This window comes from Ovis aries, chromosome 3 (genome assembly GCF_016772045.2).
Source record: "Ovis aries strain OAR_USU_Benz2616 breed Rambouillet chromosome 3, ARS-UI_Ramb_v3.0, whole genome shotgun sequence".
NCBI classification, from domain to species: Eukaryota; Metazoa; Chordata; class Mammalia; order Artiodactyla; family Bovidae; genus Ovis; species Ovis aries.
The window spans coordinates 2,638,408-2,910,295 of NC_056056.1; the positions used below are offsets into that span (position 1 = coordinate 2,638,408).

General features: G+C 57.6%; 12 protein-coding genes, 4 long non-coding RNA genes and 6 other non-coding genes across 55 annotated transcripts; 11 read left to right on the forward strand and 11 right to left on the reverse strand.

Moving 5' to 3' along the window:
• Window positions 1-2,151: 2,151 nt before the first annotated feature.
• On the forward strand, window positions 2,152-10,162 carry REXO4 (REX4 homolog, 3'-5' exonuclease). The gene is made up of 8 exons (XM_027966150.2): window positions 2,152-2,410; window positions 4,379-4,713; window positions 5,937-6,074; window positions 6,260-6,453; window positions 7,191-7,279; window positions 8,083-8,157; window positions 8,864-8,938; window positions 9,335-10,162. Exons 1-8 carry the CDS (start codon window positions 2,198-2,200, stop codon window positions 9,446-9,448), a joined length of 1,233 nt encoding a protein of 410 aa, XP_027821951.2. The 5' UTR covers window positions 2,152-2,197; the 3' UTR covers window positions 9,449-10,162.
• On the reverse strand, window positions 10,132-28,441 carry STKLD1 (serine/threonine kinase like domain containing 1). Its single transcript, XM_042245291.2, has 20 exons — window positions 28,430-28,441; window positions 27,368-27,454; window positions 25,181-25,225; window positions 23,857-23,931; window positions 23,047-23,148; window positions 20,527-20,597; window positions 19,758-19,873; window positions 18,177-18,295; window positions 17,572-17,735; window positions 16,957-17,087; window positions 16,206-16,289; window positions 14,627-14,743; window positions 13,380-13,798; window positions 13,224-13,338; window positions 12,802-13,038; window positions 12,126-12,254; window positions 11,925-12,053; window positions 10,743-10,883; window positions 10,511-10,590; window positions 10,132-10,391 (listed from the first exon to the last, which is right to left on the reverse strand). The coding sequence occupies exons 1-20, from the start codon at window positions 28,439-28,441 to the stop codon at window positions 10,314-10,316; spliced, it is 2,451 nt and encodes an 816-aa protein (XP_042101225.1). The 3' UTR covers window positions 10,132-10,313.
• Window positions 28,442-33,227: 4,786 nt separating this feature from the next.
• Window positions 33,228-44,869, forward strand: SURF4 (surfeit 4). Its single transcript, XM_027966151.2, has 6 exons — window positions 33,228-33,379; window positions 40,056-40,242; window positions 40,712-40,788; window positions 41,284-41,327; window positions 41,713-41,899; window positions 42,578-44,869. Exons 1-6 carry the CDS (start codon window positions 33,332-33,334, stop codon window positions 42,842-42,844), a joined length of 810 nt encoding a protein of 269 aa, XP_027821952.1. The 5' UTR covers window positions 33,228-33,331; the 3' UTR covers window positions 42,845-44,869.
• Window positions 43,198-48,726, reverse strand: SURF2 (surfeit 2). Of its 2 annotated transcripts, XM_012175860.5 has the most exons (6): window positions 48,614-48,726; window positions 48,362-48,516; window positions 47,059-47,162; window positions 46,128-46,313; window positions 45,786-45,952; window positions 43,198-45,237 (listed from the first exon to the last, which is right to left on the reverse strand). In XM_012175860.5, exons 1-6 carry the CDS (start codon window positions 48,689-48,691, stop codon window positions 45,154-45,156), a joined length of 774 nt encoding a protein of 257 aa, XP_012031250.3. In that variant the 5' UTR covers window positions 48,692-48,726; the 3' UTR covers window positions 43,198-45,153. The 2 variants fall into 2 exon arrangements, with proteins under 2 accessions (XP_012031250.3, XP_042103943.1); XM_042248009.2 differs by lacking the exon at window positions 48,614-48,726 and having other exon boundaries at window positions 47,059-48,449.
• Window positions 48,727-48,805: 79 nt separating this feature from the next.
• LOC101113488 (surfeit locus protein 1) lies at window positions 48,806-52,662 on the forward strand. 3 transcript variants are annotated; one of them, XM_015094104.4, is made up of 9 exons: window positions 48,806-48,910; window positions 49,007-49,058; window positions 49,965-50,098; window positions 50,179-50,261; window positions 50,915-51,106; window positions 51,848-51,920; window positions 51,999-52,161; window positions 52,303-52,384; window positions 52,488-52,662. In XM_015094104.4, exons 1-9 carry the CDS (start codon window positions 48,833-48,835, stop codon window positions 52,555-52,557), a joined length of 927 nt encoding a protein of 308 aa, XP_014949590.3. In that variant the 5' UTR covers window positions 48,806-48,832; the 3' UTR covers window positions 52,558-52,662. The 3 variants fall into 3 exon arrangements, with proteins under 3 accessions (XP_014949590.3, XP_014949591.1, XP_060267617.1); XM_015094105.4 differs by lacking the exon at window positions 49,965-50,098 and having other exon boundaries at window positions 50,179-50,295; XM_060411634.1 differs by lacking the exon at window positions 49,965-50,098.
• A 237-nt stretch (window positions 52,663-52,899) lies between these two features.
• RPL7A (ribosomal protein L7a) lies at window positions 52,900-56,254 on the reverse strand. Its single transcript, XM_060411633.1, has 7 exons — window positions 55,426-56,254; window positions 54,743-54,892; window positions 54,319-54,459; window positions 54,043-54,122; window positions 53,595-53,725; window positions 53,242-53,311; window positions 52,900-53,058 (listed from the first exon to the last, which is right to left on the reverse strand). Exons 1-7 carry the CDS (start codon window positions 55,733-55,735, stop codon window positions 52,954-52,956), a joined length of 987 nt encoding a protein of 328 aa, XP_060267616.1. The 5' UTR covers window positions 55,736-56,254; the 3' UTR covers window positions 52,900-52,953.
• Window positions 53,797-53,869, reverse strand: LOC114114211 (small nucleolar RNA SNORD36). Its single transcript, XR_003589042.1, has one exon. It is a non-coding gene; the product is annotated as a small nucleolar RNA SNORD36 (small nucleolar RNA).
• On the reverse strand, window positions 54,198-54,272 carry LOC114114212 (small nucleolar RNA SNORD36). The gene has a single exon (XR_003589043.1). It is a non-coding gene; the product is annotated as a small nucleolar RNA SNORD36 (small nucleolar RNA).
• LOC114114216 (small nucleolar RNA SNORD24) lies at window positions 54,971-55,041 on the reverse strand. The gene has a single exon (XR_003589047.1). It is a non-coding gene; the product is annotated as a small nucleolar RNA SNORD24 (small nucleolar RNA).
• LOC114114215 (small nucleolar RNA SNORD24) lies at window positions 55,731-55,805 on the reverse strand. Its single transcript, XR_003589046.1, has one exon. It is a non-coding gene; the product is annotated as a small nucleolar RNA SNORD24 (small nucleolar RNA).
• A 129-nt stretch (window positions 56,255-56,383) lies between the features above and the next one.
• Window positions 56,384-62,985, forward strand: MED22 (mediator complex subunit 22). Of its 6 annotated transcripts, none has more exons than XM_042248010.1 (5): window positions 56,384-56,542; window positions 56,979-57,140; window positions 58,706-58,786; window positions 59,578-59,786; window positions 62,218-62,985. In XM_042248010.1, the coding sequence occupies exons 2-5, from the start codon at window positions 57,018-57,020 to the stop codon at window positions 62,408-62,410; spliced, it is 606 nt and encodes a 201-aa protein (XP_042103944.1). In that variant the 5' UTR covers window positions 56,384-56,542; window positions 56,979-57,017; the 3' UTR covers window positions 62,411-62,985. The 6 variants fall into 6 exon arrangements, with proteins under 6 accessions (XP_042103944.1, XP_027821954.1, XP_060267619.1 ...); XM_027966153.2 differs by having other exon boundaries at window positions 56,384-56,469; XM_060411636.1 differs by having other exon boundaries at window positions 56,384-56,469; window positions 58,706-58,768.
• LOC121819263 (uncharacterized) lies at window positions 58,383-63,612 on the reverse strand. The gene is made up of 2 exons (XR_006059537.1): window positions 63,210-63,612; window positions 58,383-61,846 (listed from the first exon to the last, which is right to left on the reverse strand). It is a non-coding gene; the product is annotated as an uncharacterized LOC121819263 (long non-coding RNA).
• Window positions 63,613-63,883: 271 nt separating this feature from the next.
• SURF6 (surfeit 6) lies at window positions 63,884-90,176 on the forward strand. Its single transcript, XM_015093821.4, has 5 exons — window positions 63,884-64,108; window positions 67,625-67,816; window positions 68,420-68,508; window positions 69,413-69,616; window positions 69,732-90,176. The coding sequence occupies exons 1-5, from the start codon at window positions 64,015-64,017 to the stop codon at window positions 70,209-70,211; spliced, it is 1,059 nt and encodes a 352-aa protein (XP_014949307.2). The 5' UTR covers window positions 63,884-64,014; the 3' UTR covers window positions 70,212-90,176.
• A 1,013-nt stretch (window positions 90,177-91,189) lies between these two features.
• ABO (ABO, alpha 1-3-N-acetylgalactosaminyltransferase and alpha 1-3-galactosyltransferase) lies at window positions 91,190-127,514 on the forward strand. 12 transcript variants are annotated; one of them, XM_060411630.1, is made up of 9 exons: window positions 91,190-91,325; window positions 109,261-109,330; window positions 114,664-114,714; window positions 115,682-115,732; window positions 116,227-116,283; window positions 116,661-116,708; window positions 117,484-117,519; window positions 121,542-121,670; window positions 125,872-127,514. In XM_060411630.1, exons 1-9 carry the CDS (start codon window positions 91,313-91,315, stop codon window positions 126,560-126,562), a joined length of 1,146 nt encoding a protein of 381 aa, XP_060267613.1. In that variant the 5' UTR covers window positions 91,190-91,312; the 3' UTR covers window positions 126,563-127,514. The 12 variants fall into 12 exon arrangements, with proteins under 12 accessions (XP_060267613.1, XP_060267611.1, XP_042103950.1 ...); XM_060411628.1 differs by lacking the exon at window positions 91,190-91,325 and adding an exon at window positions 91,403-92,108; XM_042248016.2 differs by lacking the exons at window positions 91,190-91,325; window positions 109,261-109,330 and adding exons at window positions 91,403-92,108; window positions 109,334-109,521 and having other exon boundaries at window positions 114,667-114,714.
• An 18,993-nt stretch (window positions 127,515-146,507) lies between these two features.
• On the forward strand, window positions 146,508-151,887 carry LOC105607217 (uncharacterized). 4 transcript variants are annotated; one of them, XR_006059051.1, is made up of 3 exons: window positions 146,508-146,719; window positions 147,172-147,356; window positions 147,861-151,887. It is a non-coding gene; the product is annotated as an uncharacterized LOC105607217 (long non-coding RNA). The 4 variants fall into 4 exon arrangements; XR_006059048.1 differs by having other exon boundaries at window positions 147,186-147,356; XR_006059049.1 differs by having other exon boundaries at window positions 147,212-147,356.
• Window positions 151,888-170,205: 18,318 nt separating this feature from the next.
• On the forward strand, window positions 170,206-173,936 carry LOC101110918 (uncharacterized). Of its 2 annotated transcripts, XR_001036058.4 has the most exons (5): window positions 170,206-170,396; window positions 171,478-171,655; window positions 171,893-171,957; window positions 172,996-173,234; window positions 173,325-173,936. It is a non-coding gene; the product is annotated as an uncharacterized LOC101110918 (long non-coding RNA). The 2 variants fall into 2 exon arrangements; XR_006059052.1 differs by lacking the exon at window positions 171,478-171,655.
• On the forward strand, window positions 170,851-170,982 carry LOC114114258 (small nucleolar RNA SNORA17). The gene has a single exon (XR_003589088.1). It is a non-coding gene; the product is annotated as a small nucleolar RNA SNORA17 (small nucleolar RNA).
• LOC114114248 (small nucleolar RNA SNORA43) lies at window positions 172,005-172,138 on the forward strand. Its single transcript, XR_003589078.1, has one exon. It is a non-coding gene; the product is annotated as a small nucleolar RNA SNORA43 (small nucleolar RNA).
• Window positions 173,937-174,823: 887 nt separating the features above from the next.
• Window positions 174,824-182,696, reverse strand: DIPK1B (divergent protein kinase domain 1B). 5 transcript variants are annotated; one of them, XM_027966156.3, is made up of 5 exons: window positions 182,591-182,696; window positions 179,085-179,219; window positions 176,706-176,813; window positions 176,436-176,612; window positions 174,824-175,914 (listed from the first exon to the last, which is right to left on the reverse strand). In XM_027966156.3, exons 1-5 carry the CDS (start codon window positions 182,651-182,653, stop codon window positions 175,102-175,104), a joined length of 1,296 nt encoding a protein of 431 aa, XP_027821957.1. In that variant the 5' UTR covers window positions 182,654-182,696; the 3' UTR covers window positions 174,824-175,101. The 5 variants fall into 5 exon arrangements, with proteins under 5 accessions (XP_027821957.1, XP_042101367.1, XP_042101368.1 ...); XM_042245433.2 differs by having other exon boundaries at window positions 176,706-177,056; XM_042245434.2 differs by lacking the exon at window positions 182,591-182,696 and adding an exon at window positions 182,261-182,430.
• Window positions 182,697-191,291: 8,595 nt separating this feature from the next.
• LOC132659369 (uncharacterized) lies at window positions 191,292-195,306 on the reverse strand. Its single transcript, XR_009599719.1, has 2 exons — window positions 194,885-195,306; window positions 191,292-191,555 (listed from the first exon to the last, which is right to left on the reverse strand). It is a non-coding gene; the product is annotated as an uncharacterized LOC132659369 (long non-coding RNA).
• A 6,271-nt stretch (window positions 195,307-201,577) lies between these two features.
• AGPAT2 (1-acylglycerol-3-phosphate O-acyltransferase 2) lies at window positions 201,578-213,796 on the forward strand. The gene is made up of 6 exons (XM_015094112.3): window positions 201,578-201,877; window positions 209,703-209,836; window positions 210,192-210,367; window positions 210,627-210,722; window positions 212,297-212,369; window positions 213,138-213,796. Exons 1-6 carry the CDS (start codon window positions 201,696-201,698, stop codon window positions 213,311-213,313), a joined length of 837 nt encoding a protein of 278 aa, XP_014949598.2. The 5' UTR covers window positions 201,578-201,695; the 3' UTR covers window positions 213,314-213,796.
• Window positions 213,797-214,427: 631 nt separating this feature from the next.
• Window positions 214,428-226,267, reverse strand: EGFL7 (EGF like domain multiple 7). 7 transcript variants are annotated; one of them, XM_042245438.1, is made up of 10 exons: window positions 226,074-226,267; window positions 221,798-222,661; window positions 218,054-218,175; window positions 217,728-217,844; window positions 216,811-216,926; window positions 216,564-216,659; window positions 216,266-216,430; window positions 215,654-215,718; window positions 214,939-215,101; window positions 214,428-214,747 (listed from the first exon to the last, which is right to left on the reverse strand). In XM_042245438.1, the coding sequence occupies exons 3-10, from the start codon at window positions 218,131-218,133 to the stop codon at window positions 214,725-214,727; spliced, it is 825 nt and encodes a 274-aa protein (XP_042101372.1). In that variant the 5' UTR covers window positions 218,134-218,175; window positions 221,798-222,661; window positions 226,074-226,267; the 3' UTR covers window positions 214,428-214,724. The 7 variants fall into 7 exon arrangements, with proteins under 7 accessions (XP_042101372.1, XP_042101374.1, XP_042101373.1 ...); XM_042245440.1 differs by lacking the exon at window positions 218,054-218,175; XM_042245439.2 differs by lacking the exons at window positions 221,798-222,661; window positions 226,074-226,267 and adding an exon at window positions 220,789-220,865.
• Window positions 226,268-271,888: the final 45,621 nt, after the last annotated feature.

A 271,888-nucleotide genomic window follows, 5' to 3' on the forward strand; every position in this document is an offset into this window, starting at 1 on the left:
GGAAAGTTAAGACAAACCTAGACGGTGTATTAAAAAGCAGAGACATCACTTTGCTGACGAAAGTCCATATAGTCAAAGCTATGGTTTTTCCAGTAGTCACGTACAGATGTGAGAGTTGGACCATAAAGAAGTCTGAGCACCAAAGAATTGATGGTTTCAAACTGTGGTGTTGGAGAAGACTCTTGAGAGTCCCTTGGACAGCAAGGAGATCAAACCAGTCAATCCTAAAGGAAATTAACCCTGAATATTCATTGGAAAGACTGATGCTGAAGCTGAAGCTCCAATAATTTGGCAACTTGATGCAAAGAGCTGACTCCTTGGAAAAGACCCTGATGTTGGGAAAGATTGAGGGCAAGAGGAGAAGGGGATGACAGAGGATGAGATGGACAGATGGCAACATCAACTCGACAGATATGAGTTTGAGCAAACTCCGGGAGATGGTGTCAGACAGGGTAGCCTGATGTGCTGCAGTCCAAATGGTTGAAAAAAGTTGGACATGACTTAGCAGCTGAACAATAACAATGACGTCCTCAGGGCCTCCCAGGTGGCTCAGTGACAAAGAATCCACCTGCCAAGCGGGAGATGTGGTTGGATCTCTGGGTCGGAAAGATCTTCTGAAGAAAGAAATGGCAACCCTCTCCAGTATTCTTCCCTTGGGAAAGCCCATGGACAAGAGAAGCCTGGCAGGCTACCGTCTACGGGGTCACAAGAGTTGGGACGCAACCTAGCGACTAAACAAGGAGTATGCCCTCAGTGTTGTAGCTATTATATGGAACATATTATAGTAAAAATTATTCTTTATCTGAAATCCCTGTTTCTCTGGGCGTCCTGCAGGTTCTTTGGCAGCCTTAACCCTCCTCGGTCTCTAACACAGCATTTCATCTTCTCATCTTGGTGGCAGTTGCTAGGATACAAAATTGCTGATTTGGTATCTGAATCTCCCTGAAGGGCCCCCAGCACAGGTACAGAGGCTGGGATGGGAGCTTTGGGGAAATGCAGGCCTGGCCTCCAGGTGTTGTCAGAGCCAGGCAGGAGGTGCGAGTAACATCATTGTTGTCACATAACATACAACACTCTCACTCCTTGGAAGAAACGTTATGACCAACCTAGACAGCATACTCAAAAACAGAGACATTACTTTGCCAACAAAGGTCCGTCTAGTCAAAGCTATGTTTTTTCCAGTAGTCATGTATGGATGTGAGAGCTGGACTATAAAGAAAGCTGAGCACCGAAGAATTGAAGCTTTTGAACTGTGGTGTTGGAGAAGACTCTTGAGAGTCCCTTGGACTGCAAGGAGATCCAACCAGTCCATTCTAAAGGAGATCAGTCTTGAGTGTTCATTGAAAGGACTGATGCTGGAGCTGAAACTCCAATACTTTGGCCACCTGATGCGAAGAGCTGACTCAGCTGAAGAGACCCTGATGCTGGGAAAGATCGAAGGCAGGAGGAGAAGGGGACGACAGAGGATGGGATGGTTGGATGGCGTCACCGACTCAACGGACATGAGTTTGAGTAAACTGCGGGAGTTGGTGATGGACAGGGAGGCTTGGCGCGCTGCAGTCCACGGGGTCGCAAGAGTTGGACATGACTGAGCGACTGAACTGAACTGAACAGACAACACTTGTCCCAGCGCTTTATCCTTGTTATCGGATGCTGCTGGACTGCGGAGAGCCACCTGGGGTCGCCCCTCCCGGCCCTGGACCTCAGTGTCCCCGCCGCGTAGGCAAGACGGGCCGGGGTGGGAACAGCGGCCGGCGGACAGCGGCCCGCAGGACCGGGCGTCGGCTCCGCGCCCGCTGCTCCCCGGTCCGGCCGCCCAGCGCCCCCTGGCGGCCGCCTGCCGCGCTCCCCGCCGGCCCGGCCTCGGTGCTACACCAACAGCGGTCCCCCTCGCTCCCCTTCCGGCGCTCGCCTTTCTCGGCCCCGGGCCTGCCCTCAGAGACATCCCGGGCTTCTTCCAACCCGACCCGGGGCCTCCAACCGCGGACGCCGCTCACCAGGGCGGCGGCCCTTCTCCTCAGCAGTCGAGGAGGCCCGCCCTTCTCCCGGCTGTGTGGAACCAGAGGCGAAGGCTCGGTTTCTAGCCCGGTTGGGGAGAGAGAGAGCACTTCCCGGAAACCGGGGCCCACGTGAGGGGGACGCGTGCCGGGCGGCTTCCGGGGTCCCGGACTGCGGGCAGCCGGGCTCCGGGGCCGGCATGGTGAAAGCGAGGGGGCCGGCCGCCGCGCGCGCCCCGCGTGCCCCCGCGCCTGACGCTGGGCCCGTCAGGAAGCCGAGACGGAAGAAAAGGGCCTGGAGGAGCAAAGCGCGAGAAGCCGGTGGGGCGCCGGGGAACGACCCCGGAGTGGTCGCGGTGCGGCCCCCAAAGGCCCCGGAGGACTTTTCCCCGAACTGGAAGGCGCTGCAGGAGGCAAGTCCGCGGGGGGCCTACGGGCGGAGAGGGGGACGGTGTGTGGGTCCCGGGGGGCGCGCGGGCTGGAGCGGACCCGGGGAGCAGAGCCGATCGCAGAGGCCGGAGCGCGTGGGCTGCGGAACAGCAGAGGCTGCATGCAGAGGACCCTGCTGACAGTTCAGTTCAGTTCAGTCGCTCAGTCGTGTCCGACTCTTCGCGACCCCCTGGACTGCAGCACACCGGGCCTCCCTGTTCATCACCAACTCCTGTCCATCGAGTCGGTGATGGCCATCCAACCATCTCATCCTCTGTCGTCCCCTTCTCCCGCCTTCAGTCTTTGCCAGCATCAGAGTCTTTTCCAGTGAGTCAGCTCTTCGCATGAGGTGGTCAAAGTATTGGAGCTTCAGTCTCAGAGTCAGTCCTGCCAATAAACACCCAGGACTGATCTCCTTTAGGATGGAGTGGTTGGATCTCCTTGCAGTCCAAGGGACTCTTAAAAGTCTTCTCCAACACCACAGTTCAAAAGCATCCATTCTTTGGTGCCAGCTTTCTTTATGGTCCAACTCTCACATCCATACATGACTACTGGAAAAATCATAGCTTTGACCGTATAGACATTTGTCAGAAAGAAACATCTCTGTTGTTTAATATGCTGTCTAGGTTTGTCATAGCTTTCCTTCCAAGGAGTAAGTGTCTTAATTTCGTGGCTTCAGTCACCATCTGCAGTGATTTTGGAGCTCCAAAAAATAAAGTCTGTCACTGTTTCCCCATCTATTTGCCATGAAATTCTGGCAACACTGGGCCTTTAATCGGTGACCACTGCTACTGATCACTGAGTGCTTCACGTGTGCTTTAGACACTGCTGGATGAGCTGAGCTGATGTGTTCATATTTAACCTGAGACCGACTCTGAGATCTTGTATCATCTGCATTTTACAGATGAGGAAGTGGGCCTGACAGGTTAAGTAGATTGCAACCAGGTCAGCAGAGCCAGGAGTCAGACCCCAAGCCCCCTCCCATCAACTCCCTGCTCGTAATGCCACGATACCTCCTTGCCTTTCTGGGCCATCAGTGCACCAAGACTTGCAGATTACCTACCGGCCACTATCTCCTGGGTGCTGTCGTCGGCTGAGCTTCACTCGTAAACCGCCTTCGCCAGAGTCGGCTGCTGCTGTACAGCTGTTTTCTGGATGAGGAGACTGGGAGGGGTTGAGGGACATGGCCCAGGGTCACACAGCGAGCGCCTGGGGTGCAGGTGCACAGGGCTGGGTGGGAGTTCGCGCTCTTTGCTGCTGCCGACCCTCATGGTGTCTCCGCAGCCTCTTCTGAGCTCCTGAGATCTCTCCAGGAGTCTCAGAGTGGGTGAGGGGGAGCGCAGAGAAGGGCTTCTGAGACTGTTAACCTGCGCCTTAAGGGGGGAGTCCAGATCATTCTCCTGTCCTGACACATAGACCATGAAATTCCCTCGGGCAACCCCAGGGGTCTCAGACTTCCTGGGCTGTAACTCGGCCTCTTTCTTACAAGAAAGTAAAGCAAAAAGAAGCGAGCAGAGGGATGGATATTTGTTGTGGGAAGAAACTTCACGTTTTCTCTAATTCATACAAGAAAGGCAGTTCTCCTGTTGTTTAAACATCACAGGAACAGCTAGGTAGGAACTGCCTCCTCACTCAGCTGGTTGCCGCACAGCAGGGTCTTAACCGAGGGCGCTGGGCTGGGAGACCTCAGCCCTCCCTGGGGGAGAGCAGGGGTATGGTGGTCCACCCCGTGTCACTGGACGTGACCATCTCTTCCTGAGACCCTCACAGCAGGAGCAAACCAAGGGATCTGGCTGAGGAAGTGGCCCCCACGCGTGGGCTCGGGAGGAGGAGACTCTGAAACAACAGTGCGGGGGCGGGCGGCTTCTGGACACAGACGCGCTTCTTTCCCACCTCTGGTGTGCGATTCCCAAATCACAGTGCGTTGTGTATTTTGTTTTGGGTTCTATTAGCTGCTGAAACAAAGATCACAGACTCCACAAGAGCCTCCACTTCTCTCTCAAACGGATTCCAAAAAGCAGCCACAGCATGTCCAACAAAGTAGAAACTCGATCTCAGATAAAGCAAAGAGAGATGCGATGGGGATGGAAAACACAGACCCTGAGGTCACAGGGTCCTCTGGGCCCTCGGGATCACTGAATAGCAGGAAGATACAGGCGCAGCCCAAGGAGAAAGGGGCCGAGAAAAGGACCAGTGGTGACATTTCTCGGCAGCAAGGCGACATCAAACATAAGAAGCGGAAAGCTGAGGAGCCGACTGCCCCCTTGCCTCCAGCCCTGCCCACCAAGTAAGTACCACGGGACGTGATGATGGATGCGGCCTTCCCGGCCGCCCTGTGCCTCAGCCTCCTCCCCGGTCACAGCCACCGAGGCCTCTCTCCCTAAGGAGGCCGAGGCTGGTGGCCCCTCTGTCACCTTATCCTGGCGTTGTGGGTTTCTTCGTGGGTAATTCAGGGTGATTCAGCTAATTTAGAATTAACCTGGGGTAAGTCTGTCCCCCTAGAACGTAGGCAGAGCAGAGGCTGACCCTGTCCCATAGCTGCTGTATCTCCAGGGCCCTGAACAGGGCTTGGCACCTCGTGGGCCCCCAGGAAAGACTTGTGGAATGAACGAACACCAAAGCCAGAAAGACTTGAGTTCAAAACCGACTCCTGCATCTTGCCAGTTGGGTGGTTTGGGGCCAGTTCCTGAGGTGCCCTGAGCAGCAGCGCGGCAACCGGTGCTGGAGCTGAGGCGCCCCTGCTGCCCCAGTGCATGCCGGTTATGCAACAAAGCCTGGGTGTCGCCCACGCGGGACCGGTCAGCAGCTGCCTCTGCATGGCTCGGCAGGGGGTGGTGTGTCTGTAAGTCCGCCTGGCTGTGTGTCGCCGGGGGTTGAGGACGCAGTGGCTGAAGGTTTCAGGAGGCAGCGTTTCAGGGCCTGCGTGTGTCTCGGTGCTGGGCGCCCTCTTGGGAAAGAGTGGTCCCAGCTGGGCCCCGCATCGAGAAGGGGCCGTTGGGGTGCGGGGATGCACTGATTCAGTGACTCCCGAGGTGTGGTCGGGGTCAGTCCTGCGAGGGAGGAGCCTGAGCGGGCAGAGGCCAGAGGGCCTGTCCAGTCGGCCAGTGCGTCTCGGAGGAGAGGACCCGGCTGCTGAGCATCCCAGCCCGGGCGCCCCGTCTGCAGGCTCGGCACGGGGACGCTGCGGGCACCAAGGGGTGTCTGAGTCTCCATTTTCCTGGCAGCGTGTTTATCTGTGGTCCCTAAACGTCTGGTAGCTGTTCGTTCTGTCATTGAGAAGGAAACGTCACAGCCGTCACACCCGAGTAGGGGCGCAGGTGTGTTTCCGTCTCGTGTTTTTTGTGTTGCTCTGAGGTTCCTCCATTTTAGCTAAAGGGCGTATTTTTTAATTAAACGGGAAAGTGCCAAGGTGATCACCGTGGCCGGTGGCCAGGCACACGGGCCTGAGCTGCCCTGAGAGCGGGCCACGCTCGCCACCGCGCTCAGCCCGTTCTCCCCTCTGCCTTCTAGAGAGGACATCTGGTTTGACGATGTTGACCCAGCGGACATCGAAGCGGCTATCGGCCCAGAGGCAGCCAGCGTAGCGAGGCGGCAGCTGGGTCAGAGCGAGAGCAGCACCACGCTGGTGAAGGAGCGGCCCTTCGGCGGGTACGCAGGGCACACTCAGCCTCGGGGGCGGCGGGGGCTCTTCAGGAAAGGGCTGCTTCCCTCCCCTCCTGTCGTATGGGCAGGCAGCTCGGTGCCTGGCCGAGCCCAGTCCTCGGCACGGCACTGAGTGGTGGAACCGGGTCCTGGATCCCACCGGGTAACCTGGAGCCTTGGTTCCTCCCCAGGCTGACTAAAGCCTTAGCCATGGACTGCGAGATGGTGGGCGTGGGCCCCAAGGGGGAGGAGAGCATCGTGGCCCGCGTGTCCCTGGTGAACCAGCACGGGTGGTGCGTGTACGACAAGCACGTGAAGCCGACGCAGCCGGTGACTGACTACAGGACCGCCGTCAGCGGCATCCGGCCCGCGGACCTGGCGCAGGGTGCGTGGCTCAGCCGGGCACGGCCGCCACGGGGGCCCGGCAGTCTTTCCTCCCTCCCGGGTGGGTGGGCTTTGTGTTGGCCTGGCTGCCTCTCGGCCGCCTGACTGTCGGCTGGACCAGTGTCCCCAAACTGTGGTGTCGCTGGGCAGCGGGGACAGACAGGGTGTCAGAGGAAGAAGGCCGCTGGGAGGTGAAGACGGGCCTGGGGAGGCGGGACAGGCGGCAGGGTCTTCTAGACTATTGGGAAGCTGTGGGGACAGGGCGAGCAGCGGGAGGCCTGGCCTGGGGCAGGTTCTCGTAGGTTCCCTTGGGATCCCTACATTGGGAATGAGGTCGGGGGGGCAGGCGGAGGTGTCCCACCTTGGGACACATCCGGGGCCCTGGTCTGCAGAGTTTGCCCTTGGGCGAGCTGTGCTCGGGGGCCTTGAGATCTGGGGCCTGGAGGGATCCTGAGGGCGGGGGCTCGAGGCAGCTGCCCCCCTCCTCTGGGCGCGTGGTCTCTGCCGTCCACGCCTCTCGGATCCTGGAGCACGGCCCGTGCTGCGGCCTGGCTGCTCCTCGGCCCCAGGCTCTGCCAGTCCCGCCTGGGCCGGGTGGGCAGCCCGAGGGCACGAGCCCGGTTGGCGCAGCCTCCCCTTGGCCCGCCCTCCTGAGGCCCTGACCCACCCCGGGTCTGACGGGGCAAGAGCGCTCGCTCTCGGCGCGGCACTGAAACCTCTCCCGTGTGTGGCTTCCAGGAGAAGAGTTTGAAGTTGTTCAGAGGGAAGTCGCGGACCTGCTCAAGGGCCGGATTCTGGTTGGACACGCGCTGCACAACGACCTCAAGGTGCTGGCCCACGCCTCTGTGTCCCGCGGCGTCGGAGGAGCCGCGCGCGCCTCCCGCCGTGGGTGACGCGCCCACAGTGAGAGCCGGGGCAGGGGGCAGCTCCTCACACACCCGGGTAGACGGAGCCGTGGCTAACGCTGCCGCCCCGCCCAGCGACGGCCCCACTCCTCAGGGCAGAGCCCCCTCCCCAGGCGGGGGCACCCCCGGTGCCTGTTCCCTCGGAACCCCGGGCAGACCCCATCTCACAGGCTGGCCCACGGCGGGCGGCAGGCCAGCTTCGAGGGCCCCTTCCTGTGCCCCTGAGGGTGGGGCTCGGCCGTGCCCGCCAGGGTCTCTGCCCCGGGCCGCACTGGCCCGCCCATTGGGATGAGGTGCTTGGGCAGCACGTGCTCTCAGCTCGGAGGCCCTGGGCGCTCAGGCTCCCGCTTCAGCCCCTGTGCCCTCCCCACCCTGGTAACCTGGGCAGACTTGCCTTCCACCCTCTCCTGGGCCTGTCTCGAGATCGTGGGGGGCCCCGTTTCATCCCTGACTTTCTGTGTGTATGTGTGATGCAAACTCAAATACAGGACAAACGGTTGCTGGTTCCTTGGTGACTGAGTCTCCGCCTTCCCCACTTTTAAGGCTGTGTTTCTGTCCACGCGTTCTTCCTGCTGAGCATCACCTGTCCCGCGATAATCGCCCCCAGGAGTTCAGCCTCTCATCAGTGCTTTGTCCTGTCTGTGTGCTCAGTGTGGGATTCTGAGAAAGGGGTGCACCTTTCTGCAGATAGACACCAAAATGCCTGTCGTGCCTTCCTCCTCCAGGCGCTGTTTCTGGGCCACCCAAAGAAGAAGATCCGGGACACTCAGAAGTACAAGCCTTTCAGGACCCAAGTGAAGGTACCTGAAACCATGTGGTTCTGAAGGCGTGGTTCACGTGATTACGGGTTCTGGTCCCTGGAAGCTGGCTTCCTGGTTAAAGGTGTTTGGGTTTGGTTTGGTTTTCCGTTTTAACCTTTAAAACTAAGAGGAGGGACTTCCTACTTGTCCCGTGGTTGGGACTTGGCGCTTCCATTGCCGGAGGCCCAAGGTCAGTCCCTGGTCAGGAAACTGAGATCCTGCATGCTGCAGTTCAGCCAAAAAAAAAAAAACAACCAGTGAATAAATAAATGAGAATCACAGGAGAATTAGACATTTTTAAAAAAAGTAATCTTAGAGAAGACTTGGCCAACCCAAAGTTAGCGCCCCTGAGGGCAGTGGGCCCTCTCTCACCTGTGGTCACACCCCCAGCTGTGGGTCAGAAGGCACGTTGTGTGTGTTCCAGAGGCAGGGCCGCCGCCCCGACAAGCAGGGACCCCCCACGACGAGCAGGGCCGCTCCCCCCTGCCCATGAGCAGGGCCGTTCCCCCACCCACGAGCAGGGCCGCCTGGGGCCGACGATGCATAGTCCCTCCCTGGTCCTCCGCTGGCCAAGCGGGCAGTCACCAGCCCACACGGCCACTTTGCGTGGGAGGGACACTCACAGTCCCTTGGGTCAGTGCTCGGCGGGCCACCCCCTGCCCAGGCCCCACCCGAACGTGGCGACGCGCTCCCCTCTCCCCGGCAGAGTGGACGGCCGTCTCTGAAGCTGCTTGCAGAGAGAATCCTGGGGATCCAGGTGCAGCAGGCGGAGCACTGTTCAGTAAGCACGTCCTGGGTGATGGGGCGACGGGGCGACGGGCCTCCGGGTCCCGGGTGACGGGGCGACGGGCCTCTGGGTCCTGGGTGACGGGGGTGAGGGGCCTCCGGGTCCTGTCTAGATTGCAGACCCCCAAGGGCTGAGGGTGAGGCTGCGGGCCCACAGAGCCTGGCCCTCTGGGCATCGGGCTGGGCCCGCAGCCCTCCCATCTGCCTCCCGAGTTGTGTGGCATCCGGGGCCCCTCGTGAGCCAGCACGCCCATCCCTCCCGAGTGGGAGCCGCGTCAATGGTCATCGCCCCACGTCTGGCGGCAGGACTCGGGAGCTGTGGGATGGACGGGGGTGGGTGGCCACACCAGCCACCAGCAGGATGACCGTGGTGATGGCCCGTGTCCCCCAGGTCCAGGATGCACAGGTGGCGATGAGGCTGTACGTCCTGGTGAAGAGGGACTGGGAGAGCCTCCCCGGCGACAGGAGGCCCCCCGCTCCCGAGGCCCGCAGCCAGGACGCCTAGCAGGGCCCCGCCCCAGGAGACCGTTGCGCCTGCGGGAGCTGCAACCGCATCAGAGGGCAGTCGGAGCCCCGGAGCCCCCGGAGCTGTGACGCTGAGGGCGGGTTTCAAAATCACGGCAGCAGAGGCACGTGGTGTGCGTGCTGCTATGCTGAGCCTCTCCCACACGGGGGGCCCCGGGGCTGTCCCTGCGGTTCCCCGGGGCCAGGGCGGGAAGCATCTGGTTGTCTGACGGGTCTTCATCACCTTCCTCTGGGGGGCCTCTTTCCCTCACTGCTGTCGGCAACAGGAAGAAAGGAACACTGGGACTCGGGCATGGACCGCACAGCTGCCCCGTCGCCCCCTCATTGAGGGATTTTCTCTGCCACTCGGGGGCTTGGGGGGATCTCCTGAGGCTGGGGTTCCGCTCGCCCCACCCGTGCACACCCGCTATATTCAAGTTCCAGTTTAGAGCCCACAGCAGGCAGGGGGGCTCGGGCTGCCCAGTGTGATTTTCCCGGAGGTGGGCGCCCCCCGACCTGAACGGACGAGTGAGCGTGGGTGCCTGGGGCACCCCGCCCTGCCCCGCCCGGGGTGCGGGCTCTCTGAGGACAGGAACAGCCTTCTGCACTGAGGGGAGCGTGCAGTGCCCTAGGCTACACTGAGCCCCCGCCAGCCGTGTGAAAAGTCCAAAGCCACCACGAAGGTTGTGTGACATAAATGCCTGTTTTTACTTGAGCTGCGCCTTGTGGAGGCCCCGTGTCTGAGAGGATGGCTGGGTCTCACCTCTCCTGACGCCCTGCCCCCAGGAGACGCCCGTGGCACTGGGCGCCTGGTCAGGTACAGGTCGATGAGGAGAGGAGGGCCAGGCGGCTCCCCAGAGTGGCGTCTACCGGCCGCCCTCAGAGCTGGGCTGGGCGGCCGCCTCCAGTCTGTGGAGGACGCTGGCTGCGTAAGAAACGAGCTCCTGCAAGGAGAAGGCGGCTGGCTGTCCTGGACGGTGTCTGGGCGGCCCCCGCCCCGCAGGGTGTTCCGCAGCCCTAGCGGGGCCCTGCAGTGAGGCAGGGAGGGCCCACCAGCACTCACCAGGCTGGAGGTGAAGCGTCCGTGGATCTCCACAACCAGGGGCTGGATGCCGCTGGACGCCAGCTCAGACAGGATCTCCTCTGCGGGCAGAGGGGGTTCCTGAGGTGGGTGCGACAGGGCCGGGCCTCCACCCTGTGGGGCTCAGTGAGAAGCCCTGGGACTCAGGAGCATGGTGCCTGGCCCAGCGCATTCCTGCCCTCGCCCCCACCACAGCCGTGAGCCGGGTCCTCACTGTAGGCGGCCAGGTAGGCCAGCAGCAGGCACACGCTCTCTACCACCTCTGGGTCGTCACAGTGCAACTGGTAGGTCTCCCGGATGAGGTCCAGGCCGCCGCCGGTCTCCCTGGGCAGCACCACCTGCAGGGCGGCCAGCTCTGGGCAGAGGGTAGAGGGCGGCGTTCCCTGATGGGTAGGCCTCAGGGTCCTCCAGGAGATGGGGGATGGCCATACTGAGTTTGTGGGGTTGTCGAGAGCCCAGAGCGCTGTGGGCAGCAAGCCTCAGCTGGCTGAGGACACCATGGTGGCCCCAGGGACCGCAGCAGTCAGGCCTTGACCACTGCACACCTTGGGGGTGTTCTCCAGCAGAGGGCACCTGTCTCTTCACCCCAGCAGTCTCCCAGGCCAGGGGAGGGGGTGGCCACACGCGAGGAGGCCCGTCAGGGCAGGTTAGACCCAGCTCCTGATGCCATGTGATCAGGTCCCCTGGAGTCCCGGGGGAGGCAGACACCCTAAGGTGTCAATAAATCCTGTAACCCTAACCCAGACTCTGACTTGGGTCTGGCTCACTGGGTTCTGACAACCCAGCTTCTGTGTGCTGAGCCACGAGCCTTTTGCTCTCGGCTCCAGGCCCTGTCCCCAGCCAGTTTGATGGGATCCCAGATGGACTGGGGGCAGGCCTGCAGCCTAGGGTGTCTCCATCAGAAAGGGGAGACCCTGCCCCACCCCTGAGCTGCTCTAGGAGCGAGGGTCACGCCATCTAGCCTGCGTATCCAAGCAGACCAGACCTCACAGGCTGAACCACCCTGACGCAGCAGGCAGCCTTGGCCGGACTCCAGGCCCCAAGCATCTCTAGAGGGCTATGGTCCCGAGTCGAGTGCAGAGCCTGGCCGGGGGGCTAGGTGACGGCTGGGATTCCTGTGGCGGTGGGGTTCAGACCCCATCCGCTGTGCTGACTTCAGAGCCACACCTGGAGGAGCACTTCTGCTCACACCAAGTGTGTTCGGGCAGAGGAGGTGGTCATGATACAGGGTCACACCAGCAAGTGTGACGTGGGTGCAGAGGATGCGCTGGGACTGTGGGTGTTTCTTTTCCCTGCTTGAGTGTGGGCATGGTTTTGGTCTGTGGGCCACCAGCAGGCTTCACTGGGAGGCCTGCCCCCCGCCTCAGAGCGGCAGCCCTGCTGGGTCCAGGCTCACCGGACACCTTGGCGAGGCTGGCCAGCCCGCGGTAGGCGTTGTTCACCAGCAGAACTCGGTCCTGGTGCAGCCGTATGCTCTGCAGGAGCAGGTCCACCACCTCCGCACACTCCTGCTCCTGGATGCAGCCTGTGGAGGGGCCAGCACACCTGTGTCCAGGGGCCCGGCCAGCCCTCCGGCCCTGGGCCCCCAGCTGCTCACCCAGCAAGGACAGCAGCCACAGAACTGCACAGCCAGCTTCAGCCACTTCCGCATCCCCAGGGAAGGTGGCCAGCACCTCGGCAACGAGAGCCGGGGCTCTCTCCAAGGGGGCCTTGTTCACAATGATAGCTGCAATGGGATGGGGTGAGGAGGGGTCGCCCGCTTCCTGGCACGGGGAGAAGGGCCTGCTGTGTGCATGGCCCCCGCCCGCCACAGGGACAGCAGGAGCTATGGGGTTTGAGGTCCACCATCCTCTGAGATGGGGAAACGGGAAGGCTGATTCCAGCCTGCTAAGCAAGTCTGGGCAGGCATCAGACCTCAAGGAGAGGCTTGGGGCATCTTGCACCCAGCTGTGCTCAGGGCCCTCCAAAGCTGGGAGACCTCTTCTCCTTGGGAAAATGACTGTCCAGGTGCTGGAGCGCCAAGTGGGACCTGGAGAAGGAGCCATTCGGCTGGTGGGGGTCCCCCTTTCTGAATCAAGTCGAGAGAGGTCGCCCAGTGCTAGAGCCAACCGGTGAGACCACAGATGCCAGGAAGTCCCTGATGTGTGCAGGCAGAGGGCCGCCTCGGGTGGGTGGAGGGGGGCCTGGGGTCAGGGTCTGCCCCTTCCCTTCGCTTTCCCCAGCTCTCGGCTGATACCCCAGCGGGAAAGGGTATCAGCCCCGGGCCCACTCACCATCCACCAGCAGGGCCCAGAGCAGGCTCAGGCCATGGATACAAATGTCCCTGTTCCTGGGGAGGCTGTCCAGGCGCTTCAGGATGTCCTCAAACAGCCCAGCCCTCTGCAGCTCGTCCATGGCCAGTCCTGTGGGTGGGCCCTGGAGTGAGGCCACGGGGAGCCCCTCCTCAGGAGGCCTTCCCTGGGGGCCCCTCCCTTCTCCCCTGACCTCGGGCATCACGATCTCCATGCGTGCTTAGTCACTAGAGCCTGCTCTGGGCCAGCCTCGTGCCCAGCTTGGGACCCGGAAACAAGGGTCCTATTGGTCCATCCCCTGGGCCACCATTCCAGCACCTCCCACCCCGTCAGCCTCCAGGGCTTCTTTGCCAAGGTGTTTCTCTCGGGTGGTGAGCGGACATTGCCAGGTGGCCCTGACTTACACCTGTCGTCCCAGCGTGACGGCGCATGGCAACCCTTTTCACTCCCTGCTGTGAGATCAGTGGACTGCGGTGGGCTGGTTAGTGCGGCCAGGCTCCAGGTGAGGGCCTGGGCTCTCTGGGGCCCCAGCTTCCCTTTACAGAGGTGAGTGGTCAGACGAGAGTCAACTTGGGTAAGGCCCTGGGGGGTGACCCTCTCTCCCACGCTGCCCCTCGACCAGGACTCGCCAGTGGCCATTGTGAGGTGGGGCGGAGGGGCAGCAAGGGCAGGAACCTGAAGCCCATGGTGGTGTCACCGCCTGGCAGGGCCCGTGCCCGTAGGCAGAGGGATGCACGTGGGCACAGGGCGGCTGGAGGCAGTGTCTGTGCCCCCATGGAGGGGCTGGGTGCCGCCCGCCCTGTGCCTAGCGCCCGAGGACGGCCCAGGCAGCACCCACCTTGGCTGGCCACGATGGTGAGCAGGCTGTAGACCGTGGCCAGGAGCTGCTCCTCCACGGGGTGGCTCTGCAGGACGCTCAGCAGCACAGCAGCGATGGTGCTGGTGTTCGCGACGGTGGCTGCTGCGTCCTGGGCCAGCGCTGCGCAGGCCGCGGGAGAGGAGGGTTTACTCTGGGCTGGGGGCTTGGGGGGCCTCCGTGATTGCAGGGAGGACGCTGAGGTCAGGGCACAGAACGGGTCCCCACAAGTGCTGTGTGACTGAGTCAAGGACTGCGGGGCTGGGAGCCCGTGCCAGGGTAGACATTTATCAGAGTGGACACATAAAGCATTACGCAGGAATTCAACCTAAATAATAAAGTTCAGAAATGTAGTGAAATACTTCCAGTTTAAAAACCAGGTATTTAAAGCTTTCTTTAAAGACTCCAGGAGGAGCCCTGACTGTTAGCTGCAGCCTCTCTCGCTGCCCCCTCAGCTGACCCCCTGGAAGCCCATGCTAGGACTCCGCCCAGCCTGCCTGGGGTTGGGGGGTGGGTGGTCACACCGCAGAACCCCCCCAGTCCAGCTCCTCCTTTTGTGCCTGGAGACCAGCCAGAGCAGGGAGGAGTTGGCCCAGGCCCAGGGCCCCAGAGCAGGTCACAGGCAGGCCCTGGGTGCTGCCCCAGCCTCCTGGCCACACTGTGCCGTCATCCTGGGGTGAGGTTGGGTGGCAGAACGCCCAGAGGGTCTGGATGCCAAGGCCAGACCTGGTGACGGGGGGTTGGGGGAGCCCACCCAGGCTCATGGTGGATGTCGGGGGGTTGGGGGAGCCCACCCGGGCCCAGGGTGGATGTCGGGGGGTTGGGGGAGCCCACCTGGGCCCATGGTGGGTGTCAGGGAGGCAGGGGGAGCCCACCCGGGCCCAGGGTGGGTGTGGGGGTGGGGGAGCCCACCTGGGCCCAGGGTGGGTGTGGGGGGCCGGGGAAGCCCACCTTGGCCCAGGGTGCGCAGCAGCAGGGTGCAGGCACGCAGCTGTATGTCCAGGATCCTCTGGTGCTGCTTCATGACGGTGAGCAGCACCTCCACTAGCTCCGCCGGCCACGGCAGACCTGGGGGGTGGACAGGAGCAGGTGGGCGAGGGACGTGGGCCAGACCAGGGACCAGCCCCGCTGGGAGTCAGGGGCATCGTGTGTGGGCCCTGGGTGGCCGGACACTGTTCGTCAGGTGTGCGGGGTGCCTGCCACAGGTCTGCCGTGCCAGCTTCCTATCCCAGCAGCTCTACAGGGTCAACCCTCCGCTGACAAGAACTCAGCTGGTGTGACTCCAGAGCGCCAGCACCCCTGGCTGCGGCTGCCCTCAGAGGGGACGTCTGTGGGCCCCTTAGACTGTCGGCTTGGCGGCCCGGGACCTGTGCCGAGCACGGGGCGGGGAGCAGGCCGTGGCAGCAGGGTCCAGGCCCAGCTGGGCCCCTTCCCACTGCCGTCCTCTCTCCCACCCTGTGTCCTCACGGTGAGAATGACAAGGTCAGAGGTGCTGGCGCCAGGGAAGCTGAGTCATGGCTGGCCCGTCTCCAGACAAGGTGCCGAAGGCTGGGGTGGCCACCAAGGCCCCCTTTGGAAGGGACCCAGCACCGCCTCACTTTCCCCGGGAGCAGATTCTCCTTGCCCATGGACTCTGTCCTGGCCACAGCCCAGCTCGATGGGATCGCGGGGAGGGAGGAGGGAAGGGAAACGGCCGAGAGGAGGTCTCCGTGGCCTCAGGAGGGGGCTGGGGCTTGGCCTCCGTGATCTCTGCAGCCCAGCCACTGGGACAGCCTGCTATGGAAGGATGGACGATGGACAAATGGACGGTGGGTGGATGGAGGAGGAGGATGGACAATGGATGGAGGGGACAGGTGGTGGGTGGATGGAGGGGAATAATGGACGATGGACGGTGAGTAAAGGAGACGGATGGTGAGTGGGTGGATGGATGATGGACAAATGGAGGGCGGATGGGAGGGACCGATTGTGGGTGGATGGGTGCATGAATGTAATATTCAGGCTGGTGAGACAGGCTGAGTGCAGAGATCTTCCAAAACCATGTTTTGGTAGAATTAACGATCTTAGTATTAATACTTCATGGTGATGCACTCTTGAGAGGTGAATAGGTTGGTGCGTCTGCGCAGGCAGTGAGCAGTGTCTGCGAAAACGGGAAATACTCAGGCCTGCACATCTGGGGTCTTACTACGCAGAAGCAGACGGAGCGCTCAAACGCCCCAAGGTGGTCTGTGTGAGCTCGGTTATGACCCTGGGAAGTCAGGAGCCACTCATGCCTGACCAGAGGGACGGTGGAGAGGTGGGGTGTCTGTGTAGCGTCCGTGAAAAGCAGGTGGAATGAGGCCACAGGAGATGGTTCTGACCCCGAACCACCCACCACCCACCACCCTCGGCTCAGTAAGAGAAGTCCAGGCCCCTGCTCCCGCCGATGCTGAGGGATCAGGCCTCGGAGTCCAGCGAGGGGCGCTGGAGGGGGCGGGGCTCCCCAGGAAGCAAGCGCACAGGGGCGGAGTGGAGCTGGGACCCGGGGCTCTACCCAGCTGGTCTTCAGTCATCCTCAGGAGCCTCTTCAGGGCCCTGAGCTGGACTTCGGGTCGGCTGGAGAAGTTCTGCATGACCTCTGCAGGGGACAGGGGCCGTGGGGAGGTCTCGGCTCAGGGCCCATCTGTGAGCCCCCCTCCCCCCCCCCCACCACACAGACACACGTGACCAGGCGTGAGGCCACGCCTTTATCCCCACCTCCTGGGCGGAGCCACCGGGCCAAAGTCCAGGGTCAGCCTTAGCGCCCACCCAGGAGCTCAACTCTGGCGACTCCCTCCAGGCCACTCAATTAGCGAGTGGTGGGCTTCAACTGGACCCACCTGTCCGCCTTCAAAGCCCATGACCACGAGACGGGGAGACTGGGCAGCTAGGACCCAGGGGGTGCCCCTTCCCCAGAAAGGGAGGCAGCGGCGGTCCACTGGGGGTAGGTGGGTGGGAGGGAGTGCCTTGTCGTAGCCCAGGCAGGGGGCCACTGAAGGGGAGGAGGGAGTGAATGGCCCACCGACACCAGGGGCAAGGGGGTTGGAGGGCAGAGCCAGGCCTGAACTGAAGGTGACCTCCAGACCCACCGTCCACCCAAGAGCAGAGGTGTAGCCCCGGCGGAGGGGTCTACTGAGCAGGGCCACGCTTGGGATGGATGAGGGGCAAGCCCACTGGCCACACGGGAGGAGCAGTCCAGGGGACCCCCAGTTTTATAAAGAGGCCACGGGGCCCCCCTGCGCCGGCCCCTGGGCCCCCGTCGTCACCGAAGATGCTGGCCACGTTGCTCTCCAGCAGCATGTCGATGACGAACTCGGGCACCGCCTGCCGGCGCAGCACCTGGGCGATGCCGGAGGACCGGAAGTTGCTGCGCACGAAGGTGACGTGAATCACGTCCCTGGGGAGGAGCAGAGAGCCGCCGCCTGCGCCCGCGCCCCGCTCGCCGGCAGCTGCGTGGCCTCCACCTTCTGTGGGCGCCCACTTTGCAAGCACCTCTCACAGCGGGCGCCCCAGCCTGTCCCGTCCAGGAGGGACCCAGCACTCGCACCCGAGTGGGCCCCTCCCTCCATAATGTAGACCGAAAAAAAAAAAAATTCCCGGCTGTGTTGAAGGAAAGGTGAACAGAACTCAGGATGGATCATTTTGTTCTTCTGACTTTAAAATACCTTAGAGTTCAAACATGCTCCTGAGCCCGGGGCCGTGGCCCCTGTAGGGTCAGGGCTCAGAGACGCGGCCACAGTTTGGGACGGCCCAGCTCGGAGGAGCCACTGTCTGTGGATGAAGCACTTTGTGGCACTGAAACCCAAAGTGGCCGCTGAGAGATTGAGAGGGGAAGACAGTGACAGACAAGAGTGAGGTGGGACCCCGGCGCCTGAGCTCACCTCACGGTGACTCGCTCCGCGGGGTCGGCCTGGAGCATCAGCGGCAAGAGGGCCTGGAAGGTTTTCGCGTCGGGGACCTTCCTCTCCTCCATGGTCCTCAGGACGCCGCTCAGGCTGGCGGGGGAGCTCCGGATGGACCTGCGCAGGCGCATGGCTCCCAGCGTCTGGGGGAGAGAGGACCGTGTGCGCTCTCCCTGCGGGAGGGAGGAGGCCTGACCCCGGGCAGAGGGAGCTGCGGTGGCTGCTGCTGTCAGGAAGGCATGGAGGCCCCCTGTGCCCCAGAGCTCTGGTCCAAAGAAGAAATGCTGGTTCGGAGAAAAGCCAGTGGCCGTCTCACTGGCCGGAGGGGGTGGGGACAGCCTCCCTCCACGGCCGGAACCCCACGCTGGGCTGGGTAGCGCACCTGAACTCGGCGGATCTAGTCCCCGAGGGGCGGCTGTGGCGGGCAGGTGGGCATGTTACCAGCATCGCCCCCACACAAGGGCCCAGCGGGGTGGAGCGCGGGGGGCTTCACACGGGGCACACCCATGGCAGGAGGATGCCTTGGGGAGCGTGCGCCCCTCTCAGGGCCAAGGTGGGCTCCCGGGCGGGCGGGAGGCCCTCACGTCCAGGAAGGAGCAGCTGGCCATGTCCAAGATGATGCAGCCCAGGGACCAGACGTCGGACTTCTGGCTGAAGGAGAAGCTGAGGGCTTCGGGAGCCATCCAGGACTTCTGGAAGGGGTCTGTTGGCAGGAGCGAGGCGGACCATGCATGAGTCCTGTGCACCCCGGGGAAGCAAGCAGCTTGAAAATGGGCCCCTGGTCACTCTCCTCGGGGGAGGGAGAGACATGCTGTCCGAGGCCCCGGTCAGTAAGATCCTGGCCCGTGAGGCTGGGGCCCACCAGGCCGGCTGTGTGCGCGCCCCTGAGCCCATGGTGGCTGCAGGAACATTTGGACAGGGCGTTTCCAGGAAGGCTGAGACCTGCGTGCTCGTTCAGCATCTTGCCTCTACATGCCAGGACCTCGAGGCAAAGCTCTAGGTGCCCTGCTCCAGTTCCTCAACTTGAAGCCCAAACGGGGAGCCAGCAGAACAGGTCCCTGTCCAGCTCTCAGGGCCTGACCCGCCTCGGGCACCCCTCCTTTTCTGGACCCTCACTGCCCAGACAAAGTAAAGGGGGGCTCCAAGGACCCCTGCCATTTACACTACCAGCAGACCGGCCCATCCATGCACCTGCCTGCCCACCCACCCGTCCATCCACCTGTCCATCTGTCTGCGTGTCTAGCCACCTGCTCACCCGTCCACCAAGGGCAGCATGCCACCAGTACCTGCCGGCCCAGGACTCTGCTGTTCTCCCGTGGAGAGCCGCCCTCTCCTCTCACCGCCCTGATGGCTGTTAGGCTTGAAGCCCAGCTCCCTTTGCCCTGTGGTCTTTTCGGAGGATAGAAACGTCTCTCTGATTCTTACCTCTACCATCTCCTGGGTTACTCTGAGGGTCAGTAAAGAAATCCAACCCGAGGGGCTTCCCTGGTGATGCAGTGGATAAGAACTCGCCTGCCAGTGCAGGGGATACTGGTTCAATTTCTGGTCCGGGAAGACCCCACAGGCTGCGGAGCAACCAAGCCTGGGTACCACAACTACGGAGCCGGAGTTCTGGAGCCTGCGAGGTGCAGCTCATGAAGCCTGCACGCTCCAGGGCCCACAGGCCACAACTGCTGAAGCCTGTATGCCTAGAACCCATGCTCCGCAACAAGAGAAGCCAGCACACCGCATGTAGAGAGCAGCCCCCGTCGTCTGGAACTAGAGGAAGCCGTGCAGCGATGGAGACCCCGCGCGGCCACAGATAAATAAAGAAACAACCCGAACTGGTGCCCGGCGTCCTCCAGCCCTCCCCGCGCGTCCCTCCCCTCCTTCCTGCGGAGGCCTCCCTCCCCCTCCATGAAGGGGAACATTTTCTGGGTGTCTTCTGGACCCTGTGTGCGTCCCACCCCTTGGCTGCACCCTGCTCGGTTACAGCCCCAGGCAAGGGGGCCTCTGTGGAGTCCACAGGGGTCTGGGGGGGCGGTCTCTGGGGACCTTCTGAGCAAGCAGAGGTTTGCTGTTGCCCTGTTCCAGCTCCTAGAGTGGCCCCCGCCCTAGACCCCTCTCAAGGGAACAGCCCCCACTGCTCCTAGCCACTGCTGCCCCCAGCCGGGGTGGCCAGCCACCTTCCTCCACCCGGACGTTCCACTTGGCCTTGTCGGTCATGAGCGTGTTGGAGCTCAGATCCTGCAGTTTGCAGTGGTCGTTGCTGACAAGGGCGATGTTGGAGGGCTTGAGGTTCCTGCAACCGAGAGGCGCGCCCTTCAACCCGCTGCCTGGCGGGCCGCGTCTGCGAACCCTCCACTCCCACCACACCTAGGGCCCGCATCCCTTCTCCCGCCTCAGTACCACTTTTAAAATAACACTTTTCATAAGTGTGAGTACACTCAGTCACTTCAAATGGGGGAAACAAGGCAACGACAAGCAGGGAAACGGGCGATCCGCCTGCGGTCCCTTCACCGCCAGCCTTCCAGATCTCAGCCGAGAGCTCATTGGGGCCTGGCTCCCATCAGCGACTTTAACAGGATCGCGAGCGCTCCCGGCCTGTGTTGGTTCACGTGGTTTTCTCTCCTTCAAACACGGACGGGTCCTTCCGATGATGACTCTAGAGCATAGCCGCACTGCTGCTGTGACTCCCAGGGTCAAAAGCTCGGCCTGGGAGGGCCCAGAGGCCACGGGTGCTCTCTGCTTCTTTCCTTGCACTTTAGAACCTCCTGCCCCTTGTGTGCCTGGGGAGGGTCGCGGAAGGGGTGGCACTCCCTCTGAGTCTGGGAGGTGCTCCGGGAGGAGCAGGGCCTGCCCTCGTCCAGGCGCCCCTCCCTCCCGTGGGCCTGCCCCTGGCAGACGCTGCCCTGGGAGGTGCCACCCCCGGGAGGGGCCTGGCCACCCGCTCACCTGTGGATGACGTCCAAGTGGTGCAGGTAATCCACTGCGTCCAGCACCTGGCCCAGCATGTTCTGCAGCCACTGGGGAGAAAGAGACGCCGGGATGGGCGGCCGGGAAGCACCCGCCCTTCACAGGCAGCTCGGGGACTACTCAGCACAGCCCGTGGGGTGATGGCCCGTTTCCGCCCTGTGGGTCGAGATGGGCCTGAAGCCAGTGGCCAGCAGCTCAGAGCCACCATGGGAGCTTCTGCTGCGGGCTGCGTGGGGGCTCTCAGGACAGCAAGACCTCGTCAGTTGCAAGGCCCTGGGTTCCAGCTCTACCTGCACCCCACCCCTCGAGGGTGCCAGAGATGCTGAGTGCTCAGCTCTCACTTGGGACTTTCCTGTCCAGGTCATTAGTGTGAAAAGAGCCCTGAGAACATTCTGGAAGCAGTTTGTGTCAGCAACAAGATCCATGTAGTTTCTAGGGCAGTGGTTTTCACACCGTGTTCCTTAGGATCCTGGACCTCACCCGGGTGCCAGAGAGGGGCTGAGGGGCAGGACCTCGGACTTCCTACTCCCACTGACCCCAGGCCCCTGAGTAGAGTGCCTCTGATCTCCTTACTGGGGTTCTGAGAACATCCTGTGCTTGACAGGGTTCTGCAAACAGAAAGTTTGAAACCCACTCTGAGCCTGTCTTGAGGCCCACCTTGGAAGAGGAGCCGGGTGCCCCTCGGAACACCCCACCACCACCCACCCACTGCCAGCGGGGAGATGGTTCCCAGAGGCCCACAGAACAGAGGTGTGTGCAGAGCAAATGTCGTGTGGTGTGGGTCACGGGCCTACGTGTGAAAGCAAGATAGAGCCAGTCTGAGGACAACCGAGCAAGACATTACCCTAATCCTGGGCCAAGAACAGCTTCCCCGAGGGCTCAGAAGGCACCAACCGGAGGGAACACTGATGAACCACAGCTGGTGACAGCTAAGGAAGTGAACCGGCAGCTGCAGACTAGGAGGAGACGCTTGGACACCATGTCCAGAATACAGACACAGCTTGTACCAATCAGTAAGATGGGTGACCGTGTTTAAACGGGCCAGGGCCTGGACAGACACCAAAGACGATATCCAAACGACCAAAAAGAGCTCACCATGGCCACGCTCAAAATCAGTGAAGCTGAAATGTGATTTTTAGTTAAAACCAAGAAGGCTGGGACTTTCCTGGCGGTCCTGCGGTTAGTACTCTGAGCACCCAGTGCTGGGGGCATGGGTTTGATCCCTGGTTGGGAATGAGCTCCCATATACCGCAAGTGAGCGTTCACACGCCACAGCTAGAGATCCCGCGTGCCCCAGGGAAGACTGAAGATCCCGCACGCTTCCACTGAGACCCGGCGCAGCCACGCAAAGAAACACGAGGAAGAAGATTGACACCGAGCAGTGTGGCCGGGATGCACAGCCCGAGGGCCGCGCCCTGAGGGCCAACACCAAGTCGACTAACCGTCCAGGAAACCTGGCACGCTGGCCGCAGCAGCGCACGCAGCCACTCTGTGACCCGGCAACTCCACGCCGAGGGACTCCCCCAGGAAACGGATGTTTCGGTCCATCAGACACGTGCCCTGCAGTGTTCGTGGTGGCCCTTGCTCACAACAGCCCCAAACTGGAAGCAATTCAGATGCTCACAGCCCTGGACCGGGTGCGCGACGGAGATGCGGCCGCCCGATGGAGCCACACCTGGCTGTGGACAGGCATGCTCTTCTGACACCCAGTTCAGTTCAGTTGCTCAGTCATGTCTGAGTCTTTGCGACCCCAGGGACTGCAGCACACCAGGCCTCCCTGTCCATCACCAACTCCCGGAGTTTACGCAAACTCATGTCCATCGAGTCAGTGATGCCATCCAGCCATCTCATCCTCTGTCGTCCGCTTCTCCTCCCGCCTTCAATCCTTCCCAGCATCAGGTCAGTTCTTTGCATCAGGCGGCCAAAGTACTGGAGCTTCAGCTTCAGCATCAGTCCTTCCAATGAATATTCGGGACTGATTCCCTTAAGGATTGACGGGTTTGATCTCCAAGGGACTCTCAAGAGTCTTCTCCAACACCACAGTTCAGAAGCGTCACCTGGTGTGAGCCAAGCACGAGTCGCCTGACACACTCACAGGTGAGTAAATCTCAAAGCACCAGGACGGACAGGAGGAGCCAGACACAAGCGAACGTCATGCTGTCCGAGCCCGTCTGTGGGAACTTCAGGGACAGCGGGGCATCTCCAGAGGCGGCAGTCAAGCCCTGGCACCGGCTGGGGGCGTCTGGAGGGCCAGGAGCACTCTGACCTCATGGGAGGCGGGGATGGAGTGTCCACCCATGCAAAACGCAGCCCACTCTACACTTAAGATCTGTGCACATTACGGCAGGCAAATACCGTCACTCATAAGCGTCAGAAGAAATGAGCCCGGGCTCCAGTGGTGCCTGCCCCCCGCTCTGCCCGTGCCCCTCTGCCCCTGCTGTGGGGCCTCACACCATCCAGGTGGGCCCCAGGCCTGGCGCCCCTGACAGCCTGTCTCACCTCGGAGTCCATGGCTGTCTTTGCCGCCCTGTTCTTCTCAATGACATTCTGGAAGCTTCCCTCGTGGTGCTCCATCACCAGGCAGAGGAACAGAGAGGAGGTCTGCTGGGAACACAGCCCCTTAGCCGGGTGCCGGGTTCGGGCCCCCTTAGCCGGGTGCCGGGTTCGGGCCCCGGGCAGCCCAGGCCTGGGACCTCCTGGGCCATCACCGCTCCAGGACCTTCCTCCCCTGGGCCGGCGGTGGCTACGCCAGCACTGCCCCCATCCCCCAGGGGGCAGACACGGCCCATCTCGAGTGACTCCCCCCTCCTGCCCCACTTGGGCTTCTCTTAAAGGTGCCTGAGTCCACCATAGCACACGCAGGCCACGGCGCCTGGGGCCCTGGCACCTTCATCCCTTAGGGCTCAGCTGAGACCCACTCCCTCTGAAGGAGACGGGACCCAGCAGCCCCCAGCTCAACCCCATCTGGAGTAACCGGCAGGCAGGCCTCGGGGTCCCTGGAAAGACGAGGAGTCAGACGACCACCGGGACCCAGCGCAGGGCTTAGGGGCTGCCAGGCCCAGACTTGAGAGACATTGGGTTGTTGCCAGCTGGTTTCTCCCAGCCTTTTCCTGGAAAGTGGGATAATGAGCCCCACGCAGAGGCTGTAGGGTCCCAGGTGAGATGCTGCCCAGAAGCCCCGCATGGCCCAGAGGGTGCAGAGCGGGGTGCGCCCCATAGAGGTCCTGCCATTGGCGCTCACGGGGTTACAACCGGCGGGGTGGGGGGCCCTCTGTGCCTGCCGAGTCCACGGGGCCGGCTCTGACCCACCTCGCTGTTCCACATGATGAAGAGCTCCTGGTAGATGGAGATGTGGGCGTGCTGAAGCTTCAGCAGTGGCATCAGCTGTGGACAAGGGCAGACGAGGTGGAGGTGTGGGGAAGACCGCCTCTCAGCCAACTCCTCTACCCAGGGCAAGAGTGGGGTCCCGGGAGGGTGGGCGGCCCAGAGGTTAGGAGCCAGATGGCCCGGGGTAAGTCCTGTCTCCAGGATGTGCTGGCTGTGCTGGGTGACTGAGGACGGGCTCCTCAACCTCTCTGAGCCGCCCAGCCCCATCTGGAAAGAGCAGTACCCATGGTATCTGCCTCGTGGGGGGTCAGGGGGACCGGGTGAGCTGATGCAGGCAGAATGCCGGGCACGCCGGAAACAAGCAGGGTCCGGGATGTCTGGGGAAGGGGGTGTGGCCAAGGGGAGGGGGGTACTGCTGTGCCCTGGCCCCCTGGCCTCCTGGCAGTGGGCACTACAGGTCCCAGGCCCCTGCCCTCAGCTCCAAGTGCTCTGAGAATGATCGCAGTTAGGCGGCAGAAGTGGCTTCCTTAGCAGCTTGGAGCCAGATGGACAGCTGCTCATGATGGCAGGTTGGGTGTGAAAGGCAGTGGCCTAGCAAGACGTGGGAGGGAGTGAGGGCCGGCGGTGATGCTTGCGGGGCTATGGGATGGCACCCCACTTCTTTCTTCCATGAATGTGGCCTGGGTCCACCACTGTGCCTCAGACATGTTGTGCACGGAATAGCTGCTGGTAAAGCTCAAAAGCTCATGATTCCAGAAAGAAGAGAAACGGGTGGCCATTAGACGGAAGGGGAGACATTTAGCTTTGCGTAAAATTCAAACAACTCAGGGCCTTTGCCCAGAAACTGAAGTATACGCAGCTGTTTCTGCTCTTATTATAAATCCGGATGTCACCGTCAGTGCCGACAGGCAGATCTAAGCAATGTAAAAGAGCTTATATTTTCTTCGTTAAACAATTCTCTCTTTTCCAAATTTTCTGTTGTAACTGATACTTTCATAATTAAAGAAAAAGATCTTTCAAAAGATGGTTATTGGTAGAACAGCCTAGGGACCTAGCCAACATTTAAAGGTAATCTTCTCTGAGAACATATATTCTAAGTTATCGGCACCTGGATTGAGAAATAAATGTTTGGGGCACAGACTCCCGTCATGACCTGGGGGACCTGGCTCCATAGCAGCAGCCAAGAGCTGGTCCTAACTCTCCAAGCCCCCAGCAGCTCCCACCGTTCACTCCACAGGCGGGTGCCGAGCAGGCTCTGCGCGCCCTGCATCACATCCTCTGGAGAGCTGATCCCCCAGAGAGTTACCTCCTCCAGGGCCTCGTTGGCCTGATGCTCGTCAATGCACTCCACCTAGAGGAGCACAGGAGAGCTCGGTCAGTCGACACTCAGTGGACACCCCCATCAAGATCGCCTCTACCGCCATCACCACCGCCACCAGCACCATCAAAATCACCACCATCAGCACCATCAAAATCACCATCATCACCGCCAGCATCAAAATCCCAGTCACTACCATCACCACCACCATCAGCACCATCAAAATCACCATCATCACCACCAGCATCAAAATCCCAGTCACTACCATCATCACCGCCACCACCATCATCACCACCATCAAAATCAGCATCACTACCATCGTCACCACCACCACCATTATTCACCAGGGGTGCCAAGCTCCTATCATTCGTGACCCACCACACAGCACCAGATGGGCCTGGAGAGGCTCTAAGGGATGGATCCAGAAATACTTTAAGCAGTGAGATCATCTTTGCTCCTATTGCAAGGATAAGTTTAGGACAGCATAACATAAACTCCAAAGCATCATTAACCATTTTCAGACCATTTCGAAAGCCGGGAGGAAAACAATGTGTCGCCCCCAGAGCCAAAGAGCTTGGCAAAGTGCCAGCCTTATCCTGCATTTCTCACTCGGGTCCGGGGGGCTGTCCCCGGCGCTGGACGTGGCTGCCGCGGAGCGTGTGCCGAGGGAGGCAGGGCACTGGGCAGAGGGGCACCAGCTTCCATTCTGCGCCAGCCTTGGTGGCAGCGACTGTGGGTGCACACTGTCCCCGCATCTTACCAGATCCTCACCCAGAACTTCTGCTCATAAGATCTACCAACGGAGAACTCCTGTAATCAGCTGATCACAGAGGAAACTGCAGTTAGAGAGTGGCTCCCAGACCCACGTGAAGACCCTGAGATGGGTGCGCTGTGCGTCCCCTTCTTCTGCTCAGGGGCTTGTGCTTCAGTCATTTTGGCCAAAAACATATTGAGAGCTTTAAAATTATCACCTCTTTTTGACCTGGAAATCCCACTTCTAAGAATTTATCCCAAGGAGATCTCAGATCCTCAAAAAAAAAGTTAACTGTAAGATTGTTTAGTTGTCTGTGACCCTTTGTGACGCTATAGACCCCATGGAGCCCGCCGGGCTCCTCTGTCCATGGGATTTCCTAGGAAAGAATACTGGAGTGGGTTGCCATTTCCTCCCCCACGGGATCTTCCCAACCCAGGGATTGAACTCGAGTCTCCTGTAAAGGCGGATTCTTTACCACTGAGTCAGGGAAGCCCTATCAGAGTGGCTTCTACAGAGTGAAAAACCAAGAAAATGTTAGCGCTTGTTGTTCTGAGTGGATAGCTGTGGGGTCAGTCCTCGAAGCCAGCCCACAGAGGGGCAGGAGGCTGGTACGGATTCCCAGCCTGACTGCCTCGGGGGAACTGCTACAGAGACAGGAGGCCTGGCACAGCGAACGGGTGTTGGCGGCAGCCAGCAGCAAAGCTCTGGCCTCGACCCTCCACTCTTCTGGGCCACCTGGGCCTGGACATGCCAAGAGGCACACTGCACATCCCCCTGAAGCGTGCACTGCACCCTGCCATGCCAGCCCTGGTGAGGACGTAGGGGAAGGGCCCAGGGTTGGTGCCCTGCCCTTAGACTTGTGTGACCTTGGGCAAGACCCTGCCCCTACTCCCCAGCCAGCCTTCTTCAGTTCAGTTCAGCTCAGTCACTCAGTCATGTCTGACCCTTTGCAACCCCATGGGCTGCAGCACGCCATGCCTCCCTGTCCATCGCCAACTCCTGGAGCTTACTCAAGCTCATGTCCATTGAGTCAGTAATGCCAACCAGCCTCCTTATCCTTGGCTATAAAGAGGGGTCATCGGTCCCACTTTGTTGAGTTGGTGGGCGGTTAAACAAGATGACAATGATGCCTGGCACCGTGTCCATGTAAATGGGGAGTATGGTGGTGGTTGCTGCTGGAATAAACATGAGCATTCCTTCCCGCATCGAGGTGGAAGAGTTGAGTCTCCAGGGAACCCCAAGGAGCCTCATACCACCCCCACGGCTCCCCTCACAGCCCCTCGCCACCCCTGGATTGCCTCCAGGACTGCTGGCAGACAGGAACCCGGCGGTTGTATGAGGAAGCCTTCCTCTAGCGTAGGGGAGGTCCGTGTGTGTTTGGGGCATGGCCCCACTGGAGGGCCTCGGGCATGGCCTCTCACCTGCTTTATCACGTGTTTGACTTTGGTTTTTGTCTCCTCCACCACGAGGTTCACCCCCAAAGCCCCAGGATTCAGCCAGTCCAAAATCTGCCAGCAAAAGAGAAGCTTTCAGGAAAACGTACCCATCTGTGCACTTCCCAAAGTGTGCCCACCTCCAGGGTCTGTTCCAGTCCTCCTAAGTTTCTTCGTGGGCTGGCAAAGAAGGAAATGACCCAGAAGGCTGAGGAGGCCTGCAAAGGCAGAACCTGAGCCCGTCTCTCAGGGGCCGATTCTGGAGCTCCATCCACCACCCCAGGCCCCTTCTCCAATCTGTGGTTAGGACCAGCCAGCCATCCGAGAGCCAGCACCTCCCTGGGGCAGACGGTTTCTTCACTCGCTATAGCCCCTTAGGATCCCAGCTTTCAGGGGCCACCTCCAAACTGGGCTGCCAAACAAGAAAGTAACTGGTCCATAATTGGTGCAATCATAAGCCACGGCCCCGTGTGAGCCTGGCATGTGCCAAGCGCTTTACAGCCACCCACACAGTTGGCACTGTTGCTTGTCTCCTCATTTACACTGGAGGAAACTGAGACGCCAGGAGCTGGGGCCTTGCCCAAGGGTACAGCACCAGTACCTCAGAGGGCCTGGCCTGGCCTGGGAGTCGGGAGCCTGACTCCAGAGATGGTTCGTGGACGCATGAGGCTGGGTGGCGCGAGCACATTCGTCAGAGGATGAAGGAAAGTGGGCTGCAGGAGGCAGAGGACTTCGTCCAGGTGGTGGGGCCCTCAGTCTACGGACCCTCAGAGTCCAGAGTAGTTTTAGGGTTCTGTAACCCAGCACCTGCAGCCTGAAGCCTCTCAGGGCTGGCAGGGGCGGAGACCTGAGCAACTCATGCCCCTGTAAGAAGGCTCACACTCAGGCACTCTCAGCAGGCAAATGAAACAGTAAAATGCACCGGTGTCTCAGATCAAGGCTTTTTGTCCTTTTAAAAAGTAACTTTGTTTTTAAAATTCTCTGGTCACCCAGAAACTCGTCTGCTTTACCACTGGCTCACCCCCCACCCTAGACCACCCCCACCCCCACCCCCCCACCCATGTCGCTCCAACACAAAACGGGATTCTCACAAACTGAGCAAAACCTAACTTAACGAATCAGTGTCAGATTAATGAATCTTTTTACAAAGACTGACTCTAACATTTAATAAAGTGGACATTTTATGCATTTGGTAAACATTCAAATGCACTCATCTCACACGCTAGTAAAGTCATGCTCAAAATTCTCCAAGCCAGGCTTCAGCAGTATGTGAACCGTGAACTTCCAGATATTCAAGCTGGTTTTAGAAAAGGCAGAGGAATCAGAGATCAAATTGCCAACATCCGCTGGATCATGGAAAAAGCAAGAGAGTTCCAGAAAAACACCTACTTCTGCTTTATTGACTATGCCAAAGCCTTTGACTGTATGGGTCACAATAAACTGTGGAAAATTCTGAGAGAGATGGGAATATCAGACCACCTGACCTGCCTCTTGAGAAACCTACATGCAGGTCAGGAAGCAACAGTTAGAACTGGACATGGAACAACAGACTGGTTCCAAATTGGAAAAGGGGTACGTCAAGGCTGTATATTGTCACCCTACTTATTTAACTTCTATGCAGAGTACATCATGAGAAACGCTGGACTGGAAGAAACACAAGCTGGAATCCAGATTGCCGGGAGAAATATCAATCACCTCAGATATGCAGATGACACCACCCTTATGGCAGAAAGTGAAGAGGAACTAAAAAGCTTCTTGATGAAAATGAAAGAGGAGAGTGAAAAAGTTGGCTTAAAGCTCAACATTCAGAAAACGAAGATCATGGCATCCGGTCCCATCACTTCATGGGAAATAGATGGGGAAACAGTGGAAACAGTGTCAGACTGTATTTTTGAGGGGCTCCAAAATCACTGCAGATGGTGACTGCAGCCATGAAATTAAAAGATGCTTACTTCTTGGAAGGAAAGTTATGACCAGGCTAGATAGCATATTCAGAAGCAGAGACATTGCTTTGCCAACAAAGGTCCGTCTAGTCAAGGCTATGGTTTTCCCGGTGGTCATGTACGGATGTGAGAGTTGGACAGTGAAGAAAGCTGAGCACCGAAGAATTGATGCTTTTGAACTGTGGTGTTGGAGAAGACTCTTGAGAGTCCCTTGGACTGCAAGGAGATCCAACCAGTCCATTCTAAAGGTGTTCTTGGAAGGAATGATGCTAAAGCTGAAACTCCAGTACTTTGGCCAACTCATGTGAAGAGTTGACTCATTGGAAAAGACTCTGATGCTGGGAGGGATTGGGGGCAGGAGGAGAAGGGGACGACAGAGGATGAGATGGCTGGATGGCATCACTGACTCGATGGACATGAGTTTGAGTGAACTCCGGGAGTTGGTGGTGGACAGGGAGGCCTGGCATGCTGTGATTCATGGGGTCGCAAAGAGTTGGACACAATTGAGCGACTGAACTGAACTGAAACACTCAAATGGCTGTCTGAGGAGGTCTTACAAATAGCTGTGAAAAGAAGAGAAGCAAAGGAGAAAGGAGAAAAGGGAAAGATACAGCCATCAGAATGCAGAGTTCCAAAGACCAGCAAGGAGAGGGAAGAAAAACCTTCCCAACTGATAAATGGAAGGAAACAGAGGAAAACAATAGAATGGGAAAGACTGGAGATCTCTTCAAGACAATGAGAGATACCGAGGGAACATTTCATGCAAAGATGGGCTCAATAAAGGACAGAAATGGTATGGACCTCACAGAAGCAGAAGATATTAAGGAGACAAGGATACACAGAAGAAGTACACCAAAAAGATCTTCATGACCCAGATAACCACGATGGTGTGATCACTCACCTAGAGCCAGACATCCTGGAGTGCAGTCAAGTGGGCCTTAGGAAGTATCACTACAAACAAATTTGGTGGAGGTGATGGAATTCCAGCTGAGCTACTTCAAATCCTAAAAGATGATGCTGTGAAAGTGCTGCACTCAATATGCCAGCAAATTTGGAAAACTCAGCAGTGGCCACAGGACTGGAAAAAAGTCAGTTCTCATTTCAATCCCAAAGAAAGGCAATGCCCAAGAATGTTTAGACTACCACACAATTGCACTTATCTCACATGCTAGCAAAGTGATGCTCAAAATTCTCCAAGCTAGGCTTCAACAGTATGTGAACCGAGAACTTTCAGATGTTCAAGCTGGATGTAGAAAAGGCAGAGGAACCAGAGATCAAATTGCCAGCATTTGTCAGATCACTGAAAAAGCCAGTGAATTCCAGAAAAACATATTTCTGCTTCATTGACTACACTAAAGGCTTTAACTGTGTGGATCAAAACAAACTGTGAAAAATTACTCAAGAGATGGGAATACCAGACCACCTGACCCGCCTCCTGAGAAATCTGTGTGCAGGTCAAGAAGCAATGGTTAGAACCGGATTGGAATAATGAACTAGTTCCAAATTGAGAAAGGAGTACATCAAGGCTGTATATTGTCACCCTGCTTATTTAACTTATATGCAGAGTACATCATGTGAAATGCTGGGCTGGAAGAAGCACAAGCTGGAATCAAGTTTGCCAGGAGTCAATAACCTCAGATATGCAGGTAACACCACCCTTATGGCAGAAAAAGAAGAGGAACTAAAGAGCCGCTTGATGAAAGTGAAAGAAGAGAGTGAAAAAAACTGGTTTAAAATTCAACATTCATAAAACTAAGATTATGGCATCCATCCCACCAGTTCATGGCAAACAGATGGGGAAACAATAGAAACAGTGAGATACTTTATTTTGGGGGGCTCCAAAATCACTGCAGATGGTGACTGCAGCCATGAAATTAAAAGACACTTGCTCCTTGGAAGAAAAACTATGACAGCATATTAAAACCTAGGCAGCATATTAAAAAGCAGAGACATTACTTTGCCAACAAAGGTCCATCTAGTCAAAGTGAAAGTCGCTCAGTCATGTCTGACTCTTTGCGATCCCATGGACTATAGAGTCCATGGAATTCTCCAGGCCAGAACACTGGAGAGGGGGGCCTTTCCCTTCTCCAGGCAATCTTCCCAACCCAGGGATCAAACCCAGATCTCCTGAATTCCAGGTGGATTCTTTACCAGCTGAGCCACCAGGGAAGCCCAAGAATACTGGAGTGGGTAGCCTGTTTCTTCTCCAGCAGATCTTCCTGACCCAGCAATCGAACTGGGGTCTCCTGCCGTTGCAGGCAGATTCTTTACCAACTGAGCTACAGGGAACCCCCAATCTAGTCAAAGCTATGGTTTTTCCAGTAGTCATGTATGGATGTGAGAATTGGACCATAAAGAAAGCTGAGCACAGAAGAATTGATGCTTTTGAACTGTGGTGCTGGAGAAGACTCTTGAGAGTCCCTTGAATTGCAAGGTGATCCAACCAGTCAATCCTAAAGGAAATCAGTCCCGAATATTTATTGGAAGGACTGATGCTGAACGTGAAGCTCCTATACTTTGGCCACCTGATGTGAAGAACTGACCTGATGCTGGGAAAGATTGAGGGCAGGAGGAGAAGGGGACGACAGAGGATGAGTTGGTTGGATGGCATCACCGACTCAATGGACATGAGTCTGAACAAGCTCCGGGAGTTGGTGATGGACAGGGAGGCCTGGCAGGCTGCAGTCCATGGGGTTGCAAAGAGCTGGACACAACTGAGCGACTGAACTGAACTGAAACATTCATTTTTTATTTTCCAACTTTCCTTTTGTTTTGTGAATTTTTTTAGGCCCTAAACATTTTCACAAGCCCTGGAAAAGGCCCAGTTTCCCCCAGCTGGGGACTACTGATAGGGTGTCTTAGGAGCCTGAGGGCTGCAGATGTTGAATTCTGAATGTTCTAGGGTTTGCAGGAGCTGAAGCGCATGGACCTGTGGGGAAAAAAGGATGAGGTGGTTTTCTAGCATCCTATATTCAGACTGGAGAGGCCTTAATTTCATCCGTCATTTTAGAGAGGGGAAAACCCAATGGAGAGGGGCAAAGGGCACCCAGGAGGTCACCTATGAGCTAGAGGCAAACACTGGCTCAACATGGGCGCCTTGCCTCCCTGGGGTCAGACGTGGAATTAGGGCGGCTTTTCAGGTGTGCTGTGCTTAGTTGCTCAGTCCTGTCCAACACTTTGCAGCCCCATGGACTGTAGCCCGCCAGGCTCCTCTGTCCATGGGGTTCTCCAGGCAAGAATACTGGAGTGGGCTGCCGTGCCCTCCTCCAGGGGATCTTCCCCACCCAGGGATCGAGCCCGGGTCCCTCGCACTGCGGGGCGGATTCTTGACCCCTGGGGGCCACAGGGACTGTGACCGTTAAACCGGTAGGAGCTGGGGGTGGTGGCAGCAGGACCGGGTCCTGGGCTCGGCCCTGACCATCGGCCCCTCGTCGTCCCCGCCTACTCGCCAGGGGACCACTCGGCACCTGGTACTTTTCCATAGGGTCTTCAGGGGAAGACTCGGCCTCCCTGTCCCTCTGCGGGGCGCTGGGGTGCACCTCTGGCCCGAGCCGCAGTCCGACCCCGGACTGAGCATGCGCAGTGTGGTCCGCGTCCGGTGTGCGCCCATCCCCCACCCGGGGGACACCCGTCAGCCCCCGGGAGCTCGCTTGCCGACCCCGGCTCTCCCGGCCTGAACAGCGCCGGCTGCAGCGTCCTTTCGGCAGGCCGGCCCTCAGGGGCGGGGCCTCGCCGGGGAGGGCGGGGCCTGAACGCGGCGGGGAGGGCGGGGCCTGGGTGCGGTGGGCCGCGAGCGGCCCCTTTAAGGCGCGGCCGGGGCGGGCCCTGCGGCGCGGCCCCTTTAAGGCTTGGCCTACGTGGCAGCCGCTGGAGCCGCGGACGCGGAGCGAGGCCGGCCGCCTGGTACTTCCTGTGGAGGCCGCAGCGGGCGCTGGCGCCGACGGGCCGAGCGCCGAGGGAGCGAGCGAGCCAGCCAGCCAGCCAGCCAGCCGAGCCTCCCGCCGCCGCCATGGGCCAGAACGACCTGATGGGCACGGCCGAGGACTTCGCCGACCAGGTGCGGCCTGCGGGCCCGTCCGCCCGGGGCGCCCCCCCTCCCCGGCCCTCCTGTTGGGCCCCCGGCCTGGTTGCCTCCGGGCCCCGCCCGTGCCCCGCGGAGCCGGCCCCCGGCCCCCGGGCCGCCCCGAGGCCTGGGCCGGGCCCCTCCCGATGCCCCCGCCGGGCTCGCTCCCCCTCCCCCAGCCGGGGCCCTGCCTCCCGGGCTCGCCGCCTGCCCGCGCCGGGGGCACCCCCAAACTCGGCCTCGGGGGCCCGGCCCGCCCTGGCGCCGCCTGCGCGCCGGGGCGCCCTGGGTGTCTTCCCCGGGCCCGGGCTTCGGGCGCCCAGCTCTGTGGGCCTGTCCTCCCTCCCTGATCCGGCCCGGCTGGTCCTAGACGCCGAGGGGCGTCAGCGGCTGTCCCCCCGCCTCCCGGGAAGGGGTCTGAGGCCCCGGGGTGGGATGCGGAAGGCTTCGGGAGCGTCCTCGCCCTTCTGCACCGCTGGGTGGTCCCTGCACGCTTGTCCTTCCACTGGGCACTCTTAGGGGGCGGATCCTGAACAGGGGGCTTGGTCAGATTGGAGGCCTGAGGGGGTCCTCCCGGTGGAAAAGGGGGCGCCCTGGTTGGCACCCCCGCTGCAGAAAGCCACGGCACTGTTTCTTTGCTCTGTCCCAGACGTCTTGGGTTCATGGGGTCCCTTTGACCCTTCCCTTTCATCTTCCTTCCCTGTCTGGACTCTGCCCCGCGATGAAATGAATGGGTATCTGTCTGTACATACAGCTAGGGGGAGGGGGACGCCTACCTTCCTGTTGGGGAGTCCAGGAGTGTCCAGGTGGCATTCCTAGCAACAGGGAAGCGAGCCCTTGAAATCGGCCACTGAGTCACTGCTAAAGGTGTTCGGAAACTAGACGAACAGAACCAGGTCCTGCAAAGGGGACAGAGCTCTCCCAAGGTCTCCTTCGACCAAGCGTGGCCCGGAGACCACGGTGTTGATTCTTGAGCCGTGTGCCTCCTGCTTCTGAAAGTGTCCCGTTATGTCTACAGACCTATAGGAAGAGCTGCAGCTGGCCCAGCCGCCATGGTTTACTTAATGGGTGTGTGGCTTTGTCAGAGTTAAAAGTAGTGAGGTTTAAGTTTCTGTTTTTATGGGGGTGGTTATAATTCATCGTACTCCAAGGCTGGACTCACTGGAAGGTGTATGTGTTTGAGAGAGAGTTTTAAACAATAGTTAAGTGAGCTGTTTTCTAATCAGTTATCGGTGAACAAGATTTCCTGTTGTTCCCCTGACGGATGAGATCTCTCTAGCGTGGCCTCCCCGTTGGGTTCTCGAAGCCCCACTTTCCTGTGAGCTGCTTGTGTTATGAAACTGTGGGGCTAAAACGGTCAACTTGAAGAAATGTTTTTCCCTCAGGTCACGATTTTGTGTTTACAATCTAAAAATTGTATCCCTTGCAAAAACAATTTGTATAGAAAGCTCTCAAAAACCAAGCCAGCTGACTTTGTCCGCTTTCATTGACATGATTTTAGTGACCCAGTTTTGTTTCCCCAAGTCGCCGCCACCTAGGAAGACGGCTCAATTCAGCCCTGGTAGCCGTGAGAGCCTCGTACACTCTCTGCAGCCCGGAACAACCCCGGTTTTGCAACTGAATTTCATAACTGAATCTAGATAAAATGTCTCCACTCAAGTTGCTGCCAACTATCAAATGATAAACCCTCCTCTTGCCAAAAAAAAAAAAAAAAAAATCAGACTCTTTACGTAATCCTTTCTTTTTTTTTCCTCCATGCATTTCGTTTGCATTAAATGAAAGAAGCAGAATCTTGGAACTGGAAAGGCCCTGGAGGGGCACACAGGATCAACCTGTACCGGTTCCACTGCTGAGGCGCCTGGGGCCTGGGGCCACAGCCCCGGGCAAAGCCCAGTATCACACGCAACATGCTTCTCAGGCTTGGGGTTTTTCTGTACGAGAGCACGCTGCCTAAGGTCTGGAAAAGCAAGGCCACATCTGCCGGGCAGGGCAGGCTCCTGCGGTCAGTTTTTGAGGGCCAGAGCCCACCTTGGGGGTGACATCTGCCCGCAGACACCTCCATGCCCTTCCGTGGGAGGGCAAGGCCGGGCCATGCTGTCACCACCGAAGTTAGGAGCTGCTTCTGCCACCCGGCCTGGTGTGAGCGAGAGGCGTGGATGGGTGATGGGGTGCAGAGCAAAAGCGATGGCTTCCTGTGGACAGAATCTGGCCAGGCTGGGCTGGCACTTTTGTTTTTTGACATTGATCCACATAGTGTTAGAACAGCTGCCAACAGTAAAGGTGCAGAAAGTCCCGGCTTTTAAGATGACAGTGATCTCACTTGAAGGGATTGGGGAAATGTCATGAAAGTCACTGATGTGACTAGTAAATATAAGCATGACATACCTGTGTTTTCTAACCTTATCTTCAGAAAACAGAAGCAAAAATGAAGGGACAGAAAGTCAGCCAGAAGTGAGCAGGGTCTCAGAAGGGCCACGTGTCCCCTGAGAGCTACGACGGTAATCCGGAATCTTCGACGCTCCGGCATGGGGCCCGGTCGTCCGTGTGCACTCCTTGTGTTGCCCGAGGGTCCCGGGAGCTCGGGCCACAGTGCTTCCATCTTCAGATGCAGAGCGGGGTGGGGGGGGGTGGTCTGTGTGGTCTTGAGTGGTACGTGGTGGCCTGCCACATGGAGTCGGCACGCTGCGACCTTCAGGTCTGCAGAGGCACGAGTGTGGCTGAGTGGTCTGGCTCCTTGCGGCCAGCAGGCTCAGCTGCCTCTTTGGCATCAGGCTCCTTGCCCTGGGTGGCAGGGACAGCGTCCTCCTGCTGGAGAAAGTGCTGAGAGAGCTGTCTGCGGAAGCTGGCATTCGGAAGCCATCTGAGCCTGGGTCTGAAGGGGCCAGAGACTAATGAATTCAGCAATCCAGAATGACGCCCGTCCCCTGCAGCTGGGACTCAAGGCCAGGCTGCAGGCTGTGACTCCCAAGCACATTTGCCCCAGTAAATAGGAGTGTTAGCACTTAATGGGCTGCGTCACCAAGGTGACAGATAAGCCGCCTGAGGCCTTGCTTTCCGTGTGGCCTTTGGTATTTCCACCTGTCCCCTGGCAGGACAGAGCCAGTGCGGGGGGCTCGCACCTCCAGGAGCTCCCTTTGGCCTCTGGTCAAGCGCTGGGGAGCGGGGGATGGCTCTGGCGGGACACTGAGCCGGGCCTCCGTGGCCCCCGGGTCTCGGGGCTGTGCCTTCGCCCCGTGTGGAGCCACCGGGGTGGGTAGGGTTCGGGACAGCGCTGGGTGGCTTCTCTGTGCTCTCCTCCTGTTCCTTTGCCATCCCTCCCCCACAAGGGCTTCCGGCCTTACACCAAAAAGGAGCGGGGAGAGGGCAGAGAGGAGCCGGCTGACTCACTGTCCCCTGCTCCGACCTCAGACAGGAGGTTCTGAGAAGGCGCCCTGCCTCCCTGCCTCTTGGGGAGCAGGGTGGAGGCGCAGGCGCGGGGGTGGCAGGGCTTCTCCCGGAAGGCCCCGAGCAGCCTGGCACTGCTCCTCACAGTGGCACTGTGTCCCATGTGGGTTTTCGGTGGGGAAGCCAGGCCCTCTCTCTAGGCCAGGGCCGAGCAGCGCCTCTTCTTGGACCTCCAGGTGCTGCGTGGCTTTACAGAGCACTCAGGGAGACTCACTGGGGGTCCGAGGGCCCTGGTGGATGTGTCCCTGTGAGTCACCAGGCTCAGGTACCAGCCCTGACTCAGCCTGCTGGGCCAGAGGTCACTGGCCGCAGGCTCTAATCTTCTGGGGTGTGCAGGCTCGGAGCGGCCCTGGAGAAGGGTAGCCCCAGTTCTCAGGGTGCACGGAAGCCTGACCTGCCTCTTGCCTCTGCCTGCAAGTTCTCATGAACCAAGAATGGCAGCCTGCTTTCCTCAAGTCCCTTTTGTCCTGAACACTGCGAGAGAGTAGGTTTCCCCGTGTTCTGTGGGAGCTGCGGGTGGCTGTGTGACGTGAGGGCCGTGTCCCAGAGCCACGTCCCAGGTTGGATACAACTGCTGCTTGAATCCCTGCTGCTGGGAAACCACAGCCCCTTGTACGGAAACCTTAGCTCTGTAGGTGAGCCCTCAGGTGGGGTCCTGCTTAGGACCCATATGCCATGCTTGACCGTGAGCTTCCTGCGAAAGGCCTGCCCCCCAGAGGCTGAGAGACCCGGTCGCTTGTCCTGCAGGCCCTGCCCACTCAGCGTCTCCGTCAGCCTTCCCCCCGTGACCCTCTGTCTGGGTGCAGGGCGTGCACTGCCCGTGACCACTGTGGCTGCGTGAGCTGCAGTCAGCCCCTGGCCTGGGGCCCATGGTGTGTGCAGGAGGCCAGCTTAGCGTGCGCACTGGCCGGGCGGCCTCTGGGTGCCTGCGTTAGGGGCTCCTCTGCCGTGCCGGGGGCTGCTGTCTGCAGCAGCACCGTGTGGGTCCAGGGGCCAGGGGCTGAGAGCATAGCGTGTGCAGGCGAGGCTCACGTCGGTTCTGCTCCCGTGCCGTCCCCCCGGCCACCTTCCTCCGTGTTCAGTCCAAACAGGTGCTCGTTAGAGGGTGGCTGGTTTCAGAGAGGCTCTGGATCGGCCTGACTTATAAAATAGCCCTAAATCTAGCCCACATTGTTGTTTAGCTGCTAAGTCACGTCCAATTCTTTGTGACCCCATGGGCTGTAGCCCACCAGGCTCCTCTGACCATGGGATTTCCCAGACAAGAATACTGGGGTGGATGGGTTGTCATTTCCTTCTCCAGGGGATCTTTCTAGCCCAGGAATCACACCTCCTGCATTGGCAGGCAGATTCTTTGTCACGGAGATGTGCTTCGTTCAGAGCACAGACACCTGAAGCTTTGCAGTGTTTTCAGCTCAGAGAGCTGTCTGTCCTGGCATGTCTGCACTTGGAGGAAGGACTGAATTACCCGTTGGAAGAGAACTTCTCTGCCGCTCTCTAATCCCCTGGACCCAGACACTCAAATTAAGAGCGCAGACGCGTCACGGAGGCTTTAAACACTGCCTCCATCTTGCGGCTTAGGGGCCAGTGGAGGCGAGTTGGCCCCAGCCTGGGATTCACAGTCCGCACTGCCCCCCCGGCGGGCTGTGCCAGCCTCAGATGGCTTTCCCCAGGTTTCAACACCCTGCTGAGGCCCGTGTTGTCGCCAGGGCTTCTTGGCTGGTGGCTGGGCCTACCGGGCTGGGTGATTACCCCATTGCTGGGCGTTTTGATTCAGGCCCTGAGGCAGAAACGGGAGGGTGTGTGGCCTCTGCTGTTCCCACAGCTCCTGATCTGAAGTGCTTCTTCCCTACATGGACTCTAGAGTTCATGTAGGTATATTTGGGACCTCTTTTTTTTTTTTCCTTTTAAAGACAAGGTCCACTGTCTTCTTTTTTCCTCTGCTCATTAAGGTCGGAAAGAATCTTCACGACTATTAACCCAGTGGTCCTCACTTTGTAAGATAGTAGAGAACCCCTGCCCCCACCAAAGCACCCACTCAGCTTGTCCACAGTGTGCTGGCCGTCAGGGGGTCAGAGCCAGGGTGGGCGCACCAGCCGTCAGCCTCGGCCCCGGGCCCGCCTGCTCGCCTGTCTGTGCGTCTCCCTCTCTCACTGGGACTCTGGCGCAATTCCGTGGGCGTCAGGGGCCAAGCAAATGTGTGCAGAAGTGACACCTCGGGGCCTAGGCTCTGGGACTTGGAGAGGGTGGACACCTGGCTTGTCACCCCTCTGTCCTCAGGCCAGGCTGCTGTGGCCCAGAGCCCGGGGGAGGGGAGGCGTCTCTGTGCTGACTAAGCCAGAACTGACAACTAAAGGTTGGTCTAAATAGCTGGCGGCTTGCTAACCATGGTGGACGGCTTTAGCAGCGCCTAGGACTTTCAGTCAGCTTTTCAAAACACCAAAACGGAAGAAAGGCTCCCAGGCACACCTTCTATTCCAGCAGCAGGTCACCCAGCCTGAGAGGTTGTGACACTCAGTGTCCCTTCGAGGGTCAGATTCATGGGTGCCCTTCGGACTCTGGCTGCTGACACACGAGTCACGTGGGCGGGCACCCGCTCTTTCTCCCCAGTTCCTGCTGTTACCGTGTCACAGGTGTCTTTCCCTTTGTCCCTCTGCTTTGAGTGCTTGGGAGGAGCAAGTGCGTGCGGTTCACCTGAATGACGTTCGTGCCTCGGTTTCGTGCGTGTTCCGTAGTCAGCCATCGTGAACGGCCTGGCTGGCGCGGGGCAGGAGGCGGCTGTGTCTGCAGGCGTTTCTGTCACCGTGGGGGCGGGGCTGTCCCAGCAGCTCGAGGGTAGTGAGGCCAGGCAGGCTCTCACGGCCTTTGTGGACACCCCGCGACAGACCCTGGGCGCGAGCCGGGGCAGCGGTACTGCGGTGGAGAGACCCGGGCCAGGGCTTCGCCGAGGGCCTGCTGAGTCTGTCGTGGGCCAGTCTGGCTTCCCACGCCCTTGACTGAGGTGGACGTGCTGTCCTGCAGCAGTTCCACGTGTGATGACTGTAGTTGACACGCATACACTGGCTGAAATCACAGAGGAGGAGGTCGGGGGCCGGCCTGAGGTCTCCCTCTCCTCCAGGCAGGGTGCCCGGATCCGCCCCCCCCGCCCCCTGGGCCGTGCTGGGAGCGGCTGCCAGACCTCCCCCCACCCCGTCCCGCTGCCCCTCACCATGGCTTTCCCGGCCTGCAGTTCCTGCGCGTCACAAAGCAGTACCTGCCGCACGTGGCCCGCCTCTGCCTGATCAGCACGTTCCTGGAGGACGGCATCCGCATGTGGTTCCAGTGGAGCGAGCAGCGGGACTACATCGACAGCACCTGGAGCTGCGGCTACCTGCTGGCCTCCTCCTTTGTCTTCCTCAACCTGCTCGGACAGCTGAGTGAGTGGCACCCGTGCCCCCGCGGGTCTCCTGGGCAGCAGCCTGGGAGCGAGCCCTGCCGGCCCTCGGCTGGCTGCTCTGTCTCTGGTCCTGGCCGCATTTCTTTGCGGTCCTCGGCTCAGTGCCCGGAGCAGGAGGTGCAGGGGGCTGGGGGGCGGCCAGTGAGGAGCCGAGGCACCCCAAACCCAGGGTCTGGAGAGGATGCCAGTGGCAAACGTAGAAGGGCGGGCCTCAGACACCGGTGTGGCCGTGTGGGCTTTGGGCCCGGCTCCCACCGGCCGTCCCCTGTCCTCGGGGGCCAGGACAGGGCTGCAGCTCCCAGCAGGGCTGCCTGTAACACACGGCGACTCTAGCCAGGAGTCCGCTTTCTGGACCAGGGCTGTTGGTAGGTAGAGGCCGTCCCCGCCAGAGGCTGCTTTTTGCTCGGGCGGGTGGCTGGGCTGCCGCGCTGACCTCGGCCTCCTTGCAGCTGGCTGCATCCTGGTGCTGAGCAGGAACTTCGTGCAGTACGCCTGCTTCGGGCTCTTTGGCATCATCGCACTGCAGGTAAGCGGGTCTCCCTCCCCTCGCCCTGCTTAGAGCTGAGCCTCGGGGACAGAGGCCGTGAGGACTCGGCCCCACTCGCCTTCAGCCCGCTTGGGGCCAAGCTCCGCTTCCACCATTGGCCGCTTCCCCGAGCTCCTGTGACGAGGCAGCAGGTCACAGGGCTCTCTACTTCACAGAGGACACGCAGCTGCTCGTGACACGCTTAGCTCATAGCTCATCTGCGTCGGGTCTTGGAGCCGCCATGTCCTCCAGAACTGTCTGGGCCCAGCTCTGAGGAAGCAGGGGCTTGTTGACAGGTCCAGGCCAACACCCACCCCAAGGGACGCGGAGCCCGTTGCTGAGTTTGGGGCTGTTGATGTCCCGAAAGGGTTCTGTCTGTCTTGTATTTAGGTTTCTCACGTATGTTGGAAGAATTGTCTGATGCTGTTAATTCTGCAGAAACAGAAATCTGTCTGGAAATACTGAGACTGAAAACGCTCTTTCCTCTTTCCTCAGACGATCGCCTACAGCATTTTATGGGACTTGAAGTTTCTGATGAGGTAGGTGTCTTCTGGTTGGTGACTAGTGTATCTCCTCGTGTCTCTAAAGTCAGTAGCTGTTGGCTGAAGTGAGTTTTTCTGGGTCAAAACCATGCTTCTTAGACTCTGTAGTGGACGTTGGTGAGGCCTTTTCCTCCCCATCTCCAAACCCCGAAAACACAGGTGAGAACCACCATGTCTCATGAGGGCTCATGGGTCCAGGGGGAGTGCTGGTCAGCAGGAGAGCCTGGCTCGGGCCCCGCGGTGGGTGCAGACACATCTGTGTCTCCGGTCCTGTCCACAGGGGTCAGCGGGGTCCCCTTCCTGCTGGGGCCTCCGACCCGGTCCGCCCAGCACTGGCAGGGCCGGGGGGCCTGTGCGACCGCTTCGGGGGTGTGTCCCGCAGGAACCTGGCCCTGGGAGGAGGCTTGCTGCTGCTGCTGGCTGAGTCCCGATCCGAAGGCAAGAGCATGTTCGCGGGCGTCCCCACCATGCGCGAGAGCTCCCCCAAGCAGTACATGCAGCTCGGAGGCCGAGTCCTGCTGGTCCTGATGTTCATGACGCTGCTCCACTTTGACGCCAGCTTCTTCTCAGTACGTCTCCCCCGGTTGATCCCCAACCTTCTGGAAGGGCGCCGCCCCTCCCCTGTGCGCTGCACACTGCCGAGGGGCCGTCAGAATGGTCCCTGATGCTGCTGAGTTCTCGGCGCCAGGAAGCTGCCCTGGCCTCACCGCAGAGCCCCTCCAGCCGGGGGTGCAGGCTCACAGCACACACACCTGCTTCTCTTTCCTTCCAGGCACGCCTGCCTGCAGCGTGTACTGTTTGCACGCCAGGGGTTGGGGCTGCAGAGTCGAAGGCTTCATCCTCGGCCCTAGGAGCTCATAGAGCTGGGGCCCTGGCTGGGCAGGGTCCTCAGGAGGGCTCCTGGCACTGGGGGCAGGGATCGGTTGGTCCTGAGCAGCTCGGGGGAGTGTGGTCCCAGCTAACAGGGCCCCTAGGGTCAGCCGTGAGCGAGTCCCACTAAGCGAGTCCCACTAGTAACCCTGCCTGTGAACTGCAGACCTCTCTCCGTCCGGGCGGCCATCTGCTGCCCTCCCCGCAGTAGCGCCTCTTCTCCTTCCCTGCTTGTGATGCTGGCTCTCAGCACGCCCCGTACTCCACCCTGGCGCGGAGCCTACAGGGACGCGGGCAGCTGGAACTGGCCTGCATGTCAAGCAGGACATGTCTCTTCTTCACATTCACTCTCGTTCCACGCCTTTCGACCCGTGCAGATCCTTCAGAACATCGTGGGCACGGCGCTGATGATTTTGGTGGCCGTCGGCTTCAAAACCAAGCTGGCCGCCTTGACTCTTGTCGTCTGGCTGTTTGCCATCAACGTGTACTTCAACGCCTTCTGGACCATTCCTGTCTATAAGCCCATGCACGACTTCCTCAAGTACGACTTCTTCCAGACCATGTCAGTGATCGGAGGCTTGCTCCTGGTGGTGGCCCTGGGCCCAGGGGGTGTGTCCATGGACGAGAAGAAGAAAGAATGGTAACGGAGTCCTCCCTGCCTGGCGGGGACCCACGGCCGTCGAGGACTGGTTCAGGGTGGATTTGAGTAACTGCCAGCATCTCCTGTACCCTCTCCCTTCCCTCCCCTGGTAAAGGCACAGATGTTTTGAGAACTTTATTTGCAGACACCTGATCGTTAATGGCTAAGCCTGCTATGGACCCACAGCCTGGCATCTATCTGACCGTGCGGAGCCGGCCGGCCGAGGCCAGCGCCCCCTGCCCCGGGGCAGGGCCGTGGCTTGTTGGAGTGAGCATCTTGCTTGGCTGTGGCCCATTGGCCCAACTTTTTTTCTTTTTTGGGGTGGGGGACCTTGAAGCTGTACTGTGAGCAGATACATTTGTGTATCATTCAAAGCAGTCTCCCTCTTTTTTTTTTTTTGAAGTTTACCTTTTTAGCTAAAACTACTCAATGATTCGGGGTGGCCCAGCCCAACATCAACACACTGGTTTAGGCCCGCACCAGTGCCTTCCCCGTGGGCTCCGCCCTGCGCTGTGATCCTGTTATAGGGCCGGTGAGAGCGTTTAGAGACACCCCAGACCCCAAGAATACGGCAGTATTAGAGCAGGGGCTGAAGCTGCGGTTTACGGCCAGGGCATTCCTCAGAGAAGCAGCCGGGGTCGGTGCAGTTTCCACAGGGTGATGCCTGGGAGCGCGAGGGGCTCATGGCGGGGACAAGGCCCTCAAAGGCCACCCGGAGCCTGCAGGGGCCGGAGCCCAGGCCTGGCAGCATGTGTGGGCCTCATCAGTGCCCAGATGGGGAGCAGCCGCCACCGTGGGCAGGGCTGGGCTGGAGCGGGCGCTCAGACCAGTTACCTCAGGCCGACCTGTCCCAGAGCTGCAGCCGGCGCCCCACTGCCCGGTGCCCCCAGCCCGCTTGCTCCCTGCCCTCACGAGGCCGCTGCTTGCTCAGATTGTCTATTTGCTATGCTGAATGCAGCCCCAGTTACTTTTTACGATTTGTGATGCCTTACCGATTGGATCTTGATCCTGTATTTAAAGTTTTCTAACATTGCCTTATACTGTGTTTCTCTTCTTGGGGATGGGGCCGTGAGCTTTCCTCACTGTTCTTCACTCCTCCACCTGGTAGCAGAGGCCACGAGGTGACGGCAGCCCCCGTGCCGCCCCCGGATCCTCCTGGGGGCCAGGCCTTCCAAGGTCTTACAAGCCTTGCCTTGGAGCGGGCCCCGTCTTCTCTGGATTCATCTGCTGGGGGTGCGAGCCTGATCCAAGGGCCTTCCCCGGGGCCAGTCCTGAACCCGGATCCACACGGACCTTTGTGTCGAGCCAGGGTGAGGGGAGAAACCCCACCCCCACCCCGACCCACTTGAGCCCCTGGCCAGCTTCACAGGAGAGGGGGAGGCTGGCTCTTACCCACTAGAGCTGCTAGAACCTTCCCTACAGTCTGGACCCAGCTAACCCAAGGGGAGCCATCGCCACCTTTCCAGCACCACCTGTGCCCCCCCCAACCCCAAGCCCCCCACTTCAGAGGCTCCTTATACACCACCCCCAGGAGCCCACTTCCCTACTCCCCACGTATTTATAAGGATGGAGGGCTTTCTACTTCTGTCCCTGGGGTGCTCCCACGTGAAGGGGGCTCTGACTCTGTCTCAGTCTGGGCAGGGTGCTCTTTCAGCACATGCCCACCCAGTTAACCCAGCCTCCCGGCCCCAGGGACAGCCCGCTTGGCTAGGCCACAGCTGCCTGTGGCATTGTTTCTGGCGGGGTACAGTTTTTAGTTTGCAAAAACAGACTGCCCCCGTGGTGGTCCCCAGCCCACCTCCCCTGTCCCTGAGTGGGCTAGTGCTCAGGGCAGCGGTGGATGCTTATGTAAGAAGAGGAAAAAGGACCTACTAAATTGGTTTTAGCAAAAAGAATTTCTGAAACACACTTTTTTTTGCTCTCTGTGGGAAATAGGTATAAATCTCATGCTGTATTTTATATCTTAGTTGTGTTTGAAAACATTTTGATTTTTGGAGACACGTCCAAATAAATAATGGCATTTGTTGTACGCAGTGTGGTCCTCTGGTGTCCTCCAGCCAGGTGGGGCTTGGCCAGGGCCCTCCCTGGGTGCCCCCTCCAGGCGTCGCCGGAGACCGCGTCCAGTCGGAGGTCTTCCTTCGGGGTCCCTGCCACTTCCTGGGTGTGGGGTCAGACCCCAGCCGTGCAGGCAGCGGCAGCAAACGAGGAGTGCGTGGAGCAGGTCTTGGGAACTGGACCAGTGGGGACCCTGGCGGGCAGCTTCCGAGGACTTTCAGAATTCTCTCAGGATGTGTTTTCCCCAGTGACCTTTCATCAACCTGACTGTTTAAAAGAGCTGAAGCTCTTAGGTTTGCGGTAGTGACTTTTGAACTTCTTTTTCAAGGAGCTGGATTGCTTCTGTGGCACAAACAGAGAATTCCCGTCAGCGGGGGCATTCGGATGTGATACCGGGGTGCTGTGAGCCTGCCTCCCAACCCCAGCTCGCAGAGAGGAAGGGACTTTAGTGGGAACCCCTGGGCAGCTTTCTGCCTGCGGCTTCCGTGGCAACTCGGCCGGGCAGTTAAAAGGCAGCACTCGGACCCCAATCGCACAGTCCTGCCCCGCCCTCTACCAGCCCAGTGCTACGTCACTGATGGAACTTCTTTCCTGCCCCAGTCTCAGAGGTTCCGGGGGCTCTGATCAAGTCCCCTCCTCTAAGTCCCTGCGCTGCTCTCTGGACGCACTGCCTTAGACCCAGGGCCCTGAGCCTGCTCCGTGCAGCCCCTTCTGCGCAGACCAGGAAGCAGCCCCACCCCCACTGAGCAGCCCCACCAGCGCCTGTCTTGTATACTGCTGGCTTGAAATTTCAGCTGTGGAAAAAAAAACGTTTCTGAGTTTTTTCTAAAGCTGAAACCCATGGCTATACGAAGCCGCTGCCGCGCTGGCAGCCCGGGGGCCAGCACTACCTTCCTGCGCTTGAGGACGCGCTCCTGGCCCGCTCCCAGGGCCCTGCCGTCTTCAGGGCCCGGCTCTTGGGGACATCTCGGCTTCTCGTCCTCGTCCTCGGTCAGAAAGTCGTCAGTGCTGTCCCCAGGCCCAGCCGCTTCCGGGTCCTTCTTGGTGAACAGCTCAGCTGCAAGGGGTAGAGGTTTGGGCTGTCTGAGGTCAAGTGTACCACCTGTGCCGAGGGGTCAGCCAGGCCCAGGACCAGAAGCGGACACAGCGGGAGGGAGCTGCTTGCTGATGGAATCCGCGGGGGCAGCTGTGATCGAATCCCGAGGCCGGGTTGGGGGGCCGCTTTAGCTTACGCGGGTACAGGTCTGTCATGCTATCATCACTGTCGCTCGGGGCGGCGCCATCATCGCTGGACGGGGGTTCCCAGAAGGCTTCTCTAGGATGTGGCGGCCCATCACCGTCCTGGTCTTCCCTCCTCCTCCTCTTGTGCAGGAGGCAGGCCGGCACGAACTCCACGCCCTGCTCCTGACACTCCTCATCTGCAAGACAGACCGGCTCCCTCGCGTCTCCCCATGGTCCCCCGGCACACAGCTGGGCTCGGCCTGGGCCCTGCCACCCTCCTCCCCAGGGAAACGTCAGGAGAGCCTTCAGCTCGGCTCCTCCTGGGACTGCAGCCAGGTGCGTGGGGGTGCGGGCCAGGGGCAGGACAGCGGAGACCGAACCGGCCTGGAGCACCCATTCCTTCGGCTCCAGCCAGTTTCCAGGAAGCCACGCCAGCCTGCCACCCGGAGACTGAAGTCCCCTCAAGCACAGCAGCTGGGACCCCTCCCGGGACGGTGCGCTCCATAAAGGCCCGGCTCTAAGCCTCCAGTGCACTCCCATCCAAAGCTGCCAAGACCCTCTGTGGTCTTGTCCCCACCTGCCTGGTGGCACAGTAGCCGTCCTACAGAACTTCCCCCCTTGCCGAGCTGAGCACTCTCCCCGCAGCCCCTCAAATCCTGTCTGAAGAGAAGCCCTGAGAGAGCCTCCTGTGTCAGGCAGGCCCACCTGGCTCAGCGCCATCTTCTTGGGAGCACTTGACCTCGCCTGTGCCACTCTGGTGTCTGCTGCCCGCCCTGTGCTGCCCCTACCATCACCCTCTCCTCACCGTGCTGGGACCGGGCCTGGCGCACCCACCAAGGGCCACCAAAGGCTGACCAGGCTGCCGCTTCTGCCCTCTAGGGGTGCTGGTCCTGGGGAGAACACGCAGGCCCCCAGACACCCACGTCCCCCGAGGCTACTCACACTTGCGCAGCGCCCTCTGGTACCGCCGACCCTGGGTGTGCCTCAGCACGTGCTCCGGGCACTTGTTGATGTGTCTCAGAGTGAGTTTGCAGAAGAGCTGGTGCCTAAGGGACAGTTCACAAGCCAGGGTCCAGACCCACAGCTCTGTACCATGGCCACGTCTTAGAATCACCCCTAGAGAGGCTGATGGGGGAGGTCTGCCGTGTGGCTTAGGCATCAGGATTCTTCCAAGCAACTGCAGCCTGCCACTCCTCCAGACAGCCTCACTGTCCACCCAGAAAACAGGCCCAGACAGCCTGGCCAGCCTCCCCTGACTGCTCCAGCAGGAGAGGCATGTGGACCACCGCTTCACAAGGGGCTGGGCAGTGCGACTGTCTGCCACCCCCTTCATCTTGACTACTACTGTCAACCGTGCCCTCTCGGCTAAATCAAAGCTCTCCTTTAAACTAAAGAAGGAAAATGGCCACCTTCAGAACCTCAGGTCACAAAGCACAAGCGCGCCAACCCTCTACGAAGCACACAGGCCCAGGTGGCAAACCTTGTGTTTACGAAAAGAAAACGAAATATCAACTTCAGATATCCAGATGGTACCACTGTAATGCACTACCATCCAGTAGTCATGTATGAATGTGAGGGTTGGACCATAAAGTAAGCCCAGTGCGGAAGAACTGATGCTTTTGAATTGTGATGCTGGAGAACACCTTTGAGAGTCCCTTCTACAACAAAATCAAACCAGTCACTTCTAAAGGAAATCAACCCTGAATATTCACTGGAAGGACTGATGCTGAAGCTGAATCTCCAATACTTTGGCCACCTGATGCGAAGAGCCGACTCAATGGAAAAGACCCTTAAGTTGGGAAAGATTCAGAGCAAGGGGAGAAGGGGATGACAGAGGATGAGATGGTTAGCTAGCATCACCGACTCAATGGACATGAATTTGAGCAAACTCCAGGAGATGGTGAAGGACAGAAAAGCCCGGTGCACTGCAGCCCAGGAGTCGCAAAGAGTCGGACACGACTGAGTGACTGAACACGCCCACATACAGACATGAGCAAGACGGGGACCTCACTTGGGGTCCCAGGTGGCTCACAGCTCCAGAACTGCCCCCTGCATCTCAGGTCTCCTATCAGACGGGAGGGTGGGCGCTGCCAAACTGGCCGCATCTCTGAGGAGCGCTCACTCTGCGGAGAGGGGTCGGGGCTCCGGAGTCCACCCAGTCCCGGCCAGACTCAGCACTAGGAACTGTCCCTCCCCCGGCCTGTCCGGCAGTTCCCGGCCGCCCCGCCCCGGCCTGGCCACGTACGGGTTCTTGGTGCTGGGTACGATGTGCGGCTCGAACTCGGTGTAGTCGAAGGCCGGGGAGGCGCGGACCAGCCGCCGGTACTTCTTGCCGCGGGTGTAGACCTGGAGCTCGGGCAGGCGACAAGGCAGCTCGTGCCCAGTCAGAGCGCACCGCACCTGCGGGCGGGAGCGCGGCGCGGTCAAGGGGTCCGGGCGCTGGGGGTCTCGGGGCCCGCCGTGGGGTTCCCGCACCCCACCCCCGCCCCGCTCCCACCTTGCAGGCGCCGGGCTCCAGCCGCAGGCTCGGGTGCTCGCGCAGAAAGGCGCGCACGTCTGGCGGCAGCTCGCTCATGGCTCTGCGCGCGGAGCTGGGCGCCGACCTTCTCCGGAACCACGTGGGGCGGGGCGGGGCGGGGCGGGGCGGGGCGGGGCGGGGCCAAGCGACGCCCGGGAAGCACACGCCTCCAGGGCCCGGAAGTGGGCGGGCGGGGCGATGGCGGCGGCGGCGCGGCTCCTAGGGCTGCGCGCGGCAGGGCTGCGGCCGCTGCTGTGCGCGGCGGGTGCGGGGCCGGTGAGCGGGCCGGGGCGGTGCGGCGGGCCGGGGGTGCGGCCGGCCGGGCGCGCCCTCGGAGTGGGCGAGCTCAGCCGGCCCCTCACGTCTCCGCAGGCCCCGGCCAGCGTCGTCTGGAGGAGCGTCCTGGGGATCTCCCCGCGCGCAGGTGAGTTCTCATGCAGGGACGCCCCAGGCGCCCGGGGAAAGCCTTTCAGTCAGTGCGTCCACTTTGCCGGGGGGCGAGGGAGTCGCGACAAGCTCAGAAACTGCCGCCCCAGCCTCGGGAGTCAGGCCCTGGGTGCGCGCGGGCTGTTCTCCGTGCTGCCGCCCTCCCGCCGCACCCAGCCGACAAGTGCAGCCACTGCCCGAGGCCGCCTCTGGCTGAGGCGGGGCCGAACCGAGACCGAAGCTGTCTGGAATCCTAAAAGAAAGCAGGACTTGTCAGTACCGTTTGCATTGTGGTCCCCGAGGTTCAACAAAGGGTGTTTGTGTATAGAGCGCTGTGCACCCTGGAAAGGTGGCTGTAAGTCTTACTCCAGGCCTGCCTTTTTTTAACCATCGCTAACACCTAAGATGCTTTCCATTGATGGAACTCACGCTCTGAGAGCTTAAAGGTACCTCTTGTGTAGGTTTTTCCAATTTTAAATTTATAAGCAATTTTTGTTCTGAGAGCTTTGTAAACCACTCTCCTGAAGTGTATGACGTCCTTTCTCTGCAGAGCATGGGCAAGTCCTTGCATCTAAGTGACAGGATACGTCTCAGCATGTTCTTGCAGGAAAGCCATGAGGTGGTTCCATGAGTTACCCAGGGTCATGGTGGGTGGCAGAGCCAGGCCCTAATCGCTGGATCTCATTCAGTCGGTGACTGTCTGCTGAGTGGGTGTCCTGCGCCGGGCGCTGGGTTAGGAGCTGGGCTGGACGCAGCTGCTGGTTGGCTGCAACTGCCCATGCTGGCCTGGCCCTCCTCCTGTTCCACGTTCTCTCAGGCAGTCAGGGCAGCTTTGAGGAGCTGGCTGCTCCAGTTCTTCGTTCAAGGGCTTCCGGCCCCATCCCCGTGCTGTGACATCTCCTAGGGTTGGCCTGGAGGCCCCGCAGGTGTGGCAGCTCTTCAGCCGAAGCAACTGCCACAAAAACCGAAGATGAGGGCTTCCTCCGCTGGTTTCTGCTTCTCATTCCTGTGACTGCCTTTGGCCTGGGGACGTGGCAGGTAAAGGCTGACGTGGCTCTCTTGGCCCTGAGCCCTTGACCATGCTGCCGCTCACTTGGGCTTACGCTCTGTGCCCACAGGTCCAGCGTCGGAAGTGGAAGCTACAGCTGATCGCAGAGCTGGAGTCCAGAGTTATGGCCAAGCCCATCCCACTGCCCGCGGAGTGAGTTTGTGCGGCTGGGCTGGGCTTGCTCAAGGTCAGCAGCGGGGCCTGGCTGCGGCTTGCCTTCCTGACTCATCAGTGGTCCTGCTAGGCTTCTTGCTGACACCCAGCTGCTGCCTGACACACACGTGTAGAAAGGCCTCTGGGCTTCACCTGTTTCCAGGCCCGGTGCATTGAGGGCTTCTGCAGTGCTGACGGCCTTCCGTAGCAGGAGTTCTTAGGTGGTGGGAATGCAGACGTCTGTTGCGTCTGGACATGAGTGGTGTTATGAAAACGTACCTAGTGATTCTCCTGCCTTCTTTCCCTCCTTTAAAAGCACTCCCCAAGGACAGCTGTCATCATGACGCTTCCCATTCGAGGCAGCATACAGTGGGTCGTATTTGCCTTGCAGATGGTCGCTTTGGCCCCTGTGTTTTACTGAGTTCAGACAGGCGTCCACAGCTTTAAGCTTTTCTTGAAAACGAGGGCCTTTTGGCAGCATAGATCCTCGTTCCCACGTGGCTTCCAAGGACTCAGCCCCACTTAGAGGGCACAGCATGCAGCCCTGCATCCCCCACGGTGCTTGTGCATCACCTCCCGCTCCGGCCACGGTGGGCGTCGTGGTCTGCAGACCCTCAAGTGGGTCTCGGCTCCCCTTCTCCCACCCCATATAGCCCAATGGAACTGAAGAACCTGGAGTACAGGCCCGTGAAGGTCAGGGGGCACTTTGACCACTCCAAGGAGCTGTACATGATGCCGCGGACGATGGTGGACCCTGCCCGGGAGGCCCGGGAAGCTGGCCGGCTCTCATCAGCGGCCGAGAGCGGAGCCTACGTGGTCACTCCCTTCTACTGCACTGAGCTGGGGTGAGTGGCGCGTCAGGGGAGGGGTGCTGAGTGGCCTGGCATAGGTACTGGTTCCCACGTTCCTTCTCAGCCCCCAGCCCCGGGGAATCCAAGCTACCCAGACAGCTCAACTCCTTGGAGAGTTTGAAATGTCATCCTGGTTGTCATTAAGACAGCTAATTACTGAACTTCATCTGCGTTGTCAAGCTCCGAAGGGCAAGGAAAATTAAACTGGTCTCTTTGGAGAAAACCGTTTAGTGGCTGACACATTTAGTGATTATGGGGCAATGGGAGGGGCCAGCAGAGGAGCCCCAGCCTCGCATGGAGGGTTTTGGGTCAGGGGAGCCTTCCCAGGAGTGTTTGAGTAGGAAATGGTATGTACTCAGCACCACTCTCACAGCACCGCTTCACCCCCCACCCCCCGACCAAGATCCAAAACCAGAGCATCAGCCTAAGAAGGAAAACCCAGGGCCCCAGCCTTCACCTTCTGGTTTTAGGTGCAGGATGGGCCCCGGTGCTGCAGCTAGGACAGGACAGGGAACTGAAGGCAGGAGTTGAAGGGAGAGGCAGCGGGGAGACGTCCGTCGCTGGCTGTATGGCAGCAGGCGAAACAGCAGAGGTTGGCGGTGGGGAGGGCGTGACCCCCCCACCAGCTTGCTCTGCTTCAGTCTTTCCCTGGGGGCACCCAGTGACTGCTTGTTCGTCATCACTTGCATTCAGAACCTCTTCCCTGCCTGAAACAGCGTGTTCTTAATACTCTAGAATCACCATTCTGGTAAACAGAGGGTTTGTACCCAGGAGGAAGGTGAATCCGGACACACGGCAAAAAGGCCAGGTGAGGGGGCTAGACTGTCCTCTCTGGGAGGAGCCGCCCCAGCTCTGCAGAGACGGCATCTCTCACCTTCCCTCACAGGTTGAGGGAGAAGTCGATCTGGTGGGGATGGTGAGGCTCACAGAGACCAGGAAGCCTTTTGTCCCCGAGAATAACCCGGAGCGAAACCACTGGCATTACCGGGACCTGGAGGCCATGGCCAGGCTCACAGGCGCAGAGCCCATCTTCATCGACGCGGACTTCAGTATGTCATGACCAGCACACCCCAACACCTCCCTCCTCCCCTCCTGTCCTCCACACCCCAGCGTGTATCAGTGGCGGGAGTGTGCCCACCTTGGCTGAGTGCCCCACAGCCACCGTGAGGACACCTTCCATGTTCCTGCAGAGAGCACAGTCCCTGGAGGGCCCATCGGAGGGCAGACCAGAGTCACCCTGCGGAACGAGCACCTGCAGTACATCATCACCTGGTGAGCCGGGCCTGGCCTCGCCCACACTCCCCCCTACCCCACCAGCCCCTGGCAGCGTGCCCACCCCCCAGGCCTGATAGCGCGCTCTGCTCTTCAACCCTAGGTACGGACTCTGTGCGGCCACATCGTACCTCTGGTGCAGGAAGTTCCTAAGTCGGACTCCTGGTATGTGAGGAGATTAGCAGAAGTCAGCCTGTCCCTGAACAACTGAAGCCACTTAAAGAGATTTGGTTTTATGCTCATCACGTGCCCTTGTATTAATAAATCTCTACACCACACGAAGTGCCGTTCTTTCCACCCAAACTCCAATGTGCCACCTAGGACAGCCTTTTGAGAAACTGGAGACGCGCACACACAGGGCTTCCATGTGGCAGCGGTGAGCCCCTGCAACAGCCCACACAGCTGGCGTAGCCCCTGCTCGCCACACAGCTGCGCAGAAGTAAAAACAAAACCAGACACACAGCTGATGGTGTTGTCGCCACCCCCAAACTCACTCCAAAACGCCTGACACCAGCTGGACAAGAATCTTCTTTATTACTTTTATGTACAGAAAACTCAACAGTGCACACTCAGCCCAGCTTGGTGGCCAGCTCTTTGGCCTTCGCCTTTTCCAGCTTGGCGATGCGAGCCACTGACTTTGGCCCCAGGACATTGCCTCCCCAGTGACGACGGATCTGTGGGAGAAGAGGCAGTCAGCCTACTGTTCATTTTCTGAGGCTTTCAAACCACGCCAGTCATGCAGTTCTATTTCCCTGTTCCCAGCTGACTGGTATATACAACTGCTCAGAGCAAGAGCAGCCAGTCTCTGACTAAAGGCTTCACTCAAAGACAGTATCTGGAATGAACACGCTTCTTACCTCGTCGTATCTGTCATTGTAATTGGTCCTGATGGCCTCCACCAGCTTCGCCAGGGCACTCTTGTCCTCCCTGACAAAGCAGAGGGAAGTTCAGGTCACTGGCCTGTGAAGTTAGCCCCCTCCCTCAAAGCAGACAGGACGTCAGTTTAGACCCAACACAAGCCTCTTGCCTCAGATACAGCATGACCACACGACTTCTTCAGGTGAAGAAATTCATAACCATCATTGGCAAAGATTCAGAAAATGCTCTTTTTAAAGCCTGGTCTTTAAGGTAAGATCCTGACAAACCGTGGGAACCTGGAGTGGGGCAGGGCGGCCCCCAGTGACGGGAACACCGGCTCTGCTGCACTTACGAGTTGACCTGCGTGAAGGCCACGGCGGTGCACGTCTTCCTGTGGACCAGGCGCCCCAGCCGGGCCTTGCCCTTGATGATGCAGTAGGGGACCCCCATCTTGCGGCACAGGGCGGGCAGGAAGACCACGAGCTGGAAGACAGCGTTAGCGCTAGCGTCATCTGAAGCTAAAGCAGTAATGTAAAAAGGCTAGCGTGGTAGCAATTGCTCAGGGTTAAAAAGCTCATGTGTTTGCACTTCAAGGTTTAATTCAGTAAGAAATTCACATCATCGCAAAAGCCAGAACTGCACCCCTTGTCAGGACTTCTTTATATGAAAAGCTTACCATCCGTGTCATTCCACCAGAGCCTGTCAGGCCCAGCATCTAGCTTGGCGCTGTCTTCCTGGTACAGACAAGCACCCACCAATCTAAGCCCAGCAGTTGGCACAGGAGAAGCAGCCACACATACCTCGATGGGATCCACGTCGTGAGCGATCACCACCAGCTGCGCCTTCTTGTTCTCCACCAGGGTGGTGACAGTGTTGACCCCTAGAACACACAGTCAGTTTGCATGAGGGCGGGTGGGGCTGCTGTTCCCAAAAGCAGTTCCACTGCAGCCTGGCTGTGACTCAGGGTTAAAAAGCTCGGATTTTACTCTCCACAGTGATTCCAGGAGAAGAAATTCATGCATCATTGCCAACAGCCTGCCCCACAACTCACCCTCTTCAAGGAGAGGTCCACTCACCTGCTCGGAGGACAGGCGGCCTCTTGGTGGGGACATCACCTTTGCCGGCAGCCTTCTTCTCAGCTCGGGCCAGCAGCCTCTGCTTCTTCTCCTGCTTCGTCTCTGGTCTGTACTTGTGGGCTAGCTTAAGCAGCTGAGTAGCTGACAAAAAAAAGACCACCATTCAAATTTGAAGTTGCAATATTTGCCACTTAACATAACAAATGCTCTATCACCATCCTGAGTACAACCACAGTCCAACAGATCTCAGACCCAGTTCATTATCCCATCAGTATATCACGCTGTGGAACGAAACAAGGAAAACCAGCCTATTAAAAGTACCCACTGCCCCTTCAAAAGCCTGAGTTCTAGCAGGGCCAAAAAAGGGTGTCAACACGCCCAAGAAAGCCCTTCCCAACAGTGTTTTTAGGCCACAGAACCTCACCTGTCTGTCGGTCCAGGGCCTGGGTGAACTGGTTAATCGCAGGAGGCACTTTCAGCCGCTTATAGAGAATAGCCCTTTGCCGCTGCAGCCGGATGTAGCGGGGCCATTTGACAAAGCGGGTGAGGTCCCTCTTGGGTTGGATGTCCTGTCCTGTGAAGTAAAGAGTAACTAGGTGAGGCTCAAGCTCCTTGTCAAGTGCAGGTACAGAGACACACTCAAGGATGTAGGTGCATCAGCGATCTTGGTGGTTTAAAATGTCATCACCGTCTTCCAGGGAGCAGACTCTTGCATCACTTGCACACAAACACCAGAAAACACAGGGAAGACTACAGCGCCACCTCTTGCTCAACAAGGAACCGAGGCGCAGTCCGCCCCATCACCTCTGCTCTGGGAACGCCAGTTTCTGGATGGCCAGCACCCGGGCTCCACGGTGACACACGCTCGGGCTTACAGTGAGGCCACCGAAAAACGACCATCACTGTCCCCCACCCCCGGCTCAAAGCGAGAGATTAAGAGCCAAGCACAATTTAGTTAGAAAGTGGCAAAACGTGAGAATTCCAACCCAAGTAAGCCTCGACTCCAACCCCAGTGAAATCTAGAATAAGCCACGACCTTCTGTTCAACTACTGTTTTTCTCTATCGAGGATTAGGTGAAAACACAGCATCTCGCGTTTTTTACTCACCAATGCCAAAATTCTTGGGCCTCTTCTCGAACAGGGGGTTGACCACCTTCTTGGCCTCCTGCTTCTTCACCACGGCCGGGGCCGGGGCCACCTTCTTCCCCTTGGCCTTCTTTCCCTTCGGCTGGGCGAGAAGAAACACCAGCTTTCGCCGCCGCCTCTGCCGGTTTCTCTGAAGAGCGGCGGGCCCCAGGGGCCACAGCCCCCCGAAGACGAGTGCGGACGGCGGGCGACCCCGCCACCCCCGAGGGCAAGCCCGACCCCTCCGTGGGTCGGGCGCCGCGCGGGCCCGGAGGCCCCCCGGCTCGTACATCAGCGATCTTGGTGGTCAGGAACGTCCTCACCATCACTCAGATAGCAAATATTCTTTCACATCATCTGCACGAGGCCGGCGGGCCCGCGAACCCGCGGCGCCACCCCTTCCCCGCGACGGGGACAGCCTCTTCGGGGGCCGGCAGGCTCCAAACAGCAGAGGCGAGCGAAGACACCGCGCGGGCCAAGATCCCCTGAGCGGGCCTCCAAGAAATGGAGGGGACCCCCACCCCCGGGGCACCGGCGCGCTTCGGCCCCGTCCGTCCCCGAGCCCCGCACTGCGGCGCTGCCCGCCTCGGATCCTCATCCCCCCCCCCCGCCAGGCGAAGTCGGGGAGTCTTATCCAGCCCCAAGGCCGATGAACGAGGTCCTGCGGGGCGCCCCTCGCTCTGGGCGGTGGAGGGACCCCCGCGCAGTCGCGCTCCGAGGAGGATGGCAGCGGATAGAGCTCAGACGGCAGAGCCAGCACCACGAGCAGAAACCAAACTCACCATCTTGAAGGGCTGGCGTAGAGAGAAAGGACGGGGTATTGTGGGTAATTTGTAGGCGTCCTCGGAGATCGCGAGAACTGGCGCCGGCGCGGGATTTCGGATTTAAAGAGAAAGAACTCCCTTTCCCCGCTGCTCGGTCGCGGGCGGTGCCTAAAGCCGGAAGAGCCGTGGGAGGCCCGGGGAAGGGCCGCGGAGACTGACCCGCAGGGGCGCGCGCTTGTGCCCCTACTCCGCCCCCAGCGAGGTACGCCGCGGGCCCTAGCTCTGCGGGCCCGCTGAGGGAGCTGGGGCGTCGTGGCTCGGTCGGCGTCCTTCTGGTGGGGTTTACTCCCCCGCGAATTCGGTCGGGGGCCCTGGCCGGGCGGGAGCGCGCGCAGCCCGGAGGCACCTGGCGCGGGGCGGGAGGGCGGGCGGTCCCGGGGCGGAGGAGCCCCGACGCCTCGTGGGGCGGCCCTCCAGGGGCCACGGCGTGGAGACGGGGGCGGCAGAGTCGGGGTAGGACCCGAGCGGCTCCTCGGGCCCGCGCGGGCCGACGGGGACGTGCGTGAGCCTGGCCTCCGAGAGGGCTGCGCCGGCGCCGGCTGGGTAGTTGTCGGGGTCCTGCCGAGGGGGCGCGGACCAGAGGAGAGCCCGTAGCGCGTGTTTGGCGGAAAGGGCACCTCCGGAGAGCCTGCCCGAGGTCCTACCCAGGCTGGTGCCTGCAGCGAGGAGAGAGGCCGGAGCTGGCCTGCTCACACCCAGACTCGGTTCCAGGTGCCCCCCTCCCCGTCCTGCGCAGCCTGAGGCCCCGCCATGGCCCAGCAGAGAGCCCTGCCGCAGAGCAAGGAGACGCTGCTGCAGTCTTACAACAAGCGGCTTAAGGACGACGTCAAGTCCATCATGGACAACTTCACCGAGATCATCAAGACCGCCAAGGTGGGTGGGGGCCGCTGGTCTCCGGCTCCCTTTGAGACCAATACAGTGGTGAGCAGAGCTGAGTCGGGGCGTCCGCTTTCAACCTCCCAGCCAGGTGGTGGCCATAGTGCAGTGAGCCCATAGGCAGGGCCCTCGTGCCCATGGGGAGAACGTCTGGGAGGGCCTGGGATGGGGGGGCGGTGACCGCAGCAGACAGGTAAGTCATCCGGCTAATCACAGGCCCTGGGGAGGCATCTGTAGGGGACTGCAGTCAGTGCCAGGACCCAGCATCACTTACTGGCAGCAAGGGGTTGGATGACGTCCTGACTTCTCCGTGCCTCGGTGTCCCCTGCAGCATGGCAGCCTTGTATTGGTGGATGAGTTGTCCACGTAAAGTGGTCACTGTGGGGACTATCCTGAGTGCATGTGGTCGCAGAGAACAGCTGGGGAAAGCCCCTCATGTGGGCAGAGAGAGGGTCGGCGGCCGGTTCTGGGCAGGCAAGCCCGCTGACTGGAGTGGGCTGGAACTCCGCATGACTGTTCCAGTCCTGGAACTCGTTTGAGCCTTAATAGTGTCGGTTGGGTTCCCTGGTGGCTCAGAGGTTAAAGTGACTGCCTGCATTGTGGGAGACCTGGGTTTGATCCCTGGGTAGGAAGATCCCCTGGAGAAGGAAATGGCAACCCACTCCAGTATTCTTGCCTGGAGAATCCCATGGATGGAGGAGCCTGGTGGGCTACAGTCCCTGGGGTTGCAAAGAGTTAGACATGACTGAGTGACTTAACTGTCACTAACTTTCAGCGTCAGGCTGAGCTGTGAGGGCCCTCTGTGTGCCATCCCGTTTAAACGTCACAGGAATGCTACAGGGCAGGTCATTGCTCTCCAGTTCCTTTTCAGAGGAGGGAACAGGGACTCAGCTTTAGCATCCTGCCCCAAGTCAGGATATTCTGTGAATATCCAGCAGGGCTGGGATTGGGACCTGGGAAATCTGGGTCCCTACCATTTAGGGTGCCCTGACCCCTGCCCGCATCCTGGCCTGGTGGGTGGGTTGGGACAGTTAATAGCCTGGGCCTTGGACAGAACAGGTGGGGCAGGACTCCTGGCTCCTCCACTGACCGTCTGAGACATGTGGAGTGCGCTCAGGTCTGTCCCAGCTTCAGGTCTGCTCACCAGGGAAGATGGTTCAGGCTTCAGTGAGAGTTTCCTAAGACAATGGTCAGGTGCTTGACACAGTCCCTGGCACCCAGAAAGTGCTCAGTAAATGGTCACTTAAAAAAATACATCGTCCTTTTATTCATCCATTCAGCAGGTAGCTGACTGCCCAAGCTAAAAAGATGGGGGCAAGCCCTCCTTGCACCTGGCACAGCAGCCTTCGTACTTGGGCATCTTGGTCCTGTGAGGGTGCCCGTTAACCCTTAGAATGGGGCGGGGGGTGCTGGTGCACGCAGCCCGAGGTCTGGGGGCGGTGCCTCGTGCAGAGGGCACGACGGGCCACAGGGCCTGGCGAGTGGGGGTGCACTGCCGTCGCCACCGGGCACCTGTGGGCCAGGGCACCTGCCCACGCTGGACTTTCTCGTTTGCCCCGCAGATTGAGGACGAGACGCAGGTGTCAAGGGCCACTCAGGGCGAGCAGGACAACTACGAAATGCACGTGAGAGCCGCCAACATCGTGAGTCGCCAGGTGGAGGGGACAGTCTGGGCTCTAGAAGCCTGTGGTCCCTACTGGGGTTCCCGGGGGGCAGAGGAGCAAACCGCTTCTCAGGAGACTCCCTTCCAGGGGAGGGCTTTCCTCAGCAGCTGAGGGAGGGGCTGGCAGGTAGTGGGTATGGTCACGATGTCGAGTGCTGGGCAGGGGTTACAAAGAGGTCAGCCCTTCCTCTCTGAAGGTCCTCTCTAAGTGCAGGCTCTCTATAAACGAAGATTCCTTGTAAGTGGAGGTTCTGGAAATGCAGGAAGCAAACGGCCAGATGAAACAGGACAGGCGTCTTCATCCCTTTCCATGCCACAGGATAAGCAAAGCCGCCAAGCGTTTCCATGGGTCCACACCCACGTTGGAAATGCATACCACGGGGTCCTAAACGAGTGCCCCCCAACTGGCAGGTATGCTGGTCCTGAGGAAGAATAGGGCAGGTTAAACGGACGGCAGTTTTGTCTGGGGTTTGAGGTTTTCAGAAGCAGGACTCGTGATTGAATAAAGCGTGCAATTGGTCGTCACACCTGCAGGAGAGGCAGCCAGAGGCCCAACAGCACCTGCTTAGGCAGCAGTTCACGTGCCTGCGGTGGCTGCCAGGGACCCCGCTGCCCCCTCCTCGCCTTCTAGTCCCTCACTTCTGACGACGACCCTGTGTGAGTGCCGTGGCCCCACTTCGCAGAGGAGGCCACCGCTGCCATTGCCTACCCAACATCAGGCACGGGGAGGCAGGCAGTCCCTCACCACGCCCCCGATCCCCGCGGCCGCAGGTCCGAGCTGGCGAGTCCCTGATGAAGCTGGTGTCTGACCTGAAGCAGTTCCTCATCCTCAACGACTTCCCGTCGGTGAACGAGGCCATCGACCAGCGCAACCAGCAGCTGCGAGCCCTGCAAGAGGAGAGTGACCGGAAGCTCATCGCGCTGCGGGACGAGGTCTCCATCGACCTGTACGAGCTGGAGGAGGAGTATTACTCGTCCAGGTACAAATAGGGCTGCACCCCGTGCACGGCGGACCTGCGGACTGGGGCCCAGCCAGCAGGCATGCCAGGCCCCACCCGGCAGCCTTGTTTCCAAATCCTTCCTGGTCTCAGCAGCAGAACCCTTTGTCTGGGTTTCACAGCAGACGTCAGGGTCAGAGCGTCTGATCAACAGACAACTGATGCTGCCTACTGGGGCCCAGGCATCAGAATGAAAATGAGAACCTCGAAGGTTGGGTGGGCCAGGCCAGCGTTTCTGTCTGGGAGGCCAGCTCTCCGAAATAACTGTCTAATCCAGATCTAAATAGCCCAGCCACATGGGGCCAGTGCTCTTGGCTACCCAGCCCCCATCCAGGACCCCGGTGCTTGCCCAGGGTTGTGATTGCCATGGGTGTCACTGAATACCCACTCTGTATGTGTGTGTCGGGGTGGGGGTTCCTGGGAAGGAGGAGGAGAAAATCCAAACGGAGCGTGGCCCTGAACACCAGGCCTGGGCACTTATACCACTGAGTTCTCATTCAGTTCAGCGTCATTCAGACCACAGCCCTCCTGCACGCTGGGCCCATTACAGCAGTGGGCAAGGCCTGTGACACCAGCTCTCGTGGCCTGCTTAGAATCCTGAAACCCAAGGCAGTTTGAGCTGGAGGGGCCCCAGGAAATCAGAATCCAGGTGTAATTTACTCACGGGGAAGCTGAGGCTGGAGAGGCCTCGCACATCCGTCCTTGTTAGCTTGGAAAAATCAAGACTCGGTCCAGCAGACACCAGGTTGGCACCCCCTCGCCCTCGCTGGACAAATGTGTCTTCCTGTCATGGATTTTCATTACCCCTTTCTGTCCGGTGGTGGCCAGGCCGGAGCCACAGATGCCCAGAGCCAGCGTCTGTGGTCTGAGGCTGGGCTTCTCTGTGTGCGTCCCAGGGCCGCCCCTCACGGTCACTCACACCCTTACCTTCGTGGGAAAGGCCAAACATCACTGCTCAGTTGGAGTGGTTTAAACTCTTCCAGAGGGTTCTGGGGCCATCTCTCATCTCTGATGTGTACTGGCTCAGCAGACACCTAGCAAATGCTTCCTACATACCAGCCTTCAGGGAGGGGTCCAGAGTGGTCCCTGGGGAGGTTTCAGACCCTGCTGGGTACGTTGCTCCTTATGTCCTTGTTTGCCCCCCTGTGGCCCCCATGGGCCAGGACCATGGACTGAATGTCTGCAGGAGAGCAGCTTAGGCCTGCCTTTTGAGGCTGAGGGCAGTGGGGGCTGCAGGGGAACGCCTGAGAGCCAGGCTCCTCCTGTCCTGGCTCTGGGCCATCAGTCTGGCCTAGAGGGGTTTCTAGTCCAGCCTGGGGTCTTCGAGATGCTGAGGCCCTCCGTCTGTAAATGCCTGTGGCGGCCGGGGCTCAGCTGAGTCAGGGCCAGCCGGCTGTGGGCCCCTCCCTGCTCGTCCCCTACACAGGCGGCATGTCCCGCTGCACCCCCCCCCCCCCAAGCCACCAGCGCTCAGCTCGTTCTCCACGTGCATCCCTGCTACCCACACGCTCGCTCCCCCGCTTTCTGCTCACAATTTGCTCTTTCTCTCCCTCTCGCCTTCCACTCTCCTCGAAACTCTGCTCTGTGTCCAGGATGGTTCTGAGGCTGGATGCTGGGGGCGGGAGCAAAGGAGGGCGCGTGAGGCAGGATTTGGAAGGAAGCCAGTGAGACGTGTGGGGACGGGGCAGGCCCCACTAGCCCCCTCGATGCCCTCCGCGAGCCATGCTCTGTCCACGTGCATCCTTGCTGAGAGGCCAGCCATGCTATCCCCGTATTAGATGAGAGCTGGTGCTTTCAGTGTGGCGTGGCCGCAGATCGTCCCCGTGTTAGAGACAGGAGCCTGAGTTCAAGGCGCTGGCGTCCTATTTTGAGGTCACAGAGCTGGTGGAGGGCTGCAGGACAGAACGCCAGGGCCTCTGCTCCTAACCACCACCCCATTCAGGCTGAGTCCCAGACCCAGAGAGGAGACAGCGTCTCTGTCCCCAGAGGCCTTGAGAAGCGCAGGGACTGTGGAGACCACTTCTACATGCTGGTTCCTGCAACTGGAGAATGGAGCGTGTGGTCAGGCTGGCAGCTCCCTGCTAGAGGAAGGCAGCTAGAGCTGGGACAGGAAGGGGTGGCAGGAGGGACACAAATGGGTCAGTAGAAGGGACCTGCTGAGGTCACACAGCCTGCCAGTGGCTGGTCCCAAATGGGTCCCTGTGGAGCCCCTGGAGGGCCCGGAAACAGGAGCAGTGCCCATGCCTCCCCCTCAGCCAAGCCTACTTGGTGGAGGGGCCCGCACACGGGGGAGGAGGGAGATGCAGGTCTGCGGTGTGGTCTGTGTTTCCTTAACTGCTTCTATCTTGCTTTTCTTCCCTGGCTTCATCTCTGCCTGCTCCTGTCTCTCCCTGGGTTTCTGGTGGTGGAAAAGCTCAAGTCTATGCGAAGCTAACGATCTGCCTCTGTGCGAAGCTTACTGGAGGCTGGACCAGGACACAGACTCCGCTGACTTCCTCTCAGCCCCTCTGCTCGCGTCCCCAGAGCCCAGTGCTGGCGGCCCCCTGCAGGCTGCAGCCCCCGCCCACTCCCACACTGGTGGCCCCGGGCCCACGGAGCACACCTGAGCCTCCCAGAGCTCTGCCACCCTCCCCACTCCAGGGCCCCTAGGATCTTGGGAACGAGATCCAGTCCTCACCCCAGCCTCCACTCCCTTCAGCCTGGTTCCCGCTTGGGGAGCCACTGTGGCTTCTTGGGAACCTTGTCAGCCCAGGGACAGCCCACCTAGGGGTGCTGGGGGGAAGGAGTGCCCCCTACCATTCTAGGGTGGCCCATCCTTCCTATTTGCTACTTTCTGGGCTGGCCAGAAGGGAGTTTCCAGGAGAATTTGTCCCGTTGAGGACCTAGCAGCAGGGCAGGAGGATGCCCAGTGTTGGGAAACCTGACCTGTGCATACTGTTTACCATAGGGGAAGCGGGGAGGTGCTCAGAGTGGACAGTACTAGCCAAGGCCTGGTCTCCGTGCACAGCTCTGCCCACTACCTCACCCTGAGGCTCCTCTGCTAGCTGACTGCCCCTGCAGGGCTGTGGGGAAAGGAGGCTGCCCACTCTCAGGCAGGGTCCTTCCTAATGCTGCTGCTGCATACACTTGGTTATTTTTGTAATAAAAGACTGTTGAATAAAACCACCTCTGCCCTTTTGCATCGGTTGGTTCCTTTTCTTGCTTTTGGACCACTCGGTCTCCCAGTGGCTGTCGGGAAAGAGCCCTGGGCTCTGCCTAGTCAACCTGGGCCCTCGGGTCAGCTTTCTGGCCCCGGGGGGCTCTATCAGCATGGGGTTCATGGCTGCATCTCCACTGCCTGGAAAGAGCCGGCCAGGGCCTACAAGGGCCTTGATGGAAGTACTTCGTGAATGTGTGAGAAACTACCGTATCATGCGGCCCGGGCGCCTGAACCTCCGGCTGCCCCCAAGTCGGGGCTGTGGTTACCGGCATCTCAGGGAGGGAGGAGCTCCGTGGTCTCCGAGCCGGGGAGTGCAGTGAGAGGGGCAGGACTCAACCCAGGTGGAACACGAGGCCGCGTGCCCGGAGCCAGGCTCACTGAGGGGGGCGGGGGCTGTTGCCCCAGAAGAGCCGGGACGTCAACCCTGCGCCCTGTCTCCTTCCCAGAGGGAGGTCAGCGTCCACTGTACGGAGGCAATGGCAGCCCGCGACCCGACACCTGCGATACTCGGAGTTTATCACCAGGCACCGAGGAGCCACACGCTCTGCAGGGACACCGCCGCGTGTTTTCTTCATCTTTTTTACTTTTCTCGCATCCCCGGGGCTTGGAACCTGCCTGGCGCGCAAGTCCTTTCCGGGCGACCGCGGTCTTGCCAGCTTCCCCTTGGGGGCCGAGCTCCAAACAGGCCTCAACTACTACAGGTCTATTCCAGTCACCCCGTAGGTTCCCGGGCGCCCGGGGCATACGGGGAGCCGCCTCTGCCCCACAATGCTTTGCGTTTCCCGCCCCAAAGACTTCTTCCGGCGGCATCGAGGCCCGGTTAATCGATCGCCGTGCGCTGGCGGCTCGGCGCTCGGCCAGCCGCGCCTGCGCACGTGGTGATTTCCGGCGAGCGCCGCTGGGCGGGTGAGGGTCTTGTCTGGTGTGAGGGGCCTGTGGGCCCCGCGGCGGCCCGGAGCGCTGCACCCCGGCCCTCCTCGCTCCGAGCAGGACGGCGAGCGAGCCCCGGCCATGACTTCTCTGTTGGCGAAGGACGCTTACCTGCAGGGCCTGGCCAAGAAGATCTGCTCCCAGCCCAGCACCGAGCCGCAGAAGCGCAAATCGGGTAAAAGCGCAGCCCGGGGGGCCGGGGCGGAGAGGGCTTCGGAAAGGGTACCCCGCCCACCCCCGCGGCGCTCGCGTCCCCGCTGCGCTGCACCGCCCCTGAGCCGTCTTCAGGCGGAGTAGAGCCGCAGCCGCGTGAAGCAGGCCTGCGAAGTACCAGAGGGAGGTACCGTGAGAGACGCTCAGGGCCGCGCCACTGCCCTGGCCCGTCGGGGGCCCCCGTCTCGGGGTCCGAGGGGGCTCAGCCGTGCGCCCCACCAGGCAGGAAGCTCGGCTGGGGTTTCGAGGAGGTGACTCTGTGGAACAGGCTCGGCCAGCTCTCCACATTGAGTGGAAAGACTGGTGTGAGCGTTGATGAGAAAAAGGACTTAGCCCTTTATTGTGGGTAGTGTGGGGAGAAGGGAGGAAGAAGATGGTTCCTGCCAAAGGCAGTGTACGTGGCAGGGGTGACAGGCCCCCCTCATAGACACAGATAGGCGAAGCAGACAGAACTGCCTTGTGGGGAGCCGGGGCTTGTAAGTCCTGCCCAGCCTTGGAGGAGAGGGAGAGCGGCAGGGACGGGCGTGGACCTACCAGAGGAGAAACGGACTTTCGTTATACCCGGGAAGCCTGTTCACTCTAGGGGTTAAGGGAATTTCTCATCACTCAGTGAAAAGTTAGATCTTTCTGGTTCCTTTCCTGTGTACTTCTCCCGGAACCAATTGGCTCCCTACTTGGTGCACTCATTTCTCATTTTGCTTTTAAAATGTAAACATTTCCTCCACTTTTTTCTTTTCCACATCACTTATGGGATCTTAATTCCCCAACACACGTTGAACTCAGCCCTTGGCAGTGAGAGTGTGGAGTCCTAACCACTGATTCAGTTCTGTTCAGTCGCTCAGTCGTGTCTGAGTCTTTTCCACCCCCATGGACTGCAGCACCCCAGGCTTCTCTGTCCATCACCATCTCCCAGAGTTTGCTCAAACTCATGTCCATCGCGTCCATGGTGCCATCCGGCCATCCTACCATCTGTCAGCCCTCCCACCCCATCCTGACTCCTTCTTCTCCTGCCTTCACTCTTTCCCAGAACCAGGATCTCCAGTGAATATTCGGGGTTGATTTCCTTTAGGATTCACTGGTTTGATCTCCTTGCAGTCCAAGGGACATCAACTCCCAGAGCTTGCTCAAACTTCTGTCCATAGAATTGGTGATACCATTCAAGCATCTCATCCTCTGTCGTCCCCGTCTCCTCCTGCCTTCAGCCTTTCCCAGCATCAGGGTCTTTTCCAGTGAGTCAGCTCTTCGCATCAGGTGGCCAAAGTATTGGAGCTTCAGCATGAGTCCTTCCGATGAGTATTCAGGACTGATTTCCTATAGGATTGACTGATTTGACCTCCTTGCAGTCCAAGGGATTCTCAGGAGTCTTCTCCAACACCACAGTTCAAAAGCATCAATTCTTTGGTGCTCAGCTTTCTTTACGGTCCAACTCTCACATCCACACATGACTACTGGAAAAACCATAGCTTTTGCTATATGGACCTTTGTTGGCAAAGTGATGTCTCTGCTTTTGAATATGCTGTCTAGGTTGATCATAGCTTTTCTTCCAAGAAGTAAGCGTCTTTTAGTTTCATGGCTGCAGGTGTTTTGGAGCCCAGGAAATAAAGTCTGTCACTGTTTGCACTGTTTCCCCATCTGTTTGCCATGAAGTGATGGGACTGGAGCCGTGGTCTTCATTTTTTGAATGTTGAGTTTTAAGCCAGTTTTTTCACTCTCCTCTTTTACTTTCATCAAGAAGCTCTTTAGTTCCTCTTCACTTTCTGCCATAAGGGTGGTATCATCTGCATATCTGAGGTTATTGATATTTCTCCCGGCAGTCTTGATTCCAGCGTGTGCTTCATCCAGTCCAGCATTTTGCATGATGTACTCTGCATATAAGTTAAATAAGCAGAGTGACAATATACAGCTTTGACGTATCCCAACTTTGAACCAGTTCATTTTTCCATGTCCGGTTCTAACTGTTGCTTCTTGACCTGCACACAGATTTCTCAGGAGGCAGGTAAGGTGGTCTGGTATTCCCATCTCTTTAAAAATTTTCCACAGTTTGTTATGATCCACACAGTCAAAGATTTCAGTGTAGTCAATGAAGCAGATGTGATCCAGTGGATGTTGGCAATTTGATCTCTAGTTCCTCTGCCTTTTCTACATCCAGCTTGAACATCTGAAACTTGTCAGTTTATGTATTGTTGAAGCCTGGCTTGGAGAATTTTGAGCATCACTTTGCTAGCCTGTGAGATGAGTGCAATTGTGTGGTAGTTTGAGCATTCTTTGGCATTGCCTTTCTTTGGGATTGGAATGAAAACTGACCTTTTCCAGTCCTGTGGCCACTGCTGAGTTTTCCAAATTTACTGGCATATTGAGTGCGACACTTTCACAGCATCATCTTTTAGGATTTGAAGTAGCTCAGCTGGAATTCCATCACCTCCACTAGCTTTGTTTGTAGTGATGCTTTCTAAGGCCCACTTGACTACTCCAGGATGTCTGGCTCTAGGTGAGTACACCTTCGTGGTTATCTGGATCATGAAGATCTTTTTGTACAGTTCTTCTGTGTATCCTTGCCACCTCTTTTTAATATATTCTGCTTCTGTTAGGTCCTTTATTATGCCCATCTTTGCATGAAATGTTTCCATGGTGTGTCTTAATTTTCTTGAAGAGATCTCTAGTCTTTCCCATTCTATTGTTTTCCTGTATTTCTTCGCATTGATCACTTAGGAAGGCTATCTTTGCTGTTCTTTGGAACTCTGCGTTCAAGTGGGTATATCTTTCCTTTTCTCCTTTGCATTTTGCTTCTCTTCTTCTCTCAACTATTTGTAAGGCCTCCTCAGACAACCATTTTGCCTGGACTGTCGGAGAATTCCCTTTCCACCTGTTAGCGTGAAAGCGTGTTCGCGTGTCTTCAGTCGCCAGTTGTGTCCCGCTCGTTGCGGACCCCGTGTACTAGAGCGCGCCAGGCCCCCCTGCCCATGGACTTCTCCAGGCGAGAGTACTGGAGCAGGTTGCCGTTTCCTCCTCCAGCGCATCTTGCTGACACAGGAATCGAACCCACATCTCTTTAGCAAGTGGATTCTTTACTAGCTCCACCTGGGAAGCCCAAAACAATATACCCCGTTTGGGGCTATATAATTTGTTGTGGGACGTGCCATCATTGTCCCTGTGGATGGATATTTAGGTTTTCCTAGTTTTTCACTCAAAAAAAGGATGCTATGATGAATATCTTTGAGGCCAGATTTATCTGCACACTGGGAATGAATTTCACAAGTAGACCGCTGGGTCAGCGTGTTACACTCTTCAGGGATTGATGAGTGTGACCAGTCTGCTTTCCAGGAGGTGTGTGGTTCTGAGCTCACATGAAGGGCCCCACAACTCCCATCTCAACTGGCTTCTGGCATCCTTCTGGAATCAAAACCTTTGCAGGACCTTCTTACCTACTGACTGGGTCACAGGGATTGAAGTGGTAGCCCTTTCTTGTTTCTTGTTTCAGCTGGCAAAACTCAAGTCTCAGATGCTGCTGCACCCCCCAGGAAGAAGAGGAGGAAAGCACAGAAGAAACCCCGGGAGCGGGAGGAGAAGACTGCAAAGCCCAGGGCCCAGGCCTCTGCGAAGTCTGAGGCCAGGAAGCCAGAGGCGGCTGAGGAGGAGGAGGGAGCCGCCAGCTCCACCAGGGCCCCGGCGGGTGAGGGGGCCGGGCAGGCAGGCAGGGCCCCCGCGGGTGAGGGGGCTGGGCAGGCAGGCAGGGCCCCCTGGGATCTGGGATAGGTGTGTATGTGGCCCTCTCCGGTCATAACAGCACGATCAGGTACACTGGGATGGTGTGAGGCTTTGCAGAGGACAGATCGCAGGGTCTCTGGGTGGATGGGAAGCTCAGGAAGGGCACAGACGTCCCAGGTCATATAGTAACCGGGACGGGGAGGGTCATGGCCGTGTCCTCTGAGATCCTGAGAGGCCTGGCACGCCGAGCTTCACTGCCCTCAAGTCTCTGAAGTGATGTCGTGAGAGCTGCCTCTGGGTGTGGGTGGGTGCCGCACAAGTTGGAAGAATCCAGAGATGGGTTTGGCCCGTGTTGCACAAGCAAGCCCTACCCCGCAGGCCAATCCAGCTTGAAGAGGTGAAGAGTTCACTAGAACTGCTCTGCAGGTCCACCAGTGGCCACTGGACAGGAGTGGGGGTGGGGGGCGCACACGGAGGCTCAGGCTTTGAATCCGGCACCGGGGGGGTGGGGGTGGCACAGAAAGGTCGGGAGGGGTTCTCCTTCTGGATTTCTGATCCTTCTTTGCAGGTGGCCTGGCCGCAGAGTCTGACTCTTTATTTGCCTTGGATGTTCTGCGACAGCGCCTGCATGAGAAGATTCAGGAGGCGCGGGGCCAGGTAGGTGTGGGGTGGGGGGCGGGCAGGGGTCTCGGGAGCTGCAGGGCTTTCCCCACCCCACCTGGAGGAGGAGACACCCCGGTGCTCTCGGAGGTCGGCTCCCTGCTCTGCCGGCCGTCACAGGCCTGGCAGGAGGGTCTTGGCACCTCTGTTCTGCAGGAGGTCGGGTGCCGTTCGTGTCATCTGAGGGGCACTGCAGGCTAAGCCCCCACGTTGAGCTGCTGGCTCTTCTCTGCTGCGGCCTTTGAGAGGCTCGGGCTCCTCTCAGCAGCACTTCCTGGGCGATCGTTCTTCTGATTGTCCTGACGGCCCTGAGGTGAGCCAGGGCCTGAGATGAGGTGACCTGCCCGAGGGGACCGCCTCGGGACCGACGCTCCAGGACGTGAACCAGCCTCAGTGCGGAGTGCTGAGTGGGGTCGCCTCCCCTCCTTTCCCTGGGGACCTCCCCAGGCCTCTGCCGTGGGGGACAGGCCCGAGGGCCCTGCCTTCCTGCGGTGGTCCAGAGCACTCTTGTCTGCCGGGCGGGGCTCAGAGTAGCGCCGGGGTCTGCACAGGCAACACTGCCTTGTCCTGACCGAACCTCCCGATTTGGTGGTGGCGGTGCCCCAAGCCCCCTGCCCTTACCCCGTCTGACTGGATGGAGGATGAGGTGCCCCTTGTTGGGTCATCGGATGGACTTAGTGGCCCCTTTTGGGAGGTGCCCTGGCATGTGGTCTGCGCCTGGAATCTGGAAGCTGTGGTTCTCACAGGGTCCCCTCCTCCTTGTCTCGGGCGCACTCTGGGGCCAGGTCATCTCGGGGAGGAACGCCGCACCCCGCTGGCCCTTGTCCTGACCTGACTGCACGTGCTAAGCTGGGGGCCCTGTTATAAGAACCTTATGAGTGAGCGCGGGATCACCCCACAGGGCAGCGCCAAAGAGCTGTCCGCCGCTGTTTTGGAGAAAAGACGCCGGAGGAAGCAGGAGCGCGACCGGAAAAAGAGGAAACGGAAGGAGCTGAGAGCAAAGGAGAAGTCAGCCAAGGCACTGGAGGGGGCGGAGGCCACCGAGCCGGACCCGCCGGTGCCCGGGGAGGAGACGCAGGCCCAGCCGGGGCTGCTCTTCAACAAGGTGAGCGCCGTGCCGCTGGGCTGTGTGCGCGCCCTGTGCTGCCGTCAGGTGGGCAGAAGTGGGCCCCTGGGCGGGCGGGGAGCGGCCCTCAGCTCGCGTCGCCCTCTCCCCCGAGGTGGAGGTGACTGAGGAGGAGCCAGCCAGCAAGGCCCAGCGCCGGAAGGAGAAGAGGCAGAAGCTGAAGGGGAACCTGACACCGCTGACGGGCAAGAACTACCGGCAGCTGCTGGAGCGCCTGCAGGCGCGTCAGGCCCGGCTGGAGGAGCTGCGGGACCGGGACGCGGGGCAGGCCCAGGAGCTCGAGGCCAAGATGCGCTGGACCAACCTGCTGTACAAGGCCGAGGGCGTGCGGATCCGCGACGACGAACGCCGGCTGCAGGAGGCCCTGAAGCGCAAGGAGAAGAGGCGCGCGCAGCGCCAGCGCGCCTGGGAGAAGCGCACGGCGCACGTGGTGGGCAAGATGCAGCAGCGGCAGGACCGGCGGCGGCAGAACCTGCGCAAGAAGAAGGCGGCCAAGGCCGAGCGCCGCCTGGAGAAGGCTCGCAAGAAGGGCCGCATCCTGCCCCAAGACCTGGAGCGCGCCGGCCTGGCCTGAGGCCCCGGCTGCCCGACCCCCGTCCCGAGCGGTGCAGGCTCCGGTGGAAAGTGGACTCTGCCTCGTGCCCCTCACCGGTTTGTCTGAGGCTCAGGCACCCCCGTGCAGAAGAGCCTTCACATCCGGGGAAGGGGCTGACCCAGACCCAGCTCCAGCCTCCTCTTATTAGACCAGAGGCTCCCTGCAGCTTGTGGGGTGGTGGACCAGGGGGCTGTGAGGAGGGAGCGGGCTCCTAGGGAGGGCTTTGCTGGCCGCCTCTTCCTCTCATTGTCACAGCAGCAGGAAGGGAATGGCCTTCGTGACTACGGTGTTAGCCCCAGGCGCGCTTGGGAAGGGTGAAACCAGCTCCTGCAGCAGAGCTGGAGTGGAGCTGATGGGCTTGGCGGCGGAGCAGGCAGGGTGTCCTCAGGCACCTGTAATTGAGTTACACCAAGTTGATGGGAAAAGTGGGTAAAGAGTAGAATTTAAGGTGAAGATGGTTATTAAAAATTCTAACTACTAAAAGATAGTGTTGTTGGAGTAGGAGGGAAGAGAAAATGGAGCTGGCTGGATAGTATCAGTCTAGGGGGAGGCGGGAGAGAAGGGGTAAAACCTGGAGAACTACGTGGGGTGGGTGGAGGGTCCGCAGTGACAGGTGAGTGCAAGCCCACAGGCAGGCAGTGAGAGCGGAGATGGGCGGTACGGTATGTGGATTGTAGATCAGGAAGACTGTTCCTAAAATTCTTTAGATTAAATTCCAGTTAAGAAACATGGTAACCAAAACGATGTGTTACTAGAATTTAAAAGGTATTGCTAGAGAGAAAAGAAGTCACTGAATGATAAAAAGGGTTCAGATTGCCTGAAGGTGAAACAGCCTTGCACCAGAAACAGCTGCAGATCTGTCTATCAGAAGCTGGCACACCTGCAAGAAGTCAGTTCACAAACCCAAGTGGGAGACGTTTAATATCCACTGTAGGGACTGGTGATCAAGTAGACAAATCAGATGGATCCGGAAGATTGGGATGAGAGCATTCATAAGCTTGATCTAATGGACACACAGAGACCCATGTATCTGGAAACAGTGTGTCCTAGCATTTCCCTAGTGGTCCAGTGGTTTAGTTCAGTTCAGTCGCTCAGTCACATCCAACTCTTTGCGACCCCTTGGACTACAGCACACCAGGCTTTCCTGTCCATCACCAACTCCTGGAGCTTGCTCAAACTCAGGTCCATCAATTTGATGATGGACTCTGTTCCAATGCAGGGGTACGGGTTCAATCCCTGGTTGGGAAACTAAGATCCCGGATGCTGCGGGGGTGGGGGGGGAATTTTTTAAGGAAAAAGAAAAAAACCTCAAGCATACGTGAAACTGGTGAAAACTGACCATCACCTAATCCACAAAGCAAGTCATATTTCAAAGCTTCAGCATCATACAAAGTGTGTTACTGGGCCATAAAACAGTTTTAAAATTTCAGAGGTAACTGTTAAAATTACACGTTTGGAAATTTAAAAACACACTTCTAAATTACCTGTCAAAGAATCTTCATAGATGTGAGAGACTGTTTAGGATTGGAAAATAATGGAAGTGGTGTGCATTAAAATTTGTGGGCCACAGCTGAGGCAGTGTTAAAAGCCCTTTATAGCCGCAAAGCTATGCGTACATGTATCCTTGGTTATAAACGTTAGGAAGTGAGTCCATCATGGAGCACAGTTTTCTGCTTGACCTAGAGCCTCGTTCCTGGTTTCTGTTGACCCACTCTGCCCCTGGCAGTTGCTCCCAAATTAATGCCCACGCGTTGCAGTTAGTGTGGGCGTCACAGGAGGGTCTCCCGGGGCCTGGTGGGCACGTGTCATCGGGTATCCGCTCCTTCCCCTGAGGCCTGGAAGGCCAGGAAGCGTGCCTCCGGCCTGGGGTGCTGCTGTGGCCTTGGTTTCACGTGGCTGGGGAGCGAAGCGAGCAAACGGTGCGTTTTGGTGGCGGGTGGCACGAAGCAGCCCTGGCCAGCAGGAGTCAGAGGGACGGGAGGGTGAGGACACAGGGAGCACTTACCTGGCGGAGACTGTCCGCGGCCAGGCGTAACATGGACGCACTGCGGGCCGCCCGCACCCCTGGCTGACCCGGGCTGGGAGCTAATGGTGCACAGGAGCAAGGATGCGCCGCACTGCGTTCAGGGCAACAGAAGCGTCTCACTCGCAGCAAAGAACGTTACTGGTGAGTCTAGGGCACTGGATGCCAACTTCTCATTACTGGTGAGTCTAGGGCGCTGGATGCCAACCTCTTGGGTGCCGTGTGCCTCGAGTGCAGGTGAAATGCAGAATGGAGAGAGAACGTCCAACAGGCCTCATACCTCGTATTTTCAGGACCAGATGACGAGAGTCTCCAGGTCGGAAGGGCCCCCCTCCTGGTCTATCCAGTGAGTTGGATAAAGATAGCCCCAACCAGGACATGTTCATGGACTATGGTTCACCAGGAACCAAGGTTCCAACAGTCCTGCAAAGACAGGGTAGTCTTAGTCCACTGGCCCCCTTTGGGTGAAGCTGGGAAGAAGGCTCCAGCCAGCCTTTCCTTCTGCTTGGGGGCTCCAGGACTTGAGTGAACTCATGATTAGAAATTCAGTGAGGGGCTGTAAGCAATTGAGTAAGTAAGTGAAGCAAGTGAAGCTTCTGTTCAGCAGAGCTGCCGCCCAGGTGCAAAGGCAGAGAGCTGTCTCCAGACCCCGATGGGCTGGCTCACTGGGTCACTGCACTGTGCCCCAGCTTGGCAAACCGTTGAGGAACCTCACACAACCATGCCACAGCGTGTTCCCTGCTGCCCTCAGGCCCCCAGTCTGCACTGGCCTGGGAGCTTGGTTCCGCCCCTGTGTCTCCCACGGCATTCCGTCCAGCCTTCAAAGAGCCACTGTGGTGCCTCTGGTGCTTTTCCCAGGACCTTGGGAGAGGCTGAGTCTTATGTAGGCTCCCCAGTCTGAGGTGGATGAGCAGGTAACACCGCTAAGACCCTCCAACAAGCCTGCCCCTCTACTGAGAGTGCTTAGCTCTTGTAAGTTATTCCTAGGGGTTTCTGTAAAGTTCACTTAACCTTAGTGTGGGCCACTGTGGGTTCCAGGTTTTGGCTGAGCAGCAAAGGAAGTAATGGGAACTTTTCCAGTTCCGTAGCCAGCCCACTAGATCTTGCTTCTGGAAGGAACCATATCTGAAACTGCCGACTCCTTTCCTGGCCGAGCGCTTCTAGAATTAGTTTCCACATAGTTCCCTGATTTCTTTTTTCCCAAACTTTTTTTCCTTTTTTTTTTTTTTTTTTTTAGGGAGCTCTTCTCCCCCCGCCTTTTTTTTATGGAGAAGGGGATGGCACCCCACTCCAGTACTTTTGCCTGGAAAATCCCATGGATGGAGGAGCCTGGTAGGCTGCAGTCCATGGGGTTGCGGTGAGTCAGACGCGACCGAGCGACTTCGCTTTCACTTTCTCCCTTTTAAAAAAACAATTTCATCTTTGGCTGTGCTGGGTCTTCACTGCTCAGGCTTTTCTCTAGCTGTGGTGAGTGGGGGCTCCTCTCTATAAATAAATGGGCGTTATTCCAGTGGCCTCTCGCGGACCACAGGGTCAGTAGTTGGGAGATACTGACTTAGTTGCTCTTTGCCATGTGGGATCCTCCCGGATCAGGGATCGAACCCGTATCATCTGCATTAGTAGGCAAATTCTGTACCTCTGAGCCACAGGGAAGCCCCTCAGACTCTTCTGACTGACTTTGTAATTGGCCACATGGGTCCTGCTGAGACCTCACTCATATGTATCAGTCTAGAGACAAGGTGAGATGGGGGTGAAATGGAGGAGACAGGTTTCACCTTGGAAATAACGCCTCAAATGAGAGTTTTTAGATATGGCAGGGATTGATTTCTCAAGGTGGTCCTCGGTAGGTTGGATATTCAGGGTGCCTGAGGTCCCCAAGATTGTCCAAATACCCACATTTCAATTCCCGGGACTGATGAGTGCTCCAGCTTTCTCGTGAGAGATCTGGTAAGGCTGTGAATTCACCTGTTGGTAGGATTTGCTGGTGAACTAGCTGAAACTTTGGTTTCCTGTTAACTCAGTCTTGGCAGTTGCAGACTCAGAGATTCTTCTACAAAGTAAGAGAAAGTTCCTGATTCGCAGCCCTTGTCTTAACCTAAACCTTTAGGACTTTGAGCCCATCATTGCCTGTTGACTACCAGCACTGTTAAAGGAGACCTCCCCACCCCCAGCCGCCCTGCGAAGTCCTTGAGTCTCTCAAGTCTTACTGTTTTTAAGGTGGTGTCAGCTAGTCTCAAAGTCTGGCCTTCAAAAAATATTTGTCTCTGGTGTCGACATCTCCAGATAAGTGGTTTTGTAGCTGTGTGCCAGTATATCCAGGGCCCCCCCGCCCCCGCCCTTGGTACTGTCTAGATCACTGCCCTCTGCTAAAATCATGGGCTTCCCAGGGGGCATTAGTAAGGAACCCACGTGCCAATGCAGAAGACGCAAGAAACGTGGGCTCAGTCCCTGGGTCGGGAAGGTCCCCTTGAGGAGGGCATGGCAGCCCACTCCAGCATTCTTGCCTGGAGACTCCCACGGACAGAGGAGCCTGGCGAGCTACAGCCCATAGGGTTGCCAAGTGTCAGTACGACAGAAGCGCCTTAGCATACACTAAAGTCCAGCCAGATAACAAGCCCCAGACTTGCACCAGTTCATTCATGACAGGTCACGTTATGGTGCATTCACAAAAGTGCTGCTTGACAGAAGCAGGGGTTTAAAGCCATATGTTTTAGCAACTAGGAACAGAGGAAAGTGCCCTCAACTGCATAAAACTTCACCAAAAGTGTGAAAGTCCCATCATACTTAATGCCATCATCAGAGTTTTCTTGCTAAGATCAAGAACAAGGCAAGAATGTCCCTTCTGTGGCTGCGTTTCAGCTTCACACTGGAAGTCCTGGCACACGCAATAAGACAAGAAAAATGAAACACGTAGACGGGGAAGGAAGGAGTCGAACTGTCTGCAAAGGATGTGATCATCTATATAAACATCCAAAGACAACAGAACCTGAAGCTAATAAGTGATTATGTCAGGGTTGCAGGGTACAAAGTAAATGTAAAAGTCAGCTGCTTCCCTGTATAGCAGTAATGAACAAGTTATCATTTTCACTATGTGAAAATGGATACACGCGTACCTCAGATATATTGCAGCTTATTGCAATATCCAGGTATTGCAGAGAGCCAGACCCCCACAACAAAGTGAACATCGCAGTAAAGTCACACCTTTTCCTTTTGTTTCCCAGAGCATGTAAAAGTTAGGTTTACACTATATTGTGCTCAGTTATTAAGTGTGCAATAACATTATGTCTAAACAAATGCACATACCCATACCTTAATTTTAAAATTATTACCAAAAAATGCTAACCATCATCTGAACCTCCAGTGAGTTGTGATAAAATCAAAGACCACAGATCGCTATAACAAATACAATAACAGTGTAAAGTTTGCTTTCAAGATTGTGAGAGTTGCCAAGACAGGACACAGAGACATGACGTAAGAAAACGCTGTCGGGAAAACGGTGCAAACAGACTTGCTTGATGCACCCGCCTTCAGTCTTTAAAAAAGCAGTATCTTTGACGTTCAGTAAGGCAAAGCGCAGTAAGAGGTGTGCCTGTAAAGGGGAATCTCGCTAAAACAGAGCTGAAAGGGCAGAAGCAGAAGCTCTCGTGCACAGGTCACTCAATACGGTGTCCATAGGAGATGGGCCTTGCCTCTCAGGCCGGAAGGACACCACTACTGCCAACAGGAGGGAGAGAGTTCCTCCTTGCCTGGTGATCGCTCAGTGTCAGGCTGCCACAGCTCAGCTAGCGAGGACCCACTGTGCGTCACATCCCAGCTCGCTCCAGTGGACGCTTAATTTTTAGTTTCCCTTTCCAGCTTCCCCTTCTGCTCTATAAAAGCGTTTCCTTGGCAGCTTCCATGGTGCCCGGTGGTAAAGAATCTGCCTTGCAGTGCAGCGTATGCGGGTTCAAACGTCGGTCAGGGAACTAAGATCCCATATGCCATAGGGCACCTTAGTCCACAAGGAAGAGCTACTGAGCGCGTGTACCACAGCTGGAGAGTCCATGCACTGCAGGGAAAAGGTCCCATATGACACGAAGAAGATCCTACATGCTGCAACTAACACCTCACGCAGCCACTCACTTCTTTAAAAAGTCTCATTTTCTTTACTGGACTTGCGAGCAGTTCACCGTAGCTGCAGGTCCTGAACTGCAATTATTTGCTGCTCCTGAACAGGCCTTGTTTTGTTGCTGGTGGTGAACTAACTGGCCGTCTTATTGCTTTAGGTCAGCAATGAGCTTCCCCAAAATGAAGTAATTGGGTATAAGTCTAACAAGCCGTATACTTGATCTATATACCAAAACTCTGATGAGAGAGACCAAAAGAAGTAAATAAATGGGGAGATATTCTATGTTCATGGACGGGGGGCTTGATATTGTCACGATGTCGCTGCTCCCCAACTTGATCTACTTGCATTTTCAGCAAGTTATTCTGGATATTGACAGACTTATTCTAAAGTTTATGTGGAGAGACAAAAGACCCAGAATAGCTGAGTCCATATTAAAGGTTCAGAAGGACACAGGTGGAGGACTGCCACGACCTAACTTCGAGCCTGTAATAAAGCTTCGGTAATCAAGACAGCATGGTATTGGCCACAGAGGACCCAGAAATAGACTGACAAACGTAGTCGACTAATCTTTGAAAAGAGAGTAAAAGAAATACAATGGAGCAAAGACAGTCTTCTGAACAAACGGTGTAGGAAAAACTGGACATCAACCTGCAAACAAATAACCTAGACCTTACACAAAAATTAACTCAAAATGGATCATAGATCTAACTGTAAAATGCAAAGCTATAAAACTGAAAGAAAGTAACAGTGGAAAAGCTAAATGACCCTGGGTGTGGTCATGACTTTTTAGAGGCAAAATCAAAGGCATGATACATGAAAGAGGTAATTGGTACTAATGACCTCATTAAACACTTGTGCTCTGTGGAGTACAATGCCAAGGGAATAGGGAGAGACTTAATCTTCTAAGCCATAGACATAGACTAGGAGGAAGTATTTGCAAAGGATGCAACTGATAAAGGACCATTATCCAAAATATTCAAAACAAAAAACAAAACCCTCTTTAAACTCAGCAATCACAAAATGAACGTAATTCAAAATGGGCAAAAAAACATGAACAGATAACAGGGAAGAGATTCCGACGGCAAATAAGCGCATGAAAAGATGCTCAATATATGTCATTAGAGAAAGGCGAATCAAAGCAACAACCAGATATCACTAACACACCTGTTAAGGTGAAGTTGCTCAGTCGTGTCTGACCCTTTGTGACCCCATGGACTGTAGCCTATCAGGCTCCTCCGTCCATGGGATTCTCCAGGCAAGAGTCCTGGAGTGGGTTGCCATTTCCTTCTCCAGGGGATCTTCCCGACCCAGGGATCGAACCCAGGTCTCCCACGTTGCAGGCCATGCAGACGCTTTCCGGTCTGAGCCACGAGGGAAGCCCTAGCACACCTGCTAGAAATGGCGAAAAGGCAGAGCACTGAGCGCGCTGAATTCTGGGGAGGGTACGGAGCAGCACAGAGCGCCACCCATGGCCAGACGCAAAGTGATACAGCTGTGTTCGAGCACACTGGCAGTGTTTCACAGGATGAAACAAGTTCTTATCAGGTGACCCGGCAATCATACTCCTTAGTATTCGCCCAGATAAAGTGAAAATCTGTGTCCACACAAAATCCTGCAGAAGGATGTCCATAGCAGCTTTACTCACAGCTGCCGAAACTCAGAAGCAATGAAGAGGTCCTTCAGAGAGGCCTAGATGTCCCCTGACGGACGAGAAGAGGAAACATTGTGGTGCATGCATACGATGGACTATCACTCACCTATAAAGAAGAATACATTCAACTCAGTCCTAAAGAGGTGGGTGAACCTAGAGCCTATTACGCAGAATGAAGTAGGTCAGAAGTTCCATTCAGTCGCTTGGTCGGGTCTGACTCTTTGCGACCCCATGGACTGCAGCACACCAGGCTTCCCTGTTCATCACCAACTCCCGGAGCTTACTCAAATTCATGTCCATTGAGTCAGCGATGCCATCCAACCATCTTATCTTCTGTCGGCCCCTTCTCCTCCTGCCTTCAATCTTTCCCAGCATCAGGGTCTTTTCCAGTGAATCAGTTCTTCACATCAGGCGGCCAAAGTATTGTGGCTTCAGCATCAGTCCTTCCAATGATTATTCAGGACTGATTTCCTTCAGGATTGAGTGGTTTGATCTCCTTGCAGTCCAAGGGACTCTCAAGAGTCTTCTCCAACACCACAGTTCAAAAGCATCAATTCTTTGGTGCTCAGCTTTCTTTATAGTCCAACTCTCACATCCATACATGACTACTGGAAAAACCATAGCTTTGAGTAGATGGACCTTTGTTGGCAAAGTAATGTCTCTGCTTTTGAATATGCTCTCTAGGTTGGTCATAGCTTTTCTTCCAAGGAACAAGCATCTTTTAATTTCATGGCTGCAGTCACCATCTGCAGTGATTTTGGAGCCCCCAAAATAAAGTCTCTCACTGTTGCCCTGTCTATTTGCTGTGAAGTGATGGAACCAGATGCCATGATCTTAGTTTTCTGAATGAGTTTTAAGCCAACTTTTTCACTCTACTCTTTCACTTTCATCAAGAGGCTTTTTAGTTCGTCTTCACTTTCTGCCATAAGGGTGTTGTCATCTGCATATCTGAGGTTATTGATATTTCTCCTGGCAATCTTGATTCCAGCTTGTGCTTCATCCAGCCCAGCATTTCACATGATGTACTATGTGAGAGTTAAATAAGTTAAATAAGCAGGGTGACAATATACAGCCTTGACATATTCCTTTCCAGATTTGGACCCAATCTGTTGTTCCATTTCCGGTTCTAACTGTTGCTTCTTGACCTGCATACAGATTTCTCAGGAGGCAGGTAAGGTGGTCTGATATTCCCAACTCTTTAAGAATTTTCCACAGTTTGTTGTGATTCACACAACTATCCACACGCAACTATAAAAAAGAATGTATTCAAGTTAGTCCTAATGAGGTGGATGAACGTAGAGCCTATTATAGTGTGAAGTAAGTCAGAAAGATAAAGACAAATACTGTGTATTAACACACGTGTATGGACTCTAGGAAGATGGTATTGATGAACCTATTTGCAGGGCAGCAATGGAGACAGATATAGAGAGCGGAGTTGTGGACACAGTAGGGGAAGGAAAAGGCGAGATGAGCTGAGAGAGTACAGAAACATATACATTGCCAAATGGAAGACAGATAGCAAGTGCAAGTTTGCTGTGTGACCCAGGGAGGCCAACCTGGTGCCCTGTGGCAACCCAGAGGGGCAGGGTGGGGTGGGCGATGGGAGGGGCGTCCACAAGAGAGGGGACATATGTATACCTGTGACTGATTCATGTTGATGTATGGCAGAAACCAACACAATACTGAAAAGCAATTATCTTCAAAAAAAGAAAAGAAAAAGATGTCCTTCAGGAGGCCAATGGATAAATAAATGTTGGTCCATTCAGACCAACATAAATACCTAATACTAAGTGACAGAACCCAATCTGAAAAGATGACAAGCTGATCGATTCCAGCTATTTATGACAGTCTGGAAAAGGCAAAACTGTGCAGACAGTAGAAAGATCACTGGTTGCCAGGGATTAAGGGGAGATGGAGGGACGAAAAGGCAGAGCACAGAGGACGTGTAGGGCACTGAAGCGATTCTGTACGACCCTGTGATGGTGGGTGCACGCCATATACATGTGTCAAAACCCATCGGGTGCACAGGGCTTCCCTGGTGGCTCAGATGGCCAAGAATCCACTTGCAATGTGTGAGGCCAGGGTTCGATCCCTGGGTCAGGAAGATCCCCTGGAGATGGGAATGGATACCCCCTCCAGTGTTCTTGGCTGGAGAATGCCATGGACAGAGGAGCCTGGCGGGCTACAGTCCTTGGGGTCACAAAGAGTCAGGCCCGACTGAGTGACTGATGTTTTCACTTTTCACTTTTGAAGAGTGTACAGCACCAAGAGTGACTCTTAGTGTAAACTGGACCTTGGGTGATGATGGCGTGTCCGTGTAGGTCCATGGATCACCATCTGTGGTGCAGGATGCCGGTAGTCGGGGAGGCTGTGTGTGTGGAGACAAGAGGTTTTATGGAAACTGTTTATACTTTCCACTCAATTTTGCCGTGAACCTAAAACTGCTCTTAGGGAATAAACGTAGGGACTTCCCTGGCAGCCCAGTGGCTGAGCCTTCCTGCCTCCACTGCAAGGGGCATGGTTTCAGCCCCTGGTCAGTGAGCTGAGATCCCGCATGCTGCTTGCCTTGGCCGAAAGAGCAGCAATAATGAAGTTTATTGGTTGAAAACCAGAGTGCTCGTTGAGACTGAGCGCTTTTCCCTGGGAGTGTGGTGTGCCACTTCTGGTCACGCTTCGCTGCCCAAAGCAGGGCACACGGCTACAGCTCTACACGGAAAGAGAGAGCAAGGCTGTTCTTCAGAGCCCTCCTGCCTGCTGAGCAAATGCCACCTGCCTCCACTCTTGGCACAAATTTTTATGTCAATCAGGACTCTTAGATGCAATTAATTTAATTGCATTAATTAATTTAAGCAGAAAGAGGATTTAAAAGATATCAGGGCATATCCAACTTGAAGATTCCTTTAGTCTCCTTTCGGAAAGTACCACAGAGCAACTCGGAGAGAAAACACCCCCTGGAGGTAACTAAAGATGCATTTAATATCCTGGACCATACAGAAGTGGCCAGGGTGTGGAAAATAGTAGAGAGGCGTCAGGAGAGCCAAATGAAAGGAGGAGGGGTTGTGCTGGGCTCCAGATCTCCGGAAGCAGTGATGAGGCCCCTTCTCCAAGGTGCAAACACAAAATCCTGCTCTGGCAATGAGGATGGCATGGGCAAGGCAGCAGTCAGAGCCTGCATGGAGCTCTGCTTGAGCAGAAGAGGGCAGGGCGTTGAGTGGAGACCTGCATGATAAGGTTTATTGGCAGGACTATTGGAGGCTGGGATTAGAGAGACGAAGCCCTGGGAACAACCTTACAGCTTCCTTTTCTGACTCAGGGATGTAAAGGCTAAAGGAACTTACACATTAAGGAAATCCTTTTGCCCTTAATTATGATCTTGTTCCCTCCCACAATGACGCTTGTGCAACTATCTATGCCAGGAAATACCTTATTTGTGGATGAGTTTCAAAATGGGAAACAGCAGACGATCTATGCAATAAGATTACGGGATTAAAAAGAAGAAAAGAAAAGGTGAAACTTGTGGAAAATGAAGAAGCCATACCAAAAAAATTTATAAAACAGATGGACTTTTGTCTGATATTTCTCCATGAATTTCCAAAAAATGAAGCAATCTCCTCCTTAAAGGACAAAACAGAAAAACATGAGCTTCTGGAGGAAATATTCAACAGAAGGGTTTAAAAATCTAAGTGAGACAAACACAGAGAGAGAGTGGAAAAAAGAAATCATCCCAGAAATTAAGTAAAATTAGAATTAGCGTATGAAAGGATGACTGGCTGTGTTGTGTTCGTCGCTCAGTTGTGTCCGACTCTTTGTGACCCCAGGGACGTAGCCCACCAGGCTCCTCCGTCCATGGAATTCTCCAGGCAAGAATACTAGAGTGTGTAGCCATTCCCTTCTCCAGAGGATCTTCCTAACCCAGGGATCAAACCCGGGTCTCTCACGTCGCAGGCAGATTCTTTACCATCTGAGCCACCAGGGAAATTCATATGAGAGAATAAACCCTCCTAAAAACACTGTAAGGGACACAGAAAAAAAGAGTCATGATTATAGGGGTCCCAGAAGAAGAAGGCAGGAAGAAAGGGGCTGGGAGCATGCTTGAAGACATAATAGCTGAAAATCCCCCTAACCTGGGAATGGAAGCAGACATCCAGTCCAGGAAGCAACGACAATCTCAACGGGAATCAACCCAAAGAGGGTCACACCAAGACACACACTAATTAAAAGGGCAAAGATTAAAGATAAAGAGGGAATATTATAATCAACAACAGAAAAGTAACATACAAGGTAACTCCCATTAGGCTAACCTTTCAGCAGAAACTCTGTGAGCCGGAAGAGAGTGAGTGGCATGATATACTTAAAGTGACGAAAAGGATAAACCTACAACCAAGAGTACTCAGCAAGGCTTTTATTCAGATTTCATGGAAAGATCGAAAGTTTTACAGACAAAAGCTAAAAGAGGTCAGCACCATCAAAACAGCTTTACAAGAAGTGTTAAAAGAACTTCTCCAGGTTGAAAAGAGAAGGCCACAGCTAAAGCTCCTTGGTAAAGGCAAACATATGTCAACAATAGTAGGAAGGTTAAAAGACAAAAGTAGTAAAGTCATCTATATCCAAAATAAGAAGTTAAGGGGTACACACACACACACACACACACACACACACACACACAAAGATGTCAAAAACTAAATGTCGAGGGTGGTGCAGTAAAAATGAAGGGTCGTTAAAATGCTAGTGAGGTTATATCCAAAATCCTCTGAGCTAGGCTTCTCGGTTTCTGGAACACCGAGAACTTCCAGATGTTCAAGCTGGTTTAGAAAAGGCAGGCGAACCAGAGATCAAATTGCCAGCATCTGTTGGATCATAGAGAAAGCAAGGGGATTTCCAGGAAAACACTTACTTCTACTTCATTGACTACACGAAAGCCTTTGACTGTGTGGATCACAACAAACTGTGGAAAATGCTTAAAGAGGTGGGAATACCAGACCACCTTACCTGCCTCCTGAGAAACCTGTATGCAGAACAAGAAGCAACAATTAGAACTGGATATGGAACAACAGACTTGTTCAAAATTGGGAGACTATTACGTCAAGGCTGTATATTGGAACCCTGCCTGCTTAACTTATATGCAGGGTACATCATGCAAAATGCCGGGCTGGACCACTCACAAGCTGGAATCAACATTGCTGGGAGAAATCAACCTCAGAGAGGCAGTTGATACCACTCTAATGGCAAAAAGCAAAGAGGAACTAAACAGCTTCCTGATGAGGGTTAAAGAGGAGAGTGAAAAAGCTGGCTTAAAACTCAACATTCAAAAAACAAAGATCATGGCACCCGGCCCCATTGCTTCCTGGCAAACAGAAGGGGAAAGCATGGGAGCAGTCACAGGCTTTCTTCTCTGGGCTCCAAAGTTTCTGAGACAGCGACTGCAGCCACGAAAGTAAGAGACGCTTGCTCCTTGGAAGGAGAGCTGTGACCAACCTAGACAGTGTATTAAAAAACAGAGACGCCACTTTGCCAACAAAAGTCTGTATAGACAAAAGCTATGGTCTTTCCAGCAGTCTTATACAGATTTGAGAGTTGGGTCACAAAGAAGGCTGAGCACCGAAGAATTGATGCTTTTGAACTGTGGTGTTGGAAAAGACTCTTGAGAGTCCCTTGGACAGCAAGGAGATCAAATCAGTCAATCTTAAAGTAAAGCAACTCTGAATATTCATTGGAAGGACTGATGCTGAAGCTCCAATACTTTGCCCACTTGATGCAAAGAGCTGACTGATTGGAAAAGACCCTGATGCTGAGAAAGATTGAGGGCAGGAGGAGAAGGGGACAACAGAAGATGAGATGGTTGGATGGCATCACCGACTCAATGGACATGAGTTTGAGCAAACTCTGGGCAATAGTGAAGGACAGGGAAGCCTGGTGTGCTGCAGTCTGTGGGGCACAAAGAACTGGACAGGTCTTAGTCACTGAACAACAGCACCAACAAATGTATATATGCATGTGTGTGTGTGTATGTATATGGGGGAATGTAGTAAATAACTCTGGGATATCTTTTTATGGTGGCCTGTTGATGGGACTACAAAATGGCGAAGTAGGACGTGCTCTCATCTTCTCCTGCAAGAACTAAATTACAACTCGCTGATGGCAGGAGGGTGTTGGATCCCACCAAAACAAGACACCCCACATCCAAGGGCAAAGGAGAAGCCCCAGTAAGACAGTAGGAGGGGCGAAATCGTATTTAGAATCAAACCCCATACCTGCCAGAGACGCTCAGAGGGCTCAGACAAACCTTGTGAGCACCAGGACCCCTCAGAGACTGAGCCAGAACTGTGTTTGAGTGTCTCCTGTGGGGGTACAGGCCAGCAGTGGCCTGCCACAGGGGCAGGGGCTCTGGGTGCGGCAGACCTGGGTGCGGTATAAGCCCTCTGGGAGGAGGTCGTCATTAACCCCACCATAGAGCCACGAGAACTTACCCAGGACTGGGAAACAGACTCTGGGAGGGCAGACAAACCTTGTGCACCAGGACCCAGGAGAAAGGAGCCAGGACCCCACGAGAGATCGACCCAGACTCGCCTGGGAGTGTCCAGGAGTCTCTGGGGAGGCGTGGGTTGGCGGCGGCCCACTGCAGGGTCGGGGGCACTGAATGTGGCAGTGCATGCCCAGGACCTTTGGAAGGAGGTCGCCATCATCTTCATCACCTCCACCGTAGTTTGGCCTCAGGTCAATCAACAGGAAGGGAACACAGCCCCTTCCATCAACAGAAAACTGGATTAAAGATTTACTGAGCATGGCCCCGCCCATCAGAACAAGACCCAGTCTTCCCCACAGTGAGTCTCTCCCATCAGGAAGCTTCCGTAAGCCTCTTATCCTTCTCCATCAGAGGGCAGACAGACTGAAAACCACAATCACAGAAAACTAACCAATCTGATCACATGGACCACAGCCTTGTCTAACTCATTGAAACTAGGAGCCATGCCGTGTAGGCAAGACGGATGGGTCACGGTGGAGAGGTCTGACAGAACATGGTCCACTGGAGAAGGGAATGGCAAACCACTCCAGTATTCTTGCCTTGAGAGCCCCTTGAAGAGGATGGAAAGGCAAAAAGATAGGACACTGAAAGATGAACTCCCCAGGTCAGTAGGTGCCCAATATGCTACTGGAGATCAGTGGAGAAATAACTCCAGCAAGAGTGAAGAGACGGAGCCAAAGCAAAAACAACACCCAGCTGTGGAGGCGACTCGTGATGGAAATAAACTCCGATGCTGTAAAGTGCAATATTGCACAGGAACCTGGAATGTTAGGTCCATGAATCAAGATAAATTGGCAGTGGTCAAACAGAAGATGGCAAAAGTGAATATCGACATTTTAGGCATCAGCAAACTAAAATGGACTGAAATGGGTGAATTTAACTCAAATGATCATTGTATATACTACTGTGGGCAAGAATCCCTTAGAAGACATGGTGTAGCCATCATAGTCAACAAGAGTCCAAAATGCAGTACTTGGATGCAATCTCAAAAACGACAGAATGATCTTTGTTCGTTTCCAAGGCAAACCATTCAATATCACAGTAATCCAAGTCTGTGCCCCTTGGAGGAGGCGGACAAAGGGGGGCACCTAGCTGATGGTTGGGGGAAGGGGGTCGAGGCCACTGTGCTGGGTGGAGGCTGTGGTGCTGGGAAGAGAGAGGGGCAGGGGTCCTTACCCTCCTTTCTTCACCAGGCCTCCAAACCTGGTACCTCTGACAGCATCTGCCGTGCAGTCGGCCACAACCCTAGTCACCTAGCATGTGAACCTTTATGCAACATCTTGTTGTGGACACGGTGACAAAATGTGTGCCGGCCTGCCCTCGGGGCTCGCATTCTGCAGGGGACAGGAAGCACTGTTCAGTGGTGTGGGCAGGCCTTCCGTGGGGCAGTGCCCGATGCCTGCAGGCCTGGGGAGTCAGGGAGAACCCCGGGGGAGCCGTGCCTAAGGGGGCCCTGGAGACCAGTTGAAGGGGAGGAGTGCTGGGGCAGGTGTGGGGCTGGGGGAGAGATGAAGGGTTGCTCGGGGGGCCGCAGGGAGTTTGCTCTGGTGGGCTTGCTCTGGTGGGCTTGCTCTGGTGGGCTTCAGGCAGCAGGGGAACCAAGGTGGGTGGGTGGGGCACGTGGGGGGAGCGTTGGATCTGTGGGCCTGTGTTCAAAGCCTTTCCCTCTAAGGTGACCTGGCCACACAGCTGCTGGGTGGCTGAGGGGTGCAGAGAGCAAGGAGCGAATGCTGTTTATTTGGCCGAGAAGGAAATGGTCCTGGGTATCAAGAATCTGGAGATAAGGCACCAGGAGCCCTGGCCAGGGGAGACTGGATTGACCAGACCAGCTCAGGGCAGAGCTGGGGCCAGCCGCGGGGAGCACAGCCACGGAGCCCAGGGGCAGGGCCCGGCAGGCCAGGCACAGAGGCAGAGAAGACCAGCGGGATGCCCCCTTTGGTGAGGCAAGGGCGGAAGAAAGTTTGAGGAAAGAGCCAGAGCTGTAGGGAGGTTGTGGCCTGTCTGGATGGGCTCCTTGGCAGCCGGGCTTGAGCAAGGTCACCTTTATTTTCCCTTAATTTCCACTGAGTCAGGCTCTGCCCCACCTCTGTGCTTAGTATTTGGAACTTCGACCCAGCTTGAGTCACCGCCCCGTGAGCACGCCCCGTTCCTCTCTCTCCTGGCCGTGTGCTGACCACTGCTCCTGCAGCTGCACGGGCGTCCTCAGCCCTGACCTCAGGCTGGGCCTCCGGGGTCCCACGCTCTGCTCCCCAGGCCTTGATCTCAGTGTCCAGCCCCACGGGTGCTCTTGCGCGTGCCCCCCAGCAGATGTCTGGCCATCCCAGGCTTGGCGAGCACTGGAGACCCTCCCTCTGCCTCTCCCCACGTCCCCCGCCAGACCCATCAAAGCCCAAACTTCTCCTGGTAAGAAAAACCCAGTTCCAGGAACTGGGAGACGTGGTTTTTGGGAAAGCAAATATCCTTATTTATTCATCACGAGCCTGTGGTAGAAAATACAACACGGTCGATTTTTCAAAAAGTGTGAAGAGGAAGCTCACACACAACATCAGTAATTTTAAAGTGTGCAACTCAGTGGCGCCTAGTCAATTCACAATCCTGTGGAGCCATTGTCTGAATTTTGCCCAGAACGTTTTCATCGCACCCTAAAAAGATCCAGGACCCAGCAAACAGTCACTCCCCGTTCCCTCCTAGTCCTTGCCCGCCGACCATCAGTCTGGATTCATCTCTACAGACTCCCCTCTTCTGAATACTTCTTATAAGTGGAATTATGTGATTGATCTGGGTCTTTGTGTCTCGTTTCTTTAACTGATCACATTGTTTTTTGAGGTCCATCCACGAGGTGGCATGTATCAATACTTCATTCTTTGTTATGGCTGAATAACACTCCGTGGTTAGAGTAGACCACACTGTTTAACCATTCATCTGTTGATGGACACTGGGGTTCTTTCTACCTTTTGGCTACTGTGAACAGTGTTGCTGTGAACGTTTGGGTGCGTGTACTTGTCTTTGTATCTGTTTTCAATTACTCTGGGTCCATACCGAGGAGTGGAATTGCTGGGTCATGGGATAATTCTGCGTTTACATTTTAGGGGAACTGCCAAACAGTTTACCACAGCGACTGCACCACTTCCCATTCCCATGCAAAGCGTGAGGGTTCCGACGTCTCCACACCCTCACATCACTTGCCATTTTCCTTCTCATTTGGATTTGGTGTGAAGGGCTGTCTCACTGTGGCTTTGATGTGTGTGTGTCGTTGATGGCTGGGGGGCTGAGCATCTCTTCACATGCTTATTGGAGATGTGTATTTTGAGAATCGTCCATTCTGAAAGTGAGTGCTGTTTGCTGTGTCCTAAAGGTTCCTTATACATTCCGGACACTGGCTACTTATCAGATTTACAATTTGCAAGTATCCCGCCCTCCGTCCTGCGGTTGCTTTCCCGCTCTCAGGAGTATTCTTTGCTGCACAAAAGCTTAGACTCCAGATGAAGCCCAGCTCACTGTCTCTTTTCTTCTTATGCTTCTGGAGGCGCATCTAAGAGTCCACCACGGAGTCCAAGTCAAGAGACCTGTTTTCCCCTGAGAGCTTTTGTTTATGAGCTCTTACATCTAGGCTCACAAAAATTAACTAAAAAGGGATTTAACTTTCGTGTATATGGTATGAGGTAAAAGTGACCGTTGATTTTCCGTCAACTCTTTTTTTAAAAAAATTTTATTGAAATATAGTTGATGTACAATGTGTAAGAAGAGGTGGCAAGAATACACGGAAGAGCTGCACAAAAAAGATCTTTACGACCTGGATAATCACGATGGTGTGATCACTCACCTAGAGCCAGACATCCTGGAATGTGAAGTCAAGTGGGCCTTGGAAAGCATCGCTACGAACAAAGCTAGTGGAGGTGATGGAATTCCAGTTGAGCTGTTTCAAATCCTGAAAGATGATGCTGTGAAAGTGCTGCACTCAATATGCCAGCAAATTTGGAAAACTCAGCAGTGGCCACAGGACTGGAAAAGGTCAGTTTTCATTCCAATCCCAAAGAAAGGCAATGCCAAAGAATGCTCAAACTACCACACAATTGCACTCATCTCACACGCTAGTAAAGTAATGCTCAAAATTCTCCAAGCCAGACTTCAGCAATACGTGAACCGTGAACTCCCTGATGTTCAAGCTGGTTTTAGAAAAGGCAGAAGAACCAGAGACCAAATTGCCAACATCCGCTGGATCATGGAAAAGCAAGAGAGTTCCAGAAAAACATCTATTTCTCCTCTATTAACTATGCCAAAGCCTTTGACTGTGTGGATCACAATAAACTGTGGAAAATTCTGAAAGAGATGGGAATACCAGACCACCTGACCTGCCTCTTGAGAAATCTGTATGCAGGTCAGGAAGCAGCAGTTAGAACTGAGCATGGAACAACAGACTGGTTCCAAATAGGAAAAGGAGTACATCAAGGCTGTATATTGTCACCCTGCTTATTTAACTTATATGCAGAGTACATCATGAGAAACGCTGGACTGGAAGAAACACAAGCTGGAATCCAGATTGCCGGGAAAATATCAATAACCTCAGATATGCAGATGACACCACCCTTATGGCAGAAAGTGAAGAGGAACTAAAAGCCTCTTGATGAAAGTGAAAGAGGAGAGTGAAAAAGTTGGCTTAAAGCTCAACATTCAGAAAACGAAGATCATGGCATCCGGTCCCATAACTTCTTGGGATATAGATGGGGAAACAGCGGAAACAGTGTCAGACTTTATTTTGGGGGCTCCAAAATCACTGCAGATGGTGACTGCTGCCATGAAATTAAAAGACGCTACTCCTTGGAAGAAAAGTTATGACCAACCTAGATAGTATATTCAAAAGCAGAGACATTACTTTGCCGACTAAGGTCTGTCTAGTCAAGGCTATGGTTTTTCCAGTGGTCATGTGTGGATGTGAGAGCTGGACTGTGAAGAAGGCTGAGCACCGAAGAACTGATGCTTTTGAACTGTGGTGTTGGAGAAGACTCTTGAGAGTGCCTTGGACTGCAAGGAGATCCAACCAGTCCATTCTGAAGGAGATTGGCCCTGGGATTTCTTTGGAAGGAATGATGCTAAAGCTGAAACTCCAGTACTTTGGCCACCTCATGCGAAGCGTTGACTCACTGGAAAAGACTCTGATGCTGGGAGGGATTGGGGGCAGGAGGAGAAGGGGCCGACAGAGGATGAGATGGCTGGATGGCATCACGGACTCGATGGACGTGAGTCTGAGTGAACTCTGGGAGTTGGTGATGGACAGGGAGGCCTGGCGTGCTGTGATTCATGGGGTCGCAAAGAGTCGGACACGACTGAGCGACTGAGCTGAACTGAACAATGTGTTAGTTTCAGGTATACAGAAAAGATTCATATATATAATCCTTGTGATTCATATATATATATGTATATATATACACTGAATCTTTAGAATTCGTATATATATGTTAGATTCTTTTCTATTATAGGTTACTACAAGATATTGAGTCAAGTTCCCTGTGATATACAGGAAGTCCTTGTTGGTTATCTCTTTTATATACAATAGTGTGTATATGTGCTAGTCTCAGACTCCTAATTTATCCCTCTCCCATCCTTTCCTCTTTGGTAACCATAAATTTGTTTTCTGCGTCTGTGAGTCTATTTCTGCTTTGTAAAGAAGTTCATCTGTATCATATGAGTGAGATCGTATGATATTTGTCCTTCTCTTGCTTCACTCAGTGTGATCATCTCTGGGTCCATCCATGTTGCTGCAAATGGCACAATTTCGTTCTTTCCCTGTGGCTCTCCCAGCCCCAGCTCAGCAAAGGCTAGGACCTTCCCTTGGGATGCTGGTGGAAGGACCCTCTCCTCCTTCCCCGGTGGCCGGCACCCAGGGATGGAAGCTAGAGAGGGGAGAGCGTCCAGGTTGTAGGTTGAGCCTGTGAGCCACTGCTCAGGAGGCTGCTCCCCATCCAGCCTGGTTCCCTCGTCCCCCTCCCTCGGCTGGGGGTAGGGGGGAACCGGCGCACGAAGGGTGAGCTGGGGGAGGCGGCCGAGAGAGGGCTGCCATCTCCTCTGCCCCTCTCTGAGCTGGTGAGCTGGGCCGTGTTGGATTTCTGAATGAGGCCCACCAGCCTGAGGTTCCCGCTCCCCAGATGGACCTCCCCAGAAGACACAGGAGACAACTTCACTGAAGCTCCTCTTTACCACCGAATGCTGGAATTCTCTGGAAACAGAAGCTTCCCTCCAGAGAGGATGATGGGGCCCAGTGAGTGTCCAGGGCCTCTGGTGGGTGAGGCACCAGGTGTTTGAGAAAAGCAGTCCCCAGGGTGACGGCCAAGGGGTGTGTGTGGGAGAGGCAAGCAGGGGTCTACCACCCACACCCCTCACCGGGCTGAGGGCCAGAGCGAGGGGTAGGGCTTGGCCCTGCGAGCAGGGGGAGCAGCCCACGGGGCCCCTCTGTAATCTGAGGTGTGGGCAGAACGCTGCCCCCAAGCTGCGGGGGGCAGCCAGCTTTGGGCATCCAGCCAACAAGTCTGGTTTCCATCGTGGGACTGACCTGGCTGGCGGCCCTGGGCAGATCTGGGCAAACAGGTGAGCTGCTGAGGCCCCTCCCACCCCAAACAGGCAAGCAGGATTGGCCCTGGGGAAGGGGCTGGACCTCAGTCCTCAGCTCTGGCTCTGAGCCTGAGGTCGGAGCTCCCTTCAGCTTCTGCTGCGCTGACCGCAGCTTCCCATCCCCGGCCTCTGTCTCCAAGCACCCGGCTCGCAGGTCCTCCCAGGAGCCATGGATCCCAGAGGTGAGTGGGGAGGGCCAAGGGCTCCAGGAACAGGGCTGTGGGCACCTCTCAAGGGATCTGACCGTCTGGCCAAGCGTGCCCAGCAGGGTCAGAGCCGGCGGTCCTGCACCGGGAGACGGGTGCGGAGAAGGCTTTGCGTGTGTGGTGGATGGTCGCCGGCAGGAATGGTGATGCCTCCCAGGGAAGTAGGTAGGGCTTCTCTGCTGGCTCACGTGGGTAGAGAATCCACCTGCCATGCAGGAGACCGGGGCTCAGTCCCCGGGCAGGAAAGATCCCCTGGAGAAGGGAATGGCTACCCACTCCAGTATTCTTGCCTGGGGAATTCCACAGACAGAGGAGGCTGGACGTGCCCAGGGTGGTGGAGGGTGGAGGGCAGACCCTCGAGGGCAGCTGTCCTGATTCGACGGCCAGGTCTCCCCCAAGTAGAAGCACCCCCAACAGCCGCATCTCCGGAGCTCTCTCTCTTTCCTCCACTTGTCTGGGCCCCAGAGGAGGGAGCAGGTGGTCAGTGAAGGACTTCCTTCTGCTGCGAAGACTACTCGGTCAAAGCCCCTCCTGGGTCAAAGTCTCTGACAGGGCCAGTGTGGGAAGTTGGAACCCAGGACATCTGGGGAGTGGGGGGTTGGTGGGGGCGGGGTCAGAGCAGGAAGCAGGGAGGGAGCGAGGGAGGGAAGGAGGAGCTGGCCAAGGGGCAAGGAAGCTCTGTAGGCACAGCCTGCGTCCTGGATGGCAGAGCCCAGCCCAGCCCTAACCCGATGCAACAAGCGTCAACCAAGGCCACCTGTGAGGCTGGGGGTCGAGAGGGAGAGGGGAACAGACCAGAGTGGGAGAGGAGGAGGAACGGGCGGCGCGTCGCTAGGGTGCTCTGTGCCCCTGGGGTGGGGGTGGAGGCTCAGCCTGGCCCCCTCCCGCCCCACCCTGTGGCTTCCTGGCAATCATCCTCTCTCTCCTGGAACCGCCTGCTCTTATCCCCACCCTCCCAAGCCCTGGGTGGGCCAGCCCAGCTCCTGTGACTGCCCATGCAAAACCCAGGCTCTGCGGGCAAGTGGACTGCCAGGCACCTGGACGCCTCAGGAGCCGCGCACAGGGCCATTCATGTGCCCCCTTCACAGAGCCCAGCTCAGTGAGCACCCGCAGTGCAAGCTCCAGCTGGGGGGGTGGGGGGGAAGGGGGGCACCCTGCAGCCGGCGGGGGGGGGGGGGGGGGCACCCTGCAGCCAAGGGGGAGGGAAGGGGGCACCCTGCAGCCGGGCGCTCCTGGGGGCACCCTGCAGCCAGGGGGTGAAGGGGGGCACCCTGCAGCCGGGGGGGGAAAGGGAGACACCCTGCAGCCGGGGCCGCTCCTGGGAGCGCCCTGCAGCCGGAGGGGGGAAGGGGGCACCCTGCAGCCGGGGGGGGGTTAGGGGGGCACCCTGCAGCTGGGGGGGGTAGGGGGGCACCCTGCAGCCAGAGGGGGAAGGGGGCACCCTGTAGCTGGGGGGTGGGTAGGGGGGCACCCTGCAGCCGGGGCCGCTCCTGGGGGTGGGCCGGGACACTGGGACCTGACTTGTGTGCATGTGCCCCGGGCCGGCCCAGGCACTGTTCATTCATCGCATCTGGGGCCCGTTGCACTGAGCCTGCCAGAGCAGCAGCCCGAGGCATGAAAGGGAAAACCGGCTCTGTGGGTCCCCTTCTCCTGGGTTCTAACCAGGGCTACAGTCAAACCCCAGCCCCTGGAGTCTCCCCTTGCTTGACCGGTGGAGAGAGGTAGGGAGGGACCCGGGACTCCCGCCATCCTTCAGGGGATCAGCGGGAGCAGGACCCAGTCCTCTGCCTGCTCATGGGAGCCCCTGGGTGCCGGGGTGGGGGGGGGCAGGGCACACATCTCTCGGAAGACCGGGTGCGCGGCCGCCTCTTTTTTCTGACAGTTGACACAGAAGTTGTCTTTCACTGATGGAAGGAGGCAGACTGACTTGGCGCAGGCTGGGTCTCAGGGCAGGGCTCCTGGAAGAAATCCTTTTCCCAGACAGACTGGGTGTTCCCGGCTCAAGTGGTTCAAGTTTGTACTGGTTCCCTAAAGCCGTGTGTCCTCAGAGTCTGCTCTTCATGACCAAAGCAGAGAGGCCCCTGTGAGGGTGGCACGTGGGAGCCGTGGGGACCAGGGCTCTTGGCCTTTCCCAGTCAACAGAAACTGACCAGAGGCCGGACAGTAGAGATTGACCAGAGGCCAGAGAAGTTCAGGCAAGGTTTTACTGGGGGCTCTGCGGCAACAGAGGGCAGTGAGAAGTGACAGATTCCCTTGCTTGCTCGCTTACTGGGGGGGTGGGGGGTGGGCAAGCTTGTTCCTTCTGTGGGCTGAGGGTACGGGTGTGTCCGGGCGTGGGACTGCAGGGCTGGCCTGCCCACCCCTCAGGTGCTGTTGTGAGCAGGGCGCATGCGGGCTACCCGGCTTTTGCTCCCCATCCCCTGCGTTTGTTCCGGACTTTTCCGAGGTGATAACTAAGGGTTGGTTTGGGGTTTTTTTGTATCTTTTGTCCAGAATTTACCCCAGCTGTGCACGCATGAAGTTATTTTCAGTGCCGTAGAGTTTCTCTGTGTCTTGTTGCTAGAGGAGAGGTGTGTCTAGGTGCAACTATTGCAGAAAAGGGTTCCGGGTCCCAGCCTGTCTCACTTCCCACCGAGAGACTCTATACCCTTATTCGTAAGGGGTAGGGGACCGAAGGTCTCTCCTTCTGAAGCTTCTTCCTGCTGGTCTTCCCAGAGACCGTAGGTTTCTCTAGAGGTATAGAAGTCCCTTGCTGACTTTTCCAAGGACCTGCAGGGACCTGAACCGCCCTCCACAGGAATGGGTTGAACTCCTTGAGCCATCATGAGCCTTACTTCAAACTTTGGAGCCTAGTAGATACAAACCTAATCAAAAGGTTAAACAAACAAGGGCTAGAAAGAAGAAGAACGATAGTCACTAAAGGGCCTGGACGGGGAAGGGATCAGGTGAGCTTTGAGAGGGCTCTCTTAGCTGTTGACCAGTCAGTGGATGACGTCATCCCTGCCATGAGGTCATTCTGCTTGGGTGTATATTTTTGTTTACATCAGGATTAAAGTTTAATATGTTTCTCTACTTTTAGAATCGGAGATCTGGCCCTGTTGGTTCCAGGTGTCCTTCTTGGGCCGAAAAGTCGCAGGTTTGCGACACTTGGGAAGACAGTGGGGCGCTAGAGGAGATATGGCATGAATCAACGTCGACTGAGAAGAAAAGGGCTGTGAAAGTGAAAACCTCCCGGCAGACAGCTCTTTATGGCTTGCAGGATCCAAGAGAACAGACTAGCAGGCCGCTCTCCAGTCTCCCCAGCTGTACTGAGTAACAAGCGTTGGTGACTGAGTGTCTGCTGAGGCCAAGGCTTTTCCAGTGTCGGTTCTAGCTGGTATGGGCCTCGGGGCTGTTTTCTTTGCCTCCCAATCTGCCCTGCTGTTCCCTTGGATAAACTGAGAGTTTTCGCTTTGCTGCCCATGGCTTAGGCCTAAGATAGGCTGTTTTCTATCTGGAGATAGCTGTCTGCTTCCAGGGTTTATAACATATCTCAGATATTTGACTTGTTTTGAGAGCTGTGCCTTCATTTGGGAGAACTTGTGAACCCAGGTCTCGAGGAAATTAAGGACTTCGGTGCTCTTCTGATCTGAGGCCTCCGTGGTGGGATTCCATATTAACATGCTATCTGCATACTGTAGAATAGCCTCTTCTTTGGGGTGTGTTTCCCTCCGTTCTTTCCCTAGGGCCTGGGCAAACAAGTGTGGGCCGCCTTGAAACCCCTGAGGCCGCGCTGCCCAGGCATATTGCTGCACTGGGCCCCACCGGGGGTCAGTTCACTCGAAGGCAAACAGACACTGAGAGGAGGGATGAAATGGGATTCCAAAGAGGGCGCTCTTGAGGGCAAGCGCAGTAAGCTGCTTGGCTTCTCCAGGAATCTGGACCAATAGAAGGGCTGGCCACGCAAGGACTGATAGGGACCGCCCCCTGTGTACAGTTCTGTGTACAGGTCTTGGACTATTCAATATTCCCCCACTGACTTAGCAACTGGCAGAATTAGGATATTGCATGGGGCTTCCCTGCTGGCTCAGACAGTAAAGAATCTGCCTGCAATGCAGGAGACCCCAGTTCGATCCCTGGGTTGGGAAGATCCACCAGAGAAGAGAGTGGCTACCCACTCCAGCATTCTTGCCTGGAGAATTCCACGGACAGAGGAGCCTGGCGGGCTACCGTCCATGGGGTCGCAGAGTCAGACCCGACTGAGAGACCAACACTTGCTCACTATGGAGACTGATGGGGTACTAAGAGGCCACGGTTTCAGGATTTATCTGGGAGCTGTCGCAAACTTTTTTTGCTCCCAACTTTATGCCTTGTTAGGATAAGCGGCTTCTGGCTTAAGGTTAATTTTTACAGATTGGATATTTATAGACTTCCCAAGGATTCTTTTGCCCCAAACTTCAGGGAATAGGACCTTGCTCTTGTGAGGATCTTTCTTATTCAGAGTCAAGAACAGGGGCTGCCTGGGGTCTCCTAATTGTCATATGGCTGAGAGGGAGCCATATTATGGTCTCTCCCCAGTAGTGGGGAGAACTTCCCTGGTGGCTCAGACGGTAAAGTGTCTGCCTACAATGTGGGAGACCCAGGTTCGACCCCTGGCTCGGGAAGATCCTCTGGAAAAAGAAATGGCAACCCACTCCAGTACTCTAGCCTGGAAAATCCTGTGGACGGAGGAGCCTGGTGGGCTACAGTCCATGGGGTCGCAAAGAGTCGGACATGACTGAGCGACTTCACTTTCTAGTAGTGGGGTAGGAAGCTCAAGCGCAGCCGCAGAAGCGTGTGAGAGGCCCAGGGGAGTAACTGCTTCACGGTTTTCCATCAACAGCCATTGCTGTGTAGGTTTTAGAGGAAAGAGGTCCAGAGGGAGAAATCAGGACAGGGTAAGTGGCTCCCATATTGCTTTAAAAAGTCAGTCTTCTTACCTGCCACGTCAAGGACCACCCACAGCTTCTTGATAGAGACAGACAGCTTGTTGAGAGGAGTCGCCAGAATCCCCAAGCAGCCTTAGTTGTCCAGCACAGCTGTCTCGGGAGTGGGAGCCCCCTTCCCCTTTGGGACTGGGGATAGTCCCACCTCCAATGACCGTATACAGACTGGGCACGGACCAGAGGGTGCTTTTGGGCACTTTTGGCCCGGTGGCCAGTTGACGTGTATTTGAAGCGCTCACCCCTGCCGGCTTTACCTCCAGGAGGACAGTTAAACTTCCGTGGCCCCCTTGGGTCGTCCTGAGGTCGCACGGCTAACAGCATGGCCCTCAGTTTAGCCTGGCCCTGGCCAGCCTGTTTGCACGCCAGGTTCTCTCTTCCTCCTCGGTTTGATCTGGATCAGTGAATAGCCCAGAGGTCTCCTCTAGGGGCTGGGGCATCGGGGTTTGTGGGCCGAATTGTAACGTTTGGAGTTTCCGCCTGCTATCAGGGGCGGGATGGCTGATAAAATGTTGTCCCAGCAGGGACTGACCCTCAGGAGTGGATGGATCCAGGTCAGCAGATTTTTTTGAAAACCACAAGCCGTCCCTGAAATAGGGCTGGGTTTTCTTTTCCTTCTTGGGTTGCTCCTTTAGCCTTTTCACAGTTAAATGGCTTTTTGATGTACTTTCTCATCCCTTCTCATACACACGGTAGCAGGTGCTCCCCGGCTTCTGTTCTCTCCTGGGAATTACAGTACTCTCAGGATTCCCGATTTGAGACTGCGTCTCCACCCATATCAAAACGTTTGGGTTGGTGCCTGGTCAGTGTGCCCCTGGGCTGCTGCCCAGACTCTCTGTTTTTCCTCAAGGGTACAGCAAGTAGATAAGACTGTTTGGACACCCTTCCAAGTTAAAGGCCAGAGTTAGGGCCTGAAACCTTTCAACAAACTTGCTAGGTCTTCAGAAAACTGGCTCAGTCGCTGTTTGCCTTGGGTTAAGTTGGTTAAAGAGAAGGGTACACGTCCTCTGCTTGGACTGTCCTTTTGCCATTTGCCACGTCCCTAAGTTAGTTCAGTTCAGTCGCTCAGTTGTGTCTGACTCTTTGCGACCCCGTGGAGTGCGGCACGCCAGGCCTCCCTGTCCTTCACCAGCTGCCTGCACAGGGCATTCCCGACTCTGGCTTATAGGAAGTCCCATTATGAATCACCCCGAGGGACCAGTCTCTCGCTCCTGGGGTAACGGAGAGTATAAAGGCACATAGGTGGAGTGAGGGCTTGGTCAGAGGGATCTGCGGAAGCCGGTGCCTCTGGGGAAGCAGGGGAAAGATTGGGGAGGGTTAGCAGGAGGTCACCTAACGTGTCGGGAGTGCTTTACGACTCCCCGGCTTTTCACTACAGGAGACAGTCGAGTGGGGTTTTGGTAAAGGACCATGAAGTCTTGGACAAACAGAACCTCAGTTCATCTTCCCATCTTGCCACAGTAAAGATCCAATTGCAAGATAGTATTGTAATTTAGAGACCTATTTTCAGGTCATTTTTCTCCATAGCCCCAACGTATCTAAATGCCAGGTAATTCCTGTAGACTTCAAGTTCTTTTCCCTTTTCTGCCCATCTATTTTTAAAATGTCCAATTTTTTAAGGATACATTCCAGAGATGTTTCTTCTGTCTTAGAAGAGGATCCTTCCATGGTGATTAACTTGCAAGTAAGAACGCTTCTGGCACCCCACCCCAGTACTCTTACCTGGAAAATCCCATGGACGGAGGAGCCTGGTAGGCTGCAGTCCATGGGGTCGCTAAGAGTCAGGCACGACTGAGCGACTTCACTTTCACTTAAGAACGCTTCTAGAAATGAAATCCATCCTGGAGACATTTACCAGAAGGCTATTATCAGAAGAGGGTCAGGGTGTCCTCTGAATTTCCTTCTTACCTAATGAGATTTGGGGCATTGCCCACTCTCCCTTGGATTCCCTGGTGGCTCAGACAGTAAAGAGTCTGCCCTCAATGCGGGAGGCCCGGGTTCGATCCCTGGGTCAGGAAGATCCCCTGGAGAAGGAAATGGCAACCCACTCCAGTATTCTTGCCTGGAGAAGCCCATGGACAGAGGAGCCTGGCCGGCTACAGTCCATGGGGTCCCAAAGAATCGGACACAACAGAGTGACTAACACTTTTACTCTCTTTCCCTCCTTGTTGAGGCATTTAGTCTGAACAGGGACTCCACTGGTCTCATGCAAGCCAGGCAGGTGGGTACCCTGGCCTGGATCTGAGCCCTGACATTGCCGTGAGTTCTACGTGACTTTGGGCAAAGCTATTCCTTCTATGCAAAGTTCCTCCCTGGCTGGAGTTCCTGTAATGAATTCTTGTGGGACAATGATGCCCACACCCTCCTCTGCAAAGCCCTCTATTTCCTCCCCTCCCCTGAGCGCTAAGAAAGGAGGAGCTTTGTTTCCAAGGAGGAAGTTCAAGGTGGCCTAGGGGACACCTGAGGCCCTGTGAATTGTTGTCGTTGTTCAGTCACCAAGACATGTCTGACTTTTTGATCCCATGGACGGCAGCCCGCCCGGCCTCCCTGTCCCTCACCACCTGCTGGAGCTTGCTCAGACTTACGTCCATCGAGTCAGTGATGCCATCCAACCATGTCATCCCCTCTCGTCCCCTTCTCCTCCTGCCCTCAATCTTGCCTAGCATCAAGGTCTTTTCCAATGAGTCAGCTCCAAAGTATTGGAAGCATCAGTCCTTCCAGTGAATATTCAGGATTGCTTTCCTTTAGGATTGACTGGTTTGATCTTGCTTTGAATATTTGAAATTAAAAATCTCTGGCTTTAAATCACTTCCTTGGTTAGTGGTTGATAAAGTGTTCTCTGTTCATTTCACTTGACCTGTCAGCAGCAGCCCCGGGACACCTTTGGGTGTGGTTTGGCGGTGTCAGGGCACACAGATTTTGAGAACCTGTCAGGGAAGTGCAGCCTTCGAGACCCCTTCCCTACTCCATCCCCACACCCTCTCCCTCCCTGGACATGCGACTCAGGACAAACACCGTGGCACCTTGCCTGTCGTCGTGCCCAAGTGCCTTATCCAGTCCAGCCCCAAGGCCTGGCGGCCCAGCTCCCAGTCTCCCTGGATCCTCCAACGCCAGGAGTTTTCCATGGCCTCTGCATCATCTGGTCTCTCCCTCCTCTCTCTGGTCCAGCTCACCTCGCTGCTCCCACCCTTCCGGGGCTCACTTCCCGGTCCTGAGCTGCTGGCCCTATGCCTTTGTGGGAGCACAGGAGAGCTTCTTGCATTTTGCCCAAAACGGTCTTTTGAGGCTCACCTGTGCAGCCTGCTCTGTTTCAGAGATGGGTGAGGCGTCGGGGGCTCAGGAAGTCAGCTGGGATGTGCCAGGAACCCAGACCAGCTTCCAGCTCTGAGCCACGGGGCAGCTGGGCTGTACAAGGTGTGGGCCGAGAAGATTCCATCCAGATCTGTGTGCCAAACACCGTCGAGAGAAGGGACGCAAAGAGTCAGAACACGTGTCCCGGTGCCCCCAGCCATCCTGCTCGGGGCCAGGGGAGATGCCAACGGGGGAACCTCGAGGTCGGGATGTGGCTTTGCTGAACGGGACCCACCTTCAGCCCACCCTCCCGTCAGCTCACCCGGCCCACTGAGCCCCATCAGTGGCAGGAAATGAGCCTCCAAGCCCACCCCATTTGTCGGCCCACTTTTTTTTTTAAGAATTATTGTGGTAAAATATACATAACAAGAAACTTACCATCTAAACCACGTTTAAGTGTACATTCCAGCGACGTTAAGTGCACTCTGCAGCCATCACCACCATCGTCTCCAGAATGTTTCATCTTCCCAAGTGGAAACTCTGTGCTCCATCCCAGCCCGGCCCCTGACCCCCACCACCTACTTTCTGCCTCTAAGGATGTGACTCCTCTAGGGACCTCGGAGAAGTGCAAAACTGCAGGATTTGCCCTTGGGGACTGGCTTACTCCACTTGGCGTGATGTCCCTGAAGTCCATCCATGTTGTTTCTCATGAAAGGGAAAGTGTTAGTCGCTCAGTCATGTCCGACTCTTTGTCATCCCATGGACTGTAGCCCATCAGGCTCCTCTGTCCATGGGATTTTCCAAGCAAGAATACTGGAGTGGGTTGCCATTTCCTTCTCCAGGGCATCTTCCCAACCCAGGGATCGAACCTGGGTCCCCTGCATTGCGGGCAGATTCTTTACCGTCTAAGCCACCAGGGAAGACCCTGTTGCATCTCACGACAAGCCTTTATAAGGCTGGCTCGCGTTCCACAGTATTGATGCCCCATGATTTCTTTATCCATCATCCATCAGTGGATGTTGGGGTGTGTCTTCTTTTCAGCTCTTGTGAATAATTCTGCTGTGAACACTGCTGTCCAAATATCTGTTTGAGTCTCTGCTTTTACCTCTTTGGGGGTATATGCCCCTGAGCAGAATTGCTGGATGGTAAAGAATTATATGTTTGATCTTTTGAAGAACTGCCATACCTTTTCCCACATGACCAGGGATACATCTTGAAGTTGGAGCTGACACGGTCGATGGTGAACTGAATTCAGGAAAAGGAAGTGTTTAAGATGCCTCGGGGTTTTTTGTTTTGTTTTGTTTTGTTTTATGGCCGCCAACCAGGGCTCGTGCTTGGGACCAGCAGTGAAAGCCCCGAGTCTTAACCACTGGATTGTTGGGGAATTCCCAGGCTCAGATTTTTTTTTTTAACGCTTATTTATTTTGGGCTGCGTTGACTCTTCGTTGTGACGCACAGTCTTCCTCGTGACATGTGGGACCTTCCGTTGGGGTGCACAGGCTTCTCTCTAGTTGTGACTCGTGGGTTTAACTGCCCTGTAGCATGTGGGGTCTTGCGCTTCCCTGGGGCTCAGTGGTAAAGAATCTTCCTGCCAGTGCAGGAGATGGGGGTCCAGTCCCTCAGTCAGGAAGACCCCTTGGAGAAGGAAATGGCAGTCCACTCCAGGAGTCTTGCCTGGGAAATCCCATGGACAGAGGAGCCTGGCGGGCTACAGTCCATGCGGTTGCAAAAGAGACAGATACTCCTTAGCGACTAAACAGCAGTGATGACCTCTGGGACCTTAGTTCTCCAGCCATGGGTTGAACCCCCGTCCCCTGCATTGGAAGGTGGATTCTTAACCCCTAGACCACCAGGGGAGTCTCAGCCTCAGACCTTTAGGTGCGTGGTGATGCCCTATCCTCAGACAGGAAGAGTGCCTCTTGGAGGTGTGCTGATGGAGGTTTGGGGGTGTACCTCCTGTTTGGCCATGAAAAGGTTGATGTGCCCTCAGTGGGGATGGCCATTCCAGTTTCCTGGTCCGCAGGGCCACAGAGCAGTGAAGACTGCAGATATGACTAGAGGGTCGGCAGCACAGATATGGTATTTAATGCTCTAGCACAGCTAGGAGCCCCTGGGTGGGGAGTGCAGGAGCAGGAGGGGGCTCAGGACCATGCCTGGAGCCTCTAGTTCTCATGCTACATGACGAGGAAGAGCGAAGGGAAACAGCCCGAGGAGTTCAACTGCAGCTGATGCATTAACTCAGACAAGGACGAAGACATCGGATTAGGGAGCTGAGACTCTTAGAGGCTTTGCGTAGGGAAGCTTCAGTGAGGCACAGGGTGAAAGGCTGGCTAGTGAGGGTTAAGAAGGTTCTGGAGAAGGATTGGAGGGCTCAGGTATAGAGGACTTTCTTTTCCAAGATTTTCTCTAATGGGATGCTCAGATGAAAAGGGAGGGGCGCCAGAGGCAGACAAGTCGGAAGAAGATTGTGAGTGATGTACAGACGTCACATTCTGCCGCACCCCTGCTCTGCTCATGGCCATTGTTCCTGCTCACCTGGTCCTGCACACAGCTTATTACCAGGGCACAGCCAACACCCCATTGCTCACCCGGTGGGTGAGAACGGGAGTCTCAAACAATCTTTATCTGCCCGCCCTTCCTATCATGAGGCTGAATGCCTTTCAACATGCATTGTCATCTCACACACTTTGCCCTTAAGAAAAATTCAACAATTGCTCGTATTTATTAAGTCATAGGAGGTCTGGAAGAAGCACAAGTGGGAATCAAGATTGCCGGGAGAAATATCAATAACCTCAGATATGCAGATGACACCACCCTTATGGCAGAAAGTGAAGAGGAGCTAAAAAGCCTCTTGATGAAAGTGAAAGTGGAGAGTGAAAAAGTTGGCTTAAAACTCAACATTCAGAAAACGAAGATCATGGCATCCGGTCCCATCACCTCATGGGAAATAGATGGCGAAACAGTGTCAGACTTTGTTTTTGAGGGGCTCCAAAATCACTGCAGATGGTGACTGCAGCCATGAAATTAAAAGACGCTTACTCCTTGGAAGGAAAGTTATGACCAACCTAGACAGCATATTCAAAAGCAGAGACATTAGTTTGCCGACTAAGGTCCATCTAGTCAAGGCTATGGTTTTTCCTGTGGTCATGTATGGATGTGAGAGTTGGACTGTGAAGAAGGCTGAGCACCGAAGAATTGATGCTTTTGAACTGTGGTGTTGGAGAAGACTCTTGAGAGTCCCTTGGACTGCAAGGAGATCCAACCAGTCCATTCTGAAGATCAGCCCTGGGATTTCTTTGGAAGGAATGATGCTAAAGCTGAAGCTCCAATACTTTGGCCACCTCATGCGAAGAGTTGACTCATTGGAAAAGACTCTGATGCTGGGAGGGATTGGGGGCAGGAGGAGAAGGGGACGACAGAGGATAAGATGGCTGGATGGCATCACTGACTCAATGGGCGTGAGTCTGAATGAACTCCGGGAGTTGGTGATGGACAAGGAGGCCTGGGGTGCTGCGATTCATGGGGTCGCAAAGAGTCGGACACGACTGAGCCACTGAACTGAACTGAGGAGGTATTATTAAGGGAGTTAGGGTTTCCTGTGACACGAGCTGTAAACGTTTTTCCCCTGTTTCGGTTTCTTTTGCCTTTGTCCGTGGCTCTCTCTAACCATGCATAGCGCTTCGTTGGGTCTTATTTATTTGCCTCCATTTAGGGATATTAAGAAAATCTTTTGTCAAACTTAGGCTTTTCTCCTCTCCAGGATTTAAAAAGCGACATGTTATTCTGGTTTATTTACATGTTTATTTGATGTCTTTATTGTACATTTGGAGAAGGAGATGGCAACCCACTCCAGTATTCTTGCCTGGAGAATCTCATGGACAGAGAAGCTTGGCAGGCTGCAGTCCATGGGGTCACAGAGTCAGACACGGCTGAGCAACCAACACATGGTACATTACCCGGTTCAGAAATAAAAATGATTCTTCGGGAGATAAGCTGCATGTCACGTCCGCCTGGTCACCGCCAGGACTGCTCCCCTGCTCTGTGTGCACAACTTTCTCACTTAGTTCTTGGGCTGCCTTTTCAGTTCAGTCAGTTCAGTTCAGTCGCTCAGTCGTGTCCGACTCTTTGCGACCCCATGAACTGCAGCACGCCAGGCCTCCCTGTCCATCCCCAACTCCCGGAGTTCACCCAAACCCATGTCCATTGAGTCGGTGATACCATCCAGCCATCTCATCCTCTGTCGTCCCCTTCTGCTCCTGCCCTCAATCTTTCCCAGCATCAGGGTCTTTTCCAGTGAGTCAGCTCTTCCCATCAGGTGGCCAAAGTACTGGAGTTTCAGCTTCAACATCAGTCCTTCCAGTGAACACCCAGGGCTGATCTCCTTTAGGGTGGACTGGTTGGATCTGCTTGCTGCTGCCTTTCAGGTTTTTAAAGAGTAAATGTAAGTTAATATGATCACACGTCCTTTCCACCCTCTTTTCTTGCACAGTGGGTAGAATATTGTACTCTTCTGTACTTTGCTGGAAGCATGACTTATAAATTCCGACAGCATTTGTGTTTTTTTTTTTTTTTAACGGTTGTATAGTATGCCTTGTTGGACACACCAAATCCAATTTAATCAGCACGCCCCCCTCCAGCCCCGCCACAGAGGAACCTTTGGGTCACTACTGGCCTTCTGCTCTCACGTACAAAGCCTACCAGTCACTGTACCCGTGTGTGGCTTCCTCTGCCTTGTAGCTGCTCCGAAGTGAATCTGCAAGATCACTTGCCGCATCTGCCTCCGGGTAGACACTGTCTGATCTTCCTTCGTTTTGAGCTCTACCCTCTTCCACCCTCTACAGCGGTGTTTCTCACTCACCCACCACCCCCACACACACAACTGTGGCACTGTAACGGAAAATATTTTAGAAGATCTTATTGAGTCAGGTTAAGCTTTGGAAGGCCACACATCATTGATGTCCAAAGTTTTTTTGCACTCCAAGGGTCAGTTTTCACCCTCTTGGGGGTGATACGCCTACTCGCCCTTCTCCCGGCGCCTACCCTGCCTTGAGGTTTCGCGCCGCACCAAGGCGTGAGCAGGTGCGGTCCACACAGTCCACTCAGTCCCTCCCGCAGAGTGTCCTATCATCGCTGGCCTTTTCACCATCTGATGGTGAGAAACGGGATCTCGCTGTGGCTTCATTGCTTTTATTTTTAAAACAGCCTCAGGAATAATTGACATATAATTGAGGGTTCGATCCCTGGGTCGGGAGATCCCCTGGAGAAGGAAATGGCAACCCACTCCAGTTTTCTTGCCTGGAGAATTCTGTGAACAGAAGAGCCTGGCGGGCTACAGTCCATGGGGTCCCAAAGAGTCGGACATGACTTAGCGACTGAAAACCAGCAACAACAAGCTTCACATATTCACAGTGTGCTCTTGGGAAATGTTAGCATCTGTGAACCTGCATGAAGCTATCGCCACAATTGGGGTGACAAACAAACCTGTCATCGTCAAAGTTTCCTCTTGCTCTTCTGTGACCCGTTCCACCTTCCCCACCCCTGCCACACGAGGCAGAACCCCCTTTCTGTCCCTATAGACTACTGTGCATTTTCCAGAATTTCATATGCAGGCAACTGTTCCGTCATGACTCCTTCTCATCCGGCCTCTCATTATTCTGCAAACCCTCCATGCAAATCTGTGTGTCCAGCTCATTCTTTCTGCCACGGTGCAGGCGCACGTCGACTTGCGTATCCTTCCATCTGTGGATGGACATTCGAATTCTTCACTCTGACAAATAAAGCTGCTGTACCATTCCTGCACCAGTCTTTGTGCAGACACGCTTTCATTTCTCCCGAAAAGGCTGGGTCATCTGGCAGGAAATGCTGAACTGTTTTTCAGAGTGGTTGTGTGATACTACAACCCCCACCCCCAACAAGCATATGAGAATCTCTTTAAAAATTTTTTTAATTTATTTATTTTTAATTGAAGGATAATTCCTTCACAATATTGTGTTGGTTTCTGGCACACATCAACATGAGTCAACCATAGGTATGCGCTTGTCCCCTCCCGCTTAAGCCTCTCTCCCATCTCCCACCTGTCTAGGTTATCGCAGAGATGGTGGCTTCACATCCTCACTATCGTTTGGTATTACTGACCTTTTAAATTCTAATAGGTGTATAACAGTATATTACTGTGGTGTTATTTTATACTTGAAAGTGATTTCTTTTTAATTTTAATTAATTTATTTTTCGGCCTCGCCACATGGTTGGTGGGATCTTAGTCCCCCGATTAGGGATTGAACCGGCACCCTTGCCAGTAAAAGTGCAGGGTCCCAACCACTGGGCCGTCAGGAAATTCCTTTTACTGGGATTTTAATGTACATTTCTCTAATGACTAATGATGAACATTTTTCATAAGCTTTTTTTTGCCATCTCTATATCTTCTTTAATGAAGCCAAGTTGGTTCAGATCATACGTATATGTATTGGGTTGGCCAAAAGTTTTTCTGTAAGATTTTATTGCAAAACCTGAATGAACTTTTTGGCTAACCCTATGCATAGAATTGATGCCTTCAAACTGTGGTGCTGGAGAAGACTCCTGAGAGTCTCCTGGACTGCAAGGAGATCAAAACGGTCAATCTTAAGGGAAATCAACCCTGAATACTAGTTGGAAGGACTGATGCTGAAGTTGACACTCCAGTCTTTTGGTCATCTGATGTGAAAAGCTGACTCGTTGGAAAAGTCCCCGATGCTGGGAAAGATTAAGGGCAGAAAGAAGAGGGCATCAGAGGATGAGATGGCTGGATGGCAACACCGATGCAAAGGGCATGAAGTTGGGCAAACTTCGGGAGATAGTGAGGGACAGGGAGGCCTAGCATGCTTCAGTCCATGGGGTCACAAAGAGCTGGACGTGAGTTCAGTCGCTCAGTCATGTCTGACTCTTTGCCGCCCCATGAATTGCAGCACGCCAGGCCTCCCGGTCCATCACAACAATATAAATAATATGTGTGTGTTTTCATACAATTGGGTTTTAGATGCAGCTCCTTTACCAGATATGTGACTTGGAAATAATTTTTTCCTGGCTGATTTGTTTTTCTATTCTCCTAACTGTGTCGTTGACAGAGCAGAAGTTACTCGTTTTGATTAAATCCAATTTATGAATTTCTCTTCTCTGGATATGGCTTTTGGTGTTGTATCTAAGAAATCTTTACCTAATCCAAGGCCATAAAAGTTGTATTTTTTTCCTAAATGTTTTGTGGTTTCAGCTCTTTTATCTTTGTCTATGATCCATCGCAGTTAATGTTTGTACGTGGAGCGAAGTTCATTATTCCTGTGTGCAGACTGCCAATCTGTACACGAGAAATAAACTCTGTCGCTGCTTCCACTTTTCCCCTCCTATTTGCCATGAGGCGGTGGGACCAGAGGCCAAGATTTCAGTTTTCTGAATGTTGGGTTTCAAGCTAGCTTTCCCCTCTCCTCTATCCGCCTCCTCAAGAGGCTCTTTAGTTTCGCTTTGCTTTCTGCTGTTAGAGGGGTATCATCTACATATCTGAGGTTGTTGATAATAACAATTGATTTTTGTATATTGACCTTGTATCCTGCCGTTTTGCTAAACTCACCTGCTCACTTGTTAGTTCTAATAGTTCTTTTTAAAAATAGATTCCATTAGATTTTCTACAGAGATGAACATGTAGTATGGGAATACGGACCGATCTGCTTTTTCCAATCTGGATGCATTTCTTTTCTTTTTCTTTTTTTAAAAGCAGCTTTATAGAGGTAAAGTAGGCATGTAACAAACCACACATTAATTTAGAAGTATAGAATTTAATAACTTTGATGTGTACACCTGCAGAACCCATCACGGCGATTATGAAAATTAATATAACTCTCACCCCCAAAGAGTCCTGTGCTCATTTGCAATTCTCTCTGCCGTGCTCTGCCCACCACCATCCCCAGGCAACCACTGTTCTGTTTTCTGGCACTACAGATCAATCTGCATTTCCTAGAATCATATATAAATGGAATCTTCCAGGAAGTACTTGTTTCTATCTGGATTTTCCCACGCAGCATAATTTGTTTTAAACTATGACTGTAAGCTGAATTGATCTAATTCTCTCAGACACAGAAGATGGAACAGAAGGCTCTCAAGTACAACAAAATCTTCCTATCCACTTGAAAATCTTGTCCATCCATTAAATCAAGCCCAAATTGGGCATATCAAGTTCCCTTAAACATTTAAAATATGGGACACATAGAGTTTATACAAAATTATATAGTACAGTTGTTACCCAATTCATTGTAAACTTGTATAAGCTCAAGTTTTTGTTTTGTTTTAATTTTTATTTTTTTATTGAAGTATAGTTGATTTACAATATTGTGCTCATTTCAGGTGTACAGGAAAGTGATTCGGTATTATATATATTTATATTCTTTTTCAGATTCCTTTTCCTTATAGGTCGTTATATAATATTGAGTAAATCTCTCTGTGCTATACAACCAGTCCTTGCTGGTTATCTATTTTATACATGATCGTGTGTATACGTTAATCCCAAACTCCTAATTTATCCCTCTCCCCTCTTTTCCTTCTGATAACCATCAGCTTGTTTTCTGTCTGCGGATCTATTTCTATTCTTTTGGACCTTTTAAAAGCGATGCCATATGTTTGTCTTTTTCCCTCTGGCTCACTTCACTTAGCGTGATAATCTCCAGTCCATGCACGTTGCTGCAAGTGGCGTGATTTCGCTCCTTCCTTATGGTTGAGTGACGTTCCACTGTATATGCTCATACGTATGCACCACGTCTTCTTTTCCCATCCATCCGTCAACGGTCATTTAGTCGCTTCCGTGTCTTGGCTGTGTATGTGTGAACAGCATTCCCACCTGCACAGCATGTGCGTCTTCATGCCTAGCCAAAGGAAGCAGAGGTGTCTGTTCTTGACCAGATGCAGCCCTCTGGCCAGTGTTTCTGGGCTGCACTCAATGCACATAGATTTCTTAGTTCAACGCTTGGGAGCCCCTCAGGCCGCTGCAACTTGAGACTTGGGGCTCTGAGACCCGGTGTGGTGGCCGTGTGGTGGCCGTGGGTGGGGGCTTACTCAGGACGCTGTTGTTCAGTCGCACAGTTGTGTCCGACTCCTCGCAACCCCGTGGAGTGCAGCCCGCCAGCCCGGGGCTTGCTAAACCCACAGCCTCCAGCCAAGATTTTCTCAGCACATATGACACAACTTCCTTCAAACGCGCACGTTCCCTGGAGTGTGGCATCCCTGCAGGGTCTCCCAGGCCTGCCTGTTTCTGTTGCAGGTAACCCTGGTGTGAGCTCCTGCAGCAATAGGGATCCGGGTATTTAGGAGGCTGGGAATCCCCTTGGCAGGCTGGATTTGCGACCTTTGTCTCTCACAGGCCTGCGTCTCGTCGCCCCCCTGCTGGTCACTCATGGCCATTGCACCTGCTTCTCCGGCGTGTACGAGTGGCCCTGGCCCCCAGGGGCCTGCCAATGAGCAGGGGTGCCCAGGCAGGTGCCCAGGGGCTGCAGGGCGAGGCTCAGTGGGATTATGGCTGCAGGAGAGGTTACAACCCACCTTCCCTGTGAGCATAAAGGAGGGAGAGGCCGTCCCTGGCCAGTGCCTGATTTTGGCCTCGACAGGGTGACAGGCACCAGGTGACCCAGGCTTCCTCTTCACAGATTTCTGGGGAAAGAGCACCAAGTCCTGGCTGTGTCTGATCCTGCTCTTTGCCGTACTTCTGGGCTTCTACAGGGAAGGAGGATGGGAGCAGCCCGGGGCCCTGTGGAGGTGGGGACTCATGACCTAAGCGACTGGAGCAGCTGTGAAGGGCGTCGTGATTCCCATCGTGCCGATCTCGTCGGGGCAAGGCTGAGACGCTGGCGCCGCGGCAGCGCCTTGCTCTGCTCCCAGGCGGTTGGCAGCTGTTGCTGTAAGTGCAGGTGAGGGGCTCACCTGGGAGGTGGGTGTAAACGTGGCTGTGGGTGGGGAGGGCTCCGGAAGGCAGTGCTTTTAGAAACACCAGTTACATCAACATACGGGGTTCACAGAGCATCCCAGGTGGCACTCGTGGTACAGAACCTGCCTCCCAACGCAGGAGACATCAGGGATGCAGTTTCGATCCCTGGGTTAGGAGGATGCCTTGGAGGAGGACACCGCACCCACTCCAGTGTTCTTGCCTGGAGAGCCTCCATGGACAGAGGAGCCTGGAGGGCTACCGTCCACATGTTCACAAAGAGTCGGACACGACTGAAGCGACTCAGCACACAGGCACGCATGGGGCTCACGTCGCACTTGACACAGATTTATGGAGACTAGAGGACAGCTTTTCACTGCATTGGAATACGCTATTTTATGTTTTAAACCTGGCAGCTGTAAAACCGTATTCCCTTCAAAGAGGCTAGTCAATACTTTTTTGTACTCCGGTTCTTATTCCACAAGAGGGTGAGATTACCCCCAGACTCAGCTGTGCAGTGGGTGCCGAATATTTATTTGCTATCTCAGACTGCAGACTGCATAGGCGTTTAGTTGTTAGTTGTTAGAGCTATATGCACTTTGTCACTGATGACTTTTGCAAAGAAATGTGTTAGAAAGAGCCTCCATTTATGGGGTGTTCATTCTGTGTGATGCCTTGAGGAGAATGCATGATGGGCGTTCTGGACTCTCCGCAGCCTGTAAGATAACCGTGATTGCTGCTGTTTAGTCACTCGCTCGTGTCCAGTGCTTTTGTGACCCCGGGGACTGTAGCCCACAAGGCTCCCCAGTCCATGGGCTTTCCCACACAAGAATACTGGAGTGGGTCGCCATTCCCTTCTCCAGGGGATCTTCCCGACCCAGGGATCGAACCCGAGTCTCCTGCCCTGGCAGGCGGATTCTTTACCACTGAGCCACCAAGAAAGCCCAAGACAGGCATTACTATTCCCATTGTATACCCCAAGGAGGAGGCTCCAGAGGTTAAGGAATGAGACCAAGGTCATAAGGTAGGAAGTGGCAAGGCCAGGGTGCCAGCCTGTCCACCAGACTCCAAACCCAGGTTGCCAGGTCCCTCAGGGAAGGTGTCCTCTAGGATGAGCATCGAGTCTCAGGGCTGATGGCGTAGGGATGGCAGGCTTTGGAAAGTGGAGCATGCGTGCAGTGGGACAGGCCCGCACGCTCACCTCCGTGAGGGTTTACTGAGCGCCTGCTTTGAGCCTGGTGGTTTGGAGGGCACCAGGATGCCAGTGTCCGTGGGACGGCTCCCTGTTCTGAAGGATGTCAGGTCTGTTAGGAGTAGACAGGTGCCAGACAGTTACAGCTGACCGGCTGTCACAGGAGTGGGCACAGGATGTCCTGGCGCTCCTGGGAGGGATGCCACCCCTCCTCTGTCTGCCAGCACTGGACTTAACTGGGGCTACCTGGAGCAAGTCTTGTCTGGGCAACAAAGCGAGCTCATCACATACACATCTGGTGCAGGGTCGGGAAGGGTGCGACATTCCTTGCGTGGGGGCTGTTGGCACGCACAGGGCCCCTCCTGAATCGCTGAGGCACTCCCCTGGGCGCCCATCTCCATCTCAAAGCTGCCTCTGCCATGCTGTCGGTCTTGGGGCCACGCTGGTCCCGCAGCGTGACTGGCAGGTGACCAAGCCTCCTCTGATCTTCCCCAGCAGGAGCGCTCAGTTCTCTGCAAGCAGCCTGTCCGCATATTTGATCCTTAGAACAAGTGCTCAGTTCAGCGGCTCAGTTGTGTCCAACTCTCTGCGACTTTATGAACCACAGCACACCAGGCCTCCCTGTCCATCACCAACTCCCAGAGTCCACCCAAACCCATGTCCCTCGAGTCGGTGATGCCATTCAACCATCTCATCCTCTGTCGTCCCCTTCTCCTTCTGCCTTCAATATTTCCCAGCATCAGGGTCTTTTCACCTGAGTCAGCTCTTTGCATCAGGTAGCCAAAGTATTGGAGTTTCAGCTTCAACATCAGTCCTTCCAATAAACACCCAGGACTGATCTCCTTTAGGAGGGACTGGTTGGATCTCCTTGCAGTCCAAGGGACTCTCAAGAGGCTTCTCCAACACCATAGTTCAAAAGCATCAATTCTTCAGCGCTCAGCTTTCTTTATAGTCCAACTCTCACATCCATACATGACTACTGGAAAAACCATAGCTTTGACTAGGCAGATCTTTGTTAACAAAGTAATGTCTCTGTTTTTTAATATGCTGTCTAGGTTGCTCATAACTTCTTCCAAGGAGTAAGCGTCTTTTAATTTCATGGCTGCACTCACCATCTGCAGTGATTTTGGAGCCCCCCAAAATAAAGCCAGTCACTGTTTCCACTGTTTCCCCATCCAGAACACGTGCTGGAATTGCATAAAGATATTCTTCCTGATAACACAAGGACCCCAGGGAGCCCTGAGGGTGTGTGGCACATTCTGGGTCATGCCTTCAGGAGCTTGGAGACACGGTGGCCATGTCTTGCAGCTTCCCGCTGTGACTCAGCTCTGAAACCGCTCATCCCTTCTGGACTCCCCCTATTTCCATACAGTGCCCAGGTCTTGCGGCCTGTTGAGTCTGGGGTCTGACCTCTCTTCTTTGTTGTTGTTTTTGGCCAAACTGCGCAGCACACAGGATCTTATTTTCCCGACAAGGGATTGAGCTCAAGCCCCTTTAGTGGAAGCTCCGAGTTCTAACCTCTGGAGTGCTCTTCTTTATCTAACGCAGCCTTTTTGGATTCTCCCTCAGGCAGCCTCCTCTTCTATATTATTCCTGTTTCTGTTCAGTCCTGTCTGACTCTTGGTGACCCCATGGCCTGTAGCCTGCCCGGCTCCTCTGTCCATGGGATTTCCCAGGCAAGAGTACTGGAGTGGGCTGCCATTTCCTTCTCCAGGGGAGGGGTCAAACCCAAGTCTCCTGGGCCTCCTGCATTGCAAGTGGATTCTTTGTCTGCTGAGTCATCGGAGAAGCTAATCTTGTGTTTAGATTTCATTTCATCTTCTCCCCACACCCTCATTTTTGTCAGGTTTTATCTTGTCTTTTTTTTTAATCTTGTCTTTTTTTTTTAAAAAAAAAAGAAAAAACAAACCTGATAAATATTGACATCCAAAAGAGTCATCTTGAACTGTGGTATGGAGAAGACTCTTGAGAGTCCCTTGGACTGCAAGGAGATCCAACCAGTCCATCCTAAAAGAAATCAGTCCTGAATATTCATTGGAAGGACTGATGCTGAAGCTGAAACTCCAATACTTTGGCCACCTGATGCGAAGAACTAACTCACTAGAAAAGACCCTGATGCTGGGAAAGATTGAAAGCAGGAGGAGAAGGGGATGACAGAGGATGAGATGGTTGGATGGCATCACTGACTCAATGGACATGAGTTTGAGTAAACTCCGGGAGTTGGTGATGGGCAGGGAGGCCTGGTGTACTGCAGTCCATGGGGTCACAAAGGGTCGGACACAGCTGAGCGCCTGCACTGATGCTGCCTGACTGAAGAGCCGTCCAGCTTCTGAAATACGTTTTCTTCTAGAGCAAAGTTTTTAAAAGATTGGACTCTGCCTCAGAGATTCCTTTCATAATTTTTTATGGCTGTAGAATTTTTACATTTTTTGCTTGCATATAACTTAAAATTCCATCCTGGTTTGAATATGAACACTTTCCAGCAAGCTTCAAAAGCTCCCAGGGACGTCCCTGGCACTCCAGTGCTTAAGACTCCATACTTCCAGTACAAGGGGCTCAGGTTCAAGCCCTGGTTACGGAACTAAGATCCCCACATGCTGTGTGGCGCTCTATGGGGCAGGGTTGCTGTAAAACAGAGAGGGGGCTGGCTCTCAACTTTAGAGTGTACGCAGATCACTTAGGGAACCTGTTAAAAATGGAGATTGCTACACATACATGCCCCCTCCACACACACATCCCCCTCCTAACTTGCTCAGGTCTGGATTCAGGAAGTCTGGATTTGCCTCTAAAAACAATTCCCCAGATGATTCTGATGCTGGGGTCCCCTAGCCACAGAGAGCAAGGCCATGAGCAAGCTATTACAAGCTAATACTTACAAGCTATTCAGTTCAGTTCAGTCACTCAGTCGTGTCCAACTCTTTGCGTCCCCATGGACTGCAGCACTCCAGGCTTCCCTATCCATCACCAACTCCTAGAGCTTGCTCAAACTCAGGTCTGTCGAGTCGGTGATGCCATCCAACCATCTCATCCTGTCATCCCGTTCTCCTCCTGCCTTCAATCTTTCCCAGCATCAGGGTCTTTTCCAGTGAGTCAGTTCTTTGCATCAGGTGGCCAAAGTATTGGAGCTTCAGCTTCAGCATCATTCCTTCCTAAGAATATTCAGGACTGATTTCCTTCGGATGGACTGGTTTGGTCTCCTTCCAGTCCAAGGGACTCTCAGAATTCTTCTCCATCACCACAGTTAAAAAGCATCCATTCTTCAGCACTTAGCTTTCTTTATGGTCCAACTCTCAAATCCATACACGACTACTTGAAAACACCATAGCTTTGACTAGACGGACCTTTGTTGGCAAAGTACTGTCTCTGCTTTTGAATATGGTGTCTAGGTTTGTCATAGCTTTTCTTCCAGGGAGCAAGGGTCTTTTAATTTCATGGCTGCAGTCACCAACTGCAGTGATTTTGGAGCCCAAGAAAATAAAATCTCTCACTATTTCCATTGTTTCCCCCATCAACTTGCCATGAAGTGATGGGGCCGGATGCTATGATCTTCGTTTTATGAATGTTGAGTTTTAAGCCAGCTTTTTCATTCTCCTCTTTCATCAAGAGGCTCTCTAGTTCTTCTTTCTGCCATAAGGGTGGTGTCATCTGCATATCTGAGGTTGTTGATATTTCTCAAGTTATTAGTTGGGGTTAAAGTAGGGTGGAATGGGGGAAGGGGGGATTAGGGCACCGCCTGGGGGATCTGCCTGTGCACGCCATTCTCTCCTTCCACCCACGTGAGATGTCCCACTGGCTCCACTCGGGCCCCACACCTATTTTCTCGGGAGCCAGAGACCAAATGGTCAGAATGCTGTGTTGAAGTGTCAGCCTCAAAACCATAGCCTGTCCGCTCTCCTCTGTCTGGTGATGACTCAACTCTACACTCTTTTGTCCCCCCAGCAACGTGTTCAACCTGATCCCCAGAAGACAGACAGAAGAGTCTCAAAGGTAATGGATGGGTCTTTGGAGTCAAGGTGGTTCCTTCTAGAAAGATCTAGAACAGAAATAAAAATAGAATACACAGTGAATTGGAGGTCCTTATAATGAAAGAGGCACTCAGTTCCCGGCTGATTCCGAGTTCCTCTCCCTACCCTGTTTTCTCAAACCTAAAACACTACAAAGACATAATCCTGTTTTCTGGTGGAGAGAACCCCTTCATGGCTGGCAGCAGCTCCAGGCCCAGGTTTGGGGACGAGCAGTGACCAGAGTTCAGTTCAGTCGCTCAGTCGTGTCCAACGCTTTGCGACCCCATGAACCGCAGCATGCCAGGCCTCCCTGTCCATCACCAACTGCCGGAATCTACCCAAACCCATGTCCATTGAGTCGGTAATGCCATCCAACCATCTCATCCTCTGTCGTCCCCTTGTCCGCCTGCCCCCAATCCTTCCCAGCATCAGGGTCTTTTCACATCAGGTGGCCAAAGTATTGGAGCTCCAGCTTCAGCATCAGTCCTTCCAATGAACACCCAGGACTGATCTCCTTTAGAATGGACTGGTTGGATCTCCTTGCAGTCTGAGGGACTCTCAAGAGTCTTCTCCAACACCACAGTTCAAAAGAATCAATTCTTCAGCGCTCAGCTTTCTTTACAGTCCAGTGACCAGTGTTGATTCTATGTAAGGCCATCCCCAGTAGCCAGTCCGTGACAGGGCGCCCTCTGACCCCATTAGCACCCAGACGGGAAAAGGCTCATTTTTCCTCCCAGAGCTAATTCTTCCGCGATCGTCAGTCTCTGGCTGACCGACAACAGATAAGCTGAGCACTCCTGACCAGCCTCCTGCAATAGCCCGCAAGGCAGGACCTCCAAGTCAAGTCCAGCCCAGCTCCCTCCTCTGTTCAGGCCTTGGGGCCCAGCAAATTACTTGCTGGGTAGAAGGGTGGATGAATGGGTTGAGCTGACCGGGCTTTTCTGTCTCAGCAGCCTTGAGGCCCACCACCTGCAGGGCCAACGGGAGGGCCTGCCTTTGAGGTAATGACTTTCACCTCTTCCTTTTTATCCACAAAACTTGGCATTCCTGAGCCTTGGCAGCAGCTGGAGAGACTTTGCTTGGTCTTCGGGACTGGAACAGCCGGGCCCCTCCCCTCCAAGCTTCATCGGTGGGGAGGGGACAGGCCGGGGGAGGGGGCGGGGCTGGTGAGGGGCGGGGCTGGTGAGGAGGGGCAGGGCTGGTGAGGAGGGACTGGTGTGAGGGGCGGGGCTGATGAGGACGGGGTTGGTGGAAAGGGTCGGGGTTGCTGGAGAGGGACTGGGCCGGTAGAGAGGGCGGGGCCGGTGGAGAGGGCGGGGCCGGTGGAGAGGGCGGAGCTGGTGGAAAGGGGCGGAGCTGGCAGGGAGGGCCGGGCTGTGGGAAGGGGACGTAAGCCTAGCCTTTGCCTGGTTAGCGCCCTCCCCTCTTGAAGGGGCGCTTAGTTATCAAGGCAGTCCTTTTTCCTGAAGTGACCGGGAGCCTGTTCCCTCTGCAGCCAGGGTGAAAATGGCGTGGTTCTGCAGCGGTTGCTGCTGGAGAAGAAGGAGTCCAAGTAGGGTGGCAGCGGGGCTCCCAGGGCTGACGGGGCCGTCGCCAGAGCTTCCCTTCGGATCGCAGGGCCGACCTGGGGGCCCGTGGCTCCCCACCCACCCCCGGAGCGGGGCTCTCCCCAGGCTGGTTTGTCACCATCTGGCGTGGCATTGCTTCGGGCAGACTCAGGCACCCAGACACCGCCATCGTGTCCGAGGTGTCTTCGCTCTGCTTCCCGCCCCCGGTCCCCTCACCTGCCCACACGGCCGAGCTCTGCAGCCATGCGGAGCCCTCCTCAGTAGGGGCTGCGACGTGATGGCCCTCAGGAGCCTGGCCGGGCTGCACAGCAGTGCTTCTCCCAGCGCCATCAGCTCTGAGCGCTCTGTTTTCCTCCCTCAGTGAAGGTGACGGCCACCTGGACACCTGCAGGATACCCGAGGTACCCAGGTACTGTAGACCACGTCTTTGGGCGGTGTCTGGGCAAGTCAACTTGCTGTCTCCCTGCTCCACTGTCCCCCTCACATCCCCTTTGAGTCTAATTGTGAGATTTATCAGGAGGGAAGGAGCAAGAGAAGCTGGGAGGAGGCTAACGAGGGGCAGAAGAGAATGGGAGCAGGGGGAGCAGGCGTCAGATGGTGGGGTCACAGATGAGCCCCCCGTGACCTCGGCCTCCTGGCTGTCCCAGCTCAGCGGTCTTACCCAGGGTAGACTAGCTGTAGCTTCTAAGCCCTCAGCTCTGTTGAAAACTGACAGGGTTGCCAGGGAGGGTATGGAGGGTGAAGGAGCCAGCAGGAGAGCGGAGGGGGGCAGTGAGGTGGCTCCAGACGTGATGCAGCCGGTGGACGGGTGGGAGAGGCCACCCCTGTGCTTCCCACTCCTGAATAAAGCAGGACACCAAGACCTTCCTTGTAACGAGTTAGACCACAGGAGAGTCTCTAACCTCAGCTGAGCATTAGACGGGGAAGAGCCTCCTAGCCCATTCTCACATTTCCACCCCATGAATTTATCTGTCTGTTTATCCCTAGGGAAGCCCCTGACACCCCTTGGCTGGGGGAGGGGTGGGAGGTGGCTGGATGAAGGAAGATGGGAGGATGGAAGGAAGGAAGCCCCTGTGGCTGAGTGCCGCCTCCTGGCAGAGCTGCCCACTGAACCAGGAAAAGGCCCCTGGCAGCTCTGGCGTTGGTGATGTGAGTGTCTGCTCACACGCATGTCTTGTCCACAGGTTGCTTTACCCCAAGGCTCAGCTGCTCAAGCCCTCGTAAGTAGACGGAGTTTCTGTTGTGGCTGCGACCGGTGGGTTCCCTGCCACTACCTACCTTATGGTTGCCTTTCTCTCACTTCACTCCCTGGTTCCAGTCTTTCTTTTGCCCTTTTCCTTTCCTTTCTGTCTGTGCTATGGGAGGCTGGGCTAATTTTCAGTGGGTTTGGTACACATTGAAGGACCGATGAAAGGTGCCTCTAATTTGTGGTCACCAGGAGCTGTGCAGAGGTCCACACCAGGCATGGAATCTTCTCTTGTTTCTTCTTGGGGAAGGAAGCTGGGGACTGGGTTGGGTTATCCCTGAGGCCTTTCCATGAGCATCAGTGTCTGAGGGCTGATAGTCCCAGCTCGCCTTCACATACCAGTGTCTGTCTCCTAATCCGGGCCTCCTTGCCTGTGCCCACACCTCCTGCTTCCAGTGCCCGAGAGAGTGCCAGCAGCCTGTCACCGAGGCACTAGATCCCCGAGCTTCGGGACAGGAAGTCGCCCAGAGAGCCGCTTTCATCAGCCCCATTTTATGGGCAAGGAAACTGAGGCTCAGAGAAGTGAAGGAGGTTGCTTGAGGCCCCTCTGCCGGAGTCCAGCTCCAGCAGCCAGGCATTCAACCTGAAGGGGTGAGCGGTTTTGGCGAGAAACTGAGGCAGCCTCTCATTTTTCTTGGACTGCCTGTTTATTTCAAGCTTATGATTTTCTTTTATACTTTTACAAAAGTATTAGGTCAGAGATTTGATATTTTTAGTTCCCATTGATCCAGATTTATTTTTCTCAAAAAATCATTGTTGCCCCTCAAAAGGAGTTCCTTCCTCAGCAATTCTCTTATCTACTTCTTCTCATGTGTCTTTGTGAATATGCTGTAACTCATGCTAATGTCTGGGCTGCACAGCACAGTCCTCAGTTTATTTCTTATCTTTCTGAGTCCTGTTTGCCCCTAGTATCCTAAGCTCACTATTTCTTAGAAAGGGCTTCTAGCTAATAATATCTCTAAAGTCCCTAATTTCTATAAGCTATAGTAGAATATGCTAACATTATTGCAATCCTTAAATCTTTAGCTTCTAACTATTTTAATTATTCCTAAGCCCTAAATTCAACAAACTCCTTTGCCATAAACACTTTTCTCACAAATGGGCTTCAGATAGCAATCCCTCCCATGGCCTCAAGCTGCGGCCTGCGTGCTCACCCTGGAACAATCTTTTGTAAAAGTCCTTGAACAAATGTCAGCGATTAACTTTATAAATTATTCTTTGAGCACAGCTGCAGAAGGCTTTATGCTTTCTCATGCTCCTCTCAAAAACAATAAGCACCTTAATATTCTCTTCAGTCAACTCAGCCAAGGAAAGGAAAAAACAAATCAGAATCACAAAGCCTAACTCCTTCATTCCGGGTCCGTGCCTATGGAGCAAAGGGAGGGGGTTTAGGGCCGTGCCTCCATTTTGTTAGTAATGCCTAACTCGGCTCCCGACACCCGTTGGCTGGAGAGGGGCAGGTCAGGATGCAAGCTGCGGGGGTTCTGTCACATCCTGCCACGTCCCTGCCAGGGGACCTGGAGGCGCTCACTGTCATTTCTGAAACCCACATACACACCTCCTTGAACTTCCAGAGCCGCCAGCCACGTGTGGCCTTGAATGCTTGAGACAGGACTGCTCCAGGATGAGCTGGGCTGTCAGCGTGAGGTGCCCAGTGGGCTCCAAACACTCAGTCCATGAAAAGTGTGCTAGGAGTGGGGATTAACCTAGGCACACCACTGTATATAAAACAGGCGAACAACAGGACCCACTGAATAGCCCAGGGGCTCTACTCAATATCTTGTCATATCCTATATGGGAAAAGAACATGAAAAAGAATACACAGGTATGGATGTATACCTGAACCACTTTGCTGTACACTTGAAGCTAACACAGCATTGTCGATTAACTAAACTTCAATCAATACATCAATTACATGCTGAAATGATACTATTCTGGATATGTTGGGTTGCACAAAGTCTATCATATGAACAGTCATTTTGCCTGGTTCCTTTCACTTTTCTGTGACTCCCAGACAGTTTTTAGTGGCATACATTTCCGGGGGTCAGCACACATCTGGAGGGGCAGATTGGCATGAGCTGTTTTGGTGGATCCTGGCAGGGTGACAAACGAGAGAATGAACACTCGTGAAATAAGAGTCAGGGGAAGGTGAAAGGGGTCCTTGCTGGCTGGAGAACGGAGAAGGGGCAGAGACCACAGGACACGAAGAGCCCCTGCGAGGGGAGGGGGCTTGAAACTCAGCTCTGTCTCTGAAAGAAAACCTTGTTCTGTCTACTCACAGCAAGCGTTGGGGTTACCCACCCCAGGTGATTCTGACACTCCCTGCAGTCTGCACAGACGCCGCAGGTGGACGGTCAGCCTCGCAGCCTGCCCCCACTCAGACCCTTGTCTCAAGTTCCAGATTGTCATCTGAGCTTTTGACCGACGGGCTATAAATCATTTCTCACCACCCGCTCCTTGGGTTGGATGGTTTGCTGGGATGCTCCCAGAACTCAAGGAGACTTTACTTACTAGATTCTTGCCTTGTAATAAAGCATGCAGCCCAGAGACAGTCGGATGAAGAGGTAAATAGGGCCAGATGGGGAAGGGGCGGGCGCCTGAGCCCTCCCTGGAGCACCTTCCCCCCAGCCCCTTCCTGCATCCACCAACCTGGAAGCACTCTGAACTCCACAGTTAAGGGCTGTTTATGGAGGCTTCATCTCACTGGCGTGATTGATTGTTAACTTGACCTCTAGCCCCTCTCCCTTCCCAGGAGGAGGGGATTATCAGTTCAGTTCAGTTCAGTGCAGTCGCTCAGTCGTGTCCAACTCTGCAACCCCATGGACTGCAGCACGCCAGGCCTTCCTGTCCACCACTAACTCCTGGAGTTTACTCAAATTCACGTCCATCGAGTTGGTGGTGCCATCCAACCATCTCATCCTCTGTCGTCTCCTTCACCTTCCGCCTTCACTCTTTCTCAGCCTCAGGGTCTTTTCCAGTGAGTCAGTTCTTTGCATCAGGTGGCCAAAGTATTGGAGTTTCAGCTTCAACATCAGTCCTTCCAATGAATATTCAGGACTGATTTCCTTTAGGATGGACTAGTTGGATCTCCTTGCAGTTCAAGGGACTCTCAAGAGTCTTCTCCAACACCACAGTTCAAAGGCATCATTTCTTTAGCACTCAGCTTTCTTTATAGTCCAACTCTCACATCCATGCATGACCACAGGAAGAACCATAGCCTTGACTAGATGGACCTCTGTTGGCAAAGTAATGTCCCTGCTTTTGAATATTCTGTCTGGGTCGGTCATAACTTTCCTTCCAAGGAGTAAGCATCTTTTAATTTCATGGCTGCAGTCACCATCTGCAGTGATTTTGGAGCCCCCCAAAATAAAGTCTGTCACTGTTTCCACCATTTCTCCATCTATTTTCTGTGAAGTGATGGGACCAGACTCCGTGATCTTTGTTTTCTGAATGTTTAGCTTAGGAAGGGATGTGAGGCACAAGGTTCTAAGTTCCAAGTTTATAATCCTGGCTTGGTCTTTCTGGTGACCAGCCCCTATCCTGAACTACCCCCAAGCCCACCCAGAGTCATCTCATCAGAACAAAAGATGCTCCTACAATCCAGGACCTCCCAAGGGTCCTAGAAGACTAGTGCCGGGTAAAGGGAGGGCTGTGGCAGAGACCAAATGTCTATTTCTTGTTATGGCAAAGTTCCCACGTGCTGAGAGAGGGCTTAGTGCTTGCCCTCCCTCGAGACTATGCTCCTCCTGGAAACGGGGCCTCACAAAAGGATGTCTCAGGGGGCCTAGCGCATGGCTGGTGCTCAGGAGGTGCGCTGAGTCAGGGCAGTGAAGGGATGGGAATGTTGCATCCTCAGTGCTGAGCTTATGCTGCCTAAAGCATTGGGTTGGGAGTCCGGAGTCCTGTCTGTTCCTAGCTCTGCAGCTTTGGACAAATCCTTCTCTGTGGCCCACATCCCTGTGACCTGCTCTCACGTGCTGTGAGTCTTCTCCCCAGGAGAGTGGACGTGCTGGTCATGACCCCCTGGTTTGCTCCCATCATCTGGGACGGGACCTTCGACTCTGCCATCTTGGATGCGCAATTCAGAGACACCACCATTGGGCTGACCGTGTTCGCCATCAAAAAGTAAGTGACGGACGCTCGCCCAGGGTGAGCCAGGGAGCCGGCCTGAGCTGCTGGGCAGCGCTCCGCTCTGTTTTCCAGGACAGGGTGCTCAGCTCACAGGGTGGGTGAGCGTGCAGAGGCAGCAGTGACTTTGGGTGTAGGTGAGCGTGGGCTGGGTTGTGCAGGGGTCACTGGGCAGTCATATATATGTATATATGTGTGTGCGTGTGCCGTGATAGCACGCAGCGACGTGTGTGCATGTGAGCTAACTCACTTCAGTGGCGTCCAACTGTTCCTGACTCTCTGGACAGTAGCCCCCCAGGCTCCTCTGTCCATGGGATTCTCCAGACAAGGACACTGGAGTGGGTTGCCATTTCCTCCTCCAGGGGAATCTTCCTGACCCACGGATCAAGCCCCTGCCTCTTATTTCTCCTGCATCGGCAGGCAGGTTCTTTTCCACTAGCGTCATCTGGGAACCCCTGCTCAAAATAGCAGTCCCACAGCTGAGAGGCATCACCCCAGAGGTTACTGTCCACCTTTTAGAGACGGGCAGCTCACTTCACCATTTCCAGTACCAGCCACCGTGCCAGGGGGTTAACCCCACCACAGCCCAGACGCTGGTGCTCCGTTACCCCAGTCTGTCACCCTGGGGGGCCAGCTGTTTGCAGCGACCTTCTCCCCGCTTGCAGGTCGCCTTGTCACCCTGTGGATCGTCTCTCTTGCCGTGCGGAAGCTTTCCAGTTCGATGCGGCGGCGCGCCTTTATTCCCTGCTACTTGTGGTTTAGGCGTCATGCCCGATAAGCCACTGCGAAGATCCACGTGCAAGAGCTCCCCGCTGTTTTCAAATGAGTGTCTTATGGTCTCGGTCTTACACGGCAGTCTTCAATCCATCTCAAGTTCATCTTTCTGTGCATGGAAGACGGAGGGCTGTTTTCCTTTTTCTGTATGCCAATATTCAATTTTCCCACATGCTGCGGCTAAGAGCCAGCATGAGGTGGTGAATATCCTGACTGCTGCCTCTAAGACCTTGAGCGACCATATACATACATATTTTAAAAAAGAAGACTGTGAGTGTGAAAAAACATGTCAGATGGCAATATGAGCTCTAAAAACTAACTAAGTTTGGGCAAGGGGATAGAGAGTGACTTGTTCTCATGTTTATTTGCTCCTTTTTATTTATTTTATTTATTTTTTACTTGAAGGATAATTGCTTTACAGAATTTTGTTGTTTTCTTTGAAACCTCAACACGAATCAGCCATAGGAATACATCTCTCCGCTCCCTTTCGAACCTCCCTCCCATCTCCTTCCCATCCCACCCCTCTAGGCTGACACAGAGCCCCTGTGTGACTTTCCTGAGACATAGAGCAAACTCCCGTTGGCTCTCTAGTTTCCATATGGTAATGTAAGTTTCCACGTTACTCTCTCCGTACATCTCACCCTCTCCCCTTGTCCATAAGTCTATTCCCTGTCTGTTTCTCCACTGCTGTCCTGTAAATAAAGTCTTCAGCACGATTTTTCTAGATTCTGTGTATATGCGTTAGAACACGATATCTATCTTCCTCTTTCTGACTTGCTTCACTCTGTATAATAGACTCTAGGTTCCTCCACCTCATTAGAACTGACTCAGATGTGATCCTCTTTGTGGCTAATAGCCCCTCCTTGTCCTTCTTATTGAGCTGTAATTGGCACGTGGTCAGATGGACACGTTCAAGTGCACAGCCTGCTGGGCTTTCACATCTGGTTGCACTGGTGTAAGTGCCAGAAGCTCTGGGGCGTGTCCAGGCTGGGCATGAGTCAGAGGATGGGATGCCCCTCTAGGGTGAACACCGCAGGGGAAGGGTTCCAGGCAGAAGAAGGTGCAGAGGCCTGGGGGAGGAGGGATGGCGTGTGTCAGGAACATCAAGGAGCTGGCCTGCCCTGACGGAGGAGAGAGAAGACAAAGGCAGAACAGATCTCGTAGGGCCTGGTAGACCATTGCAGGATCTTGATTGCTTTTTTTTTTTTTAAGACAAGAAGCCATTTATTTTATTTATTTTTTAAAAGCCCAATGGCATTTTTTTGGAAAATATCTATTTGTTTGGCTGTGTCAGGTCCGAGTTGTGGCACGCACACTGCTTGCTTTGGTAGGTGGGCTCCAGAGTGCTCGGGCTGAGTGGCATGTGGAATCTTAGCTCCGCAGGCAGGGATCAAACCCGTGGGCCCTTCACTGGAAGGAGGATTTCTACCCACTGGACCACCAGGGAAGTCCCAGAAGCCACTTATTCTATACCCAGCAGTCGGTAGCTCTTGGCCCCCCAGCCCTGCGCCGCCTCCCCTCCCCACTCTCCCCGCTGGTGAGCACCAGCCTGTTGTGTGTGTCTGTGAGTCTGTCTCTTGTCTTAGATTCATTTGTTTGCTTTATTTACACTGAACACCACGGGGAATGTTGCTGTTGTTCGGTTGCTAAGTCTTGCCCGACTCTTTGTGACCCCATGGACTGCAGCACACCAGGCTTCCCTGTCGTTCACTGTCTCCTAGAGCTTGCTCACACTCACGTCCATCGAGTCAGTGATGCCATCCAACCATCTCATCCTTGGTCGTCCCCTTCTCCTCCTGCCTTCAGTCTTTCCCAGCATCAGGGTCTTTTCCAGTGAGTCAGCTCTTCGTATCAGGTGGCCAAAGTATTGGAGCTTCAGCTTCAGTCCTTCCAATGAACATTCAGAGTTGATTTCCTTTAGGATTGATTGGTTTGATCTCCTTGCAGCCCAAGGAGCCCAAAGACTCTCAAGAATCTTCTCCAACACCACAATTCAAAAGCATCAGTTCTTCGGTGCTGAGCCTTCTTTATGATCCAATTTTATAGCCAATATTTTACAATACCTTTAAAAGGAGTATAATCTATATAAATTTGGAATGACTATTTTATACTCCTGAAACTAATATAATATTGTAAATCAACTATACTCAATTAAAAAAGAAAAAGACAAGAAGCCATTGGATGGTCCTGAGCTGGGAGACAGCCATCATTTGGATACTATCAATCATTTGAATTTTTGCCAAACTTGTGGATTAATCAAATATCTTATGGTTGGGAACATTTGCTCAACAGCAAATAATCTGAACCCCTCCTCTCACTAGCCAGTCAGGGGCTGTTACTGTAATGTTTAGCTAGTGGGACGGCGATGGTTTTGTTTCTGATTTTTAATTTTGGTAAAAGGCACGAGTAGGGCTTTCCCAGAGATGCAGTGGCAGGGAATCCGCTTATCGATGCAGGAGCCTCGAGGGACTCGAGTTCGATCCCTGCACTGGGAAGGTCCCTTGGAGGAGGAAATGGCAACCCACTCCGGTATTCTCACCCGGAAAATTCCATGGACAGAGAAGCCTGGTGGGCTACAGTCCATGGGGTCGAAAAGAGTCACGGCACCACTAAACACACACAACTCACAAAATGCACATAATATGAGATTTACCAGCTTAACTATTTTTAAGTGTACATGTTGTGCCCAGAGTCTGAGTCCCCAAAACTGAGAGAATAAGACGTCCACAGCGATGCAAAAGCATGAAGGGGTTTATTGCTAGCTGGGGCTCAAGTCTCATCCAGCGCAGTGGAGTCTCCAGAGAGCCCAGAGCTCTGAATCACATCTACTTTGTATTTATACAGACGGTTCTTTGTTCCTGTAACAGCATAGCTGATTGGTTAAACCGTATGCATGCGGGACTTTTAACCTCGCATCCCTATCCGGATTGGCTCAGGTCTGGCGCAGTCGGGGGACTAAGAGGATTTTTTCTGATTGGTTGAGCTACACTGCCTGCGGGAGTTCCCAGTGCCTCAGCTTTCCTAGAGACTAAGCCTCAGGCCTAGCCTGCCCCTTAGAGCCTGTCCTGGCTTCAGTTTGGTCCTAACATACACTTAAGCACACATTTCGGTGTACACACTGAAGATGTGGTACTGCCACCAGAACGGTTCTCATCTTGCAAAACTAAAATTTCTGTGCCGATGAAACACTCGCTGCTGGTTCCCCACTCCCTCAGTGTCTGGCAACCACCCTTCTATTTCTGTGTCTAAGGCACCTCATCCACGTGGAATCATTACAGTACTTGACTTTTTGTGGTTGGCTTATTTCACTTCACATAAGGTCCTCAAAGTACGGCTAAGGTTTCACAAACTGTTTTTGCCCAAGGGGATTCTTCTGCCGGCTGTTTGATTCTAACACCCACCCTCTCCTTCCTGTTGGATTTAGATACGTGGTCTTCCTGCGGCTCTTCCTGGAGACGGCGGAGAAGTACTTCATGGTGGGACACAAGGTCACCTACTACGTCTTCACTGACCGGCCGGCGGACGTGCCCCAGATCGCCCTCCGGGCTGGGAGGCAGGTGGTGGTCCTCCACGTCGGGAGCTACAGACGCTGGCAGGACATCTCCATGCATCGGATGGAGATGATCAGCAACTTCTCGCGGCAGCGCTTCCTCCACGAGGTGGACTACCTGGTGTGCCTGGACGTGGACATGAAGTTCAGCGACCACGTGGGCGTGGAGATCCTGGCGCCGCTCTTCGGGACCCTGCACCCCGTGTTCTACGCCGCCGACCGCCAGTCCTTCACCTATGAGCGCCGGCCCCTGTCTCGAGCCTACATCCCGAGAGACGAGGGTGACTTCTACTACGCGGGAGGCTTTTTTGGGGGGTCGGTCCCTGAGGTTTACCGGCTCACCACGGCCTGTCACCAGGCCATGGCGGCTGACCAGGCCCAGGGCATCGAGGCCATCTGGCACGACGAGAGCCACCTGAACCGGTACCTGCTGTCGCACAAGCCCAGCAAGGTGCTGTCCCCCGAGTACCTGTGGGACGAGCAGATGCTGCAGAGGCCACCCTTACTCCGGAAGCTGCGCTACGTGGCCGTGCCCAAGAACCACGGAGAGATTCGGAACCGATGAGAACGTACTTGCCAAGAAAGTCCGTGGGTATCAGACCGCAGCGCATGTCAGTGGTTCTCCCCTCTCGATGAGGGACTGGCCAAAGGCTTGATGGAACCGCTGAGAACGAGCTTTTCAAGAAAGTCCGTGGGAATCGGGCCGCACCTCATGTCAGTCGTTCTACCGTCTCGATAAGGGATTGGCCAAAGGCTTGATGACGCGGGTGAAGCCGTCGGCTTACTTCGTCTTCTGGAGGGAACTCCACTGGGCAGACAAAGCCGGCCCTGCAGTCTTCATTCCCCCCTCATCCCGCCTCCTCTTTCAACGTGACTCGTCCTCCAAGGGCTTGACAAGGTCACCTTCCTGGGACGCTTTCTTTGGTTCTCTCTTCTTCCAGTCGTTGAAGGGAATTTCTCCTTCCTCTGACAAAACAACAGCAGAAAGAACTGTATTTTCATGAAGCGCTAAGGATTTACCTTTGGCCGTGTCTGCCTTTCTGCCTACCTTACCCATTGGTCTTGCCCATTGTAATGTGAGATCCTGAGGGTGGAGAACAAGATGTCTTCATCTTTTTATCCATCAGCACATACCTCAGTGCCTGATGCCCAGGGACTTTCAAAACTGTTTGCATTTAAATTTCAGGAAGGGACTTCCCTGGGACCCATCCAGTGGTTAAGAGGCTGCCTACCAATGCTGTGGACACAAGCTGGATCCCTGATCCGGAAGCTAAGATCCCACATGCTGTGGGGCCACGGCTACTGACCTGGCGTGCTAGAGCCAACAAGAGAGGCCACCTAAAGCAGTAGCCCCTACTTTCTGCAACTAGAGAAAGACCCAGAGATCACGCGCAGCCAGGAAGAGGCTGTGTGCCACCACGGAGACCCAGTGCAGTCAAAAATAGATCAATGAATTAAAAAAATAAAGTAAATTAATTTAAAAATCAAATTAAAAGTAAATGCATACATTTAAGGAACTCTTTGTTTTGCAGTTTCTTTTTTTTCCCCCAAAACTTTATTTAAATTTTTATTTTGTCCTGGGGAATAGCAGATTAACAATGTTGTAGTTCCAGGTGAAAAGGAAGGGACTCGGGGTACATACAGATGTATCCGTTCTCCCCCAGACCCTCCTCCCATCCAGACTGCAGCAGGGCAGCGCTTTTTTTCCTTAACTAATTTTTTTGGGGAGGACAGTGCTGTACTTTGCTGCTTGCAAGATCTTAGTTCCCCATCAGGGCTTAGTTTCCCCATCAGTGAAAGTTTGGAGTCCTAACTTCTGGGCCACCAGGGAATTCCCTACATGTCAGGGGACTCCTGAAAGCCTACTTTACCATGTGTGACGGGGGGAGGCCCAGCCTGGAAACACCTCCGGCTTCGGTTTGCTTGTGTTGGCAGCTTGTTGCTTTGGGTTGTCTGCTCTTTTTCTTATTGATCTGCAGGTGTCTGTTAGTATTTTGGATGTTAGCACTTCTAGTAGACACATGTTAAAAATAGCTTCTTCCAGTTTTTAGGTTGCCATTTCAACTCTTTTAATGTAGGTAAATTTTAGAAATCATCCCCTGCTTTGAAATCACCCAAATAGCCTTCTGGTTATTCTCTGAAAGCTTTTATGTTCTTGCCTCATACTTAGGTCTTTGAAAGTGAAAGTCACTCAGTCCTGTCTGACTCTTTGCAACCCCTTGATGGAATTCTTCAGGCCAGAATACTGGAGTGGGTAGCCTTTCCCTTCTCCAGGAGATCTTCCCAACCCAAGGATCAAACCCAGGTCTCCCACATTGCAGGCAAACCCTTTACCAGCTGAGCCACCAGGGAGGACCTAAGATTAAAGACTTAGGGCCTAATCTACTGAAATTGACTTGTGTGTGATCTTAATGTAAGGGCCCATTTTAACTTTTCTTCCTCTGGGTAATCATTATCTGAACACCACTTATTGAAAATGTGTTTGAAAACTTATTGAAAAGCTCTCTTCCCTACTGACTTGCAGTGTCATTGGTCACAGGACACCGAGCGTCCGTATGTGTGTTTTGGGGGCTCTTCGTCTGCGTGCCACTGGTCTGTCTGTCCTTATCATCTTAGTCACTCTAGGTTTATACATAGATGTTGGGCTCTGACCGGGCAAGTCTTCCCACCTGGTTTCTCAAGAATGTCTTGACTGCTCCTGGCCTGTTGGATTTCCATCTAAATTTTAAACTCTTGTGTCAAATTGTACAAATGAGCCTTCTGGGCTTTTTGAAAAATCAGAATTATGTTGACGATATCTGGCATCTTTTCAATAATTTGGATATCCCAAAGTAAGAACAAATCTCTCCGTTTATTTAGGTCTTCCTTAATATCTTTCAATAATTTCATAGGTTTCCCCATAAAGGTCTTCCAAATCTTTTTTTAAAGATTTAAAAATCTTTAAAGACTTCAAGGTTTTTAAAATCTGTTTTTCTCAACATTTTATTTTGAGAAATTTTAAGCATACAAAAAATGTAAGAAATTGTACAGTGAATATTCACATCAGTTCAGTTAAGTTCAGTCGCTCAGTTGTGTCCGACTCTTTGCGACCCCATGAATCGCAGCACGCCAGGCCTCCTTGTCTGCCACCAACTCCCGGAGTTCACTCAGACTCATGTCCGTCGAGTTGGCGATGCCATCCAGCCATCTCATCCTCGGTCGTCCCCTTCTCCTCCTGCCCCCAGTCCCTCCCAGCATCAGAGTCTTTTCCAATGAGTCAGCTCTTCACATGAGGTGGCCAAAGTACTGGAGTTTCAGCTTTAGCATCATTCCTTCCAAAGAACACCCAGGACTGATCTCCTTTAGAATGGACTGGTTGGATCTCCTTGCAGTCCCAGTGGCTCTGAAGAGTCTTCTCCAACACCACAGTTCAAACGCATCAATATTCACATACCTATCGCCTAAATGCTACCATTACCGTTTTGCTGTGTACTGTGATTGTACCACTCATAGATGTCACCCATCTGTCTGTTCATGCCTTCATCCACCCGCCCGTCCGCCCGTCCGCCCGTCCACTCAGGAAGATGCATTTCCTGTTTCTCCCTGTGTCTGCTCATTCTTCATTGTCTCCTAGACATCATGATCATTTATTGTGGAGTGAGTTTCTTTTAGAGTCTTTAGGGAAAGGTTAACTCTTTTGTTGTAGGAGGTAGGAACTCAGGTGGCTCCAAATCTCAGGCTCTCTCTCCTCTGTGGTGGATGGGCTGCAGCTCGATTCTTCGATTCTTCTTCTAGAGTCAGCTCGGTGGCTCGACGTCTACCCTACACGTGACTAGTCCACACATCAGCCAAGGACTTGGCTGAGGTCACACGCAGGATTCAGGGCTCCTTCTCTCTGTCCCTCTCATTTCTGGTATGTTCCCTTGTAGTTTCCAGCTGCTGTGGCCACCCCAGACTTGCCTCCTTGTTCCTCAAACAAGTAAGATGTGAATGTTTGTCTTTGTTGAGTTTTGGTTGCACATTGCTGATGGGCTTGTGGCTTTGGACCAACAGCTGTAAGTAAAGGAATCGCTCCGATGTTATCTCTTTTTCCCAGTGAAGATTTTCCTTCCAAATCTTCACTTTTCATCACTTTCTAAAGGCTTCAGGTAGTTTTGTAAAAAAATGTATATTTTGGCTGAAGGTTACAGCTATCATGTCCAAGAAGGCGAGTCATCTATGAACTACTCATCCACTACTGAAAGCGGAACTCCCCAATTTTCTGTTATATACACTGCCCACGGTTAGTAAGTTTCATTTCTAGGCATTTAATGGTTTTTATGGCTATGATGAGTGGTTTTATTCCTATCACCAGGGTCAGCAAACTTTTTCTGTGAAGGGTCAAATAGTGAATGTTTTAAGGCTTATGGGTCATTCAGCCCCTGTCATAACTAATTTAACTCTGCAGTTGGTGCAAAAGCAACCATAACTACATAAACAAATGAGTGGTTTTATTTCTAAAGACAGGCGGTGGGATAGCTTTAGTCCACGCGCCATAATTTGCTGGTCCCTGCTATTACATTTGTCAATTAGTTATTACTGGTGTGCAGTGCGTGAGAAAGCTACTCATGATTATACAGTGTCTATATCACGCATCTGGTTATATTATTAGAATCTTTTACTGGTCTTAGCAGGCTTTCTTCTGATTGATTCTCTTGAATTTTCTAGGCAGATCATCGCATCAGTGGTTAATAATAATAAAAATAATAATGCTTTTATTTATTTCTTCTAGTAGCCCTGTTGACTTTCTCTTTTCATTCCCTTCTGATACCTGGCCAGCTCTCAGGGTCATGATGAACAGGAAGACCCATCTGGATCTCAGTGCTCCGAGACCAGCTCATTTAGGGCACGTGGCCACTGAGCTGCTTCTCGCTCCCCGTTCTTGGTTTCCTCCGTTTGGCAACAAGTTGGTAGAAATGTGTCCTCAGGTCAGCTGTTCCCCTGGTGTCCTTGGACAGGAATGCTGGGATTTGCGCAGCCCCCAAACCACTCTTCCCTGGATTCCACACACGTCTCTGCACAGGACATCCTCCCAGGTGGTCTGTACCATCTCTGGGTGGCCCCGCGGTGTGGGCTCCACCAGGAGCTCCTTGGGCAGCAGCCCCTCCTGTGGGGTGACTACGTCATGACCTCACGGGACAGGGCTTGGGCCACCTCCCAAAGCTCTTGTGCCCGGTGTTCACATCTCTGGCCAGGCTGGTTTTATTTCCTCCTTTGACCCAAAGTTCCTCAGAAGAGCAATTTCCCCCCATTTGGGGGGAATGGTTTGGTTTCCCTGTGGTGCAGCCTTCACTTGTCATGTCTGGATTCGCTGTATTTCAGTCCAAGCTCTTGTTCAGCACCATGAGTCTTCCTGCTGGTTGGTTTCCTTCCAGGTATGTACACACAGCAGAGTGTCCCTGAAATCAGAATCATGGTGTGTCTCTGAAATCAGAATCATGTAAGGAGTTATGTGTTTACTTTGGTGATATCCCCTGCCAGCCAGTTGGTAATAAACAGATTTAACTATTTATTCATTGTCCCTGACCTGCTGATTCTGGTGTGTGTGTGTGTGTGTGTGTGTGTGTGTGTGTGTGTGTGTGTGAGCCTAAGGTTACTCACACTCAGTCTGCTTACCTCTAAGTCACCATTGTACTTGCTGTTATTCTTTATTTTACTCCCCACAAGTCTTTATTTTTCTTTTGCTCCTCCTTTTTCCTTTTCCTAGTTCTTGCAGGATGTCCAGAGCAACACTGAACAGTGACTGTTAGAAGAAATACTCCCCAGGGCTTCCCTGGTGGTTCAGTGGTAAAGAACCTGCCTGACAATGCGGGAGACTTGGGTTCGATCCCAGATCCGGGCAGATCCCATGTGCAGCAGAGCAACTAAGCCGTGTGCCACAGCTGCTGAGCCTGGGCTCTGGAGCCTGGGAACCGCAGCTCCTGAGTTCACGTGCCTCAGCCATGAAGCCTGCACGCATAGAGCCTGTGCACACGGCAAGAGAGGGCACAGCAATGAGAGGTCCACACGCCGCAACCAGAGAGTAAGCCCCAGCTGACACAAGCAAAGAAAAGCCGCGCGACAACAGAGACCTAGCATAGCCATGAATAGATAGATAGATAAACACACTGTAAAAAAGAAGACTCCCTGTCCCTTCAAGTGTCCCTCTCTGCTTTGCTGTTGCTTAAACAACAGTGAGACTGTTTCATCATCTTGGGAAGGTAGACATCTGAGACCGAGGTGTTGGTTGGTTGGGTTGGTTCCCTCTGAGGCCATCAAGCAAGTTCTGCTCCATTCCTCTCCCTGCCTTCTAGTGATTTGCTGCTGATCTTTGGGGTTCCTTGGATTGCAGATGTTGAACCGCCGCCCACCTCTGCCTTCATCCTCGAGTGCTATCCTCACTGTGTGCATGCCCAGCCCTTCTCAAGCAGAAAAGAATTCATGGACTAGAGCACAGAAAAGTCTTTCATCAAAAATAGCTCAATGGGGACTTCCCTGGTGGTCCAGTGGCTAAGACTCCATGAGCCCAATGTGGGGGTCCTGGGTTCGATCCCTGGTCAGGGAACTAGATCCTGCATGCTGCGATGAAAATCAGAGACCCTTTGTGCCACTGCTACAACCTAGGACAGCCAAATAAATTAACTAATTTAAAAAAGCTTGATGAACAAATCATCTCTCCAGATTTAAAAAAAGAAAACAAATCTGAGCTTCACCATTCCCTTCATTTTTAGCGTGGTTTCCTTCTTCCTCTTTCTTTCCATCATTCTGGTGCCTTGAACTGGGCTTCTTAGGTGGCACAAGGGTAAAGAATCCACCTGCCAGTGTAGGAGACTCGTGTTTGATCTCCAGGAGAAAGAAGTGGCAACCCACTCTTGTATTCTTGCCTGGTAAATCCCATGGTCAGAGGAGCCTGGCAGGCTACAGTCCACGGGGTCACAAACAAGTCAGACACAGCTTAGCAACTGAACAACACATCTCAAAGGACGCTGTCCCGAGGGCCTGTCACGCTCTGATGTACAAAATGCACACTCCCTTGGTCTTAAATAAAACTGTGATTCAAAACAACCTCCTCAGACTGCTTGCAACCAAACTGTCAGCCCCAAGACTGCTGTGGGGAAATTCTGGGACTTCCCTGCTGGGGTGCAGGTGGGGGGGGGCATGCATCCTTCTCATATTTCTTACTGTAACTGGGGTGTTAGTGGTGATTCATCGTAGGAACCAGAGTTCGTTGTTATTTCAAGATAACTTCTCTTTATTAAATTTAGAATTCCTTAACTGTAAGTTCCCTTGCCCAACTCAATGGATTTTGAGTTTTGTCAACTTGTGTTGTAATCTGCTGTGATATATAATTTCTCTCTCTCTCATACCATTAATATAAGTGAATTCCAAAGATTATTTCTGAATTTAATTATCCTCACAAACCTGAAGTAAATTGTACTTGGCCATGGTATATTATTTCGGCATAATGATTTATTATTTATATCATATTCACCAGTAAGATTGATTTGTGGTTCCCTTTTGGAATCTTCCCAGTAAAATTGTTATTGTGATCTATGTAGTCTGAAAGTGAAAGTGTTAGCTGCTCAGTCATGTCCGACTCTGTGACCCCATGGACTGTAGCCCACCAGGCTCCTCTGTCCATGGAATTCTCCAGGCAAGAATACTGAAGTGGGTTGTCATTCCTTTCTCCAGGGGATATTCCTGAGCCAGGAATCAAAGCCAGGTCTCCCGCACTGCAGGCAGGTTCCTTACTGCCTGAGCCACTAGGGACGCCCTCAGATGGTCTAGTAGGCTGAACTGAGAACTTCCTTATCTTTTAGGCTCCGAGATATTTGAATAATCTTGGACTTTGGATTTGCTTCTATGATGTATGGTGGTAAATATTTGATGAGCTTTTCTATTTTCTCCTAGGTTACAATGCCTTCTGTTGTAATTTATTCAAGTTTTCCACCTCAAGTCAATTTTGATCATTTATATTTTCATGTGGTTCTGATTTTATGCTTATTTTTTCCTTTAACTTTACTCTTCTTTTTTTTTAAGCACCCTTCTTGAGTAGGGTGCTTGGTTACCAGGGTCATTTATTTCGAATGATACTTGTTTCTAAGAAAAGCATATGGTTTCAACTTTCCACTTGAGGAGAGCATAAGTTCTGTCTCTGGGACCTTTACAGCCAGGGTCTCCATTGTCACTCATTTCGAAAGAGAACATTTCATACAAACATGAGCACAATGAAGGACAGACACGGCCAGGACCTAACAGAAGAAGAGTAAGAAGGGGTGGCAAGAACACACAAAACTATAAAAAATAGGTCTTAGTGACTGGGAGAGCCATAATGGTGCGGTCACTCACGTAGAGCCAGACATCCTGGAGGGTGAAGTCACCTGGGCCTTAGGAAGCATTGCTGCAAACAAAGATAGATGAGGTGATGGACTTCCAGCTGAGCTATTTAAACTCCTAAAAGGTGATGCTGTTAAAGTGCTGCACTCAATATGCCAGCAAATTTGGAAAACTCAGCAGGGGCCACATGCCTCGAAAATGTCAGTTTTCATTCCAACCCCAAAGAAGGGCAATGCCAAAGAATGCTCAAAACACCATACACTTTGAAATAGTCTGATTTTTCTCCTTTGTAGTTTAAAGTTATTTGAAGACTCACTAACGCTTTGTGAGTTGAAGCAGTGAGTCTTGCTTCTTGTCATCAAGCCTTAGGTCTTTGTCTCTAGATATACTGTTGTTGTTCACTCCTGTCCAACTCTTTGTGACCCGTGGACGGTAGTCCCCAGGCTCCTCTGTCCACGGGATTCTCCAGGCAAGAATACTGGAGCGGGTTGCCATTTCCTTCTCCAGGGGGTCTTTCTGACCCAGGGATCGAACGCACGTCTCCTGCTTGGCAGGTGATTCTTTATCACTGAGGCAGTTGGGAATCCCTTCCAGATGCATAGTTTTACAGAAAGAACAAAATGAGCAGCACGGTGCTAACTTTGCTGTACTGACGTGACATTCACTTTTTGTGGGTAATGCAACCCAGAGCGGTCTCCCCTGCCCTTGGACGTGGCTCGCCACACTGGTGACTGATATGAGACAGTGGCTGCCACGGAGAGAGATGGCAGTGATTGCCTGGAAAATGGGCTGGAGGGAGATATGGGGGAGTGATGGAAATACTCTCATCCTGTTACAGGCGATTAAAGGGTACATTGCAATTGCCAAACATATTTGGTGTGTTCAGTGTATGTAAATTATATTGCAGTTAAAATACCGGAACAATCCCTGCTTGTCAGTTACAGCATCCCACATATTTGGATTCCATTAATTTCCCTGGACTTCATAACAAAGTGCTACCAATTGGGTGCCTTAAAACAATGGAGAAGGAAATGGCAACCCACTCCGGTATTCTTGCCTGGGAAGTTCCATGGACAGAGGAGCCTGGTGAGCTAAAGTCCATGGGATCACAAGAGATCCACCACCAGAACAACAGAAATTTGTCCTCACAGTTCTGAAGGATGAAGTCTGGAGTCATGGAGTCAGCAGGACTGCGAAATATAGACACTCACAGTCACTTACGCAGCGTGTGAGCCAGGACCAGTGATCCCTGATCGCATCGTGTGTTCCCCACATTGTCCAGCACCGTTAGGAGCCACCGGCCAACCTCATCATGCTTGTTAGTTTGACAGGAATGTCGCAGAGGATCAAATGCATGATCCTCAGAGCTCGCCTCTTACACAGACATGACTGGGGCCCCGGTGGGCTGTTTCGTACATCCTGCTTGCCCATCACTGCGTCAGAGCGTCTTCCCTATTGGAAATGGAACCATCAGAGCATTTCCACCGAATCAGATTAGGGAACCTCACCTGAAATCCCAGAGCCAATCCGTAAACTCGCCCTTAACATTCTCTTCCTCCAGAGTCATCCAAGCACAGTGTGTATTAACCTGGGTTCTCTAGACAAACAGACCCAGTAAGATATGCATATTTATGGACAGAGATTCATTCTTAGGAATCGGGTGATGTGATTTTGAGGCTGGCAAGTCCCAAATCTGCAGGTGGGCCAGCGGGCTAGAGGCCGAGAAGAGCTGGTGCTGCAGCTTGAATCTGAAGGCATTCTGGGGGCACAGCTCCCGCCTCCTAGGGGGCCCTCTGTCTGCTTCCTCAACGGCCTTCAACCAACCGGGTGCGGCCCACCCCCATTCTGGAGGGTGGTCTTCACTGATGAAGCCTGGAACATGGCAGGGACGAGGTAACATGTGCTCAGTGAAGGAAAGAGAGAATGAAACCACAGAGGCAGGAGTCTACTCTAGAGGAGCCTTTCCTGGGGGTGAGGACTGGCACCGGCCCTGGGTGGCGGCATGGAGGCCTTCCAGCTGTCCTTCCAGCACTGAGCCTCCTTCACCTGCGCTGTGCTGACCTCCTGGGCCTTCTTCATATGATGCTGCCTATTCCTGGGGGCAGGGCTGCAGGAGAGGCCCCTGAGGAGGGACGTCCTGGACCCTGGACCCTGCGGGACTGTGAGCTCATGCCTGACTCTGCGACCCCGTGGACTGTAGCTTGCCAGCCTCCTCCGCCCATGAGATTCTCCAAGCAAGAATACTGGAGTGGGTTGCCATTTCCTCCTCCAGGGCGTCTTCCCCACCCATGGACGGAGCCCGCCTCTCTTAAAGTCACCTGCGTTGGCAGGCGGTTCTTGATCACTAGCGCCCCCTGCAGGTGGCTCGTACATTCCAGGCACCCAGCAAGAGGCCCAACAGGTATTTCTCGGGTGAGTCTCCCAACAACCCATCAGGCTGGCCCAGTGATTTCCCTATTTCACAGACAGGGCAACTGAGGCTTAGAGCCTTGCCTGAGGCACCAGCTACAAAGAGGCTGAGCTGGAGTTAGGACCCCCCCCCCCATCCCCGACTTGGATCACTCCTGACTGCTGTCCCACACTGGGGGCCTCCTGGCGCTCAGGGGTCCTGGCTTCCCTGCGGCCACACCCTCCTGGCCTTGAGCTTCCTGTGAAATCGGGGGTCAGAGCCACGCCTCTGTCTGGGGCTGGCAGTGACGGCTGAGCAATGGCCACCAGCCCTGGGCACTGTGGGCTCTCCCAGTACCCAGACCAGCCTATCCCCACCAGAGGACGAGGCTCCTCTCTGGGCACCGGGACCAATGACTCGCAACGTCAGAGCCCAGAGGTCCCTCCTGTAGCATCTGGATGCAGCTTTAATGTCAGGTGGGCCCCCAGGGGTCTGACAGGCACTGGGTTCAGATCCTGCCTCGGTCATTCTGCAGGGCGCAGAGGGGGCAAGTCTCTCTCTAAGCCTCAGTTTCCTCATCAGTGAAATGGGGGCAGTAATCCCTCCTGGGCCGGGGCCTGTCCTGCCTCTCGCGCCCCCAGTGACCCACAGGCCATGAAGTCCTGGGTATGAGAATGCGTGAGTCCAGCCCAGCCTGGTCGTGGTCCCGGGTCTCCACCCTGGGTGACTGTGGCAGAAACCACTCTGAGGCGCGTGACGCCGCCCCGCCGCGCCCGGGCAACGCCGACGGCTCTCCGCGCAGTTGGTCCAGCCAACGGCTCTGCGACCCCTGCGTCTCCCGGGCCCTGGGATCACCCCGGCCCACCGAGCTGGCCGCAGGGTGCTGGCGCCGTAGGTTGCCATCGTCGGGAGAGGAAAGTCGCCGAACAACCACCCCCACCCCTCTGTCCTGGCAGCCAGACGCCATCCCAGGGCCCAGCTCAGCGCGTGGCCGTAGCGGATGTCTACTCCGGAGAGAAAGGACAGGCCGCCCCACCCCTCCTCGTCTACGCCCTGTCCTGGCCCCCTGTCTTCTGGAAGGACCCGTGGAGGAGGGTGCCCACCACCCTAATGGGTGAGGGTTGAGAGGCAGTTCCTGCTATGAGGGAGCCTTCTGGGTGCTCAGTGATTTCACTCCACCTTGTAGATGAAGAGCGGCCCCATCAGTCAAGGTCACTCAGCTCTAAGTGACCAAGGCCGGCTGTGATGGGGGGACTCGGAACCATTGCTCTTCACCTCCACTGAGCCCGCGCTGACCATCGCAGGCCTTGTCCTGTGCTGGACTCCCCCAGCCAGGCCACCTCCTGAGACCGAGCACTTTGGGTGCCTTCATCCCCCAACCTTTATCCCCTCAAAGCCTTCCAAGGTCAGAGTCGCTGACTCCATCTTCAGTGGAGGAAACTGAGGCTCTGAGAATCGCTGCAGGAGCTGGCCTGTCACAGGGCTGGGACGTGGCCTTGCTATAGGTTTGAACCCAGGTCGTTCTGACCCCAAATCGGTTCCAGCACAGGAGCCTTGGAGATAGCTCTGAACCAGGTTGGTGGGGAGTCTGTCATTTGGGGGGCAGTGGGGAGGGGGCGCTGCAGGCAGGGGGCTCTGAGGGGAAGGGCTTGGAGGGGTCCCAGGGGGAGGAGGGGAGGAAGGCGGTAGGGAGGCTGGGATGGGGGCAAGGGGTGCTCACGGGGGAGGGAGGGTGGACCAGACCGCACAGGGCTCTGAGTGTGGGGCCGGGGGTCGGAGGTCACTGCAGGTTGTGTGTGGGGACAGGACATGAGGCGGCTGTCCTATTAGATCCGCAGCATCCTAGATTTGGAGGGAGCAAGGAGGGCACCCATGCATGCTGCCCCGCCCCCAAGCATGGGTCTCCAATGACCTACTAGGAGGAGGAGGCTGCCTCAGTTTCCCCCTGCGCACAGTGGGGGCTGTGGTGGTCGTCTGCCCCGTCTCAGGGTGGGGCCCGCTGCCCAGAGGGTCCACAGGTGGCCTCTTGTCAAGGCGGCCATTCAGCAGAGGTCTGTACCCAGGGCCGTGTGAGTGAGGGGACCCGAGGCATCGCCCTCCCGGTCAGCATGAAGCTCTTGTCCATGTTGAGTTCTCATGTCCAGGCTGACATGGATGAGGCAGTGTCGTTCACCTGCCGGATGGAGAGTGACAGCGAGGGGCTGGGCTGCGGTCCCCGAGACCCAGCGTTCGTGTGCCCAGGGCTCCACGACGTGCGGGCAGCTGAAGGCCAGGTGTGGCTGGAGGCCCTGCGGGGGCCCGAGGTCCCAGAGGATGAAGACGGTGTCGACTCCCAGAGCCCACGGATGGCAAGAGCAGTGGAGGCCCTGGACTCTGCGGGCGCCCCATGCCAGCATCCCGCAGGGGCGCCTCTCGGCCACTTCTGTGGTGTGGAGGGGGCGACTGGGCACCGGAAGGAAGAGCTGGGAAGAGCTGTTCGGGGAGGGGGGTGGCGTAATCACCTTGTGTTCCTGGACATCAAGGGCCTCGGGGTCACAGCCCATGTTGTCGTGACACACTGCAGAGTGGGGGAGCTGGGCACGTGCTCACGCAGTGCAGGGCAGTGTCCGCACGGCTGAGGTCGGCGCCCCGCCTGAGCTGCTCACGGCCGTGGAGTGGGAGCTGGCCCTGGCCCTGGAGTCTGTGGGGGGGACCTGGTGACTGATGGAGGGGCCAGCTCTGCAGGGGTCACATCTGCTGGGTGAGTGGTGCTCTGGGGTGTCCATGGGCATACCCAGGGACCGTGTGCCCTGTACCCGGGAAGGTGCAGGGGACGTGCACAGAGGGCAGGGCCTGGGTGGTGGACAGGGCGCCGTGCTGGTGGGCAGCGCTCCTCGGAAAGTCAGCTGGAGCTAGCCTGGTGGACGGGCTCCAGGGCTGGGCCGGCTCTGCCTCTGGCAGCTGTGCCCAAAGTGCTGCCCGAGCCAGTGGAGATGGGCGTGGCTTAGCTCTGGAGGGGAAGCCAGAGCGCGCTCTGACCCTGGAGCTGGTCCAAAGGTGAGAAGGCGCTCGCGGCTGTGAGTGGCCCAGGTCAGGTCAGCCTGTTGAGCAGCGTGTCATCTTGGCAGCAGAAGTGCGCTCGGGTGGTCTGGACTGTCTTTTTGGGAACAAGGTGCCCAGCTGGTCTTGGTCTCCAGTCTGTGAGTGCTTGGCTTCCCAGCTGGGTGTAGACCCGGCAGGGCACCCTGTGACTGGCCAGTGCAGGGGCGATGAGAAGGTGCTGTTGGCAACCTTGAGCCCCTTCGGCTACATGTGGGGGAGGGTTGAGCTGGCTCCATGCCTGACCTCACCCCTCTGGTGACGGTCAGCATCTCCAGGACAAAGTCACGGTGGGCGGTGGAGCCAGTGGCACTGAGCACATGGTGGTGTCAAAGGTCTTCTCCTCTGGTGGGGCGGGGCACAGGAGGGTCAGCCGAGCTCTGGAGGGGGCCGCAGGCCGGGGCAAGGGGCCTGCTCGGAGACCGCAGGCAGGCTCATGGTCGTCGGGCGGGGATTGAGCCGTAACTGCCCAGTGGGCTCGGGGCTCCTGTTGTCATGATGAAGATGCTCTTGACCTGGGGAACGGTGATGTTACGCAGTCCAGAGGCCGTAGTTAACAAAGCGCCCCACTTAAAACTGACAAAAGATGACATTATATTGAATCTAACATTTAGCATATTAAATACAAAAAAATCTGTACCATGTAACAGAAATAAGGTGTTGCCCTCACAGGCGAGCTTCCCTTATGGCTCATCTGGTAAAGAATCCCCCTGCAATGCAGGAGATCTGGGTTCAATTCCTGGGGTTGGGAAGATCCCCTGGAGAAGGGAAAGGCTACCCACTCCAGTGTTCTGGCCTGGAGAATTCCATGGACTGTGTCGTCCGTGGGGTCGCAAAGAGTCGGACACGACTGAGTGACTTTCAGAGGCGAGGTGGAGGAGGTCTCCGGGGTTGTAGCCGGGAGTGGCCGGAGCTTAGCGACGGGCGCTGAGGGTGGCGCTGTGGATGAGGCCTGACAGATGGCGGGCTCCGCCTGTGGAACAGGCCTGGGAGCTGGTGCCTCCTGCGAGGTTGGAACAGGGCTGTATCAGGCAACCGTGCTGGAGCTGGTTGTGGAACTCTAGTTCTGAGACTGATTCCAGTTCTGGCGCTGATGCCAGATTCAGTGCAAGAACTAGAGACTGAAATGGCTTTAGCTCTGGAGCCGGGGGCTTTGAGCTGGAGCTAGCTCTGGTCTGGAGCTGGGGCCCGAGCGGGCACTCGTCTACGGGTGGGGCACGTTCTCGCGCTTCAGGGGGCTCCAGCCCTGGAGCTGACTCCAGAGCCGGTCTAGCTCCACAGCTGGTGGCGTATGTGCTGGAGAGGCCCTGGCTCTGCCCCCTCCCCGCCGCTGCGGCCATGGCTGAGATGCTGCCCCCCCCCCATGGGTGGGCTCTCTGAGGGCAGGGCCAGGGTGGGCTCACCACAGTGACCCAGGGGCCTGCACACAGCAGGGACCAATCACAGCGCACAAGGCCTGAGTGAACGACCCCGGAATCTCTCCGCTTCCTCATCTGTAACATAGCACCTACCTCTTAGGCCTGTTGGGAGGATCGCACTGGTTCAATAGAATTTACTTGCTTACCTCGTACCAGGCAGTGTTCTAGAGGCCTGGAAACATTGAGCTGAACAGGCCTGGAGCCGACTGGGGCCGGGGTCAGATGAGTTCGGGGCCTGGGCAGGCGTCCCAGCTCAGGTGGGAGCCGCAGGTCCTGCAGGCGACCCTGTCCAGCCGCTCAGGACCTAGCGGGCGGGGGCTGTGGTGCAGGGGATGTGAGGCCCTTGCTCTGAGTGCCCATGCTGCCCATCACCCCCGCATACCTGCTCCCTCCACTGTCCTCAGCCTTGCCCTCCATAAAATGGGCCTGTGAGGATGTCTGTTCCTAGGTTCCATCACGAAGGTGGCCTTGATCTTTTCAGACAGAAGGTAACTAGCCATTCTCTGTCCTCCCAGCAGTAACTCAGAGGGCTGAGCTTGAGTCCACCAGGGGAACCAGATGGTGCTCGCAGGGCGTTAGCTAGAGTCCCCCTCCCGCTCAGTGGCTGAGCTGGGCCAGAAATCCTGGGCTCACAGACAAAGCTGCTCCCCAAGGTGCTTGGAAAAGGCAGCCCGAAGTCCGGGGGCCTGTCCAGTGAGCCTCAGCCCTGCCAGCAGTCAGCACCAGGGGTGATCTTTCCAGGTTATCGCTCAGAGGTCTTCCTCCCTTCCCCCTTCCTCCTTATTTTCTACCCTAGTAACACCTTGTTTCCTCGTGTGGATGGTCATCACGTATCCTCTCCCCTAGTAGAGGGAGCTGGGGTGTTTCCAGTCTTTGCTCTGATGAAGGTGCAGGAAATAAAACATACCCATGGCAAGTGTAGAGGCGTTTCTGGGGATGGACCCCTGACCTGGGACTGCTGAGTCAGAGGGTAAATGCATCTGTAATTTTGATAGACATGACCGAACTGTCTCCATCGGAAAAAAACATGTGTTCCCATCAATGATGACCAGAAGTTCCTATTTCTACACAGCCCCGAAGCATATTTCCAAACTCTGGGGGTTTTGGAGTCATAAGACCGAACTGTTATCTGTGTGTGTGACATGTCTGATAATGACCTTTGTGTTCCTTTATCTGCACGGCTGCTTTTCTTCGTTTCTAGGGACGCCTTTTTTTTTTTTGGCTGTGCCTCTTGCAGGGTCTTAGTTTCCTGACAGGGGATTGAACCTGGGCCCGTAGCAGTGAAAGCCTGAGTCCTAACCCCTGGACCACCAGGGAGGGCCCTCGGGACTGTTTACGTAAGAGGATGTGAGCCGCTCTGACATGTGGTGACAATAATTAGTTCCAGCTGATTATTTCCTCTTTTCAAATTTATGTGCTTTGCCTCATGTATTGTTAAGATGTTTCTTCTCCTCTGATTTAACACCGACTCTATAAAATACCGTAGCACATATCTCATTGTGGAAACTGGGTCTTTTCATTCTCCACTCCCATCTCTGCGCTGGCGGCCTTCTGAATTGCTGCCACAGAGGACATTGTCATGGTCCCTGTGTGCACAGCAGTGTTTTCGTACAGTTGTGGGGTTCTCTCTGCCTCATTGCCCTGCATGCTGCCCTTCTGGCCTGGGGGCTGAAGCCTGGGGCATTCTCCATGGCACACCATGGCCACAGCTTTTTGGAGCAGTTGGGTTTGTTCAGCGGGACCACAGCCCTTCTCGGCCCCCAGGGCTCGTGAAGCAGTGGTGAGGAGGAAAGGCTGGCAGGTCCTTGCTGGAGTGGGAGTTCTGTGGGAATAACGGGATCACTGGTGGAATAGCATTTGCCGGTCCCGAGTAAGTGAGACAGACAGCAGACAGATGCCTCAGAGCCAGGAACGGGAGCGTCCGAGTGTGAGCAGACCCTGGGACCAGAGGGGCAGCCTGAGGGCAGAGACAAAGGTCTTCACTGTCGTTTTATTGTTCACTTAGTTTATATATGTTATATATTTTATTTTACTTTTTGGCCTCACTATGCCGCTTGTGGGACTTGGTTCCTTGACCGGGGATCAAACCCATGACCCCTACAGTGAAAACACGAGTCCTAAGCACTGGCCTGCCATGGAATTCCCTTTCCGTTTATTTTATAAAGCATGACTTATGTTTGGAAAGCTCTGGGTCCAAGGAATACCACGGTCTACAGTGTGAATATCAGATTCCCCTGGTCGTTCGGATCATCTCCGAGGAAGCAGCCTGACCCTCTCCAGAACGCACACCAGCCTCACCCCCCAGGAAAGAGCTCCAATTGCCCTTCTTTGGGATTGGAATGAAAACGAACCTCTTCCAGTCCTGCGGCCACTGCTGAGTTTTCCAAATTTGCCGGCATGTTGAGTACAGCACTTTCACAGCATCATCTTTTAGGATTTGAAACAGCTCAGCTGGAATTCCATCTCCTCCACTAGCTTTGTTTGTAGCAATGCTTCCTAAGGCCCACTGGACTTCACACCCCAGGATGTCTGGCTCTAGGTAAGAGACCACACCATCGTGGTTTCCAGGTCATTAAGACTTTTTTTGTATAGTTCTGTGTATTCTTGCCCCCTCTTTTTAATCTCTTCTGCTTCTGTTAGGTCCATAGTTTCTGTCCTTCATCGTGCCCATCCGCAGGAGATATTCCCTTGGTATCTTTAACTTTCTTGAGATCTCCAGTATTTCTCATTCTATAGTTTTCCTCCATTTCTTTGCATTGTTCACTTAAGGCTTTCTTATCTCTCCTTGCTATTCTCTTGAACTCTGCATTCAGTTGGGTGTCTGTCCCTTTCTCCTTTGCCTTTCGCTTCTCAGCTATTTGTAAGGCCTCCTTGGACAACCATTTTGCCTTTTTAGGTAGCTTTTTCTTAGCCAATGGGAAAGCAGGCAGCTCAGCCAATGGGAAAGCAGACAGCTCAGCCAATGGGAAAGCAGACAGCTCAGCCAATGGGAAGCCCTCACCAGCCCTGAACTCGCACTTTCCTCCAGTGGATTTTCCTCCAAAGCTCGGTTTCCCAACTGCCTACTATTCTCTGCAAAGTAACTCTATTCTTCTGTTTTGTGGACTTGCCTATAGTTTTTGCTGTGGTATGCTTGTCCTGATAGCAATCCTCTTGCCTTTCCTGATGAAACCCACTGTTAGTAAAATCACTGTCTGCTTTTCAGTAAATTTGGATTCCTTACTCCACTGGCCCTAGTCACCCCAGCCAGGTTCTTTCAAATCCAAGTTTCCCTTCCCTTGTGTATCTGGTAACAGGGAGCACAGGTGGCCACCAGAAGCCCCCAGCGTCTCCTGAGTTAGCTGCGCCTCTTTCTCACTATCCGCTCATCCATCAGCCCCTCACTCTCTCCTCCTCCCCAAGCCCCTCCCATCTCTCCCGCACCTGATGACCTGGCCGAGCAGTCAATTTCAGGGTGCTTTCCTCTCTCTTCCAGAGGTTCTGCCCACCCGGTAACAGTCCCCCAATTCTACTGTGGGCACTGTTATCCCTGCTGGCCTCCCAGGGAACCAGACAGACAGCTGGACAGGTATCAGGGGGCAGCAACCCATAGCTAGCCCCCTCATCCTCTGGACCTGCCCTGCCTCCATGCCCTTCCCACCAGCAAAGCCTCTGCCCCCTGTCCTGCCCAAGGGGCCCTGATCTGAGCCAATGGCACAAAACCTTCTATAGAACTCTTGGTGTGCCAGACATTTTAAGAGCTTTCCCTGTATTAGCTCATTAATCTTCACCTCATTCTTACCTTTAAAAGGTAACCAAGGCCCAGAGAAAGGAAGTTACCTACACAAATTAAGTAGTAGAGACGTGATTTAGACCCAAAGAACTGGTCCAGAGGCTGCCCTCGCATCCAGTCGACATGCTCCAGCACTTGCTGGAGCCCCAAACCCGTTCCTGTCCAAATCGTGGTTCTTAAGGGTTGCTTTAAGCCCTTTCTGCTCTCCTCAAGCCCTCAGTTCTTTGCCCCAGTGCTCGGCTGGACCATGGAGAGCAACTTCGGTTTTGGTCCACTGAGAACTAAGAAGGGTCTGAGATTGGGCCCACTTGCACACTAACAACTGAGCCTGTCACCATTTCCCAGATGCTGGAAGAAGACACGGGGTTCCAGGGTCAGAGACAAAGGAATTTACAACTCTCCCCAAGGCAGCGAGCACACGCTTCATGTTCCCAGGGGTCCCTGTGCCCTCCCAGCTCTGTCCTGGTGATGGGATGCTGAAAGGTCCCCAGGGAGCCCATTTCTCCTCCAGCCTGGACTATGGAACTCCAGGGGCCTTACTTAGGCCTCTTGTCAGACCCGTCTCCTGAGAACTAACCCTGCCTGGGAGGCGTGTGTGCCTGAGCATGAAGACCTCATCTGTCAGCCTGTGCTCATGGCTCTGCCACCAGCATTTAGGAGGCGCCTGCATGGGGTAGGGGGCTTCCCAGGTGGCGCAGTGGTAAAGAATCTGCCTGCCAACGCAGGAGATGCAGGAGACTGCGGGTTCAATTCTTGGGTCAGAAGATCCGCTGGAGTAGGAACTGTCAACCCGCCCAAGTATTCTGGTCTGCAGAATTCCATGGACCTAGGAGCCTGGCGGACTACAGTCCATGGGATCGCAAAAAGTCGAATATGACTGAGCACGCGCGCAGGCGGAAGCCTTCAAGGAATAGGCGCTCGATAACTGGGGGAGAATGAAGGCGTCCAGGCAGCAGGGAACCGCCTCCTGTGCCCTCCCCACCGGTGGGTGCCATCAGGCCACTTCCCACCTCTTTCTTCCTCCTTATCTCCTTCCAGGGTGCACTCCCCAGCAGGGCATTCAGTGTGAGTGTGAGTGTGTGTGTATATGTGTGTGGCACGCGCACACTTGAGCCCATGTGCGGATGCCCAAAGGAAAGGGTCCCACGTGGGAGGGGTGGGCAGGGTGGGTGCGCAGGGTACCCCAGGACCTCAGGCAGTCTGGTTCCCAGAGCAAACCCCACGGCAGGGCTGAAGCCCGGCCTCGGAGCCTGGAAGCCTGCCTTCCCCTCTGCGCGGGGCTCTCCTGGCCTGTTTCCTAACTGTCCCGTGAGGGCTTGGACAAGGACTGCTCAGGAGGCTCAGGGCGCTCACTGCGCTGACTCTCCCTCCTGGGGGCTGGGGGCTGGGGGTGCGCTGCAGGCTCTCAGCCCTCCCCGCGCGCCTGCGGATGGGGTGCGGGGTGACCCGCCAGGGGGCGGGGCCTCGGTCACCCCGCCCCACGCGGCCGCACCGCGCACGCGCGTGCCCCTCCCGCCCCGCGCGCGCCGCCAACGGCGCCTCTGGTCGTGACCGGCCCGCCGGCCCCCCAGTCGGCTGCGCTGGGGCCTGTGTCCCCTTGAGCTCCGACTCCGCCCCCGCCGCAGCCAGGCCGGCCGCCGAGCGCTGGGCTGGGTGCTCCTGGAGAGCGGGAGGCAGGCCAGTCCCCGCGCAAGCCCCCAGCCCTCCGTCTGGACCCCAGGGCCCGGCTGGGTGAGTCTCTGGACGCCGACTCGGCAGGGAGAAGGGGAGGCCACCACGTCCCCGCGCCCTCTGCCCGCGTTGCTTGTCTTTCTGACAGCACCCCAAGACGGAGGTCCGGCCTGTCCCCGCGGGCAGGCCTGGCTGGTGGCCGAGGGTCAGAGGGAGCCGTGGAGAAGGGCGCCCAGCACCCCATGGGCGAGAGTTGGGGGGCAGTTACTGTTAATAGTGAGCCCTCTCGTCACCAGTGATGTCACCCCGCTTTGTAGATGAGCAGCGGTCCCAGCACTCAGGGCCATTCAAGTCTAAGTGACCAAGTCCAGCCGTGACTGGGGCGGTCAGAATCATGGCTCCTCACGTTCACTGAGCCCACGCTGAGGCCTTGTCCTGGGGGACTCCCCCAGACAGGGGACCTCCTGAGTCCAAGCACTTTGGGTGTCTTCCTCTCCCTGCTTTAACCCCAGCACCCCCTCCCAAGGTCAGAGTCACTGATCCCGTTTTCAGTGGAGGAGACTGAGGCTCAGAGAGTCACCGCGTGAGCTGGCCTGTCACGGCCATGACGTGGCCCCGCCGTGGGTTTGAGCAGGCCAACCTGGCCCCGAAGGCTGTCCTTGCACAGGAGCCTGAGGCTCTGAGTCCGGCCTTGGAGGTGAGTCCATTGTGGATGGGGGTGACGGGTTAGGGAGGAACTTGGGAGGGTCCCTTGGGGAGGAAGGCAGTAGGGAGCCTGGGGTGGGGATGAGAGGTGCTCACAGGGGAGGGTGTCTGGACCAGGCCACACAGGACTCTGAGTGTGGGGCCAGGGGTCAGAGGTCAGTGCAGGGTGAGGGGGACAAGGTACAGGCTGTCTGGTCAGAACCCCCACTTCCTAGCTCCTAGATTCAGAGGTGTTTTGTTGAACCTGTGTTCCAGCCCGTATAGCATGGATCCCAGAGAACCCCCCAGAGACGCGGAGGCGGCCTCTGTCTCCTCCTGTGCTCAGTGGAGGCTGTGCAGTCCTCCTCCTCCTCTCAGGGAGGGGCCTGCTGCCCTGAGGGCCCAGGGGGGCATCTCCTCAAAGCCTTTCGGGTGCCGTCTGGACCAGAGAGGTCCGCGTGAGGGGCCGGGGGGATCAGCAGGGCGCTCTGGCCCTTGTCGCTCTTCTGATGTCCAGGCTGACATGGATGCAGGGCGTCCCTCACCTGCTGGTTGGAGAGCAGCGAAAAGCTGCCGTGGCAGACCCTGAGACCAGCCCTCATGTGCCCGAGGCTGCCAAGGGCGTGTGGAGCTGAAGACGAGGGCTGCTGGAGGCCGAGGGCCGTGGGGATGCTGAGGACGGAACGTCTACTCCTGGCCCCCGAGGAGTGGAGGATCAGCAGCGCCCAGACCCCGCAGGGCGCCCCGTGCCAGCGTCCACCTCCAGGGGCTTCTAGGAGCTGGGGCGTCTTGGTCCCCTCTGGGTATGGAGGGAGTGAAGTACGCTGGAACTGGGAGGGGCTGTCCCAGAGAAGGGGTGGGGCAGTCATCTCCTCCCCCTGGCCACGAGGGGGGCCAAGCTCATGTTGGAAAAGCTCACGTTGATCCTCTCTGCTTGGGCCTGGAGTGCACACCGAGCAGGTGGGCACCTCCCCAGCTGCTGAGTTCAGGCCATCTCCTTAGCTGATCCCAGATCCTGGAATGGGAGCTTCTGCTGGTCCTGGGCTCCGTGTTGGGGAACTGGTGGCTGGATGGAAGGACCGGCTTTGCCGTTGTCAGACCTGACGGATGGATGCTCTTGAGTGCCCAAGGGCATAGGCACCAGGGACCCAAGCCTGGAAGGTGTGAGGGAAGCACCCAGAGGCAGAGCCTGGTAGTGGTGGTGGGTAGGGCCTGTGACGTGGGCAGTGCCCCTTTGCAGACTTCAGCAGGTCCTCTTGTTTGCAGATCACAGACAGCACCTGAGGCTGTGGTCTGTGAGGGGCCGGGTCAGCCCGTCTATGGCAGCCACCAAAGCCTGGGGGCTGGCAAGGTTCAGGGTGAAACTGTAGTCGGGCGGGGGATGGCCATGAAAAGCACCTGGTAGCCTGGTCCACTCCAGTGTGTGACTGTTGTCTACCCAACACACAGACCTGGGGAGTTGACCGGCTGTTGTCTGGGGCTGGTGAGACGATGCCCTTGATTAGTTCAGTTCAATCACTTAGTCGTGTCTGACTCTTTGCGACCCCATGGACTGCACCACTCCATGCCTCCCTGTCCATCGCCAACTCCCAGAGTTTACTCAGATTCATGTCCATTGAGTTGGTGATGCCATCCAACCATCTCATTTTCTGTCATCCCCTTTTCTCCCCTCCTTCAATCTTTCCCAGCATCAGGGTCTTTTCGAATGAGTCAGCTCTTTGCATCAGGTGGCCAGAGTACTGGAGTTTCAGCTTCAGCATCAGTCCGGTGAATATTCAGGACTGATTTCCTTTAGGATGGACTGGTTGGATCTTCTTGCAGTCCAAGGGACTCTCAAGAGTCTTCTCCAATACCGCAGTTCAAAAGCATCAGTTCTTTGGTGCTCAGCTTTCTTTATGAGCCAACTCTCACATCCATACATGACTACTGGAAACACCATAGCTTTGACTAGACGGACCTCTGTTGGCAGAGTAATGTCTCTGCTTTTTAATCTGCTGTCTAGGTTGGTCATAACTTTCCTTCCAAGGAGCAAGCGTCTTTTAATTTCATGGCTGCAGTCACCATCTGCCGTGATTTTGGAGCCCCTCAGAAATAAAGTCTGACACTGTTTCCACTGTTTCCCCATCTATTTGCCATGAAGTGATGGGACCAGATGCCATGATCTTCGTTTTCTGAATGTTGAGCTTTAAGCCAACTTTTTCACTCTCCTCTTTCACTTTCATCAAGAGCCGTTGATTAGACAAAGAAGAGCAAAGTAAAACCAAGGTTAGCAGAACAAAGGAAATAATGAAATCTAGAGCAAAGATAAACGGAACAGAGGAGCACCCGAGAAAATCAGTAAAACAGTCGTTTCTTTTAAAGATGTACAAAACTGGCAAGTGTGGGAGAGTTTTATGGAACAAGTTACTTCACCTAAATGAAATGGAAAAATTCTGGAAACACACAAACTACCAAAACTGATAGAAGAAATAGAAAGCCTGGTTAGCCTATAATCATGGAGACAGAAGCAGTAACAAATTCTCAACAAAGCCAAGCCCAGAGCCCGGTGTTTCATCTCAAATAGTTAGAATGCCAGTTCTTCCTAAACTCTTCAGAAGACAAAGGAGGGGATACTTTTAAATTCACTGTGAGATACATGCTGTGATGCCAGCATTAACCCAATTCCAGAGTAGCCACAAGACAAGACATCTACGAGCCAAAATTCATACGGATAGAGATGCAGAAATCCTCAGTAAAATCCTGGCAAACACTGAAAGGACGATACATCATGACCAGCCTCCCCGACAGCTCAAGCAGTAAGGATTCTTCTTGCATCACAACAGACAGAAGACACGGGTTCAGTCCCTGGGTCGGAAAGATCCCCTGGAGAAAGAAATGGCAACCCACTCTGGTATTGCTTGGAGAATCCCACAGACCGAGGAGCTGATGGGCTCCTCGGGGCTGCAGTCCTTGGGGCTGCGAAGGGTCAGACACGACTGAGTCCAGGCAGCAGATGACTGATGACCCCGCTGTGCAGACAGGGAGACAGGAGGCCCCGAGAGGCACACAGCTTGTCCAGGGTCCCATCACTGTTGACGAGGAGGAGCCGAGTCTGAACCCAGCTGTGTCCCCAGAGTGGGGCCCTGGCTGCACCCAGGCCTCCCCGTTGGGGTCACCATGCAGGGACGTGGCATGAAGTGGGGGTGACCCCTCGCAGCCCTGAGGGCCCTTGGGGGGCTGTTTGAGCAGGGACCCCAAGTTATAGAAACCCCAGGAAGTGACATCCCCTCCCCGATGATAGAGCCCAACAGAACTGGGAACCCTGTAACCAGGCGCCTCATCCTAGAGAAGCCGCTGCCCAGCTGGCCTGGCCGGAACCCTCAGTGAGCAGCGTGTCCTGTGCGTCCTGAGGTCCCGAGGCCGCAGCCACAGACATTGTCTGATCATTTGCCCGGAAGAACCAAAGGTGACACGGGGAGGCCCAGGGCAGCCCAGTCCCGACCCAGCCACCTCTGGGGTCCCACGCGGGAGCCCTGCGTCCGCTCCCCGTGTGTGTGGGAGGGAGGGCTCATGTCGGGTGGGCCTGCCCCGAGCAGGAGCAGGCTGAGGGGTCAGAGGGCCGGCTATGTTAACCCCCAGGTGAAGATAGCAGGAAGGAGTGGGGGACCTGGGGACCCTCTTGGCTGAGGTTTGTCCCCAGTCCTGGGGGTGGATCTCACTTCTTCCCGGGACAGGTCTGTGCACCATCTGGGAGCAGAAGGTCCAGGGGTGGGAAAAGCATCATCCTCGTGCGGGCAGGACTCTGGGTCCTCAGGCCACCGGCCCAAGGAGGTGGAGGACCAGGGCACCCCCTCCATCCCCGAGTGAGGGGCGTCCATGTGGGCGGCACGGGCTTGGGAATGCACCGGGGCAGGAAGGGGTCTCAAGGAGGGCCGAGGTGGCTGGGAACACCCACCTGCACCTGCCTCCTGCAGGGGACCCAGGGCAGTGGGGACGCGCCTTCCTGTGAACTGCCTGCAGCACCGGATCCTGACCCGGGACCCTTCTACCTGCTCCCGCGCCTAGAGCTTGCCTTCCCCCTCCCTGATATTTCTGTTTCTAATCTCTGCTTTTCATTTTCTTCACTTACGGTACCTTTTAGCTGAGGCCTTGCTGTCACAGCATTTCATTCTTTGCGCATTACATCACGCACTTCCTGAGCATGGAGTGCGCTCAGGGTGCTGAGCGACCCTCCCCGCGGTTCCACTCCAGAGGAAACCCTGACCCCAGGGCTTGCTCCCTGGCCGCACTCACCTTCCCAGATGGACCGCCTCCCTCAGGGGATCTGCTTCCGACCTGAAGGAACCAAAGGCGCTCTCCCCCGGCCCCTGGCAGCCCGGAATCTGCTTTCTGTGTCTCGTCTGCCTGCTCTGGGTGCTTCCTGTAAACGGAACCAACTTACAGGTGTCTCTTTGATGTAGCCCAGATATGTTAAGTGGGGAGTGGTTAATTTTTTTTAAATTTGAAGTAGCATTCTTGTTAAAGGGAAATTCTAGGTGAATTAAAAATAAGATGTAAAAATTGAAGTCTTATGTAAATACATGTACAGTCTAAGGGTGGAGACCCCTGCTGTAAGCGTGGCCCCAGAGCCAGAAGACGGAGGGAAGTGCCTGGCTCCTCCCGTGGCCAGGCATGCCGAGAGCTGGGAGGACAGACCACGAGCCAGGACAAAGCCCCTCGTGTCCCAGGGCCAGAGAGCGGTTTAACACCCCTGTGGTCCCCAGATCTTGAAAGTCTGTTCTAAAAAGGGACAGAGGACAGACAAGGGCACGTCTAACAGGAGGCGACGCACGTGGTTGGTGCACGTGAGAGACGCTCGGCCTCCCGGCGGCACGAGAACGTAAACACTGAAGACGGCAGTGTCGCCCCGGCCCTGGCGGGTTTCCAGGCTGGTGACGACCAGCGCTGGGGACAACGTGAGGAGAGGCCAGCAGACCCCCTGCAGGGAGGTGTGGAGGACACGCCTCTCTGGGAGAACCGTGCGTGGGACGCCAGGGCCCCACAGGCGCATCCCTTTACCTGCAGAGCGACTCCTGGGAGCTCACCCACGGGGCTCCTCGTGTGATGCGTGTGCCTCTGCACTTGCAGTGTCGGGGGGAGGACCCCAGGGGCGTGTACCCTTCTGAAACGTGGTTCTCCCAGCTGGACTCTGACCAGTCCTCTCCCTCCCACATTTTCTGGGGCCCCAAATCAGAATTTCCGAAGAGCCCCTACTATGGGACGTGGGCCATTTGCCATTTTCCATTCTCGGAATCGTGCTGAAGGGAACATCTGTGCCCATAAATCACTACTTCAGGAAGAACCCATGAGGTGGATTTTCTGGGTCAAAACATACAATACTGGCTGCAGTTTCCAACATTGGCCGTCTCTGCCCACTTTGAGCCTTGCTTGGGAAAACGGGACCAAGGAAAAGAGACCCCGAGGGCTGAGACCTCAGGGAGGAGGAGGAGTTGGGAGAGGAAGTGATAAAGGGACCTGCGAGGGACCTGCCGGGAAGGGACTGTCTCTCCCCTTGGCCCCTACCTGGCCCCGCCCAGTGCTAGAGCTGATCTGAAGCTGGGACAGAGCTGGCTCAGGTTCAGAGGGCTCTCCTCCTGGAACTGGCAGTGGTGTCGGACTCAGCTCCGGCCCCAGGGGAGGCGTGCCAGCCGGGTCTGCCTCCAAGGTGTGGGGACCTGGCCTGCAGCTGGTGCTGCAGCTACTGCGGTCAGCGGCTCTGCCTCTGGAGTGGCCACCGAGGCTGGCGTTGACTCCTGCGCGGGCGCTGGTGTGGCCCCAGCTGGCGTCATGGTGCCGAGCCGCTGCGGGTGAGGCCTGGGTGCGGGAGCTGTCCCTGGTGCTGGAGTGGGGTGGCCTGGGGCTCACGCTGACGCTCGTCCGGGGCTGGGGCTGGTCTCTGTGCCTCCGGCTGCATAGCCAGTCCTGGCTCTCGCTCCGTAACTGGCCCTCAGCCTGGTGGTGGAGCCGGCCGTAGCTCTGGCACTGGGTCCGCCTCTGGAATCGCTGTCAGGGCAGACGCGGGCCCCCAGCAGGCGTGGAATTTGGCCCAGGAACCAAGGATAGAGCTGCCTCTGTGCCTGAAATGGCATCGCACTGGGGCCAGAGTTTGGCCTAGCTCTGGTGTGGGTGCCGGAGTGCCTTCTCCCAGGCCGACACTGGCTTCTGGCAGCCAAGCTGGCCCTAGAGCCATGACTGGAGCCGGCTCCAGCTCTGAAGCCGATGCTAGAGCCGGTGCTGGAGCCGCTGCCTCCTGGGAACCTCACACTGGCTCTGTGAACTGGCTCTGCGCTGGTTCTCCTTCTAAGTGGGCACTAGAACTATCACCGGGGCTGGCGCAGGAGTCGGTGAGAGAGCTGCCTCTATGTCGAGGCGGCGCGCTGGCTGATGTCCAGGCTGGCTCCAGCTCGTGGGACAGCACCAGCCTGCCCGGGAGCGGCGCTGGGGCGGCAGCTGGTACTGGTGTGGGAGCCTGGCTGGCTGTGGAGCCAGCGCTGGCTCGAGCCGTGGAGGCGCTAACAGAACTGCCTCTGGGAGTGGGTCGGTGCAGGAGCCCGTGAGGGAGTGACCCTGAGTCTGGAGCTCCGGGCGGCCTGGCTCCGAAGATCACCGCACTCTCGGGTTGCTGCTGGGAGTTGGCTGGAGCTCTGGTACTGCCCTGGAGCACTCGGTCTCTGGGGCTCGTCCTCCCGCAGGCCCTGGTGCTGGCACCGGCTCCAGAGGGAGCTCTGCTCGAGAGCTGCCAGGAGCACTCGCTGTGTTCCCAGAGCCGCGCTGGAGCAGACCCGAGTGCAGTTCCATCACCCTGGGATCTGGGTGGGGTCTGATCCAGACTCCAGGGCTGGTGCCCGAGCTGGTTCTGGAGCTTACCCGGGTTCGGGGGCTTTCCCGTGAGCTGATGTCGGAACTCATTCTTGCTGCGGGGCTGACTTTGGATCAAGTGACAGAGCTGGCCACCGTTCTTGGTGGCACTTACTCTAAGCCTAGAGGTGGCCCTGGGTTCGGCTCTAGCTCTGGAGCCCGCGTGACCTCTAGCTGTCGGGCATGTGCTGGAAAGGCCTCTAGCTCCAGGTCAGGCTCTGGCGCTGGGGCGAGATCAGGCGCTGACGACGGTGGTGCCGGCTTTCGAGCTGGCAGTCCAGCTGGCCATGGAGCCACAAGACGACAAAAAGTTCACCAGCCTCGAGTCCATAGACTGTATGCGCGTGGGTGTGCGTGCATCGGGTACACGTCTTTATCTCCTCACCACTCAGCACAAGGCAGAACCTAAGATGCGCCCACAGCGGCCACCCTCACGCCCCAGGGCTTCCGTTACCGGGCGTCGAGGAGAGGCGAGTGAGCCTCCGCCAGCATGCCGCGTGCCCCGGGGAGCGGGTCTGTGTGTGTGAGTCGCACCTGGGAGCTGTGTTTTGTTGGGAAGCAGAGTGGCTTACTTACTGCCCTCACTCCAAGACTCAGCACGGCGCCAGCAGAGCTGTGGGTCCCGCGTCAGGAGAGGGCGGGCTGAAACGGTGGCCTCACCTCTTTCGGTCAGACTGGTGATTTAGTCCGCACGTGTTGCGGTGTGCCTGACGTGTACAACTAGCTGCCTTCAAGAAAAGAAGGGGAAAGGGTGAACGTGCTAGTCGCTCAGTCGTATCCAGCTCTTTGTGACCCCATGGACTGGAGTCGGCTGGGCCCCTCTGTCCGTGGGATTCTCCAGGCATGAACACTGGGGTGGGTTGCCGTGCCCTCCTCCAGGGGTCTTCCTGACCCAGACATCAAAGCTACATCTCCCGCATCGCAGGTGGATCCCTTCCTGTCTGAGCCACCAAGGGGGCCCAGGAGAAGATTATTGCCGATAATGTGGGTGGGTGTCCTCAGATGAAGGCCTCATGAGCAAAAAGCAAGGGTTTCTGGACAAAGAGGTCTGCCTCCAGACACAGCGTCTAGGCGCCTGCAAGCCTGGCCTGCGGACTTCGGGCTCCTCAGCCCGCCAGTGCACACGAGCAGCATTAAGGTCGGGTCTCTCTCTCAGTACACATAACATACACACGTGTGTGCGCAGGCGTGTCCCGGTGGAGGGCCCTGACACGCACCGTCCTTCCTGCTCCCCTTTACCATCAGTGTTCTCTGAGGCCTTGGACTCGGTGCCCGGTGGCCTGCAAGCATGGTGCTGCCTTCTGGGCTCATGAGGTTGAGGTTACGAGCAAAACTGAGCCGACACTGTCCTGGCTGAAGACACACGGATGACTCCCAGAGCCCGCTTACCCGCAGCAAGTCAGAACATGGTCAGAGAGCTTACACTCGTGAGGTCAGCCGATGGCACGGTCAGACTCCTGGAGCAGAAAGGCGGACAGGTAAGGGCTCAGGAAAATAAACTAAACCCAAGATTTTTCAGAATGCAGACTTCCTCAACAGGAAGGTCTGCTCAGAATATGTTACCGTCCCTTCCACACAAGCCTTTGCCTGGCCACCGCCACCTTTCCGCCACGCAGCTGAGTCCATGCTGTTTCCTGCACAACGCTGTCCTCTGACACCAAGCATTCTCACTCTGAAGTCTGTAACAGAAGAGGCAATCGTGTGTGTGCAGGCGAAAGGAGCCACCACCCCTGGAAATCGTCAGTCATGTTGGAACTTCGAGCTTGTTTGTTTGAATGTCTCTTGTTTGGGGTGTCCGGAAGGCTGGCCCAGCCAGGGCAAGGACTGCAGGACCAAGAGGTCTACACTAGTCCTTCAGCCGTCTTGCAGCAAGTGCTTAGTTTCGGGATTCTGATTTGCTTCCAGGGAGGTTCTGTGTTTGGTGAGGGAGAAAGAGGAAGACAGGGAGGCAGATGATTTCATGGCTTAAAAGATGCTGTGAAAGCTTTTCCCACTAAGTGCAGAAAAGCTATTTGACAAAACCCAACACCCTCTCATGAGAAAAGCACTCAAGAAACTAGAAACAGAGGGCGTTTCCTGAGGACACCCTGCGGCTCACATCACACTCTGTGGGGAAGACTGGAGCCTCCCCCGGGGGGCAGGAGAGAGGAACAGGGACCAGTCCCGCCAGCTCACTGCCGCACTTCACTGGAGGTTTTAGCCTCGTCCATCAGGTAAGAAAAAATACATAAAAGGCATCTAAGCTGGAGAGGATGAAGCAAAATTATGTCTGTCTGCAAATTTCATGACCACGTACGTAGGAAATCATGGAGAATACATAGGAAAACTATTGGAACTAATAAGCCATTCAGCAAGGTTTCAGGACACAGTGAGTGAGTGGTAGTCACCCAGCCATGTCCTCCTCTTTCGACCCCATGGCCTGCAGCCTGCCAGAGCCCTCTGTCCCTGGGACTCTCCAGGTGAGTATACTGGAGTGGACTGCCATCTCCTTCTCCAGCAGCATACAGGATAAACAGCACAAAATTCAACTGCATTGGAACGTCAGCGGGGGCAGCCACAGTGGAAAACGGTGTGGAAGTTGCCCCCAAAATTAAAAATATGTGGAATTACTATGTGGTCCTGCAACCCCACTTCTGGGCGTTTATCCAGAGGAAATTAAGACACTGACTCAGAACGACGTCTGCACCCCATGCTCACCGCAGCCCTGCCCCAGCAGCCAAGACCGGAAGCAGCGTGAGCACCCACTGAGGGCCGAGTGGCCAGAGAGGATGCGGTGTATGCGAGACGGGATATTGTTCAGCCATAAAAGAAGGAAGTCCTGCCATCTGCTGCAACATGCATGAACCTTGAAACAAGCTGAAGCGAAGTGAAGTTGCTCAGTCGTGTCTGACTCCTTGCGACCCCATGGACTGTAGCCTGCCAGGCTCCTCTGTCCATGGGATTTTCCAGGCAAGAATACCGGAGGAGGTTGCCAGTCCCTTTTCCAGGGGATCTTTCCAACCCAGGAATTGAACCCAGGTCTGCTGCATTGCAGACAGCTTCATTTCCAGCTGAGCCACCAAGCAAGCCCAAGAATCCTGGAGTGGGTAGCCCGTCCCTTCTCCAGTGGCTCTTCCTGACCCAAGAATCAAACCGGGGTCTCCTGCACTGCAGGAGATTGGATTTTTTTTTTTTTTTTGATTCTTTATCACCTGAGCTATCAGGGAAGCCCTGTGCAAAGTGAAACAAGTTAGAGAAAGACAAATACCATATAATCCACTTATACTCGGAGTCTTAAAGAAAAAACATAAGAGTTACTAGCTGCAGAGAACAGCATGGTGGTTCCAGAGGTCGGGGCTAAAGGAGCCAAGATGGGCCACACTTTCAGCTGTAAAATAAGTGAGTCCTGGAGACGCAGCCTACAGCGTGGTGACTGCAGTTTGCGACACCAGACTGAATAGTGGAAAGCTGCCCGGGGAGCAGATCTTGAAAGTTCTCATCGGAAGGGAAAATCTGTGTAACGATGTGAGGTGGTGAGTGGTGACTGACTGGGGTGACCGTTGGGCAGTGTATACAAATATCAAATCATTGTCTCACACGCCTGCAACTAATATGCTGTTATATGTCAATTTAAAAACCACCTAGGGCTTTCCTGGTGGCTCAGTGCTAAAGAATCCGCCGGCCGATGCAGGACACACAGGTCTCACCCCTTACCTGGGAAGATCCCACATGCTTCAGAGCAGCCAAGCGCGTGCTCTAGAGCCGGGGGGCCACAGCTTCTGAGCCCACACGCAGCAACTACGGAAGCCCGAGTGTGCAGAGCCTGTGCCCCCAGCAAGGGGGCCACTGCAGGGAGAGGCCTGCGCACCACACCTGGAGGGAAGCCCGCGCAGCAACCAAGGCCGGCACAGCCGAAGATAAACTTTAGAAAGTCAGCTGTATTTCTAGAGAGGAACACACTCTGCCAATGAATATAAGAAAGCAACTTCAGTTACAGTAAGATTAAAATATTCATAAGATTAAAATTCAAAAGATTTAATATTCAAAAGATTAAAATATTCATAAATCAATGGAGCCCCCAAAGTTAAGGCTTGCATAATGAAAGCCACAGCACATTATGGAAGCAATTAAAGAAGGCCGAAATACGTAGAAGGACACCCCATATGCACGAGTCAAAAGACTTGATGCTGTTAAGACGGCGACACTTCACAAAGGGCACTACAGGTTCAATGCGATCCGCAGCCAAATCTCAGCTGCCTCTTCTCTTTCTTTCTTTTATTTTTTGTTGCAGAAATAAACAAGCCAGTGCTGAAATCCATTTGGAAATGCAAGGAACACAGAATAGCCAAAACAGTGTTGAAAAAAGCAGAGCAAAGATGGAGGCCTCGCACTTCCCAATTTCAAAAGGATTATGAAGACAGTGTGGCCCCGGCGTAAACACAGACACACAGACCCACGAGGCAGAGCGGAGAGTCCGGAAACAAGCCTGGACGTCTGGACTCGGGCTTTGATGAGTGACCAGACAATTAAACGGGGAAAGAGTAGTTTATTTGAACAAATGGCATTGGGACAGCCGGGGACATCCACGCGAAGGAAGAACCTGGACCCTTCCTTACAGCCTCACAGAGACTGACGCAAACCAGATCAGACAGCGACACCGAAGACAGAGCTCGAAGGCTCTCAGAGGAAAACGTGGGCGCAAAACGTGACCTGAGTTAGGCAATGGTTTCTTACACACGACACCTTCTGCACAAGTATAAAAAATGAATTGCATGTCATGAAAATGTAAAATGTGCATCAGAAGACAGTATCTTTCTAAAATGAGATATTGACAATATCACTAAAATGACACCCTGCTGAATGGGACGAAACATCAGCTGACCATATATAAGAGGCTCGCATGCAGAATGCATAGTAAATGCTCACAACCTGATAATAAAAAAAACTAATAACCCAATTTTTTTTAATGGAGAAGGGAGGTGAGTAGACATTTCTCCACAGAAGATATACATGTGGCCAATAAGCACGTCAAAAATGCTCAACATCATCAGGAGGGAAAACAGACCAAATCCACAGTCAACGAGATGCACAGTCAAATCCACATCCACTCAGTCGACTCTGCAGCCCCAGGGACGGCAGCCCGCCGGGCTCCTCTATGCATGGGATTCTACAGGCAAGAGCACTGGAGTAGGTTGCCATTTCCTCCTCCAGGGGATCTTCCTGACCCAGGGATGGAACCCAGGTCTCCTGCACTGCAGGCGGATTCTTTACCAGCTGAGCCCCCAGGGTAGCCCTCACATCCACCAGGATGGTTTGATTAAAAGGACAGATATGGGAAGGGTTGGCAAGGATGTGTAGAAATTGGAATTCTCACACGTGGCTGGCAGAAATACAAAGCAGTGTGGCCCTTTGGAAGACAGCCTGGTGATGCTTCAAAATTTAAAGGGTTTCCATATGATCTAGCATTTCTACTCTTAAGAATATGCCCAAGGGAAATAAAGACAGATGAAAATCTCACATGCAAATGTTCATAGCATGGTTGTTCAGAACAGCCAAAAGGCAGAAACAGCCCAAACGTTCCATCATCCGATGAGTGGATAAGCAAAGTATGGTAACTCTATGCAGTGGAACGTTATTTGGCAAAACAATGAATTATTGATCTGTGCCACAAACATGGATGAAGCTTTGACATCGTGCTGTCACACAAAGCCACACAGTGTACTATTCTATGTCTGTGAAAAGGCCAAAATAGAGATAAAAGGTAGATCAACGGCTGTCTAGGCCTGTGGGGATAAGGGAAATGGGGGGTGACTGTTAACGGGCCCAGGGTTTTCTCTGAGGTGGTGAAAATGCTCTGCTATGATGGTGACGGTTGCACAGCTCTGTGGATACACTAAAAAGCTCTGAATCATATTGAGATATATCATGTCTCATATAATCATGTAATCTCATATCTCATATAATCATACTGAGCTTCCAGGTGGTGCTGCTGCTAAGTCGCTTCAGTCGTGTTCAACTCTGTGCCACCCCATAGACAGCAGCCCCCAGGCTCCTCTCTCCCTGGGATTCTCCAGGCAAGAATTCTGGAGTGGGTTGCCATTTCCTCCTCCAATGCATGCATGCATGCTAAGTCGTTTCGGTCGTGTCCGACTCTGTGTGACCCTATGGACAGCAGCCCCCAGGCTCCTCTGTCCACAGGATTCTCTAGGCAAGAATACCTAGTGGGTTGCTATTTCCTAAATGGTACTAGTGGTGAAGAATCAAGATATCCTTGGGTCTGGAAGATCCCCTGGAGGAGGAAATGGCTCCGCACTCCAGTATTTGTGCCTGGAAAATTCCTTGGGCAGAGGAGTCTGGCGGGCTACTGTCCATGGGGTCGCAGAGTCAGACACGACTGAGCACATATATTTCAAGTGGGTGGATCATGTGGCATGTGTGTTATATCTCAGTAAAGCAGAGTTTTGTTTTGTTTTTTAATTTTTAAAGAAAGTAATTTTCTTCCCATCCAACTTGGAGATGTGTCGTGGTCCCAGAATAAGCAGAGCTGGGCACTTGCTAAGGCCTCAAATGCTGGCCTGCCCCAAGAGTATGGGCCACAGCCCCTTAAACCCCACCGGGGGGAAGCAGGGGAAGACACCCTCAGAAGAAGAGGCTGGGGGATGCTCCAGCCAGCAGCTCGGCACTAGCGCATGCCTTGACCCTCCCAGGTTAAAAGAGGTTAAAAGAGTCTCTCTTGGCAAGAGGACAGGGAAGAAATTTTATCTTTGTGGTTTCGACGCAGCTAATACACATGCAAAATGCATCAAAGGGGAGAAACATGAGCAAACGTGGAGATGACATTTTCCACAGTGCGATCAAGACGCTGAGGTTTGCTTACAAAACTTGTCCATATCAGGGATGGAGATGGGATTCAACACTAGGACTTGGAATTCGTGAATATTTCAGAGACTGACTCACCAGGTATGAGACTCAGGGGACTCTTAAGCGGGTTGAACACAAACCCTCCCAAAAGATGAGTCAAAGTGTCCAGAGGTCAAAAACAAATTCTGATGACGTGGGAGGAGCAGCACGTGGGCGGTGAAGTTTAACGGGACTTTCCGGGACACATGGGTATAAATGACCTTCACTGGACTAATTCACCTTAGAGCTGATCCCGTCTGGTTTGGGCGTTTACTAGCCTATAACTTTTAAAGAGAAAAAAAAACCATTTGTATCACCTGTTTCATGGCTTAAAGAACATTTGGTAACAACATCATCAGCTGTCAGAGCTGAGAGAACCTTTGGAAATCACCTAGCCCCACTGTCCCAACTCATTTTACAGATGAGGACATTGAGGCCCAGGGAGGGTGACTGACCCAAGGACACCCTGGGAGTTTCTCTGATATCTGGTCCAGGGTCCTTTCTGAGAAACTGTGGGAAAACTCTCCTCCCTATCTCAGATTTTAGAATTTTTAGAATATGAGTCTTTCAAAGAAAGCTGCCTTTTTTTTTTTCAACCATGAAGCGATCCTCAAGCAAGATTTCAAAGGTAACAAGTTTTCGTATCATTTTAAGGAAAAGTCCAAGTCTGATGTTTCATTTTCTCCAAAGAGTAAAATGTGGAATCACTTTCTGTCCCTGACACGGAAACAGAACAGGCAACCGGAGAAGAGGAACCTTGAGGGCGCAAGGGCCGTGTTCAGCTCAGCCCCAAACAGATCTGCACAGAATGACTGGAGCGGTGACCCGTGTTCCAGGAGTCGACCCACAAGGAAGAGCCTCAACTCCTAACAGATGAGGCATAAATGAGCCGAGACTGTGTGTCTCAGCCAGGCACATCGCCTGGGTACCCCCTGCACGGGCCTCACCCCCCAGCAGTCGGGGGGGACGGGGGTGGCGGATCCGGCTTCCTGGGGTGCCTTGGCTGAAGGTCCTGGCTCCGTCACTGGGGTGACAGGGCTCTCCAGCTCACCTTCCAGCATTTCCAGCTCGTCCCCTCTTAGACGAACAAAAGCAGAGCTTGACCGCTCCGGACCAGGGACTCAGCGCCGAAAGTTCGTGGTCCTCCCAGCCCCTCAGCCCAGTCCGGCAGGTGAGGGGCCCCGAGGGAAAAGTCCGAGTCTTTGGTTCAGAGGCCAGTCTCTCCTGGCATCCGACACGCTTCTGAAACCGACGCGGGTCCCCGGCCGCTCCAAGGTCAGGGGTGCAGGTTCTCTGCAGACAGGTGTCACCCGAGCTCCGTCCTCCAGCCCTCGGCGCCGCGCCGGGGACGAGGCCCCACGAGGGCGCTTCAAACGCCTCAGCGGACGCGGGGCTGGCAGGGCAGCGGCGGGTCGGGGGACCTGGCGCACGGGGAGCCGTCGGAGTTGCGTGTGCACACGCTGTCGGCGGGCCGGGTGCGCGCCTCCCAGTGGACGCGGCTCCTGGAAGCTCCGCTCCGGGTGCACCCGAGGCCCCGGTTGGAGGGAGGATCGTGCGCCCCAAGCGCGACCCCTCCACTCACCCGACCGGGAGAGCCCCACCCGCACCCAAAGTGGGCCGAGCGGTGCGGGTCCACCACCAGCCGAGAGGGACGGCTGGGAAACTGAGGCCAGAGCAGGCAGGGTCTGCCTGGGGCCATGAGGTGCCACCAGTGGGCAGAGTCCAGAGAAAAAGAGGGGGCTCCCACCTCCCAAGTCTACTCTAGGATGTCCCTCAGGTCCTGCAAGACCCCTGCCCACCCCTCCCAAGTGGGACCCGTTCCTCTGGGCGTCCCCACAAGGGCACAGGTGTGCACATATACACACCAACACACACTTACTCACTCACTGCCCTGCCAGAGGTCAGAGGGGAGTGCACGCAGAGGAGCCGGGAAGGATGAGATGAAAGAGCTTGGGGGCAGCTCTGCCAGGGGGCAGGGGATCCTGTATCCTAGCAACATCCTCAGCCCCTACCTAGTATGGGGAGGGGAGAGGCCAGGCTGCTGGGAGATAGTCCCCACACTTTTCAGGGAGCTCCCTCAGCCGGCCGTCCACAGGGCTCCTCTAGAGCACGGGGGCCTGAGATCTTGTGTCCATCGCTCCGAGCGTATAAATGAATATGAACCCCCTAGAATGTTGGGGGGGAGCAGAGAAGACCCCATTTCTTCTCTGAAATTGGGGTTCTTGACAAGGTGACCCCAGGACTTGCACAGCTAGAGAAGTCACTCGGTTTCCCGTTGATGGCCACCTGCACGCTGGGGTCCTTCGGTTCGTCTGTGGAGGCTGCAGGTCCTGTCTCTCTGGCCCCTGGGGCCCAGGAGAGCTGGCATTGCTTTGCTGCGTAGATCAGCTGAGCCCCTCTGGGCGGGGGCACCTGCCTCCCCATCCTCTCCCCTGCCAACTGCCCAGGGTGAAACGAGGACTCAGTGCCAAGCTACAGCCAGCTGTCTTGTGGGCAGGGCAATGGGCCTCATATTAATAAATTTCGTCCTCAGTGTTGCGGTCCAAGCTTAGGTGGGGAAAGAATTGCCCGAGAAGAGACAGAGTGAGACAGAACAGAGCTGATGAGAGTGAGAGCTACGTTAGGACAGCGGGCGTCCTGACGAGCCAGTGACCGTCAGAGATCATCTGCCTGTTTGTTTGTCTTAAATTCTATCTTTAAAATCAGAGGATAATTGCAACACTGTGATGGCTTCTGGCGTACATCAGCGTGAACTGGCTGCACGTTTGCACTTTCCCCTCCTTCCTGAACCCCCCTCCCACGTCCCTCCCCGTTCCACCCTTCTAGGCAGTCAGAGCACTGGCTCTGGGGTCCCTGTGTCATGCAGCCACCTCCCACTGGCTGTCTGCTTTCCGTGTGGGAATGTATATGATAGGCCGGCCTTACATGAGACAAAAATGGACAAGCCATACTGCCCAGGAGGGCTCAAAACTCCTGTAGCATTTGCAAAGTGGTGGAAAGGGCGACGGGGGTCTAGCGCTTCCTGTTCTGCGCGGGCTCAGTGAAGCTGAGGAGCGGGGATTCTGACTGTCCCAGCGCACTGCTGGCCTTGGTCCCTGGGAGCTGAGTGAGCTTGACCTGAGACCACTGCTCATCTATAAAGTGGGTGAAGTCACAGAGTCCCCAGAGGGCCCCCTGATGACAGTAAGTGCCCCAATACACCCTCATCTGGGTGGTAGGCCTCCGCCGGCCCCCACCTACACTTCTGCCTGGGGTCCTGTGAGAGAGACAAATGGGGTGGCGGGAAGGGTGGAGAAGGAAGAGGAGGGGCCCCAGACCTTCTCCCGGCCCCGACCGGGTGTCTGTCCCCTTGCGGGTCCCCCTAACCCGGCCATGCCCTGAGCTGGACCCTGGGATGGAGTCTGGTGACCAGCAAAGCTGGGCGGGGTAGATTCAGTGACCCTCGGGTCCCCAGATGTCCAACCCAGCCAGCCCACTGTGCTGCAGCCCACCCGTCCGGGAGGGTGGGCTCAGGGCCCAGGGAACTTGGGCCGGGGGAGGGCGGGGGACGGTAGAGGGGAGCGGTGATCGCAGAGCGGTCAGCAAGCGTCAGGACACACGACCAGAGGCGCATGCGCGCTGTGGGCGGGGTCAAGTGCCCCGCATCCTGGGGTCTCCCGCGCGCTCTTGGCCGTGATCGTGAGGCCCGGCCGACAAGCAGGAGGGAGGCCAGTATGACCCCGAGCGGGTGTCCACCACACCCGTCCAGAGGAGAGAGCCTGGGCGCGTCCTCGCGGAGCTGGGCTGATGCAGGTCCCCGTCCAACCCGCCATGAGGCCCCGGCCCGGGACGTGGACAGAGTCTAGAAGGACAGGATTGGTTCCCACTGCCCCAGCCGGCCTCACCCCTCCCCCAGCCGGCCTCACCCCTCCCCGGGGGTTTCCTCTGGGATGAGAGCGCCTCAGGTCCTGGAGGACCCCTGCGCACCCCTCCCATGGGGCCGATTCCTCTGGGCGTCCCCTAGAGGGCGCAGGTGCGCGCTTGCACACACACGCTCACACTCACTGACTGTCCTGCTGAGGGTCAGAGGGGTGTGCACATGAGGGCAGGGGAGAGGGGTGAGGAGGAGGTTGGGGACAGAGATAGTGACCCCCAGCAACATGCCCTGCCCATAGCATGGGAAGGGGGTCGCCAGGGTGGCCCCTGGGCCATCCCTAGAGAGGCCTGGGGAAGACAGGGTCTGGGGTCCTGTGTCCACCACTCTGGGCACCGGGAACTAGGATGAGGCTCCTCCCCAGCGTGGAGGGGCTACAGGAGAGGAGGCCTCAGCTTACTCCCATGTAGAGGGGTTGCTTAGACGGGGTGGTCCCAGAGGCCCTATAAGATTGCAGGAGAGTCTGTTGGCCTTGCTCCCCCATCCGTGACCCACTGTGCTCCGAGTCCTTGGAAAAAGCTTTCTGCTCCCTGAGGTCCTTCTGAGCAGGGGGCAGCCTGGGGACGTGGGGGACTGGGGGCCTGGGCGGGGCAGAAGAGGGCAGGAACTGGACCACCCATCGGGGACCAGTGACAAGACCCTCCTTGCTGGCCTCCGGGGGTCCTCATTTGGACCCCTGGTTGGGGTGAGGAGGCCTCCGGAGTGACCTGGGCATGGGGACAGTGGAGGGGGGAGGCGGCGAGGGAGGCGCTGGGGTCCCTCTCGCCCAGGAGCGGGCAGGCTCTGCTCCTTCGGGGGTGGGCCCTGGTGGAACCACTGCCTTGCTGAGTTGCCGTCATGCCCCGCCAGCCTCCTCTGTCCACGGGGCTTTTTGGGTAACAGTATTGACGGGGCTGCCTTTTCCCTTCTCTAGGGGATCTTCCCAGTGTGTGTCCTGCATCGCAAGCGGATTCTTTACCCGTTGAGCGATCCGGGAACCTGGACCCCAAACAAGGGATTTGGTCTCTGCTTTTCCTGACTGGGGCTGCAGTGCTGGAGATAACCACGAGGGGGCGGTCAGTGCCCACTCTGCTCCGTGGAGAATAGCGCAGGGTCATTCTGGGCGTCCCCCTGCCTCTGACTCAACAGGCACCTTTTATTGTTAGCCTCCAGGCCCACAGTGTCAGCTGCTCAGAGGCGGGAGGGGGCTCTGAGACCCTCTGTTGATGGTTCAGCTACTGCCTCCCCAGCACGAAGAACAGGGGCCATGTCGGGCCTGGGGGTGGTGCTGACATGACAGATGGTTCCTGCCCTGCAGGAGCTCGCGGCCTGGAGGGGCAGGTGGACGAGAGCAGGTGAGCAAGTCCACGTGAGAGAAGAGCACGCGCTCCAGGGAGCTGAGTCAGGGTCCTGGGGGTGGGCCGGGAGCCCTGGGGGTCTACAAGGCTCCACGGGACACCGGTGCCGTGACCAGAAAGACAGGGGCGGCCAGCCCTACATGCTCAGAGCAGTGAGCTGGGGTCAGAGGTGTGGCCAGCCCTGCACGCTTGGAGCAGTGAGCTGGGGGTGGTGGAGGGGTGGGGGGCCGGCGGAGGGGTGGCGGGGGCGGGTGGTCAGAGACTCGGAGGAGGAAGAGATTTTGGCTAGAGGGCAGGTGAGGCGGGAGCCAGGGTGGCCGGAGATGGAGGGGGAGGGGAGGTGGGGGGAGGGCAGACCTGGGCCTGGACAGATGTCCTGGGGTCTGTGCCCTGTGATGGCGTTCCCCTCACTTCCAAGAGCAAGGGGCTTCCCCCGTGGCTCAGCGGTAAGGAATCCTCCTGCAACGCAGGAGCCACAGGAGACAGGAGTTTGATCCCTGGGTCGGGAAGATCCCTTGGAGGAGGGCATGGCAACCCACTCCAGTATTCTTGCCTGGAGAATCCCATGGACAGAGGATCCTGGTGGGCTACAGTACACAGAATTGCAAAGAGGTAGACACGACTGAAGCGACTTAGCACGCACACGCATGAGGGCAAACGCTGACCCTCGAACAGCGTCTGTGACCAGGATGCAGGCTCTGCTCAGATGGGGACCTCTGCCCCGAGGCTGCCCAGGAGGCTGGGCTGTGGTCCCAGCTGAGGCTCCATCAGGGCAGGACTGTCTTTGAGGTCATTGGTGGATTCCGTTTGGATGGGGGTTCAGGTCTTTCCTGTCTGTGGGCTGGGACCCAATGTCAGTTCTTTGTACTGGAGCCTCGGGGCACCTCATAACCTCTGATCCTGCCTCTCTAGAACACTGCATTCGAGACAGGGAGACAGAGACAGGAGAGAGGAACCCAGGAGGAGGGACCAGGCGGAGTCACAGACTTTGCATCGGCGAGTCTTGGAAATGACAGCATACCGCTTTTGCCTGATTCTGTTCATCTGAACCCAGTCCCAAAGCCCCTCCACCCTCAGGGAGGAGGCACACAGGATGTGGGCCTGGAGGCGGGGATGCTGGGGGCTGTCATGGGGCTCGCCATCCACAGGCAGGGGGGACAGGGCAGGAGGACCTTACCCACTCACCACTCACCACTCACCTGTGGAGTGAAGCCTGAAGCTCAAGGAGAAGCAAGGGGCAGCGGATGAGACGGTTACCTAGCATCACGGACTCAGTGGACATGGACTCTGGGAGATAGTAGAGGGCAGAGGAGCCTGGCACGCTGCAGTCCATGGGGTCGAAAAGATCAGACGCAACTCAGTGACTGAACAACCACTGCAAGGAGAGTAAATGTGAGAGAATCGATTCCGAAGGAATGAAGAACTGAAGACCAGAGCCTTCCCACCCTAGCAGGCAGTGCCCCATTCTCACCCCGCCCACCCCTCGTGTGCCCTGAGCCACGGTGGGGGAGGGGGATTCCAGGGCATGTGCGTTTCTGGAACCCGGTTCCCCCTGGTGGACATCGGCCAGTCCATCCCCTTCCTCTTCTGAATTTTCCGGGGCCCCCGAAACGTGTAACTGTTGAGTCCCTTTCTGATTTTTCTCTCCCATCGCTGTGCTGAAGGGAACACGTGAGTCCATAAATCTTTGTTTAGCTCAGACCCCCAGAAGGAAGATTCCTGGTCTAATGCAAACATGATCTTAACAGTGGTCACACTTTCCAAACTCTAAGGTCTTCTCGGCCACTCTGAGCCTTGTTTGGGAAAGCAGCAGTCCACATGCTGGGGCTGAAGCCCCGAGGAGGGCAGCCGAGAGGTTCGGCCAGCAGGGAAGGCGACCGAAGGCTGGAGACTGCTGCTGCCGCCACCCACCCCGGGGCTCGGCCTCCTGCTGCTGGTGGCCCCCCCAGGAGCTGTTCAGGAAGGTGGCCCCCTCCCACTGCCTGGGCCCCAGGAGGGCAAGGAGCACCCCGCCACCACCATCCGTGCCACCGCCACCCAGTTCAGCGGCGTGGCCCACCGCATCATCACCACCTGCCTCGGGGACTAGAGCGTGTCGGCCCGCCACAGGGCCAGGGTGTTGGAGCACTGGATCCCAGGGCCCAGGGCACCTGCGAGAGGGCCCAGGAACCCCTGTCCAGTTCTGGAAGCTTCCTGTCCTTGGAGAATTGAGTCTGCAGCTTGCCAGCTGGTCACTGTGGCTGTTGGGCGGGTAGGAGGGGAGGGGTCCTTCTGTCCCAAAGCTAGCTCAGCCTGCCCCCACGAAACCAGGCCCCACCACTCACTATGGGCTTCAAGGAGGGGGCACCCCATCTGCCCAGGAACGTGGTGTGGCTGGAACGCTCTCGGTTAAGTGGCCCAAGGGGCTGCCCTGGGAGGCAGGTCTGGGACTCCCCCCTCTGGCCCCAATCACAGAGAATCCTGTTAGGAACACTTTTCACAGTGGTGTAGCCCAAACAGGCCGTAACCTGTGAGCTTGTGAGGCGTCTCAGGAAAATGAAGCCATGGTGGGTCCTCCTTGACCCCACCTCAAGGCTTCCCCAGCGCTCCCGGGCAGCCCCCATCCCAAGTCAGAGCCGACACCTAGGTAACCCCTCCTGAGCGGGGCTTGACGAAGGTCTCTGCACTGTAGGAGAGGTGAAGAAGGCTTTCGCAGGACCCCAGACCCACCCTGGGGGCAGGGGCTCCAGGGGGCTATGGCAGAGGAACAGCAAAGCCAAGCCTCCCAGAAGGCGGAGGCCCTTCTGCAGGGAACAAAGAGCTGGCCCCAGGTTAGGGGCGCTCGTGGGCTGGGGCAGTCACTACGGCAGGCGGCAGGCGTTAGTTATCAAGTGCCTCTGGGCTTCGAGCTTCCCTAGTGGCTCAGATGGTAAAGAATCTGCCTGCAAGGCAGGAGACCAGGTTTGATCCCTGGGTCAGGAAGATCCCCTGGAGGACACGCACACCGGGCCTCACCTGGTTCAAAGTGCTTTCGTTGTTGCTCAGCCATGTCCGACTCTTTTTGACCCCGTGGACTGCAGCACGCCAGGCCTCCCTGTCCATCACCTTCTGGAGTTTGCTCAAACTCGTGTCCATTGAGTCGGTGATGCCATCCAACCATATCATCCTCTGTTGTCCCCTTCTCCTCCTGCCCTCAATCTTTCCCAGCATCAGGGTCTTTTCCAATGAGTCAGCTCTTCGCATCAGGTGGCCAAAGTGTTGGAGTTTCAGCTCCAACATCAGACCTTCCAATGAATATTCAAGGTTGATTTCCTTTAGGATGGACTGGTTGGATCTCCTTGCAGTCCAAAGGGCTTTCAAGAGTCTTCTCCAATACCGCAGTTCAAAAGCATTAATTCTTGGGCACTCAGCTTTCTTTATGGTCCAACTCTCACATCCATACATGACTACTGGAAAAACCATAGCTTTGACTAGACGGACCTTTGTCGGTGACTAGACGGACCTTTGTCGGTGACTAGACGGACCTTTGTCTCTGCTTTTTAATACGCTGTCTAGGTCAGTCATAGCTTTTCTTCCAAGGAGCAAGCGTCCAAGTGTTTTGCAGAAGCTAGCTCGAGCTGTCCCGCCCCCCACGGAAGGTAGGTCCCACCCCACCGTCGGAGGCGCGGGGGCCGCGCGAGGATCGCCCCCACCCAGGGCGCTGCTGGCCGGAGGTCGCGACAGGGGAGCTCAGCGAGGGCCGCGGGCGCCAAGCACGCGGTGCGGCCGGGAGGGTCCGCTAGATGGCGCCGCGGCGCCGGCGAACTCGGGGAGGGCGCGGGCTGGGCCTCGCGGGCCGCCGTCCGCGCTATAAAAGGCCCGGCGCGCGCTCGCGCGTCCTTTCTGGGCGGCGGGGATGGAGAGGACGGTGGCGGCCCGCTACGGCCTCTGGATGGGAGGCCGAGCGCCCGCCTGCCCCAGGGCCCGCCCGCGACCGAGCCCCGCGCCCGGCGTCTCCGCCCGGGGTGCTCTCCGCAGTTTCCTGGCTTGGAAGCCTCGGGAACATGGCGAGGCAGCGGTGGCTTAACGGGTGAGTTGGGACATTAGGGGCACGTGCCGCGACACCCCCACCCCGCCCAGCCAACCTTCCGGCTCGTTGCGGTGGGAGCCGAAGCGCAGGAGCTTTTAGCGTCTGGTTTTGTTTTTAAACGTACTGATCGCCTCTCTATACTGGGTCCTGTCTCAAAGCTAGGCGGTCTGCGGGTTATCCGTGGGTGTAGCGTGGCAGGTGTGGGAGCGGGGGTCCCCTTCCCACAACATTGCGGGGGAGGGGGGGAGCGGCATGCCTAGCGCGGCCCTTCTGTCCCCTGGGGTCTGCACGCTGTATTTTAACCTCGGTTTTCCACACAGCCCGAAATGAAGCAGGGAGTCAACCGGAAGGTACCTGGTTTGGGGTGCAGACAGGTGGAGGGCCTCGTCGCGCGCTCCGCAAGCGCATAGGCAGTCCCGGGACTCGGACCCACGGGTGTCATGGTCCTCCCCGCGCTGCCCCTAGAGGCGTTGCAGGTGTGGCTGCCGTGTCACGTCTGCGTCATGAGGTGGCAGAGAGGAAAGAGGCTCGGTCTACGCCCAGTGTTCTGGCCGGTGGACCTCTGGATGATTGATAGTCTGACACTTGACAGTGCCCACCGAGGGTGGGTGTGTGTTGCCAGAAGCCTGTCGTGTAAGAACGCCTTATAATTCTCTCCTGGCGCTTGGCTGGGCCCCAGGACACCCCGAGGTTGCCGTGTGAGGAGCGGCAGCAGGTGGGTGTTTGCTCTCTGGCTCAGCGACCAGCAGGAAAGATGGGTAGGTTTCAGTAAGGCTGACCTGCTTGCATTACAAAATGGTGGCGCTGAAATTTCCCTTTCGAAGGTGAGCTCAAAGCCACCTAGCAACTGTCATAATTGAACTTGTTTTAGGTGGATTGAAATGTTACAGGATATTCACACGAAGCGACTCTAATTTTATGGTAGATTTTACAGCTAGAAACTCTTTAAATGAAAAAGGTGCCAGATAGATAGTTCCAAAGACCAGCTGCAGTAGCCTACGGTGAGGCCTGTTTAAATTCCAGAGCGTTTTTTCTCTGTCGCCTTGTTAATTGTACTTTTCTGATCCATTGATTTATCTAGTGTCTCACTGGTAGCTCCCTGGGAGAGAAGGTGCAGAGATTTCTGAAGGGGGCGCAGGGGTCCTCCTGGATGGGCTTCCTCGGTGACTTGGTGGTAAAGAATCCGCCTGCCAGTGCAGGAGACCCACGAAACTTGGGTTCAGTGCCTTGGCCAGAAAGATTCCCCGGAGAAGGGAATGGTAAGCCACTCTGGTATTTCCTGGGAAATTCCATGGGCAGAGGAGCCTGGCTGTGCTGTGGTCCCCCGAGTTCATCAGACACCAGCCTGCTGCGGGCGTTGGCACCGGCAGACCGTGGCAGCCTCAGAGCTGACCGCCAGGGGCTCCATGCCAGCAGCCCCCTTCGTTAGTTTTAAATACTCAGTAGTAGCTTCTCCTCGCAGATTCTGGACCAACCGTTCTTGTTATTTGATACAGGGAGGACGGCGACTGTTAGCCTGTGAACGAAGGCGAGAGTGAGCAGCCTCATGCTCCTGACCAAGGTAAGAAGCTGTTCCTTGAGGCCTCGGGGGGTGGGCACTGCCCTGCAGATGCCGGACTTGCCGGCACCACGGGTGCGGCCGCCCTGCTGCGCCCGTGCCGTTGGGGCAGAGAGGAAGTGGCTATTTCTACGCTCAGTGCTCAGAACCGTGGGCACTAAGAATGGTTTGTAGCCGGACATCTCCGAGCACTGCCCGAGGGAGCCCCTTGTTCCCACGTGCGCAGAAGAGAAGGCCGGGGAGGACTTTTTAGGAGTCCTTGGGCACCTGTGACGTGCCTCCCTGCCTGAGGGCTGCTGAGCTGGTGTCCTGTGCCACCCAGCCTACGAGTCCTTGTGCCCTGGGCGCCCGATGTAAGGAGTCCCTTGAGGGAAGGCCAGGGGGTGCGGCCGGCAGCACTGCTGCAGGGGGGCAGGGTCTGGGATGAGTCGCTGCTTAGATTCCATCTCACAGATCGTAAGCGCGGCTGGTCCATGGTAGGGAGAGCTGCAGGTGGGACTCTTCAGGACACCTGTCAGGATGGGTAAGTTGGGCAGGAGGCTGGCGGGTCTGACACCTTCTGGACCCTCACAGTGACAGTGGTTTGCCAGAATCTGGGTATGGGCAGTGTATGAAATCCTGGAGGGGAGTCGGGTCATTAGCTGACGGGGCACCTGGGTGGCAAGTTAGGGGTGTGTTGGGGAGAGTGTGCAGCCTGCTGGAATCAGTTGTGGGGGTGCTTTTGGGGGTGTTCGAGGACCCGACAGTGAAAGCTGCCCTGGACAGAACTGGGGGGCAGGATGCAGCTGGCGACTCCCTGCCTGCAGGGGTGAGGGTCTCGTGACGGTGGAAGCCAGCTCCCCTGAGCTCGGGTGAGCCAGCCGTCACGCCCTGTGGTCCCTCCCGCAGGGCAGGTGAGGGCTGTCTGCACAGTGTGTATCTGGTTGGTTTTGAGATCAAGTTGGGTGTGCTGTTTTGTTTTTTCTAAGAATGATCTTGAACTTGTGGCTGCTACTAGATTTTTTGCCCACATGTTGTATTCTGCGCTTGCGTTTTCTGTAGCTTCTCCACTGGAGCGGGGCAGGGGTGACGCGGACTTGCTGGAAGTCAGCGGCTGCAGGTCGCAGCAGGTCCAGTCTGTCCACCTTTGAGCCTGGCGGCGGCATGTCCTTCCCCACCCTCTTGAGGACCCCCACTGGCTGAACCCCCTGGAAACTGCGTGGAATGTTCGGGGGATGAGGCCGAGGAGGCTTGTCTTTGCCTTCCGGAACCCCGCTGCTGTCCTGAGGTCTCCACCCAAGGTAAGGAGGCTTGACCGGGGAGGGGCCTCGTCCGGCCGCTCCAGCGCCGGGAGGCGTGCCTAGTGGGTCCCCTCGGTTTCCTGTCTGCAGGTGGGAACCCCGGAGAGCAGCCCAGCAGCCATGCACCGCCAGACCCGAGGGCAGCACAGAGCCTGGGAGAGGCATGGCCTTGGGAGTTCCTCTGAAGAAGAACGTGTGGGCTTATCGCGTCACGTGTTGAAAAGCAGTAGCGGCGTGTGCTTCTGCCCCTGGTGTGGCTCAGCAGGGTTGGGGCAGCGGCTCTGCGCGATACAGAAGCTTGAACAGAGGCCACTCGGAGCTCAGAACCAGAGATGACAGCCGGCAACAGGGTCAGGGCTGGGGAGGGGGCAGGAAGGCGCCCGAAGGCAGTGGTGTCCGCCTGCAGTGGCCGCAGCCCTGCAGGCACCCCAGGGTGTGGTCCTGAAGTCCTCCAGCTGGGAGGTGCAGGATCTTCTTTGCAGGCCCACCCTGCAGGCCTGAGCTGTCTCTGGATTATACCCCCGCCCGAGGGGAGAATGTCAGTGAGGTTTGCAAATTAGTCTGGAGTGTCTCACAGCTGGAACCTTGAGACCCCTGCTTTCTGCACAGGTTGTTACAGTGAATGGAAAGATCTCCTGTCTTGGTGAAGGAGCATGTCCCCATGTTGGCACAACTATAAAGAATAAATGGATCTTGAGTAAACTGCCTTGACTTTCTCTGTCTTATCAGCTGGGGCCCCACCAGGAGCTGAGAGTGTGAGGGGTCAGGGTCCTGGGCGCTCTTCCTGGACAGTGACAGCTTTTTGAAATGGATGGAACCCGAAGTTCCCCTGTAATTTCGTGTGCCCCTGCTTACATCCCCATCCACGTGTGGTCCAGGTCAGGGCTGGTCACAGCTGAGAACCATGGGCTCTGGTCACCCTTGCCCTTAGTCCCAGTCAACCCCAAGCAGCCTACTGCCAGGATGTGGGTCCAGGGGTGGCTGCCCCCTCCCCTTCCCCAGTCCCTGCAGTAGACTCTCCAGGCTGAGTGGGGTGGGGGTACTCAGTGGGGAAAAGTGGGAAAGCTGGCTTGAGAGAGGTCATCACATCCTGTTCCATCACTTCATGGCAAATGGGAAACAATGACACTCTTCTTGAGCTCCAAAATTGCCGGGGACAGGGATGACGGCCATGAAATTAAGAGACGCTCCTCGGAAGAAAAGCTGCGACAAACTTGGGAGTATTGAAAAGCAAAGGAATCGCTTTGCTGATAAAGGTCCACATAATCAAGGCTATGGTTTTCCCGGCAGACTGTATGGATGTGAGCTGGACTGCAAAGAAGGCTGTGCTTTCAAACCAGTCAATCCTAAACGGAAAGCAGCCCTGAATATTCACTGGAAGGAGTGAAGCTGAAGCTCCAATCAAGCTTCAGCCACTTGATTCGAAGAGCCAACTCATGAGAAAAGACCCTGATGCTGGGAAAGATCGAAGGCGGGAGGAGAAGGGGACGACAGAGCAAACTCAGGGGGACGGTGAAGGGCAGGGAAGCCCGGCGCGCTGCATGCAGTCCCCAAGGCCGCAGAGTTGAACACGACTTGGTGACTGAACAGTAGTTCACAGAAAAGCTTTATTTACAGAGTTCTCCAAAGTAACAAATCCTTGGCCTGGCCAGGTCCCAGGGCCAGCCCTTGGTGCTTGGGCTCTGAGTCCTTCCCTCTCTCCTGCCAGCTCCACTGTCCTGTCGGGAGCCCGGGTAGCCCAGGGCGGGCGGGGGCATGGGGGGAGGTGGTGGTACAGGGGCAGGAACCGCGTGGCTGCCACGCTCTGGCGGCAGAGGGCCTCGTGGTGCGGGAGGCGGAGAGAGGCCTGGGGCGGGGCCCGAGGCCCTCAGGTGTACTTGGTGTTGGAGATCTCTTTCCAGAGCAGGGTCTTGAGGTGGCTGAGCACCAGCGAGTGGTGGGCTTCCACCTGGCTGGCCAGCCCGCTCAGCGTGGTGCAGGTGCGCAGCTGCCTGCCCAGCTCGGCGCGCAGGCCGGCGGGGGCGCCGGGCAGCAGGTAGCCCCTCAGCAGCTCGCACACCTTGGCCAGGTTGGGCTGCACCAGGTCGCCCTTGCACTGGCGCAGGAGCGTGTCGCAGGGCGCCCGGCAGTCGCGCCCGTAGGTGCAGTCCGCGCTGCGCTCGCAGTGGCGGCCCCGAAGGAAGCGGCGCACGGCGGCCTCGGGCGCCACCTGCTGCAGGTCGGCCATCCTGAAGTCGTACTTGGCGGTGTAGCCCACGTTGGCCAGCGTGGTCTCACACATGTAGAAGGTCCCGTAGGCGCCGTGGAAGAGCTCCTCCACGAACTCCAGCAGGCCGATGGCGATCTTGGCGCGCCAGGGCCAGGCGGGCCCCAGCCACTGCTGCAGGGCCCCGTGCAGGGCGGGTGGCAGCAGCGGGCGCAGCAGGGCCGGGAGGGCGGCCGCGGGCCCCGAGCTGCGCGGGACGCCCTCCGTGACGTAGAGGTCCCCGCAGTGGCCCAGCAGTGGCGCAGCGTGCCCCTTCCCCTGCAGGGACAGCAGCAGCAGGAACTCGTTGCGCTTCAGCAGCGCCCACACCGACTTGGCCTCGGCCAGTGACACCCTGCTGTCCTTGTTGAAGTCGGCCATGAGCAGGACCTGGCCGACCAGCGCCGGCAGCGATGGAAGGTCTCCCAGATTAGCCTGAGGTTCGGGACCAGGAGAGAGGGGAGGCGGGACATGGGCGCGCAGCTGCAGGCTTGGCACCCGATGCCACGCATCGGCCCGATGGGGGAGCTCGGCCTCCAGCCCCAGGGGTGAAGCAGGCAGCAAGGCGCTGGGGAGGCCCCTTACCACTCCTGGAAAGCCCACCTGCACTCTACCCCCAGCGCTCGGGGAGCCCAGGGACTTCCCCCATGAAGGTGGGAGCGCTGCGGGGGTCGCTCACCCCTCATCTGCCCCACCCACCCCCGGGTCCCACCTCCTCCCTGGCCTCCTCCCCATGGATGCCCTGCCCCCTGCCCCCTGCCCTCTGGCCCCAGGCGGGTTCTCAGGCCTGTGCGTGCTCCCTGAGCCTCGTGCCTGTGGGGTCTGCTTGGAATTGGCGGGCTTGCCAGACACCCCCTGGCCTGTGTGGCCACCTCCATCCAGCTTGCTGCCTGCCCTGTGCACACGTCCTTGGGCGTGAACTTGACATCCCCCCGCCCCCAGGAGGGCCAACTGACCTTGAGAAAGCTGAGGGTCATCTCCCGGAACTCCTTAATAGAGGTGCCCCGAGTGGGTTTGTCAAACAGCACCAGTTCCCGCCGGGGGGCCACGTCGGCCCCGGCCTTCCAGCTCAGGCTCTCCTCCAGTCCACACTTGATGGTCACCTCCTTGCCCTGCCAGAGCCCGCTGTACACCTGCCAGAAGCACAGGGCCCTGCTGTGTACATGGCCCCCTGCAGCCGCACCGCGGGCGGCAGGGCCTCGGGGGCTGAGCCCCGCCGGGCCTACCTGTTGGCCGGGCGCGGAGGAGAGGCAGGTCCTCCACTCCACCTGCTCCAGGCTGCACAGGTCCTGGCAGATGGAGCCCGAAATGATGCCCTTGCGGTACTGGTCACACTGGGGAGAGCAGGGAGACGCAGGAAGTGGCCCGGGGAAGCGAGGGCTCCATCCGCGGGCCCGCCAGCGCCTCGTTCGCCAGACGCACAGGGAGGGGCTTGCAGCTCTCATCAGGTCGAGCTCTGCAGGAGCCGCTGCCCTCACCGGGCCCTTCCTGCCTTCAGACAGGGCCTTGCAGCCCCCTGAGTCCTGCAGGTGTGGGCTGAGCTGAGCCGGAAGGTGAGGCCCTTCCCAGGGCGGTCCCTAGGTGGGGGGACGGGGGGATCTGTGGCATCTGGAGCACGCGTGGGGTGAATTCCTGGGTGTGCATCACTGTTGCCATGGTGCCCAGGCCCTTGGTGGAGCAGGCCTGCAGGAAGGGAGCGTGCCGGGGGCGGGCAGGCAGGGCCTCCTGAACGCTGAGGCCCTGGACTCACCTACGGGACCGGGGAGGAGGCTTCTGTGCTGTGGCTTCAAAGCCTGACACCCGTTCATCAGGACAGAAAAGGGGAGCCCCTCCACTGCAGAGGTCCGCTCCGGAGCTGCAAGGCCCTTCGTGGGGGGGTCTGCCAGTGCGGGCAGCCAGGCTGGGCCAGGGTCAGGGCCTGCCGGCCATGCTGCCCACCAGGGTGAGGAGGGGCTTCCACTGAAGCTGAGGTGGGCAGTGTGGCCGTCAGCCTCAGGTGGGGCAAGACCCCTCCCCTCCCAGCCTGTCTCCTGTCTACAAACCGGGCTGAGGTGGGGACCCGGCTGAGCACCCTGAGGTCCATGGGTACCTGGTCCGTGACCCTGGTCCTGCCTTCCCCCCAACACACACACCCTGGGTGACCTTGGACAAGCTGTGGAATCTCTCGGAGACAGCTGATACCCCCATGAGGTGGCCAGGTCTTCTCAGGAAAGGAGGGGCTGTCCCCGCGGCCCAGCAGCCGGGGAGACCACTCTGGCGCTGGCGGGAAGGCCAGGGCACTCTGGGAAGACGGAAGCTGCAGATCCTCTGGTTGGGAGGGGCACGTTCCTTGTCTGCTCCCCCAGGGCCCCTCAGTCCTCTGCATGTTGGGGGCGCTGCTGCGGGCACACAGGAAGTGCTCAGAAAACACCCACCAGCTCTGAGCAGCTGCTCACTGCACCCCACGGGCCAGACCTCATCTCACGTGTCCTCCCAGGTCTCACTGCCCCGAGAGGCCCCTCCACCCACCCGGACAGCCCGGGACCTCGCCTGGTGCAAGGGGTCCCAAACAGTGCCCCTCCCCGCCCCTGCCCAGAGGCCAGGCTCCCTCTACACGCACACCTGCCCCTGCGCGTCCCCAGCCCACCGGGCCCAGCTCAGGTCTGACCCCTGGAGGGCCCCAGCAAGCATTTCTGGAAGAAACAAGGTCTTTCCTCCGGGCTGGGTGCTGCACCCTTGTGCCCACGTTGGCCTGCCCCCAGCCAACGGTCTATGATCGATGGGCCCCTCCCAAGTCCTGTCACGTGGGTTCTGGACCCCTCCACCACCACCTCTGGACTGTCCCGAGTTTGGCCCCCATGGGACCCTGGGCAGAGCAGGCCTGCTGAGCCCTTCCACCGTGCCACACAGCGCCCCAGGAAGAGCGCCCCTCACCCTGCAGAGGAGCAGAGAATCCAGGCCCCCACCAGGAGACAGGTTCAAGGCCAGGCGTCTCCCACTGCCCCCACTTCAGGACCCCAGGAGCTCCGCTGGGGCGGGTGCCCCCAGGCATGGATGCCTCGGGCCCCATTAGCCCGACGAGGGCTCACCCCTGCCCGGGGAGCCTCGCGGAGTCGGGGCCCCTTGGGCTGGCGTCACCTCCCCCTCCACCAGTCAGAGGGTATCCTTCGGCAGCATCCGTGAGCCAGTGGAGCAGTGCTCGTGGGCACACACGCACTCCCGTGGACAAGCACACACAGGTTCACGAGCACCCTCACACACACGTGCGCAGCTCTGCTCTACCTGCCGTAGTGACGACTTAGCGCGCCTCCACTCCCAGGCCCGAAGACCACGCCCTGCAGCCTCTTCTGCTGGACCCCGGCCCCCCGCCCAGACACGTCTACAGCTGGCCCTGTCCACCCATCCGTCTGTCTGTCCACCCCCAGCCACGCCCCTGTGCTCCATGGGGCACCCCTTCCTCCGGGGCCCCCGCCCACAGCCTGCATGGATAGCCCCACAGGACGCAGCCGGACCCTCCCTAGAATCCACTGGGCGGGCGGGCCTCAAGCCCCGTTTCTAGGCTGCCCACCGTTGGAGCGCTGGCTGGGGGCGGCCGCAGCGCACAGACGGCCCCGGGCGACACTTACGATGACGACTCTGCAGACATGGCCGCGGCAGAGCTCCGCGTAGGACGAGTAGTGCACGTAGGCCAGCCAGCTGCCTGCGAGGACGCCCAGCCACACGAGGAAGACATACTTGACCCTCAGGCCTGGGAGCCGGCCCTGCGGGGGAGGGGGCGTGAAGAAGTACAGCGGACCTGGCCTCCCAGCCCCCAGCCCCCCAAGCCCCGCCCCGGTCAGTGTCTCCCTCCCACTCCGCTCACCCACTCTGGTGCAAGGCAGGGGCCTGGTGTCTCCCAGACCTTGAAATCTCACAGGCAGGGAAAAATAAATTCCAAATGAGGAGGATTTAGGGCAGACAACTCTATTTTGCTGAATAAAGAGATTTGGAACAATTTTTTCCTCCTGTCCTGCCGTCATTTCATAATGACGTAACCTCTGTAGAAGGTCAGGCTGGAAAGGCACACCCCCCACCCCGGGCCCCTCACGCTGGGCCGGCACCCTTCACAAGGTTCCTCCCACTGGGGAAGACTTCAGGCTGGACCAAGGCCAGCAGGGAGCCCAGGGCTTGGAGGCGCAGTCACCCTGTGAGCTTTTAAGGGACCCAGCCTCGCACACCCCCCATCACACCAGCCAAAGGGTAGACACAACCCGCGGACCCACTGAGGAGGGAGCGGGCAAGCCAGATACGGCCCATCCACACACGAAAACGGTGTTCAGCCATGAAAAGGCAAAGAACTCCGACCCAGGCTACGGCATGGATGACCCAGCAGGACATCATGTCCAGTGAAATGAGCCAGACACAAGACAGATCCTGTGTGACTCCACCCAGGCAACAACCTGGAGGACTCAGATCCACAGACACAGGAAGGGTGGGGACAACGGGGAGCGGTGGGGAGAAAGGGGGGCCTGCCCAGGATGGCGAGTGAGTGTTTGAAGGGGACAGAGCTTGAGTGCTTGAGTTTGGGAAGATGAAACGAGTTCTAGAGATGGAAGGTGGTGGTGGCTCAGCAACGGGGATGTGTTTAATGCCCTTGAACAGTGCACTTAAAAAACGGTTGAGATGCTGAATTCACACGATGTGAAATTTACCATAATAGAGAAGAGATAACCAAGATACTCAGCCCCTGGCCCCGCTGCCAGAGGCTCCGTCCCAGGAGCGTGGGGTGGGCCAGGAACTGCTTCTCTGGAGAGCAGCTCTCCCAGGCTGATGAGTGGAATCACAGGGTGGGGGGGACCCAGAGCCCTGCAGGAACTGGGGGGCACTGTCTCCCATCCAGCCCCCAAGCCAGGATTGCAGGAGCATCAGCTTCCTTCCCCACCCCCGTCCTGGCAAATCACGGCCTCAATGGCTGCTGCCCAGCAGCAGTCAGCTGATGGGCCAGAGCTACCAGGCACTGCTCCGTGGAAGAGCTCAGACACCCTGACTGGGGCAGCTGAGCCTCAGAGAAGAGGGCCCGGGAGAGCAAGGGGCTCCAGAGCAGGGCCTCTACCAGCACTGGTCACACATCCTGCCACCCCTGGGTCAGTGGGGTGGCTCCAGTCCTGGTCAGCCCTGGGCTTCTCATCGGAGGCTGGGGCCCAGAAATGGGGCCAGCGGCTCTCCCCTGGGGACGAGGCAAGGCCTCCAGGCTCAGGTCAGGCAGCTGCGCTAGTTTTCACAGTTCCTCCAGGAGAGGCAGGGCCTTCCCCTCCTGCTCCTCTGGCGGAATCCCCCGGCCGCCCAGGGAGGCGCTGCAGCAGGTGCGGCTGGGAGCCGCGGAGGCCCGGGGTGGCCCTGGCCAGAGTCGCAGGGCTGGGTCGCAGGCCCACTGGTCCTGCCACCACATCTGCTTCTGCCAGTTTTGTTCAAAGGGAGAAGCAGGAAAGCAGGCCAGCGGGTGGGGGGCCGGGGAGCCAGGGGCGCGGCTGGGGGCAGGCGGAGGCCAGAGGACTGCCAACCGCCCTGGGGGGACAGGTGGAGGCCAGAGGACTGCCAACCGCCCTGGGGGGATAGGCGGGACAAGGGCGGGCTGTCGCCTGCACTGGCCCCAGGGGCTGACCTGGGCCAGACCCAGGTTCGCGGCCTGACCGCAGGGCCCACCTCGGACACGGCCCACGCTCCCGCCAGAGCCCCTCCAGCTCCGGCCTTCCCGTGGCGGCCCCGCTCCATGGACACCGTCCCCAGCGCCGAGCTCTGAGAGACCCCCAGGCCCTGATCATCGCAGGCAGGCACTTCCTCCGAGGGGAGTCCCTGCCCCTACCCCCTGCCCTGCCTTGCCCCTGTGGCATCCTGACGCCCAAGGGTGAGCATGCCGCCAGGACAGGGGGAGCTCACTCAGTGCGCCCTAGTCGGCGGCTCCCCGCACCCCCAGACTGCCTGGCTCCTAGTGGAGCACTTGGGGGGTCCCTCGGGGGACACAGACAGCATGATGACCAGCAGCCTCGGGGCCAGGGGCCCACGTACACCGTGGCCTCCACCCCTCACCACCAACACAGGAGTGTGTTTCACATGTGGTAAACTGAGGCTCAGGGTGTCTCCTCTCATTAAGGAGGCGGGTGTCTGGGAACCAACCCAAGCCACTGGGAGCCCATCACCTCTCCTGTCCAGGCTCCTTCGCCGTTCCCAGGCTGAGCTCAGAGGCCTGACACCCCCAGTCCAAGACCTGCCACACTGGCCTGGTCGGTCAAGCCCTTTCCCTCAGGATGGGGCTGCTGCACCCCCACCTCCCAGCGTGGGGGAGGCCACAGACCCTCAGCTCCCACCCGACCCAGAGATGGGTGGAGATCACTACCCCCGAAGACCCCTGGATGGCAGGGGGGCTTCTGGCGCAAACTCCTGAGTGCATTACCTGGCTCCCACCCTTCTCCCCAGAGGGGACTCCAGGGAGGTGCGGGCGAGTCTGACCAGGGCTGTCTCCTTCTGCCCAGGGCCTGGGGTCGTGAAGGTGGCAGGTTTGGCCTGAATAATTTGAGGCTCGCATTCAGCCCGGCTCAGACCACCCCAAGCAGCCATGACAGGGATCACGGTAGGCGGCCCCCAGAGCAGCCTGGGCCTCCCCTGCAGACAGCAGGGTCCCGAGAGGGCCGGGGATCTGTCCAAGGTCACTGTGGGGAGGGCACACTCCTCTTCTCGGGCTGGCTGGGGGATGACCCAGGGGGAGGGTACGCCCTTCCTAGGGTGCTTCTACGGGTCCCAAGTTTTCCATCACAGAAAGACAAACCTGGTCTCCTAAGTAGAGGAAAGCGGGGCGGACCTGGTGTGGCTTCGGGGCCTGCGGGAGCAGTTCCGGCCCGCGGCGGAGCGGGGGCCTTCTGCAGCCCCAGAGGCACTGGGGCCAACCCCGCAGCATCCGCTCACCCGATCGGCAACCTCCACCCCGGGCCCCGCCTGCCCCCGGTCCCCCAGGGACCACGCACCCGGGCCCTCAGCGACCTTGAGTCCGGAATCCGCCCAGGGTCCCCGGGCTGGATGCCGCGCGACCCCGCCGCGGCCCGGGCCCCAGGGCGGGAGGGGTGGGGGCGGGAGCCGGCCCGGCCGGGGGCGCGCCTACCTGCAGGCCCTTGGAGAAGGGGCAGAAGAGGACCAGGTGCGCCAGGCGCCGCAGCCGCCGCATGGTGGGCGCGGGCCGTGCGCGGGCCCGGCTCGCCTCCGCTCGGCCTCAGCCCCGCGGGCCGGCCCGCCCGCATCGGCCGCCGCGCCTCCTCCCCGCCCCGCGTCCGCGCCAGAGCGCTCGCCGCTGACGGCCCGGCGGGTGCGCGGGGAGGGGGCGCGGCGGGGGCGCGCGGCGGGGGGAGGCGGGCAGCCGAGGCGCGCGGGGGCGCGCGGCCGCGAGGCGGGCGGCGCGGGGGCGCGGCGGGGAGGGCGGGAGGGCGGGGGAGGCGCCCGCGGCCCCGCCTCCGCCCCGCCGCCCCCTCCGCGCCCGGAGGGAAGGGGGAGGGCGCCGAGGCCCCGCCCCCCCGCGCCCCCGGCCCGCCCCCGGCGGCGCGGACGAGCCCCTGCGTGCGAGCCCCCGTCGCCCGCGAGGCCGCCACGGGAGGGGGCTGCACGGCGGGGGCCGTCACGCGCCCCTCGGTGGAGGAGAGGCGGGTGATGGAGCCGGGCAGCCTGCGGAGGTCCCCCGGGGCAGGGGCGGACGCGCGGGGCGCGGGAGGCGCCGGGGCCCGGAACAGTCGTGGGAGACCCCTAGTGGGGTCCCGCGCCGACCACAGGGCCTGGAGGGGCGGTGGATACTGCGGCAGCATTGGCCTCTTTCTCCCGCTTTTTAAAGACAGTAAAACGCACTGTTGCACCGTGCGGCTGTGCCGGTGTTTGCACAGACAGCCCGTGGGCACCCCCACTTGCAGGCTGCAGAGCAGTTCGGGCCTCGCTTTCTTCCAGGCTCCCCCGCGCCGGGCCCAGTCCCGGGGAGCTGCGGCTCGTCCCCTGCACGACACAAAAATTGAAAAAAGCGGCCGCAGCCTCCAGGTCTGGCTTCTGTCCCTGGGCAGAGGCCTGGACGCTCAGCACCCCTCTTTGCCAGCGTGGGCACCAGGCACCAACTCGATTAGCCGGTCAGTCACCTCTTGAAGGCCCCCAGAGTTGGTCCTGGCTTGGGACATCAGGAGCAGAGCCGCCGTCAAGTCAGAACTCAAGGTTCTGTGTGAAGGACATTCCCTTTCCCTGAGGTGATACAGGCTGGGGATGCCATGGTAGGCGTAGGCACCCTGCATGTGGGAGTTCTGGTCGCTCCACTTTCCCATGGCACTTGGTTTCGACCCTTTTAAAATTCTAGCCATCCTATGGGGAGCCTGTAAGTGCAGTTTCTTTGTGGTTATTTGCATTTCCCCAGAGGCAATTGATGTTGGCCATTTCTTACATACTTAGTTGCAACCTGTATATATTCTTTGGCAAAGCGTCTATGCAAACTTTTTGCCCAACTTTTTTTTTTGGTTATTGTTTGTTTCTTTGTTGAGTTTTTTCTCTAGTTGCAGCGGGTGGGGGCGACTCTTGCCGGGCGCAGGATTCTCATCACAGCAGCTTCTCTTGCTGCAGAGCGTGCTCTAGGTGGATGGGCTTCAGTAGCTGTGGCTGGAGGGTTCGAGCGCAGGCTCAGAAGTCGTGGCTCACAGTCTGACTTGCCCCACGGCATGTGGAATCTTCCCGGACCAGGGATGAAACCAGTGTCCGCTGCATCGACAGGCATACTGGCATCCACTGAGCTACCAAGGAAGTCCTGCTGCTGCTGCTGCTGCTAAGTCGCCTCAGTCGTGTCGGACTCTGTGCGACCCCGTAGACGGCAGCCCACCAGGCTCCCCCGTCCCCGGGACCTACACGTTCTTAATTTGGATGAGGTCCAGTTTGTCCATTTTTCCCTTTTATTTGTCTGTGCCTGTCAAATCTAAGAAGTCTTTGCCTAACTCAGCCCAGGGTCACAAAGATTTTCTTCTGTTTTCTTCTAGGAGTTTTATAGTGTTAGGTTTTGCGTTTGGGTCAGTGATTCAGGGGAGCTCATTTTGGTACACGGCTTCGCAGGTGGCGCTAGTGGTAAAGAATCTGCTTGCCAAAGTAGGAGATGCAAGAGGTGTGCGTTCGATCCCCGGGTCAGGAAGATCCCCGGAGGAGAGCACGGCAACCCACTCCAGTATTCTTGCTTGGAGGATTCCACAGACAGAGGAGCCTGGTGGGCTGCAGTCCATAAGGTCGCACAGAGTTGGGCACGACTGAAGAGACTCAGCACATGGATCAAGGCAGTGTTTTGGCTTGGGGTTTGGGGGTTTCTGCACATGGATATCCAATTGTTCTAGCACTTCTGTTGAAAAGATGAGCCCTGCGATGGTTGTTGTAGCGGACTGTCTCTGCGGAGACACCTCCGTGCAGGCAGCCATCCCAGTTCCTGGACAGTGGTTTCCAAAAACCTCCAGAGGGCAGACTTCCTGCTATTCCGCCAGCACCAATGACCTCTGCTGGCCCGTGAGTCACAGCTGGGCTCTCCCGCCAAGATCTCAGCCTGGGCATGGGGGCTCCAGCTCAGCCCAGCATGGTACTTTGCTCTCTTTCCTTTTTGGCTGTGCTTTGTGGCTTGCAGGATCTTAGTTCCCCAACCAGGGATCGAATCTGGGTCTTTGGCAGTAAAAGCATGGAGTGCTAACCAGGGGACCACCAGGGAATTCCTTGCAGGTTACTTCTGTCTGATGTTCACTTCCGTCTGCCTTTGCAGTCATTAATTCTTGAAGCAAAACTCTCCCTGTTCAGATTGCCATGTGGCTTTTGTCTCCTAATAGGGACCCAGTTGACACAGGTCTGGTGCAAAAGTTGCTCACTGTTCAGTCACTAAGTCGTGTCCCACTCTGCGATCCCATGGACTGCAGCATGCCAGGCTCCTTTGTCCTCCGCTGTCTTCCCGGAGTTTGCTCAAATTTATGTCCATCGAGTTGGTCATTCTATCCAGCCACCTCATCCTCTGCTGCCCTTCTCCTCCTGCCTTCAGTCTTTCCCAGCATCAGGTCTTTTCCAGTGTCAGCTCTTCGCATCAGGTGGCCAAAGTATTGGAGCTTCAGCTTCAGTTGTTCCAATGACTCTTCAGGGTTGATTTCCTTTAGTGTTAACTGGTTTGATCTCTTTTCCGTCCAAGGGACCCTCAAGAGTGCAAAAGAGACATGGGCATTTTTATTTATTTATTTTTTGGCTGCCTCACACAGCTTGCAGGATTTGAGTTGCCCAGCTCAGGGATTGAACCCAGGCCTTCAGCAGTAAAAGTGCTGAGTCCTAACCACTGAAGCACCAGGGAATTCCCAACAGGGGCACTTCTGCAAAACTTATGGAGACCCACTCTGCCCCACAATTTGGACCATGTGGTCTACCCTCAGATACCCGATGTCTTCAACCAAATGGTAGTAATACTTGGATTGAAGACGGGGATGGGCTCCTAGGAGCATACAGACGGTGGGACAAAAATTAAGTGGAATGTGGCCCACCAGGCTCCTCTGTTCTTGGGGATTCTCTGGGCAAGAACACTGGAGCGGGTCACCAGGCCCTCCTCCAGGGGATCTTCCCGACCCAGGGACTGAACTCGGGTCTCCTGCACTGCAGGCAGATTCTTTACCGCTGAGCCACCGGGGAGCCCAAGAAGGACCGTATCAGGCCGCAAATGGAACTGAACACACAACACCGCTCAGAGCCAGGAGCCACCGAGGCAGCTCCTCCGTGAGTCCTCACGTAGCCTTCAGAGACCCTAGTTCCAAATAGGCCACACTCTGAAGTTCTGGGTGAGCATGAACCTAGGGGGTACACCATCCACCCCAACACGAAGACCAAACAGCAGCATCACTACAGACAGCCAGAGGCAGTGGCAATAGAACGCATCTTGTCAAGGCCCCGGGACAGAGACGGCTCAATCAGAGAGGTGTGTGTGCGTTTCTCTTTCGTGCAGCAGTCAGCCAAGCTTCTGAGGGCTGATACGGAGACCCCGCCTTCTCAGGGACCTGCTCAAGACCTGGTTTCTGTATCGTAGCCCAGAACGGCTGCTCCAGCTCCAAGCATCACCTCCACACTCCAGCAAGGAGGAAGAGCAAAGGGACATGAAGAGCACGTGCTGAATCACTCAGTGTGTCCGACTCTTTGCAGCCCCAGGGACTGTAGCCCGCCAGGCTCCTCTGTCCCTGGGATTCTCCAGGCCAGAATACTGGAGTGGGTTGCCATGCCCTTCTCCAGGGGATCTTCCCAACTCAGGGGTTGAACCCAGGTCTCCCACATTGCAGGTGGATCCTTTACCGTCTAAGCCACCAGGGAAACCCATGAAGAGCATAGCCTTGCCTTTAAAGATGGGATCTAGAAAAGCATGTTTCTCCTGCTCATATTCGGCTTCGCTGGTAGCTCAGCTGGTAAAGAATCTGCCTGCAATGCAGGAGACCCTGGTTCAATTCCTGGAAGATCCCCTGGAGAAGAGAAAGGCTACCCACTCCAGTATTCTGGCCTGGAGAATTCCGTGGACTGTATAGTCCCTGGGGTCACAGAGGGTCAGAGGCAACCGAACAACTCTCACTTTCACTTTCTGCTCAAATCCCATTGGCAAAAGTTTAGTCACATAACCTTTCTTACTGCAAAGAATGTCGGGAAACGTAGTTTCTCAGGGTAGCCGCTGCATATTCCACTAACCTCCGTGTTTTTCTGGAACCCCTCAGTCTTGGGCACAAGTTTGTCATGGGGAATACAGAGAAATGCAGGCTTGGGTCCTTCTAGACATAGATCATCCCACCGCCCCAGGTCCTGAGGACTGAAGTCAGCATTTGTCTCCAGGCGGATATTCTGAGAGGTGTGGATGCTTTCACCTGGGGAAGGTGATGTCTGACCCAATGGATGGGGAAGAGACAGGGGGAGGGAGAGGACAGACTCCAGGCAGAGGACGTGGAGCCTGCTTTTGCACGATGAGTGTTGCCCCATTCAGATGAAGCTGCAGTGGGACTGTGAGCCCCTCGCCCTCTCTCTGCACTTACGCTTCGCTGTCCTGACGAGTCAGGCCTCTTGGGGTCGGTCCTGGGGGCCTCGATTTGATGTGTGTCGCTCTCTTCTCTCACTCACTGCATCTCCGCCACATGCTTGTCATCTGATCTTGATTTCATGTTTGCTTGACCTTAACGCTGGGCCGGATGAAGCACAAGCTGAAATCAAGATTGCCGGGAGAAATATCAGTAACCTCAGATATGCAGATGACACCACCCTTATGGCAGAAAGTGAAGAGGAACTAAAGAGCCTCTTGATGAAAGTGAGAGAGGAGAGGGAAAAAGCTGGCTTAAAGCTCAACATTCAGAAAACGAAGATCATGGCATCCAGTCCCATCACTTCATGGGAAATAGATGGGGAAACAGTGGAAACAGTGGCTGACTTTATTTTTGGGCTCCAAAATCACTGCAGATGGTGACTGCAGCCATGATATTAAAACACACTTGTTCCTTGGAAGAAAAGTTATGACCAACCTAGATAGCGTATTAAAAAGCAGAGACATTACTTTGCCAACAGAGGTCCGTCTAGTCAAAGCTATGGTTTTTCCAGTGGTCATGTATGAACGTGAGAGTTGGACTAAAAAGAAAGCTAAGTACTGAAGAACTGATGCTTTTGAACTATAGTGTTGGAAAAGATTCTTGAGAGTCCCTTGGACTGCAAGGAGATCCAACCAATCTATTCTAAAGGAAATCAGTCCTGAATATTCATTGGAAGGACTGATGCTGAAGCTGAAACTCCAATACTTTGGCCACCTGATGCAAAGAACTGACTCATTCGAAAAGACCCTGATGCTGGGAAAGATTGAAGGCAGGAGGAGAAGGGGACGTCAGAGGATGAGAAGGTTGGATGGCATCACCGACTCAATGGACATGAGTTTGAGTAAACTGCGGGAGTTGGTGATGGACAGGGAGGCCTGGCGTGCTGCAGTCCATGTGGTCATAAAGAGTCGATATGACTGCGCGACTGAACTGAACTGAACTAAATCTATGGGAATCCTGTGGACCTCACTCTAGGCTGCTGGGAGGAACTGCGCTGTGTAGGCAGGGACCCTGCAGAGCTGGAGGCACAGGGCTCAGGGCACAGCAGCAGGCGTCTTGGAGGTCCTGGAGACTTCTGCTTCCTGAGTCCCAGGACCCAATTTTTTTGGGGGGGAGGAGCAGGGGGAGGGTCCTTTGGGTGTCTAGTGCACTGCCTGCAGTGAGCCAAATAGTGGCCCCCAAAGAGATATGTTCACATTCTCACCCCTGGACCCTGTAAATGGGACCTTATTCAGAAGAAGGGTCCTTGCAATGTGATTAAGATCTTGAGCAGAGGAGACCAGCCTGGGTTTTCTCGGGGTGCAGGGGAGGACGAGTCTAGTGACTGTCCTCATGGGAGACTTGCAGAGAGGACAGATGGAAGTGGGGGACGAGATGGGGCAGAGAGGGGCCCTGCTGCCCGCGCCAAGGGAGCCGGGAGCGGGGAGGACCCTGCCCCGGAGCCTGTGGGGAGTGGCCCTCCACACCAGGGTTTTGGACTTCTGGACGCAGAACGTGCGGACTAAATGTCCGTCATTTTAAAGTCACCCTTTGTGGTAATTTGTTACAGGGGGTGCTTTCAAGCAAGAGAAAGTTCTGTACCTGGAATGTGGCTTGCAGCAGGGGCCTTGGAGGGGTGCAGCTGGTGGGGACGGTCCCAGGCATCTCCTGGCTCCCGCCCTGTAGTTTGGAGGGATCTTATTTTCCAGATGCTGAGGGAGGCTTTTCTTTCTTTTTTTAATGTGCACTAGCCATTTCTCCTTTGTGGTTTATTAATTGCATATCACACTCTTTTGAAAGTATCTATTTATTTTTGTTTATGTTTGGCTGGACCGGCTCTTGGATTCGGCATGCAGAACCTTCGGTTGCGGCACGTGGGATCTAATTTCCCAGCCAGGGCTTGAACCCAGGCCCCCTGCATTGGGAGCTCAGAGGCTTAGCCCCTGGGCCACCAGGGACGTCCCTGAGGGATTCTTTTCAGAATGCCTTTTGGACGGCTTCTTGCTCTTCTTCCCAGGATATTCTCTCTATGAATTCTTTTTAAAAAAACATTTTTATAATTCTTTTCCATGCATCTAGTTGCAAAAGCATCTTGTGTCTGTGATCTGCTGCCGCGTAACAAAGCACCCCACGCCCAGCAGCTCAGAGCAGTGAACACTTTGCTGGGTCAGGAATCCGGAGCCACTCAGCCATGTGCTCGTTTCTGGTCCAGGATCTCTGCAAAGCCAGGCTCTCGGTCCTTTGAAGGCTTAAGCGGGGGTGGAGGACCCACGTGCTGGCGGGGTGGTGCTGGCTGGAGGTCAGTTCTCGGCCAGGCCGACCTCTCCTTGGGGCTGCTTGAGCATGGTCACAGCATGGCAGCCTGCGACCCGCATGCCAGATCGGGGCAGCGGTCCCTGGAAGTCACCCAGCAGCACCCCCCTGCGCCGGGAATGAGGTCCGGGGGCACCCTGGGAGCCTGCATCACTCATCCCTGAGGACAAGTCAGGTCTTCACAGGGAGGCTATGAAGGGATTAAACCACAGCAGGAGATGCTGAGGTTGGATCCAGTGCAGAAGTTTCCTTAGTATGACCCCAACCAATGCGGTGTATTTCCCAGCTCACAGGAGCCCTAAGACAGGGACAGTTCCTCCACGCTGTATAGACAGCCAGCCAGCCTGGGTCGTGAAGATGAGCACCCTCTCAAAGCCACATGCTGCCATGATGGGGCCAGGCCGGGCAGCATAAGCAACTATTTGCGTGAGTTATTTCACGACAGGAGGTCCTGGTTAGGAACCCTAAACTAACTAGCCACCACCGGCCAGAAGAGGTCAGGAAAGGTCAAAAGGAGAGGCCGCGGGTCCCACCACCTCCCAGAATCCTTCTCGCTGGAATCCACCTGGGCTGAACGATGCGTGCACCGCTAGGAAGGACTCTGAATCAGAAAGATTGGCCAGAGACCACCCGGAAACTAATCCCATCATGAAAAACCCGAGCCTTCGAGCCGCATGTCAGAGCAGTCCCCCGGGTCCCCTCACCCTCCTGCTCTCTGCCTGGGCGCCCCTTCCCAATAACATCTCTTGCTCTGTGAGCATGTGTGTCTCCTCGGACAATTCCTTTCCCAGCGTTAGACAAGAGCTCACTCTCGGGCCTTGGAAGGGGTCCCCCTTCCTGCAACAAATGGCAATCCAGCAGATGTGTTCGGGGGGACTGGAAGAAGAATGGAGAGGGTTGAGCGTCAGCTGAGGACAGTCTGCTGCCCAGGAGGTGGGGAGGGAAACAGGCAGGGGCTAACCCCCCTGGGACTGTGGCTCCCACATTCTCACAGTTAGTGCTGCCCAGGGCTGCCCCGTCACCATCAGAGGCCCCCTGGAGTGGGGATGGCAGGTCTCTTCCCCAGCTATGGGTGGGGACTCCGTGCTGAGTTACCATGGAAAGCAGATGGTTAAAAACTTTGACCCAGAAATGTCACCTGCTGGAACCTGTCCTGAGTTAATCATTCAGGAAGGGGGTGAAGACTTAGCTGGTCACTCACCCAGCCTTGTTAAGAGAGAGTTCAGAACATCCCACATGCCCGCTGAGAGGTGACTGGTCACAAAGGTCTGTTCAGGCAACAGTCCTGTGCAAAACTTAAGACAGCGCTACAGCCCCAGGCCCTGAACTCTGGACGCTCCTCAAGAGAGACACATTCTCCAGGGCCCGGGGGTCTGCCCGACCCCTACAGGGAGGCCGTAGCCTGCATCCACAAGATGGCCAAGATTTAGGGGGAAACAAGTATTTCCAATGCCAGAAGGAAGCTTATCTTTATTGATGTTTCCGTGTGTGTGTCTGACTCTTTACGATGCGATAGCCCTCCAGGCTCCTCTGTCCGTGGGATCCTCCAGGCAAGAATACTGGCGTGGGTTGCCATGACCTCCTCCAGGGGATCTTCCCAACCCAGGGACTGAACTTGCATCTCTTATGTCTCCTGAATTGGCAGGCGGGTTCTTTACCACTAGCACCACCTGGGAAGCCCACAGATGTTTAGACAAGTCCATTTACCTATGATCCAAACGGAAACACAACATTTAGTAAAACGTCACTTAGGGCTTGTGGATCCCCGAGAGCACAGCTGAGGACTCCAGATCTCCTGAGAGAACCAGTGACAAAGCGTAGGCAGAGTGTGGCCCCAGCTGTGGGAACTGCCCACAGGCATGCAGATATACACTGAGGGGTGTACATGCAATAATAAAAAAAAAATCCTAAAATCTGGAAACCTATGCTACAGTGATAACATCGGTTGGATGTTGAGGTTACAGGCGACTTTTTCTCATTCTTACCCACCTGTATCATTTCTTACTGAGGTGAGATTCATATGCTGTAAATTTAACTGCTTTAAATTGCACAGCTGAGTGGCGTTCAGTACATTCACAGTGTTGGGCAATCGACGCGTCTATATCTGATTCCAGCACGTTTCCATCCCCCCGAAAGGAAACCCAAGTGCCCCACTGGAGTCTCTCCTGATTTCCCCCACCCCGGCCCCGTCACCCACCAATCTGATTTCTCTCAAAACCCTCTTCTCCTGGATGTTTCATACGAGGGGAAATCACAGTATACATCCCCGGGGGAGGGCACAGCAACCCACTCCAGTACTCTTGCCTGGAGAATCCCCACGGACAGAGGAGCCTGGCGGGCTCCAGTCCACGGGGCCACAGAGAGCCAGACACGACTGCGTCGGCTTCGCAAGCAGGCACACTAGACCTGCCTTTTTGTCTTGCTTCTTTCCCTTAGTTTCTGGTGTTCGTGTGTATGGTAACGTGGTCAGAAATTCATTCCTTCTCATGGCTGACTAGTACCCCATTGTATGGATGGTCCATGTATTATTACTCCATTCACGAACAGAAAAGTCCATTTATCAGTCGGTGGACATTTACCTGTACTTTTTTTTTGGCCACGTCACACAGTGTGTGAGATCTTAGCTTCCCAACCGGGGACTGACCAGGTCCACACGCCCTGCACTGGAAGGCAGAGTCTTAGCTACTGGATCACCAGGGAAGCCCCACCTGTATCTTTTACAAAGAACATCTAAGACCCTCCGAGCGAAGGATGAGCCAGGCGGAGGTGGCCTTGCCCCACCTTCTCTCCCGAGTCCTCCCTGTCCCATCCTTGTTCACTCCACCCTCCCAGCTTCTGGGCTTCAACCCGCTCGACAGTGAGGATCTGGAGGAGGTGAGGTTAGGACTGTCAACACAGGACATGAGAATGGCTCGTGTTCCGCTCTGGGGTCTTTCAGATCCTTGACGCTTGAACATTCCCAGCAGCGCCATGCCAGGCACGGAAGGACAGGCGACGTGGTCCTAGGAAAGGGGAGCTGGGCAGGGGCATGTGCAGATGTACAGGGGCTGTCCACGCACCAGGAGGGTCTGCAGGAAGCGGCAAGCAGCCCTGCCGAGGGCCGCCAGCTCGCTCCGGTCCCCAAAGGACAGAGAGGGCTGGGGCAGGCTCCCTGTGTGGGCGTCTGGGCCTCACTGTGAGGTTGTTCTTCCAGGATAAACTCGGAGGGGCGCTTCCCCAACTTTCGAGGTCTCCGAGGGTTGGACCCGGAGGGCACAGGAAGGGGAGGGTTCGCCTAGAGGCAGCTCTGGCGGGGGCGGGGGGGGGGGCAGCCACAGGCCGATCGGAACCCACACACCCACCCTGGGGGACTCTGTCTTCTGAGGACAGGTTCTCCCCAGAGGATGTGGCGCGTGGACTATGTTCTGGCAGAGCTGTGGTCCCCCTGGCCAGATGCTAGGTGCCTGCCAGGCCCCTTACGCTCTGTCTGGCCAGCCCGACCGGCCTGCGCTCCTGCCTGGGGCCTTAAGGAGGTGGTGGGAAAACAGGTCCACCCGCAGCGCAGCGGGGGCTGCAGGGCAGAGGCAGAGGGCTCCTGAGGGCCCCTGGGGCCCAGGGTCAGCCTGCACTGGCCGGGCAGCACAAAGTGCGGGCGAGACTCCATGCGGGCCCTCAGGAGGCCCTGACCAGAGGAGACACTGCATGCACCCCTCCCGCCCGGGGCGACAGCGCCCTGCTGACCCCGGGCGGCCTGCGTGCTGAGAGACCAGCAGCGCCGGGAGCGAGCCAGCCGGCCCTCCACAGTGGCCGCGGCCATCCTCGGCGGGGACGCCAGACGGCAGTGCCGTCAGCCCAACAGATCGGGGGGCGGCCTCCCCAGGACGCTGGTCTTAGAGGGATTTCCGGGGCTGAGGCAGGTGGCGGGGGGGCGCCCCCTCCCTGGGGGCTCAGGGCCAGGCCGAGGTGACCAGACCTGCCCGGGAGTCCTCGGCCCCAGGGCTGCAGCCCTGCCCTCTCCTGGTGCCAGGGACGTCCAGCTGGAGGCACAGCTGGTCTTACAGAACCCAGTGACCAGACGCGGGGGGTCGCACCCCTGTCTGCTGGGATGGCCCGCCGGACCTCTGGGGTCACACACACCGCTCATGGCTGCTAAGACCCCACAGGATACCCCCGCCCCCCGCCTCGGGTCCCAAGCAGGGCTCACCGTCTGCCAGGCCCAGAGCCCAGGACCTGGGTCCACAGGCTTCTAGGGGCCCATGGGAGTGTTTTCAATGTTTTTCCCTCTCCAAATTAGAAAGAAATTGGAAGGGAAAATAATGAACTTTTAGGGTTCCCTTTTACTTTTTTTATACTAATACGGTCAGAATAGAACTTTCATTGTTTTTATAGAGGAAGGGAGGGAGGCAGAGACAGGAGGAAGCAGAGAAGGAGAACAGAGGGGGAGGAAGGGACAGGGAGAGCGTGGAGCCCACAGCTTTGGCGGCGGCCAGGCGCTCTGTCGCCCCAGCCTCCGATGTTGGGGTGAGTGTCCTGGGGCTGCTGCTCCCAACCTGTGGGTGGAGAGGTGGGTGGGTGGGGAGTTCAGAGGAAGGGGACAGAACTCAGAGTGGGCAGGGGGTGGGAGGAAGGGAAGCCCCCAAACCCTGTACAACCCCCCAACACCATTTCGGCCATAGGATGAGCACCAAGACCTCCAGCCTGCTGGCTGTCCCAGGCCAACCACTGTACCCTTCACTGGGGCAGACAACCCGGAGAGGGTCAACTCTCGGGGGGCAGGGGGTTGGGTGTGCCCCCCTGGGGAGCAGAGAGGCAGGGTCACTCTGAGCCCCTCCGTCGTCCTCCACCCTGCGGCCAGAACTGCGTCCACTAGGGGGCAGTGCTGCCCAGCCGCTGGCAGAGCCGGTTGGCAAGTGTGGCTGAGAACCCAGGGTGGGGCTAGGGTACTGGATGTATTTTATCCCCTGCTCTGAGGATAACATACAGGACGCCCGGTGAGATTTCCATCCCAGATAAACAACGAATGACATTTTTTAGTACACGTTTGTTCTCAATATTACCTGGGGCGTTGTTCAGTCGCTCCATCGTGTCCCACTCTTTGGGACCCCACGGACCACAGCACGCCAGGCCTCCCTGTCCATCACCAAGTCTGGAGCTTGTTCAAACTCATGTCCGTTGCGTCGGTGATGCCATCCAACCATCTCATCCTCTGTTGCCACCTTCTCCTCCTGCCCTCAATCTTTCCCAGGATCAGAGTCTTTTCAAACGAGCTGACTCTTTGCATCAGGTGGCCAAAGGATTGGAGCTTCAGCTTCAGCCCTTCTAATGAATATTCAGGATTGATTTCCTTTAGGATGGACCGGTTTGATCTCCTTGAAGTCCAAGGGACCCTCAAGAGTCTTCTCCTGGGACATACTTGTCCTGGAAAAGTGCTTCCTCCTGTTGACCTGCTTCAGAGCTCCCCAGGGCCCTGTATCATTTTACTTGCCTGGTCCCAGGGCAGCACAGGCAAGGGTGGGGAAGGCGGGGCTGCAGCCCCGGCTCCAGCTTCATCAGCTCAGGGACGGATGTTTGGCTGGGTCACCGGGAAACCACACCCACACTGCGCAGTGACTCAGGGGGATGTTGGCACTGGTGCTGGCTGGCATCCAGGCAGGGTGGGGCCCCTGGGTGTGTTAGAGTGAGCTCCAGAAACTTGCCTCTAACCTCCCACCCAGAGGTAGCAGGACCCAAGAACTCTGAGGTCTCTGAATGGTGAAATCCCAGGTGGCACTAGTGGTAAAGAATCTGCAAGAGACGCAGGCTCGGTCCCTGGGTCGGGAAGATCCCCTGGAGAAGGAAATGGCAACCCACTCCAATATTTTTGCCTTAGAAATCCCACGGACAAGAGGAGCCTGGGGGGCTACAGTCCATGGGGTCTCAAAGAATCAGACCCGACTGAGTGGCTGAATACATAGTGAATGGTGAAGGGGGCGGCGGGGGTCAGAGGCCAGAGAACTGGACCTGCTCACCCTGGGAGGGTCGACGGCCATAGCTCGAGTTGTTGGGATGCTCTAGACTTGTGCAGTGCACAGCCTGCGTAACTGGGCCAGGTGGTCCTGGGCTGTGTCTCTGCTTCCCTCTTCAGCCAGGGCCTCTGCCTCATCCCCACCTGCCGGGCTTCCGCTTCCACCACGGCCCCTGTGGCAGCACAGGGGCGCCCCTGGTTACGTTTAGGTCACGGATTCACCTTGAGTTTCACTGTCACGCACGGACAGATGCGAGAGCTGGACCATGAAGAAGGCCGAGGGCTGAAGAACTGATGCTTTTGAACTGTGGTGCTGGAGAAGAGTCTTGAGAGTCCTTTGGACAGCAAGGAGGTCAACTCGGTCAATCCTAAAGGAAAGCAACCCTGAATATTCACTGGAAGGACTGATGCTGAAACTGAAGCTCCAATACTTTGGCCACCTGATGCGAAGAACTGACTCGCTGGAAAAGACCCTGATGCTGAGACAGGTTGAGGGCAGGAGGAGAAGAGGGCAACAGAGGATGAGATGGTTGGATGGCATCACTGACTCAATGGACATGAATTTGAGCAAACTCCGGGAGATAGTGAAGGACAGGGAGGCCTGGTGTACTGCAGTCTGTGGGGTGGCAAAGAGTCGGACCCAAGTGAGCGACAGAATGTCAACGAATGAGGGGAGAGACGCACATGGCCCCTGGTCTGCTCTGCCCCAGTGCTATGTGGCCAACCCTCCTTGGCTGGCTCAACTGCTTGCCTGTGAGTTCGCAGCGGGGAGAAGGCAGGAGCTCAGAAAGCCCGCTCCCTGGGACAGGGTCTCCACAGGGGAATGCAAAGCAGGCTGGACAGACAGAATGGGATTGCTACCTGGGGCCCGCGTGCAGCTCCTTTCAGTGAGAGCACCCTCTTGAGCCCGGTTCTCTGGAGGCCATCCCTGGTGCAGAAGCAAGCCAGTGGTTTCCGCCAGTGACTCTTCTCTGATAACCTAGTCGTCAGCCCCTTTCTGCGGGCGGTGGCCCAGGCTCAGCAGGTCAGGCCCTTGTTGTCCCCCGGCAGTCCGTGAGCTGGCGGGCACCAGGTAGCAGGCGTGTTCCTCTCTGGACTTACAAGGGAGGAGTCCTTCATTCATTCATTCACCAGTGAATTGTGCAGGCCCCAGCCACAGAGCAGGGAGCTGCCGGGAGAGATCTCAGGGGTTGAATGAGAGGAGGTGGGGGGTGGCAGCAGGAAGCACCAGCCTCCGCCCTGCCCTTGGGGCCCCAGGGCCTGGCAGGACGCCGGGACATGGTCAGCACAGCACCCACGGCCCGGGCTGGGCCTGGCCTGGCTGGGGGAGGGCGGGGGCTCCCCCGCAGGCCCTGGGTCATGCAGTGCGGCTCTGGGTTGGAGAGGAAGTGAGGCAGAAGGGACTGTTGGCCTGGCTCAGGGCAGGGCAGGGTGGCTAGGAGTCAGGGGAGCAGGCCAATTTAGGATTTCAGTCCAACACACGCAGGGGAGGGTGGAGGAGGCCCAGTCCCTCCCTCTCTCCCCAGCCCCAGCCTTCACAGTGGAGGGGACGCCCCTCACCCCGTGGCGGGGAGGGCTTCTCTAGGGGCTTGTGACTGCCTCCTTCCTCTACGGCAAGGTGGGACAAGAGGCGCCAGGCACCACTGAGGCCCCACAGCCGAGAGGCAGCGCCCTGGTCAGTGGCCGAGGCTGGGACGGAGCAGCGTCAGGCAGTGGGAAGCCCACTGGGCCTCCAGCCCTGTCCAGTCCCCTGAGCTGGCCTGGGCAGCACTAGGGCAGCTGACAGAGTCTGGGCGCCAGCTGGGTCAGGGGTGAGGTGGCTGAGGGCGGCTACCCAAGGACGAGCCTGGCACCTCACGCCATCCCTTCATGTCCAAAGCCCCAGACCTGCTCTGGGCCCCACACCCAGCTGAGCACAGCAAGGCCCAGAGGTGTGGCTGGTCTGCAGTTATCCCTGGGGGCTCACCCCGGGCTCCAGGACCCATCTCCTGCTCCATCTAGCTGGCCAGGGGCCCCCAGGTGCCCTCCTGCCCTTCTGGGCCCCCATCTGTCTCGTGGAGGACGGGGTGGGGCATCTCCGGCGTGTACCCAGCAGAGACCTGGGTGCCAGCTGATGTCAGGGGCAGGGAGGCTGCCTCGACCCCTGGGGCAGCCCCTCCTTAAGGCTTTCTGCCTTCAGTCCCTCTCGTGCCAAGGTCCCCACTCCCACCTGAGCCTGGAACTCGGACGTGAGTGTTGTGGCCGTGAGAGGCTGAGCGTGGGGGCTGCCACCTTCGTGGAGAGCTGGCCAGGGGCAGGGAGGGGTTAGCGGCTCTCAGCTCTCCAGCGATGGGAGAGGCCACTGCAGAAAGGGCCTCCCCCCGGGGGGCTTCCCCTCCTCTGCTCAGCGGCATCTCCTGGACTCCCTGGTCACTGCCCCCGGACAGCTCCTTGGACCCTGTTCCCCAGCCCAGAGTCCCTCTGGGAGGAGGCTGCTGCTCACCCTCCCAGCTCCCCACCCCTCAGGCTCGTGACGCAGGAGCTCGGACACCACAGCCGGGTGGAGGCTCCCTGCGAGCCCCTGGGCACGGGCCATACGTGCTTGGCCCCCTGGGCCCTGGCCAGCACCCCGGTGGAGCCCCAGCCTGTGGTACTGTCCTCACCCCCTCCCTGGGGAGCCTGTGGGCCCAGCACCGCCCAGCACGGCAGAGACCCGGGAATCGGGCCCAGAGGCCTCGTCTCATCTATTTTTAAGCACGAGCCCATGAAAGATTCACAGGCTGCTTTATTTACCAGTGGGGGGGTGGGCGGCACACCCACCGAGAGGGCCCCACACACACAGGCCCTGGCAGGCTCGCCCGAGCACCCTCCCCTCCAGCAGGCACCTCCTTCCGCAGGCCGGGCTGTGCCCTCCCCTCCTGCCTTCCTCCCAAAGAGCTTCTCCCTAGGAGGGCCAGCCCCCCGGAGACGCTCCCCAGACAGTGGAAGTGGGGGCTCCTCACGGTGCCCCCGACTGGGTGCACTGCCCCCGGTCCACGCTGTCCCTGATCTTGTGTGACTCTGAGGCGTTGTCCCCTCCTGGCTCCCGCATCCTGGCTTTTTTTTCCTGGGCAGGTTTGAAGGGAGAGGAATCCACCTCCTGGTGCCTGAGGCAGAGTTGGGAGAGGCCTGGAGAAGGGCCCCGAGGAGGAAACTGAGGCTCGGGGGGCTTGGAGCTTAACCATCTGTCCGGAGCTCAAAGATGTCGCTCGGCCGGGAGGGGTGACATCGGCCTTCAGAAATGCAGAGGCCCAGCCCTTCCCTCCGGAGGCCCCACCCAAGCCAAGGCCAACCCAGGGACCTCAGGGCCCCACCCCCGAGGCCAGGACTGGACGAGCAGGTGGTTCGTCAGGCCCAGCACCGCCCCCAGGCCCCGCCAACCCCTGCACAGGGCCAGTTCAGGCCAGATGGTCACCTGGTGTTATGTGCTGCTCGGCTGGGCCCCAGCAGACGCCCAGGAGGCCTCAGCTGTCACCCGGGCAGGGGTGGCAGGGCGGGTGACTTAATACGAACCGGGCACCTTCCCTGGGTGCTTGCGGGGACATGGGGCACCCCGAGAGGGTCACACAGGATGCTGGCACAATCCCTGCCCCTCAAGCTAGTGCTCCCTGAGGGGGCACGCTAATTTTAGAGGAAAACCCCTTGTCTCAGGGTCTCCACCAACCTAGAGGATCCTCTGGCGACTCACCTTCTAGAATCAAAAAGAGTTCCTCACAGAATACGGAATAGGTATCTCAGATCAAGTAGAGTCTGAGGCCTCCCCTTTCCCCCCGTTCCGGATCAGAGGCAAAAGTGGCCACTTTCTTTCTACGTTTCCCCAGGGAAGGAAGGAACTGGGGAAGAAGGGAAAAATTGAGCCACAGCCCCTCCGTCTGACTGAAGACAGAACAGTGGTGTCCGGAACCACCACGCCTAGGAGCAGGACAGGGCAGCGGGTCGGGGGTACGGGGCCTGGGCCGGCCTCTCCCCATCACCTCTGTCAAGTGGGGGAGCGCTGGTCTTGGAGGCTGCTCGTGGCCAGGCCCCATCCTCCCAGGTGTCAATGGAGCACCCGGGGAGGTGGGGGAGAAGGGTGGTGAACAGGAACCCATAAACACGTGGCTGAGTCATGGGAAACGCTGGGAAGAGCGAGGCGGGGAAGGCATCTGAGGGGTGGGCGGTGCCGCCTTGGCACTGCTGGCGCTGGCGGCCACAGGACCTCGGGCAAAGCAGCGCTGTCTGCGGCGGGGTTTCTGAGGACAGGATTCATACCTCAACAAGAGCCCCCTGGGGCCTCCAGCTGAGAAACTGGGGACCCCGTGACACCGCTGGTGGTCCTGGGCCCACCTGACTCCCCGAAACCTTCTCTTCCGAGTCTCGCGGCAGTCCGTCAGCCCCACGGCAGCCCGGGCCCAGTGGTGCCAGTGCCCGCCCCTCCTCCCTGGGCGGGGAAGCTCTCTCAGGCCTCCTCCAAGGTCGGGGAGACGCTCATGGACTTGATGCAGGCGGGTAGAGGCGTTTGCGTTTGCTTGGTCGCCGCCCGGTTACTCAGCTGTATCCGACTCTTGCAGCCCCATGGACTTCAGCCTGCGCGGCTTCCCTGTGCCGAGGGGTTTGGGCCACAGGCTTTGCTGTGAAGCATGCACGGGTGTAGCCCAGGGGAAGGGACGTGCCCCTCGTGAAGAGCGAGAACGCCTGTGCCCAGGCTCCTCCACTCTCCTCGGGGAAGCCCTCGTCCCTCTGGGCCTGATGCCGCCCAGTCATCCCGTGATGGGCGATTTTGTACTTGTCACCCAAAACAGCGGTTTGGGGGCTTTAGTGAAGCATTTCAGCAACAGACGCCCCAGCATCTGAAACAGCGCAGAGGCTGACAACAACCTTTTGAAGGCCTCCAAGCACCACGTGTGAGGCCACTGGTCAATGGTAGCAAACCCAGGCCTAGGGCCGCAGTGGAGGGGCCGCAGTGGAGGGGCCGCAAGAGGAGGGCACTCATGTACGAGGGAAACTTGGTGTTACAACCCAGGTCTGCTCTGAGATCTGTCAACGGCCCCCCAGGGGTGACCTGGGTCTGCTCTGAGATCTGTCGACGGTCGTCCCCTAGGGGTGACCTGGAGTTCCTCCCTGCAAGCCAGAGGCTGGCCGCACCACTGCCCTGCCAGGCTGGCCCACCGGCTTGAGTTGAAGTCAGTCGCCCGATCCCTGGGCAAGCCTGACACCTGGGGCAGGAGACAACCTGCTGGCCTGGCGCCTATCGTTCGGCACCCAGGCCCCGCCCAGACACTGGCCTCCTGCCTACCCAGCCCGTCTTCAGACCACCGCTCCCCCCAAGCCTGGGTCTCCCCGCAGTCGCCAGAGGGGACCCGAAGAGGCAGGCTATCGGTTCGTCACCGGGCGCCGCTCAAGGGCCCCTTTGTGCGGTGACCGGGCTGGCACGCGCCGTCGCGGTCTGGGCTCAGGGGCGGTGCCGGCGGTTGCGGAAGGGGATGGGGTCCGGCCCGGGTGTGGGGGGGTCTGCGGGGTGCCACGACCCAGGTCACACGCTGCGAAGGTGCGGGGGCTGGGGGCGGGCGCAGCGCCAGCGGCGGAGGGTGGCCTGGCGCCCGGGCAGAGGCACCGTCCCGGGACGGAGGGGCGGGGAGGGGCGGCGACCGCGCGGCGGGTGTGGAAGACGCGGGCGGGCGGGGCGCACCTCGCCGCTCCCTCGCGCGCCGCGCTCGCCGGCCCGGGCGCCCCGCCCCTCCGCCCTCGCAATAAGGGGCGCGGGCCGGGCGGGGCGAGGAGGAGGGCCCGCCGCCGCCGCCAGCCCGCGCGGCTGGAGCCCAGGCAGGCAGCCCGCGGCCCGCGCCGTCGGGGCTCCGGGCGCGGCTATGGAGCTGTGGCCGTGGCTGATCGCGGCGCTGCTGCTGCTGCTGCTGCTGGCGCAGCTGAGCCGCTCGGCCCGCTTCTACGCTAAGATCGGCCTGTACTGCGCCTTCTGCTTCACGGCCTCGGCGGTGGCCGCGGTCGTCTGCCTGCTGCGCCACGGGGGCCGGACGGTGGAGAACATGAGGCAAGGGGGCCGGGCGGGCGCGGGGAGGGCGGCCGCTTCCGCTTCCCTAACTTTCGCGTGTCCTTTCCCTTCTTCCTGCCGCGCCGCCTCTCCAGGGCTCCAGGAGTAGGGGGAGCTCGCCTACGCCCGAGGGGAGAGCGGGTCGGGGAGCGCGCTGGGGGGTGGGGGGGGGGGGGCTGCGGCCTGCGGAGCCCGCGTCGCCGGGTCCCCGCGCCCTTGCCCCGGGGCCCCGGCCAGGGGCCGGCACGGAGGGCTTTACAGAGGTCTGGCCCTCGGCGTCGCGCAGGGTGCCGGCGGCTCCGAGAGGAATGCGGCGGGGCCGGGCTGGCAGAGGCTCGGTTCCGCTTCCCCGTGGCGGGGGTGGGGGCTCGCCGCCGTGCACCGTCGCGCCCGGGTGTCTCAGCCTCCTCCCTGCCATCCCGCCCGCCCACCTGTCGGGCGATGAGCGCACCTGTGCTCAGCCCCTTCCTTCCGCTTAGGAAGGTGTGGTGGCTCCAGCCGCGGGAGGTTGGGCGGGGACTGCTGGCCCTTGGGGTCCAGCTTTAAGCCAGGGGAAAATGCAGTGGTGGCTGGGATGTCCCCCTCCTCCCATCCCCAGAGTTGGGGAGCTTGCTGGGGTGGGGGTCAGGCTGGGCTGACAGGAAGAGTTGGAGATCTCTCCCGGGCAAGGGTAGGGGCTGGGGAGGCCACAGTGGCCCGAGAGGGGCTCCTTGGCCCTTTCCCCCGGATTCCGATGGGGAGAGGCCGTTGCTAACATGCCACCCTGTGGCTTTGGCAATGATGGTCTTTTGGCTGTGGCCTGGGGTGGGAATACTGTGGTCCCTGAGGCCCCCACCACCCCAGCGCTCACAGGGCAAGGGGTGAGGGGTCCTGGCTTTCTGCCCTTCCTGGCCTTGTCCATCCGAGCAGGCTGACGCTGCCAGACTGGCCTGCTCTGTACAGTTCTTCACGGCTGTTTTCAGGAATTTGTGGCTCCCGCCGCCCCAGGAGTGGGCATGAGGACTAAGAGTGGGGAAGCCTGATGGGTGGGCCATGGGTCTCCAGTGCCCACCCTGCCCTCCCCCGACCCCACGTGGCCCAGGGCAGCAACCCAGGGAGCAGAGATCACAGGGGTGGCCCACTTGTTGCCTTTCCAGCTGTCTTCCCAAGCAGTCAGCTCTCTGGGATGGGGAAGGCTTGTATCCAGAAATAGGGGGTTCCTCAGGGCTGGGCCCTGCCGGCAGGGATGCTGACCTGAATTTGAGGCCCTGGGACCCCCTGCAGACAGTGGGCTCACAGCCTGTGTCTGTTCCGCACCTGCTGGGTGGGAGCCAGCCAGAGTGGGGCGGGGGGTGGTTTCCGGCAGCAAGGGCTGGTGGGCTCCTCGGAGGGGCAGCTGCCCTCCCGAGGCCAGGCCCGAGGGTGGCGCGTCTGTTTCTGAGGCAGGAGGGGACCCTGAGCCTGGCTTGCGCTGCGTGCAGGTGGGAAGCGGGTCCTGGAGCAGGCTTGCAGCAGGCGTTCCTAGCGGTCACCTTCTCTCTCCCTGGCTCTGTGTTGTCTTTAAAAGGTCCAACTCGCTCTTCCAGGCCTGGGCTTGAAAGCTGCTTCCCCGGGGTCAGACTGGAAGTCACAGCCACCCTTTCTGATCATGGTGGACTGGCAGGCCGACCTGACCAGCACTTGGCACCCCAGGCCTAGCCGGCCCCGTGGCCTCTGCTGCCTCGGGCTTGTTCCCCGAGCCCAGAGCCCAGCTTGGCCCCCAGCCTCGCATGAGATTCGGGCCTGCTGGGACGTCCTCCTTAGCTCAGGAGGGAGCTCCCTTCCTTGGGGCAGCCCCTGACTCAGGCTCTGCACAGGCCAACCCAGGACATAAGAGAGGTGCTGAGTCCTCCCCAGAGAGAGGCAGGCCTGGGGGTCTAGGAACCCACAGCCCCCTTCCCCTGCAGCCCCAGGTCCCACAGGGTGGGTCATAGTGATGATACCCACGACTCCCCAGTGATGGCAGAGAGGAGGGTCCCTGTGAACACGAGTTCCCCAAGGGACGCGGCTGTGGAGGGCTGAGAAATGCAGAGGTCGTGGAGGCGCTGTGTCCCTCTAGGCGCTGTGCCCCTCCAGGGACAGGCGCACGAGGACAGGTGAGGTTGGGGACCGTGTGGACAGGCTCCCTCATTTCAGGCCCGTCCTGGGCTGGACTGTGGGTGCCTGGCTGCCCCCCTCTCCAGTCTCACCCTGACTTCCAGAAAGGACTCTGCCCATCAGTTCTGTCTTGCACCCCCATGCACTGGCAGATGCTTCATCCTTAGGGAGAGGGGTTGTTCCTAGTCCCATTTGATGGATGAGTCCGCAGAGAAGCAGCTTGAAACTCATGTCTCCGGGGGTTGGAGCAGCGGGGAGGCAACTGGTAGGTCCCAGAGCTAGGATGTGGCAGACCTGAGCTGCAGAGCTCAAGGATGACTTCAAGGTGGGTCTTTTCCTCTGTCTCACCCAGCATCGGGGCCGGGGGCAGCACTGTGGCTGCACACCAGGCTCGGGGAAGTCCTAAGTTCCAGGAGGGACAGCTCAGCTCCACCCACCCCCTCGCTTTCCCATCTTCCCTGTAACCAGCAGCCTGTCTCTGTGATGGGGCAGCCAAGGAGGCTTTTGTCACTGGGTTGTGAGTTTTGAGTGTGCTGGGCAGCGCTGGGAGCGGAGGGCCAGAGGCAGGCACTGTTGCGAGCACGCTGGGGCCGGGGCCAGGGACCCCCTCCCAGACTGGCGGGGGCCTGCGTGCCAGGCGGGGCTGGGTCCTCGTCCTGGGGGCAAGTGCCCTTATCACACCCGCTGGGCAGAGAAGAGAGCGAGGCCCAGGATAGCCCTGCATGTTAGAACTGGCTTTGGATGTCGGATCAGGAAAGCAGATAACAGTACCTTAACGCAGAGAGTTTCCTCTCTCACACGTTCCAGGCAACCAGGACAGGGGCCGCAGCTAGGCTACAGGGTCGGGGGCAGGAGAGTGAGGCGCTGGGTCGGTGGAGCCCCCACCTGCTCAGAACGTTGAGGATGGGCATTGCTGCAGCCAGGGCCTGGGGTGGGGGCAGCCCTCCCCCTGGGCGGACTCCTGCAGGCCCGGAAGCAGAGCTCCCAAGATCTGGACACTGCTCGCAGCCCCACCTCCTTACAGGCCTCTGGCCTCCACACCACTCCTGAGCCCCCGTTAGCACCTCTGGGCACCCGCAGAGGCTAGCGCCCCCAGCTCCTCACCATCCAGTGTTCCGGCTCATCTGATGCTGGGGCCTCCTGTCCCCTGAGCAGACCGATGGCTCTGTGTGCCTGCCCTCCTGGCAGGGCCTTCCCGAGTGAGTTCCCCCAACCACCCCCATCCACCCCCGCCAAGTCGTAAGGCAAAGCCCACGGGGTCTGGCTGAGGACTTGGCACCACTTGGCCGAAATAGCTACTGGGTCTCCCCAGAGCTGTCTAGCCTGAGTCGGGGCTGAGGGCAAAGTTCAGCAGGTAGCCGAGACCTGACCTTGAACCACCTCCCAGTGGCCGGGAGCAGGTACCGGCTGGGGGAGGGGCTTCTTTCATTTACTTTGGATTCTTTTCTGCCTGCGTTGTCGCCAACATAGCCGCTGTCTGTGGAGGGCCCCCCTCATCTAGCTCGACCCCTCCACGACCTTCCAATCTCACAAGTGGAAACAAGAAGTGTAGGGAGGTCAAGTCCGTTGCCCAAGGTCACAGCTGTGAGAGGAGCGTCAGGCCCTGTCTGACCCAGAGCTGGGGCGGGGTCCGGGTGTCCGCAGATGAGCACGGCTGGTCCACGGAGGCTGGCTGCCAGGGCTTCGGCCCCAGGCCCCCGAGAATCCACACATTTATGGCGCTTCCTTCGAGGCCAGCGGCCCCGATCAGGGTTAAGTGGAGGGCTCCTGAGAAAGACCCACAAGGGGCGAGGATGGCGCCTCTGCTTAAGGAGATCACTGCCCCTGTGGGTCTTGGAAAGGGGGGCAGGCCCCCCTGCCTTGCGGGGAGAGCTGGCACCAGTCATCCACCTGGCAGCTGCCTGCAGTGCTTCTGGAAGGCTGGGCCACCTGGCTTCAGGCAGCCTTGGCTCTGCCTCCCTGGGAAGGCAGGACTGGAGCTGGGGTGTGAACATCCCTGCCCACACCTGGGACTCCCACCCTGAAGCTGGGGCCCTGCTTCCTGTGGGGAAGGGCACTGGGGTCAGCTGGGCTCCGAAGAGGCCTGGGCTGGGCAGGCCTGGCTGCCTGGGGAGGGCAGCTGCTCAGAGCTTCCTGCTGGGAGAGAAGGGCAGAGCCCCTCCTGCTGGGGGTTGGGTGGGGGCCAGAGAGCCCCTTCAGCGGGTGAGGGGAGGCCTGCCGAGGAGCTAGAACCCTTCACCTGGCAACCCTGGAGCCATCGCCCCGCCTCCAGGTGGGCCTGTGCCTGGCATTTTCCATGCAGTTTTCCAAAGTCAGGTTTAGGGGCGGGCTCCAGCCCGTCCCGGCTTCCCCACTGTGTGACTCTGGGCAAGTCGCTCGGCTTTGCTGAGCCTCCACTTCCCTGGTGCAGGAGTATATGACCTTGTGGGGTTACTGTCTGAGCGAAACTAGACAGCTGGCGTCTGTCCCCGAGCAGGCTTGGCAGGTAGCGTGCAGCGCCGGCTCTCGGGCGTGGGTGTGGGGCGTTAGTCCCTGCGGTTATACATGTGCTGCACTTCAGGCCAGGACAGACCGGCTCTCCCTTCCCCGGGGCCCTGGAGCCTCTGCACAGCTTGGGCGGCCTCCCTCCTCTTGGAGGAAGCACTGTGAGAATGATACGACGTCCCTACCACTTTTACAGAAAACCTTGACAAGATGGGACAGTAGGAGAAGGAAGAGCGAGACCCCTGTGCCCACCCCCCTGCAGGGAGTGACTGGTGGACCCTCCCTGTGAGGAGCGTCGCTTGCTTCTGTCTGCTCCCCGGATGCCCCTTTCTTTTGCAGCGTCCTATACTTATGTCAGTGGCGGTGTCTTTTAGTTTGAGTGCAGTTATTTGTGAAATGTTGCGAGTTGCTCCCTGGGCCTGTCGATCCCTCCTGGAACCGTTTGGTCCTTGGGAGGTCTGCCTCAACTGGCATGGGAGAGGCCCCTGCTAGGCTGAGTATCACAGGATACTGTGATCACAGTATATACAGTATCTTTCATCACCCCCCACCCCCAAATACTGATCCTGTCAATTAGATACGAAAACGAAATATAGAGAAGTTCTGGAGACGGAAGTTAGGGACAGCTGCATTATACACGTGTAAATGGTTTAAAATGATGGATTTTATGTTATGTGTATTTCAGAACAATTTGTTTCCTTTTGGCTGAGTCAGGTAGCATGGGGGATCTTAGTTCCCCAATCAGGGAATAAAGCAGGGATCGAACCCAGGCCTCCCTGCATTGGAAGGGCAGACTGTTAATCACTGGACCACCAGGGAGGTCCTTCATCACAACTGTTTAAGAAGAAGAAAAATGGAGCCAGCAGATACCACCAGAGAGTGACCCACTGTCCTTTCCAGATGTAGCCTGGGACTTTGCCTGTGAGCTTGGCAGGGAAATGCAAATGACAGGTTTGCATTAGAAGTCCCGGGAACTGTCCTGGCAGCAAATACATAGGGATCTTTGCTCTTTCCTCTGCCGCAGCCCTATCTCGGCTGACCCCACGGGGACCCCGAGGTGTTCTTTCCCTGATCCCAACTGCGCCTGTGCGTCGGCAGCTTTAGGATCAATTGTCAGAAGAGGATTGCAAACCTCAGGCTTCCTAAGGGCTCTGCGAGGTGCTGCCAACCTGGCCTCCTCTGGAAACCTCTGCGGCCTCCCACCGCTGCCGGCGGCCTCCCACCGCTGCCGGCAGCCTCGGGCCGTTTCCCGACACCTGCCGGCACCTCCCGTTATCCGGCTGTCCTCTGCCGATCCGAAGGAAGAGGACAGGGCTTCTCGTTTCAGTCTGCATTTCCTCTGATGGCTAGTGAGATTGCGTGCTTCTGTGTTGTTGGACGACACACGTTTATCCTGTTCGTGAATGGCCTGCTTGCGCCCCCTCCTTGGGTCAGTCAATCTTCACAATGACCCTAGAAGCCATCTCTTGGCAGTCGAGAAGCCCGAGGCTCCCCAGCTGAGATGGCCAGGCGAGGTCTCCTGAGAGTGTCCAGCCAGGGGCACCTCTGAGCCGGATGGGGACAAAGGGACAGGCCTGGCTCGAGCTGGCAGAGGCTTAGCGCTAAGGAGGACGGCCCAGCTTCCAGGTCCAGCAAGGCTGGCTGGCCCGACTGCGAGCAGCCAGGGCTCAGCTGCCTCCCTCGCGGAGCGCCTCTCTCCCGCCTGTGCCGTGGGAGGAGGAGGGGAGAGAGGCTGTGTGGGCCAGATGCAAGCCTGCCTTTCAGACAGAGAGGCAGAGCCAATAAGATCCACTCATGTGAGGCTCAGAGGAGTCTTATCCACAGAGACAGAAGGTGGGTGCTGGGCCCGGGGCAGGGCGTGTGTGTGTAATGGGAATAGCGTGTCTGTCGACTTGAGAAGATGAGAGAGTCCTGGGGACGGACGGGGCAGTTGTACAGCGTGACTGCACTTGAACTGCGTATTCAAACCAGCTCAGAGGGTAAATCTTGTGCTGTGTGTATTTTACCAACACTTTTAAAGACTTGAGTGGCCCCGCTCTGAGCCTCTGCTCTATTGAGAACCAGCTCTGGGCCCAGGCCCTTCTGGCTGGAGTGGAAAAGGCCTCCCTCCCGGTCAAGACTGTGAAGAGCTCCCTGGCGGTGGGGTGTGTGTGTGTGTGTGTGTGTGTGTACAAATCTTGTGCAGGAAGTGGAAAGCTCTTGGGTCACTGGGAGCTTACCCTCAGCCCCCACCCACCCACGGGTGGGAAGGACCCAGGGGGCCTGCAGGAGCGGCAGAGGAGTGACCTCAAGCCTCAGGCTCCACCACCCCGTGTGCACTGACCCCTGACTGGCACCGGTCCCGTGCCAAGTGTGTGCAGTGTCAACCTCCCTGCCAGCCAGCTACCCAAAGACAGGGACACACTTGGTCTCCCTCACCCGTCACCTCCTGCAGGGATAGGCCCCTCCAGGTCACGAGTGCCCAGGGCAGCCTCCTGCCGGGAGCAGGGACCGTGCACATCCTGGCTCCGCTGGCATCCTTGTATGACCTTGAGTGTGTGTGTGTGTGGAATGGGCAAGCTGCTGCTTTGTAGGACAAGGAGGCGTGAAGGCCATGTCACCTCGATGGTGCCCGCCAGGCCGGTCTCCCCAGCAGCAGCTCTTCCAAGCCAGGAAGCAGCCCTCAGCTCCTCGCCCAGGTCTCCGCTTGGTGCCCACGCTTCCCTTGCTTGGGTGCGGCTCTGCCTTGAGGGACGGGCACTTCCCGGGGGCCCCCCTGCCCCAGCCTCCTCTGCGGACAGCCTCTCCACATTGGCCCCTTCGGTCTCTGATGCGGCTGAGAACAGAGTTCGCCCAGCCCCGAGGGGTTCTCAGCCTCCATCCCCGCCATTCAGCTGGGCCCCCAGCATGGGGTGACAAGCGGGACTCGGGGGGTGGAGGCTGGATGACAGGTGCAGATCCGGGTACGCGGACGTGGAAGGGGGCATCCTTCCCACGGCTGGGTGTCAGGGTCCCCGAGGCCTTGCTTCCATGTGACCTTCATGTCACCGGCTGGGGAGGTGGGGGGCAGGGGGGCACTCGCCATCCTGCTGAGGGACAGGACCTGAAGGCGCTCGGAGGGGAAGGTGGGCTCAGGGTCAGTGGCCAGCCTGCCAGGGTGGGCTGGGGGGTCTCCGGGCTGTGTGCGCAGAGCCCACGTCACGCTGGAGCAGTGGCCCTCTGCTCACAGGGCCTGTCTCCCCCACAGCATCATCAGTTGGTTCGTCCGGTCCTTCAAGTACGCATATGGCCTCCGCTTTGAGGTCAAAGGCCGTGAGACGCTGGACGAGGACAGGCCCTGCGTCATCATCTCCAACCACCAGAGTATCCTGGACATGATGGGTGAGGCCGGGCTGCAGGGGGCTCTGCGGGAGGGCTGACCCTCCCCAGTTGCCCGGGGGTAGGGGTAGGCTGCTGTCCTACTCGGTGGAGGCTGGACCCAGCTGAGCTGGCAGGCGGGGGTTTGACACTGAAGGGAGGGACCTGCGTAGTGCCTGGACCTGGTGGGTAATGGACTGGGCAGCCTGTGGGGGGCCCCGGGCCCTGCTGCAATGCCCCCCCTGCTGGGAAGCTGAGGCCAGACAGTGCCCAGGGTCCAGAGGTGCCCGAGGCCCAGGGCTGGCCCGCTTCTCCGTGGGGAGTGGCCCCTGAGCTGTGCCGTCTCCTCTTGTCCCTGCCTGGCGTCTGGCGCCCACAGGCCTCATGGAGATCCTCCCTGACCGCTGCGTGCAGATCGCCAAGCGGGAGCTGCTCTTCCTGGGGCCTGTGGGCCTGATCATGTACCTGGGAGGCGTCCTCTTCATCAACCGGCAGCGCTCCCAGACGGCCATGAGCGTGATGACCGACGTGGGCGAGCGCATGGTCAGGGAGAAGGTGGGTGCCCGGGGCTGGGGCGCCCAGTACTGTAGACACTCATGCCCGATCGTGGTGTCAGGTTGGCCCTGAGGGTCAGTCCCTGCGGCAGAAGAACATGCCTGATCGCTGCGTGTCTGTGAGTCGCATACGGAAGAGCCAGGCGTGGGGCCTCGGTTGTCAGCGGTGGTGGTCTCTGCTGAGAAGGGGGGCTCCCCAGGGGTGGGTGCCTCCCTGGCGGCCTCTGGCTTCTGGGTGCAGCCTCCTGTCTCTTCAACAGCTCAAAGTGTGGATCTACCCGGAGGGCACGCGGAACGACAATGGGGATCTCCTGCCTTTCAAGAAAGGCGCCTTCTACCTGGCGATCCAGGCCCAGGTGCGTCGGGGCTGCGGCCTCCTGGTGCGGCCGGGGTGGGAAGGGCATCCGGGCTGGCCTACAGCTGACGGTGACCTCCCGGCCGTCCGGGGCCACTGGCACTCGGGGACCACCTGCCTCTGGACAGGCAGCACCTGTCTGTGAGCTGCTGTGGAGGGCAGTCCTTGGGGTCCCTTAGCCGCTCTGAGCGTGAAGGCTGGCACCTGGTCAGCCCAGGACCAGCTGGAATGACACTCATCACCTCCACACCTGCCCACGGAGCTCCAGCACCTTGCTTTCCCGCTGGCCGGGCGAGGGGGGCTGGGGTTGGCGTAAAGAAGGCCCACTGACTGGGCTGTCGGGAGGGCTCTGCCAAGACCGCGTTCAGTCCCCCTGCACCCCTTGCCGGGGCAGGTTTGGGACTGGAGGGTGGGGGGTGGGGTGTGCACCAGGGCTCACAGGGGCCAGGACAGAGTGAGTGGAGAGCCCGGCACGGGCCTTTGTGTTGCTCTGGTCCTTGACTTCTAGGGGTACAGTTTTTCCTGGGGATCTCGGGGGGATGGCGGGAGAGGCTTGGGGCATGTCCCTCCGTGGGGCGGGGCTCCGGGTGGGTTCGGGTGCCCTGTCTCATCCCCCGGTCCTGTGCTGGGGGCTGTGCGCAGGGGAAAGCCATCGGGGTAGGGGGGAGCTTTCTTCTTGCCTGGTCGGGGTCAGGCTGCCAGCTGGGCAGGGCTCTGCCATCTCCTGGGCTTCACCTGTGACAGGTGGCCTCGAGCACCCCCTGGTGGCCCCAAGCGAGGCTGGAAGAGCCTTCCTTCCAGAAGCTCCCAGCCTGCGCCGGGGTCGGGGGGTGGGGGAGCTAGAGAGAGGGGCGGCTGGGGCTGGGGATGGGAGCCTGGGCTCTGATCCCCGCCCTGCCTGAGCACAAGGAGGAGGACACCCCTGCTGCAGGCCCGGGGCTGGTGTCTCTATCCCTTTGCGGTGGAGAAGGGGTCGCGGGGGTCATGGGAGAGAAGAGAAGAGCGGAGCCTTGGGGGATGGTGGGGCCAGGGCAGCCTCAGCCAGGACGCCAGGCAGCGTATTTCCTGTCAGCCCCCCACCCCAGGGCTAATGATTACTCCCAGGTGCCATTCCCGACACTGGCACCACCACCGTGGACTTGGCCCTGGAGTCTTCCGGGAAAACCGGAAGGCCCTGCCCCCTCCCCTGGCTCCTCCCTGGGGTCGGGGGAGAGGCTGGGAAGGAAGAGATGGTCAGAGAGACCTCAGTTATCTCCTCTGGCTAAACTGGACAGGGCCCTGTGTCATCTCGGGACCCTTGGGGGATGTGGAATGTGAGTCCGGTGGATGTGTGCCAACCCAGGAAGTCTTCCTGGAGGAGGGGATACTTGGGAAGATGTGCAGGATGAGTTTACGGACTGGGGGCCACCCAGGGCACGAAGGGTGTCCCAGGGCAGTGTATGGAAGCACTCTGAGGCAGAGTGGTATGCCTGCCCGGTGGCCACAGGGGCCATGGGGGCAGAGCTCGTCCCTGGGGATCAGGCTCCGCGGTCAGGCTGGGCTCCGCCCTCAGGCTGCCACTTCTGCTGTCCCTAGGTGCCCATCGTCCCCGTGGTTTACTCCAGCTTCTCCTCTTTCTACAGCTGTAAGACGAAGCTCTTCACTTCAGGTAGCCCTCTGCCCCCCTGCACACACACACCTGCCACATGGGGGCCCGTCCACCCGATCTCAGTCCCTGTGACACCCAGACCCCGCTTCTGGGGGCCACTCCAGGCCGTGCCCCTTAGTGACTGGGGGAAGAAGGAAGGAGGCCCCGCCTTGAGCCCCGAGATCAGGGCTCCCAGGGGTGGGCAGAGGCCCAGCTTCACACACATGGGCTGGGCCGTGCCCACAGTTCCAAGGGCCTTAAGGGGTGCACTTCCTGTGCCCGGGGTGGGCTCCGAACCAGTGCATCCAGGCCCGACTCTCAGGCAGCAGCCACCCGGGGACGCCCCTCACGCCCCCTGCCACGGAGCTCAGGACCTCCCTCCATCCTTCCCTCCAGACCCCCACGCGAGGGTGCCTGGTGCCCAGGTGGGAAGTGGGGTCCAAGGGAGAAGCTGCCTGCCCCACACCCGGGACCCCGAGGCCACCTGCACCCCTGTGGATCGCAGGCGGGGGCTGCCCCGGGGCCTCCTGAGGGAGGGGATATCCTGGAGCCTGAGTGGTCCTCACGAGGCAGCGGGCACTCGTCCACACCCGCTGTGAACGTGCCTGAGAGCGTGTGTGCGCCTGCGTCAGTGATTCTCAATTAAGAGCCAACTGCCGGAGACCAGGGTGTCGGGGAGAGCCCAGTCCAGCCCAGGCCCACGGGAGGCTGGCAGACGGCTGAGACGGGGGAGAGAGGCCCCCCGCAGGAGCCCCCCAGGCACCTGACGCCCCCACCCCACCCCCACAGGGACCATCCAGGTGGAGGTGCTGGACGCCGTCCCCACCCGTGGCCTCACTGTCGCCGACGTCCCCAAGCTTCTGGACACCTGCCATCGGGCCATGAGGACGCGCTTCTTCCACATATCCAAGATCCCCCAGGAGAACGGGGCCCCCTTGGGGCCCGACACCGAGGAGGCCCAGTAAGCGAGGCCCGGGGCAGGGAAGGACCTGGCTGGACAATGGACAGAGGGGCTGCCCCCCCACCCCGCCCACCAGACACCACTGTGTCCCCTCTAGCCTTCCCCCCCGGAAGCGGGGCCTCTCTTCCTGCACTGCCTTGGGTCCAGGCCCCCCGATGTCCCTGCAAGGGAGAGTCAGCCCCCCAAGCTCTGAGGGCAGGGCCTTGCCCAGCCCTGTGCCTCTGGGGTCTGGCGTGGGAGCAGGTGTGGATCCCCATGGGCTGACAGGGCAGGGCCAAGCCCCACCCTCCTGCCCAGGCCTGCATCAGGCCCTCAGGGAGAGGTGGGCTCAGGGGCCGGGACGCCTGGGCTCACACCCCCCGGTGGCTCATGCCAGCTGGGCCTCAGGGAGCCAAAAAGCAGGGTCTGCGGCTCCCGCCCGCCCTGGGGAGCGAGTCTGCTGAATGGGTACTTGCTCCTGTTTTTATAAACGAACTCTTGGAAGTGCCTGCTGACTTGTGCTCACTCAGAGGGTGGGCATGGCTGCCTCGGCTTCCCATCCTCAAGCTGCCCACGCTTCCCGCGCCCAGCCGTCGCCCTGGGCAGTGTTCCTGCCAGGGTTGGGGCCACAGTCACCCTGCAGTGCTTCTTCCGTTGGGGGTGGCAGGCACGCCTGGGGTTGGGCAGGCACGTCGAAAGGAGGCTAAAGATCTGCTCTTTGGCTGCCGGCTGGGGGTGGGGCCAGCTGGTCACCTTCACTGAAACCACGCCCTCCAGCCCCACTGGAGTGAAAATGAAAGTCGCTCAGTTGTGTCCGACTCTGCGACCCCAGGGACTGTACAGCCCATGGAGTTCTCCAGGCCAGGATACTGGAGCGCATAGCCATTCCCTTCTCCAGGGCGTCTTCCCAGCCCAGGGATCGAACCCAGGTCTCCTGCAGGCGGATTCTTTACCAGCTGAGCCACAAACGAGAGAGGGCACCGAGACCCTGTCTGGGGGGCCCGGGGTCGGGGGGTAGCGGCTGGCAGTCTCCCTGCCAGCTCCAAGGCTGTCTGCCTCTCTCCCAGCACCTGGCTGTCGGCCTGGGGGAGGCCCGTCAGCTTCAGGACGCTCCCCAGATGCCTTCGTGGACACAGCAGTTCAAGTCTCACTTTATTCTGACAAAGGACAGGGTTGCCTAGTGAGAGGTGCCGGCCCCAGGCCCTGGGCAGGGCGCCTCGTACCGTCCTCGGCCGTGGACCCACAGGCCCTGAGGGTCGGCCGGGGTGCAGGGGGCTGGCTGGCTGGGGCTGGATTCACACAGGGTGAGCCTCACTCCGCCCCGCCCCAGGTGGGGGCCCTGGGGCTTCCCTGGTCAGCAGGGGCGGGGCGGGGCGGGGTGGGGCGGGGCGAGCCTCTCCAGGCTCTTGGTTGCCAGGACTGGTCAGGCGGGCCTGTCACTCCTCCTTCTTGCAGGAACCTGTGGGTGGATGGGGGGCGGGGTGGGATGGGGTCAGAGGTCACCGTTTCTCAGCACCTTCTGGCCAGCCAGGCCCACCCACTCAGCGCATGGCGGCCCCGCCCTCCACCCTCCGACCTCTGGGTGGGAGCAGGGGTCCTGGGCTGTGTGTGTTGGGGGCCGGGGGAGGTCACGGGCCCCGCAGCACTCACAGGAGCCCAGCTGCTCCTCCAGGAAGGAGATCTGCTCACTCAGAGAGTCAATGCGGTCCAGCTGCTGGAGGGAGTGGGCCAGGAGGCTGCCAGGGTCAGGGAGTCCGTGCTCCAGGGCGCGGGAGGCCAGGCTGTGCAGTGGGGCCAGCACCAGCTGCAGCTTCTGTGGGGTGGGCAAGGCCCCGGGGAGCCGGCGGGGAGACCTGTGTGACCCTGGGCCAGCCCCTCACCCTGTCCTTTCCGTAAGGATTTAAGGACAGTAGGGTGGCCAGCAAGCAAGGCACTGCCAACCCGCAGACCCAGGTCCAGCTGCAGGGCCCTGCAGTGTCCACCAGAGGGGGCTGCTGCGCTGGGAGCCCCCGGAGGCTGGTGGACGCAGGTGATCACACGGGCCAGCTTGGCCAAGGCCTGGACCCCTGGTCAGAAGGGCTGGGGGAGGGGAGATGGGCTTCTGAGGGGGTCTCAGGTCAAGGACCTTGTGGGAAGGCCTCAGGGCACTGTCCCTGTAGGGACAAAGGCAAGGCATGGACTGGACCGAGGTTCTGGCTCTTGGTGGGGTCTCCGCCCCATCACGTCCTGGGGTCCCAGACATCGCCTGCTGGGCACGGTGCCCAGACCAAGGGCACCCTAGAAGCCGCTCCGCCAGGACACCCCCATGGAGCCCCACTCCCAGGCTGAGCCCCACTGACCCTGGGGATCCCTGCCCGGGCCTCACCTCCTCCAGCACATCCACCCTCGACTGGAGCCTCTGTACTTCCTCCTTGACCTCACTGTCCGCTCCTGGAGAGGGCAGCTGCGGAGTCAGAGAGGCCTGCTCCCCGCCCTGCGCCCCCCACCCTGGGCCAGCCTCACGGCCCCATGCAGGGGGGCTCCCGGTGTGGGGCCTGGCCCTGGGGACCAAGTTCAGCCCCAGCTCCTGTCGTGTGAGTCCCGCCCCGGCCCCACCTTCCTCCAGGGCCTCACCCGCGCCCGCCCCCCGGGGGCCAGGGTCTCCGCCGTGCTCAGGGTGGTCTGGGCCGACGTCCGCGCGTGCGTGCACTCCGTGCTGGGCTGCTGACGGCGCATTATTACTCACGGTACGAGTTTGAAGTGTCACAGCGCGTACCAAAAGTAATAATGTCCCGTCACCAGCGGAGGTGCTGTGTCTCCGGCTGCTCCGCGAAGGGACCCCGGGTGGCGGCAGCTGAGCTGAGGCCCTCCCCACTGTCCCCGCGGGAAGCCACGGTGTGGCCTGCCTCCAGGATCCCCATCATCACCACCGCTCCCCCGGCCCGCCCTGCCCACCCCCAGGCACAGCGGCAGGAGTGGCATCTAGAAGGCACCTTACCTGTCTCGGGGTCAGGGGTCACCCTGGGGGTCCCTCTCTCAGGCAGGCAGACTGCCCCGTCCACAGATGGCCGGTGCCCCTCCCAACACTGGCACCAGTAACTGCCCGCCGTGTTGACACAGTGCTGGGGACAGCCGCCCCCTCCGGCGCTGCACTCGTCCACATCTGCAGGAAAGGGGGTGTCAGGCCCGAGCACCTTCCCTGAGCCCCCTCAAGACCCACCCCTCGGGGCTGCTAGGGCCTGTGGGAGGTGCCCGGGGGCTCCCTCCCCCTCTGGGTGGCCGAGTAGCAGCCTCACCTGTCTGGCAGGCATCGCCCTGCCACCCTGCAGGGCAGTGACAGCGGCCAGGCTGGACGCAGCTCCCTCCGTTCTGGCACGGTGGCTGGCATATTGCTGTGGGGGTGGGCAGGCCTGTCAGCAATGCAGGAGGGTGCCCGGGGCCCCGCTTGGGGGTGGTGTGCAGCCGGGGGATGGGTGCCATGCAGGGCCCGCTCTTGCCCTGCTGGGCTCTGCTTCCCTGACACTGGGCGCTCCGGGGACTCACCTGCCCCACAGGCCCCCGGCACCCCACCGGTCCTCTTCCAGCCGGGGCAGCAGGCATAGCGAGGCCGGGAAGGGGCTGGCCCGGGGTGGCGGCGGTAGGCGGTCCTGTAGAGGGTCCTGAGGGGGCAGTGGCAGCTCAGAAGGGCCTATGGCCCTCACGGTGCGGCGGCAGGGGGGATGGGGGCTCCGTGCTGCCACCAGGGCCCCCCCCACTGGGGCCTGGTTTCCCCACCCCGTTACCACATCCGCCTGCCTTCTGGGCTGGCTCCGGCCCCGTGCCATTCAGAAGCTGCACGAGCCATCTCCCCAGCATGGATGAGGCCAGCAGCTGTGCCCCCAGAGCGCCTCTACCCCCAGGGAGGGCACCTCGGGGTCCCCGCCCAAGCCGCCTTTCTGACCCAGGCTGCCCTGTGGGCAGAAGCCCAGTGGAGCCTGGAGTGGAGTAGAGGTGGTGCCTCGGAGGGAGTCTCCTGTTCTGGGGAGGTTCTAGGCCCTGAGGGAAAGGGGCTTCCCACCCTGTCCCCGTCCCCCATCAGAGGTCCTTAAAAACTTCATGGAAAATAGAATCTTTCCCAACCACATCACATCCCCATAGCAAAGAACGAGAGATTCTGCCCCCCCGACACGCCCCCCAGCCCATGCTGGCTCAGACTGGGACGTGCTGGGTCTTGGGGGAGGGGAAGGATCTCCAGCTGTAACTGTCGGGGGGCTGCCAAGGGGAGGGGGTGCTCCCTGGAGCCCAGAGGGCAGGACCAGGAAGAGGCTGACCAGGACCAGGTGACACGAGGCTCCGTCTCCAGAGCACACTCGGACCCAGCCTCCGCAAGGCCTTTCACTGCTGGGGCCTTGGTCTCCCTCCGGGGGCCCTCCCAGCCCCGGGGCTCGCGTGTGGCAGGCAGCAGTGGGGGCGGCGCTCACCGGTAGGTGCTGCAGGCTCGGTACCCGTCGCAGGTGGTGAGGAAGGGCTGGTATACACGTTGCACAAAGGACTCGGACATGGGGCCCTGGGGAGCCCCGACGACACACACCCTGCGTCTGCGGGGGGTGGGGGGAAGAGACGGGGCCAAGAAGTCAGCAGGGGGCTCCCAGGGCTGGGACCCTCCACCCCGGAGCCCAGGGGAGCCGGGCACCTGGGCAGGGGATTCCCCGATGGCACGCTCAGCAGGGGCTGCAGGGAAATGCCAGCTCCCCGGACGCTGGGGGCTGCCCCCGGGGAGAGCTGAGGGCCCCGAGCCCCGGCTCACCCAGGCCGGTAGACGTGCTCCGCACTGCCCACTGCCAGCACCAGGAACCAGAGCGGAAGCAGCTCCTGGGAGCCCCACATGGCCCGGGTTTCCGGGTGGAACAGCCTTCTCCTCGGGGTGGCCTGGAGCACAGAGTGCAGCCCTGTAAGACCCTCTGCTGGTCCCCCCTCAAGCCGGCACCACGGGAGAGACGGTCCCCTCGGCTCGTGGTGCCTGCTCGGCTCAGCCGCTTTGCTGGGGCCTCTCACCATGGCGGGGGAGCCCCCACGGCCAGTGCCCGCTCTCCTCACCCCTAGCCCACCTGGACAAGGAGGCTGGCCCTCACTAGCCACATACAGCCCACCCTTGGACCACAGAAGGGCCAGGACATCGGGGTCTGGAAATGGAAGCTGACGCCCTTGCCTGGGGAGAGACGCACCTGGGCCCTGCTGCGCTCGGTCAGGTTCACCCGGGAAGGTGGGGGCCGAGGGGGGACTACCCCTCCCTCCCCTGGCTGGGCTTGGGGCCTTCCCACAGCAGGGCAGAGCTTGTACCCCAAACCTCGGTCTGCACATGGGGCATCCAGGGCAGGCCTGAAACCCACCCCAGCTGGCTTGGCCCTGGCAGCCTTCAGGGACCTCATGTGCCAGGCCTGGGAGCCTGGGGCTGTAGGTGCCCGGCAGGCAGGAGGTCCTCCTGGGTTGGGCCCGGGGCCTGCCCTTGGGAGGGGTCACTCCTATGCTGGGGCCTGAACCACCGTGCAAACCGCCTCCAGGCCTCCCAAGACTGGCTCCATCAGGCCCCGGACAGTGGGGGGGTTGGAGCAGCACCCCACCTGCCAGTGGAGCTGATCACATCCCTGTCCTGGCGGCGGGTAGGAGCCAGGGAGGCTAGAGAGCAATTTCTGGGACTGAGAGAAAGCCTAGCCCAGAGTCAACAAGCCAAGCCAGTGACAAGCCAAGGGGACTGGAGCGGGGCTGCCGTCGCCGAGTGCCAAGAGTCTGGGGAGCGCGCTGCTCCCCTGCTCTGGGAGCACCATCTGAGGTCCCCCCAGGGTCCCCCGAAGGACAGGGCACGGGAAGGAGCTGAGCTTGTTCGTGTGCTGGGGGCAGGGAGCAGAGTCTGGGTACAGTCGCCTCCCTCCCTGGCACTCAGCTTCCTCTGGCTCTGACGGGTCAGTCCCATAGACAGGGACCACCACGAGCATCGAGCATCGCTGAGCTCTGTATCCACACTGGGGTTCAGCTGGGCGCTCGGTCCAGGCCCTCACCCGCCACACCGCCCAGCCCTAGAGCTGCACGAGGGTCCTTCCTGCGAGCCTCCCCCCCCCCCATGCTCTGTTGGTGGCCTGAGAGGGGCGGGCTGGGTGGCCGAGCAGGCAGAGGCTGCAGCAGGCAACTGAGGTGCTGGATTTAGTTTGGGGACTGTAGGGGGTGGCTGCTTCTTGGCAGTTTCTGGGCTGGGGTACATCCTGCCGTCAGGCGGTTCAGGGGATGAACTCTGCAGGGGGGCACCCTGTTAGGCACACACTTGGGGGCCTGGCACTCCCGGCAAGAATTGAAATGAGGGGGGAAAGGTGGTCCTGGGAATGGGCCCCGGGAAGGCAGAGGCGGGCCAGTGGGCTGGCAGCGCCGGGCAGGGGCCTCCCGGCTTTGGCAGACCCTGAGGGCACCCACACTGGGCAGTTGGGTGTCCCCCTCGTGCACACGTAACTGTCCTCCACAAACACCCACCCAGCACCTCCGCTACCTATGGAAAGCTGGCTAGGAAGGAAGTCGTGTTTTTTCAGAGGAGAGACTGGATTTTTGAAAGTCATGCTTTTCTCCTAGCCCAGAGGAAGCGGCTGGCTCTGGCCTCCTGCGCTGGGGGCGAGCAGTCTCATTTCCCTTTGCAGTTACAGCCCCACGGGGGTGGGAGACAGGGCAGGCCGGCAGGCAGGGAAGGGGGACCCATGCTGCCTCCAGGATGACAAGGAGTACTGCCCCATCCCCTCTGAGGGTCTGCAGGAGCCTGCCCCCACCTGCCCGGGGTTGGGGGGGATGGTGCACCGCACAGCCGCCACCCGCGGAGACTGAGTCCGCAGAGCAAGGGGCCTGACTCTGGGTCCCCCCTTCCACCGTGAGGGGTGCTCTGGACGTCAGGACCAGGGGTGGTGGACATGGGGACGCGGGGTGAGATGCCTCCCTGGGGGTGCGCCCTCTCCACTGCCCACCCCACGCCTCCCCTTTCCCCCTGCATCATGGGGAGCCGGAGCGAGGGGGAAGTGACCCCCTCCGGCCACCTCAGGGTACAGCTAGCCTGGGCTGCGGGGTCCCGGGCCCGCCGGGCTGCGGGCCAAGTCCTGGGGGAGCCGCAGGGCCCGGATAGGGGGATAAGGGGCCGCAGCGCCCCCCACCCCGCGCAGGGACCCCCCACCCCTTGTGGCAGGGCCCGGGTCACCCGTCACCAGCAGGGGGCGCCCTTTGCCAAGGCCGCTGGGCCCATTCTCCGGACCAGGGGACTGGGCTGGGGGTCGGTGCCGGCGGGGCAGAGCCCGGCGCTCCGGGCCGGCTCACCTCCGGGCTCCCTGCGGTCGCTCCGCGTCGCCACCCCCCCACCCCGCCCTCCCTCTCCCCGCGGCCCCAGCTCCGCGAGAGGCCAGGGCCCCCGCCTTCCCGGCCCCAGCCCCCCGGCCCCCAGCCCGAACTGTGAGCACACCCCCAGCCCGCGGCGGTCCCCGCGCCCCCAGCCAGGAGCCCCGCTCCCTCCGCACTCACCGCCCAATCCGGGGCGCGCACGCGCCGCTGCCGCCACCGCGCCGAGGGGCCCGGGCCCCGCCCGCCCGCCAAGCCCCGGCCCCGCCCCGCCCGGCCCGCCCCCAGCCCGCCCCCAGCCCGCCCCGGGCCCCGGGTGGGCGCCGAACCCCCCCGCCCGCCCCCATTGCGCAGGTTGGGAAACTGAGGCTCCTCGGCAAACGGCGCCCCCGGGGCCGGGCAGTGAGTCAGCTAGAACCGGGGCTCCTGACGCACAGCCCGCCCCCGATCGCTGCCGCCCCTCCCAGCCCGCTCCCCGGGACGCAGGGCTGAGACTGCGGCCAGGTGCCCGGAGGCAGAGCCCACGCGAGCCGGGGGTAGCTAGCTCTCGAACCCCTCAGGCTGAGCAACGACTCCTGGGGATGGCCATCGCAACCGGGCGGCCAGCTCACTGGGCACCAGGGGTTGGCTAAAGGCGACGGCTGCTCTGCAGCCACACGTGGGGTGAACGGCAGTGACCCCCGGGCGCATAGACTTCTTGAGATGGGGGGTGGTGAGATGGGGCTGGCGGCCTCAGCAGCACCCTGCTGGCTCCTAGGTGTGTGCTGAGCCTCGCTCCCGGCCACTGTGCCAGGTCAGGGGGCCTGTGGGGCTTCCACCCGGCTCTGCCTTGGTTCAGGACAGTTGGGACCACCTTTGAGTGTGCCTCAGGCCCCTGAGGAGTCCTCCGCAGGGGGCTCCCGGGCCATCCCCTCTCCTGTCCAGGCCCCTCTGCACGTTTGCAACGTGGGCTGAAGCAGCCCCAGGTGGTGGAGTGGGCAGCAGGGCCCACTGTGTGGCCAGCGCAGTGGGGACCAGGTGTGGGGCGGCCGGCCCTCCTGAGAACCCTGTCATTTGAGCACGGGGATTATCCCAGCCCTCCCTGGGCCTGCCTGTCTCAACAGTGTCTTCCTCGAACCTGAGCCCCGGCCCTGTTTACCTAAGTGCATGTGTGTGCAGGTAACAGGTTCCTGCTGCTGCCCTGGGCACTCACCTGGGGAAGGGGGCTCCCTCATGCCCTGGACGCTGGTGGCAGCAGCTCTTCTGGGTGGTGGGGGCCGCTCGTGCCTCCCTGGTGCCAGGGTCTGTGGGTCAGACACACAGCCTTGATCCCCCTGACATGCCAGGGCAGGTGGGGTGGGGGGCCAGTGTCCGTGCCGCTGAGGGCCCTCAGCCTTCACTTGGCCTGCAGACCTCTACCCTCGGATGGTCATTCAACTCTGCACACACCCTCAGCCTGGCTGTGTTCATTGCTAGGGGATCCTGAGACCCCCAGATGGAAAGCTTCTCTAGGCAGCTTGGGGTGCTGGGTGGGTGTCCTGTGGGTACATGGGGAGGGGGCCTTCGGGCAGAGCCAGCAGTTCCAGGGCATCCGGTTCAGGCCTCCCTTGGTGCCCAGGAGGAGAAGGAAGGGGCCCGAGGTGGCTGGACGGGAGCCCCCTCCTGGACCAGGGGGCCTGGAGGCCCCGGGAAGATGCTCTGAGTGCTGCTGGGATGCTAGGACGGTTGAAGGGGCGGGGGTGCCCTGACACTGGAGCTCTTCCCTCCAACCCCAGCAGGCAGTCCCAGGCAGTAAAGAGTTCCAGGCCAGGCCTAGGGGGGACAAAGGGGAAAGCTGCCCTGCTCCATCCCCTGCCCCCATCCAGCCCCTGAAGCTGGTCACATGACCCTTTGACCTCCGGGGCCTGGAGCGCTGGTTGGGCTGGTCCTTGCTTGGCTGCTGAGCTGGATGGTGGGTTAGCCTCTGCTTTTTCCGCTGGAACGTGGGTGCTCGTCATACATGCCGGGGCGGACGGGCAGGGCCCAGGAAGGTCCCTGTGCCCCCTTGGGGACCTGTGCTGCTCCGGGTAGGAGGCTCCTGTAGGGTGCCAGGGGGGCCAATGGAATGCCCACACTGTGCTCCACCAAGCTGTCCCTCTCCCCGACCCCCAGCCAGCCCCACAGAAGGCAGGGGGCTCCCCCCATGGCCCATCCTGGCTGCAGACTCGGCTTTGGGGTTCCCGTCTCCCCTCTGGCGCCCATCCCCAGCACCCTTGGGGTGTTTGCCCACCCCTGGGGGATGCCTTTGGGACACACAGGTCCCAGAGAAGAGGGGTCAGTGGGGCCAGGGGTGGGGGTCCTGCTTCCGACCCCAGGGGCTTCCCCGGGAGAGCAGGGCGGCCCAGGAAGGGGCTCGACGGCAGGGTCACCACCGCGCTGGCTCCCCTTCCAGGGCTCACGGAGCTGCTGGGCTGCCCAGCGCCAAGAACGGGGGTGGAGCAGGCCAGGCTGGCGTCCAGACCGGGCCGCCCCAGTGGGTGCCCTTGGCCAAGGTGAGGATGGCCCCAGTAGGAGTGCCGATGAGGTGGCCCCGGAGTGGAGAGCCCTCGGCGCTCAGCCCACAGGTGCCCGTGGTCAGGGAGCCTGCCGAGGGCGCTCTCCCCGTCCTGCCTGCTTCCCGTCCCTGCAGAGCCGCCCCTGCCGTACCTGCTGCTGCCTGCGCCCCGGCTCGGCTGCCTCCCCGGGCCGGGGGTGTGCCCTGCCGCCCCTCGCCCGCCACCTCGAGGCGCCTCCGGAGGCCGCCCGCCTGTCCGGTCCACGGGAGCCTGCTCCTGGGCCATGGGGACGGCTGCCTCGGGGCAGGGAGGCTCCTCCCGGGACGAGGAAGGGCGGCTTTTTATGCTCCATCCCGTGTAAATCGGGATTGGGATGGGCCCTTCCCGGCCGGACTTCCTGTGTGTGCTGCCTGCTGATAACGGGGTCTGTCAGTGAACAAACAGGAGGCCGAGGGCGGGCAGGGGGCTGCGGGGGGGCGGGGGCCGGCTGAGTGGCTGGGGCAGGGCTGGGGGAGCTGCCCCCTGGGGACTTCAGGGTCTAATCCTGAAGCAGCCGCAGACTTTGCTGGGGCCCACCTGGTGACCCTGGGGCCCGACGGGGCCCACGTGTGTTGGGCGTGGCTGGCACCCAGCGCAATCCTGAGGCTGGGGGTCTACCAGGCTGGCAGGGCTCCGCAGACAGGCCCATTTGTCCTGTGACTCAGGCCCTCGGACGTGTGTGGCGGGGCCCGGGGCTGGGAGCAGCCAGGGCAGGCAGCGGGTGGGTGAGGGAGCTGGGGGTCTGAGAATAGCCTGTTCCCTGGGTTCCTGGCGCCCTGAGTGGCCGTGGTCCGGGGAGAGGCAGGGAGCGCAGACATCAGCCCAGGGCCTTCTCTAGGAATGAATGGGGCGGTGAGCTCCTTGCTCCAAGGGTGAGAGCCCCCGGTCCCACTTCGGGGGCCCTCGCTAGGGGAGGACAAGAGGTGTTCCCTGGCCTCTCGGGCTCCTGAGGCTGGGGAGGGCATTGTGGGGGAAGCCTGGGTGGCCACAGAGGGTGCTCCCTCAGGCGCTCCAGGTGCTCCAGCCTCAGGCCAGACCCCCAGTTCCCTCCTTCTGGCAGTGCCCCAGTGGCTGTGCTCTGGCTGGGTGGGTGCCGCAGGGGAGCTGGGCAGTGACCGAGGACACAGCTGGACACGGCTGGCTGAGGGCCCTGGGTGAGCAGGCCCCCAGCCCGCCATCCTCGGGGCTCAGCCCTCACCCACCCACAGTCTGGACACCCTCATTTCTCTGGCCTTGAGCACCTCTGCTCAGCCTTCCCTCCCTCCACCCCACCTAGCTCGACGTCCTGGCCAAGAAGGGAGCTGGGGCAGATCGGAAAATTCCCCCCGGAGTGCTGAGAGCCAGAGGGAGCCTGCCCACCCTTGCTGGGGGCGGGAGGTCTTGGCGGTCAGCCCAGACTGCTCTCTCCCCGCCCCCCTGGGAGGGTGTCCTGTAGGCGAGGCTGTGGTCAGCACAGGACCTTTGCTTCTCCTGGCCTCAGTTTCCCCATCTGTTCCAGGGGGTCAGGTGAGGTGCCCCAGTGGGGTGGCTGTGACTGCCGAGGAGGTGGCTGGCCCTTAAGCATTGCCGGATGGTGTCTGGGGGCTCACCCCCCACCTCTTCCCTGCCAGCCCCCTGTGGCCTGCCCTTGCTCCCTGGCTCTCTCACCCAAGGGCCCAGCTGCCCAGGAGGGCTGTGTGTCCTGCTGAGTGTACTAGAGGCCAAGTTGGGCTTTGCCCACACCCAGAAGGTGGCCCAGACCCTAATGCTGACCCAGCCCTAGGTCCAGGGGTCAGCTCGTGCCCCTGGGTGGGAGGAACAGTGGGTGTCAGGGCTGGCTGGGCGCGGCCCTATCTGTGTAAGGATGGGAAGACTGAGGCCCAAGGGGGAAAGAGGCTCAGCCCAGGTGAGCAGGGCCCCCCCGTTCCTCCTGTGCCCCACCCCAGGGGGCAGCCCCAGGGGGCTGAGGTCATGAGCAGCTAATTAGCCAACTTGTGAAATAGCTAATGGGCCCCCCTCCATCTAAAACACGGGGAAGTTTAGGGAATTTTCTGGAAGGGCACCCAGAGCACGCAGACTGAATGGTGGGTTGAAAGATGGAATTACAGGCAGTGCGGGGAGGGGGGGGGTCTTCTGTGCCCCAGTCTTCCTGGCCCACTGGTTCTGGGACCCCCACTGCTCTGGGCCCTTCCACCAGCTCTGCCCTGCTGCAGCTCCTACAGGGCCCCGCACGGCAGCCAGCCCGGCCCGGCCTGTGGCCTCAATCCCTCCGCATCCCCCAGTCTCAGATCCTGGAGCCTCACAGGCAGATGCCAGAGATGAGCTGAGGTCCCGGCCTGCCCCGGGCAGGTCGGGGACGGGCAGGGACTGCCTGCATGGAGGGTGGGCTGAGTGCCGGCAGACGGAGAGGACGGCTCTGGCCAATACCCCGCCAGACTCCAGGAGGGCCCTGGGGGCCTGCAGGGGGTAGGGTACCTCCTGCCCCACGGGTGCCTGCTCCCGGGTGCTGGGACGTGGGGGCTCACTCTGTGTTCCAGTCTAGGCGACTCTACCTGGGGCGGGCCAGGACCACCCCATCCTCAAGGAGGTCCCCTGCCTGCCCCCCATGGCATCTCTCCAGGGTCGGCGAGCACACCACCACAGCAGGATCAGCTGGGGAAGGAGTTGGTGCCACCCCGAGGGGGCACTGAGGTGATCATCGGCTGGGGTCAGTCCCTCACTACCAGGCGGCCTGGAGACCCGGGCCCAGGGCAGAGCCCCCGTGCGGTCAGAAAGCTGGCGTTCCGGTCCCAGCTTTGGCTCCTGTGACTGCAGCCTCGGCCCATGCTGGCCTCAGTTTCCCCATCCACTCCCCAGCCCATAGGCGCAATGGTCCAGTGGCCTCCCAGCCCGCCTGCAGGCATTCTGGGGGTGATGGACTGAGTCCCGCCTTCTTACCTTCCCAGAGCGCACTGGTCAGGCCGGGGGCGTGGCGGGGGCAGCCAGGGCCTCCCTGGCCTCCTGGGACCCTCCCGGGAGCCCTCAATGCCAGGCTTCTGGCCTCGGCAGGCTCAGGAGCAGACAGACCAAGCCCCTGGCAGAGGCCTGCACGGGCATCTGGGGCGGCTCGAGGGGCGCTGGGCGCAGCGTGTGAGCCAGGCCGCCAGAGGAGAGGACAGGAGCACGGGGCAGGGGAGAGCAGGGCTTCCTGTTTACCCCCCGCGGTGGCCCCTGCCCTCAGGGACAGGATGGCCCTGTCAGCCAGACTCCCGCCAGATGCAGCTGACCGCATCTGGCCCTTCATCCAGGGGCGCGTGCGCCTGGCCCAGTGACCCGTCCCTGGTAGGACTGGAAGGGAGCTCGCATTCCCCTAGGCCCAGGGAGCTGTGTACAGAGTTGGATCGGGTCCCACAGGGAACGGGAGGTCCCACTGGGAGAACGGGGGTCTGTCCGGCAGCCGGGGGTCTTCAGCTGTACCCAGGCCCCCAGTGGCTCCTGCTTCACACCTCTTAGACGTGCCCACTGCCTGGCCCTGTGTGCAGTCCTCACGTCTAACCCTGGAGCTGCTGCAGCTGAGGCTCGTCAAGGGGAGATGATCCCCTAGGCTCGGCTGGCGTGAAACGGAAGCTCTGAACGCTGAGCCCAGGGCTGCCTGGGCAGCGGGAGACCCTCGGGGCACGCTTGGCCCCTTCTCCTTGCTGCTCCGTGGTCTTCCTCGCAGGGGACCCCTCACACAGCCCTCACGGTCTTTCTGCTGCTCGTGTCCTCCCCCGCAACCATGACCTCGGTTTCTGGTGGGTCCCCCAGGGCTGTGCCCTGTCCTGGTCACCACGCTTCCTTGGGCAGTCCCTGGTTGCAGGACAGGCATGAAAGCGACCCCTGCCCGACGTGTCTCCAGGCCACCCCCACCCTCCGTGTGGGAGCGCTCCAGCCTCCCCACAGCCTCGCCAGCACTTGCCGCTGTCCGCTGTTGTGTCTTAGCCATTCTGATGAAGGTGCAGGAGTATCGCTGTGCTCTTATTTCTTTAATATGGGAAGATGAAGGCAGTCTCGTTTTTTGAACAACAGATTTCCTCCCTGGGGAAGGACTCATATCATAGGGGAGATCCCCCGGAGTGGGGTGAGAGCTGGGCAGGGGGCACCTAGGGAGCAGGCAGGGTAGCTCCAAGAGAGCCGGGGTCTGGGCCTCTGCTTTGCTGAGCAGTCTGTGAAGCGCAGGCGCCAGTGGTCTGGGCAGTGGAGAGAGGAGAGACCCCCGGGCAATGAGCCTGGGGGTACCCTAGGGCGGGTGTGCGCCACATTCTAAGCTCCCAGGGGCCTCCAGGAAATGCTTGTCTCTAGAGCTGTTGGTCAGGTGGGGGTTACGGTGCTGACTGTGGCCAGGAGGTGGGCTCGGGGTCCTGCCTGGAAGCTGGCAGGTGGGCAGTGGTGGTCGCGGCTGACCCCTGCAGGAGGCTCGCTGAGCAGGGGGACCCCGGGATAGAGCCTGACCTCCACCTGGCACTGCGGCTGGGCCCTAACCCACAGGTCCTCAGCCCTCAGCCCACAGCCCAGATGTGTTCCGGGGCCCAGCTTTGCCTGGAGCCCAGGCTGCCCCAGCCCCGCAGGGCTCCCTGCCCCCGCCATGAGAGGTTGAGGAAAGGGGGCTTGAGCACCCTGCCTGGAGCCCTGGACAGAAGCCCCACTCATGATCAGGCTGCAGTTTGCCAAGCCTGATGGATAGAGCGGCTGTTAACCTGGGGGTGAAACACTATCTCCAGGACAACAGAAAAGGAAGTTCCAGAGAACCGATGTGTGTGCTGGGGGTGCGGGAGCAGGTCAGTGGAGGTGGGTTACGGTTCAGCACCTGGGTCTGGGCCATGCCATCCCCTCCCTACCTGGCCTGCTCCGGGAGTGCTGGGCATGAGGCTCTCCGAGGCCTTCAGGGAGCAGAGCGGTGAGCGGGACCTCGGGGCCTATAGGACCGCGCCGACGGCACGTGGCTCTGGTGGGCTGTCTCGCCCACCCTGCAGGGCCACCACCGCTGCCCGACCCCATCTGTGCAGGAGGAAAGGCTCCTCAGGATGGCGAAGACCGTCAACTGGCAAGATTGACCTTGAACCGGGAGCTGCAACCCTCCCCAGGCCTCCACGCGAGGCAGGGCTCGGGCACAATGTCATCCCAGCCGTCCGGGGGAGAGGGGCTAGGGGCGGTGGGGCTCCCCTCCCCAGGGAGACCGTGTCGCCGGGAGAGTCTGCCATGTCCACGGGGCAGCCACAGTCTCCGGGAAGGTCTGGGATATTAGAGGCCGGAAGCTGCCTTGCCTCAGTTTCCCCGCTTGTCAGAGCAGGGCCTGGGGAGCCCTGCGGGAGGAATCTGGGGATCTCAAAACGCTGTCACGGTGGACAGTTGTGTCTGAGCCCTTTCTGGCGGAGGGGCGGAGCGGCCCACAGCGTCCACCAGGTTCTCAGAGGGGCCTGTGCCCCCGACGTGCAGACCCCCGTGGGTAGCCCTGAGGTCCCTCCAGCCTCCACGGTCCATGCTGTTTGGTCCCAAGCTGCCTCTGAGCATTTGATTTTGATATCCTTAAAAATGCATCTCCTGCAATTAGCAGGCAGATTCTTTACCCCCAGCTTCACAGAGAAGGGTGCGGGCTGGGGGTGGGGGGGCAGCTCTGCTACCCGGGCAGGCCAGAAATCTCTGTTTCCTCTTGGCCAGGAAACAGGAAGTGAGTGTGCAGGGGAGATTGGGGGCCAGGCTCCGAGAACAATAGAAACCCCCTCCAGAGGGGAAGGGGAACTGCGTCAGGGGCCGGGTGGGGGCCGCCTGACCTCTCCCCTGCAGTGCACGGTCCAGGCGTAAATTTAGTCTCGGTTCTTTTCCTGGTGAGAAGATGCCCCGTGCTGGGGGAGGGGACGCACAGCCCGTCTCGGTCTCTGGGTGCTGGGCTCCTGGGGTCTTAGGGACCATCTGGGTAACCTGAGGAGAGGAGCAGGGTCTGGCCCGGGGACCGTGGGATGTGGGAGTGAGGCAGCTCAGCCATCCCAGTGAGGCCGCAGGTGGCTGGAGAGGCCCACGGGTGCATGGACAGAGCGCCTCACCAGGCCCAGGGGACGAGAGCAGCTCCCCTGGTCCCTGCCCATGGCAGGTAACTCTGCTCCAAGCAAGCAGGCTCTGTGCTGAGAGCCATGTGGCCTTAGCCAGAGCTCCAGGCCGGGCCAGGGCTCAGCAAGAACTGAGGGCCAGGCAGTGGTTTCTTTTTATAATAGAATAGCTATTCAGTTCAGTTCAGTTCAGTCGCTCAGTCATGTCTGACTCTTTGCGACCCCATCAATCGCAGCACGCCAGGCCTCCCTGTCCATCCCCAACTCCCGGAGTCCACCCAAACCCATGTCCATCGAGTCGGTGATGCCATCCAACCATCTCATCCTCTGTCGTCCCCTTCTCCTCCTGCCTCCAATCCTTCCAAGCGTCAGGGTCTTTTCCAATGAGTCAACTCTTCACATGAGGTGGCCAAAGTATTGGAGTTTCAGCTTCAGCATCACTCCTTCCAAAGAACACCCAGGACTGATCTCCTTTAGGATGGACTGGTTGGATCTCCTTCCAGTCCAAGGGACTCTCAAGAGTCTTCTCCAACACCACAGTTCAAAAGCATCAATTCTTCAGCACTCAGCTTTCTTCACAGTCCAACTCTCACATCCATACATGACCACTGGAAAACCATAGCCTTAACTAGATGGACTTTGGGGGCAAACTAATGTCTCTGCTTTTAAATATGCTATCTAGGCTGGTCATAACTTTCCTTCCAAGGAGTAAGCGTCTTTTAATTTCATGGCTGCAATCACCATCTGCAGTGATTTTGGAGCCCCCAAAAATAAAGTCTGACATTGTTTCCACTGTTTCCCATCTATTTCCCATGAAGTGATGGGACCAGATGCCATGATCTTCGTTTTCTGAATGTTGAGCTTTAAGCCAACTTTTTCACTCTTCTCTTTCACTTTCATCAAGAGGGTTTTTAGTTTCTCTTCACTTTCTGCCATAAGGGTGGTGTCATCTGCATACCTGAGGTTACTGATATTTCTCCCAGCAATCTTGATTCCAGCTTGTGCTTCCTCCAGCGCAGCGTTTCTCATGATGTACTCTGCATAGACGTTAAATAAGCAGGGTGACAATATACAGCCTTGACGGACTCCTTTTCCTATTTGGAACCAGTCTGTTGTTCCATGTCCAGTTCTAACTGTTGCTTCCTGACCTGCATACAGGTTTCTCAAGGGGCAGGTCAGGTGGTCTGGTATTCCCATCTCTTTCAGAAAAAACTGTGAAAGAGAACAGCTGTAGTGAGATGTAACTCACATGCCCCGTAAGCCAGCCTCTCCTAGTGCGCAATTCCATGGCTTCTAGCACAGATGCCGAGCAGAGTGACCATCACCAACTTCGATTTTAGAATATTTTTAGCACCCTAAAGAAGCCTGCCTTCTTCTGTCATCTATTCCCTGACCATATGCCCCCTGCCTCCAAGCCCCATACAACTGCCCATCTGCTTCCTGTCCCTCTGGGTTTGCCTGTTCTGGGCGTTTCCTACGACGCGGGGGCTTGTGTGCGTGGCTTCTTGCCCTCAGCAGTGTTTGAGGTTCACGCATGTTGCCCCCGGAGTTGGCGCTTCGTGCCTTTCTATGGCTGCATGGCGTTCCGTTGTGCGGATGGACATGTTATCTGTTCCTCAACTGCTGGGCCCGCGGGCCATTCCCTCCTGGCCGGCTGCTGGCTGGGAGTCATGTCGGGCTCCACGGGGGCCTGTGCACTGCGGGTAGGCTGGACTCAGCCACGGGAGCCCCTGGCAGTCACAGGGGGTCCCCAGCAGTCACCTCGGTGCCTGGGAAGCTCCTGCAGGCCCAGCCTGGCCCCATTCTCGTTGCCCTGGCCCCCAGTTCGGGGACACAGGACCAGAATCAGGAAGGCAGGGCTCCCACCAGCTTGGGGAGCAAAGCAGTGCTGGGGTCTGATCTGGGCCGCATGTTCAGGACCCACCCCCGGGGGTCCGGGGTCTTCTCCAAGCCCCAGTGCTCTCCATGGCAATGACCACTCAGGACTCCTCAGCTAAAGCGGGTTTCCTGCTTGGCCCCACTGTCCCAGGAGCACGCTGAGGCCCCCGGAGGCCACCTGGCGTGGCAGAGCTGGGGTTAGGATACAGGGTCCAGGGTCCCAGGGCCCCAGGTGAGCTGTGCTCTGGGCATCTTGACCAACGCCCTGTGCTGGGGACAGCAATGCCTCTCCACCGGCCGTGAAGGGGGCACTGCGCCCTTTCCTGGGGAGGGAGGGGGCATGGGGCAGACCCCTCCCCAGGCCGGGCAGGCACCCAGGTGCGAGAGGCACCCCGCTAGAGTCCTGGCTCCTCGGCCCCGGCCGCCGTCCTGGCCCAGATGACGCCAGCGGAGTCTCAGACAGGATGCATGTCCCCGACCACCTCCCCCCGGCCCCCTCCACAGCACCACGGGGCCTGCCTGGGGATCACGGCTTCCGGAGCCAACCGGCTGTGGACAATGGTCGGAAACGCCAAACTCAGGCCCCGGGCCAGGCCAGTCACTGGATCCCTGGGAGAGGCTGGAGGCAGCTCCGCCTGAGCCCCAGGCTCCCCTCCCTGGGGTGGAAGGGCTCCCCAAGGACCTGCTGTCTCAGGGGGGTGGCCGTGGACAGCTGCCATGGGGCTGGGCTGGTGGAGGACTCAGGAGGTGGGAGCAGGTGGCCGTTGCAGCCAGGGCCTGCCCCCACCCAGGCTTCGGGGAGTTATGCCCGCCTCCACCCTGCAGCACGAATCCCAGCTCCAGGCCCCATTGGGTTCATGGGGCAAAGCGCAGAGGGCTTGGAATGCCCCCAGACATTCCGGAATGCTGCCTCTGATGGTTTATTGGGTCTGACTCAGGACGCACAGGTGCCCCAATCCCTCTTCCCACTCGGCCGCCCCACCGTTTAAAGGAACAACACCCAGAAGCAAAAGAGCCACCTCCCCTCTCAGGCTTGATCCCTGGCACCTGCGGGCTGAGCTGTGGAGGGACAAAGGGACACGGTTGGGAAGGGGGGCGAGGAGACCCCCCCCACTCTCCTGCCCCACCCCCGCGCCCTGTAGCCAGGGAGGATGTTACTTCTCTGGAGGCCTGCGGCTGGGGCAGGACAGGAAGGGCCCTCTGGGCCGGGACCGCTCATTTATACTGCATTTTATGATTCTAAAATCAAAACCAACCTGTGTGTGGTTTCCACAGCGCGCTCATTACAGGGGCACCGGGGTCCACTGTGCGGCCCACCAAGAACGCACAGCTCAGGGTGGCGTGCTCCCTGGGTTTGGACAGGGGTGTCAAGGTGTGTCCATCATGTGGACTCACGTGGGCAACCTCACAGCCCTGAACTCCCTCTGAGATGCACATATTTGGGACAAATTCACGATTTTGGTGGCTGTAATCCCCATTACAATGGGCCAAGCGGCCACTCATCCCTTGACGCACCCGCACCCGGCCCCCCGCCCCGTGGTCACCATGCCCTCGGCTGGCCCTTGCCACCTAGAAGCACACAGCGGTGCCCAGAGCTCAGCTCGAGGCTTCAGAGATGGCATGAGTGATGAGTGGGTACATGCCGTCCCTGCCTGGGGCTGAGTGGACCACAGTCCAGAGCAAATACATTTTTGAAGAAGGAGCCTGTTATGGCTCAGAAAGTAAGCATAGAATTCCCTCCAGCCATCCCCCTCCAAGACGGTACACAAAGAAGCTGAGAACAGGCCATCATTATTCTTCACAATAACCGAAAACGGGGAACAACCCGGGTGTCCAGCCACTGACGAATGTCGGGTGAATGACACTGGCGGTCCGGCCGCTCAGTGGAACCGTGTTCAGCCAGCAAGGGATGAAGCAGACGCCGCGACCACACGGACGAGCCTTGGGAACAAGACGCTGTGTGAGGGCGCAGAAGGACAAGAGCGGTGTGATTCCATCTGTGGGGAATGCTCCACACGGGCACGTCTGTTCAGACTGAAACCCCGCGCCGGGGACAGAGTTGGGGCGATTGTTTTACAGACGCAGAATTTCAGATTGGGAGGGTGACAAGTTTCCGGGAGCAGACAGGGGTGGTGGCTGCACAAACTGAAGGTGACTCATCCCACCGATTGTACACTTGGAAACGGCGAAGGTGGCAGAGGCTCTGGCCTATGCCTGTCGCCACTGTGCTCGGGGGCTCCGTCGTGTCTGACTCTTGGCAACCCCCTGGACTGCAGCCTGCCAGGCCCCCCTGTCTATGGGATCCTCCAGGCAAGAATACTGGAGTGGGTTGCCATGCCCTCCTCCAGGGAATCTTTCCGACCCTGGGGATTGAACCCGAGTCTCCTGTATTGGCAGGCGGATTCTTTACCACTGAGCCACTCGGGAAGCTGCAAAAGAATTAATAAAATATATCCAAACTCACTGAATTGTACGCTTAGACTGGGTGCACTGAGAAGTCTGTCAAGCATGCCTCAAGAAAGCCCCGATAGGAGAAGCAGAGATGCCCCAGCCCCGAGTGCTTCCTGAGCAGGTGGCCGAGCATCTGCCCACCAGGCCCTGCTACCAACCCCACGAGGCAGGGGGTTGCGTCTTAGGGGGCTGCCAGGGGCTGCTGGGGAGGCAGCCCCGAGGGGTCCGACTCTCTGTTCCGGAAACAGACACGGGGCCTAGCCTTCCCGGTCACCCACTGCCCCCCTTAGACAGGGGCTCACGGTTCTCAGCCAAGGGCAGTCTCTGGGGTCCAGGTGCTCAGCTTGCCAGCTCTCAATGGGACAGAGACCCCTGAGCGTGTGGGCCCCTGGGGGTGGCGTGACAGCCCCCTCTCTGTCTCACTTCGGGTCGCTTCAGGACAGGGCCGGTTCAGAGCCAGGCTGAGCCAGGCCCACGCTTCCCTGGGGCCTCAGGCACAGGAGGGGGCGGTGTCTGCCCCCGAGGGGGCCTGAGCCCGACCAGGCCCCCGCAGCTGCCCTGGCGGACCACTCTCCGCTTCCCCACCGCCCGGAGCTGAGCCAGCGGAGCACGGGGCCTGGAGGGGACCTGGCAGGAAGGAAGCCTGGTCAGCTCAGTTCAGATTCCTGGCCAGTCCTGGGGCCCCTGGCCCTGGGGGCCTCAAACTCCCCCAGACCCTGGACCACGGGGCCAGGACGGAGAGGAGGTGGAGGGGAGGGAGGCCATCGCCAGGCGCTCAGGCTTCTCACCCTGGCAGGAAGGGCTGACCGGAGCTGGGGACAAAAGGCGGACGTGCGGCCAGCCATGTGTGCCCTTATCAGGGTCTGCACCCGCCGGCCCGGCCTGGGCGGAAACGCTCCTCTGAGCCCGCCTTCCTGCCCTGGCTGGGCCCTGTGCAGGCTCAGGGAGGGGGTGGGGGCGGCGGTGTGGGGGGCCGCCTGGCCAGGGGTCTGGACTATCACTCGAGTAACACAGCGGCATCACTCACTTAATGTCAGAGTGAAAGCTCTCCCCCTCTGTCAGACGAGGGAACTGAGGCCCAGAGCAGCAGTGATGGGGTGGGGGGCCTGTCCCCCCAGAGCTCTGCACAGCCACCCGTGGCGAGGGGGGCACCACACGGGCAGGGCGGGACGGATCCAGTGGAGCACGCCCGTCGCAACCCACATGGAGCATTAGGAGCTGCTTGTTTTAGCTCACGTATAAGAAATGCGTCCTGATGAACAAACACGCGGCAGGGGCTGCGGGCGGGAGTGTGGGGCCCTGTGGGCTTCCCACCAGGAAGCAGGTGTGGAGGAGGGCGTGCTCTCCCCTCCCCAGCCCTGGGGGGTCAGGCACGGGTGCTCCGTGTTATAGAAGTGGTCTCAGTGCCTGAGCGCCCTCCGGCCACCCCTGCAGCCCCTGCCCCCAGAGCCTGGGCCCCAGCTGCCCTCTGCTGGGCAAGCCTGGGCTGCAGGGAGTCCCCCCCGACAGCCTCCCCGCTCCAAACGCAGACTCACAGGACCCTGGGCGGGCAGGAGTGGGGGACCCATACCAGCCCTCTGGACGGCCCTTCATGCCCACCCCCTGCCCATCCATGTGACCTGAGATCTGCCTGGGGGCTGCCCTGCTCTGGGGAGGGGGGTGGCCAGGGCTCAGGGTGGGCCCTGCGCTGGTGACCGGGCTGGGTAGCTTGCCCAGCAGGGCTCTGACGTTTGTCCCGTCGCCAGCAAGCCCACGGGACTGGCCCTCCCAGCCGAGGGACGGCACGGGGCAGTGGGGACACTGGGAACACGGCCAGCTCTCTGGGGCGGTCAGCCCTGGGGGCAAACTGTCCCCCAAATCATCCCCCAAGCTAGGGTGACTCTTTACCCCACCACTGAGCCCAGGGCCGGGAGTGAGGACCGCTCTGCCCCTCCGCCCCGCATGCCAGCCGGGGCCACGGTGACCCCAGGCCCGAGGCTCTGCCCTGCAGACTTCGGTCGGGTCCCTCTGGAGCCACAGGCTTCCTCTCTGTAAAACGGGCAGGGGTCTCCCCCGCATGCCCCCTGCTTCCCCAGGCTGAGGCCTGTCATGCTCAGGGCCTCCCCCTCTGTGAACCGTGGTTGGCTTGAGCGTTCCCAGGTCCCAGTCGAAGAGAACGCGAGGCACAGAGAAGGGAGTGGTTCTCAGTCTTGGTACCCAGGGAACCCTCGCAAGTCCCCTGGGTGGGGCGCCTGCTGACCCCTGGGTCAGGGCCTATGCAGCGGGGACTTTGAGAACTCCCCCGGGGGGCCAGGGTGAGGCCGGGGTGGGGGCCCCTGTCTTGGGTGGAACAGGCCCTGGGGATGGGGTACCCTGAGAGACAAACTGCCGGGAACAGCCGGGCGGCAGGGTCCTGGGGGCCACCATCGCCCCCCACCCCCACCCCACCCGAGCATCGGTGGCCAGGCTTCCCCGAGGATGCCGGGTGTAGGAGAGCACTGAGGGCCCTCAGCAGGGCGCCCTTCCTGCAGAGAGGGGGAGGGCTTGGGGGAGGGCTTGGGGGAGCCCCCGGTGCTTCAGCCGCACATGCTCTGCGTCCCGGGCGGGTGCCTGGGCAGGTGGACAAGGACGGGCCACTGGGTGTTCCTGGCTGTGTCTTGGGCGACACGTGGAGCCCAGGTCTGGGGCCGAGGTCCCGAGTCTGCTGCGGGATGTGACCCCCCCCCATGGGATGTCCCCCCCACCCGTGGGATGTCCTCACCCGAGACCAGGTGACGGCCAGGCAGGCCCCTCGGGGGTCTGGCTGTGAGAGTCCCTCCTGTGGGTCCCAGCTGGGGCCTGTGGCCCAGGGGAGGAGAGGCCAAGGCCCCAGAACTGGGCTCCGTGGCCGCGCTGGGCCGGGCCCTGCCCGTCTGCCCCGGCCCCGGGGTCAGCCCCGCTGAGCTGCAGGACGGGAAGTGCTCCGGGCTACAGGAGCGCCAGAGCTCGTGTCCAGAGCACGTCCACACTTGGCCCTGGCCCACCCTGGCCAGAGGCCCTGCCTCTGCTGACCAGACAGGACGGAGGGGTCCTCGGTGGCCTGGTGCCTTGCCTTCCTCACTGACCCACCCCCCTTGGGCTGCTCCGGGGACACGGGGCGCACTGGGGACCCCACACCCCAGCCACCTGTCCCCCCCGAGGCCTGAGGCCTTGATCCCTAGGACACACGTGGCTCCCACCTCCATGCTCCTGGGGGCTCCCTGGGGCAGGAGTCGTCTCTTTACTCCACTCTGTAGACACAGGGCCCAGCCCTGGGGGCACCGAGGCCTAGGTGGTGGGAGGTCAGCACAGCTGTTGCCCATCCCTGTCCCTTCCAGGCCTGGAGGAAGGGAGTTGGGGGCTGGAGGAGCCTCTCAAGATGGCTGGGCCCAGAGGCCTATGGTCCTCAGCCCCACCGCCCTCTGTCCCTGCATCCGTCTGGCTTGGAGCTGAGCAGGAGCAGGCCCCGTGCTGCTCACCCACTGGCCACCAGGCGGCGCTGTTGGCTGCGTGGACCCTGCCGGTCGTCCTGGAAACCCTGGGCGGGGCTTTGGGCAGACCTGAGCCGACTCACGTGGGCAGGCACCCTCCCCTGACCACCTGGCCGCTGTCTAGGGTGGCCCAGCTCCTTGTTTTCTCCCGAAGATACATCAGGTGCACCGGAGTCAGTAGACCAAGATGTGATAAAGCCGTTCCTTCTGTCCGCCAGAACCCTCGAGCCCCCAGGTCACCCCAGAGGCTTCACCCCGGGCCTGCTGCCAGACGCGAGCAGGCTCTCAGGATCTCTACCTGGGGTCTCAGCACCTGCGAGGGGCCAGCGGAGCCAGGATTGCGTGGCCGGTCCCCAGCAGGGAGTGTGTGTGGGTTCCCAGGACTGCCACCTGGCGCCCGCCCGGGGCCCCTTGCCGTGGCCCCTCGGAGTTCTGGCAGCTGTCCCTCTGGTGACGAGACAGCGCTCAGGGCGATGGGTCCTGCGGGACCTACGGCCTGGCCTGGCCTCCTGGCACAGGAGGAACCGGAGGAACAGGAGGGGCAGGCACCCGTCGGGGCACCTGGATGTGTGTGTTTTCTGGGCTTCCCCGAGGTGCCCGGTGCCCATGCGTGTTGAACGCCTTGGTGAGGCAGCTGGTTCCCTGGCTTCCCATCTCTGCCCCTGGAGAGATGATTCCTCACCAGCAACAGAGGCATACAGCCTTGTGGGTGACAAGGACTGGCTCCCAAAAGCCTGGGACCCACGGGGCATTCCTGTGATGATGGGAGAGAGAGACACCAGGGTCACAGCTGAGCTGCAGGCTTAAGGAGAGGCTGGTGCAGGGGGCCGGGTCACAGAGGGCTCCAGCAGGCAAGGATTCAACAGAGAGGTGGGCTTGGGCAAACCCTGTGTTTACGACCACATTGACAGCGTCTGTTGGATGCGGGTCACGAATCTCATTCAGGCTTCTGGAGGCGCGCCATCTCTCGGAGTCTGCTGGCAGGCAAGATCATGGAGGCACTCTTATCTTGGCTGCCAGCTTTAGACGGGTCAACCAGCGCCGTGACTCTGGTGGCAGAGACTTCCGGGTCCCCGGTGTGCGGCTACGGCTCTAGGTGAGGTTCCTCTCTACACAGAGATCAGCTGCTCGGTTCAGTGTTTGTCGTGAAATATACAGGACATGAGATTTGCCATCCTAACCTGGTTTAAGCACACAGCTCCATGCCATTAAGCATATTACATTGTTGTGCCAAAGTCACCACCACCTCCCTGGAGGCTCAGTTGGTAAAGAATCCGCCTGCAACGCAGGAGACCCAGGTCTGATCGCTGGGTCGGGGAGATCCCCTGGAGAAGGGAATGGCAACCCTCTCCAGTACTTTCTCCTGGAGAATCCCATGGACAGAGGAGTCTAACAGGCTACAATCCACGTGGTCATAAAGAGCTGGATACAGCTGAGCGACCCAACAACAGCCCATTAGAACGGCTACTCACGCCTTCTCCCCACTCTCAGCCCTCCACCTACTGTCTGTCTCTGTGGATTTGACTTCTCTAGGGCCCTCGTTGTATTAGTCAGGGTTTTCCAGACAAATAGAATCAATGGGGTGTGTCTGTGTATTTTCAAAGAGACTTATTATGAGGAATTGACTCACATGTTTATGGAAGCTGTAAGTCCCAAGGTCGGCAGGATGAGTGAGCCTCGGGGAACCAAGGTTTCATCTGAACTCTGAAGGTAAGAAAAGATCAATATCCCGGTTTGAAGGCCTTCAGGCAGGAAGAATGCCCTCTTATTCTGGGTTGTTCAGTCACTCAGGTGTGTTTAACTCTTTGCGACACACGAAAGGCAGTACATCAGGCTTCCCGGTCCTTCACCAGCCCCCTGAGTTTGCTCAAACTCATGTCCAGAGGGTCAGACTTTTGTTCTATTCAGACCATCACCTGATTGGAAGAGGCCTGCCTACATTAGGGCGGGCAACCTGCCTTAGTCTACCGATTTAAAGGCTAATCTCAGACAAAGGAAAAACAAGTCTTCACGGAAAAACCCAGAATAACCTTTGACCAAATAAAGGGCACTCGTGCCGGTCAAGCAGACGCATAAAATTAACCACTGCACTCAGATCAGTGGGGCCCTGCAGGTTTTGTCCTTTTGCGCCTGGCGTGTCCCACTCAGCGCGGCGTCCTAGGGCTCAGCCGTTAGCCTGTGCCGTATTTTCCTTCCGTTTTGAGGTTGCACGGCACTCGTGGTCCGGACACAGCACATCTTGTTTGCCCTCCCTCCGTCAGTGGGCACTTGGGTCGCTCCCGCCTTTGGCTACTCTGAATAATACAACTGTGAACACGAGTGTGCAGACCTCTCTTTGTGTCTCTGTGTCCAGTTTTCTTGAGTGCGCCCTCGGATGAAAGTGATGCACTCGATATGCCAGCGAATTGGGAAAACTCAGCGGTGACCACAGGTCTGGATAGCTCAGTTTTCATTCCAATTCCAAAGAAAGGCAATGCCAAAGAATGCTCAAGTGAAAGTGAAAGTCGCTCAGTCGTGTGTGACTCTTTGTGACCCCATGGACTAGACAGTCCATGGAATTCTCCAGGCCAGAATACTGGAGTGGCTAGCCTTTCCCTTCTCCAGGGGATCTTCCCAACCCAGGGAGCAAACCCAGGTCTCCTGCATTGCAGGCAGATTCTTTACCAGCTGAGTCACCAGGGATGCTCGAGAATACTGGAGTGGGTAGCCTGTTCCTTCTTCAGTGGATCTTCCCCACCCAGGAATTGAACCAGGATCTCCTGCATTGCTGGTGAATTCTGTACCAGCTGAGCTACCAGGGAAGCCCCTTCAAACTACTGCACAATTGCACTCATTTCGCATGCTAGCAAAGTACTGTTTAAAATTCTCCAAGTTAGGCTTCAACAGTATGCGAACCAAGAACTTCCAGATGTTCAAGCTCAGTTTAGAAAAGGCAGAGGAACCAAAGATCAAATTGCCAGCATCTATTGGACCATAGAAAAAGCAAGAGAGTTCCAGAAAAACACCTACTTCTGCTTTATTGAGTACGTTAAAGCCTTTGACTGTAGATCACAACAAACTGTGGAAAATACTTAAAAAGATGGGAATATCAGATCACCTTACTTGTCTCCTGAGAAACCTGTATGCAGGTCAAGAAGCAACAGTTAGAACTGGACATGGAACAACAGACTGGTTCCAAGTTGGGAAAGGAGTACGTCAAGGCTGTATATTGTCACCCCGCTTATTTAGCTTCTATGCAGAGGACATCAGGAGAAACGCTGGGCTGGAAGAAGCACAAGCTGGACTCAAGATTGCCGGGAGAAATATCAATCACCTCAGATATGTAGATGACACTACCGTTATGGCAGAAGCCGAAAAGGAACTAAAGTTCCTCTTGATGAAAGTGAAAGAGGAGAGTGAAAAAGCTGGCTTAAAACTCAACATTCAAAAAGCAAAGATCATGGCATCCAGTACCATTACTTCATGGCAAATAGATGGGGAAACAGTGGAAACTGACAGACTTTAGCTTCTTGGGCTCCAGAATCACTGCAGATGGTGACTGCAGCCATGAAATTAAAGGACACTTGCTCCTAGGAAGAAAAGCTATGACCAACCTAGACAGCATATTAAAAAGCAGAGACATTACTTTGCCAACAAAAGTCTATATAGTCAAAGCTGTGGTTTTTCCAGTGGTCGGGTATAGATGTGAGAGTTGGATCATAAAGAAGGCTGAGTGCCGAAGAATTGAGGCTTTTGGACTGTCGTGTTGGAGAAGGCTCTTGAGAATCCCTTGGACTGCAAGGAGACCCAACCAATCAGGAAATCAGTCCTGAATATTCATTGGAAGGACTGATGCTGAAACCGAAGCGCCAATACTTTGGCCACCTGATGCGAAGAGCTGACTCATTAGAAAAGACCTTGATGCTGGGAAAGATTGAAGGCAGGGGGAGAAGGGGACGGCAGAGGATGAGATGGTATCCCTGACTCAGTGGGCATGAGTTTGAGCAAGCTCCAAGAGACGGTGACGGACAGGGAGGCCTGGAGTGCTGCAGTCCGTGGAGCTGCAGAGTCAGACACGCCTGAGTGGCTGAACAGCAACACTCAGATGAGGACCTGCTGGATCGAGTGAGTTCAGTGAGTTTTGTTGACTGGATACATCCATGCGGCCATCGTGAAAAACCAGACTTAGGGCATTTCCATTGGGAAAAATTTTCCCTTCCAGCTGTGATGGGGAATTTACCGCCCCGCTTGAAACAACCGAAAAAACGATGAGCAACCAGACAAAATGAAGGGCAGGATGGCTCTGAGAGCGCTGGACGCCGGGTAACAGGGGACAAAGGCCCCTGAGAGAAGGGGCAGGGGAGGAGGGCCCTACGCTGGCTGCAACTCACTGTCTTGAGGGAGTTTCCAGGTTGTGGCATGAGAAGAGGGACGAGGTGGTCCTGGTGGATCCTCTGGGTGAGAATCTGGGGAGGTCAGGTGGTGTGCCGCTGTGACAGGGTGTCAGAGAGGGGAGGGCGGCCCGGAGCACACTGGCCAGCTGAGAGGGCCCCCCGGAGCGTCCGGCGGAAGACCTCGGAAGGGGCGTGTGAAGAGCCGTCTGGAAAGGTGAGATGCTGTGGTTCACCATCGCACCGACCTCTGGACAAGCTCGCCTCTGTGATAGAGAACAGTGAGCTCCACACTGAGCTGGATGGCATCACCGACTCAATGGACTCGAGTCTGAGCAAACTCCAGGAGATGGTGAAGGACAAGGAAGCCTGGCGTGCTGCAGTCCATGGGGTTGCAGACGAACTGAGCAACCGAACAAAGCCTGCGCCCTGCTCTGGAGCCACCTAACAAGCCGCAAAAGCGAAGTTCAAAAGGCTCACACTGTTCCCAAGCAGTGCCACTATGTCCTAGAACAAAGCCCTGGAAGACCTGCAGGGATGCTAAATACCCAGCACGCGATGAGGTGAAGCTCACAGTGACAGGCACGCAAGCAGAAGTTACCAGGCGCGCCACAAAGCAGGGAGCTCGACCCGTGAGGACAGTAGCCAATCCTCCAAGCCTCCGCAGGGTTCATAGAGATGTCATCATGAACCAGCAGAGAAGGACATTAAGGGCTGCTATAACTGTGTTCTGTGTGTGCAAAATTAAGTAGAACCTCAATGAGATGCCAGCATCAGAAGAGCAGAAAATAAGTGCTGGTGAAGACGTGCAGGAGGTGGAACCCTGTGTGGTGCCCGTGGGAGTGCGGAATGGTAAAGCCGCTGTGGAGAAGGGCTTCCAGGTGGGTCAGTGGGAAGGAACCTGCCTGCCAAAGGCAGGGGGCCCAGGCTCAATCCCTGTTTTGGGACGATCCCTTGGAGAAGGAAACGGCAACTATTCTTGCTGGGAAAATCCGATGGACACAGGAGTCTGGCAAGTTACAGTCCATGGGGTTGCAAAGAGTCAGACATGACTGAGGGACTGAACTGACTGACTGAGTCACCAGCTGCTGCTGCTGCTAAGTCACTTCAGTCGTGTCCGACTCTGTGCGACCCCATAGATGGCAGCCCACCAGGCTCCCCCGTCCCTGGGATTCTCCAGGCAAGAACACTGGAGTGGGTTGCCATTGCCTTCTCCAATGCGTGAAAGTGAAGCCGCTCAGTCGTGTCTGACTCTTCCCGACCCCATGGACTGCAGCCAACCAGGCTCCTCGGTCCATGGGATTTTCCGGGCAAGAGCACTGGAGTGAGATGCCATTGCCTTCTCCGGAAAACAGTATGAGGCTTCCTCAAACAAAAATGGAATTAGCGTATGACCCAGCAGTCTCACTCGTAGGTATGTACCCAAGAGGACTGAAGTCAGGGTCTAGAGGAGATATTTGCATCTCTGCGTTTATTGCAACGTCTTTCACATCTGCCAAGAGGTAGAAACACCTCGGATATCCACTGAAGGATGAATGGATAAAGGAAATGTTTATATAATGGAATATTCTACGTCCTCAAAGAGGAAGGAAGTCCTGACACCTGCCCTCATGGGGGTCGCTGAGGGCATCGTGCCGAGTGAAATAAGCCAGTCACAAAAGGAGAAATGTTGAGTGATTCCATTTACACAGGGGCTGGAGTAGTCAAACCCACAGAGACAGGAGCAGGCGGTTAGTGTCTCATGGTGCCGAGTTTTCAACTTGCCAGATGGAAAGTTCTGGGCGTGGATGATGGTGCTGGCTGCGGGAAGGTACGTCACGCCCCTGAAATGTACACTTGAAAACGGTTCAGGTGGTGAGTTTGATGTCATGTTTTTTTGTTTTTTTGGCCTCAATTTAAAAAAAGAGGGTGAGGAAAAGAGAAAGAAAAAAAAATCCATATAGACAGAAAGTAGGATGGTGAAGGCCAGGGGCTAGGGCTGGACCGGGAGCTCATGTTTAAGGGGAGAGAGTTTGAGTTTGTGGAGAGGAGAAAGTTCTGGAAAGAACCACGGTAACGGTTGTACAACGTTGCGAATGTACTTACGCCACAGAGCGGTGCACTTAGAGATGGTTAGGGCTGTAAACATTTTATGTGGATTTTACCACAGTTTAAAAAAAAACCTTTTTTTTTTTTAAAGTAGCGGCAAGAAAGGCATTACCTCAGAAAGCTCCCTCAGGCCCTCCCTCTCCCCACCCCCGCCCCACGACCACGGATTCCTGTCCCCACAGAGCAGCTGCGACAGCGCTTGGACGTCCTGTAGACAGAATCAGACAGCCCGTTCTCATCCGTATCGGCGGCTTCTTGAGCTCAGCATCATCTTTTAAAATTGTAGATCACGGCTTGTTTAAAATACCTGGAAGTCTGGAATACTCTCAGGAGTTCCATTACAAATTCTGAAGAAGGGTGTTTTTATCTTTTTAAATTCTTTTTTAAAAAATTTTATTTACTTATTTTAATTGGAGGCTAATTACTTTACAATATTGTAGTGGCTTTCACCATACACTGACGTGAGTCAGCCACGGGTGTACACATGTTCCCCATCCTGAACCGCCCCCCACCGCCTCCCTCCCCTTCCCATCCCTCAGGGTCGTCCCAGCACCCTGTCTCATGCATCGAACCTGGACTGGCGATCTGTTTCACACATGATAATATACATGTTTCAATGCTATTCTCTTAAATCATCCCACCCTCGCCCTCTCCCACAGAGTCCAAAAGACTGTTCTATACATCTGTGTCTCTTTTGCCGTCTCGCATACAGGGTCATCGTTACCATCTTTCTGAATCCCACGTTTATGCATTAATATCCTGTATTGGTGTTTTTCTTCCTGATTCATTACACTCTGTATAATAGGCCCCAGTGTCATCCCACCTTCTGAAGGAGTGTTGTGCAATTAAGAGGTGGTTACACTTGATAAAGTTTCCCCTGGTGGCTCAGCTGGTAAAGAACGCGCCTGTCAATGCAGGAGAAGTAGGGGAGGCAGCTTCCATCCCTGGGTCAGGAAGATCCCCTGGAGCAGGAAATGGCAACCCACTCCAGCATTCTTGCCTGGAGAAAGCCATGGACAGGGTATTCAGTCCACGGGGTCACAAAGAGTCAGACCCAACTGAGCGTACGCACGCCTGCACACAAACTCAGTAAGGAATAAGCTGAGAGACAGATGAGTTAGAGGAGGGAAGGAAAGTCCCAGGACAGAGCTTCCCGGCACACACGGCAGGGCGGGTTCGAGGGAGGAGGTAGATGACCACGTCCACAGCTCCTCAGGCCCCAACAGGGGTCAAACGGACGAGGACGGTTTTTAAAAATGGATAGGAGTCCTGTCCTGGGCGTGTTTAGAAAGTGAGACCAGGCCCCGGCATCCGCAGTGTTTCCTTCCGATGCTTCCGTCTATAGCATATGCTTTGAGTTACAGGCGTGGAGTTTGGATTTTGCCAGCCTGCCGCGTGTCTGCAGCCCACGTTTTAAGGGTTTTAAAGTAAACTTTTGATGTTAGGACAGATTCAGACTTACACAAAACACCAAAGATAGTTCAGAGGGTTGTCATACATGCTGCGCCCATTTCCCCTCTGCGAACATCGTCCATCAGTGGAGTCACAACATCGACACGATGTTTATCATCAACTAAAAGTCCGAACTTAATTCGCATTTCCTTAGTTTTTTCCCTAAGTCCCTTTCCTGCCCCAGGATCCCACCCAGGATGTGCAAGACCGTTGGTTGCCTCCTCTCCTCGGCTCCTCTGGGCTGTGAGTTTCTCAGACATCCCTGGGTTTTGATCACCTTTGATGGTTTTCAGGAGGACTGGCCAGAGATTTCATAGAATGTCCCTCTATGGGGATTTATCTGACGTCTTCCTCAGGACTGGAGTGGCAAGTTCTGGGGCAAGAGGACAGGGGCAGGGCGCCCTTCCCACGCTGCATCAGAGGTGTTTGCTGGCAGCATGGCTTCAGGCTGCGGAGGTAGGCCTTGACCACCTGCCTGCCGTGTGCCTCCAGGCGTCCCCAGTAAAGCTACTCTGCCCACCTTCCGTGCTGTCCCCTGGAAGGAAGTCCACGTGCTTGCCGAGGGAGATGGGACAATGTTTCCCCAGCCCCGGGGAGTACCTACACTCCGAGGCTTCCCTGGTGACTCAGCGGTAAAGAATCTGCCTGCCGATGCAAGGGACACAGGTGTGATCCCTGGTCCGGGAAGATCCCAAATGCCACCAAGCCCGTGTGCCACAACTATTGAGCCTGTGCTTTAGAGCCCAAGAGCCACAACTGCTGAGCCCATGTGCTGCAACCGCCGAAGCCCGAGCTCCGCAACAAGAGAAGCCCCCGCAAGGAGGAGCCCATGAGCCGCAGCTGGAATGCAGCCCCCGCTGCTGAGACGAGCCCATGCAGCCCAAAGTAAAATAAATGAACGCAATTATTTTAAAAAATGAAAAAAAAAATGGCATGATTCTGTTGCTCAGATTTCCCCACGAGGGGCTCTTCTGTGCATATAGATGTGTGCGTGAGTCCCCGCTGTGGGTCTGTTTTTTCTGTGGTGTGAGGGTGGCTGGGTACGTCCTTACTTCCTGGCACCACAAGCTGCTCAGACTCACCCCTGTATTTCCTGTTGTAGCCCCAGAAGCAGCCATTTCTCTAAGACGCTCTGGTTCCTCCAGTGGAAGCTGTTAGAAATCAAGGTCTGGGTGCTGCGGTGCTTGTGGCTGTCAGCATGTCATAGCATCCACAGAGCAAGGAAACATGAGTGCATCTCGGAACCGAAGATTGTACACTGTCTGTAATATTTCTCTGTGTAACGTCTGTATCCACATGAAGCTAATCACAGGTTCCTGCTGATGGCTCCCACTCTAACCCATCACAAGGACTGTTCTAGCGCCTGCCTGCGAGGTCCACTCCAACAGGGACGCCCTCTAACCCATCACAAGGACCGTTCTAGCGCCTGCCTGTGAGGCCCACTGCATCAGGGACCTCCTGGCTCCTTCTGCTTGACCATGTCATTCCAACCTGCACATGCGGTGGTTCAGAACCACTGCCCTGGGTTCCCGGGGGAAACCGCCTCACCAGCGTGACGTTTTGAGACCGTTCACATGTGTGTACCTGTGGTTCCTTGGCAGGGCTGAGTGTGTCCACAGCCGCAGCCTTAGAGGCTGAGCCTCTCAGCGGCTCATGGATATCTGATTGACTTCTGCCCTTCGGCTCTTACGAATGAGGCTTGCTGGAACATTCCCGTACCAAGGCTGGAACACTCAGCCTTGGTGACTGAGGCAGATTCTAAAGCTGGCCCCTGACGAACTCACCGCTTCATCTGGAGCAGGTGGGACCTGCGACATGGCCCGCTGTTCCTCCTGAGATCAAATCCTGTTATATGGCGACGGGAGACCATGCGGTGAGCGGGGCTCAGTCACATGGTCCCATGAAAAACAGAGTTTTCCCCCATGGAGTGGGGGGAGCGGGTTGGAGGAGACTTCTGCGCTGCTGTTTTGCAGAGGGAGGGAGACTGTGCCAAGGGATGAGGGTGGGCTGCAGGGGCGGAAGGAGACCCAGCAGGAAATGGGGGCTGGATCCCGCAGAGCCAAGAGCTGGATTCGGCCCTGAGCCTCCAGACAGGCCCAGTCTGGCTGACCTGCGATCTCAGCGTCAGGAGACCTGTGCCACAAGAGATCTCTGATCTGTATCCCCGTAGCCAATCAGTGGGTGTTCTCTTAAGCCACCCAGTTTGTGAGGATTTGTTATGCAGCCACGGGTAACTGATACAGTGAGGTGTTTCCGTTTCTCTCAGGGACAAATTCCTGAGAGTTAAATTGCTGGAGTTTAGACAGAAAGAAAAGAAAGTGAAGCCGCTGAGTCGTGTCCGACTCTTCGCGACCCCATGGACTGTAGCCTACCAGGTTCCTCCATCCATGGGATTTGCCAGGCAAGAGTACTGGAGCGGGTCGCCGTTTCCTCCTCTAGGAGATCTTCCCGACTCAGGGTCTGAACCCGGGTCTCCTGCATGGTAGGCAGACGCTTTACCATCTGAGCCGCCAGGAAAGAGAAGACCCTGTAGTTTAGAGCAGATGGATATTTGGCTTAATAAGAAACTCCCCAAGAGTTCCCTGAATGGTTGTATAGCTTTATGTCCCTGCTGGCAAAATAAGAGAGTTTCAGTTCTTTGATGTCCTTAATGACACCTGGTGTCATCGGCCTTGGTGACTTTCTTCCTTTTTATTTGTTTATTTGCCGTACTGCGCTGCATGTGGGAACTTAGATCCTCAGCCAGGGACTGAACCAACGCTTCCTGTGTTGGGAGCACAGAGTCTTAACCACTGGACCTCCAGGGAAGTCCCTGTCGTCGGTCTTTGAATAGTAGCCGTTCTAATGGGTGGTTGCTCTTTAGTTGCTAACTCGTGTCTGACTCTCTGTGACCCCATGGCCTGTAGCCGGCTGGGCTCCTCTGTCCATGGGATTCTCCAGGCAAGAATACTGGAGTGGGGTACCATTTCCTCATCCAGGGGACCTTCCCAACCCAGGGACTGAACCCACATCTCCCGCACTGCAGGCAGATTCTTTACTGCTGAGTCACTGGGGAGGCCCTATAGATTCTAATGGGTGTGTATAGATATCTCCTTGTGATTTTCACCTGCATTTCCCTGATGTCTGCAGACACTGGGCACCTCTCCAGGGTTACTGGTCAGTTGTCCATCTCCTTTAATGAAATGCCTACCCAAATATTTTGCCTGTTTTAAAAACTTGGTTGTATTTTTATTGTTTGTTTGCTGGTGCTCTTTACATATTTCAAACACAAATCCTTCATCAGAAATTGTACTGTGAATTTTTTTTCCCTCCATCGTGTGAATTGTCTATGCATTTTCTTGTTGGTGACTTAAAAAAAATGGAAGTATAGCCGATTTAAATTATCATGTTAGTTTCAGGCCTACAGCAGAGTGATTCAGCTATGTTAATGGTATCTTTTGATGAGAGTTTTGCCAAGAAAATGCACTGGTCATAGCAAACACCCTCTTCCAACAACACAAGAGAAGACTCTACACATGGACATCACCAGATGGTCAACACTGAAATCAGATTGATTATATCTTTGCAGCCAGAGATGGAGAAGCTCTATACAGTCAACAAAAACAAGACCAGGAGCTGACTGTGGCTCAGATCATGAACTCCTTATTGCCAAATTCAGACTTAAATTGAAGAAAGTAGGGAGAGCCACTAGACCATTCAGGTATGACCTAAATCAAATCCCTGATGATTATACAGTGGAAGTGAGAAATAGATTTAAGGGCCTAGATCTGATAGATAGAGTGCCTGATGAACTATGGACTGAGGTTCGTGACATTGTACAGGAGACAGGGATCAAGACCATCCCCAAGGAAAAGAAATGCAAAAAAAGCAAAATGGCTGTCTGGGGAGGCCTTACAAATAGCTGTGAAAAGAAGGGAGGCGAAAAGCAAAGGAGAAAAGGAAAGATATAGGCATCTCAATGCAGAGTTCCAGAGAATAGCAAGAAGAGATAAGAAAGCTTTCTTCAGCGATCAATGCAAAGAAATAGAGGAAAAGAACAGAATGGAAAAGACTAGAGATCTCTTCAAGAAAATTAGAGATACCAAGGGAACATTTCATGCAAAGATGGGCTTGATAAAGGACAGAAATGGTATGGACCTAACAGAAGCAGAAGATATTAAGAAGAGGTGGCAAGAATACACGGAAGAACTGTACAAAAAAGATCTTCACGATCCAGATAGTCATGATGATGTGATCACTAATCTAGAGCCAGACATCTTGGAATGTGAAGTCAAGTGGGCCTTAGAAAGCATCACTACGAACAAAGCTAGTGGAGGAGATGGAATTCCAGCTGAGCTATTTCAAATCCTAAAAGATGATGCTGTGAAAGTGCTGTACTCAACATGCCAGCAAATTTGGAAAACTCAGCAGTGGCCACAGGACTGGAAAAGGTCAGTTTTCATTCCAATCCCAAAGAAAGGCAATGCAAAAGAATGCTCAAACTACCGCACAATTGCACTCATCTCACATGCTAGTAAAATAATGCTCAAAATTCTCCAAGCCAGACTTCAGCAATACGTGAACCGTGAACTCCCTGATGTTCAAGCTGGTTTTAGAAAAGGCAGAGGAACCAGAGATCAAATTGCCAACATCCACTGGATCATGGAAAAAGCAAGAGAGTTCCAGAAAAACATCTATTTCTGCTTTATTGACTATGCCAAAGTCTTTGACTGTGTGGATCACAATGAACTGTGGAAAATTCTGAAAGAGATGGGAATCCTAGACCGCCTAACCTGCCTCTTGAGAAATCTGTATGCAGGTCAGGAAGCAACAGTTAGAACTGGACATGGAACAACAGACTGGTTCCAAATAGGAAAAGGAGTACGTCAAGGCTGTATATTGTCACCCTACTTATTTAACTTCTATGCAGAGTACATCATGAGAAACACTGGACTGGAAGAGACACAAGCTGGAATCAAGATTGCCGGGAGAAATATCAATAAGCTCAGATATGCAGATGACACCACCCTTATGGCAGAAAGTGAAGAGAAACTAAAAAGCCTCTTGATGAAAGTGAAAGAGAGAGTGAAAAGTTGGCTTAAAGCTCAACATTCAGGAAACTAAGATCATGGCATCTGGTCCCATCACTTCATGGGAAATAGATGGGGAAACAGTGGAAACAGTGTCAGACTATTTTGGGGGGGCTCCAAAATCACTGCAGATGGTAACTGCAACCATGAAATTAAAAGACGCTACTCCTTGGAAGAAAAGTTATGACCAACCTAGATAGCATATTCAAAAGCAGAGACATTACTTTGCTGACTAAGGTCCGTCTAGTCAAGGCTATGGTTTTTCCTGTGGTTATGTATGGATGTGAGAGTTGGACTGTGAAGAAGGCTGAGCGCCAAAGAATTGATGCTTTTGAACTGTGGTGTTGGAGAAGACTCTTGAGAGTCCCTTGGACTGCAAGGAAATCCAACCAGTCCATTCTGAAGGAGATCAGCCCTGGGATTTCTTTGGAAGGAATGATGCTAAAGCTGAAGCTCCAGTACTTTGGCCACCTCATGCGAAGAGTTGACTCATTGGAAAAGACTCTGATGCTGGGAGGGATTGGAGGCAGGAGGAGAAGGGGACGACCGAGGATGAGATGGCTGGATGGCATCATTGACTCGATGGACGTGAGCCTGAGTGAACTCTGGGAGATGGTGATGGACAGGGAGGCCTGGCGTGCTGCGATTCATGGGGTCGCAAAGAGTCGGACACGACTGAGCGACTGAACTAAACTGAACTTTGGTGAAAGGGAAATTTTGATTTTGATGAAAACCAATTTATCATTTTTTTCCCTTGTATTTTGGTGTTTTTGTGACTTGAAAGAAATCCTCGCCTACCCTAGATCTTGAAGGTTTTCTCCCATATTTCCTTCCAGAAGGTTCTGGAGTTTATGTTTATGTCCCTGACCTGTCCAGGTTTTATTTTTGTGCAGAACTAAGAGATGAGGTTCATTTTTTTTTCCTATATCATATCCAGTTGTTCCAGCGCCATCTTTTAAAAATATTTTCTCTCCCTGTTGACTTGACTTGGCATCTTAGTCTTTTTTCTGGAAAATCTTCTGTATTTTTAAATTATTTTGATTCCTTACCACTTGATTCATTAGTTGGTTATTTGATGTTTTTAATGCTATTTTTTAAAAAATTTATTTTCCAGAAATTCTCTGGCAGTCCAGAGGTTAGAACTCTGGCATGGCCTGGGGTCAGTCCCTAACTGGGGAACTAAGATCCCTCCAGCCGTGCAGAGCGGCCGAAAAAAAATTTTTTTTCCTCAATGCTTCAGTACTAGCATATAGAAACATCGTTGATTTTTCTGAATGGACCCTTTATCCCTCAACTCTGCTAAATTTACTGAGTAGTTCTAGAAGCTACTTTTGACATTTTAAAAGGATTTTCTACCTATAGGCTCATGGTGTCCTTTTACCCCTATATGCCTTTTATTTCTTTTTCTTGCCTTCCTGCCGTGGCTAGGACCTCCAGGACAAGGTTGAATGGAGACAGTAAGAGCGGGCATTCTGACTTTGCTCCTGCCCTTGGGGGTGGCGTCCAGGTTTTGCCATTATTCATGACTTTAGCTCTAGGTTTTATATAGACATCCACACCAAGTTGCTTAAGTTCCATTTCATTCCCGCTTTGCTGAGCATTCCTTTTTATTATCATTTTAAGCTATAATATTAATACTTTGAGAAAGATCTTTATTTGGTTTACACAACAGTAAAAATTATATACTATACATTGCGTGCGTGCGAGCTCAGTCGCTCAGTCATGTCTGACTCTTGTTGTGACCTCATGGATCGTAGCCTGCCAGGCTCCTCTGTCCATAGAAGTTTCCAGGCAAGAACACTGAAGTGGGTTGCCATTTCCTCTTCCAGGGTTGCTGAGAATTCTTACCATGAATGGCGCTGAATTTTTTCAAGTGCTTTGGCTACATCTACTGAGGCGATTACGTGGATTTCCTTGGTTACTCTGCTAAAACATTGCATTATGCCGACCGATTTTAGGGTGTCGAGCCAGCCTTGCATTCCTGGGATAAACTCCCCATGGTGTGTTCTCCTCTTTACATTTTGCTTGATTGGATTTACTAATATTTTGTTAAAAGATTTTCATGTTCTTACTTATGAGGAATATTTGTCTGTGATTTTTTTCTTGGGATATCTTGTCTGATTTTGATCTCATAAAGACAGTTTGTAAAGTGGCCTCATAAAATCTTATTTTCTGGAAGAGTCTGTGTAGAAAAATGTCTTCCCCAAATGTTTGGTTGCATTTGCCAAGGAAACCACGTGGGCAGGAACTTTCTTTGTGGCAAGAAGTAAATGACAAATGGAATTTCTTGAGTAGACACAGGGCTGCTGTTACGCAGTCACTGAATCACGTCCAACTCTGGGACCCCATGGACTGCAGCACCCCAGGCTCTTCTGTCCTCCACTGTCTTCCGGAATCGGTTCAGATTCTTGTCCACTGAGCTGGTGATGCTGTCTAACCATCTCATCCTCTGCCACTCCCTTCTCCTTTGACCTCCAGTCTTTCCTATTATCAGGGTCTTTTCCAGTGAGTTGGCTCTTTGCATCAAGTGGCCCAAGTCTTGGAGCTTCAGCTTCAGCATCAGTCATTTCAGTGAATATTCAGGGTTGATTTCCTTTAGGATTGACTGCTTTGATCTGCAGTCCAAGAGACTCTTAAGCATCTTCTCCAGCATCACAGTTCAAAAACATCAGTTCTTCAGTGCTCAGCCTTCTTTATGGTCCAACTCTCACATCCGTACATGACTACTGGAAAAACCATAGCTTTGACTACACAGACCTTTGCAAAGTGATGTCTCTGCTTTTTAATATGCTGTCTAGATTTGTCATAGTTTTCCTTCCAAGGAGCAAGCGTCTTTTAATTTCATGACTGCAGTCACCAGTGATTTTAGAGCCCAAGAAAATAAAATTTCTCACTTCTTCCACTTTTCCCCATCTATTTGCCATGAAATGAGATGACACCACCCTTATGGCAGAAAGTGAAGAGGAACTGAAAAGCCTCTTGATGAAAGTGAAAGAGGAGAGTGAAAAAGTTGGCTTAAAGCTCAACATTCAGAAAACGAAGATCATAGCATCTGGTCCCATCACTTCATGGGAAATAGATGGGGAAACAGTAGAAACAGTGTCAGACTTTATTTTTGGGGGCTCCAAAATCACTGCAGATGGTGACTGCAACCATAAAATTAAAAGACGTTACTCCTTGGAAGAAAAGTTATGACCAACCTAGATAGCATATTCAAAAGCAGAGACATTACTTTGCCAACTAAGGTCCATCTAGTCAAGGCTATGGTTTTTCCTGTGGTCATGTATGGATGTGAGAGTTGGACTGTGAAGAGGGCTGAGCGCCAAAGAATTGATGCTTTTGAACTGTGGTGTTGGAGAAGACTCTTGAGAGTCCCTTGGACCAACCAGTCCATTCTGAAGGAGATCAGCCCTGGGATTTCTTTGGAAGGAATGATGCTAAAGCTGAAGCTCCAGTACTTTGGCCACTCCATGCGAAGAGTTGACTCATTGGAAAAGACTCTGATGCTAGGATGGATTGGGGGCAGGAGAAGAAGGGGACGACCGAGGATGAGGTGGCTGGATGGCATCATGGACTCGATGGACGTGAGTCTGAGTGAACTCCAGGAGATGGTGATGGACAGGGAGGCCTGGCGTGCTGTGATTCATGGGGTCGCAAAGAGTCGGACATGACTGAGCGCCTGAACTGAACTGAACTGATGGGACCAGATGCCATGATCTTAGTTTCCTGAATGTTGAGCCTTCAGCCAGCTTTTTCACTCTCCTCTTTCACCTTCACCAAGAGGCTCTTTAGTTCTGCTTCACTTTCTGCCATTGGAGTGCCCTCATCTGCGTATCTGAGGTTCTCATTTCTCCTGACAATCTTGACTCCGACTCGCGCTTCCTCCAGGGCTGTTCCGATTGTATATTTCTTGTGCCTGTTCTGATCACTTGTGTCTTTCAAAGAATTTTACCATTTCATCTAAATTGTTCAGTTTTTGGTCACCAATTTATAATACTGAAATATTATTCTTGCAATGTCTTAAAGGTATGACGTGGTACCTCCTCTTTCACTCCTGATATTGTTGCCGAAAGGTGTGCATGGGGGGTCCGACTGCTCACCACTTAAAAGCCAATAGGCAGTCCAGGTTGGTGGAAAGGAACGTTTGCTTTATTTCAGATGCCGGCAACTGCGGGGGTAGGGTAGCAGAGATCTGTCCAAGGCTGACTCCTGCTCCTGACAAGCAGGGGGTGAGAGCTTTTACAGACAGATATTTTTTTTTTTTTTTTTTTTGGAGGGGAGGTTACATGCAGAAACAGTACAAACATCTCTAACAGTGATCTTTAAATTGGTAGTCAGCGGTCTGGCTAGCATCATCTTGGTCATTTTAGGCACAGTTAATCTTCAGTTCTGGGATGCACTTATTCCCGTTTCTTTGCGGTCAGTTCTCAGAATTGCGGCAGCTCTCATCATCGGTAGGCTCTGGTCATTCTGTAGTTAACTTCTGCACCTGGGATTTTGGTATCTATAAGACAGTCTCAGGATCTGGCTCAGAATATTCTCTACAGGCCTTGAGAGAGAACTAATGACCGCATCCCTTATTATTTACTCTTTCGACTATTTTGCTTGGTTTCAGCATTTCTCACTTTCTCTGACTAAACTTATTCTTTGACTAAAGTGTTCCACAGGCAAAAGGCAGGCAGGGGACATGCTGGGGGGCAAGGACCACATGGTCCTGCTCCGTTTCAACACTGGTCATTAGTCTTTTCCTTTCCTTCCCTTTTTTTTTTTTTTTTTTTTTGGTTGCCCCATGAGGCATTCAGGATCTTAGTTCCCTGCACTCCCTGCAGTGGAAGCATGGAGTCTTAACCACTGGACACCAGGGAAGTCCCCCTTTTATTTTTCTTGATCGGATCAACTGGAAATTTATCCATTTTATTGGTGTTTTCAAATAACCAGTTTTGGATTTCACTGATTTTCTCCTTTGCATGTACGTTTTCTATTTAATCCGTATCTGCTCTTATCTTTATTATTTCTCCCATTTCTTTAGAGTTTAGTTTCCTCTTCCACAGTCCTTGGCAGGGCCTGGTAACTCGGCCCGGGTGCCAGGAAGGGCAGGTCTGTGCTGGGACACGTGACCTCACTTTGCACCTGGCTTTCTCAGGAGAAAAAGGGCTTCCCTTGTGGCTCAGCTGGTAAAGAATCTGCCCACAATACAGGAGACCTGGGTTTGATCCCTGGGTTGGGGAGATCCCCTGGAGAAGGGAAAGGTTACCCACTCCAGTGTTCTGGCCTAGAGAATTCCATGGACTGTATAGTCCATGGGGTCGCAAAGACTCATGACTGAGCGACTCTCGATTCACTCACTTCTCAGGAGAGGGCTCTTGGAGGCCCTTCCGGCTGCGCTTGTGAGGGGCCGGAGGGCCGTGTCAGGTCTGGAAGCCCAGGGCTCCACGTACAGACCCAGACTATCCCTGGAGATTTTGGGGGCAGAGCAAGGGGTCTGTGGGTCACCAGGTCCTGCCCTCACCCAGGCCTCATGGTCCCCGTCCCCTTCAGCAGCTGAGCGCCCTGCCGGGACTGGGCTTTATGCGGTGCCTCCCGCTGCCACAGGGGGTCAGTGTGTCCTCAGGAACGGCCAGTGTGCGTGAGTGAGTGTGTTTGAGTGTGTATATGTGTTGGGGTGGGGGGTCGGCGCGCCAGCATGAACCCTCCTTGAGCCACCGGAGGTCTCCCAGGAGTTCTCCGAGCCCCGAATCTAAGCTCCCTCCCCTCCCGAGTCCCCTCCGTGTCAGCGACCAAGCACAGAGCCCCACCAGCGTCCCCTTGGCCCTGCAGGTGGCGCCAGGAGCTTGGGGACCAGCCTCTGGGGCAGGAGCGAGGTGGGAGGGGGCGGGAGGAGGTGCCTCTGCTGGGGGAGGCTGGAGGCTGGCCAGCAGGGCTGGAGAGACTGCCTAAGCGAGCCCCGGGCTCACCCGCAGTGCAGGGGGGCCCTTCCAGGGCTCACCCGCAGTGCAGGGGGGCCCTTCCAGGCCTCCCTGCGGTGGGGGTCCTAGGGGAGGTTGGCCGCGGGCAGGGCTTGGGGCCGGGAGCGACGAGGTGAGCCCGTGAGCTGTGGTGGTTCTGCAGGTTTGGGCAGAGGACCCGGCCTTCCCCGGGGCCCAGGTGGGCAGAAGGCAGCAGTGGGATCCCGCCCAGCAAGGGGTAGTGGGGCGGGGAGCTGGGAGGAGTCTGGGGGCTCCCACTCAGGAGAGGCAGCGATCCCCACTCGGCCAGCTGGCCCCTTTGGGCCGCAGGATGGGCTGGAGCTTTGGCCCTGGGGGAGGGCCTGGGGCGGGGACTGTGCCTGAGGCAGCTGATCCTTCTCCTCTCCTGGGCTGGACTCTCGGGTGGAATCCCCTCAGGCCTCTGGTCTGTCCCAGCAACTCAACAACCCCCCCCCCCCCCAACCAGACCGTCCTCTCCCCGACTATGGCCTTTCTGTTGTGCCAAGGTGGGTGGGGTGGGGTGTGCCAGGGTTAGGCTGGTTTCCCCCAACCTGCACAAATCAAAGCAGCAGCATATGGTCAGCAGGGCCTCTGTTTGCCAAGAGAGGGCTGGGAGGCTGTGGAGGTCCCATCCCAGGGGCCTGGGGGACTGGCCCAGCCCAGTCTCCAGGCTCCCCCAGCAGGACACAGGCAATCCCCAAACAGACAGCCTTGAACCAGGCACAGCCCCCACGCCTCCCAGTTCTCTTAGGCACATCCTGGGTCCATCTGTCTCTACCCATGGCGTGGAGCACGGGGGAGGGTCCTAGACATGCGCCCGCTGAGAGACTGGGCGGCGGGTTCCCCCTCCCCCCCCCCCACCTGTGCCCCTCTCCCCTCTCAGGTGCCGAGCCAAGGGGAGGCTGCCTGCGGATGGTGAGAGGGCGGTGCAGGGCCTCGTTCCCCTGGCAGCTATGCTGGTCAGGGGCTCTCCTGGGGCCTCACAGGACAGGGAGCTGCAGGCCCCAGGTGCGGGCTGTCCTGTCTCAGGGTCCTAGAGGGGCCGCTGGGTGCTGGGCTCCCGAGCCCCCAGGAGGGTGGCAGGCGCTGTCTGGCTGGTACAGGGAGGAGGGAGAGCAGTAGACCTTGCGGCCTGACTGACGGCAGTCCGGGCATCAGTGGAGGGGTGGACAGAGGGGGGGAGGTGCTGGCATGAAGGCGGGAACCCCAGGCAGGCAGTCCCAGGCCAGAAGCAGGGCAGAGAGTGGGCAGAGCCCTGGAGCTGAGAGGCCGCAGTGGAGAGGGGCAGAGGGAGCCCCCCAGCCCCCAGCCCATCCCACCCTATTCCCTCCATCAGGATGACACCCCCTTCCCTACAGGTCCTTCAGATGGCCTTCAGGAACCTCCCTGGAGACCATCTGGTCTGGGGGGAAGCCTCCAGGTCTCTGCCTCACCGGTAGCCAGCCAGCCATTTACCTGCTGGGACCCCTGCCTCACCCCCACGCCGGCAGCAGCATCTCCCCTCTTTCCAGGCTTCAGCCCCCCACCCCCCACCCTCACCTCACTCCACCAGTCCAGCAGCCTCTGAAATACAGACTGAATCTTGCCCACACCTGCTTAAACCTCCTGGAGTTCCTCCTGGCACCCTGAACCAGCCCCAGCCCCACCAAGATGGGGGCCTCCCTGGCTTCCAGCGTGGAGGCTGCTGGACCCCTCCCTGGCTCCATTCACCTCCAGGAGTCTGGGCTCCTCCTGCCTCTTCCCCCTGCCCCTCCTCTCTGGGCTGGCACCTCCTGTGCCCAGATCTGGGCTCCACTGTCACATCTGAGCCACGTGCCTGACCCCCCAACCCAAGTCAGGTCCCTCCTCTGGGCTCCTGAATTCAGAGGCAGACTCCCCCTTCAGACCCAGAGACCAGAGCCCAGGATGCCTTCAGGGGCTCAGGGAAGTATTTTAATGTCTTTTAAAATCAGGAGATTCATGTATCAATATATCTGTCTCTGCATGCATGCGTGCTAAGTTGCTCGGTCGTATCTGACTCTTTGTGACCTCATGGACTGGAGCCCGCCAGGCTCCTCTGTCCACAGGATTCTCCAGGCAAGAGTACTGGAGTGGGTTGCCATGCCCTCCTCCAGGGCTTGGAAGCTACTGGAGGCCCCGTAAACTGGGTGATGAGGATGATTAAGCCCCAATAAACCAGAAAGGAAAAGGGCCCTCCCTGGAAGCAGCCAGGAAGGGAAGGGGTGCCAGCCTGCTGAGTCCGCTGGCCAGCCTGCAGCCGCTTAGGCCCACAGCCTAGTGCCTGGGTGGGGGGTGTGTGCCAGCCTTTGGGTGAGGTGGAGTGATGGCCCAACGGGGTCCAGCCCGGAGTCTGGGTGTGGGACCCACAAGCACCTCGTTTAGTAGCTGGAAACTGGGGCTCCCAAGTCGCACCCTGCCCAAGCGCATGGAAGTTCTTTCACCAGCAGGCTGCACTATCCTTCGGGCAGAGCCTGGGCACCCTGGGGGCCCCCACCCCTAACTTGGGGCTGTGCTGCTCCCAGTCCTACTCCAAGAGGACTTTCCCACATCGCAGGCGTGGGCTGGGACAGCATAGGGGGCGGCCGAGTCCCTCGGTGGTGGGGGGGGTTGGGGCTGCCCAGCTGTTTCTCAGGCTTTCCTGTGAGAAGAGTCCCCTTGCCACACCCTCGTGTGTCGCTATCGGAAGCCAAACTCAGAGCCGGAGAATGTCAACACCGCAGGCACAGCACCTGGCTTGTGGTGCCCGCGGGAGACCCCTCTGTGCTGGGGAGCTCTGTGCTATTTACAACCCCCGGGAGAAGCAGGGCAAATACTGCATTCCCTCCCCACGGCCCTGTGACCTCCAGCCCATGTTTGAACTCTCGATGGGCAAACAGGTGGCGATAAGGCGCTGAGATTAGAGCTCGGAATACACGCAGCTTCCTTCCCTCCAAGCTCAGAGTCCCAGCCTCAGACCCTGGGAGGCTCAGGGAGCCTGAGTTGGTGGCTGCAGGGGTCCAAGAGACCAGGCTGGCCCTCCTCCCCTGCCCCCTGGGGGGCCCAGATCAGGCTCTGACTCCCCAGCTCCGAGGTCCCGGCATCTCCTCCCACACCCCAAAGCTGCCCCACCTCCTTGAAGGTACCCCCAGCCCCACAGGAGGGAGTTGCTGTCGGAGTTAGGCTGAGGTCAGTCTCCAGCAAGTGGCTGGACTGAGCTTTGGGTCAGAGTGACTCGGATCCTGCGTTTGGGAATCGCTGACCCTGTGTTGCCGTGTTCCTCGTCCACAAAGCGGGGTGGGCGTGTCCCTCCTCCCAGGGCTGGAAAACAAGGTGGTGGAGGTGACATGGGTCCCACCAGGCTGACCAGGCCTCCCAGCCCGCCTGTGCCCCCCGGGTGCCTCCAGGCCGGCACTCAGCTCTCGCTCCCGCCTCCGTGGTAGCTTCTCTGCACCCCTTTGGAGGCAAGACAGGAAGGAACACGATCTTCAGCAGAATGGACCATCCCCTTCCTCATCCTTGTGGTTGGCCTCTGCTGGAGGTCCCGGTGTGGAGCTGAGGATGCAAAGGGGTGGGCAGAGCTGGGGTTTGAGATCAGCAGACGTGAGGCTGGTCTGTTTGGAGCGGGTCAGTCACGCCTGCATCAGAAGCCCGTCTGCCTGGGATCAGGGGTCAGTCCGCGCCTGGGTCAGGGCTCCAGTCTATACCCGGCAACAGAGATCAGTCTACGACCTGGGTCAGGACTGAGTTTGGGTTGGGGTCAGGACATGGTCTGGGGTTGAGACTTGTTACTGGGGTCAGAAGCTGGTCTGCGGCTGGATTCGGGGTTTGGGGCTCAGGGTGTGGCTGCGCCCGGGGCTCGGCCGGCCAGGGCCGCGGCTCCGTCTCCACGGCTCCATCTCCACGGCCGCGTCTGCCCCCAGGGGCTCGTCTGCTCCCCAGCAGCTGAACTCTGCTTCCTCTTTGGATCCGACTGGCCTTGGCTGGCACCCAGCTGCTGATTCCCGGGGGAAGAGGCCCTGTTCCCGCCAGTCACATTCCCATGCCTGCCCGGGGGATTGCCAGAGAGCGGCTGGGTGTCGAGGGGCTGCCTCCTGGGGGACTGGACTCTCACCCTCCCCAGCCTCCGACAGCAGCCCGTGACTCACGGGAGGAGCTCATCTGCTGGGGGCCCTTCCTAAGAGCCCAGCACCCCAGGCTCTCCTTCCTGCCCAGCGAGAGGCCTGCAGACTAAGGCCAGGCCGGCCTGGCGCTTCCCAGGGCCCAGCGTGACTCGTGAACCAAGGGCCTCACCCGCCCTGGCCTCGGGTTCCCTATGTGACAACAGAACAGAGGAGGGGTCTGTCCAGGTCGCCCCCTCCAGCCTGTCCCATGTTCCACTCCACTCCCCACCCCTACCCTGCTGCAGAGAATCGGAAAGGCCGGGGACGCGTGCAGTCCTGGGCACCGCCCTCCTCGGGGTCCCCGCTAGTGCGCACGGCTCGTGCCCAGAGAACCCTATTGTCTTTCAAGCCACAGGCCAGCTTCAGGACCTGTGGGCTGAGGAGACCCAGGGGCCAGCCTGCCCTCAAGTGAGACGGATATGCTCAGGGGTCAGGGCCTGGCACCCGAGGATTAGGCCCTGAAGGGACTCGAGGGGAACCCTCCTCCCCACTCTCAGCCAGAGAGTGAGCCCCTCCAATTCTGGCCAGAGAGACCGGAGATCTTGTCCCAGGGTTGAGCGAGGTCTGGGAATCAGGGGCCCCATGCCTCTGTCCCCCCAGCCCATCGGCTTCAGGGGCCCTTAGGAACTTCTGACCTGCTGCCCCAAAGGCACAGCCACGGCGCTGCAGGGCCCGAGATCCCACAGTGGGGACCTCCTACTGGAGCCTCCCGGGGGCCCTGGGGTAGCTGTCCCGTCACCCTACTCTGCAGAGGGGAAAAGTGAGGTCACACGCCGACCTTGCCCCGGGCTCCGACGAGGCGCTGAGCACCATGCGTACACACAGGTGTCCCAGCTCACTTCTCTGGATGAGCTGGATCCCCAGCCTCAAAGCGGGGGAAACAGGACGAGAGGGGCAGGGCCTTGGCCCCCGGGCCTGGGTCCCACTCGAAGAAGGGTGGGAACCTGCCTCCTGCTGCCCACCCATGCTCTCCGCCTCCCCCCCCAGCGGGGGTGGGTGGGTGCCAAGGTGGATAGACGGGCTGGGACACGTGCCAGGCGTGGGCTGGGCCTCCTGCAGCTGCTCAGCCGGTGTTGCAACCCGGCGTCCCCCCCTCCAGGCCATGTCTTGACTTGCAGTGGCCCCTGCCTCCAGGCCCAGAGGAAGGCCTCGCCCACCTTCCTGGGATCGGGGTGACAAGTCCCAGCATGGCAGGGTCTGCTGTGCCAGCTCCGAGCGTGAGAAAACGCTGAGCTGAGGAGGAAGGTGTGGCAGGTGGGAGTGTGAGTGCCAGCTGGTGTCCACCCTCCTGGCGCCCAAGAGGAGGCCAGGCCAGCCCTGGCCGCTTCCCTGGCCCTTCCCAGACTGGCCTGGAGGCCATGCCCAGCTCGGTCCCCTCCAGCAAGCACCCCCTGCTGCAGCTCTCTCCATCCCATCGACTCTGCCCCCCAAAGCAGAGCGCAGCTGCATGCAGCTGGTGACCACGATTGTCTCCAGCAGGAGGTTCAGCAGGGCAGTCGGGCCATGCGGCCAGCGGGGGTCTGTAGAGGCGGGCTGTCAGAGCGCGTCCCTCTCAGCAGGGTCGCTGAAATCCGAGCTATTCTGGCCCTTGGGGACTGGTGTGGAGGCCTGAGAGGCTGCTGCTCCCCAATGTGGGGGAACATAGGGGAGCCCCAAACCCCAGAGGGCCCTTGAGCCCTCTGGCTCATGGAAACCTGGTGTCTGGGTCCCTGGTTCACTGGAAAGAAGCAGGGAAGAAGACAGTGGGGGCCCAGAGCCAGGGGGATGCGGGTGGGCGCCTCCCTGAACCCTGACTCCCAAGGGAGTGTGAGCCAGCGGGGGGCAGCGCGGCTGTCCTTGGAGCCGCCAGCTGCAGTGGGCTCTGCCCAGGCATGTGCCGCCCTCGGCACCCGGAGCTGCCTCTGTGGGAATGGGCTGGGGGAGAAGGGACTGCCCAGCGCCGTCAGTGGGCCTGGGGCCCCCAGTGAGCCTCCGGAGTCACCTGGGCTTCAGATGTCTCGAGGGCCTGGCCAGGCCCCACAAAGGCCCATCATGACTCCCGCAAGGCTAAGGGAGATACAGGCTCTTCTCAGGAGCCCTGGAGGAGGCCCTTGAATTCCAGCGCTACTTGGAGTGGGCGGCGGGCGGCGGGCGGCCATAAGAGCAGAAGCGCAGTGGGGAGGGACACTGAGCTCGCTGGCCCTGGCTCTGGACTGTGCCCCTGATCAGAGGCTCCCCGGACCCTCTGTCCCCTACCTCCCAGCTCCACTCTTGGCCCCAGTCCTTGGTCCTCTCCCCAGCAAAACCTGACGTCCAGGCCCCTTTCGCCCCCCTGCCTCCTCCAAACGTCCGCGGGGTTGCAGAGTGACAGAGCCTGCAGACTACGAGGCCAGGACATGGGGAGGGAAAGATGTCTCAGGGACCAGGAGGTGGCAGCACGGGGTGACTGGGGTGCCGACAGGGACAGCAGAGGCCACAGGAGCACGGAGCTCGCGGCGGAGCTGAGACAGGCTGAGAGCCGCGGAGGGGCGTGTCGGGGGCAGAGCAGTCAAGCTTCATCCCTTGGGGTGGGGAGCGGGGGGCACGTTGCTCCAGGTCTAAGCCGGGTCTTAAGGAGGGGCTCTGATTCGAGGTTTAGAAAGATGCTTGGTGTAGGCAGGGCCGCTGCCCTGATGGCTTCCGGCCCCTTGCGCAGTGCCCAACCTGCGCACCCATGCAGGGCGGCCCTGCGGGCTTCAGTGTGGAGAGCAGCTAGAGGACCCTGGGCCTCATGCAGAGAGGGGACTGCCTGCCTCCAGGAGGCTTCTGGCTGCCGGGCCAATCCCCTCCCCCGCTAAACCCACTGTGAGGGCCCTGCTCCAGCAGCTCCACGGGGAGGAGGCCCACGGCTTGTTTATCCCTTGTCCCTGCAGCTCCTTTGACATCTGCTGTGGAGGAAGGAAGGCCCCTGTCACCAGCCCCACCTGCAGGGGCCACTGCTGGGAACAGGAAGCCAGGGTATCAGGTCGCCTGCCCACCTGCCCACCTGCCCTGGCCTGCCCCACCCCCACCACCCAAGAGGAGCAGGGGGCTGGGGGGGACGGAGGCTGGGCTTGAGGCTGGAGGGTCCTGGGGTGTCCGGTGCCCCCTCCCCGGGCAGACCTGCTGCTTCTGCCCAGCTCTGATCACTCAGGTCCTGGAGAAGTCCCCCGAGGCCCGGACATGCCCGCCTAGCATCCCACACCATCCCAAGGTGTTCAGGGTCCCTTTCCCACAGGCCGCACAGAGCCCCTTCTCCCAGGAGACAGGGGGGCTTCCTGGGGCAGCCCCCAGCCTAGGGGAGGGGCTCCCCGCCCCTCTCTCAGGGGAGCAGCACGCGTGGCACCACTTCTGGAGGAGGCCGGGGTGGGGGCCCAGCCCAGGTAGGCACGCTGAGGGGCCAGCACTGGGTGGACTCGCCCCAGACTGCCAGAGGGTCAGGGGCTGGCTTCATCTGCTGTCCTGGCCGGCTGGTGGGACAGAGGCCTTTGTGGAGGGTCCCGTTTCAGAGCCCCTTTGCCTGGGAGGTGGTGCCCACTGCTGCCCCTTGGAGAACCTGCGGGCAGGACCACAGCTCCTCCACGGAGCCTTGGACTGGCTGCCCGCCACGGCAAGGAGCCGAACGACACAGACAGCGGGGGCACGTCGGGGCCTGAGCCTGAGATCGGGTTTCTGGGCAGCCCTCAGCGCGTGTCGCAAGAGTGGGCAGGAAGACAGCCCCGGGCGCCGGGTGGGTCCGGGCTGGGGGCCCTGGAAGGCCCTTCGCGTGGGAAGAGGGGCTTTGTGTATCCCGTTCTTCTAGGCACTCTCCGCTCTCACGAGCCCCTGGCGCCCCGGGTGGGCGGGGCGGGTGTCTCCTTCCCCTGCCCGGGCCAGGAGTCACGTGCTGGGCCTGGCACAGGGGAGGCCTGCCTGGGGCGTGGGGCTCCGGCCGGCCGGTCCCTGGCAGAGCTGGGCTGCCCTGGGAGCCCCAGGCCGGGCTGGGCACACCCCTTCGATCCTGAAGCCTCCTTCCCAGGGGAGAACACCCAGCCAGGCCTGCAGACAGTGTGGCCTGTCGCGGGAAGATGGTCCTTGGGGCAGGAAGCCGGGAGAGTGAGCCCCAGTCTGGGTTCTTGCTCAACATACCTGGGCCCCGGGCAACCCAGCCCTGGGCCTCCTCTGCACTAGGACACTCAACTCATCTCCCCTCCCAGCGAACGCTGGGCTGAGCTGCTCCACCGAGGCCGGGCCGCCCTCCCAGGGGCCCACCTCCCTTTGCTGTGGCCTGGCCTGGCCTGGCGGATCTTCCCTCCCCAGCTGGGAGCTGGCCCCCTGGCCTTATTCCCAGCATCTATCTCTGCTCTGGGCAATTATCTTGGGCTGGGCGAGGCTGCACCAGATAACGGGTACTGGGCGGGCTGGAAACGCCTCGGGCACCCCCACCCCCATGCCCAGCCTGGGTCTGGTGAGGTCAGGATCTCCGTGGCTCCTGATAACCTGCCTGGCCGGGACCTCTGGGCTCTGTATCTAGCGCCCTGTTGGGGGAGCCGAGATAACCAGGGTCCAGCCGACCCAGATCTGATCTGCCCTGGGTCTGGGAGTCCTGGGGGAGGGCCTGCAGGCCCCATTCCTCACTCTAGGGCTGTCCTCTGGGGGGCTGTCGCCGCTGGGGGGTGCTGGGGACATGGTAACCCCCGCCTCCTCCACCCAGCCCTGTGCTGGGCAAAGCTGGGGGGAAGTCCCGCCAGCCAGGAGCTGTGGGAGGAGCTGGCATGAGGTCACCACACTGTTGCTCCTGGGCCCTGCTGGGCCCGGCTTCCTGGCACACGAAGCCTGGGCCCGGCTCGTGCTGCCCTGGCCTGGGCCCCCGCGGCTTGCAATGACCTCTCTCAGCTTCTCCCCGCACGGTTCCCCCAGAGCCTCCCAGCCCACCTAGGGCTCTCCTCTCAGCAAGGAGCCCTGAGGGCCCTCCCAGACCGAGGGCTCTGGCCTCATCTCAGGGGGCTCCTGGCCAGTGAGTAGACCCCACCATGACCCCCGAGTGGACCCCTTCATGTCCCGCATCATCACCCCGGAGTGGACCCTGTCATGACCCCCTTCATGACCCTGTCATGACCCCGTGCACAGAGGGGGAAGGGTGTTGCCACAGGGTGCGCTCAAAGGAGGGTCAGTCGGGATTCGAACCCAGGTCTGTTTTCAAAGGCAGAGCCCGGCTCTGACCGAGGGCCTAGGCCTCCTGCTCTGTCCTGGGGGACCGAGGGCCGGAAGGGCGACATGGCAGGAAGTAGGCTGGGACGGGTCCCCCAGGACGCACAGTGGCCACTAAAGCGTGGGGTGGGGGGTGACCTGTACCCTGGGAGCCCCCAGGCCAGGACGCCCTGGAGCTGGGGGTGGTAAGCGAGGCCTCAGTGGCCGGAGTGGGGGCTGGGACCCCACTGGCCGGCTCAAGTCGGGCTGACCTGTCGTGGTGGCTCACCTGGGGCCACCGGGACCAGTGGGCTGCCTCCGGCGTGACCCCTTGGCCCTCCCGTTGCGTGCAGCCACAGGCGGCCAACTTTCCGGACCCCAGCTTCATTGCACAAGCTCCTGAGGTCGTCAGCACCGAGGACTGGCTTGCACCACCAAGTTCCCAGCCCAGCTTCCTCTTTGCTCTGCTGACGATCTCATGAGTGGCTCTCTGGGCTGGGAGGGTGTGGACCTCTGAGCCCTTGGCAAGTCCCAGAAGCTGCCTCCTGGGCTCCTGAGATGGGTGGGGAGCGTGCCGAGCCCGGAACAGCCTCGGTCTGCCTAGGGCTCAGCCTACATGTCTCCGGGGCTCGCCGGTGAACCCTGGCACATGAAGCCTCTTGGACCCACTGTGCAAATGGGAAACAGACCCACACGAAGGGAGCAGAAGCCCTAGAAACTTCTTGTCCATGGGCTCATCTGCTGTCTTCCAAAAATCGAAGCTAAACAAACCTGATCAGCCAATAGGACAAGCATCTTCCCTCCTCACACGGGGAAAACTGGGGTCAAAAGAAGTGCCTAGCCTCCACGCGCCCCTGAAATTCCTCTTCCTCCCCCCAAAAGTCCTCCCAGACTACATTGCCTCAACGGGCCCTCAGCCTCCTTAGGCGATAGGGCATCCGGCCTACCTGCTGCTATGCCCTGCACACTCACAGCCACCCCGCGCCCTGCCTGTCCAGCAGGGGCCCTTTCAGGCTGCTCGGGGACACTGCGTCCTCTTTCTCCTCTGCTGGCCTCGGCACTGATGCGGTGTCCCTAAATGTTTGCTGGTTGCCTCCTTTTCTTCACCTGCAGGAAGGGTGATGGCTTCGCTCAAGGAGTGAGGATGGGGGAGGTGGTTCATCTGTGACCTGTGAGCGCCCCCGACCCGGGGTTCCCAAACCCTGGGCTCCGAGCCCTTGGGGTTGGGGGGTGTTGGCCTGCGGCCGAGGCAGGGCAGGTAGCACGTGTGGGGCCAGGCCTGACCTCAACCAAAGGGCGCTCGTTGACAAAACAGGCTGTGCTGCTCGGCACAGGCAAACCAGCAGACACACGGAAGGGAAGAAAGGAAAAAACACGGGCAGGCAGGCGGCCTGGAGCTCTGTGCTGGCGGCTACCCAGTCCCCCAGCTCTGCTCCCTGCCATGTGGTTCTCACGGAGCTGGAGCTGCCCTGGGCGGACGCCTCGCAGCCTGTGGCCTTTCCCCCGTCTTATGGCCGGTCCTACACATGTGTTTTCATTGTGTGTTAGTTACTCAGTCGTGTCTGACGCTGTGCGACCCCATGGACATTAGTCCACCAGGCTCCTCTGTCCGTAGGATTCTCCAGGCAGGAATACTGGAGCGAGTAGCCATTCCCTTTTCCAGGGGATCTTCCCAATCCAGGGATTGAACCCGGGTCTCCTGCGTTGCAGGCAGATTCTTTACCATCTTAGCCCCCAGGGAAGCCCCCCATGCATATTGTTGTTCAGTCACTGAGTTGTGTCTAATTCTTTATGACCCCATGGACTGCAGCATGCCAGGCCTCCCTGTCCTTCACCACCTCCCAGAGTCTGCTCAAAATTATGCCCATTGAGTCGGCCTACGCGTGGTGCCTGACAGTAAAGATAAGTTCATGGTGCCTTGTCCTTTAAAAGACTGAAGCTTCGTTCAGGCCAGGCCCTCCTCCACACTTCTGCAGAGTAATTAGCCAGGCGGCCACCAGGGGCCCCAGCAGACCCCCGCCCCACCCCCAGCTTCTGCCCAGCTGCCCATGGGCCTCAGAAAAGCCTCCCTTTGGGCCTGAGCAGGCCCGGACCTCGCGTCTCCTTTCTCTCATCCCTTTCTTCTGGTTTCGGCTGGTGGGGAATTTATTGCCCTGAAATACAGGTTCCAGCCCTGGCTTGCCCCTCCCTGCACCTGTCCAGGAGGCCTCCTGCTCGCCTTCCCCACCCAGGGCACCCCTGGAGTGGCTGACTGCCGGCTCCCAGGCTCCTGATTGCCCAAATCCAGCATCTCCCTCACAGCTGCTCCCAAACGCGCCTCTTCTCATCCACGGTCTCCTCCACCCTGCAGCAGCTCCACGCTCTGTTCCCAGCCCACGGGCGAGGCTCTCAGGGCCAGAGAGGCAGAGATTCACCTAAGGTCCCCTCACTGGGTGGGGTTGCCTCCTCTTGGGGCCCTTCCCCACTCCCTGCCTCCGCAGTAAGGCTCCCAGCAAAGCCCCACAGTCTGTCCCAGACTCCCCCAAAGATCACCCTGATGGCCGGCCCTGGGGATCATGACCGTGGGCTCGCCCCTGCGGCTGGGTTGTCAGGTACGGGGCTGTCATACAGCAGAGCCCAGCTGGCCTGGCTGCCTCTCCTAGCCACCCCACCCCGGCACGCCCCTGTCCCCTCCCTGGGCTCTGGCTCAGGGACCCCCCCCGTCCTGGCACCTTGGGCTCACCGCTCCTCTCCCTAAACCTGCCCCTCCCAGCCCAGACAAGCCCTCTGGCCCTGGCACCTGTTGAGGGTCCTTCTGTACCAACTGCCCTTGGGGAGGACTCCCTCCCGAAGACCCCCCACCAGCTCCAACCGACAGCCGTGGGCCGACGTGTCCACTCTCTGCCTCAGGGACCATCCCGAGCTCAGACCCACACCTGCACCACTTCTGGCCTGCCCACTTGGGCCTGCATATCTCCTGTGCTGTCTCAGTACCCCTCACCCTCCAGGCCCATTGGACCCTAAGGCCGAGATTCACCCCAAGCCCCCACACCCTCCCCTGCACCCTTGATGTCTCTCAGCACTCCCACCCACCGCAGTCCCGAGGGTCTCCCCAGACCATCCTCTCTCTCTGCCTCTTAAAGCGCAACGATAGTGATGAATCCCTGACACTGCCGGGCTGGCGGAGCCGGGTGGCAAGCAGGATGGAGTCAAAGCTACTGCAGCAGAGAGGGGTCTCAGAGCCCCCCGGCCTGTGAACTGGGCCAGGCAGCCTCCCCGGTCCAGGTCGCCCCGCAGGCACAGTGTGTTTTGACAGCTGTGAGGGCCCGGGCCGGCCCCTGACCTGGCCCGGGTTCATTTTTAATTAGTCTTTCTGGAGGCGAATGTGGGGAGGAGGCCGAGCAGAGGAAATCACCTCCATCGGGGAGGATAACTCAACTGGAGGTGGGGGAGCACCCCCCACCCCCGGGGGGCCATGGCAGGGCGGTGGGGTGTGGGGAGCGGGGAGGAGGGGCTCCGGAGAAGGCTCTGGAATCTGCTGTCCGGCGGCTGGGATCCAGAACTCCCTCCTCCAGGCTTCCCGAAGATGGGGGGAGGCGGAGCTTCTGTGACCCAAGGAAGAACGTGTCCCCCCCCACACATCCTCCCCACCACCATCCCCCACATGTGAACAGCTGTGACCGAGCATTTCCTGCTCCTGGCCTGGGGGCCTGGGCGGATAGGGGGCTCCTGGGCAGCGCTCCGCCGGCCTCGCTCCCTGGGGCCGGGGCTCTGGAAAGCGGCGGGGGTGGGGTGCTCAGGGGCAGACCCGCACAGCCCTCCCCCGGCCCCCACCATCGGCCAGGACGCAGGACACATCTGTGCCTGGGCTGGTGAGGCGGGTGGGGTCGGTCTAGAGTCTAGAGGGTGGGTACGCTGTGACAAAAGTGCTCAGACCCGCTGTGCCTCAGTCTCCCAGGGGCACACAGGGCTCCTTGCGGACTGGAGGCCTCTGTGGGGTCCCGGGGGCTCCCCTTGCCACAGCCAGGCCAGGTCCCTGGGGAGGGGAGACATGAGCGCTGTGACCTCTGGCTCCCCGATCCGGGGATGAGGGCCCCAGGCGCTCACTCGTGTACGATGTGGAGCCACATGTGGACCTCTGCTGCCTGCCCTGACTGTGGGGACAGGACCTGAAGCTGGGTACACGTCACCCGCTCCGAACGGATCCGGCCAGCCCTGCCGCGTCCCCAAGGCCCAAGCCCCAGGCCTCTGAGCATTTCAGGGGCCGGCAGGGCGGGTGCCACTGTCCTGCTGAGCGCAGTGCCCGGGCCCTGCTCACAGCCCGGGGCCCGCCCCCAGGAGGAGAGAAGGCTCATTTTTTGAGGACCCAGAAAGGACCGCTCCTGAAAAGACCCCTCAATTGCCACCTTCTGCTCCCTGCAGATTCTAGCACGCTGGCAGGAGAGGGGCCTGGCAGCTAATGGAATGGGTTTGGGTTCAGGGGGCCTGGTCCTAGGCTGCTGTGTGACCGCAAGCCATCTGCTTCTCCTCTCTGGACCTTTCTGCACTTGGGTCCAAGGCTGCAGTCTGGGGCCAGGCAGGCCGGTTGGGGGAGTTTAAGCAGCCTCCTCTCGGTCCCCAGGGACACACCCTTGGCAGCAGGGAAGCCCCTGCTCTCCACCTCCAAGGCCCCAGCCTGCCCCCTCCGATAGATCCCCCTGCGGCCCCCTGCTTTGTCTGCTCAGACCTCTGCACTCCTCACTAGCTGCTCCCTCTGGGAAGGCCCTTCCTCCCACACATGTCCCAGGCCCACTGACCCCCTTCTCCCCAGAGTGCCTGTCACCCCTCCAATTCAGTGGGGGTCTTGTGCTGGCTGCCGACGAGGGTCCTGCCCCCCCAAGCTTGGAGCCCCTCTGGTCAGGGTGCAGAAGGCACTCTGTCAACACTGAGGTCATGCGGGAATGGCTTGCCCTGTGGTCCAAACCGAGGCCCAGTGGGCAGCGGGCGGGCTGGACAGGAGGCAGCCACTTCCTGGGCTGGCTGGTGACTCATAGTCCCGTTTCTGGAAAAACTCCCACCCTCTTCCACCCTGACCAGATCCCAGGGCAGGGCCCGGCCACATGGGGGCCAGCGTGGGGAATGTGGTTGTGATTAGGGGCCGGGGTCTGGGGGGAGGGAAGTGGGGGCCCCTGGGACAGGGACAGGATGCCTGCTGAGACGCCTCCCCTTCCTCGGCCACTGGGCTGGGCTCCCCGAGCTGCCAGGCTGAGGCTGAGCTGCCCAGGCCTCCCCAGCTGTTTTTATCCTGAGGATCAAAAGACCCACTCACACTGGGGGTGGGGGGACCCCATGCCCTGCCCTCAGCCTCTCTAATGCCCAGGACCACCTGTGGGGCCTGCCCTCCCTGGTCCTGCGTCTCAGAGAGGCTGCAACACAGCTGGGCAGGCTCTGGCCAGGCCTGGACCATCCGGAGGAAACAGGAGGCTGCTGAACAGGGTGGGACAAGAGGTTGGTCCCCACCAGGCTTCCAGGCCACGGTCTGAATGCCATTTGCTCAGCAGGTCCCTGGAAAAACATCCTTCTGGGAGGGCTTGGAGGGGCCAGCAGAGGCGGGGTATGGGGGGCGGGCTAGGAGGGCTCTGGGCAGGTCGGGAGCAGGGCCCAGGCCTCCTAAACAAACAGCTCTCTCGACCCACGGCAACTGGAGCTGGGCCCAGCCCCCCTCCCAAGCCCATTTGGCTCCAGCGGCCACCCGCCCTTGTCCGCGGCAGGGGATGCAGCGGTGACAAGGGGCAGTGGCCCCCGTGCCTTTGCGTGGAGCCGGGCACCTGGCCTGGCTGGGGACCCGGCGCAGGTCTGTGTCTTAGCGGCGTGATTGGTGTGGAATTCACGCGGCATCCAGTCGGCGCCTTTCAAGTGCGCCATTCAGGGTCTTCGGCGTACTCACAAACAAGGGCAGCCGTCACCAGTCGAGTTTAGGACTTCTTCATCTCCTCCAGGAGAAACCCCTCATCAAGTTGGGGTCCACCACCCGCCACACTGCCCTCCACCCTAAGGAGCCACTCAGCCTCTTTCTGCCCTCCATGGACTCCTCCGTTCTGGACGTTTCCCGTAAGGGGAAATCATAAGCGATGTGGTCTCTGGGGCTGGGCTCTCGCTGGGCGTGACCTCCCAGGCTCACATAGGTTGAGCCGCATCTGTCCTCAGTCTTCTTCACGGCTGAGTGACAGTCCACGGACCGGACGGACCACGAGTAGCTTATCCTTCACTTGTTGACGGACACTCGGCTCTTGACTGCCGTGAGCCTGTGTGTCCAGGCGTCGTGTGGCCATGCAGTCCTTGCTCCCAGGTACATGTCTCCCCAGGAGTGGCCCAACCAGGCCATCTGGCAACTCTGGGTTTAATCCCTCAAGGAGCTGCTGCCTGATTTCCGAGCAGCTGCCCCATTTCACGTTCCCAGCGTCTAAGGTTCTGATTTCTCCACCCGCTCGCCAGCCTTCCCCGGATCATCTGGGCTTCTCTCCGGATGTGGACAGCTGAGCTGGTGGCAGGTGTGAGCGTGAGGAGGGCCCAAGACGCAGGAGCACCGGCGTTCACTCAGCACCAGGGGGCTGGTCCGAGGGGGCTCAGCCCTGGAGGCAGGCAGGGTCCCCGTTTTCAAGAGC

Excerpts from the sequence above, each read along its gene's own strand:
- REXO4 (XM_027966150.2), top strand. The coding sequence starts at position 2,198 with ATGGTGAAAGCGAGGGGGCCGGCCGCCGCGCGCGCCCCGCGTGCCCCC. Across the intron at positions 2,411-4,378 it reads ACTGGAAGGCGCTGCAGGAG|CTGCTGAAACAAAGATCACA; the intron begins GCAAGTCCGCGG and ends GGGTTCTATTAG. Across the intron at positions 8,939-9,334 it reads AGCAGGCGGAGCACTGTTCA|GTCCAGGATGCACAGGTGGC; the intron begins GTAAGCACGTCC and ends CGTGTCCCCCAG.
- STKLD1 (XM_042245291.2), bottom strand. Across the intron at positions 23,932-25,180 it reads CCAACGAGGCCCTGGAGGAG|CTGATGCCACTGCTGAAGCT; the intron begins GTAACTCTCTGG and ends CCTTGTCCACAG. Across the intron at positions 13,339-13,379 it reads CCTTACCCAAGTTGACTCTC|AGAGCCCAGGCCCTCACCTG; the intron begins GTCTGACCACTC and ends CTGGGGCCCCAG.
- SURF4 (XM_027966151.2), top strand. The coding sequence starts at position 33,332 with ATGGGCCAGAACGACCTGATGGGCACGGCCGAGGACTTCGCCGACCAG. Across the intron at positions 40,243-40,711 it reads CAACCTGCTCGGACAGCTGA|CTGGCTGCATCCTGGTGCTG; the intron begins GTGAGTGGCACC and ends GCCTCCTTGCAG. Across the intron at positions 40,789-41,283 it reads TTGGCATCATCGCACTGCAG|ACGATCGCCTACAGCATTTT; the intron begins GTAAGCGGGTCT and ends CTCTTTCCTCAG.
- SURF2 (XM_042248009.2), bottom strand. The coding sequence starts at position 47,449 with ATGAAGGGGGTGGCAGACAGTCGCACTGCCCAGCCCCTTGTGAAGCGG. Across the intron at positions 46,314-47,058 it reads CCAGAGGGCGCTGCGCAAGT|ATGAGGAGTGTCAGGAGCAG; the intron begins GTGAGTAGCCTC and ends TCTGTCTTGCAG. Across the intron at positions 45,953-46,127 it reads CATGACAGACCTGTACCCGC|CTGAGCTGTTCACCAAGAAG; the intron begins GTAAGCTAAAGC and ends TACCCCTTGCAG.
- LOC101113488 (XM_015094104.4), top strand. The coding sequence starts at position 48,833 with ATGGCGGCGGCGGCGCGGCTCCTAGGGCTGCGCGCGGCAGGGCTGCGG. Across the intron at positions 49,059-49,964 it reads GGGGATCTCCCCGCGCGCAG|GGTTGGCCTGGAGGCCCCGC; the intron begins GTGAGTTCTCAT and ends GACATCTCCTAG. Across the intron at positions 52,385-52,487 it reads CTGCAGTACATCATCACCTG|GTACGGACTCTGTGCGGCCA; the intron begins GTGAGCCGGGCC and ends CTTCAACCCTAG.
- RPL7A (XM_060411633.1), bottom strand. The coding sequence starts at position 55,735 with ATGTACGAGCCGGGGGGCCTCCGGGCCCGCGCGGCGCCCGACCCACGG. Across the intron at positions 54,123-54,318 it reads GCCGCCTGTCCTCCGAGCAG|GGGTCAACACTGTCACCACC; the intron begins GTGAGTGGACCT and ends TGTGTGTTCTAG. Across the intron at positions 53,726-54,042 it reads ACGACGTGGATCCCATCGAG|CTCGTGGTCTTCCTGCCCGC; the intron begins GTATGTGTGGCT and ends GCTGTCTTCCAG.
- MED22 (XM_027966152.2), top strand. The coding sequence starts at position 58,538 with ATGGGGCGGGGGGTGCTGGTGCACGCAGCCCGAGGTCTGGGGGCGGTG. Across the intron at positions 58,787-59,577 it reads ACGTGAGAGCCGCCAACATC|GTCCGAGCTGGCGAGTCCCT; the intron begins GTGAGTCGCCAG and ends CCGCGGCCGCAG. Across the intron at positions 59,787-62,217 it reads GAGGAGTATTACTCGTCCAG|CTCAAGTCTATGCGAAGCTA; the intron begins GTACAAATAGGG and ends GTGGTGGAAAAG.
- SURF6 (XM_015093821.4), top strand. The coding sequence starts at position 64,015 with ATGACTTCTCTGTTGGCGAAGGACGCTTACCTGCAGGGCCTGGCCAAG. Across the intron at positions 67,817-68,419 it reads CTCCACCAGGGCCCCGGCGG|GTGGCCTGGCCGCAGAGTCT; the intron begins GTGAGGGGGCCG and ends CCTTCTTTGCAG. Across the intron at positions 68,509-69,412 it reads TTCAGGAGGCGCGGGGCCAG|GGCAGCGCCAAAGAGCTGTC; the intron begins GTAGGTGTGGGG and ends ATCACCCCACAG.
- ABO (XM_060411627.1), top strand. The coding sequence starts at position 92,052 with ATGGCAGAGCCCAGCCCAGCCCTAACCCGATGCAACAAGCGTCAACCA. Across the intron at positions 109,331-114,663 it reads GCCGTACTTCTGGGCTTCTA|CAGCAACGTGTTCAACCTGA; the intron begins CAGGGAAGGAGG and ends CTTTTGTCCCCC. Across the intron at positions 116,709-117,483 it reads AGGATACCCGAGGTACCCAG|GTTGCTTTACCCCAAGGCTC; the intron begins GTACTGTAGACC and ends TCTTGTCCACAG.
- DIPK1B (XM_042245433.2), bottom strand. The coding sequence starts at position 182,653 with ATGCGGCGGCTGCGGCGCCTGGCGCACCTGGTCCTCTTCTGCCCCTTC. Across the intron at positions 176,613-176,705 it reads CCTCCGCGCCCGGCCAACAG|GTGTACAGCGGGCTCTGGCA; the intron begins GTAGGCCCGGCG and ends TGCTTCTGGCAG. Across the intron at positions 175,915-176,435 it reads TGACCCTCAGCTTTCTCAAG|GCTAATCTGGGAGACCTTCC; the intron begins GTCAGTTGGCCC and ends CCCGAACCTCAG.
- AGPAT2 (XM_015094112.3), top strand. The coding sequence starts at position 201,696 with ATGGAGCTGTGGCCGTGGCTGATCGCGGCGCTGCTGCTGCTGCTGCTG. Across the intron at positions 210,368-210,626 it reads AGCGCATGGTCAGGGAGAAG|CTCAAAGTGTGGATCTACCC; the intron begins GTGGGTGCCCGG and ends TCTCTTCAACAG. Across the intron at positions 212,370-213,137 it reads GACGAAGCTCTTCACTTCAG|GGACCATCCAGGTGGAGGTG; the intron begins GTAGCCCTCTGC and ends CCACCCCCACAG.
- EGFL7 (XM_027966158.2), bottom strand. The coding sequence starts at position 223,470 with ATGGAGCATAAAAAGCCGCCCTTCCTCGTCCCGGGAGGAGCCTCCCTG. Across the intron at positions 221,889-223,269 it reads CGGGGCGCAGGCAGCAGCAG|ACCCTGGCACCAGGGAGGCA; the intron begins GTACGGCAGGGG and ends TCTGACCCACAG. Across the intron at positions 215,102-215,653 it reads GGGTGGATGTGCTGGAGGAG|AAGCTGCAGCTGGTGCTGGC; the intron begins GTGAGGCCCGGG and ends CCCACCCCACAG.